General features: G+C 37.4%; 6 protein-coding genes, 1 long non-coding RNA gene and 1 pseudogene across 13 annotated transcripts; 4 read left to right on the top strand and 4 right to left on the bottom strand.

Moving 5' to 3' along the window:
* Positions 1 to 9,922: 9,922 nt before the first annotated feature.
* LOC122201178 (heat shock cognate 71 kDa protein-like) lies at positions 9,923 to 32,756 on the bottom strand. The gene is given in 3 exon segments (XM_042907118.1): positions 9,923 to 10,896; positions 32,471 to 32,553; positions 32,612 to 32,756. Coding segments are annotated over 3 exon segments (1,143 nt in total). The 3' UTR covers positions 9,923 to 9,981.
* Positions 32,757 to 42,611: 9,855 nt separating this feature from the next.
* On the bottom strand, positions 42,612 to 44,561 carry LOC122201177 (annotated as a pseudogene).
* A 4,865-nt stretch (positions 44,562 to 49,426) lies between these two features.
* On the top strand, positions 49,427 to 57,232 carry LOC122200652 (tripartite motif-containing protein 77-like). Its single transcript, XM_042906362.1, has 6 exons — positions 49,427 to 49,837; positions 50,497 to 50,592; positions 53,165 to 53,395; positions 54,087 to 54,109; positions 55,036 to 55,133; positions 56,652 to 57,232. The coding sequence occupies exons 1-6, from the start codon at positions 49,427 to 49,429 to the stop codon at positions 57,143 to 57,145; spliced, it is 1,353 nt and encodes a 450-aa protein (XP_042762296.1). The 3' UTR covers positions 57,146 to 57,232.
* A 10,983-nt stretch (positions 57,233 to 68,215) lies between these two features.
* LOC122201176 (tripartite motif-containing protein 51-like) lies at positions 68,216 to 124,915 on the bottom strand. The gene is made up of 6 exons (XM_042907117.1): positions 124,820 to 124,915; positions 97,881 to 97,935; positions 73,577 to 73,754; positions 69,652 to 69,882; positions 69,163 to 69,185; positions 68,216 to 68,285 (listed from the first exon to the last, which is right to left on the bottom strand). The coding sequence occupies exons 3-6, from the start codon at positions 73,712 to 73,714 to the stop codon at positions 68,216 to 68,218; spliced, it is 462 nt and encodes a 153-aa protein (XP_042763051.1). The 5' UTR covers positions 73,715 to 73,754; positions 97,881 to 97,935; positions 124,820 to 124,915.
* UBTFL1 (upstream binding transcription factor like 1) lies at positions 91,374 to 92,621 on the top strand. Its single transcript, XM_042904550.1, has one exon. It carries the CDS (start codon positions 91,386 to 91,388, stop codon positions 92,619 to 92,621), a length of 1,236 nt encoding a protein of 411 aa, XP_042760484.1. The 5' UTR covers positions 91,374 to 91,385.
* Positions 124,916 to 125,056: 141 nt separating the features above from the next.
* On the top strand, positions 125,057 to 198,837 carry NAALAD2 (N-acetylated alpha-linked acidic dipeptidase 2). 6 transcript variants are annotated; one of them, XM_042904546.1, is made up of 22 exons: positions 125,057 to 125,462; positions 126,787 to 126,891; positions 133,226 to 133,361; positions 137,650 to 137,780; positions 138,537 to 138,648; positions 148,393 to 148,579; positions 150,073 to 150,174; positions 152,807 to 152,932; positions 154,633 to 154,819; positions 159,770 to 159,863; positions 161,099 to 161,197; positions 165,951 to 166,036; positions 166,330 to 166,449; positions 166,555 to 166,637; positions 176,732 to 176,795; positions 177,486 to 177,553; positions 180,682 to 180,773; positions 181,993 to 182,083; positions 183,526 to 183,790; positions 186,330 to 186,411; positions 187,500 to 187,592; positions 198,608 to 198,837. In XM_042904546.1, the coding sequence occupies exons 4-22, from the start codon at positions 137,699 to 137,701 to the stop codon at positions 198,795 to 198,797; spliced, it is 2,223 nt and encodes a 740-aa protein (XP_042760480.1). In that variant the 5' UTR covers positions 125,057 to 125,462; positions 126,787 to 126,891; positions 133,226 to 133,361; positions 137,650 to 137,698; the 3' UTR covers positions 198,798 to 198,837. The 6 variants fall into 6 exon arrangements, 5 of the variants coding, with proteins under 5 accessions (XP_042760480.1, XP_042760481.1, XP_042760483.1 ...); XM_042904547.1 differs by lacking the exon at positions 126,787 to 126,891; XR_006193511.1 differs by lacking the exons at positions 125,057 to 125,462; positions 126,787 to 126,891 and adding an exon at positions 130,296 to 130,517 and having other exon boundaries at positions 187,500 to 187,727; positions 198,608 to 198,680.
* A 13,985-nt stretch (positions 198,838 to 212,822) lies between these two features.
* On the bottom strand, positions 212,823 to 233,615 carry CHORDC1 (cysteine and histidine rich domain containing 1). Its single transcript, XM_042904734.1, has 11 exons — positions 233,436 to 233,615; positions 229,768 to 229,817; positions 226,678 to 226,734; positions 224,886 to 225,043; positions 222,126 to 222,229; positions 221,412 to 221,470; positions 217,562 to 217,632; positions 216,508 to 216,613; positions 214,468 to 214,587; positions 213,736 to 213,798; positions 212,823 to 213,042 (listed from the first exon to the last, which is right to left on the bottom strand). Exons 1-11 carry the CDS (start codon positions 233,497 to 233,499, stop codon positions 212,896 to 212,898), a joined length of 999 nt encoding a protein of 332 aa, XP_042760668.1. The 5' UTR covers positions 233,500 to 233,615; the 3' UTR covers positions 212,823 to 212,895.
* Positions 233,616 to 233,637: 22 nt separating this feature from the next.
* Positions 233,638 to 287,675, top strand: LOC122199577. Of its 2 annotated transcripts, XR_006193570.1 has the most exons (5): positions 233,638 to 234,138; positions 234,747 to 234,821; positions 269,655 to 269,822; positions 286,196 to 286,270; positions 287,515 to 287,675. It is a non-coding gene; the product is annotated as an uncharacterized LOC122199577 (long non-coding RNA). The 2 variants fall into 2 exon arrangements; XR_006193569.1 differs by lacking the exon at positions 269,655 to 269,822 and having other exon boundaries at positions 233,638 to 234,821.
* Positions 287,676 to 288,358: the final 683 nt, after the last annotated feature.

The raw sequence follows: 288,358 nt of genomic DNA, 5'->3' as shown, positions 1-288,358 counted from the left end.
TCCCGTATTATAGACTATTACCTCTCTTGTGAATCCGGGCATGCAGCAGAGTAGACCATCATAGGTACTCCATGTCTAATCAAACACTCCTAAAACCCTTTTTAGCATCCACCCAAGTACAAAACTACAAGACAGGTACAGCTTGGCAACTACTTTCTTAGTCTTTCTACTATGTATAAATGACTAACGGATGCATAAAATAACAGAACTAAAACTAATCATCATACTAACTCCATATTAACACCCATAATGAGGCTAATAGAACACGGATGGCTCTAAGTAGGCAAACATCACTTCACAGATACACCTCAGGTCCCTCATAGGAAAACAGGAAATCTGATTTGTTTTCCTTTGGGAAAGTCGCTGCAACCAGCCAACCCTCTTCTGCTACCTTGTGTACTCACTTATAGAGCATGCCTCTGATCTCACAGATGCTTGCTGTAGCAGTGCTGATAGGAAGTCAGCTTGAGGACCAGGGCTTCCAGGTGAGAGCTTTCAAAGGTCTCCACAGCCAGGTGAGCTCCAAACATATTCTCCTAGTTCTGGAGGAAAATGAGTCTGGCCCCTAGAATCTCCTCATAGTGAGTCTCTGAAGACCACCAATTTCTTCCAAGTGATAGCACTTCAGAGGTCTTCAGAGGGGTGTTCCTATGGATGATGGGATTTCTTCAAACCAGAGGAAAAAATGGATTTAACATCCTGGCTAATCTCCTCCTGGCTAATCTCCATAAACCCATCTCCCCAAATGTCATCTCACCAAGGGCCACCTGATTTCACAACAAGCCAACTGGTAAATGTGGTCTTCATATCTAAATTTCTGTACACCAATGGCTTTTGTTCTCAACTTGCAAAGAGGTAGAGAGGATTAGTTTCATCAGTTAGTGATTTCATCCAATGTCTTTGAAAACTGGTTTGAAATTGGTTTCATGAGGTGTGTGCAAATATCTTCCTTTGCTCATGGAGGTAGTGCTTTGTTTCATTGATTGATTTACTGTTGTTGTTGTTTTTTAAGGTCAGACTTTCATGTAGAACATCTCTGGCCACCTCTCCAGGATGGATGTTTCTTCTGTCCCTCACACTCCAGATCAAGCCCAAGGCCTCCCAGCCGCAGCAGGACAGGAGCACTCTGTCTAGTGCTCCCCAGTCCAGTTCAAGGGAGACAGTAAAGAATGGCCCCAGATCAGACACCCCCTTAGGTCAACTTCATTCATAACTTGCATTGCAACACAACAGAAACAACAACCAGGATGGATGGGAAAAGGACAGTAAAAAGAAATTTCTTCTTTTTTTAAAATGTTTGTTTATTTTTGAGAGGGAGAGACAGAGTGTTAGCAGGGGAGGGGCAGAGAGAGAGGCACAGAATCTGAAGCAGGCTCCAGGCTCCAAGCTGTCAGCGCAGAGCATGACCCAGGGCTCGAAGTCAGGAGCCCTGAGATCATGACCTGAGCCAAAGTTGGAGGCTTAATGGACTGAGCCACCCAGGTGCTCCAAGAAGAAATTTCTTTTTAAGGAATAACTGATAGTCCCACTCTATCAGAACTGGATAATTCAATCTGAAAACCTAGCTTTCCTGATGTATTTCCCACCTAACAATCAGCCCGGCAATGCACTTCTGGAAAGAGTGGCAACTATGACCCAGTCTTCAAGTCTTACAAAGTATATGTTTATATACATGTGAAGTGGATGATGCTCCAAAGTGTTCATATGCATGGTTTTTAAAAATCATCTTGAATTCCAAAAGCACATGCACCCTCTCACTGGGGCCCACTATTGTCAAAAGCACCCCTAAGGGTTTAATTTCTCACTGCTTCCCCAAAGTGACAGCGCCCTCCAGTGCTCCCGGCAGCATCGAAACATACGTCACTTAGGGCAATAATATCTCTTTACCCCAAACGGTCATAAAGTGTTGCCAGGAATGAGGACGTTAAAGGGATTTTGTTTTATTGTGGGTTCTTGCATGCTTCCCAAGCTGGAAGTGGTGGAGACACTGGGGGCGCCCACACTGGCCCAGGCACACCCCTGCAGAAACTGGTGCTGTGCGGGGAGGCACGGGGGTGCCACCAAAATCACTTGCCCTAGCCCTGCAGGTCCATAGAGAACATTAACCCTCTGCCCCTCAGGCAGCAGCTCTGCAGATCTGCTAGTTGAAACTCAGCAGTTTAACTGCAAATCTGCAGAATCCGTCAAGGTAGCCCTTACATTAGCAGCTGGATTCAATAACCAACGGAGACTGGGTGTAGGCTAGGAAATGGCTGCCACCCTCTTTTCCCCCGGGGTAGTTTAGCCTAAGCCCCCTGGTATGTCAGAAAACCAGCATGATGTCCATGCCATTAAACCTGCAAAATATGAAAAGAGGACTCCTCCTTCTATTCCAGGTTGACCAGACAGCAGCACCTACAGGGTGAATGCCCTGGATATATATTCTCTTTAATTCAACAGATTTCCATGTCAGTCAACATTTCAGATTCTCTGGTCAGAAATGGAAACTTTGGCCTTTAAGATCACTCGCTGTGAACTTGAACTGAGGTCAGTGAATCTTTATTTTTCATGTTTTCTCAGTGGTGTGAATTGGCTTGGAGTGGTTTGGGGTTATCAGGTTTGGTTTTGGGTTTTGGGTTTTGGCTTGGAGTGTTTTTGGGTTTGTTTTTGAGTATTCATTGAATCCCTTAGCTAAGAACACACGAGATAGTGTGGGCCGAGTTTCTAATGACAGAATGTCACCACTTAACAAGTTGAACGATTTGTAGCCTATTTTATCAAATGATACCCCGAATTTCAGAACGTCTGTTTACTGTTTATTTATTTAGCCTTTGGAAATGCTCCACAGTACACCCTTGTGTGTGTATCATTGTTTGTGAGAGAGATTGCTAGACGTGATGTTGCTCGGTAAAGGACATGTGAATGCAAGATTTTGAGCGTTACCACTGCACTGTCCTCTTACGGAGTGGGATGGTCTGCCCTGGCTGGACGAATAGGGATGGGGGACGCTGAGCAGGTTTCCTAAATCACCCGCTGAATGAGAAGTGTGTTGGGATGGACACGGCTCAGACCAGGGAAGGGGTGGGGCTACAGGGCTGCTGAGGTTCTCTCACAGGGGCCCACTATTGTCCAAAGCAACCCCAAGGGCTTTTTTTTCCTCCCAATGCTTCACAATTTCCCTGTTACCTCTGAGATTTTGGCATTTCCTCATTCTGCTCCTTTCTCAAGTTTTTAAATAAGGTTCCTTTTTTTAACTATTGTCCCAGCCTTGCTCAATATGTATGTCATTCCCAATAAGGGAAGGTTTTGGAAGGTTCTGGAAGGGAGTTCTGGCTGGTGATGTTTGAGAGTCAAAGGAAGCAAATGGTTCAAACCCCTTCACACATTATCATTAACTCCTTGCATTTAAAGTGTGCAAACTACCCTTTTCCCTAGTTTCAGCAGCTTTCCTTAAATTGACTTGCCACACTTCCTAATGAATCCCTGTTGATGACTTTTGGGGTTCTCAAGTTCATTTGATAGCCTTGTTTCCCTCTTCTGTTTCCACCTACACTGAATTTGGTACCCTACAGATCATGTAGAGGTCTTGGCTTGTCTGTACCAGTTCCTTCTGGACATCACTGCTCCTTCCCCTTTTCTTATGTAACACTTATTTTTAAGACCAAACTCTAGAATAATTTCCTTCCAGTAAATTTTTTACATTTTAAATAATGTGCTTCACTTCCTATCAAGTGCTTTGCAGCCAAGGACCTGTCCTGCTGTTATTACCTACAAGAATATATTAAAACAGAGCCAATGATATTAAAAAAAATTGTTAGTGATATTTTGGGTGAAAGTTGCATCTAAATTCCAGCACGATTATAGACCTCTCTGATATATGCACTCTAATATATATATATATATATATATATATATATATATATATTTTTTTTTTTTTTTTTTTTTTTTTTTTTTTTTAGAGAGAGAGGGAAAGGGGCAGAGAGAGAGGGGGACAGAGAGAATCCCAAGCAGGCTCCATGCTGTCACTGCCAAGGGCCTCAAACTTGCAAACCTCGAAATCATGACCAGTGCCAAAATCAGGAGGCAGACGCTTAACCAACTGAGCAACCCAGGTGCCCCTGATATGTACACTCTAGAGTAATTTTATTAGTTGAACTTTTATTCATTTTAAAGTTATTAATTTTGTTATAAAAATTTCATTACATAAAGACTTTTTATTGGACTTAAAGAAAAATATAGCTGGTGGAATAAATAAAAGACAAAAATTGACCTACCATTATTCAAAAGTTCCTAGGAAGCATTTTATTTTTTTAATTTTATTATTATTTATTTTGTATACATGGTTCCATTTAATTACTTATTTATTTTTATTTATTTTCAGGAGTAGAATTTAGTGATTCATCACTTACATATAACACCCAGTGCTTATCCCAACAAGTGCCCTCCTTAATGCCTGTCACCATTTAGCCCACCCCCACCCATCTCCCCTTCCAGCAACTCTCAGTTTGTTCTCTGTATTTAAGAGTCTCTTATGGTTTATCTTCCTCTTTGTTTTTTATCTTATTTTTGCTTCCCTTTCCCATGTTCATCTGTTGTGTTTCTTAAATTCCATATATGAGTGAAATCATATGATATTTGTCTTTCTCTGACTCATTTAACTTAGCACAATACACTCTAGTTCTATCCACATTGTTGCAAATGACAAGATTTCATTATTTTTTATCACCAAGTAGTATTCCATTGTGTATGTGTTTGTGTGTGTGTGTGTGTGTGTGTGTGTGTGTGTGTGTGTATACATATACATACCACATCTTCTTTATCCATTCATCAGTTGATGGACATTTGGGCTTTTTCCATAATTTGGGCTATTATTCATTGCACTTCTATAAACATTGGGGTGTATGTGCCCCTTCAAATCAGCATTTTTGTATTCTTTGTATAAATACCTAGTAGTGCAAGTGCTGGGTCGTAGGGTAGTTCTATTTTTAATTTTTTGAGGAACCTCCATATTGTTTTCCAGAATGGCTGCACCAGTTTGCATTCCCACCAGCAGTGGAAAAAATGTTCCCTTTCCTCTGCATGCTGGCCAACATCTTTTGTTTCCTGAGTTGTTAATTTTAGCCATTCTGACAGGTATGAGGTGGTATCTCATTGTGGTTTTGGCTTGTATTTCCCTGATAATGAGTGATGTTGAGTATCTTTTCATGTGTCTATTAGCCATCTGGATGTCTTCTTTGGAAAAGTGTCTATTCATGTCTTCTGCCCATTTCTTCACTTGATTATTTGTTTATTGGGTGTTGAGTTTGATAAGTTCTTTATAAGTTTTGGATACTAGCCCTTTATCTGGTACGTCATTTGCAAATATCTTCTCCCATTTCATCAGTTGCCTTTTAGTTTTCTTGATTGTTTCCTTCACTGGGAGGCATTTTATAAGTGCTAACTGCAATATTCACTTATAAACTACATGAATGTATAAACAATGAAATGGATATACAAAGAGGTAATTGTTTTTTTGTTTTGTTTTTTGTTGTTTATTTGTTTGTTTTGAGAGAGAGATCTAATCTCTCTGGAGAATCTAGCTGGAGCAGGGGAGGAGCAGAGGGAGAAGGAGAGAATCTTAAGCAGGCTCCATGCCCGGTGCCAAGCCCTGTGTGAGGCCAATCTTACACCATGAAATCATGACCTTAGCAGTAATCAAGAGTTGGATGCCTAACTGATTGAGCCACCTTACATGCCCCAACAGGTAATTGTTTTAACTAGTGCCATCTTATTTTAGGAGAAAATTCAGAATTCCAGTCCACTTTTGTTGAAATCCAGTATTATTGCTTTTCTTGACCAAATTATGTAGCCTCTTGACATTTCCTGGTCAGTCTTTCCTGCTAGACTATGAGTGTCGTGAAGTCAAGAATTGTAATTTTCATCTGTTACCCATGTAATTAGGACAAAGGTTAGAAAAAAGTATTAATTCAATTAATGTTAATACAAACTAGATTGTTATGAACTAAATATTAATTATAATCCCCAGGACACCACCAAGGGAAATAACTCAAACATATGTAGCAAAAGAAAAAACAAGGAAATTAAAATGGTACACTAGAAAATTTTTACCATCTGAATAGATGCAGTAAAATGCATTTGACAAAATTCTGGAAACCATTAATGATAAGAACTTGTATCTGGCAAACTAGCAATAGAAAAGGAACTTCCTCAATGCAATAAAGGGAAACTTTAAAAAAACTACAGCTAACATAATAAAGATGAAATATTGAAGACTTTTCCTTGAAAAACAAGAATAAGACAAAGATGTAAGTTCTATTTTCTTTTTTTAGTTGGCTATACACCCAATGAGGGCCTAAAGTCACAACCCCTAGTTCAAGAGTCACACACTCCACCAACTGAGCCAGCCAAGCACTCCAAAGTGTAAGTTTTCACCACTTTTATTTAATAGCATACCAGATTTCCTAGACATTGAAAAAAGGAATAAAAGAAACAAAGATAGAACAAAAATAAATCATTTTAATTATAATTGGCATGATTGTATACATTGAAAATATAGAGTATTCAAAAAACTTACTAGAATTAGTGTACAGAGTCAATATATGTAAAAAAAATTTTTTTCTCCCACTCCAACACAAAAATCATTTGTGTTTCTATAGACCAGCAGGACAAATGGGGGAAAATGTAAAATTTTTAAAATAACATCAAAAAGCATGAAATACTTAGGAGTAAATGAAACAAAAGACATGTAAGCCCTCTACTTCTACACTAAAAATTATTAAACATTACTAAAAATAATCAACGAACATCTAAATTAATGGAGACACCATGTTCATGCTTTGGAATACTCAATGTTGTCATTCTCCCCCAAAATAACCTATATGAATTTAATATAAATGTAGACAAAAATCTTGAAATCTTTATTGTACACATATATGTAAAAAAAAATTGTGGGAGGGGTGCCTGGATGGCTCAGTTGGTTAAGTGTCCAACTCTTGATTTCAGCTCAGGTCATAATCTCATGATTCATGAGATTGAGCCCTGCATTAGGCTCTGTGCTGACAGTGTGGAGCCTGCTTGGGATACTCTTTCTCCCTCTCTCTCTCTGCCCCTCCACCTCCCCTGCTCACTCTCACTCTCTCAAAAATAAATACATAAACTTTTTTTAAAAATGCCTTTACTGTGCTTGAGAAGAATTGTTGTGCCCTCCATAGATGCATTCTCGAAAAATTACTTTTTTATAAAAGCTTTTAGTAGACAGAAATGAGAGATAAACATTCTTAGGGCTTTGTTGCAGTAGTAAATCAAGAAGTTGGTTTGCAAAGAGAAGAGCTTCATTATATCAATTTGGTCTTTGTATTAATATATTTTAGTGAAGTTGAATATCCATATAAATTAACTGACTGATGCTTATTACTTACCTCTGTGTAATTTTAAGCTTGATAATTATTTAAGATGAGAGTGTAGTGAACTGACATTTTCAGGAAGTTCTGTGAAAATAGGGTGCCATTCCTAATACACTCAAAATAATCACTCACTAAAATCATGTGTGATGCACTAATATGATTTGGTCTGTGATGCTATTAGGTACTTCTAGGCACAATGAAGTATGATTATCACTGAGCCAGAGCACAAGGAGGGAGAAAACAAACTACATGTGGGGATGTCTCATCATTATCCAAGCCTTCCAACTTTGAGGTGAGTAAGGGATGTGTGGAGAATTTTATAGTATTGGTTCTCAAACTTGCTCAAATGTTGGAATCATCTGAGGACTCCTGGGAATGGTAATGCCTGAGTTTCTCTCTGAGAATTTTTGGTAAATTGTTCTGGGTTATAATCTTAAATTGGGGAGTTTCAGGATCTCCCCAGATGCATCTAATTTGTAGTCAAGCTTAAGAACTACTACTCTAAACCAATACTGTTCAAACCAATACTTGACTCTACATTGAAATCACCTGAAGACCTTTAAAGAGTGCCACTATCTGAGCAGCATCCCAAAGATTTAAAATCTATCCAGGTAATTCTAATGTGTAGTTGAGTTTGACAGCCATTGCTTGAATTAAACCTAAAGTGTTCTTCTTTTCTCATATGCACAGTTCATCATTCCACACTGTTTTTAAAATTAGATTACTCAAAACTTCATATAGAAGAAAAAAGGTTACAGGTAAAAATGGAAACAGTTCCATGCTGACATATATATGACATGGGCTGCCATGATATTTTCTTTCTTTGATTAAGTGTCAAAAAATTTTTTGTAAGAATTTATTTATTTTTTAATTTACATCCAATTTAGTTAGCATATAGTGCAACAATGATTTCAGGAGTAGATTCCTTAATGCCCCTTACACATTTAGCCCATCCCCCCTCCCACATCCACTCCAGCAACCCTCTGTTTGTTCTCTGTATTTAAGAGTCTCTTATGTTTTGTCCCCCTCCCTTTTTTTATATTATTTTTGCTTCCCTTCGCTTATGTTCATCTGTTTTGTCTCTTAAAGTCCTCATATGAGTGAAGTCATATGATATTTGTCTTTTTCTGACTAATTTCACTTAGCATAACACCCTCTACTTAATTCCACATAGTTGCAAATTGCAAGATTTCATTCTTTTTTATTGCCAAGTAATACTCCATTGTATACATATACCACATCTTCTTTATCCATTATCCATTGATGGACATATGGGCTCTTTCCTTACTTTTGTTATTGTTGATAGTGCTGCTATAAACATTGGGGTGCATGTGCCCCTTTGAAACAGCACACCTGTATCCCTTGGATAAATACCTAGTAGTACAATTGCTGGGTCATAGAGTAGTTCTATTTTCAACTTTTTGAGGAACCTCCATACTGTTTTCCAGAGTGGCTGCACCAGTTTGCATTCCCACCAGCAGTGCAAAAGAGATCCTCTTTTTCTGCATCCCCACCAGCATCTGTTGTTGCCTGAGTTGTTAGTATCAGCCATTCTGACAGGTGTGAGGTGGTATCTCATTGTGGTTTCGATTTGTATTTCCCTGATGATGAGTGATGTGGAGCATTTTTTCGTGTGTCAGTTGGCCATCTGGATGTCTGCTTTGGAGAAGTGTCTATTCATGTCTTTTGCCCATTTCTTCACTGGATTATTTGTCTTTTGGGTGTTGAGTTTGGTAAGTTCTTTATAGATTTTGGATACTAACCCTTTATCTGATATGTCATTTGCAAATATCTTCTCCCATTCTGTCAGTTGCCTTTTAGTTTTGCTGATTCTTTCCTTCGCTGTGCAGAAGTTTTTATTTTGATGAGGTCCCAATAGTTCATTTTTGCTTTTGTTTCCCTGGCCTCTGGAGACATATTGAGTAAGAAGTTGCTGTGGCCAAGATCAAAGAGTTTTTTGCCTGCTTTCTCCTCTAGGATTTTGATGGCTACCTGTCTTACATTGAGGTCTTTCATCCATTTTGAGTTTATTTTTGTGTATGCAGTAAGAAAGTAGTCCAGATTGATTCTTCTGCCTGTTGCTGTCCAGTTTTCCCAGCACCACTTGTCTTTATTCTGTTGGATATTCTTCTTTTTTTCCAATTTAAAATTTTTTTTTTAACGTTTATTTATTTTTGAGACAGAGAGACACAGAGCATGAACGGGGGAGGGGCAGAGAGAGAGGGAGACACAGAATCGGAAGCAGGCTCCAGGCTCTGAGCCATCAGCCCAGAGCCCGACGCGGGGCTCGAACTCACGGACCGTGAGATCGTGACCTGAGCTGAAGTCGGACGCTTAACCGACTGAGCCACCCAGGCGCCCCCTTTTTTTCCAATTTTAAATACAGTTTTAAGACATTGCATTTTCCACTTAACAATACAGTGCTTATAAAGTGCAATGTTGCATTTCCTTTTCTTGTGCACATATTCCATATTCAAGTATCAAGAATGCCCAGTTTACTAACTATATAAGCTCAACTTCACTGCCATAGAATTTGTTACAAATTTGGGTCCTTCAAATGTTTTGTGTGGAACAATGCTAGACCTATTCTCAGGTTGGCTTAATCAACCTCTTCAATGGTGGGCCCAGAGGAGGCACCACCAGAAGGGGGAGCTCCACCACCAGGGAAACCTCCAGGCATTCCTCCAGGCATGCCTCCTGCACTCTGGTACAGCTTCATAATGATGGGATTGCAGAACTTCTCCAGCTCTTTCTGCTGATGTTCAAATTCTTTTTCTACAGTCTGGTTCTTATCCAGCCAGTTGATTATTTCATTACTCTTGTCCAGAATCTTCTGCTTGTCCTCATCATTGATTTTACCCTGAAGCTTTTCATCTTCAACAGTTGCTTTCATGTTGAATGCATAAGATTCAACTGAATTATTGGAGGACACCTTGTCTCACGGCTTCTCATCTTCAGCTTTGTACTTCTCAGCTTCCTGGACCATGCGCTCAATGTCTTCCTTGCTCAAGCGACCTTTGTCATTTGTGATGGTGATCTTGTTCTCTTTTCCTGTACTCTTATCCACAGCAGAGACATTGAGAATGCCATTAGCATCAATATCAAAGGTGACCTCAATCTGAGGAATGCCACGGGGGACAGGAGGTATGCCTGTGAGTTCAAACTTGCCAAGTAGGTTGTTACCCTTGGTCATGGCTCGCTCACCTTCATAAACCTGAATGAGCACACCAGGCTGGTTGTCAGAATAGGTAGTTAAAGTCTGGGTCTGTTTGGTAGGAATGGTAGTATTGTGCTTGATGAGAACAGTCATGACTCCACCAGCAGTTTCAATGCCAAGAGAAAGGGGAGTGACATCCAACAGCAGCAAATCTTGAACATTTTCAGATTTGTCTCCAGAAAGGATGGCTGCCTGGACAGCTGCACCATAAGTGACAGCCTCATCAGGGTTGATGCTCTTATTCAGTTCCTTCCCATAGAAAAAGTCTTGTAGAAGTATTCCGTTGGATATTCTTTTCTGCTTTGTCAAAGATTAGTTGGCCACACATTTGTGGGTCCATTTCTGGTTTCTCTATTCTGTTCCGTTGATCTGAGTGTCTGTTCTTGTGCCAGTACCATACTGTCTTGATGATTACAGCTTTGTAATACAGCTTGAAGTTTGGGATTGTGATGCCTCCTGCTTTGGTTTTCTTTTTCAAGATTGCTTTGGCTATTCGCAATCTTTTCTGGTTCCATACAAATTTTAGGATTGTTTGTTCTAGCTCTGTGAAGAATGCTTGTGTTATTTTGATAGGGATTGCATTGAATATGTAGATTCCTTTGGGTAGTACTTACATTTTAACAATATTTGTTCTTCCTATCCAGGAGCATAGAATTTTTTTTCATTTTTTGGTGTCTTCTTCAACTTCTTTCATAAGCTTTCTATAGTTTTCAGTGTATAGAATTTTCAACTCTTTGGTTAGATTTATTCCTAGGTATTTTATGGGTTTTGGTGCAATTGTAAATGGGATTGATTCCTTGATTTCTCTTTCTATTGGTTCATTATTGGTGTGCATTGATTTCTGTGCATTGATTTTATATCCTGTGACTTTGCTGAATTCATGGATGAGTTCTAGAAGTTTTTTGGTGGAATCGTTTGGGTTTTCTGTATAGAGCATCATGTCATCTGTGAAGAGTGAAAGTTTGACCTCTTCCTGACTGATTTGGATGCCTTTCATTTATTTGTGTTGTCTTATTGCTGAGTCTAAGACTTCCAATACTATGTTGAATAATAGTGGTGACAGTGGACATCCCTGTCTCATTCCAGACCTTAGGGGGAAAGCTCTCAGTTTTTCCCCATTGAGGATGATATTAGAGTTGGGTCTTTCATACATGGCTTTTATGAACTCGAGGTATGATCCTTCTATCCCTATTTTCTTGAGGGTTTTTATCAAGAAAGGATACTGTGTTTTGTCAAATGCTTTCTCTGCATCTGTTGAAAGAATCATGTGGTTCTTGTACTTTCTTTTATTGATGTACTGTATCACATTAATTGTTTTGCGGATATTGAACCCAACTCTGCATCCCAGGTATAAATCCCACTTGGTCGTGGTGAATAATTTTTTAAAATGTATTATTGAATCCGGTTGGCTAGGATCTTGTTGAGGATTTTTGCATCCATGTTCATCAGAGAAATTGGTCTATAGTTCTCCTTTTTAGTGGGATCTTTGTCTGGTTTTGGAGTCAAGGTAATGCTGGCTTCATAGAAAGAGTTTGGAAGTTTTCCTTCCATTTCTATTTTTTGGAACAGCTTCAAGAGAATAGATGTTAACTCTTCTTTAAAAGTTTGGTAGAATTCTCCTAGAAAGCCATCTGGTCCTGGACTCCTTTTTGGGGAGATTTTTGATTATTAATTCAATTTCCTTACTGGTTATGGGTCTGTTCAAATTTTCTATTTCTTCCTGTTTCATTTGTGATAGTTTATATGTTTCTAGGAATTTTTCCATTTCTTCCAGATTGCCCATTTTATTGGCATATAATTGCTCATAATATTTTCTTATTATTGTTGGTATTTCTGCTGTGTTCATTGTGATCTCTGTCCTCTCTCATTCTTGATTTTATTTTTTTGGGTCCTTTCCTTTTTATTTTTGATCAAACTGGCTAGGGGTTTATCAATTTTGTTAATTCTTTGAAAGAATCAGCTTCTGGTTTCATTGATCTGTTCTACTGTTATTTTGGTTTCGATAGCATTTATTTCTACTCTAATCTTTATTATTTCCTGTCATCTGCTGGTTTTGGGTTTTATTTGTTGTCCTTTTTCCAGCTCTTTAAAGTGTAAAGATAGGTTTTGTTTATGAGACCTTTCTTCTTTAGGAAGGCTTGGATTGCTATATACTTCCCTCTTATAACCACCTTTGTTGAGTCCCAGAGGTTTTGGGCTGTGGTGGGTGATATCATTTTCCTTGCCTTCCATGTACTTTTTAATATCCTCTTTAACTTCTTGGTTAGCCCATTCATTCTTTAGTAGGATGGTCTTTAGTCTCCAAGTATTTTTTATCTTTCCACATTTTTTCTTGTGGTTGATTTTGAGTTCTATAGCATTATGGTCTGAAAATATGCACGGTGTGATCTTGATCTTTTTTACTTGTTGAGAGCTGATTTTTGTCCCAGTCTGTGATCTATTCTGGAGAACAGTCCATGTGCACTGGAGAAGAATGTGTATTCTGCTGCTTTACGGTGAAATGTTCTGAATATATCTGTTAAGTCCGTCTGGTCCAGTGTGTCATTCAAAGCCATTGTTCCCTTGTTGATTTTCTGTTTAGATGATCTGTCCATTGTTGTAAGTGGGGTGTTGAAGTCCCCTACTATTGTGGTGTTATCATCAGTGAATTTCTTTATTTTTGTAATTAACTGATTTATATATTTGAGTGCTTTCACATTTGGATCATAAATGTTTACAATTGTTAGGTCTTCTTGGTGGATAGACACTTTAATTGTGATATAATGCCCTTCTTAATCTCTTGCTACAGTCTTTATTTTAAAGTCTAGATTGTCTAATATAAGTATGGCTACTCTGATTTCTTTTGTCGACCATTAGCATGATAGATGGGTCTCCATCCCTTAATTTCAATCTGAAGGTGTCTTTAGGTCTAAAGTGGGTGTCTTGCAAACAGCATATAGATGGATCTTGTTTTCTTATCCATTTTGTTACCCTATGTCTTTTGATTGGAGCATATAGTCCATTGATGTTTAGAGTATTGAAAGATGAATTTATTGCCTATAGAGATGAGTTTCTGGTGGTGTTCTCTGTCCTTTATAGTCTTTGTTGCTTTTGGTCTTTTTTTTTTTTTTTTCATCTTTTCTCCCCTCAAAGAGTCCCCCTTAAAATTTCTTGCAGGGCTGGTTTAGTGGTCACAAAGTCCTTTAGTTTTTTGTTTGTCTGGGAAGTTTTATCTCTCCTTCTATTTTGAATGATAGCCTTGCTGGATAAAGAATTCTTGGATGCATATTTTTCCAATATACCACAGTGAATATATCCTGCCACTCTTAGAATTCTGGCCTGCCACGTTTCTATGGATAGGTCTGCTGTAAACCTGATCTGTCTTCCCTTGTAAGTTAAGGACTTTTTTTCCCTTACTGCTTTCCTGATTCTTTCCTTGCCACAGTATTTTGTGAATTTGACTATGATATGCCTTGTTGGTGGTCGATTTTTGTTGAATCAGATGAGAGTTCTCTGTACTTCATGGATTTTGATGTCTGTCTTTCCCCAGGTTAGGAAAGTTTTCTGCTATGATTTGCTCACATAACCCTTCTGCCCCCTTTTCTCTCTCTTCTTCTTCTGGGATGTCTATGATTCTGATGTTGTTTCTTTTTAATGAGTCACTGATTTCTCCAATTCTTAAATTATGCTCTTTTGCCTTAGTCTCCCTCTTTTTTTCAGTTTCATATTTCTCCATAGGTTTGTCCTCTATATTGCTGATTCACAGTTCTGCCTCATCCATCCTTGCCACTGTGGCATCCATTTGAGATTGCAGTTCAGTTATAGCTGATATATATAGCTAATTATATATATATATATATATATATATATATATATATATATAATTATATATATAATTTATATATATATAATTTATATATGATTTATATATATAATTTATATATGATTTATATATAATTTATATATTATATATAATTTATATATATAAATAATTATAAATATATATATAATTAGCTATATATATATATATAATTATTTTTTATTTCATCCTGACTATATTTTACTTCTTTTATCTCTGCAGAAAAGGATTCTAATCTATTTTCAACCCCAACTAGTATTCTTATTATTGTGATTCTAAATTCTGGTTCAGACATCTTGCTTTAAGTCCCTGGCTGTCATTTTTTCCTGTTCTTTCTTTTGGGGTTAATTGCTTCATTTCATCATTTCCTTCATTTCATCATTTTGAAGGAAGAAAAGGAATTAATAAGGTAAAAAATTAAAATTAACAAATAAAAAACAACACACAAAAAACCAAGTAAATGATGCTAGTTCCTAGTGTGTTTTGGTCTGCTTGCTGAAAAGAGCTTGATATATTAGAGAAAAAAAGGTAAAGATAAAAAAAGAAAAAAAGAAAAAAAAAAAAAGGAAAACGTTTGAAAATTTGAAAAAATAAATACAATGAAATAGAATAAAATAAAATGATGGAAGTAAAATAGAATTTGAGAATTTTACAAAAAATATAGTAGAAAAAAATTAAAGAAACATATTTAATAAAAATGAAAAATAAAAATGAATATTTTATCTTTCTGTATTCAAGAATAAGAAAAGAAAAAGAAAAAGAAAAAAATTGAATAGATGGACCAGCAAACAGACTGAAATACGATTGAAATTATATCAGTTTCCCCTAGAAGTCAAACTATGAAGCACTTTATAGTCCATAAACTAAGCAGGCAGAGAGACTTATGGTGTTCCTGAAGAACGAGTTTGGCCCAGTTGTGTGGGACTCAGTGTAACGGCTCCATTCTCCACTAGATGGTGCTGTTAGCTTACTGGGGTGGATTGGAGTGGCACTTGTAGGTGTGTATACACATGTGCGGGGGTTGGGGGGTTGTGAAAATGGCATCACCTAGCTTACCCAGTCTCTAGTATCAGAATTCTGTTCTCCCTGACCAGTAATTGCACACCCCTCCTTTGTCTCCAGCTTCTGTTCACTCCCTGCTTTTACACTGTCCATGACCAAGCCTTCAGGTTGCAGGTGGCACCTCCCTCCTGAGTTTTATCTCAGATGGGGCTGTTTCCCAACCCCTCACTTCTGAAGGACTGTGGCTTTGACCTGTTCTGTCCCTCTGGGGGAGGGTCTCACCGAGCAATGGCCAGGTGCTGGCCGCACCCAGGAACATTCACGGGACTGTGCTGTTGCCGATGCCCAGAGACTGCAACTGGTTGCCAGCCCACCCCAGAAAATTTTCACACGATATTGCAGCAGCAGCATTTCAGGGATTATAGAAAATCACCACACACGTCTGGCACCAGGCTTCACCATAGTGAATGTGGTTATTTTCCAGGGTCCGCTGGGACCTTTGCCTGTGGGGTGGTCACACAGCCTCTACCAAATGTCCTCCCAGCAGGGGAACTGCCTCTTCCTGTGTGGCCCAAGGACCCCTTGGACCTTGCTCTCTGCTCTTGGGTATTCACCCTTTCCACCAGAGCACCACCAGGTATCTAGCTGTGGAGTTGCAGACTCTGCGCTCCCCCTGTTTATAGAGTCTTAATTGAATTTAGACCCACTCCTTTCTCCTTTTTACTTTCTCTCTTTTTTTGTTCAGTCAGTTGTGTACTTTCTCTCCAGCTGCTTCTGGGCGGGGTGGGGGATGCTTTCCCATACTCCCCCTTCCCCCCACCACTCCATCTCCATCCTCTCTCCACAAGCAAAAACAGCTCCTTGCCCTCCGTGCCTCTCTCTCCCCTAGTTCACCTCTCCACACTGCATACCTGCCAAGTTCTGTGGTTCAGGTTGTGCAGATTGTTGTGTTAATCCTCAAATCAGTTTTCTAGGTGTGCAAGATGGTTTAGTGTTGATCTGGCTGTATTTCACAGACAAGAGAAGCAAAAAAAACTTCCATGCTTTTCCACCGTGTTGGCCCCTCCAAGTACCAAAAAATTTTTAAAGTTTATTTATGTATTTTGAGAGAGAGAGAAAGATCATGCACAAGGTGGGTTGGGGAAGGGAGAGAGACAGAGAGTGAGAGAATCCCAAGCAGGCTCTGCACTGTCAGCACAGAGGCTGATGCAGGACTTGAACTCACCTGAGCTCAAATCGTATGCTTAACCAACTGAGTCATCCAGGCAGCTAATTTTATGTGTCAAATTTTATCAAGCACACCTATGTATTATTCTTTTTTGAGTTGAAGAAAATGTGACAACATCCTGCTTCTGTTTCCAAATTGGCAATGACATGGTGTGTCTGTTAAAGGACTTCAACTTTTATGCTCTGGAATCTGACTCATTAGGTTCAATAATTTTCATATCTCCCAGAGAGAGGGGTAGGTAGCATTGGTGTTTATAAGAGAAAATGGCTGCTTCTACATCAGAAAACATTTCTGCTCTCAGCTCAACTCCTGATAGAGGTGTGTTTTGGTCAAATTTCCTCATATCTCTTTGATTTTGTATTGCCCGTTTGAATAGAATTTTAAAAATATCTATGTCTTTGAGGTCTATGATTTTATAAGATTTAACTTTCAGTCACCAAATACATATTGGTCTTTGAGACTTCTAAACCTTTTGAGCTGTTAGGGGCTCTGAAACCTATGAGCAAGCTCTTTTGTTAAGGTGGGGAGGGAGCTTAAATTCAACATCTCCTTACTTGAGAAAATCTGAAAGGAAATATTAGTGAGAAACAAAATATGAGCAGAAAATCTAGGGAAATCTGGGAGGGGAGGGGCATGTACTTTGAATATGGAAAGGTAACAATGTAACAGTAACAGTACTATGATTTCCTTCAATCCAATCATATTAGAAAGAAAAAGATCACTCCTTCACTCAGCATTTATCATGGCACTTGGAACTCTGCCTTTATGAGTCTTTCCCCTGACCTAAGTCCACTGCCAAAGGCATCTGGTAATCATGCATAACACTGCATTAGTCTAATCCTATGAAAAACAAAAATCACAGTTACAGAAAGAATGCAGCCTGCAAGAATCAAAAAGAATCAAGAAAAATCGTGTGATTTTTGTAGCCTTGTGCTTGGAAGATCTGTACAGTTTTGGAGACCTAGGGTAGTCTAGGGATGCTCCTTATATGGAGGGAAGGGAACATTGCCTCATGAAGGTTCAGAGTAATCTGACACCCTTTCTCAATAAATTTGTACTAACATCATTCTTCAAATGACAGTAAGAACAAACTGTAGAGGCTATTATTTTCTCTGGCATCCTATCCTTAAATACTGATATGTAATTCTGTATGTATCAAAAAAAGTATCTTTTCCTAGAAAATGGGTACTAGACTATAGCTAATTTGTTCAAAATATTACCTATTCACTGGTATGCTTATATTTTCCAAAGCAAGTTTTCTATGGACTCTCTTTTATGTTACTCCCCCTTATATGTTCTAGATTTTAAACACCAGTTAGAATATCTAAACAATTTTAAAGATCTTATCCAATGTAATATATGTATATATATATATATATATATATATATATATATATATATATATATGATATGTATCCATATGTGTATATGTATATAGTTCCTAGTACAGTATTTCCGGGGGGGGGTAGTTTTTCTTTCAGGGTACATTTGTTGATGTCTGGAAATATTTTTGGTTGTCACAGCTGGAGGTCACTACTAACATTAGTGGGTAGAAGTGTCACAGATTCTTCAAACATCCTAAAAGACAAAGGACAGCCCCACCAGAATGAATGATCCCATTGCCAATGTTGATAGTTCTGATTTGAAAAATCCGTGGCTGGAGGATTAATAATAACACTTTTAACCATCCAGTAACTGGAGACAACAGGCAATCAGTGGAAGTCATGCATAAATGGAAAGCTAAGAATGAAAATTAAATGCCATAGGCTTAAGGTTTCTCTAGGATTCCCTGATGTTATAGATGATTAATTTCAATTCCAATCTACGAGAGGACAATATTTTGACTTGGGATTATTGTCACTATGATTTGAGATGTCTGGCCTTTCAATGTGTAAATATATTTTCAATGCTGCAAATAATACATCTGAGGGCATTCTTGGATTACTTCATTGCTTATTTCCTTATTAACAGTTTGTTCTGGGTACAGAGGGGTAGCCAGGATTGAGACAGACTTCATTCCCACCCGCTGAAGGCTATCGTCAGGGAAGGAGGCACAGAACAGATAGCTACAGGAATTGTAGTTACAATTTGGGTTATGGCTATGAAGAAGAAAACAGGGGGAAGGACTAAGGGAATGGATAATGAAGGACAATCTAAGACTAGGGTGAGGAAGTGGCCTTGGAAGGCAGACTCCAAAGGAAATTAGGGTGTAGTGGGTGGAGATGCTAAAGTGGGAAGACTAGTGATAAATTCAAGTTACTAAATCCAGTGCGAGCAAGCAATAAACGTGGAATGAGGTAAGCAAGGAGCAGAAATTGAGGTTTTTTAGGTTTCAAAAAATATTGAGTGCATTTTCCTACCCGTTTCCCATTTTTTCCATTGGTTTGTTGGTATATAGCTTGTTTTTGTTAATACAATCTTCTCCTAAAGATCTCATTGTATGAACAGTTTTATTGTCTTCCTGCCAGTCCTATACTTTTGTGTTCTTCACTCCTCCAACAAATATGTTTATAAATTGTGTGGGCTAAGACTTCCATCCAATATTGGGTGGAAGCGGTGATAGTGACTATCTTTGTCCTTTTGTCTCGTTTTAAAGAGAATGCTTCCAGGAATTCCCCCATTTACAATGGCATTGCTTATATTCATATAAAGAGTATGCTTTCTCAAATTAAATATTTCCTTTTAACCATGACTCTCTCCCTAATATTTTTATTGTGACAACACGTTGCATTATTTTTTACTTTCTTTAGGTCCTAGTGATGTGTTTTGGAGTGTTGGGGTTCAGAGCCAATGGCTAAGAAAGATTTCTTGAGACATCTTCGGTGCAAAAAGATGGTTTTATTAAAGTACGGAGATAGGACCTGTGGGCAGAAAGAGCTGTACTGAGGTTGTGACAGGTGATTGATTATACATTTTCAGGTAGGGAGGGGGTTAGGGATAGCGTAAGTCTTCAAGGTATTTTGGAAGCAAGGTTTCCATGACCTTGAGGGACTAGCTGTTAAGAAAGGTCATTTATGGGGCATTTATGGGACACCTGGATGGCTCAGTTGATGAAGCATCTGACTCTTGATTTTGGCTCATGATCTCAGTTTTCATGAGTTTGAGCCCCCCATTGGCACTTCACAGTCTCTGTACTGACAGTGTGGAGCCTGCTTGGGATTCTCTCTCTCTCCCTCTCTCTGCTTCTCCCTCGCTCTCGCTCACTTGCTCAAAATAAAGAAATAAACTTTTTTTTTTAAAGGAAGAAGTCATTTATTGCTTTTTTTTAAAATATGAAATTTATTGTCAAATTGGTTTCCATACAACACCCAGTGCTCATCCCAAAAGATGCCCTCCTCAATACCCATCACCCACCCTCCCCTCCCTCCCACCCCCCATCAACCCTCAGTTTATTTTCAGTTTTTAAGAGTCGCTTATGTTTTGGCTCTCTCCCTCTCTAACCTCTTTTTTTTTTTCCTTCCCCTCCCCCGTGGACTTCTGTTAAGTTTCTCAGGATCCACATAAGAGTGAAAACATATGGTATCTGTCTTTCTCTGTATGACTTATTTATTTCATTTAGCATAATACTCTCCAGTTCCATCCACGTTGCTACAAAAGGCCATATTTCATTTTTCTCATTGCCACGTAGTATCCCATTGTGTATATAAACCAAAATTTCTTTATCCATTCGTCAGTTGATGGACATTTAGGCTCTTTCCATAACTTGGCTATTGTTGAGAGTGCTGCTATAAACATTGGGGTACAAGTGCCCCTATGCATCAGCACTCCTGTATCCCTTGGGTAAATTCTTAGCAGTGCTATTGCTGGGTCATAGGGTAGATCTATTTTTAATTTTTTGAGGAACCTCCACACTGTTTTCCAGAGCGGCTGCACCAGTTTGCATTCCCACCAACAGTGTAAGAGGGTTCCCATTTCTCCACATCCTCTCCAGCATCTATAGTCTCCTGATGTGTTCATTTTAGCCACTCTGACTGGCATGAGGTGGTATCTGAGTGTGGTTTTGATTTGTATTTACCTGATGAGGAGCGACGCTGAGCATCTTTTCATGTGCCTGTTGGCCATCTGGATGTCTTCTTTAGAGAAGTATCTATTCATGTTTTCTGCCCATTTCTTCACTGGATTATTTGTTTTTTGGGTGTGGAGTTTGGTGAGCTCTTTATAGATTTTGGATACTAGCCTTTTGTCCTATATGTCATTTGCAAATATCTTTTCCCATTCCGTTGGTTGTCTTTTAGTTTTGTTGACTGTTTCCTTTGCTTTTTATCTTCATGAGGTCCCAATAGTTCATTTTTGCTTTTAATTCCCTTGCCCTTGGGGATGTGTCAAGTAAGAAATTTATTGCTTTTTAATAAAAACTCAGTCATGAGACCTGTGAGATGTATATCAGGGGACCATAAGCTTGGCGTATGATTGCCAACATATATCTTGGGGGGTGGGTGGTGATGGGGAGAGATAAATGAAGTTTCCAAAGGAATTTTTACATGTTAAAGTAGACTTCCAAGATTGCAGCAGTTGGGATAATGTTAAGCTAAGATTGCCTTTTGCCCTGAGCAAAGTGTCATTGTCCAGGCAGCTGAGGTCCCAAAGGAAGCTCACTCTCAAGGACTTGTCAATGAGCTGTAAGTTGTAAGGAAATTTAATTTTTCATTTGCCTTTGTTTCACACATCATTCTCCCCTGCACAATTTTGACCCTTAAATCTTCAAGGTTGCTGAGGGTGGAAGGTCTCTTTTTATGTAACTTTTTCCTGGTAATGAGAGGCATAGAGATGTCCCTAATTATGGGTCAACGTTTGTCAGTGGGGGCTTATACATGTAGGAGTTATGAAAGGCAGAAGCAGTTGAATCCCAGGGAGACTGAATGTATGGATCTTCCCGAGTAGAAAGCATTCTCTGTCAGTTTGAAGTTATGGCAGTGAAGGAGTCTCGGCACCAAGGGAGAGACATAGGAGAAAACAGCAAAACATAATTAAAATAAGAAAAAGAAAAGCCCAAATACAAGTCCTTTGATAGTTGACAAAAATCCTCTTCCAGTCCAGGAGTTTAACAAATCAATAAAGGAAAGAGAGGGGTGGTTTAGAGCTCTGATTTGAGTATTCATGTCGGATAGAAACCCAAAATTATTTCTGTGCTTGTCTGGAATGTACACACAGCATTCTGTGTTTATGAGGGCAAGTTCCACCTTATGCTGCAGCTAAAGCATCTAATGCCATTCCATTTTGTAAAACTGCTTTATGCATTTGTGTTACTTAGTGTTTATTAGGGAGATGTTATTTTGAGTGTCATCTAGGCCTTTGTGTACGAATGAAGAGCTTCCTGTGCCAAACAACATCCTCTAATCCCAAAGAGGGAACAAAGATAGATGCTAGGTGGTCATGCCAACGAAACACAGAACATGTCCATCGTTGTTTTAAGTGTGGAAGGTTGGCTGGCTGATAATGGTTTTAATAATGCGTCTGTGCATCCAGGCAAAACCCAGAGGACAGCAGCCTATCCAGCCAGGGGGAGCTATAGCCACAAGTAAGAGCTGCATAGCCATTGGATCCCCTTAGGAGCCAGTCAATCAATTCTGTGCCTCCTTCACTGCAGTCAGGAGATTGAAGGCCATTGGTTTTGGAGGGCCTCCTTTCCAGGGGATTTTGGATGCCAGGCTGAATGCAAATAGTCATTAATTTTTAAGGCCCTATCTATTTGCTGAGTTATGTTTACAATAAAAAGATGGTCCATTGTCATTCTGTAGGGACCAAGGGAGACCAAATCTAGGGACAATTTTTCTTAGCAGGTTTTTGTCACCTCAGCGGCCTTTTGGCTCAAATAAGTGAACTGGTATAAATCCTCTATTACCTTCCATTGGTTATTTTTTGGGTATAAAGATTTTCCCCTCATTATTAACAAGTCAGTCCTGTTCATTTTTTAATATCCTCATTCCTGCACTATGTGAATTTTGTGGTCTGAATAGACTGGAGTTATGGACTTTATTGGAGTTAAAACTGGTATAAGACTTAATATTTGCTATTTTGTGCTGTCTTCTGGGCTGCACAGTCTATAAAATATTGTTTCCTTCATATTCTAAGGTCATATTCTTTTGATGTCCTTTGAGGTGAATTATAGCTACCTCCTTAATTTGGTGTACAGCCACAAGAAGAGTGATAATTTTGGACCCATATTTGATTGGAGTGTTCAGGCTTGATTATAATCCCCTTTGCTTCCAAATTACCTCCTGGGCATGGAGGACTGGAAAGGCATATTTAGAGTCAGTACAGATATTAATTTTGAGGTCCTTTGCCAATTGTAAAGCACAAGTGGGTGTTATTAAGTCTGCTTTTGTGGGAGATATATTTTCTGGGAGGGCTTTGGCCTCAACTGTCTGAGTTAGACTGACTTTGGCATACCCAGAATTTCTAATCCCCTTTCGCCTAAACTACTGCCATCAGTAAACCAACTGTCATCTGCATTTTTAATAGGGGAGTCTTTTTAGTTTGATCGCCTAGAATAAACAAGATCAGTAATCTCTGAGCAGTTATGTTCTAACATGGAATAATGATGGTCAGCCCCAGGCACAAGGGTAGCTGGATTTAAAGTTTGACAGTTTAATTTTTAAATCAGGCATATATATAGGCATAGCCTGCTATTTAATAAGTTGGCCTCCTATCATCCATTGGTGGCCTTTAGTCTCTAAGACACTTTGGAACAGATGTGAACTCTTTATTGTCAGGGACTGTCCCATAGAAACTTTTGAAGCTTCTTCTACCGGGGGAGGGGACTGTTATACACTTGGCTAAGGCCTATATTTGCAATTGTACATCAATAGAGGTAGTTCGTGGGACAAATATGGCTAAGAGATAAAACCATCAAGAAGACCTCATTTTCGAGGCCTGATGCTAACAATATCCTAATTACAAGGAATCACTAGCAAATCACTTGTCTCGAGAGACAAGGGCATCCCCAAGGCATCATTCCATCCAGTTATAAGGAAAGTGGGGTCACCCATTATCTCCACAAGTCCATAGTTAACCCGGTGGAGTAGGGTATGCTCTGGCTTTTAAGGAACAAATTTATCATTCCAGCCACATAAAATTGGTCAAGGTGATAGTTGAATTATACAATTGTTGGAGAATGCATCTCATTTTCCGGCTGTTCAAATAATCATATGTCCATAGGTCCTGTTAGTATCCCCACAGAATAACAAGCATGAAGATTGTCTATATATGAGCCTTTGTAGCAATTTCTCTGAAGTTGACCTCAAGTTGTCTAGCTTAGGCAAACAAGAAACACTCAAAGATAATCAGAACTAGAATTTAACATTGGCAAAGGTGTGTTATTGAACCATAATTTTTCTCTCTATAAACACCATTATCTCCAGTGGTAGTCAAATCAAGACTAATTCGTTTGTAAAATAAGTCCAGTTTTAGCAAACTTGGCCTAATTATTTACATAAGCTCAGCAAGAACACTGATTGGCCATATAGATCTTTTAAAATTTGCTTTGCTGGAATTTTTCATAAGGAATCTAGATTTAACTTTTAGTAGCTTCTCTAGGCCAGAAACCAAGCCAAGTACTTGCCACCAGACATGTCTGCAGTACCCGTAGATTTGGGCAAATTCCTCTTCACAAGGTCCCCATGATATCCAGACCTGCCAGGAAGTGACATTCTTTACTCACTTGGCATGGCTACTGGGTAAGCAACATAACAGGCCAACAATGGGGTTTTATGGCTCCATTTCATAAAGCCAACCTCAATTCCTTAAAGCTATCTGGTCATATCTGGGTCTATGCATGTCTCTCTCAACTATGACATTACAGTCAAAGCCTTGGTAAAATAGTCCGTGTTTCCAGTGGTGTCCTGTTGCAAAGAGAACTGGTTATTATTAACTTATGCAAATAACTGTGATTGCCATGGAAGAATACTCACTGAGACTTTTTGAATTTCAGAGCATTCAGGTAGAGAGAAAAGTTAAATGCTTCAGTTTGTTCACAAATATTTTGTCACATTTTTATAAGTCTTAGATATCCTAAGAGAAATTTCCTTAATCTGGATGAACAAACATTATAGAACCAGCAATGTTTCCAACAAAAGTCACAAAACTATAATCATCTTCTGCAGTTCATTTAGTTCCATGTTACTAATTCCTGCTCAGTTTGAATGCAGCTTTTAGTTAGTTCTGGAAACTCTTACCCATTTCAGTTTTATGATCTTAAACATAAAAAAATAACTATAAATGACAAATAACTCAGAAATGGAGATAAGAGAGTTCATTATGATGCAGTTGACAAGGAAATTCAGTTATTTCTGTGACATTTAACATTTTATTTATTTAAAGTTTATTTATTTCAAGAGAGACACACTGCATGCAATGAAGGGAGGGGCAGAGACATAGGGGGACAGAGCATCCAAAACGAGCTCTGTGCTAACAGTGGAGATCCCCATGTGGTGCTTGAATTCATTAACTGTGAGATTATGACCTGAGCTGAGGTCAGACACTTAACTGACTGAGCCACTCAGGAGCCTCTGTGACATAAAACATTTTAATAATCAGAATAGAGTGATGACCTTATACAAGAACATAACATACCAAATAAACAAGCCTAATTAGTCAGAGACTTCATTTACAATTTAAATCTTGGGGAAGTTTGTTAAAACCTTGGAAAGTTTTAAAACACATGCCTAAATAGGATTACAGATCATTAAAGACCTGATAACGTCACACCATAGAAACTGGTTTTTCTGGTCAAAGAAAACACAATTTTGTTTACATTTTCTTGTCAAGAGCAGACCAATGATCCAAGAGCAGATCCAATGATCCAAAGCAGAATTTTGAGCTCTTAGAAACCTTAATCTCCAATGAAAACTAAGTAGTAACCAATTGTGAACTGTTAAACCAGAATTCCTTGGAAGGCAAATTTGTGAATCAATTAAGCACAAAGCATGTTTTCCAATAGACCCAAATATCCTTAGTTTCTTTACAATAAGTCAAAACTGCAAACCTATGTTCAGTAATCAATGCTTTAGCACTTTATCACATTTGGAAAAGACCTAGAGGTCCAACTAATTCAATCCAATTTATTATCCAAGCAAAACTTTAAAGTTTCAGGTTACCAAAGACTATCTTAACAATCACCCATGAAAAATTTGAGAGAGGCAAAATTAGCCATTATTTTAAGTCATCATTTTGCTGACAAATAGCAAAAAAGATAACATGAGCTTATTTGACCTTCAGCAAACCTTGGTAGAATAAATGTTTCATTTAGATTAAATACCAAGATAGAATTCTTGAAGACATCTTTGGTGCCAAAAGGTGGTTTTATTACGGCATGAGGATAGGACCTGTGGGTAGAAAGAGCTGCACTGGGGTTGTGCAGAGTGACTGATTATATACTGTGGAGTTGGGGGAGGTAAAGTCAAAAGGAAGTTTCTTTTTTTTTTATTTTTTTTAACGTTTATTTTTGAGACAGAGAGAGACAGAGCATGAACGGGGGTGGGGGGGCAGAGAGAGAAGGAGACATAGAATCCGAAGCAGGCTCCAGGCTCTGAGCCATCAGCCCTGAGATCGTGACCTGAGCTGAAGTCGGACGCTTAACCGACTGAGCCACCCAGGCGCCCCTAAAGGAAGTTTCTTAAAGGGATTCCCATATGCTAAAAAAGATTCACAGATTACTGGAGGCATAGCTATTGTCAGGCTAAGGTTGTTTTTCCCTCTAGCAAAGCATTATCATTAAGACAGAGAATTTCTGGAGATAAGGCTATTGATAAGATTGCCATTTTCTTGTAATATTACTAAAATATTTGTAAACTGATGGAGATTCTATCAGTTTAACCCTTTGTTTTCTGTCCTTTCTTTTTTTCTTGGGCAGCAAAGAATGCCTGAGAAATGTCACAAATATCCCACCTGGGGGAAGGGGGTTGTGCTAGCTTATGCTTGGCCCTCAGCTTGCCTTATGGTCCCTCATCAAATCTGTTCCCATGTCAGTTTTACCTGGGGCACCTGTGAAGAAATCTGAAGTGTACAGTGTAAGTCCAAGAGGGTGTTTTTTGCTCCTTGACGGCAAGGGTAGAAGGAAGAGTCAATGGCACCAGTTACCAAGGATAGTATAGTAACTGGTTATAGGCCACACCAAAGGTGGTACAGAAAGAGGAGGAAAGAGAGGGGGAGGCAAAAGAGGCGAGGTGCCTCCAGAAGGCAGAGAAAGAGGGTTCCTGGTTCTAAACCTCACTGCTTGAACAGAGGAGCAGATGCCATTTTGTTTTTTTCCACAAAATTGGAAATACGCAGTCCATGTAGAGCCAGAGAAAACAGGGAATTCCCCAAAACAAAGGGAATCTCAGCAGCTGCTTCATAATGTTGGCTAAAGTCCCTGTCCAAGGGAGACTAACCTCAGTTGGCTCCAGTTATAGCCATTCACCCAGGAAATGAATGAGGGAGAAGCCCCCACATCTATTAGAAGGAGCAACAGTGAGAGAGTCAACATCCTTTTTGCTAGGAATGGCCTGTGTTTCCTCCAGCAACCTGGCTTCTATCAGGAGGAGGCCTATTTAGATAATAATCATCCAATATATCAGGGGGGGAGTTTACTGGTATGGTTACTGACCAAATATGTTCTGCAAGAGGCCCTTAGGTCCAGGTCCTGACTTACAGGCCTGAAGGCCTGGACCTAGGGAACCACCATCCATTTGCCCTGTTCCCTACAGAAGAGATCCATTGATAGATCTTACAGAGGTCATGCAGTGTTGCAGAATATGTCTTTTTTTAAAATTTTGCAATCTGAATTGTTTCCAGCGGGTTAAAAGACATTCCAAGGATGAGTACTCGAGAAATGAAGAAGAGAAGGTCCATTACCAAAAATCCCCTCCCCCCAACTCCTGGGTGGTGTTCTGGCCTTCTGGAGGCACCTCGCCTCATGCAAGATAGGAGCAGAGGTTCTGTGTGTCAAAAATGACCAAAGGTGTCCCTTGGATGAAAATCACTATTGATCACATTCTGCCATAAAGACTCCATAGGAGGGATGCTAGAGTCCCCCCAAACTTCCCCATGGCATCCTAGGCCTGGTGGGTGCCTGGTGAATGGAGTGAAATACCATTCGGTTCGTGTCTAAGCCTTCCCATGAAAGCCTCACTATTGCCTTGCTGTGAAGGTTATGCTGGTTTTTAACACATGGAAAACACTAGAAAAGTTTTACAAGGAGAAATTACTCAATTTTGTAGGGGACATTGACAGAAAACAAGATAGAAATCCATTTTGGTCTAAGTGACATTCCAGCACATGTAGTCTTTACAGCCAACTCCTTAGGAAACATTCCCCATTTGGGTTTTAATTGAATCGGATACTGGTTTTGGCTGGCTCCCAGTGGAGGTCTCTTGGCCAGAAGTAGCTAGACCAGAGATGTGGAGGTGATCACATTAGACCAATCAGGAGGACACATCACACAGGAGTCTTAAGATTGGCAGCTATGCTGGTGACCTAGGTGGCTGTCCCATGCCCAAGACAGACAACATTGTATAAGGACAGGAATAAAGAGAGGACATCAAGTTTCTGGATAATATTACCATTATTACCATGGAACCAACTTCCAGCCAACAGGCAGCCTTTCCTTTCTGTAGAGTAGCCAGGGCTAGAGGACTGCAGCCTGAGCAATGGACATGAAAGTGTTCCAAGAAGACCATAGTCCTTGAAAAGCCCCTGAAATGAAAGTAAAGGAAGAGAAGAGAAAGCACTCACCAAGTTTGCACCAAGGCTCAGAGTCCAAATGAGAAGGCTCAACCCGACATTAGAACACCAAATGATATTGTTGGAGTGTTGGAGTTCAGGGTTGACAGCCAAAAAATAATTCTTGAGACATCTTTGGTGTGAAAAGGTAGTTTTATTAAAGCAGAGGACAGGACTCATAGGCAGAAAGAGCTGCACTGGGGTTGTGATGGGTGACTGATTATATACCTTCAGGTTTGGAGGGGAGTAGGGATAGCTTAAGTCTCTAAGGTATTTTAGAAGCAAGGTTTCCAGGATCTGGAGGGGCAAGTTGCTGTTAAGAAAGGGTCATTTATTACTGTTTAGGAAAAGCTCATTCATGAGACCCGTCAGACATATATCAGGGGGCCATAAGCTTGGAGTATGATTGCCAACATGTATCTTTGGACAGGGTGGGTAGAGATAAAAGAAGTTTCTGAAGGAATTTTTATATGTTCAAGTAGACTTACGGAATCCTGGGGTCAGGATAATGTTAAGCTAAGATTCCCTTTTGCTCTTAGCAAAGTGTCATCATTGAGGCAGCTGAGCTCCCAGGGGAAGGTTACTCTTTCTGTCCAAGGACTTGTCAATGGGCTCTAAGTTGAAAGGAAATTTAATTTCCCATTTTCCTTGTTTCCAACATCACTAGAAAATGACCAGCCTATGTTTGACAATAATGTGATTTGGTGTCTGATAATAAGCTTAATCTCATTAACTGAGTCCTTCAATTCCCTGACGTCCTTGCTGAACTTCCTGTGCACTTGACTTATCCATAGCTGAGATAAATGTTTCCTGCTTCATGTAAATGTGTATATGTCAATGATCTCCAATGTTTCTTTTAATTCTGAAGCTCCTAGTTGTCTAAATATTTAGATTTAGTACATATTATTGAACTGTGTTTTTTTTTTTCATTTTTGAGACAGACAGAGGCAGCCTGAGTGGGGGAGAGCCAGAGAGAGGGAGAGAGAGAGAGAGAGAGAGAGAGAGAGAGAGAGAGAATCCTAAGCAGGCTTCGCACTGTCAGCACAGTGCCCAACACAGGGCTTGAAATCCTGAAACCATGAGATCATGACCTGAGCCCAAACCAAGAGTTGGACTCTTAACTGACTGAGCCACCCAGGCACCCCTGAATTGGATTTTTTTTTTATTGTATATTGTCCCTCCAAACACACTGGAACTTTTCACTTAACTTTTTGTCTGAGAGCAAGCCAAGGTTTCTTTCACTGAGTGTTTTCTATTATTTCATTTTTTATTTTTTTATGATTATTTATCTTTGAGAAAGAGAGACAGAGTACAAGCAGGGGAGGAGCAGAGAGAGAGGAAGACGGAGGAAATGAAGCAGGCTTCAGGTTCTGAGCTGTCAGCACAGAGCCCAACGCAGGGCTCAAACTCACGAACCATGAGATCATGGCCTGAGCCAAAGCCAGATGTTCAACTGACTGAATCACCCAGGCACCCCTCTATTATTTCATTTTCAAACTTCTCCTGTCATTATTTACTAGTGTCTCTTCTAAATAATAGCCCCCATTTATCCTCTTTTTGTCTAAGATGAAATATGTATTTCATAACTGGTAAACTGAATCCATTGATGTTAATTCCAATTAACATAAGCCTTTTCAGATTGACTGCCCTCACTTAGTAATCTGTGTTTAAAGTCTCTGTCTACTGCCTGCTTGGCAGCACATTTCATTTACTGTTAAATAATAATGCTAATCCATTCGTGGTAGTCATTGATTTAAGGTGTGAAATCACAGGAAAGTATTTGAAGATATTTTCAGAGAACAGCTTTATTGTGTTAATCTAATCATTAGGGACAGCCTTCTCAGGACATCACAAAGAAATCCATCGTCTTAGGGCTTTCCGAAGAAATGGGTGTGGGAATTTGTATTAAAAAAAAGATTGTAATCACTAGAAAGTTTACCAAAAAGTCATTCTTAAAAGAAACATTTTTCCAATTTTAATGGCCTTTTCAGATTCTTCAGATCAGGGTACTGTGAATCACAACAGCCTGTTGTCCTTCAGGGAGGCACAGCCTAAAGTGGCAAGACATGTGATGCCAACAAGGTTATTTCATTTTTTTTTTTTACTTTACTTTATTTTATTTTATTTTGTTTTATTTTATTTTATTTTATTTTATTTTATTTATTTTTGCTTCAAATATTTATTTATTTTTGAGAGAGAAAGAGAGAGAGAGCATGAGCGGGTGGGGGAGGGGTTGGAAGAGAGGGGGGCAGATGATCCAAAGTGGGCTGCACAATGACAGCAGTGAGCCCAATGCAGGGCTCGAACTCTTCATCATGAGATCATGACCTGAGCCAAAGTCGGATGCTCAATTGACTGAGCCACCCAAGCACACCTATTTTATTTTCAAGGTTATTTATTTGTTTTGAGAGAGAGAGAGAGAGAGAGAGAGCAGGGGAGGGGCAGAGGTTGAAAGAGAGAGAGAGAGAGAGAGAGAGAGAGAGAGAGAGAGAGAGAGAGAGGATCCCAAGGAGGCTCCACACTTTCAGCACAGAGCCTGACTTGGGGCTCAATCTCACTACCTGTGAGATCATGACCTGAGCCAAAATCAAGAGTCAAATGCTTAACCAACTGAGCCACTCAGGAGCCCCAAAAGGGTCCTTTTAGAACAAAGTTTGCTGCAATAATTTTCAAAGCCCGTCTGGCAAGCACCAAAGTTAAATAAATAATAAAAATTTACTCACAACCACTTACAAATGTTCTGTCATCTAGAATCAGTGTCTGCTGCACATCTCCAGCATATTAAAAGCTTGCCTAAATGCCACTAGTTTAATTAATATTTTGAACAGAATTATTTGTGTTTTACTAATTCCAAGCACTGATTTTCATAGCATTTGCTTACTGTTTGCCATATGCTCCATTTCTTACCCTATGTTCTACTTGCATTCTAGATTGTGAGATTTGGGAAGTGGACTATCCAGGCATTTTTGGTTTGTTTGTTTGATTGATTGATTTTTTTTATATTCTCTGAAAAATACCCTTCTCTCAATCACAAAATGTCATTTATCGTGGCATGTCTTGTTCTCTCCAATTTACTGCCTACAAATGAAGTTTTAAAAGCCTTCTAAAAAAAATGCTAAGAGATCACAGTTTCTACTGAAGGCCATGCTTTGAAGGAAACACACATGAGATTTCCTGATTTATTTATTTATTTTTACTCTGGACTGTTTCATACTATTGAACTTTATCTACTTTCAAATAACTTGTTTCTTGAATCTCACTCATATGTGGAATTTAAGAAACAAGACAAACAAGCAAAGGGAGGAAAGACAAGAGACAGAGAGAGACACAAACAAGAAACAGACTCTTCAGTATAGAGAATAAACTGATGGTTACCAGAGAGGGGGTGGGTGGGGGACGGGTCAAATTGGTGAATTTCTGGTTCTCCGATAAATTTATGTTGACATTTTAAGAAATGCAGAATTTCTTTTCCAAGGGTGCTGCATAGAAGCCATCCTGCACCCCTCCTAAGGCACTGGGGCCACATAGGCAAAAGGGCCTACATTTCCCTCCTCTCTCTTCTCCCCAGCATAGACTTCAAGAAGCCACAGCAACAGATCCACAGCCTGAACTTCCATTCCTGTGCTTTCCGAGGTATACTCTAAAAGCATATTATTAATGAATATTGGCCTAAGTTAGAGGTTCTCAGACATCAATTACATTAAATCAGCACCAACACCAGCATCTTCCAACTTGTTAGACAGGCAAACTCTCCAGCCACACCCCAGACCTACTGAATCAAGAATCTCTGTGATGGAGACCCAGAAGTCTGTGTTCTAACAAGCCCTGCAGGTGATTCTGATCCACTTCCTAGGTTAAAGCAGTCTTGATGGTAATTGCCGAGAAGGGTTCTTGCTCAGAAAGGAAACAGCACAGATGAGAAGGGAAGCTTCTCTTGCCCTCTCCCACCCAAATCCTCCTCTTCCTGAACCTGGACAGTTTAGGTAGAGATACAGAACATCGGTTCTGGGTGGTGGGGGCAGACAGGAACAGGCAAGGGAGCTTCCCGGAGGAGAAGACCGACAAGAAGGTGAGAAAAGTTGAGTTGTGTAACACAAGATTACCTTGCTTCTGGTTACTATTTGCTTCTCTTTCTGTGTAGTTTTCCTGAAGCCTTTAATCAAACTTCTAGCCTCATCTCCACCCCCTGTTTGAAAAGAAATGGGACCAACTTCAATAAGCATATTAATGTGGAACACACACACCCATAGTCACCTCAGTGGTGACAGTGGTGATCCTGAACGCCTTCAAAGAATAGAACCGGAGAACCACCTTCTGCACCTGGAGACCTGCCTCCAGAACACCTTGCCAGGTTCTGAGTTTCATTTCTGCTAATGAAGGAGGCTTCATATTAGTCCCGCAAAGGTCTATGAATACTGTAGAGACAGCAGTCTACCTTCTGTCTCCTAACACAGCTGTGCACACATATTTTTGCTACTTGCAAAAAGTTCATAAAACGTGCAACAAGAGGAAATCACATTAAATCACAGTAACCTATAATACAGAAAGTTTTTAATAATTTTGTTAATATTTGGAAGTAATTTTTTAAATTTTGTGATCCATTGAGAGGAAATGTTATTAAGGAAATTAACCAAATAATTGGGATTGGTTGGTAAGGCTGTTTTTATATATATTGAGAGGGACTGAGGGGCACAGAGAGTGAGAGAATATCCCCATGCTGTGAAATCGGTTGCACTTTTTTGCTAGCCTCCTTGGGAAAATGCAGAATGACAACAATTTCTAGGGGATAAATAATGTTTTGAAATATATTTCACTATTCCCTAATCACAGCAGTGTGTATTTCCTCTTGAAAAAGTCTGAAAGTGAGTGTGTGAGTGTGCGCATGCACGTGAGAAGGAGAGAGAACAAAGGCAGATATTCCCATCCCTCCCAAAAGATTTGTAATTTTTGAGGAGTTCTTGAACCTGGGGAAAAAAAGCAAGAAAAAGGCCATGTTTTTCAAGGCTGAATGAGATCCAGGCTTCTCTCTTTCTTACCTTTCATCATTGTGAGAAGCTGATTTGAAGTAAAGGCTGGGCTGAGCAGAAGTGAATATTGAAGAAAACTGTCCCTTAGTGGCTTTAAGAGGAACAGTACAGATGGTTATTTTGACTGTTACCTTTCACAGCTTTGGTTTATATAAATCAGTTGCTATAAGGGAGGCAATTCATCCCATTTCCTTTTGTTGCCGTTCCCTCCCTGCTTTTGAGAGGCTACTACTTCTCTCTGAGGGACAGAGGAGAGAAGTTCCCTCCCTAGAACCTTTGACCCTAGGAGGTTGCTTAAATGCCTATTTTCAGGAAAACTAAGATGGAGCCTGAGGGTGTATGATTAGTACTCCACTTAGGAATATTACACTCATGCTGTGGGGGCCGCATCTCCCAGAAAACGAGGAAGGGGGGGCAGGAACCTATGAGGAGCTCTGTTCTGTATGTCAGGTGCTTGCTCTCAAAGCTGGAACAGGGACTAATCTACATCCAGACCTCCCTAATCTAGGGAGCTATATTCCAAGGCACCTGACGAGCTATGGCTTCATTAAACAATGGGAACATTGAGTCCTGGATGTGTGCTTAGCTGGGTGCTGGGTGATAAAGAGGATCCCAGGACTCATTAACTCACTTCTCCATGCTTTACGATGCCTAGAGTCCTCAGACAGCCCCATTAATTTTCCCGTCCTTCTGTGGCTCCACTATGAACCTGACAGGAGTTCCTGATCTCAACTATATCTAAAGGCAGCTGACACCCTCTGTGACTCTTTTTAAAGGAGCCACAGGAAAGCTCCAGAGCATGAGGGAGCAATTATGGATTCATTCTAGGGGTTGTGGGAGCCCAAGGTAGCATTGTGCCTCAACCCCCACATTGAGAGGTAAATGAAAGAGGTCACACTGTCTAAACCCCAGCTTTCAGACTGTGAATTTGTTAGCTGAGACCTCTGGCCATTCTCTGCTGTGATTTTTGCCAGGTTGGGGTGCTGCAGGTAGTGACACTTGAGACGTGTTACTATTGTGGGACATGACCATGGTGGGGGGGGGGGCATGTCTTGGAACCCTGAGTGTGAGAAACATATGAAATCTCCACCCTGGATTATATCCAATGTGTCTGTTTTCCAACATCAGTTTTCCCTTACCAATTTTAAAGTTAAAAAACCTTATAGGGTTTTTCCTGGCTTTTTTACCTATTACTGTCTCAAATGTGGATTTTCTCTCAATCTTATGCTAGATTTTTATTGTTCCCTACTTAAGTCTCTACTTTTCCTCTCATCCCTCTCTTTTTGCCCTTCTCTCAGATGTTCCCTCTCTCTTTTGTTGTCATCCTGTTCATGTACTTAACAACAGTGCTAGTGAACACTTGTGCAAGGCCCTGGTCCAGTTTCTCCCCCAAGACAGACCCTTTGTTTTGCAAACAAGGTAACTGAGGGGTCTCCAGGTGTCTGGGCTGGTAAGCAGTGGGTCTGGGACTCAAAATCATTAGCTGGGTCTCAGGAACTGCACTCTCCATGACAGCACTATATTACTCTCAACTGTCTTGTCCCCTTTGGGTCTTAATGAACAGCAGAAGCTTTGTGCCAATTCTATGAAGTAGAATTTTATACCACCTGAGAGTAATTTTGAAATATACATGAAATGTTGTCTGTCACCTCCTCTATCAGCATGCCATATCATCTACAACTTGGCCACTGTTCTCCAAGGATTGTCTTCCTCCTGGATTCATGTGTACGTTCAGTTAAAGTAAGGGAAGGTTACTTTGTGTAGGCGCTGTTTGAACCTCTTTTTTTCTCTCTAGCTGCCCACAGTGTCACTGGAAACCTTTTTGGCTCGAACTCCATTTCTCCTTGGCATTGCTTTCTCTAAGTTCCTTGCTAGTCCTGATGCTTCTCTTGTCCCACACTCAGTTTTATTTATTTACCTGGACATTACTTTCCTCTTCTTCTCTTCCTGTTAACACAATCCCACATACCTCCTGTCTTATTAGGCATGATCTCCTTACATGTTTGTGGGATCAATCAGAACAGAAGAAACTTCATTCTAGTTATTTGCTTTTTTTTTAAGTTTATTTTGAGAGAGAGAGAAAGAGAATGGGGTGGGGGGCAGAGGGAGGGAGAGAGAATCTCAAGCGGGTTCCATGTTGTCAGCACAGATACTGATGCAGGGCTCAATTTCAGGAACCGTGAGATCATGACCCAAGCTGAAATCAAAAGTCAGATGCTTAATACCCAGACACCCCACACTCTAGCTATTTTGAAATGAAGTCATGCCATAGGAATAGGACTGAACATTTTGAGAACCCTCACCTTTTGCCTTGTCCTCCTCCCCTTAAGATCTTACTTTTTTTTTATGTTTTTATTTATTTTTGAGTGAGAGCAAGACAAAGTGCAAGCAGGGGAGGGAGGGAGGGAGAGAGAGAGAGAGAGAGAGAGACAAAGAATCTGAAGCAGCCTCCAGGCTCCAGGCTGTCAGCACAGAGCCTGATGTGGGGCTTGAACTCATGAACCACGAGATCATGACCTGAGCCAAAGTTGGACGCTTAACCAACTGAGCCACCCAGGCACCCCAGGATCTTACATTTTTATTGCTAGGTCTCATGCAAGAACAGCAGTTCCCATTTCTTACTATGGGATATTTAGATGATCAACTCATCTCATGTCATGAATGTGAAGAGCAAGAACAGAGCCCTGGAATGTGGGTAGAGACACTCCAGACATTTACACCGGGATCTGGACTGAAGGAGAAGGACTTCAGTGTGATTCTATCAGGCATCATGGTTCAGTAGAACAAGAGGAGAGGTGAATATAGGGACACAGCCAGTGGACCGTGGCAAGGACAGGGTCTTCTCCTTTAGTACAAACTCTTAATATAGACACTAGATGTTAGTAAATAAATGACATGTCTCTGAGCTAGCATCAAAAACCTTCATGATACAGGAGAGCTGGAGGTCACAGGAACTAACCTGATTGTCCCTTCAGTGTATGGGTGGCACAGGGACCATGAGAATAGAACACCACTGTCTGAGGGTGGGGCCAAATTTCTCTCTCTTCAGTCCACACTCACTGGTAAGGTCCAGAGTCCAGTAGTGTGATTTTTCCTCCATATCCTTGGCAGTGCCTGGCATGGGTCTGTTTTGCTGTTTTGGTTTGACTTTAATGTTAGCTATTCCCCTGAGTGTGTAGTTGGATCTCATTGTGGTTTTAATTTGCATTTCCTTAATATGATGTTTAGCTAATGTAAACTAGAAGTAAATTAGATGTAAACTAATGACGTTTAGCATCCTTTGCTTATCTGCCCATTGTGTATTTTCTGGGGTGAAGTGTCTGTTGCATCTTTTGCCTACATTTTAATTGGTTTGTTGCCAGATTATTCAGGTTTGAAATTTTTTAACAGATTTTTGGACAGAAATCCTTTATCAGGTATATAATTTACAAATATTTATTTTTATGGAACATGATGTTGGTGTTGTAGCTAAGAAATCTTTGTGTAAATCAGAGTCACAAGGATTTTTAATCCACATCTTCTAAAAATGTTTAAAATAATTTTACATTTTACATCTCTGATTCATTTTGAATTAATTTTTACATAAGGGGTAAACTCAGTTGGAAGTTAAGTTTTTCTTGTATTTGCATGCTCCATTATTCGAACATCATTTGTTGCAAAAACCTATCTCCATTGAGTTGATTTTACACCCTTGTTTGAAAGTCAACCATCCATATTTGTGTGAGTCTATGGACTCCAGTTTATGGACTCTATTCTGTTCCATTGATCTATGTGTGTGTCTCTTTACCAACACTACATTGTCTTGATTTTCATAGCTTTATAGTCAGTTTTAAAATTAGAAAGTATGAAAAAAATAAAATTAGAAAGCATGGTTCTAACTTTATTTTTTTTTTCAAAAATTATTATTGCTTTTAGTTACTTTGCCTTTCCACATAAATTTTAATAGCAGCTTATCTAAACTACAAACATCCTACTGAGACTTTTGTAGGAATTGTGTCATATCTATCGATCAAATTGAAAGGAATTGACACGTTTCCTATGTTGAGTCTTCCAACTACATGCCCCACCCCCAAAAAAAAGATCTCTCTCTCCATTTATTTTGGTCTTCTTTGATTTCTTTCATTAGGACTTTATAGATTACACCATATAGATTTCGTATGTTTTGATCAATTTTCCTACATTTTTATTCTTTCTCTTTTTCTTTCTTTCTTCTCCTTTAACATAGTGCAAATGGTTACCTCTACTTTGGTTTTCAAATAATACACTGATGGCATATGGAAACGTGTTTTTGTTGTTGTTGTTGTTTGTTGTTGTTGTTATTGTTTCTTTTATATAAACTTTTTATTTTGGACTTGAAGAAAAATTACATGGATACTTCTGAGAGCTCCTGTACACCCCTGAATTTGTTTTCTAGGGCTGGCATAGCAAAATATCACAAACTGAGGGGCTTAGAGCAAGAGAATCATATCATCTTACACTTCCGGAGCAACTGAAATCAAGGTGTTCACAGGACCAAGCTACCTCTGAAACCTATAGGGAACAATTATTGGTTGCATCCTCCTACCTTCTGCTGTTGGCTGGCAATCTTTGGCATTCCTGGTGTGTAGATCCTTGCCTCAATCCTTGGTCTTCACATGGCTGACCTCCCCCTGTGCATGCTTGTCCCTGTATCACATTTTACCTTTTTGTAAGGCCAGTATAATGTGGGGTGAGGACTTACCCTAATGACCTCTCTTTAACTTGATTTTCTCTGTAGAGACCCTATTTCCAAACGATCACATTCTGAGGTACTGAGGGATGGGATTTCAACATTTCTTCTTTAGAGGAGACACTTCAACCCAGAACAACCCGGCACCCAGGTGTCCCCATTGTTAGTGTTTTACATTGGCATGGTGCACGTGTCAAAACTAAGAAAAAACTGACGCTAGTACATTACTATCAATTATACTCCAGGCTTTATTTAGCTTTCATCAATTTCTCCATTAATATGCTTTATTTATTTTAGGATCCAATCCAGAGTACCATACCAAATTGAGATGTTAGGTCTCCCTATTGTCTTCTGATCTGTGGCATTTACTCAGTTTTTCCTTGTTTTGTTTTGCTTTTAAGTTTATTTATTTATTTTGAGGGGGCAGGGAGAGAATCCCAAGCAGCCTCTGTGCCATCAAAATAGAGCCAACTCAGGGCTCGATCTCACTAACCTTGAGGTTATAAACTGAGCCAAATCAAGAGTCAGATGCTTAACCCACTGAGTCCCATCTTTCCTTGTTTTTAATGATCTTGACAATTTTGAGGTGTGATGGCCAGGTGTACTATAAGAGTGTCCTAACATTGGGGTTTGTCTGAGTTTTTATTTCATGATTAGGCTGTGGTTATGGGTTTGGGGAAAGAATACCACAGAGTTTAAGTTCCTTTTCATCTCATCATAGAATGCTCTATATGATATCAACAGGTTTTTATCATTGATGAGTTAACTTTCATCACTTGGTGAAGGTAATTTTTACTTACTGTAGAGTTAGTTTTTCTCTTCCCCTACTTTATTCTTTGTAAGTAAATCACAGAGGGGAGGAGGGGAGGGAGAACTGCCAAATTGTCTTCCAAAGTAACTGGTACTGTTCATTCTCAACAGCACTAAATGGGAGTTCCTGTCACTCTGCATTGTCACCAGCATTTGGTATTATCAGTTTTATTTTATTTTATTTTATTTTAGCCATTGTACTAAATACATAGTAATATGTAATTATGATTTTAATTCCAATGTCTCTGATTATTACTGATTCAGAATATTTACATATGCTTATGTGCCATCCAGATATCTGCTTTGGTGAAATGTTTGTATCTTTTGCCCATTTTAAAAATTGGTTTAGTTACTTTCTTATTTTTGAGCTTTAAATGTTTTTTGTGTGTATCTCCTGAATATAAATATTTTATCAGTTGTTTGCAAATATTTTCTCACAGGATGTGTCTTGGTTTATATTCTTATAATATCTTTCAGAAAGCAAAAGTTCTTATTTTGTATAAAGTCAGATTTAACAATTTCCTTTCATGAAGTGAGCTTTTGTGACTTTATTTATTTATTTATACATGTTTGTTTATTTTGAGAGAGAAAGAGCATGAGCAGGGGAAGGACAGAGGGAGACAGAGAATCTCAAAGCAGCCTCCACACTGTCAGTACAGAGTCCAATACAGGGCTCAGTCCCACAAACTGAACCCAGAGATCATGACCTGAGCCAAAATCAAGAGTCAGGCGTTTAACCGACTGAGCCACCCAGGTGCCCCAGAGCTTTCAGTGTTTTATCTAAAGTTGTTTTTTCTCCATCGAAGTGCCTTTATACTTTTGTGACAAATCAGCTGACCCTCCTGGGCAGGTCTCTGTTCCACCTTCTCTCTGGTTCTGATGATCCCTATGCCTATCTTTTTGTCAATACTACATTGTTATTGTCCTTGTCCTGACTACTGAGCAATTCTAGTGCTTCTTGAAATCTAATCATGTATTTGGATATTTTTATTTTTAAGATGGTTTCAAGCTATTCTATTGCTTTGGTGTACTATAATACACTTGATTTTTAAAAACTATTAAAATAAATTTTTCAATAATATACTTTAGAGCCAGCTTATTTATAACTACAAAAAATTTTCTAGGATTTTGTTAAAGCTTACACTGAATTTATAGATCAAATTGAGAGAATTGTCATAGCTGTATAGGTTGTCAATTCTATGAACATAGTTTATTTTTCCATTTATTTGGATCTTATTCCTTTCATCATTGCTTTATAGATTTCACTGTACTGATCTGCATATGTTTTAAGTTTATACCTAGTTAATGTATTTTCTTAAAAGTTAACAATTTTGTTTTTCTCTGACTTATTTCTCTTAGCATAATACTCTCTAGCTCCATCCATGCTGTTGCAAATGATGATTTCATTCTTTTTTAGTGCTTGAGTAATATTCCGGTGTGTGTGTGTGTGTGTGTACATATATATGTATACACACCACATTTTCTTTATCTGTTCATCAGTCAATGGACTTTTGGGCTCTTTTCAATATTTGACTATTGTTGACAATGCTGCTATAAATATCAGGGTGAATGTATCCCTTCAAATCTGTAGTTTTGTATCTTTTGAATAAATACCTAGTAGTGTAATTGCTGGATCATAAGGTAGTTCTATTTTTAACTTTTTGAGGAACCTCTATACTGTTTTCTGAAGTGGCTGCACCAGTTGGCATTCCCACCAACAGTGCAAGAGGGTTCCCCTTTCCCCACATCCTCACCAACACTTACTGTTTCTTGTGTTTTTAATTTTAGCTATTCTTGGGGCGCCTGGGTGGCTCAGTTGGTTAAGCGTCCGACTTCGGCTCAGGTCATGATCTCGCCGTTCATGAGTTCAAGCCCCGCGATGGGCTCTTTGCTGACAGCTCAGAACCTGGAGCCTGTTTCAGATTCTGTGTCTCCCTCTCTCTCTCTGACCCTCCCCTGTTCATGCTCTGTCTCTCTCTGTCTCAAAAATAAATAAACGTTTAAAAAAAAATTTAAAAAAAATCTTAGCTATTCTGACAGGTGTGAGGTGACATCTCATTGTAGTTTTGATTTGCATTTCCCTGATGATGAGTGATGTTGAGCATTTTTTCATGTGTCTGTTGGCCATCTGTATGGCTTCTTTGGGAAAATGTCTATTCATCATTCAGATGTCTTCTGCCCATTTTTTAATTCTTTGTGTTTTTGTTTTGTTTTGTTTTTTGGTTGTTGAGTTGTATAAGTTCTTTATATATTTTGGATACTAATCCTTTATCAGATATGTCATTTCCAAATATCTTGTCCCATTCCGTAGGTTGCCTTTTAGTTTTGTTGATTGTTTCCTTTGCTGTGCAGAAGTTTGTTATTTTGATGAAGTCCCAATAGTTTATTTTTTCTTTTGTTTTCCTTGCCTGAGGAGGCATATCTTGTAAGAACTTGTTGCAGCCGATGTCAAAGAGGTTACTTCCTGTGTTATCCTCTAGGATTTTAATGGTTTCATGTCTCACATTCAGGTCTTTAATTCATTTTGAATATATTTTTGTGTATGGTGTATAGCATATGATTTCACTCATATGTAGGATTTAAGAAACAAAACAAAGGAGCATGGGGGGAAAAAAAGAGAGAGACAGACAGAGAGGCAAACCAGAAAACAGACTCTTAATTATAGAGAACAAACTAATGGTTATCAGAGGGGAGGTGGTTGGGAGATACATTAAATAGGTGATGGTGATTAAGGATTGCACTTATTTCAATGACCACTGAGTATTTTATAGAAGTGTTGAATCACTAAATTGTACATCTGAAACAATACTACATTGTATGTTAACTAACTGGAAAAAACGTTAATTTTATTGGGACATATTTGACATACAATAACCTATAAATACTAAAAATGTGCAATTGGAAATTTTTCAAACAACTGATAACAACTGATATGAATTTGCAAACAACTGATAACAACTGATATGAAACCTTCACCAAAATCACGGTAATGAATCTGTCCATCCATCATCTGTGAAAGTTTCTTTTGCCCCTTGTTTTTGTTTTTGAGTTTTGACTTTGGTAACAACTCTTAACATGAGATGTACCATTTTAACACATTTTAAGTATTGGTAATGATCTCTAGAATTTATGTGTCAAGTTAATTCACTTTTTGAAGCTTTTATAAATGAGGGCTTTTAACATTTTTCAAATACAAATTTTGAAGCTATAAATGGATTGTTAAAAAAATTTTCAGATACAACTTTTTCACTGCAAATATGTAGGAATCAAGATGACTTTTATATATTGACCTTTTATCCTGCCACCTTGCCTAACTCACTTATGAGTTCCAGGATATTTTTAGTAAAGTCTTTGGGATTTCCTACACTCATAATCATGTCACCTGTGAACACATACATCTTATTTTTTCCTTCCCAATGTTTTTCTTTTTTTCCCCCTCCAACAAGATTTATTGGACATAACAAAATTCTACATACAAAGTGACCTGGACCTGCTATTTCAAAACATGGTCCTTTCTTAAATATTTTGATAAATCCATCTATTGAGTGTTTCTATTCATTTCTCTAAAATGAATAGAAAAGTACTCAATGCAGATAATATACATGACCCGCCTACTGGAACTTTAATAGTTCTACAAGATAATTAATGTAGGTAAGATGCCGTCCCTATGACAAACTGTTGGAGAACTGACAGGAGATGTTAAGAGGCCATTTCACACACTGCCACTGTGATGCTGTCATGTTTCTGAATTGTAGTGCTCCCATTATCTGATTCCAGAGACACACCACAGGAATGTGGGGTATGAGGTTACCTTGCTGATAGCTAGGCTAGAACAGATATGACTCTAGCATGTGCATCTGATAGGGTCCCACAGAAGCCCAGATTAAGTCCTTGTGAATCTGTGCTCCAGCAATGGAAGAGTTCTTCACTATGTCCTCCAAGTGCTGTGCCAAGTATGCTCCTCCATCCTGCCCACTGTCCCCTGGTCCAGGATCCCACAAGGTGTCCAATGTTTGTCATTTTGTTTTTTCTTGTTTTGCTGCACTACCTAGGACTTCCAGTATAATGTTGAATAGAAATTGTGAGAGAAGACATCTACTATCATCCTAAAATTAGAAGAGAAGAATTTGGATTCTCATTACTAAGAATGTTGTCAACTTGAGATTTTTCATAGAAACACTTCATTAAGGAAGTTCCTTTCTGTTCCTAGGTTACTGGAACTTATTATCATGAATGGATGTTGTATTTTGTTGGATGCTTTTTCTGCTTCTATTGATATGTTTTTCCTTCTTTAGCAAATTAATAAGGTAATTTACATGGATTATATTTGAAATGTTGAAGTAACCTCATGTTTTCTTGAATAAAGAAATTTCAACATGCTATATTATCTTTTTAAATATTGTTGGATTTGTTTTGAAAATGTTTTGTTGAGGATTTTTGCCTTTATGTTCAAGGGGGATATAAGAATTTAGCTTTCTTTTGTTGTAAAGTTTTTGTTTGATTTTTGGATTCAATTATTTTCTCAGTTGTCTTTCTGTTTTCAACTTCACTCCTTTCTGCTGTAATTTTATTTGTTCCTTCTTTCTGTTTACTGTATGTATAACTTTTTCTCCCTCTAGTATCTTTTTTTTAATGTTCGTTTATTTTGAGAGAGAAAAGGGGAGAGTGAATAGGGGAGGGGGGACAGAGAGAGATCCCAGTCAGGCTCCACTGCAGAGCCTGATTCAGGGCTATATCTCATGACCATGAGATCGTAACCTGAGCCAAAATCAGGAGTCAGATGTTTAAATGACTGAGCCACTCATGTACCGCTAAAGAACTTCTTTTAACATTTTTCATGAGGTGGGGTTCCTGGTCATATATCCTCTTAATTTCTTTTTATTCTTTCCATTGTATTTTAACCTGAGAAATTCTTTACTTCTCCTTTACTTTTAAAGAATCTTTCTAGGTCAGTGTTTATTTTCTCTCATGCTTTAAATATTTCATTCTACTCTTTTCTTGCCTACGTGGCTCCTGATGAAAAGTCAGATGGATTTCTTATCTTTGATTTTCTGTCAGCAAGGCATTTTTTCCTCTGACTTCCTTCAAGATTTTTTCTTTCTATTTGATTTTTTAAAGTTTAAATATTATAATTTTAGTATTTATTCCACTTGGTGTTCTCTGAGTTTCCTGATGTGTGGTTTTGTGTCTAACATTTCTTTGGGGAAATTCTCCATCAGTATTCAAATATTGTTTGTTTCTTTCTTTCTTCTTCTGGTATTCCCATTACATGTATATTATGCCTTTTGTACTTGTCCTATAGTTATTTGATATTCTAAGGGTGTTTTTTTTTTCCTTTATCTCCTTGTTTTTTAATTTTGGTATTTCTATGGAGATATCCTCAAGCTCCAATTCCTCAACCATACCTAGTTTACTACGGAGCCCATCAAAGTCATTCTTAATTTGTTACTATATTTTTTTGGCTCTAGAATTTTTAGAAATACTTAGTATTTTCATCCCCTTGCTTCATTATGTGTCTGTTCTTGTATGTTGTCTACTGTTTCCATTAAACTCTTAGCATATTAATCATAGGTTTTAGAATTTAATTTTGTAATCTGATATTTCCACCATTCTTGCCATACGGGACTCTGATTCCAATGCTTCTTCCATCTCTTCAAGCTGTTTTATGCTAGTTTGTTAGTCGTAGTTTCTTGATGAAAAGCAAACATGATACACTGGACACAAGGGATTGCAGTAAATAGGCCTTCAGTAATGTGGTAGTAAGGGGGTGGGTGAAGACGATGGATTCTGTAGTGCTATGATTAGGTCTGTCTTTTAGTGATCCTGTGTCCCTGGTCCCTGTGCCCCTGTGACCTGGAGGTCAGCAGTGCTTCTCAGTCCCCCACCTCTTGGATTTAACACAACAGTGACTAGAGGGGCTGGAGTTAGGTAGTCCCTTTCCCAGGGAAGTTGGCTCTGGTTAAATAGTTTCTCCTTTTTAAGGAGGACAATCCTTTTTAAGGACAATCCTCTTTAAGAAGAACAGAATGCTCTGACATATTTCAAAATGATTAGTTTTCCCCTCCTCCTTCCAGAGCAGCAGCGATTTTTTTTCCCCCAATATTCACTGTGAGGACCTGGTAAAGTTCCTACAGGTGAAACCCATAAAACTGTGGGTCCTTCCTATGAGTGAGTCCCCCTGGAGTTTTTAACTCTCAGACTTGTCCACACTGAGCCTCCAGCCATTCATCAACTACAGTACAGGTTTCCTACCCCAGCACCATGTCCCATGGACAATTCTGCTATGGTAAATTGAGACTCTCTGTATCTACCTATGCAACCCTCTCCAATTGGGGGAAGCAGCACTTTGCCCTCTGACCTCAGGGAAATTCTTTGATGAATTTACGAGTTGTTGATATTTCAGTTTTTCAGATTTTTATTTGTTAGGACACAGTGTGATTTCTGAGCTTCTCACATGTTGCACCAGAAACTGGAAGTCTATGCTTCTACTTTTCAAGTTTCATTTTATTTCTTCAAGTGACTCACTCATTATTTATACCTCTATTTTCATTATTTTTAGTGTCTTAGAGTTTAAAATACAGGCATACCTCATTTTGTAGCGCTACACAGATACAGAGACTCTTTACAAATTGAAGGTTTGTGGCAACACTTTGTCGAGCAAGTCTATCGGCACCATTTTTCCAGTAGCATCTTCTCCCCTCATGTCTCTGTCACATTTTAGTAATTCTCAAAATGTTTCTAATTTTCTTATTACTATTATATTTGTTATGGTGATCTGTGATCAGAGAATATGACTCGCTGCAAGGTCTGATAATGGTTAGCATTTTTCAGTAATAAAGTAGTTTTTAATTAAAGTATGTAGGTTTTGGGTGGCACCTGGGTTGCTCAGTTAGTTAAATGTCCGACTTCAGCTCAGGTCATGATCTCACATTTTGTGAGTTTGAGCCCCGTGTTGGGCTCCATGCTGACAGCTCAGAGCCTGGAGCCTACTTAGGGTTCTGTGTCTCCCTCTCTCTCTGCCCCTCCCCCTCTCGTGCTCTTTCTTTCTCAAAGATAAATAAATATTTTTAAAATATTTTAAAGAACTATGTAGGTTTTTTTTAGACACAATAGTATCACACACTTAATAGACTACAGTATAGTATAAACGTAACTTTTATATGCACTGGAGAACTAAAAAATTCATTTGACTCAACTCTATTGCAATATTTGTTTTATTGCAGTGGTTCAGATCCAAACCTGCAATATTTCCAAGGTATTCCTACAGACACCTTTAAGTGATTTTATCCCCCCTTCAGTAATACTGTACCTCTTCAGATGTGATGTCAAAAGCTTATCATTGTCCTAATTTCTCTTTCCTGTGTCTTATGTCATTGTTGTCATTTCACTTTTACATATGTCATAAACACATAGTACATTGTGGCTACTGTTTCTTTAAGCAGTTAGTTATCATTAAAGAAAATATGATAATACCTTACATTTCATCATTATTTATTGCATTTCTAGTGTCCTTCATTTCTTTGTGTAGATCCAAGTTCCCCCCCCACCCCATACACACACACACATGATCTGCTTTCCTCTGAAGAATTTTGTGTGTATTTTTTTTTGTACATTTGATCCACTGGCCCCAAGTTCTCTCTGTTTTTCTTTGTTTGGAATAGAAAATATCTTCTATTTTTGAAGGATATTTTCACTGGATATAGAATTGGGTGTTGACTCTTGTTTTCTTTCCATGCTTTAAAGATATCATTCCATTGTCTTCTTTGTTGCATAGTTTCTGGAAAACTTATTGTTATAATTCTTATTTTTTATTCCTCTGTATGTAATTTTTTCCCCTCCTAATACAGTGGTTGCCTTCAAGACTTTCTCCTTGTTATTACTTTCAATCAGTTTGAATATGACTTGCCAAGGTGTGGGGTTTTTGTGTTGGTTAGTTCAGTTTTTATTTTTTTCTGGTTGATATTTTCTGAATATCATGGATCTTTTTTTGATGACTTTAACAAATTTTGGAAATTTTTCTAAAATTATTTCTTTAAATGTTTCTTCTGCCATTTTCTTTCTTTCTTGTCTTTCTGGGAATTCAATTACACATATATTATGTCTTTTAATATTGTCATACTGCTCTTTGCTCGTTCAGTTTTTATTTTCCACTCATGGTACTTCCTCTTTGTGTTTTCCTTGTGTGTTTTGTATTCGCCTATTTTTGTGGTCACTCATACTTTCCTTGACTGTATTACATGCACTATGAGGCCTGACAATGACATTTTCTACAGATTTTGTTCCTGGCTTATCTGAGTCTGCCTTACAGTTTTTGTCTCTCCTGAAATTACCCATGATTCTTTCATGATGTCTACATATTTCATCAAAGACTTTAATATACTAATCATAGTTATTCTAAAGTCCTCATTTCATAGGTCTAACATCTGTGTTGTATCTAAGGCTGAGGAGTGCTTTGTCAGTTCAGGTGGATTTTTTTTTCCTTTTGATATGCCTCATCATTTTTTATTGAATACCTGATATATATGTAGGAGATACTGTGCTATGACAGTAGATACTGTAAGTCTTTTTCATGTTTTTTGGTGAGCACAGTTTCTTCTGCCAGGCCTTTAGTATGATGATTTGTGTTAATCTAGTCAATATTTGACATGGGTTTGAAGTTTGTTATGGCTATGGTTACCAAAGTAAGACTGTGTTAAGGCTATGGGTTCCAGAGACCTCCAGTGCCTCTAATAGAGGTTTTCTCATCTTCACACAGTTAGCAAATTGGCTAACTCTTTGCTGTAAGAGTTATCTTTCTTGTGTTGTGCATTACGGGGTATTTAAAGGGATTTGTGGCCTCTACCCATTAGATGCCAGTAATATGCCTCAAGTTGTGACAACCAAAATTGTCTCTAGATAGTGCCAAATTTCCCCAGTTGAGTCAGGGGAGCCCTCAGTTGAGGAGTACTACTTGAAAGATATTCTGTTTACTTCTTGGTTTGGCTCTAGGTCCTCTTCCCAAAGAGACCCTATGTCTTTCATCTCTCTAGCTGTATTGCTCCCTACAAATATCTGTCCATGATCTTAAGGGGCTTTGCACACTTATCCTTGCTCACATTTGGTTTTTAACAGCTAATTAAGGTACTTTATCTTCACAGAGATTTCTATGGGCTCCGGTGGAATCTGCCCCAGATAAACATGAACAGGTCCTGTTTTGCTCTTTCCTTGTGCTCTCTATGCAGAATCTATCTTTGCTGTTTGACTTGCTACCTCAATTCTCTAACAGTTTCAACACAGGTCATTGTTTCATTTGTCTAGCATTTTTCTTGTGGTAGGAGGGTGGCAACAAGCTTTCCAGCTCTCTACATTTCTAAGCTGAAATGGAAAGACCCCCTTATTTTTATCATGTCCCTGCATGTCCCAAAAATGTCCTTATTGGCTGGTAGGTTTTTTAATCTAGGAACGGGTCAAAGATGCCCCATCCTAGTTAATTTTCATAATTTAGTCACCTCCTGTATAATCATTTCGAAACATTTTCTCCTAAGAAACTAAGATTATTTGAATAATCCAGGATTGTTGTTTTGTGTAATGTCTCCTAAATGTATTTGTCTAACTTTCCCCCATGGTTACTTACAGATTAAATGTTTCTGGGAGGGATACTACAGGTGTGCCATAGTCCTTAAGTGGTCCACATCTATAAATGCATGAAATTCATGGCCATGGTTTGGTAACCTGGTTAATGTATCTGCTAAATATTTACCTTGAAAAGGTACTATTTTCTCTTTTGCATTTAGGAACTAATATTTTTAGTAGAACTTTGTTGGTATACAAATACTCTCTTCCCAAAGTCTTAGTTATTTTAGCATCTACTGATGATTCTTGCCAGATTCAATTATTGTTATGGTGTCTTTTTACTTTTTTGAGTTAATCTCTCCAGAAAAGGTAAGTGTTCAGTGCCATTCTTGCAAATCCAGAAGGTTTTTCCCATCCCCTTGTTAGGCTCAGAGTATTGGCTGTTGTACTTAAGCTAGTTCACTTTGATATCATAAAATGGGAATGCAAATGAGTACTGTATCCATATAATGTCCAGAAACAGAAAAAGCAGATTTTTCTTCCATGTTTCTTCTAGAACAAGAAAACCTCTTATAGACTCTTCTGGGAGTCTTTCTTTCTCTTATTTCATTGGCCAGAATTGGAGCACATACCTGTGCTAACCAATCAAAGAAGAGAAAATAAGGGGAAACCATGATACCTTTGGACAAGAACAATGCCCCCTACTATGACTAGGGGTGAGCCAAAACCTCTGATGTCTTTGTAAAAGAGACAACATGGCTGACAAATCCTGAATTTCTAATGGAAGCTGAAAAGCAGGGCTGGAGGCCATGGCTGGAAAACAAGGACGCAGGCTCTCAGTCTGGAAGACTCTCCTTCCGCCTCACCATCTTACTCCAAGCACCACCCATCCTGTTATCGTGCATGTGTGTATTAGTGAGCAAAAGCTTATTTATTTTATTTCCGTTTATTTCCTCAGAAACATGGATTCTACTTTTGTGCGCTGCGCCCCCAGTCTGCTTATCTGTTCCATCTGCAAGGACTATTTCACAGACCCTGTCACCATTAACTGTGGACACAGCTTCTGTACTCCGTGTCTCTGCCTCCTGTGGGAAGATGCCCAGCATCCCACCCGCTGCCCTGTATGCAGGGCAGTATCTCCACGCATGGACTTCAAAAACATTATTTCTGCTGAGGGACAAGCTCGTGCTAAAAAAGAATCAGTTGCCAAGAAGTTACCGAGGTCTGCCAGGCAGATGTGTTGGATACACCAAGCACTGAAGAATATCTTCTGTCCAACTGACAAGAGCCTGCTGTGTTTGCAGTGCTCTCATTTGCCAGGGCATACCACTCACATACACTGTCCAGTTTCACAGGTTGCTGAGCACTGCAGGGTAAGTACTGCCTCTGAATGCATGTGAAATGTGGAGGACTTGGTATCTGATAGGCAATGAGCAAAAGTGATTTTATTTTTCTTCTCTTATGCCTTAAACAAGTAGAATTTGTAAACACCATCTGCCAGGCATGGTTCTAAAACCTATGGATACAGCACCGAAGAAACTAAACAAACATCCTTGCTCCTCTGAAGTTTAAATTCTATTAGGCTGGGGGAGAGGAATGATGATGACTTGAAGAGGGTGCTGGTGTTTCAGTGTAACTGGCCAGGTGGATAATCTCTAGTGGCAGTTGACAGTCATTGGCTACTTCTGCCATGATGACAATAAGGCTCTTCAATATGTTCTAATCATGCCATAGAAAACATGATGGCTATCATTTCAAAACTAATATGAATTAAGATTCATTTCTGAAAATGTTCCATGTTACGTATAATATCAGTACTAGATTCCTCAGATAATAGATTTCATTTCCAAATTCAGGAACTCTACTTTTGGTCAGCCTCCCAGTTTTTGACTTATTTGCGATCCCAAAGAAACTCACTGACATCTCTGCTTCCTTTTTTATTTTTCTCATGTCTATCCCTTTATCACTTTTTGAGGTATCTGAAAATTACATATTTGTTTTTCTAGTGCTCAAATTTGTAGTTCTTTTACAGGAGAAACTTCTGATGCAAATGAAATCTATTTGGAAAAACAGGCAGAGAAATCAGAGAAATATAAACAAAGAGTACAACTTACTTAGAGTATGGCAGGTAAGTGGGAAGCCCTATTTCCCTTGGAACCAGCTTGGGACAGATACCATGGTAACTGACAGTGGAAGAACCTAAGTTAAGTCATAATGTTCCCTGATCAGATGATCAGAAAAAGAGCTACATATAAGAACTGTATGAAAACATGACCTTCAGTGCAGGATTTCACATTGAGTCCATTGTATAACTAAAAGCCTTTCCCTGATTTTTTCTGGATAAAGCAATATGTGCCACTAATACATTATCAGGGACAAGAAAATGCACTCTCACAAGGCAGAATGCAATGATCAGTAGGGTGGAGGTAAATACAGACTTCCGTAGGAACTTAGTAAACTTTGAATGTTAACAAAAGCTTCTCAAACCAGTAAAACATCAGTGTGATAAAATAAGTTATTAGAATTTAATTTCCTGGGTATTGATGGCAAAGAGTTCTGAGGGACAAGAAAACTAAAGATGAGACAAACCAGATAACCCATGGAATTGTTTGAGATCTCGGTGCTGGACCTACTGATTAGTAGATAGGGTATGAAGCAGAACATAGTGAGAAGTGTGGCTAGAAATGTAATCGTAGCCAGGTCAAGAATGCAAATGCCTAGTTAAGGATTTTTGATTGTGTCATTTATTGATTCACAAAGAGGAACAGAGAACCTGATCTAAAGAAGAAAATGACACCATTATTTTCAAAGAACTTGAGCAGTACTAGAGGAGACCTAGAGACCTATAAAAAGGCAATATGAGGGAATAATACTTCACTGAACAGGAATCTGTACATGGTGCTGTGAGAGTGCCAAAGGGGAATAAGAACATTAGCTTGATTGTTTAGGATGGATTTCTGATGAAACATTCATTCATATGAGGACCTATGGTATGTTGCTCACTGTTCTAGGCCAACAAAGAGATATATAACTGGACAAAAAGAGAAACAAATCACTGACCTCATTAGTTTATAATCTAATGAGAGAACTCAATCCAGAAATTTAAGAAGTAAAATTTAAGCTATATGACATTTATGAAGTCCTTGCAATAAAATGAAGGCAGAAAATGGGTATAAAGAGTGCAGGCTGGGATGTGCTGGTGTAACCATTGCCAAGGTTACATCTGGGCAGAGATCTGAGTGGTTGTTAGAAGATGGTGGGAGATGAGCACCTGAGAATGCAGCTTCCCAGAGCAGAGGAGACAGAAGAGATTAGTAAAAGAAATGAGTAGTAAACAAGATCAAATGTGGAAAGAAGGTGAAGTACTATAAGAATGAATCATATTATTTCAATTTAGTAAAAATAGGCTCTTGGTTGGAACCTATTGTTGGAATGTGTGGTTCAGGAACGGGTAGGAGACAGAAGGGAAGACTCATTGCTTGGATGAATAGTTGAAAATTGCATCCCTGGGCACAGTGAGTTTGATCACATCTGGTCACTAAGTCTGGCTTTGATGGCAATGAAAGTGTTAGCATAGAAGCTGGATAAAGTCATTATAATAACAATATTTAGTTTTGACATTTCCAAAATAATTTGATAAATGTGTATATGTTTAAAAGCTGTGTGAAAAGAAAGGGAAAGAGAGTGTGAAAAAAGTGTCTGAATGAGAGAATAAAATGGAGACAGGCCCATAGGACAAGGGAGAGAGAGACACAGAGACATGAAGGCAAGGCAAGAACTAGTTTGTGGGATAGTAATGTAGACCAGTAATATCTCTGAGAAGACAAGACAGGGGGACCAGTAAAGAGGAGGTGGGTTTAGCCCCGGTAGTAAGAGGCAGGCAGAGCCCAGCACTGGTGGAAGAGTGTGTGTAAGGAATGGAGGTAATTTAGAAAGATCAGGTGTGATGTCCTCTGTTTTCCTGAGAAAGCAAATTGTTGCTTTTTCCTGAGAGCAGATAGTCAGTTTGTAAGTACAAGCATTGAGAAGAATGGATTATGATTTTGAGATTGTTATGAATCCTGTAAAACAACAAAATTTGATCTTAAATTTCTATTTTCACATGAAAATATGGAAGTTTGAGAGTAAGTAGTTGGAAGCAGTGGTGCAGGCAAACAAATAAATGAAAAGGAAGAAAAGGAAGGAGGGAGGAAGGTAAGAAAGAAGCCAAATATGTGGTTTCTTAGAAGGAGAAAGACCTAAAAATGTATGTAGTACTTCTATGATCTGAATTGCTTCCTCCCCCAGTTTGTATGTTCAAACTCTTACCCCCAAGGTGGTGGTAATAGGAGTGGGGGCTTTGCAAGGTGATTAGGTCACGAGGCCACAGTCCTCAGTAATGAGACCAGTGCTCATCTAAAAGAGACCCTGGAAATGTCCCTTGGGCCATCTGCCATTTGAGAACACAACGAAACGATGGCTATCTAGGAAGTAGACTCTCACCAGATACCAAATCTGCCATCATCAATCGTAGACTTCCCAGCACACAGAACTGTGAGAAATAGTTTCTGTATTCATTAGGTACCCAGTCTGTGGCGTTTTTGTAAAAGCAGCACAACAGACTAAGATCAGAACATTGGGCATAGCATGCAAACTGTAGATAATGAGAGAAGAGTGAAACTGTCCAGATACATGACCTAATTAAACCAATGTCACTTCAGGGTTTTGTAAATCTAAGGATGGTGATGATCAAGGCTGAATATCCTAAGGTGTACCAATACCTCCACAAAGAAAAGCAAAAACATTTAGAGAGCCTGGCAATTGAAGGCAAGATAATTTTTCATCGACTCCGGAGAAATGTAGCTAGAATGCTTCAAATGGGGAAACTCCTGAAAAGAATCTATGAGGAGCTGAAGGAAATGTACCTCAAAGCAGATGTGCACCTGCTCCAGGTAAGGACTGAGGAAGGATGAACATGAGCCTGGCTGGAAATCATTTATATCCACTGAGATCCATATCCCTTTTGACCTCCATTATTTTTCTGGTTCCAAAGTTCAAATTCTGCCTCCTCTGTGCAATAGCAGGCTTTGCTCCTCCAGTATAACCCAGGGATCCAGGGTCACATCCACCTTATACAGGAAAAGGAAAACTATATAGAAATGTGAGGAACAGATCCAGAAAAAAATCATCTCACTTTTTCTACTAAGAGTTTCTAACCAACTGCCACAAAGCAGCTTTTAAATACATAATTCAGTTTTGTATCTGGACTTGTCAGTATGTGGGATGTATCCATTCTTTCTCTTTTGAAATCGTAGATTTAGAGCCCACACACCCTTGTAAGAACTTTGAAGAAACCCTTCGTGAACCTCACTGTATATTACAACCAAAGAGCCATTGTTTGCTCTAAGAACACCTTCTGCTTTAAATTTTATCATGATCATAATTTTATCATATAATACATAGAAGACCATATAAATAGAAGACCAAATCTTATCTTTTTAAGGATAAGGAAAAGGGCAAATGATTTTACCAAGGAAGAAAGTGGAGATAGAGAATTTTCCAGTTCAGCCTCATAGCCTCAGACTAGACTAAACAGGGGAATATCTTGTGCTCAAAGCTAAGCCTTCCTCTTTCTCTTTACAGGATTTGGGAGACATCATGAAAAGGTAAATTTGCCCCTCCATCCAAGTTATGGCATCGGTGACAGTGGTCAGGTTATTTCTGCTGAGATGGACCCACAACTTTTTATGACAAGTTTCTTTATGCCCTCATTTATTCCTTGTCTAAGACACTTCTCGGTTTTATATTGACCACTCTTAGGTAAAAGTGAGGGTTGAAGCAGGGTGTGGTTTCAGCTGCAAGGCTTAATGCAGAAGTTGCCAAATATAACTTTTTCCTGCCTCTAATTTTCAAAATCCTAATTATTTGAGGCTTATTCCACATATTCTGTAGGAAAGGCAGATAAGCTCAGAGAGGGGTGTCTGGGTGGCTCAGTCCGACTTCGGCTCAGGTCATGACCTCTCAACTTGAGGATTCAAGGGTTCGAGTTCCGCATTGTTTTCTGTGCTGACAGCTCAGAGCCTGGAGCCTGAGTCTGTCTTTCTGACCTCCCTTACTTGTAGTGTCTCTCTCTCTCTCTCTCTCTCTCTCTCTCTCTCTCAAAATAAATAAACATTAAAAAAAAAACAACAACAACAAATGAGCTCAGAGAGGCTGCAGATGGAAGGATGATGAGAAGAGAGGGGAGGGAAAAAGATGAAAACCCCTACAGAGATTAAGCTCTATATATTAGGCCCTATTAAGCTCTATTTGACACCTATTGGGTTTCAGGAACTAAATGAGAACAGCTGTGTGCCTTCCATAGGGAAGGCGAAGGGAGAAAACACATTTGTGAGTGATCTATCTTACGGAGATTGAAGTGATAAGAGCACAGTAGCTAGTTATAAAATATAAGAACAACTACAACATCCCTCAGTTTGTGGAGTTAAACTCTGACCCTTTGCACCCAATTGTGAGGATTTTGAAGGAGCATCTTCAAGGGAGGCTTATGATAGGACTAGAGGGGTCAGTAAGTGGTTCTGTTTCTTTGCAGGAGTCAGTTAGTGCAGGCGCACTTGCCCCAGCCTGTGGACCCACAGCTCAGTGAGTGGACAATCACCGGGATGTCTGAAAGGCTTAACAACTTCCGAGGTAAGAGGTGGCGCCCTGGTGAGACCCCACTATTTCCTCCATGAGGAGATACACCTGGAGGACCTCTCCTCATTGCTCTATTAGTCTTTGCAGAGAACTGGGAAGCAGATAAATATGCAAACCCTTGTAACTAACCATATTTTATTGTTAGATACCTGAAGGCAGTCAAAAACAATTAAATATAACACTTATATGACAATTTACAGTGAGTTTAAAAAAATGAAGCACTTGACATATAAATAGTTATTTGTTGGGGGACGGGGAGGCAAGCAGGAAAGGAGCAGAGAGAGGGGGAGACAGAATCCTGAGCAGGCTCCACACTGTCAGTTTGATGTCAGCGCAGAGCCCGACATGGGGCTCCATCTGATGAACTGTAGGATCATGACCTGAGCCGAAATCAAGAGTCAAATGCTTAAACAACTGAGCCACCCAGGCACCCTGAAAGCACTTGACACATAAAACTGCATATTCATTCAGTGTATTTTAACTTATAGTTGTTAATTGTAGTTATACGTAGATGTTCAGATTCCTAGAAGCACCTTAAATTGTTATTTAAATGTTTATCTAAAAATTTAAGTTAGTGAATGTATTTGAAAAATCATTAGATTTTAGATTTAGAAAGGGATAAAAATGTTTATAAAAAACAGGTATAACCAGAAAACACATGGAACACATGATTTGCTGTGTGGATTCGCTGTCCCTAAGAAAGAAGTAGACAGTGAGCCTGGCTGACAGGAGAAGCAGGCATGGGATGGTTGGATTCCCAGTCCGTGATGCCTGAGTTAGAAATTCAGAGAAAGGAACCACTTCTTTAAAAAAAAAAAAAAAAAAAAAAAAAAAAAAAAGGCAAATATGGATTTCCAGTTTCTTTTCCCTTTGCTTGTTGACATGTTACATCTTTGTGTTTGGACAAAGTTATCACTATTTAAGACTAATAAGAATAACAGTATCATATTTTTGAAATGATATATAATATTTATTACTGTTACTATATTTATTTGATTTTGTGCAAGTTGATAAATGAGAAAGCTTGAGTGAAGGGCCATCTTGGTATTTACTTGGCATCAATGAGCAGGCGCCCAAATTTTCAATGAGCTAATGAGAATAAAACCAGATCCTGCCATCCTACATCTTTAAGTATTCTCAGAATTGTTTTTCATCTAGTTGTATGAATAGAGATTTACTTGCTTAGGCAAGAAGCCCCTTCTCCCGAATGGGTCTCTGGATTGCCAATGACACACAGCCCGTATAGTCACTTGTGATAAAGGAGTGTTCTGGGGCAGTTAGTGTGGACTCTGCCATGAAAGCTGTTACATGTTCCAGAATTTTACGAGGAATTACTAAGTGGTAAGTACCTTGAAACTGGCCATGGTGGTGTGGGAGTGTTCCCAGCAAACAAACCAGTTTTGTTTGGTTTTAGAGATTTGGTTGTTCAGCATTTGCTAGAACACTATTGCACTTGTCCCACAGAAATTTTAAACTCTGTTCTTTGACTTCACTGTTTTCATTTTACTTAAGTGTATATTACATTTGATGATAAGATAAGGAATTACCGTGTGCCTCTGTTTGAAGACCTGAGACGTTTGCAGTGCTGTCCCGACCATCAAGACCTGCCCCACAGTCCAGGGAGTTCACAGTATAAGCCTTCCTGGGCAGCTCAGACCTTCACCTCTGGCAAATATTACTGGGAGGTGGATGTGGGAAACTCTCAGAATTGGATTATAGGACTTTGCAGGGAATCCTGGACAAAACGCCATGACATGCTGCTCAACTCTGAGGGTATCTTTCTACTTCTGTGTGTCAACGTGGATGACCATTGCCGTCTCTTCTCTGCTTCCCCGCCACTGCGCCACTACATTCCAAGACCCCAGGGCTTGGTAGGGGTGTTTTTAGATTATGAATTTGGTATAGTAAGCTTTGTTAATGTTGCCAAAAGTTCCCTCATTTGTAACTTCCTTTCCTGTTCCTTCTCCTTCCCTCTCAGACCTTTCATTTGCTATGGACCCAAATGATCAGGAACAGCTCACAAACCTGACCAAGGTCTTAGCAATTTTAATAGCTGGGGAGGGTTCTATCCTGGTGACTTCTTGAGTGGGGAAAATCACTGATGCTAATGGTCTTGAACTTCATTTTACCTTCAGGGGATACATTTGTTGTATTATTTTTTAAAGTGGTGACACTGTGAAGGATGTACATTTGTCTTTTCTATTTTATTGAAATAAAAGTACTCGCTTTTATTATATTGTGTGGGATATGTTCACTTTTCATTTGCTATCTGGGCTTGCTAGAGGTGAAAGAATGCATTGATGTGGAAACTAGCTAAATGGATGAACACAGAGCACAGAGGATTCTCCTTCCAGACAGTTCTTGTCAAAACTCAGTATCATGTGGAATTCTCTTCTCCCTGAATTCATCTGGCTAACTTCCCCCTCCATAAGTTCTCAGTTTACTGGACTAGTTTAGGTCACATTATAACAAAGCTCAACAACAGCTTATCCCTTCCCTTTGTAAAAGTCACAACAGAATTTTGATCTTCTTTTCTAGTTTGCAAATCACTAGAAGGGACAGCCAATGTCACTCCTCTTCATAGCACATTCCAAGAATGAAACATCAGTCTGGGGACGTGAGAGATACAACAAAATATTTGGATAAATAAAGGAATGTGTCAGGGTACCTGGATGACTCAGTCGGTTGAACGTTGGACTTTGGCTCAGGTCATGATCTCATGATTTATGAGTTCAAGCCCTACATTGAGCTGGCTGCTATCAGCACAGAGCCCGCTTCAGATCGTGTCCTTCTCTCTCTGCCCCTCCCCAACTTGTACTCCCTCAAAAATAAATAAAACATTAAAAAAGGAATGTGTCAAAATTATTGAAAGCAAAGGCTATATATATAACCAACAAAGGTTAAGATTATGTAGACACAGTAAGATAGGAAGTGCTGAGAAATATTGTTGAATAAAGAAATGAATTATGTTACTGTTCAGATTCATGGGTCAGAAATGACTTTTAACTGAAAAGATATAGATTGTATATAATTTGACTGCCTAGTGTTGCTGTAGGTCATTCTTGGTGGTGAGCACAGTATTCCAGGAATGTAGACAATTTTTACCAGAGTGATACTTATACAGACAATAAGACCCAGATGTTTGGATACTGCAGTATTTTTAAAGAAATTACATATAGTAAAAATATACATATATACATTTTGGAGGATGCATAAACCTCAATCAACCTCAGTTCTCAACCACATAAAATATCAAATGGCCAACAGTCAAATTTCACTTCAAAAAATGCTTCAGTCTTAGATCTTAGAAGTTTGCAAAATAGCCAGGCAGTAGAGTCAAACTCTCTAGGGATGTGAGGTACAAAATGATGACTATAGCTAACACTGCTGCATGGTATATGGGAAAGTAGTTAAGAGAGTAAATCCTAAGATTTCTCATCACAAGGAAAAAGGTTTTTTTTTTCTTTTGTGTAAAGAAGGAATCGATCTCTGTCTCTCCCCCTTCCTTTCTCCTTCCGTCCCTTCTTCTTCTCTCCCTACTCAAGATTCTTTTGGAAGAGAGGTAATATTCTGGCAATTAAATTCACTTCTGTGAAGATGTAGTAGTGAAGAAACTATCCTAAATTTCAAAGAATTGCCTAGGGATTATTTAAAGCAATATGATGATGCTCTCATCTCTTGGAAGTTTCCAAGAATTGCTGCATGCTTAACAGTTTGGTGTTGACCTCTGGCACTGGTCAAAATGGAATAAATCCTCCAAAGTCTCACCCAGAGATGACAAGTAGACATGCTGAGCAGAGCACCAAAAATAAAGACTTTGTATGTGAGGACTCTGAGGCATTAAGAATAGAATGTGAGGGGCGCCTGGGTGGCTCAGTCGGTTAAGCGTCCGACTTCGGCTCAGGTCACGATCTTGCAGTCTGTGAGTTCGAGCCCCGCGTCGGGCTCTGGGCTGATGGCTCAGAGCCTGGAGCCTGCTTCCGATTCTGTGTCTCCCTCTCTCTCTGCCCCTCCCCAGTTCATGCTCTGTCTCTCTCTGTCCCAAAAATAAATAAACGTTAAAAAAAAAAAAAAGAATGTGAAATGAGATGAGTTAACATTGGAATAATTAATTACCCATAATGGGGGTCAGTGTTAAGGAGTTCTTTTTCCTCTTCTCTTCCCTAGCATTGACTGGATGAAAGGAAGATCCACTTCTCTGAACTTCACAGCAGGAGCATATGGCAAAAGCCCCCAAAGAAACACCCCCTTCTAGCCAAAGGGCCAGGAAGAGAGGCCCCTCATACATCAAAGTGTGGGAAAAAAAAACCCTTTTCTTCTTCCTTTTTCTCACCCAGCCCTGACGCAAGGTCAGCCCCAGTGACAAAGCTGCAATGAGTGGCAATAGGGAAAGACCATTGCCCGAAGAGAGAGCCCTTTTTTTTTTTTCCCTCTCTGGGGAAAGGGCCTCTGTTGTCCCAGTTCAGGGATTAAATCCCCTTTATTCTCTTTTCTGTTGCTTCTTTGACTTGAGGACATGCACAGGACCTGTCTGGGTGGAAGGATTAACTCTGGGAGAGGCTCCAGCTTTGAAGACTTGCTCTTAAACTGTGTAAGAAGTAGCCAGAGACTTCTAACATGGGCTGGATGTCCCCCACCACTGGCACAGTACTCTCCTGTGTATTCCACCAGGTCTCCCCCTAGTGTGTGGCTTGTCCTTTCGGGATGGTGAGAACCATCTGTAGCCCTGACTGTGCACAGATACTTCTCCATCAGCTCTCTGGGGAGGTTCTTTCCCTGACCTGCAGTGTTGTCCTCACAAGCATTCGCTGTTCTGCACCCAGCTGTGGACTCCAACTGTGGAGTCCTCCGCGACCCTCTAGGGTGCTTCCTCTGTGCAGCTCTACCTTCCACAGTATTCAGTCCTGGGAACTCCAGCCACTTTGACATTCTTGACTTTCCAACCGTCTCCTCAGTTCAGGGCGACCCCTGGGCTGTCTGACCTCCTCCCCACTGTGCTACATCTGCAAATCTCCAGGAAGTGAAATGGGACCATCTTTGAGGTCTCCTCATTTGTTCCCTCTCTCTGTTTACTCTCCTCTGCTACTTATGAAACTTGGAAAAATGTTGTTTTATACCACATTTATGGCTTTTTCTTGTCTGGGGTAGAAGAGCAAATCCCATCCCTGCTACTCCATGTTTTCTTAAAACCCAAGTCAGAGGGGGAATTTATTAAACCACAGATTCACATTCTTTGATAGAGAACTATTAATTTTCTTTTCTTTTATTTTTAGCTTCAGTAGTGTGTATCTTTCATTGAATTTACTCATTTCCTCTTGGTTGTCAGATTTGTTAACATTGGTGTTTGCTAGATATTTGTTTTGCTGAATAATCTTTGTAAGCCAGGTTTGGATGTTGTTGGGGTGAAGAGCTTCCACCTGAGTTTCTGGAGGCAAGGCTTTCACCTTTTGTTGTACTGCAAGGAGTGGACCCCATTAACAAGTGGTATGGGATGAGTGCCCCTCCATCACATCCCCATGGCAAGAAGTACCTAGTGGAAAGAAAACCTCTTCTGATGGGTTCTAAGTACAGATCTGACTCAAAAGAGATGGGAGCCCATGAGCTTTGGGGCAAACTGCTCAGTGATGGGCCAAGAAAGAAGAGAAGGTCAGGGAATTCCAGGATCATAGTCACAGTGGTCCATCCTGGCTCTGCTTTGCCTGGTGATCTCAGGTTTAGATCTTTTCACTCTGGGGCTGAGGATCCCTGTCTTCAGTCTCCTCCCACCTACCCTTTGTGTGTCGACTGTTTTAGAAGTGGCCAACCAGGACTGCCAGGCACTAACATAAGAGCCTTCCTGATTCCTTTGAGCCCTACCCATTCCTGGTGATGCACGAATGCTGCCCTATGCATGAAGAACCTTGAATGCCTCTTCCTGATATCACTGGCTTCTCTTCACTGTACTCTAAGTACAAGAAGCCAAATGCCCCTAGGCACTGTCCCTTTAAGAACAAATACAGCAAAAGCTTTCAAAACTCTCGGTGTCAGCCACCTTACCTCTCTGCACTGTCAGACATTCCTCTCCTCACTGTGTTGGGCAGAAGAACCCATCTCCATGGCTCCAAATCCAGCACAGTGCTGGTCTACTGTGGGTGGTTAGGGCTTCAGGGACGTGCAATTCCTGGTCCCAAGGGAGTCAGGGAAAAGACACTGTCCTAACAGAAACTGAGGCTAGAACAGGAGAAAAAGTTTTTAAAAAGGTTATTGAGGGGCTTCAACTCTTGATTTTGGCTCAGGTCATGATCTTGCAGTTCCTGGGATCAAGCTCCTCATTGGGTTGTGAGCTGACAGCACAGAGCCTACTTGAGATTCTCTCTCTCCCTCTCTCTCTCTCTCTGATCCTCCCCTACCAGAGCTTTCTCTCTCTCTCTCTCTCTCTCTCTCTCTCTCAGAATAAATAAATAAACTTTAAAAAAATAAGTGATTGAAAAATTGAAGGATGGGAGCTAACTCCACCACCATCCCTGCTGTAGCTTCCTAAGTGTTTGGCAAGGGAAAGCAAAGCTGGGAAGCTCATAATCTGTATTGTACTATGTTTGACTGCAGCACCCTTGAAGGAACAAGTGGTCCTATGGCTCTGAACCAAAGTTGTGTCAGCACCAGAGGCATTTCCCTCTCCCCAGTGTGTAGTACTCCAGGAGCTGCAATGAACATGCAAGTCCAGATTATCTTTTCAAATTAATGTTTTAATTTTCTTCAAATACACAGAAGTGTAATTGCGGTGTCATGTGGTAGTTCTATTTTTAATTTTTTAAGGAACCTCCGTACTGTTTTCCACAGTGGCTGTACCACTTTAACATTCCCACTAGCAGTCTACAGAGTTTCTTTTTCTCCATATCCTCCCCATCGACATTATTAAATCTTGTCTTCTTGATGATAGCCATTCTAATATATGTGAGCTGCTATGTCATTGTGACTTTGGTTTGTATTTCCTTGATGATTAGTGATGTTGAGCATCATTTTGTATACCTGTTGGCCATGTATATGTCTTCTTTGGAAAAATGTCTATTCAGATATTTTGTCCCCTTTTTAAAAAGTTTTTTAAGTTTATTTATTTATTTTAAGAGAGAGAGGGAGGGAGGGAGAGAGCAGGGGAGGGTCAGAGAGAGAGGGAGAGAGAAAACCCAAAGCCAGCTCCTCACCATCAGCACAGAGCCCCAGGCAGGGCTTGAATTCATGGTCTGTGAGATCATGACCTGAGCTGAAACCAAGAGTCGGATGCTGAACTGACTGAGCCACCCAGGCACTCCTGCCAATTTTTAGGTCAGATTGTTTTATTTGTTTGTTTGTTTGTTTGTTTATATATTTATTTGCTATGGAGTTGCATGTGTTCTTTATACATTTTGAACATTAGCCCATTCCCAGATATATTGTTTTTAAATACTTTCTCCCATTCAGTACATTGCCTTTTCATTTTATCAATGGTTTCCTTTGCTGTGCAGAACCTTTCAATTTGACATAGTCTCATTTGTTTTCTTTTGCTTTGTTGCATTTGCTTTTGCTGTCAGATCCAAAAAATCATTTCTGAGACTGAGGTCAAGGAGCTTACTGCCTATGTTTTCTTCTAGTTTAAAATGGTTGCAGGTCTTATGTTCAAGTCCTCCATCCACTTTGAGTTTATGTTTGTGCACGATGTAAGATGGTGGTATTGTCTCATTCTTTTGTATGTGGCTGTCCCAGTTTTCTCAGCACCATTCACTGACGAAGCTGTTTTTTTCTTTATATTCTTGGCTCCTGTGTTGTAACTTAGTTGGCCACGCATGGGTGGGTTTATTTTCATGCTCTCTATTCTGTTCTGTTGATCTCTGTGTCTATTTTCAACTCCATACCATCCTGTTTTCATCACAATAGCTTTGTGACATAGTCTGAAATCAGGGAGATGGATGCCTTTAGCTTTATTCTTTATTCTCAAGATTGCTTTGGCTATCCAAGGTCTTTTGTGGTTCCACACAAATTTTATTATTTGTTCTGTTTCTGTGAAAAATGCCATTGGAATTTGTATAGGTATTGCATTGAATCAGTAGATTGCTCTATGTAGCATGGACACTTCAACAATATTCTTCCAATCTATAAGCATGGATTCTCTTTCCATTTATTTGTGTCTTCCTCAATTTCTTTCACCAATGGCTTATGGTTTTCATGTACAGATTTTTCACCTCCTGACTTAAATTTATTCCTAGGTATTTTATTCCTTTTGATGCACTGTAAATGAGATTATTTTCCTAATTTCTCTTTCTGATACTTCATTATTACTATGTAGAAAGTACAGAATTTTCTTTTAATTTTATTTATTTATTTTGAGAGACAAAGAGAGAGCACAAATGGGCGAGGGGAACAGAGAGAGGGAGAGACAGAGAGTCACAAGCAGGCTCTGCACTGTCAGCACAGAGTAGGACACGGGGCTCGAACCCACAAAACTGTGAGACCTGACCTGAGCCAAAACCAAGAGTTGGACAGTTAACCAACTGAGGCACAAAGGCGCCCCAGAAAGTTAACAGAATTTTGATACTGATTTCATATCCTGCAACTTTACTGAATTTTTTAGTTCTAACAGATTTTTAGTAAAGTCTTCAGAGTTTCCTATGTATATTATCATTTGCGAATAATGACACCTTTCCTTTTTCCTTTTTAATTTAGGTACACTTTATTTCTCTTTCTTGAATAATTGCTGTGGCTAGGACTTCCAATACTATGTTGAATGAAAGGGTGGAGAGTGGGTTTCCTTGTCTTGTTCTTGATCTTAGAGGAAAAGATTTCAGCTTTTCACCATTGAGTATGTTACCAGCTTCAGCCTTCATAGATGGCCTTTATTATGTTGAGGTACATTCCATCTATACCTGATTAGTGGTGAGTTTTTATCAAGATTGGATGTTGAATTTTATCACATGGTTTCTCTCCATCTATTGAGATGGCCATATGATTTTTATCCTTCAGTTTGTTAATGTGGTATATATAACATTGATGAATTATGGAATGTTGGACCACCCTTATATCTCTGGAATAAATACCACCTGATCATAGTGTATGGTCCTCTTAATGGATTGTTGAATTCAGTTTGCTAATATTTTGTTACAGATTTTTGCATCTGTGTTAAACACAGATATTTGCTTGTATTTTTTTTTCTTGTGGCATCTTGTCTGGTTTTGGTATCGGGGTAATATTGGCCTCCTCATAAAATAAGTTAGGGAGAAATCCCTCCTCTACAATATTTAGGGAGGTAGAGGAAGATTGTTATTAGTTTTTCTTTAAATGTTTGGTAAAAATTACCATTGAAGCCATCTATCTGGTCCTGGACTTTTATTTGTTGGGAGGTTTTTGATTATTGTTTCAATCTCTTTACTATTAATCTAGAAAGGATTAATCTAGTAATCTGGCATTCAGATTTTCTATTTTTTTATGATTCTGACTTGGTAGGTTGTATTTTTCTAAGAATTTATCTATTTCAGGGTTCCAGGTTATCATATTTGTTGGCATATAATTGTTCATATTATGATTAAACTCATTTCTTACTTCCTTTCTCATTATCCTCATCTGGAAATATAAATAGTTTCTCTTTATTCTACTTATAATTATTGTGAGGACTGACAGAGTAATTAATTTAAGCTCCTGACATTCATGGAATTAATTTAAGCTCCTGCCTACACATGGAATGCTTTCTATAAATGCTGGTTGGTTTTTTATGATGTATCCTCACCAATATTTTGGTGAATTGTTAAATATTAAGAATTAATGTCAATTCATTTTAAGACACTTTCATAAAGTAATTCATGCTCAAGAACACATTCTATGCTACTGATTTTCTGCAATATAAGGAAATGAAACACAAATTATTTACATGTCATTTCAATTTAGCTGGTTTTATTTATCTCTCTGCAATAAAAGTTTTCTACTCCTCCTTAATGTTGTATTTATCTTAATCTTTTTATGCTAATACACAATTAAACATATAAAATATAAGTGTGATTAAGTGTATGATGCTATTAAAACATATAGTACATTCATATGTATGCATATGTGTGTTCATATTGCTTCTGTCAAATGACCCATCATGCAAATCATCTGTCATTAAACTCCTGAGTGAGGTTTACCACCCATGGGTGGGCTCAGTTATTCTCAGACTACCCTAGATATCCTCTCATTAACAAACACATTGCCAAACTTTTAATCAAACCTGTAGATCTGAAATACTGATGCTATTTATTGTATCCTATAACTTCCAGTAAGTGAATTAAATATAATAATATTCAGCATTATGTATATGATTCAGGATAAAAAATATAATAAAATATGTTTATTGTTATAATAGTTGAATATACCATTTCTTTCAATCTTTTATGATTTGATTAACTTTAGAACCATTTTTAATGAAATTTGTCTCTTCATTATTATCATTAGCAAAAACTTGCATGGGTACATATAAATTTAGGCTATCCGTAACTACAGGTATTTTCATTAAAATTATTAAAATTTCTAAAATATGCAGTCTTATTATCTCTGTCAACGTTCTGTTTCAGTAAGTATCTTTGTGTCTAATTTGCTGAGCCTATCAATTTTAAAGGCAGCCTAATTCACATTTCTATTAAATAACACTCCTGAGTATTCTCATTTGATTTTGGTTACATTTAGTACGTTTTTTGACAGAGATAGAGCATATCCTTATTTGCTGCCTTGTAACATCTATGAATTTACTCATTTATTGAATGTCAATTACATGTTAAACTCAGTGCTACCTACTGAAATATATCTATACATTAGCCTGGCATATATCTTCTCATAATGGGTAAACAAGAGGAAGAGGGGCAATATTAGCTTGTGGACTTTGCAGAGAGTATAAGGTCTTCTGAGACCATACAATCAGGAGACCTCATTTAGTCCAGGAGCTTTAAAAAACCGTTCCATGAAGACATTTTAAAGCTGAGACTTGGGGCACCTGGGTGGCGCAGTCGGTTAAGCATCCGACTTCAGCCAGGTCACGATCTCGCGGTCCGTGAGTTCGAGCCCTGCGTCAGGCTCTGGGCTGATGGCTCAGAGCCTGGAGCCTGTTTCCGATTCTGTGTCTCCCTCTCTCTCTGCCCCTCCCCCGTTCATGCTCTGTCTCGCTCTGTCCCAAAAATAAATAAAAAACGTTGAAAAAAAAATAAATAAATAAAGCTGAGACTTGGTGAAGAAACACGCCTTAGCAGATGCAGAGCAAAGAGGAGAGAATTCCAGGTCTGCCAGTGAGAAGAAACCTGTGCTCTTGCTTTAGCCCATGCAGCCGAGTAAACCCACTCAGGTATTCTTCGCCTCCAGCTACCTTTGAATCAAGTGAAAGGACACGACATAGAATAAAGATAGATCAACCTCTAAGAGAGATTGTTTTTATTTAAATACAATGGAAACAAATGTATACACTTGTAATTATCAACCTTTAAAAATAGTCAATGGGTTGGATAAAGGAAGACGTTGAAGACCCTCAAGCAGGCACTTCGCTGAGCTGACGCTTGCGGTCACTTTCTGACATGTCCCTCCTCACGAGGGTGCAGAGCATAGAAAGGGTCGGAGAGGAAGACAGAAGGAACGTGAGAGGAAACTGCAAATGAGGGAGCAATTGGCCACGTTCACAAAGCTCACCACACCACACTCATAATCCAGGAACACCCCCACGTGGCCCAGAGGCCTTTCTACATATTGAGGCGACAGTGGGGAGGAGCTAAAGAGACGACACTGGTTGTCCTCTTTGATACAAAAGAGTAGAAAAATCCCCTCTGAGTCAAGCGCCATGTCATTCCTCATTGTCCAAGAATCATCGCAAAATCCAAGGGCCCAGTTCCGACAGTTCCCCACATCCACCTCCCAGTAATGCTGACCACAGGTAAATGTCTGGGCTCCCCATGCCAGAAAGTATTTTGATCTTGTTGCATTAGTGACAACGTCAGGATGATCGCGACTGAAGAGCCAACGTCTCAGATCTTCAAACAGCGGCATGTGACAGGTCGTTGTTTCATTTTCAAAAAACATGGGCACTGCAGGAGGAAGGAAACAGTCACATTAACATGGAGGGTTACCAATTCCTGATGGACGTGGGCTTTATATCGTGTCTGGGTTTCTAGCTTTCCCTGGAAACAAGGGCCAGGGCAGTGAGGAAGCTCTAGAAATCTACTGTATGCCAGGGCCTGTCTTCATAATGAGCAAATCATTAATGAGACAAAATAGAAGACATTTATGAATTTTCTTAAAATGTATAAAGAAGAGGGATATTGCTAAGCTCTGGTTTTTTTCCTCTGAAACTTTTAAAATTGGGACATCATTAGTAATTCACAGTAACAGAAAGGAGTAGCCAACTTCTCTTCTCAGAAAAGAAGAATAACTCTAAATAATAGTAATTCCTAAAGAGTGGTCACTTTGCCTCATATTTAAGTATTTTTTACCAATATATATCAAGATAAAATAACCGGAAAGAAAAATCCATGTCTTTTACAAGTAGAATGTTTGTGAGAATTTTCAGCAAATGTAATTTTTGAGAAGAAAATTATGCAATAAGTGGTTAGCTTACTTTGTGGGGTTGTGTAGAAGTATTCATTTTCTGTTCTTAACACTATTGATTTATACAAAGTATTTTTGTATTATGTGAATAAAGGATGTACCGTGTAAAGCGCCTTTATTGTGAAACATTCTAGAAAACAAAACTCTCTGCTCATCTCACAGCCAGTAATCACCACATAACCCGAAACCTGGAATATACTGAATGTTCGTGGAGATTTACATGTTTCATACAGTTAACACCAAATCTCAGCATGATGCACACATCAACTATCTTTTCCTATTGCTTACTTCCAGGTAGCTTATCATAAACTATCATACTGGGTTTTTCTCCAGATATTATTTGTTGGTCCACATATATCATTTTTCCACAAAGGCAAATTGGGTTACAAAATGCCCAGATATGAAATCATCAATTGTACAATGGAGCAACATAACCCATAGACACTAGCTGAGGAGAACGTACGGCTATCCCACCAAAGGGCAGTCTATTACCAAGAAAATGGTTGAGTCTATCAGCCCCGTGATGGGCCATGAACTGAGCCGTGGATCCACAGGTTGGGGCATGTGCAGCTGCACTCACTCCTGCAAAAAAGAACAGTCAGTTACTCTTTCTGAGTTCATTTTCATGACAATGGTGATATTTAATCTACGTCCCAGTGAAGATGCTTCATTAAAATTCTCATAGTTAGCATCGTAAATAGTTATGAATGTAACTCCACAAACTAGGAAACTTAACAAATATCCATTTATTTTATGAAGAGCAAACTAAACCCAATTCTACCTCCTAACACTTTGATCCTGGCATAATATTTCAGGATCTGGTTCTTCACAGCCAAGCAGGGGTTCTGCAAAATGGCTCGAAACTGAGGACATTACAGAAGGGCACTTTGATTTTTAATCCACACTGGTCACCACCGAGATGCTGTGTCCATATAAGCACAGCAAGGGGGTGAGGAGCTTAGCCCGGGCAGAGATTCTGCTCCCAGGTCCCAGCTTCCGTAAGTGCCACAGACAGCCTTTCCACGTGAAGCTGGAGTCAGCCACGTGCTACGTGGGAGCCCAAACCCTACATGGTCCTCCCCCCGCCCGCCCCGTGGCTTTCTCTCCCTTCTCCCACTTTATGCTTCTCGGAAACACCTATTTCTCCCACATAAGCCTGTCACAGCTTTGGGCCACATCCTCAATGTGTTCTTACGTTTCTAAGCATTAAAATCGCAAATGGCGCTTTGTCTACACGCAGCTTGTGCACAGAACTGCCAGCCGCACGGGCTTCCACAGAGCCCTGTCCAGCTCCACCTTACACAAAATGACAAACGCGTCTCTACCTTATGAGACATGGAAAAATAAATATATTATAAAATGGGTTCTATTATCATAATAAATTATGCTCCTATTTCAGCACCAATAGCCTGATTACTCTTAAACAATTCTCAAACTTTTAATATAGGCGTAAACTTACCTTTTTAAAGTGTTTTCAAAATGCTGCAAGAGAAACAGAAAAAAAAAAAAACAACTCAGTATATGCCGCAAGATTCGCAGTAGAGACCTCATTACTTATTCCCAAGAGTGGGTAAGCCCCAATTCCAGCAAATTGTATCATGTACACGGAAACAGAAAGAGAAAATGAACTGTATAGATTCTGAAATTTCTCATTTTTGCCAGGTCCACATACAAATCCAGAGTCTTCAAACAAGCTTCTCGGGGCTGTCCATCAGTAAGTGAATGTATATGACAACTTGAGAAGGAGGTATTCTCTAGGATTGTTTTTAACCTGCTTTTTCAGACTTGGGTTCTTATGTATGGCAAGAATACCCTTTGGACTTCTGCATCACCGAGACAGGTAAAACCCCTCCCACAGCATCACAAAGCATCACTGCCAACGCGTGACGGTAGACGAAGAGATTGTGGACGTTCTCCAGGCAGCCCCGTGACTCTCCTCAGTCCTTACCTGGAGCAGCTCCACGTCTGGTTCATGACACGTTTTCTTGAGGTCCTCATACATTCCTCTTGGGACTTTTCCCTTTTGGTCCATGCTGTCCTCACTTGCTCTGAGTTGTTGTAAAATCTCGTTGCTTTCTTTCTCCATTCTCTCTAAATAACGTCTCTCTTCCTCGTAAAGCAAGTGGTACACCTTCCGATATTCAGCACGGATCATCTCCCTCCGCAGAGACACATAACCCTGCGGTGAGTGGGTTGTTTAGATCACAGAGCAGGCTCTCCCTGTCTTATCATCTACTGTTTCTCCTCTGACATTTAGCAATTTGGTGCTTTCTTGAAAACAGAAATTTAGGGACATCTTTCTGCCCTCTGATCCCCTTTTCTGCTCATTTGGTTATTTTTTGGCACTAGAAGTGAAAACTTGACTCTAACTCCTTCCCCCAAATATCTATGTTTTCTTAATAATAGGTACTTGTGACTTAATAATTGTCCTGCCTAATATGCTAAGAATCCTCATTACTAAATCCATTTCATCTCTTGTATGCCCAGATATTTTAGCTACAGACTAACTCGCTTTCTGAAAATAATAGCAAACATTACTTCCTAGAATAAGATAAGACCTTTCTAAAATGTTTGCTTCCATATCCACAAACTGCAAGCAGACCAGAACCTTGTGTGTATGAGTGCAGCTTAACTCATCCTGCCCAAGGCTCTACACCCCCTTTCTTAGCTGACTTCCACATGTCCTTAGAGACATTGGTCAACAGACAACCACCTTCCAGTATTAATTCCTCTCTTCTCACTTTTTTTCACTTTATCTTTCCCTATTGTCCTCCCAACATTTAAACGTGGTTTGTTCATGCACATAGTTTTGAAATTAAAACAAACGTACTCGGTTGACCCGATGTCTTGGCTTTTGTGGTGTCATTGTTACTCCAAAAAAGCCTACTTCTTGTTCACAGGTATACATTCACTGGACTTGTTTATGGAACTCTCAATCATTCTTCCAATCAGTGAAATCTCTCTTTTATTCCTGTTTTAATGAGATTGCTCTTTATCTCCCCAGAACCTTCTTTGCTGAATCCACATGAGTTGTTACATGCATGTTACAAAGTTCTTTATATTTCATCAGTCCTTCTTGCTATAAACCCTGCATACCCTGGGCTTCAAGGAAATCCCTGTCTCCTGGTTTCTTTCTAACAATTTGCCTTCTCCAGCTACTCTTTCCCAGCTGGAGTTACTAATACAGGGATTTCCCAAGTTATCTTTCCATGTGAAAACTTTTTAATTTTCCTTCCAAAAATTCCCATGTGAAAACCCTCTGCTCCAATGCCTAAAATTTTTCAACAATTGTGAAATGCCCCTGTCCCATCCCAATCTTTCACAGACTCCAACCTTACGCATCCAACTGCCTACTGCACATTTCTTCTAGGATATCTCACAGGAACTTACAGTGGCACATTTCTCAAACTAACATTATCTTAACCCAAACCAGCCATACCTCCTCCATTTCTAACCTTGGTGATGTTCCCATTTCAAATCAAAACCTGTCTCATTTTTAAATTTTACCCATTTAACATTCCACACTCACATCACATTTTCTGGCATTTCTCTACCATAAAGGCTATCCCTTGAATCCCTCTACTTCCTGTTATCTGTGGTCAACTCATTCCTGATCTTTCCTTTCAGGATTCCTGAACAGTCTCATATTTGCTTTCTTGATGTTCATTTTGAGGTCTTCCAGTCAGTATTGTCTTCACCCTGCAATCTAAATGAGCTTTCTAGAAAAGAATTGCGATAATACCTCTTCTTTGCCTAAACCCCTTTAGAAGCTTTTAATTGTATTCAATATGCTTCAACTTCTAAACATATATTAGATGAACCTTCAACAAAATGGTACCTAATTATCTGTGCCTTTTTCTGTGTTTCACTTGTATCCTTCTCATTACACCAATCATATTGACCTTCTGTATTTTAAATGAGTTTTTATTCATTCTACATGCAGTCCATCCACTTAACATGCTTACTTCAACTATGCTTCTCATAAATAGGTCACACTTGATTTTTAGATCTGACTTCAAATATCTCTACTATCACTCACTTTCCTTGATTGTCTGCACAATGGAGAAGTACAAGCACGTGTGGGGAAAACCTAAGTTTAGTTTGAGATGTGTATAATTACCTCTTCCTAAAAGCTATTTCCCTGAATAATCATATACCTTGATTTCTGACCTCATGCAGGTGTCTGGCCAAAGTGACCTTCCACATTGTCTTTTCTGATCGTCATATTGAAAATTCAATTTTGTCAAAGCTACTTTCCTTATTTATTTTACTACTGTATTTTTCTTAAAAACACTTATCATGATGATTCATACTCTAAGTTTTCTATTTTGACTTGTTAAATACCTTTCCCAACTGCCTCATGAGCTCCTTGAGTGCAAAGAAATCTGTTGCTTTTGTCTATTTCTATATTGGCCTGGAACAGTTACTGAGATACAGTAGGCACTGAATATTTCAAAGAAAAAATATCCTTAAGGATACCTTTAAGTAATGAAGATAATTTTGTTATATCACCTTGTCATTCATACAGCTCCATTTTGATTCCTTCAAGGTTCTTTAACAGTGTTTGTTTATATTTCCATTAGGAAATCTTTACTTCCTCAGAAATATGGATAAACTTTGTTTCACGTCTCCTATTAGTAGAGTTTGATCCATATTTTTGAATCCACAAATGATAAATCTACCTTCCTCTCTCATTCATTAGGTCACATTTTGAAGTAACCAATGTTACATTTCCAGCCATCTCTCAACACTGCATCTCTTATTTGTTAACCAATATGAACTTTATAGGACCTCAACATCTTCAGGATTCTTCTAGTTCTAGGCTTCAACCTTCACATATTTATCTTCTTGATATCCTCATGAATTTACAATTTCAAATTGTCCAATCATTGGAATAATCAGATAATATCTTCTAGACAAAGATTTTTTTTTTTTTTACTTTTAAGAAACCCCATATTTATCTCATGTACCAATTACTGTCTCTCATGATGATAGTGATTTTCCTATACCTGTTGATGTGTTATGGTGTTATGCAGGAAATAAAATCTTTTAGCTGGATGTTTTGATTTTAGGAAGAAACTAACAAAATGACATACTTCCCTGTACGTGGTTAGGTGGAACTGGTTTGCTATTGATTACCCACTCATGGAAGACTATTAACATTATGATTTTAGCTCAAATTTTTATTGTATAATCACTGTGTTAAAAGCAGGTACTAAAAGGAATCCCTTACTTATGTCCCCTGTTCTGAAGTTCCTGTTTTCTTTTTTTTGATTTCTCCAATTTTCTTGTGTCTTTTCCCACACAGACCTCATTTCTTACAGGAGCTTTTGCTACAAAAGGACCATGAATGTGAGCATAAGAAAAGCTGTTATTGAAATTTTCATCTCCTAACAGATGGAGAGGGGCAGGGAATGCAAGATACATGATTACTGAGAGGGTAAAGTGCCAGTACCTTTCATTGCTAAGCCCAATGTCAAATATGGAGGACTTTTATAACCACAGAATAAAGCTACAGTTGGAAAGGGTGTCTCACCATGGAGGAAACTGGCCCTCAAACTTTATGTCATTAATACAATTTTAATTAATTGAAAACTGTCTCAGATTTTAACTATCCTGTTCCTAGTTATTATCTCCTAATATCTTATTATTTTAACGAAGAGACAGTGTTTCTAAGTCGACTCCATTAGTTGAGGCTTTGTACAATCATGGTTATCATGGACAATAATCATTCCTGAAACTAACATATTTGTCCACCTTGGTCTTACATTGAATTGTCACAGTTTCTGTTCAGTATGATGCACAAATAAAAATTATCTTTATTTCCTAGCCTCTCAAATATCAGATCCCCCAGACTCTTAGCCATTACTTACCCGGTATTCCTCAGCAGTCCAGTCAGTGCAACAATGTCTGTGGGCCTCACGTTCCTTCAACTTACAGCACAGCAAACAGAGCAAGTCCTTCATAACCTCACAGAAGAAGTTCTTTGTTTTCATGTGTATCTCACACATCTGTTTTGCAGAGCTCGGTAAATGGTAAGGTCTTGCCCATCTGACAAGGAATACATGAGTATTCAAAACAATGTTGGTTTTAGAGTTCATTTGATGGGATGTTTCCCTGAACACAGGGTAGTAAGGAGGATGATAGGCTTCCTCCTGGAAGATAGAAAGATAAGGCATACAAAAGCTGTGCCCACAGTCTATAGTGACTGGGTCTATGAAGTACTTCACACATATGGAGCAAAGTGAATTAATTCTGGAAGATGTTGGAATCCATATTTATTAAGAGAGAAAAGAAAGAGAAAATTAGTTTGTCATGGGCTTTGAAAGAAGTGCATATTCAAAACTTTTAAAAATCCCAAGAGGCATAAGAATTATTTTCTTTGTGTATGTATGAATATCCTAGTATATACAGCAGGACATGCTATGTATTACATATACCAGATGATGAGGAACAGAGTCCTCATGATGTAACTTATTGATTTGTCAAACACGGCCTTCCTACCAGAGTTTCAACTCCCTTGTACAATTTCAGTTTTGTTTATTCATGTCCTCTTTTCTAAATGGACCTGAGAATGTAGTACACATCCAATCACCAGCCACAGAGAGTGGGTCAGATTTCACCTAATGCAATCATCCTTATCCCTTTGCCAGGGATTCATTATAGGCCACTTGACTCTGTTTAGCTGATGAGATTTGAAGGAAATGCTATTAGAAGGATTTTGTAAAATGTTTATTGGCTCCTGAGAAGAAACATTAGGAAGAGTCAACTGTTTCATGTTCCTCTGGATGGTGTTTGAATGTGATGCATGAGACTGTCATTTTGTGACCACAGTGTGCACGTGCCTAGAGACCAAAGCATACACCATGAGGATGACAGAGAAATGGAAGACCTGGGTGTGTGACAGTGTCATCAGGGCATGAAAGTAAGTAACTCTAGGATCGACCATCAATGCATGTAAGAAAAATTAAGGAAATAGAAAAATAACTTTACAGTCATCATAATTAATCACCTCTTCTGGAAAGAATTATAAATGGATATGAAAACCATTGGCTAAAGCAGTACTCACCCAAAGATTGTTTGTTAATAAGTTCCTCACTTTATTACCAACTAATATATTAAATCATTTATTGAAATTTTTAAAAGTATGTAATTTTAGTTACCATAAATTGTGACTAAATATTCAATTATATGGTTGCTGTTATCTTTCCCATCTGGAAGAATTTGAATGAGAGGGGCTGTATATATGGAAGGTTGAAAGCTTATTGTGGGTCCAAAATAGACATGAGGGGAGTTATTACTTTACTGAACAGTTATAAAACAAGCTTTACAATACCTCTTTGAAAAATAGGTAGCAATGAGACAGTGATGCCTACAGATATATTTATGAATAACAGTTTGTGGGAAGGGATTTATGGCTTTCTACTTGATGAACACACAAGTTTCAGTGACATGGAACATAAAGCCTTCCCTCAAACCCCCCCATCTTGAGGAGATGGTTTGAGGGACAGGAAGAAAGTTGAAAGTTTAAATTTGCCCTGTGTAGAATGGCCTAGAAACTGGCCAAGAATCCATTCTAATATAATCATTTCTAGATGGATAACATTAATGATAATATTAAAGTGATAATAGTAGAAGCTAATACTGTTTTCTAATTCTGGACATGACTCCTCTTACCTGGATTGCCTGTTTTAGTCTTCTTAACAATAGTAACTTATTTTCTATTTTTACCAACACTTTATGAGGAAGTTGGACATAGCATGAGTAAAATAAGTTACTTGTCTAAAAGTCACACATTGAATAAATGATTGATCCCATACTCAAATATAGATCTTACTGACAGAAAATGAAAGAAAAAAAAACCCTACATTTTGGTGTCCAAGATGAACACTAAATCAAGAAACATTTACTCATCTCTGAACTGTACTGACAGTAATCTATTATAAGATATCATGATAGTGGAATTTAGGAAACAAAACAGATGAACCTATGGAAAGGGAAAACAAGAGAGAGAGTGAAACAAACCATAAGAGACAATAGAGAACAAACTGAGGGTTGATGGAGAAAGATGGTGGGGGATGGGCTAGATGGATGATGGGCATTAAGGAGGGGACTTGTGATGAGCACTGGCTGTCGTGTATAAGTGATGAATCACTGAAACCAATACTGCACTGTATGTTATCTAAATATAATTTAAATAAAATTTTAAAAAGAAAAGAAGATAAGATATCATGATAAAATACACAATATTCTGGTATTCAGTGGATCAGAGTTTAAAGGATGATATAAAACAAGTTTTTTTAAAACAGTAAATTCTTTTAATGAGAAATGTGTAATGTGCCATGGAAACAGAGAAAAGAGAACCATCTGATAGTTCACCTTTGGTGACACAACCATGCTGCACGCATTGATACTCAGTGCGCACAAAGAAATTTACTTGTCTTAATGCCTAGCATATTTAAGAACATCTCCTCACAGTCTACATTATTTTTATTTTCATTTATTTTTATTTTTATTATTATTTTTTAATGCTTAGCTATTTTTGAGAGAGACAGACAGACAGAGGATGAACAAGGAAGGGGCAGAGAGAGTAAGACACAGAATCTGAAGCAGGCTCCAGGCTCCAAGCTGACAGCCCATAGCCCAACATGGGGCTCAAACTCATAAACCGCAAGATCACGACCTGAGCTGAAGTCAGACGCTTAACAGACTGAGCCACCCAAGTGCCCCAACAGTCTACATTATTTTTAATAAAAAAAACTTGACCTACTTTATTATTTTTTAATTTATTTATTTGGGAGGGGGCAGAGAGAGAGGGAGAGAGAATCCCAAGCAGGCTCTGTGCTATCAGTGCAGAGCCTGACATGGGGCTCCATCTCACAGACTGTGAGATCATGACCTGGGCCAAAATCAAGAGCCAGACGCTTAACCAACTGAGCCACCCAAGTGCCCCAAAGTTGACCTATTTTAAAGTAAATGTTGTATAGTTTGTTTGGATCTTATCTACTACCTTCATTTTGAAAATTTCAAAGCAAGTCAATTTATCTCCTCCATCAACCCTAAAACATTCAAGACATTAATGATTTTAAAAAGAGACTAATAATGTACTCATAATTCAATTGGACTTATTATCTAGAACTCCAGTTCTCTATGAAATGATATATACCTCAAGTCAACATGATTGTCAGCAGCAAATGATGACTGTGTTTTAAGATACAGATTTTTCTTGACTTACTATGGGGTTACATCTGAATAATGCCACTGTAAATTGAAAATATCATAAATTGAAAACACATTTAATACCCCTAACCAGCTGAACATCATAGCTTAGCCTCATGTACCTATAAGTGCTCAGAGCACTTACATTTACAATTGGGCCAAATCAGCTAATACAAAAGTCCATTTTAGAATAAAGTGTTGGAGCATCTCAGTGGCTCAGTTGGTTAAGCCTCTGACTTAGGCTCAGGTCATGATCTCACAGCTCATGTGTTGAAGCCCCGCGTCAGGCTCTGTGCTGACAGCTCAGAGCCTGGAGCCTGCCTCAGATTCTGTGTCTCCCTCTTTCTCTCTCCCCCTCCCCCACTCACACTCTGTCTCTCTCTGTTTCTCAAAAATAAATAAACATTAAAAAAAAATTAGAATAGGGGCGCCTGGGTGGCTCAGTCGGTTAAGTGTCCGACTTCAAATCAGGTCACGACCTCGCGGTCCATGAGTTTGAGCCCCGCGTGGGGCTCGGGGCTGATGGCTCAGAGCTGATGGCTCAGAGCCTGGAGCTTGCTTCAGATTCTGTGTCTCCCTCTCTCTCTGCCCCTCCCTCATTCATGCTCTGTCTCTCTCTGTCTCAAAAACAAATAAACGTTAAAATTTTTTTTTAAAAAATTAGAATAAAGTGTCAAAAATCTGCTGTAATGTATTGAATACTGTACTGAAAGTGAGAAGCAGAATGGTCGTGTAGGTACAAATGATTTAAGGGCATCAGAGGTCAACCGTCACGGTCGCTGGCTGACTGGGAACTGCGGCTGCCTCTGCTGCTGCTCAACGTCACCAGAGAACCATTAGGGCTCCATTGCTGGCCCGTGAAAAGACCAAAACACAAAATTTGAGGTTCAGTTTCTACTGGATGTGCAACACTTTCTCATCACTGTGAAGTCAAAAAATCATTAAGTCCCACCATCTTAAGTTGGGGACTGTCCATAAATTGATTTGGCTGCACTCAAGAGTCCTTATTTTCATGTTCAGTGGATGCAGAGAACCTTCCTGTATCTAAACTTCCTCATAGGGAAAAGTAACAGTCTTCTCTAGGTCACTCCAGTTCCTAAACACTTGACAATCTCCCTCTGAAAACTGAAATCCAAGTCTGAAGCTGAGAACATTAAGAGACATTTCAAACACTCAACCTCACAATGAATGTTTGTGGGATAATTCAGCACATTGAATCCACCGGCATTTTAAATAGACCTGAGATACAAACATGTACTTAAATATGCACATACACAGAGCATAACATGAACAGCTTGGTGGGCATGGATAGATGACTTAGTATCTACAGAAAAATAATACAATTAGCATATATTTATTGCTTTACCTACCAAACTGCAAGCTATCTGGTGCCAAATTATTTTCTGTACCTCACGATTATATATGAATAATCAACGCACACAAAAATAACAGAGGAAAAATAATCATACTAACTCAAAAAATAAATACAAAGAGAAGAGGTTGCATCCTCATAATGGACTAAATTTAAAGTAATGAAACAATTTCTACTATTAAATTCTTTGGAAACAACCTAAACAAACAGACATGTGGATTATCGTTCCTAATTTTAAGAGAAAATAACAGAAGTTGCTTTCATGAATATGAGTACTCACCCGTGGTTACTGGTAATGGAGATTTCCATTCTTGTTCCGTACGTGATTCCAGTAAAGTCGGTTCAAGGATTAGGCACTCACCTTTCAGTAGCAGTAAATTTCTGAAGCCAACTCCAACTCCAGCCAACTCCAAACACAAAGATTCTACGAAATAATGAACTCGGCCCTTTGCCTGATGTTTTATAGTCTTTGAAGACCACGCCCATTTACCCAAAGTGCTTCAGTTATTGAATCTTGGGAAAGGTGTTGGGTTACATGATTCGATTTTTGCAGCCTGGTAAACACACCCTGAAGATTATGGCTGATAGGAAACCTTCTTAAACCAACTTATTCAAACTTCCACATTCGATCTCCAGTAAGAAGCCACACCTTGAGTTAACCTATGTGATCCATATGGGTCTGTTGTTTCTAAAATAAATGGATCCCCAAAATATATTCTTCCTATCTGCTTTTAAGAAACTATATTACAATCCTAACTGCACCAACCCATTACTACACACTGTATTTGGTTATCTGTGTGAATCTGTATGCATTCCTTTTTTTTATGTCAACAAGTAATAGTTGTTTTTTTTTCGCTACTTTCCTGATATTTTTTCAGAAAGAAACTTTATCCACATTTGGTTTATCAGTACAGTGTGATCAAGCCCCTGGCCAATAATACCACTTGCTGGTCTGGCAGAACTATCCTTCTACTGTTTTATGGATCGTGCCAACCTCCACTGAACTAAAATTCTCTGAAATTTTATATTTTTCAGTGAGTCCTCCACAAAATTCTTCCCTTTTAAAGGTTGTTTTCTTTTTGGAAACACAGTACTGTTTTTTTTTTGTTTTGGTCTAAAACTGCGCACACAATAGCTTTTGCTGGTTTTTCTTTAAGACTCTGCTTTTTTTCTTATTACCTCACATATTTTCTCGTATACTCCTTTTAATATTCAATACATATGCATAATTGAAAGATTTATGATCTTTTGTGGATTTAATGATCACACAGTTGGTGTGTACTACATGATTGACTCCTAGAAGGCATCATACACATTTTTTAAAATGTTTATTTATTTATTTTGGGGAGAGAAAGAGAGAGCACAAGCAGGTGAGGGGCAGAGAGAGAGGAGAGTGAGATATAGAATCCAAAGCAGGCTCCAGGCTCTCAGCTATCAGCACAGAGCCCAACTCGGGGCTCAAACTCACGAACTGTGAGATCATGACTGACCTGAAGTCAGAAGTTTAACCAACTTAGCCACCCCAGGCACCCTAGGCATCATAAACATTTTTGTAAAAGAAATGCTATATTTTCTGGTAATTTTAGGCAACTATCAAAGTTTTCTCCATCTTGACTAGACGTGCATCCTATTCAGTCTTTTAAAAACATTTTCATGTTTAGTCAATGATAGATTTTGGTGCTTCACCCAGGGTAGGATCTTAGAATGAAAACACTCTACTTTCACTACATCAAATGATCAGTTATCGCAAATCTGCTCTTCTAATGTAGGCCATGGCTAAAAAAGCGAATTATAGTCTTCAGATTCCAAAATGTTTTTCTTTAATATTATCTTCTCTTGGAAATTACATATCAAAAAACAAAAACACATTTACCCTTGACACCCCTTCATTCTCTTGTCTACCCCTGCACATACAGCAGTATAGTAAATGCTTTTTACTTAAATGTAAGTTTCTTGAGGAAAAGATCATGAATGATCAACTTTTGCAGTGGTATTACCCAAAATATCACCAGGTCTATAGTGGGATGTGAAACCCTTTTTGTTGCCACAGTTCTATGGCCTGGGAGTGTGGAGGGGGGTTAACTCTGGGAGAAATCCTGCTTTCAAGGCTTTATTTTAAACAGTGTAAAGTAGGACCAGAGAAAAAAATTTTAAGTTTATTTATTTATTTTGAGAGTGGGAGAGAAAGAGAAAGTGTATGCATGTGTGCGCAAGTGGGGGAGGGGCAGAGAGAGATGGGGAGAGAGAGAATCTCAAGCAGGCTCCGCACAGTCAGTACAGAGTCCCACGGATGCTGGTTTGATCTCACAACCTGTGAGATCATGACCTGAGCCAAAATCAAGATTTGGATGCTTAACCAACTGAGCCACCCAGGTGCCCCAGGACCAGAGAAGTTTTTAATCTAGGCTGAATCTACCCCCCTGCAGTGGGACAATACCCTTCTGAGTACTCTACCCTATATCCTGTGTAGTGTAAGGACTTTCTGCTGTGGGTGAGGGGAACATCAACTATTCCCAGCCCTGTGAGAGCTGCAGGTATTGTTTCATGGGTTTTGTCATCTTTTCTTGATCAACTATTTTCCTAATATGACTTAACTGATCTGCACTCAGCTATAGATTCTAGCTGTGTGCCCCTTTACAGATCTCTGTGTGTGTGTGTGTGTGTGTGTGTGTGTGTGTGTGTGCAGCTCTCTTTTCAACCAGTACTCAGTCCTGGGAACTCCAATCACCTTGAACTCCCTGAACCCACAACTCCACTCAGGATTTCCTGTCTCAACACTGAGGTCTAGAAATCGCCAGGAGGTAGGCATGGATCTACACTGGATCGCCTCATTTCTTTCTTCTCTGTGCTGCCTGTTGGCTAATGTCTGAAGGCTGTTGTTCTACAGCTTTTTGTGCTGTTAATGTTGTTATTAATTGAGATAAAATCGGAAAGAAATGTAAGTGATGAATCACTGAATTCTAATCCTGAAACCAACATTGCACTACTAAAATTTAAATATAAAAAAAGGAAAGAAAAACAAAACAAAACAAAAAACATTTTTTCAGAGAAAATAAATATAAAAATAGGAGAGGCAATAAGGTTCCCACTACTCCCTTTTGCTTAAACATAAGTCTGTGGGAAGACTTATAAACTAAAATTTCAAATTTTTTAATGGATATAGAGGGTTTATTTTTATAAAACATTTTTGAAAATGTATCAGTTTTTATCTTCAGTGAGTGTTGGTATTGTGTCTCTTTCCTTCCTTCTTTCTTTCTTTCTTTCTTTCTTTCTTTTTCTTTTTAAGTGTTTTGGTTTTTTGAGAGTGAAAGCACAAGAGGGGGAGGGGCAAAGGGAGAGAGAGAATCTTAAGCAGGCTCCACACCCTGCATGGAGCCAGAGGCAGAGCTCAATCTCACAACCGTGAGATCATGACCATGACGTCCTGACCTGAGCCAAAGTTGTGAGTCAGATCCTTACCTATCTGAGCCGCTTGACCCACGGAACCACCCAGGCACCCCAGGTATTGTGTCTCTTTCATCAATATTGCCCATTTCATCTAAGCTGTCGAGTTAGTTGGCACAAATGTGCTTCTAATATTACCTTCTTTTCATTAAGATGTCTGTTGATCTCCACCTCTTTTGATATATTTTAGTGTCTTCTCTTTCCCTCTCCCCTCCCCCCCTTCCCTCCCCACCAGGGTGTGTTTGTGTCTGTCTGTGTGCTTAGAGCTGCTAGGCTTGAGAAACAATGACTCCCTTTGATTTTTACTGTGTATTTATTCTCCTGAGTGAGTTAGGTAAGCAGGCTTTGGCAGTGGTGGAGTGGGGCTAGGGTCTTGCATAAGAGTTTCTGGAAACTAGGTTCTAGGCACTTATAGTGTTGTAAGCACTGGGCCCCACTACAAGGTGTCGGGGTATGTATGACAAGTATCTCCAATATACCCATTATTAGGAAGTACCTGATGGGAAGAGAATCCAGTATGGGTCATCACTAAATACCAGATTCTACTCAGAAGGGAAAGAAACAGGGAATGTACAGCTTTTTGAGGATAAAAGGGGCAAATGTCAGGCCTTTCAAGAAGAGGAGGCCAGGAATCTCCAAGCTCTTGGCCACACAGGTCCATCATGACCCTGTCCCCTGTCTCATCTAGTGTACCCTCAGGTGTGAGACCCTCCCATGCAGGGAATGAGTACCCCTGGCACAAAGCCAGCTCCCACCTCCCTTGTTGGGGGCATCAGGAGCTCCAAATCGGACCTGTCAAGCATGTCAAGCAGGTACTGCCCAGAGCCTTTGGTAAGAGTTCTCAGATTCCTTTGAGTGCTGCCCATTCCTAGGGATTCCTGGGCCCTGTCGGGGGGGGGGGGGGGGGGGGGGGGGGGGCTGGAAATACTCTCCCCAGATTTCACTGATCTTTCTTGGGTGTGGAACATCCCCCACTGTACCCCAAGTGCCAGGGGTCAGTTCCCCTAAGGAGAATTCATTCTGGAAATAAATGCGACCTAAGCCTTTAAAATCCTCGGGGCGCCTGGGTGGCTCAGTCGGTTAAGCGTCTGACTTCAGCCAGGTCACGATCTCGCGGTCCGTGAGTTCGAGCCCCGCGTCAGGCTCTGGGCTGATGGCTCCTGTTTCCGATTCTGTGTCTCCCTCTCTCTCTGCCCCTCCCCCGTTCTGTCTCTCTCTGTCTCAAAAATAAATAAACGTTAAAATCCTCAAAGGGCCAGCCACCTGATGTCTGCACTGTCACTACCAGACATGTGGCAAGGTAGGGACCCTGGTTTTGGCCCAAAGCCCAGCACAGCCCTTGGGTAAAGCCAGGGCCTGGGCTCCAGGAAGGTGCCATCCAGGGTCCCGCATGTGTCTAGAAGATTCAGAAGTTAGAGCCACTGAGGCCAGAACACGAGGGAAAAATCATTTTTCAAATAGGTAACAGCAGGGTGTGGCAGGAACTGCAAGCCACTTCTCCAGTCTCCCTGCGGTAGCTTCCGGAATTGTTAAGAGAGCCTCCCTGCCTGTCCTGCTCAGTGCAGCGCCCTTGATGCCCTGTGGGGGGCGCGTGGCTCTGTGACTCCAGCACAGGCATGAGAGGCAGCCCTGGTCTCCAGCTTCTGGAATAGCCACCCTCTGGCCTCCAGCTCACCCTCTGCCTCCACGCGAGGTTGGGGAAATGTTGGACCCAGAGCACCCAAACCTTGCCTAGAACCCCCCCCCACCACCATTGTAACCCCCCCAGACCGGTCCCCCCTCGTCCTGCAAATATCTCTCATCTCAGCCAGGAGAGTTGCTTCACCTCATTACCAAAACTTAATATATTAAGTTTTAAATGCTTATCTGATGGTAGTGATTGTCATTTTAATTTTATGTCTCTAACTATGAATGAGGTTGAGAAGATCTTCACGTTTATTGCTTCTCCTGTGAAGTAACAGTTTCAGATGTTTTTCCTAGGGGGAAGGCGCTGTCTCTATTTTTCTTCCAGATTGGAAGGAATCTTTACATATTTTGGATATTCATCCTTAACTAGTTTTATGTCTTACAGTATTTTTTTCTCATTTTTTTCACTTCCATTAGGGTGTCTTTTGAGAACAGATGTCCTTAAAAGTTTTGTAGTTAAATTGATCAGTAGTTACCTTGTTTAAATTGTGTTTTTTGTTTCTTCACTGGGAAATCCTTTTCTAACATAACCAAAAAGAACCAAAAAGATATTTTCCTGTATTCACATCTTTTAAAATGATGAATTTGCTTTTTCATATTGAACGTACCTGGAATTAATTTTTTGAAGTGTCACAGAATACTCACTGGGAAGTTTCTCTTTTGTAATCCATTGGCAATGCCTACCTATTCAGTCAAAAATCACATTTCCATATAACAAGTGAGTCTTAGGTTTCCTCTTTGGTTTCTGTGGGTTTCTTGTCCATCTCTGTACCAGTGTCTCACCTCTTAATTGTGTGTCGAGACCATCACATTTGTCACTGATATCTCAAAATGCCTAATGATGTTTTGACCCATAGAAGAATGCTGCTGTACTATTGCCAACATCCATATTTAGTATAAAGTGTATATGCATAAGTATCTAGTATGTATTTGCATGTAATACATTGCGATCTTCTCATCACGTATTTCCAGAATTTGAAATACACCCAAAAAACAACATACCTAAAAATCTGATTGCAGTGTCTTTTTTGAGTGATCTTCAGGAAAATAAATTAAACGCACTACTTTTTCAACTACATACATAATTTTTTCAATGCTATGTGGTATCTGAATTTTCCAAGATAAAGAAAAAAATTTTTTCCTCTATTTAAGTAGTCAAGAATCCAGAAATATGACTATCCAACTTTGTTTTTGAAGTCCTCAACATTCTCTTTAGGATCTTAATCTCCACTATTATACTTTCTTCATTAAAGAATATTTAATCAATATTACTGAATCAAAGTGTGTCTAGTGATACTCTAGCTCTCAGGTGTAAGAAATTTACTCGGGCTTTGTATCTGTAAACAGCCTCATTCAGTGTTTCCCAAAGTTTGGCATTCATCTGAATTACCTGGAATGACTGATAAACCACAGATTTCATCCCCCCTCATGTAACATTTTTGATTCTGTAGGTCTTGAGTTTGAGCTCACAACTGGTATTTGAAACAAGGCTCAGGTGATTATGATGCTGAGGGAGCCGAATAAAATTTTGAGAACCGTAGACAGTCTCTTCTTAATTCCCTATTATCCTCAACATTTCATATCCTCTATTAATCTATGTCATTTTCAATGGTTGACAGAATTCCTTCTAATGGCTATTCTCAATTATTAGTCAGAAATGTGTGGAATCATATGTATTTCAGAACTACCTTTCAGATATGGACTATGGCAAACAGAGTATATAGTATGTAAACTGTACCAATTATTGGGTAGTATAGTGTAGTCAAACCCTGCTGCCAATAAGGCAATCATGTTACTCATTTATGAATTGGCTCATTCATCAAATATCTGTTAAATGCATGTTATCTCCTAGACACTAGGTTACCTGCTGGGGTAATGAACACTTTCTATATTTCTTGCAATTTCCACTACTGGAAAAGATACAGTCAAATATATTTGGAGTTCATATAAAGAAAGGCCTATCTTGGTCCTGACGGTTAGGGGAGATTTCCCCCTAAAACAGATTTTTATTTGTCTTCTGAGGGTGAACTGAAGTGTAGGACATACTAGATTAAGAGATGGGAGAAGAAGTTTCAGAATGACATGGGCATTGTAGATAACCAAGTCTGTCTATGATGGGCAAACTCTGTGTTCCTACTTTACACCATTGAGCTGGAATCACACACTCGTGTATTTTTGTAACTCCAGCAAACTCCCAAACCAGGTGTGCAACCACAGCATGTATTCTAGATAAGTGGGCCACAGAGATGATTTTAATTTACAGAAGATGGAACAAAACAAAAGATGGAATCAAAAGTCAAGGAACACATACCAACTGGCCCAGAGATTTCTTTCCTGACTAACACTGGGAAACTGGACAGGAGACTGTAACAATTATCCTTTCACACATAAAAGAAGAAATGTATCCTCAGATTCCATCAGTGGGCCATTCTTCCTTATCCAAGAATCCTTATAGACTCCTAGAGCTTACTCCCAACAGTGGCCCACATCCAGCTCTCAATACTGTTTTCCAGAGGTGAAGTCATCATCCATAATATGTCTTGATGTTCTCCACACAGGACAATAGTTAGATCTTTCAGAATTTAAAGATGCATCTTGACAGTCATGCATACACCTCAAACTTCTCACACAACCAGTTTGATATCATGATCAGTTATTTCTTTATTGAAGGAAATCTCCACGATGGAAAGAAAAGAATATTCTAGTCAAAACCAGTTTAAAAATTCCCAGCCCATTTCTGAGTTGACTTAATATCTGAATTCATATAAACTATCTGTGATTTCAAAATTTAAAAGACAAAACATTCAAGCTTTTTGTTCTTGTGAAATATTTCTTCTCTTAGCACAAAATATTAATTTCTAAGTCATTTTGCTTCCAAGAATGCCCAGATCCAAGTGACTCCACTTTAAAACCTAAAAAGGGGCACCTGGGTAGCTCAGTCAGCTACACATCTGACCCTTGGTTTTGGCTCAGGTCATGATCTCATGGTTCATGAAATCAAGACCTGCATTAGTCTCTTTTGTGCTCACAGTGTGGAGCCTACCTGGGATTTCTTTCTCCCTCTCTCTCTCTCTGCCCCTTCCCTGTTCTCTCTTTCTGAAAATAAACATTTTTAAAAACCACCAAAAAAAAACCCAATAGATTTTTAAAAATTAAAAAAAATAATAAAACCAAAAGAAAAAAAACCAAAGAACAGTTCTTAAAGGAATCAGGAAAAATACTAAGCAATTCTTCTACATATCAACAGTATTAATATGAGTCTATTACTAAAATGCCCCCCTCAAATTTAAACAAAGATATTTTTCCCCTTGCAATTTCTCTTGCAAATAAATCTAAATGATTGAGAACAGAAAGTTGTTAGTCTTACTTGATGGTGAAGTCATAGGTTATTCTGATAGAAAAATGTACATCATGTTTTAGTAAACTGTGTTTGTTACTGTTGAGATAAGTGTCAATTTTTGGTCACCTGTAACCCTAACTTTAACACTCCCAAATTTTACTTACTATTTTAATTTTTATATTGTGAAGGTGCTAATAAGTGCATCCGCTCTAATGAAGTCAGTATCAGTTTTGTTTAAAATCAGTTGATAGTAGGGGCACCTGGGTGGCTCAGTCGGCTCAGCGTCCGACTCTTGATTTCTGCTCAGGTCATGGTCTCATGGTTCATTTTCTGGGATCAAGCCCTGTGCGCTGACAGTGCAGAGCATGCTTAGGATTCCCGCTCTGTCTCTCTCTCTCTCTGCCCCTTCCCCACTTGCACGTGCGTGCACACATTCTCTCTCCCTGTCTCTCAAAACAAATAAATAAATAAATATTTTTTAAAATAAAAAATAAAATCAGTTGATAGTAAAAACAATAAAATGGATAAAGAAGACTAAGATATAGGACAAAAAAAATAAGCTATAGTAGATGACAGGCATGAACGTATATTTGTATACACATATAAGATTTCTGTGCATGTTTTGGCCTAATATTTGTGGACTATTTATGTCACTTCATAAAGAGGGGCTCTTTGCAATAAGGCAAGAGGAACATATTCATTTCCCAAAAAAGGGGAGTGAGGGTTTGCCATTCAGTTCAGTAATTTGTTCCAAAATCCTGTTCAAGAAAGCACTCCTACTATGTGCAAACTAGCCTTATATTGATAAAAAGAGAATATCTCCTCTACTTTGATACTCTCGGGGCACCTGGGTGGCTCAGTTGGTTAAGCATCTGACTTCAACTTAGGTCATGATCTCATAGTTAATGAGTTTGAGCCCGAGTGGGGCTCTCAGCTGTCAGCACAGAGCCCACTTCAGATCCTCTATACTCTCTCCTCTCTGCCCCTCCCCCGCTCTCTGTCTCAAAAATAAACATTAAAAAAGAAAAGGAAAAGAAAGTTGTTTTAGTAACAAGATACTTTAGTCAGAAAGGCACAGATTACAAGAATTCCATGGTTTTAAGCATGTTGATAAAATTATTTGTTTTAATATTATTAAAGTTTTTGTAGATAAACAATTGAAAGCAATTACCGTAACTAAATATATACTAGGCAACTAAAACCTAACTTCTATTGCAGCTGCTTATACATTGACCCAATGGTGACCTAATTATCACATTAATTACCTTACTAGTTAAATCCATGCTTGCTAGTGATATGGGTTCCAGTTGCCAAATATATTTGTATACTTGCAATAAATGAATAAAATTCCTGTAAGAAAGCTTTGTTGCGTAACCAGCAGGCATAGGCCTTTCCAACCCTCTTCCTCCTGTATGAAAGAGTTTTGGTGAGTATTGTTTTGTTAATTTCCTCCAAAAAGCATGCACTTCAGGACTTTGATCCAATCTATAGCTGCAGGGGTGAGTCCTGATTGGTCTGAAATATCAATCAATAATGTGACTAGCCAGTGATTGGTTTAACAAGGGCAGTTCACTAAGCTCATCTACTTTCATTTAAGTGTCAAAACCATCCAATCATGATTTCTTGTCTAAAATTACACTGCTACTAAATGTTGGAGCCAGAAATCCCACCTTTGACCCAATAAAATCAGTAAGCCATTACTCTCCAAGACACTACAATAGGCAAAAGCAAGCAATCTGGGCTTTCTAAGCAACTGAATTAATTAAATCAACAAGAATTTTCTGATAAGTTTACAGTTCCAAGAACAGTCTGTCAGGTTGGGGATATAATGGTTAGTAAAATAACATCATTATAAGAGATAATAATTTTTTTTTTAATTGATGAAGAAATCTATACAACGCCACTCATCTGTATGTCTTCTGTCCCTCATCCATGATCCAGAAAAATGCCTTTATTGCAACCCATTGATTAAAATGCACAAAAATGTGCATACATAAGACAGTCATAAAACTAACATCTCCTTGATGTTTTTTATTTCAAACAGAATCTGTCACCGAAATCAATTTCTGAATATGAGTGTTAACAGGATTAATCTTTGTAAAATTGGACCAGATTTCAATTTGAATCTTCTTACATGAATATACTAAGTTTTTTAGTTTGCCTTCCTATCTTTATTACAAACACACTTGCATTGAAAACCAATTGTGAAGGAGGAGAGAATGGCAGCATATTCTAAGTCCTTAGGAATTATTACCAAGCATTCCTTGTCATGGTGAAAAGATTTAACAATCATGTAATTATAATCAGCACCATAAAACATATCATAATTTAAAATTTTTGTTTTGCAAAAACATTCATTCATTTCTGTTCCAAGTGAACACATCGTCCCTCTGATTTCTGACGTTTCTGCACAGTTACCAGTGTCACTTTAAGGCAAGCCCATTCGTTCTTGCCATCTCTAACTTTATGTCAGAAAACTGACGTTTCTGAAATCATTTGTCAACAGTCAAATACAAGTTATTTTCCAAATTATCCAATGTGTTATCTACTTGTAAATTACCAAGTATTTCCTCTAGCATACTTGCATATTGCCATTTGTAGAACAGAACGTAATATATTTATACAAAGAAAATAAGATTGTCCTAACTCATTTTTACGATCTACACAGAATAAAAAATTACAAGACTGGAAACTAATTTGTGAGTCTTTATAATCTATATAAACAGCCAAGGAATGAGTAAAACAACAGACCAAAACTTAAGCACCAAATTATTCCAGAAATATATAGCAAAATCAGATGACAAAGTAGCTTAAGTTATGAAAAAGATGAAGGAATGGAGTCATTTTTTAAATTTGAAAATGAAATGATTTCATAGAAACAAATGCACTTTGCTGGTACATTAAACTTATGATACTGTATTTGCTTTATTTTGAGAAGAGGCAGGAACTCCTCTCATGTAAACTGTGTTCACCAAGGGAATAGAGCTATTGTCTCACCAATGTTTGCTGTAGAAGTAAAACTAAGTCATTCTTGCAATCATGATCTCCTGATAGCCAATTTAACTTTGATCATATTGCTTTCACAAATCCTCTGTAGTTTTTGTTTAGAGATTACATCTCCCTAAACCCAGAATTAAGTATAACGATTCACATTTTGGTATCAAAGGTCACCTTGGCCTCAGTAGACTAAGAAGAACTTGAGCAGCACTAAAAGGATTTAGATAGCCTCCTGATGATGAGAAACTATCAGATCCTAGACCACGAGAAAACACTGAAATTAACACTGAAGAGAAGGACCTACATTCAAATACTATACTGAAAGATAGTCAGATGTGTAAGCAGGAATGGGAGAAGAATGTGGGGACCCAGAAACCCAGACAAAAATTTGCCATGTGCACATTGTTTAAAATTAATGGCAAGGATAAACCAACAACAGGAGGGTAATTTCAGTATATGGTTTCTGGAGACTGAGAATGGAATTATTCTAATCAAGGACAGAAAGGTACATCTTCCATTGGTCCTGCCTACTGCAGAAACCTAATCAGGGAAGAGCTTCAGGGATCCCAAACTAAAGGCTTTGCAAGGGCAAAGTAAGTTTGTTTTGTTTGTAAGTCTGTGAAGTTGGCTGGACTGTGGGAACTCAGAAAGTTACCCATTTTCTAGTAGAGAACCCAGAGAACACAGAACTCCTAACCCAATTGGGTGGATCTTCCTATAAGCATTGATGAGACCATTTACACAATCATTAGATGAGCACACCCTTGTTAGTAGAAGAATCAGTACTTTTTTCTTTAAAAATAAGTAATTTAACTATCAGCAGGCTTAAGACTTTTCTAAGCGGGTGTAATATGCCTAGTTAACAAAAATTATGTATGTAAGTCTTTCCAGTTTACTCCTGAGCTTTCAATTAATGTTATTGTTTTGACATTTACAAATTTATAAACTTATTTTATTTATTTTATGTTTATTGTATATATAAATGGGGATATCTAGAGGGAATGTTCTAGATTTCATGTAGTTTTATATTTGGTTTGGCCCTAAAACTTAATTGGAAAATCTTGTTGCAGTATGGTAAAAGGGACTGAGGCTTCAAGATGAGAAACACGGGGGTGCCTGGGTGGCTCAGTAGGTCAAGTGTCCAACTCCTGATTTCTGCTCAGGTCACAATCCCAGGTTTATGGTATCGTGCCCAAAGTAGGGTTCCTCGATTAGCATAGAGCCTACTTGAGTCTCTCTCTCTCTCTCTCTCTCTCTCTGCCCCTCTTTCAAGTTTCTGAGCTCTCTCTCTCTCTCTCTCTCTCTCTCAAAAACAAAGCAAAACAAAAGAAAAAATGTGAACATAAATTTCAACTCAGAAGTGGGCAATTTTCCATTTCTGGTTCCATTTACATTGTTACATTGTTTACATCGTTAAGGGTGATTAAATTATGGGGGGCGCATATCCCAAGTGGGTTGTAATTTTCTCATTCATTGCTTCTCTCTCTCCTCAGAAACATGGACCTCCCCACACTTTAGGACTTCCAGAAATAACTCACGTGCTAAGCCTTGAAAGTGAGAAGGTTTGAGCTCCTGCTGAAGTTTCTGAACTGCTAGGACCAGATAAGTGCCCCAAGAACTAGAAATGGCATTGTCTAGAGGCCGAGGTCACTGGTCCAAAGAAGACATTGTGAAGTTACTGGACCGCATGGAGACTAACCTTCCCTCCAATGACAGCCACACATTCAAAACAACCCAGTCACAGATGGACTGGGAAAAAGTAGCTTTTAAGGATTATTCTGGAGAAATGTGCAAACTCAAATGGTTGGAGGTTTCTTATCACCTGAGAAAATTTCGCACTTTGACAGAATTAGTCCTGGAAGCCAAGGAACATGTTGAAAAGCCTGACAGAAGCAAAAAATGTAAGAAACATCCGGACTTGCCCAAGAAGCCCCTGACTGCTTACCTTCGCTTCTTCATGGAGAAGCGGCCTCAGTGCTCCCAAAAATATCCCAACCTGAGCAACCAGGAGCTGACCAAGGTCCTGTCTAAGAAATACAAGGAGCTCCCAGAGAAGATAAAGCTCAAATATATTCAAGATTTTCAGAAGGAGAAACAGGAGTTTGAGGAGAAACTGGCTCAATTCAAGGATGACCACCCTGATCTATTCCAGAACCCCAACAAATCGGATGTAACCAAGAGGAGCCCAAACGGGGCCCAAAAGAAGTTTCCGAGTCACGTGCCAGAAGTGAAGTCTCCCCTAGGAAGCTGTTTTTCCAAGAGGATGATATTCCGTGGAGAGCCCCGAAAGCCCCCCATGAACGGATATGAGAAGTTCCACCGGGATTTGTGGTCAAGTAGGGAGCTGCGAGATGTGCCCCCAAGGGAGCGCAGGGTGGAGATTGGCAGGCGCTGGCAGCGAGTCCCGCAGAGCCAGAAGGACCATTATAAGCAGCAGGCTGAGGAGCTGCAGAAACAGTACAAGGTGGATCTGGATGACTGGCTCAAGACCCTGTCTCCTGAACAGTATGCTGCCTACAGAGAGGCGACCTATAGTAAGTGTAAAAACATGAGCATGAGGGGAGGCCCGGATCCCAAGGTCAGACGGACAGATCTGCAGTCGCCATCAGCAAGGAGTCTGCAAGAAGGGCTTGGACAGGAGTCAGGGCTGCAGCCTCCGGAGACAGAATCACCAGAGACCACTGGGGGCAATGCTCATGCCTCTTGGGGATCAGGAGAAGATGAGGAAGGGATGGAAGGGGAGGAAGGCAGCAGCTCCTCAGACTCCAGCAGCGGGAGTGGATGCGAAGATTGTGAGTTTGGGGACAGTGGCTCCAGCACATCTTCCTTAGGTGACTCCTCTGATGCGGACCCCAACTGAGTTTTGTTCAGCCACTAAAGGGCGGGAAACAGAACTTCCCAGCAAAAGTCCAAGGCATCTGTGTCAATTGGAAGGGCTCTTCTCTCTGTCCCTTTTCATTTCCTTCCTTTTTGCCTTTCCTCCTCAATTCAGAGGAGGACTGGTTGGAAAGAGGGGATCTGGTGCAGTATTTTCTGGCTCCCCTCTGTACCCCAGATCCACCCCCTAGAAACTCCATGCACTGAATGCTCTTGGAATAAACAATGAGATGACAGAGCTGTGAGAACACTGGATTAGACTGTTTCCTGAAGTGAGACGTTTTCCTCTCATCTGCATGCCACAGCTGGCAGAGGACGCCTAGGAGCCTGGGTGACCCTGACATTTCCTGTGGAATCGTGCCTCAGGACTCCTGCACCTCATCTGTGATGAGGAAGGAGCAGGAGGCACATATGTGTATGTATATCGAACTCCTGTATCTCCATGAGGCTTACTAATATCAAAAAATAAAAATAGGGAACTCAAGACAGAAACATTCCTTAAGATAACTGTCCTTATTAAAGGGAGCATGTCACTGGCTGTGATGGATATGGACACTGTATTTCCAGAGAATACCAAAATTCTAAAACACTTAAAATTGCCAATGCTTGCAAAATATATATTGTTTTATTTTAGCCTCAAATATAACTTCGTGATTTTGCTGCCATAATGTTGCTTTCAAATCTTAGTTGACTAAGTTTTAAAATGTATTTTCTAAAAGTAGCCATGAGTTGATCATTGTAATGGTTTCATGATCAGTTAGTTCAGTTTTCTCTTCTTTCTACTTTTGTGAATATTTAGTTTTTTTCTATGAATAAAATATTGAAAGCAGAAAAGAACAAATCTATATTTTTTTAATCTTTGAAAAACTTCATGATTTCATTTGAATGAGCGCCTCTATGGACTCAAGGAATTATGATTTGGATCACAAATCCTCTAGGTGGTTTCTGCATTCGTTCCTGGCAGAAGCCTAAACTCCTTCCTCCTGCTCCAGGCACAGGTGAGTCTCAGCTTTAACATCCAGGATAGATGGATGGATGATGGATGGATAGATAGATGAATTAGATAAATAGATAGGTAGATACATACATACATACATACATGGATAGATTATGGAGACACAGACATAGATGTATATACTCTTCTCTTCTCCTGGCCTTTCTGTGAATTCTTGTCTCAGTATTATATTGTTGTCATTATTTATCTTATGGTTATGTTTGGAAATGTATTTAAGGCTAGTGTCCTCTAATTATACTCTTTCCTCCCTGTATATTCCTGGATGTTTCCATATTGTGTTCTCATGAATATTAGTATCATAGAATTAGTCATATTGTTTTATATGAAAACCATTAAGGCTTGAGGGTTTAGGTAACCAGGTGCCTTAGTGAATTTTTGTTAAGGGATTTTCTAAGTAAATGATATTTAGAAAATAAAGGCAATAATTACAATTTTATACCTCTAATTCCTCTTTCTGAATGTGTTGGTTGGAATATCCAGAACAATGTTAAGTCAGAGAAATGTATGCCTGTCTTACTTCTGAATTTCAAGTTGATAGAACTTGCAATGACAATTATGCTGACTAATATTTATTTGAAATAACTATAATGTATTCAGAAAATGCATGTTTACTTACATTATTGTTCTTCTTAATCCATAATGTTAATCATTGTTTAAAAAATCATTTATCTCATGTATCAGTGTAATTTCTCCATGGCTATATTCATACTGGGAATTGGGTTATTGAATTAACTAATTTTTTTAACCTTTAATTTCTATTTTTGAGAGAGACGGAGAGAGAGAGAGAGTGGGGGAGGGGCAGAGAGAGAGGGAGACTGAGGATCTGAAGCAAGCTCTGTGTTGGCAGCAGAGAGCCCGATGCCAGGCTAGACTCACCAACGGCGAGATCATGAATTGAGCTGGTCAAACACTAACTGAACGAGCCACCCAGGTGCTCCAAATTAACTGATTTTAAGCCCACATCATATTGCAGACACCCACTTTTGAATACTGTGTTAAAGATGACTACAGTTTAGGCACACTTCCTTTCTTATGGATATTTACACAAGCTTCTGGGTATTTATTCACTTCACCAACGCTTTTTCATGATCTAGATTTGAATTCATTGTTTTTCCAGTTTAGTAAGATCCAAGTGGGTGTGGGAACAGGATTCATTAATTATTACATCAAAGCTGAAGGAATTCCCTAGGCTCCTCCCTAGAAAACTGAAACAAAATGTAGTTAGGGAGAAGTATCAGGGAGGAAAATCTCCTCAGAACTGTTGCAGACACATAGACTGGGCTGGATTAGCACTTAGGCTCTTTCATTTTGCATAAGTTGGACAAAAATTGAATGGGAAATATCAAGGAGTCACCTGTGTGCTGTCATGTGCCTGGAATCTGAAACACCAGAGGAAGGGCGCATATCTCCTCATATCAGTGACGCTTGGCCTGAGTCTCAAGGGAGCAAGTCAAAGCAAATCAAAGGGAGGCCAGGAGATTGTAGAATTAGTTGCTTCCTGAATTTACCACCCTTATCATTGGGCATTCCTTTCTTTCAAGTACCATAAACTCCTGGTTTCCCTTCACTGCTGTCTCTGTCTTGGAAATCTACATATTCTCATGTAGCCTATATGCCTTTCCAGCATGAACCCATCATGTCCCACGTGTCTGTTATTCTCACATTAATTAAGTCCATATATTTCTCCAAAAGTCATATCACAAAGTAATGATCTCACTGACATCTCCATTACAGTTTTCCTCTGGCACACCATTCTTCAAGTGTCAAAGACAGAATTCATCCCAAACTCAAAAACTGCTCCTCTCTTGGGATGATCCCACCCATCATCCAATTGTCCAAATTCTTCCGTTCCATATTCACCGATGATCTTCTGCCTCATCTTCACCAGCACAGAGCAGGTGACCCATCTTCTCAGCACACAATTGTAAATGGGAGCTCCAGGAGGCCTGCCGAGCTCTAATGGAATTTTCCTAAATTCTCTTGGCTGGTTCAAACTTCTTCAGGTTCTACCAGTTGTCACACAGAATGAGATATGAAAGACTCAGATATGCCGCTGGGAACCACAGGGCAGCTCCAACACCTCGTCAGTGATTTAAAGTGCAAGCTTTTGGGGGAGGTGGCTGGGTGGCTCAGCTGGTTGAGCATCTGACTCTTGATCTTGGCATAGGTCATGGTCCCAGGGTCATGGGATCCAGTCCCTGAGTAGGGCTCCATGATGAGCATGGAGCCTGCTTAAGATTCTCTCTTTCTCCCTCTAGCCTTCTCCCTGCTTGTACAAGCGTTCTCTCTCTCTCTCTCTCTCTCTCTCTCTCTCTCTCTCTCTCTCTCAAACAAACTAATTAATTAACTGAAGAGAAAGGTTTTGGACTTGGGCGGTGACTCAAGTAAGGCAGCCACTGGGAAGTGGGGAGGGAGGTAACAAAGGGCCAAATGATTTGATCTTTACTCATTACTGGTGGGAAAAAACAAACAAGAACAAAAAAAGATGGAGGCCAAGGATGTCTGGGGTGGATCTTAACCTGGGAGAGGGGACAGGATGCTGTACAGAAGGCGGACCCTCCCCTATTCCTCTAGGGCTAAATGGTAGGGAACTCTGGTCATTGGGACAGCCCCAGTGTCAGCGGAGAAATCCTGACATCAGAAGGTCCTCAGGGACAGGGTGGGGCTCAAACTTCTTCAGAGCAGAGACTTGTTTCCCTTGTTAATCCACAGCCCCAGGATCAAAGAGAATTGTACATCCTCTCTGCGCGCTCCCCTTTGTGTCTATGAAAAAGGCAGTGCGTGGGTGAAAATGTGTGATCTGAAACGGACTGCACAGTTTTCGAGAAAGTCATCTGAACCACCTACAGAGGAAGCTGGGGTTCCGCGGGGCCCACCTGTCGCCTACCCGGGAGGGAACGGGTCCCACTGTCCCCAAGGCTAAGGCTTCCCAGTTCATACTCCAGGCGCCTAGAGAGCAGTGGAGGGCACCCTGTCGCCAGGGTGAAAGAAAAGCCTAGAAGGCCAGGGTCCCTAAACCAACACTGCAATTCGCGGAGATTCAAACTGGATCTGAAATCCCCCAGGCAAAGGCTGAGCATCTCTACCCCTTTCCCGCCAGGGATGCAGGACGGCGGCGACCACACCCACCACCGCGCAGAGCCGGCCCGGAACGGTCCCGCAGCCAAGCCCCCTTTGCACGGGGACTCTGGGGTGCTCGCTAGGCCTAATGACTCGTCCCGCTGAGGCCGGGAACCTGCACCGGGAGACTAGGGGTAGTGGCGCGGTTTCCGAGGAAAATAAAATAAAAAAAAAAAAAACATAAAAGGGAAGCGGAGCCTCGGGAACAGACCCAAGGGGCGACAGGACGGGGGTGGAAATAAGGGCCCACAGGAGGGAGCCCGAGAGCGAGCGGGGCCGGAGGGACTGGAGCGAAGAGGCGTCGCCAAGCGCTTCCAGCCTCGGGGCCCCTCCGGGCTCTGCGCACCAGCCTTAGGGGGAGACGGGGTCCGCGCAGCCGGCCGCCCGGCCGGGAGCCTTTCTCTGGGTGCTGAGGTCAGGGGTGACGTAGAACAGGTGCGGGTGCGAGTGCGGGTGGTGATTGCATTCGGGTCGGAACGCGACCCCGGGACGTGGCTCAAGACCCGAACCCAAGCCGGGAGATCGCGGGAGGAATGCGGCGCGGGGCGTGGTCAAAACAAAGCGAAACCCACTGGAGTCCCTGATGCGGCTCCCCCCTCCCCATCCCCCCGTCCCCACGGAACCTCTGCTCGGGATTTCTAAGACCTCGTAGAAGGCGCGGCCCAGAAGCGCGCCAGCTCCCTCTGACCTCATCCCACCCGCGGAATTAGGACGAGCTCACTGGTCCTCACAGCTCCTCACATTTTACACGAGGAAGTGCATGGGCTTCAGAAGGATTTCTCCTCCTCCTGGGCCTTTTGGGCGCTCGATTCCAGCTACTGGGTTGAGAACACGCAGGATTCCACCTTTGAGGTCCGGCAGGGGAGAATAAAACGAAAGGATGGAAGGACAGAAGCCACAGAGGTACTGTGGCCCCGCTGGCAACGTTTTTGATGCAAATTCTCTAACAAATACAGGGGAGAGAATGACTGGTTCCTCTAAGCCATCGGGAAAATAATAAAACTGCCAAACAGGGAAAGGAAAACAGGTCTGTTCTCCAAGAGGCAGATGCAGAAGCCTGGATGGTCTCAGCTCCTGACATCACCAGGTGTTCCTGAGAGTCCATACCTGCTGGGCTGGAATTTCCATCTCCTTTAGCAAAGGGCTGAAGATCTTGCAAAGACTGGATCAGAGAGAGAAAGAAGAGACAACAAGATATTATAATACGAGAGGAGAAAAATAAAACTGAAGAGACACTACACAAAATATGCAAACCTTCCTCACAAGTCTTCGCAGACTCTCCGGCTGATGGGAGGAGGCAGGCTTTCTCCTGCACATCTGGAAAAGCTGCACAACTGCTGTTCACTTCTATGAACACGTGCCTCTACGGCCAGCATCCTTCATTTTCATATTATGTATATCTGAGCCAAGAGTCAGATTCTCAACTGACTAAGCTACTCATGCGCCCCCAGCATCCTCCTTTTTACAAAATTTATTTTACCAACTTGAAAATTGCAGAAAGTCCAGAATCTCGTAGTAGCCCTGAAACGCTAATACACTTGCTCTCTATTCTTTCCATTTTTTCTGCATCTTCATTCTTTTGTTCCCTCTGTATCTTTATTCTTATGTTCTCATACATTTTTACTGTAGACACATGCTTTTTGTTAGCTTTTTTGATGCATAATTTACATATCATTTAACCAACTTTAAGCATATACAATTTTTTTGGATTAGTTGTTTTTTTATTTTTATTTTTTTAAATATGAAATTTATTGTCAAATTGGTTCCCATACAACACCCAGTGCTCATCCCAAAAGGTGCCCTCCTCAATACCCATCACCCACCCTCCCCTCCCTCCCACCCCCCCAACAACCTCAGTTTGTTCTCAGTTTTTAAGATTCTCTTATGCTTTGGTTCTCTCTCTCTCTCTCTCTAACCTCTTTCTTTTTATTTTTTTTTCTTCCCCTCCCTCATGGACTTCTGTTAAGTTTCTCAGGATCCACATAAGAGTGAAACCATATGGTATCTGTCTTTCTCTGTGTGGCTTATTTCACTTAGCATAACACTCTCCAGTTCCATCCACGTTGCTACAAATGGCCAGATTTCATACTTTCTCATTGCCAAGTAGTATTCCATTGTATATATAAACCACAACTTCTTTATCCATTCATCAGTTGATGGACATTTAGGCTCTTTCCATACTTTGGCTATTGTTGAGAGTGCTGCTATAAACAGTGGGGTACAAGTGCTCCTATGCATCAGCACCCCTGTATCCCTTGGATAAATTCCTAGCAGTGCTATTGCTGGGTCATAGGGTAGGTCTATTTTTAATTTTCTGAGGAACCTCCACACTGCTTTCCAGAGCGGCTGCACCAATTTGCATTCCCACCAACAGTGCAAGAGGGTTCCCGTTTCTCCACATCCTCACCAGCATCTATAGTCTCCTGATTTGTTCATTTTGGCCACTCTGACTGGCGTGAGGTCGTATCTGAGTGTGGTTTTGATTTGTATTTCCCGGATGAGGAGCGACGTTGAGCATCTTTTCATGTGCCTGTTGGCCATCTGGATGTCTTCTTTAGAGAAGTGTCTATTCATGTTTTCTGCCCATTTCTCCCTGGATTATTTGTTTTTTGGGTGTGGAGTTTGGTGAGCTCTTTATAGATTTTGGATACTAGCCCTTTGTCCTATATGTCATTTGCAAATATCTTTTCCCATTCCGTTGGTTGCCTTTTAGTTTTCTTGGTTGTTTCCTTTGCTGTGCAGAAGCTTTTTATCTTCAAGAGGTCCCAATAGTTCATTTTTGCTTTTAATTCCCTTGCCTTTGGGGATGTGTCAAGTAAGAAATTGCTACGGCTGAGGTCAGAGAGGTCTTTTCCTGCTTTCTCCTCTAGGGTTTTGATGGTTTCCTGTCTCACATTCAGGTCCTTTATCCATTTTGAGTTTGTTTTTGTGAATGGTGTAAGAAAGTGGTCTGATTTCATCCTTCTGCATGTTGCTGTCCAGTTCTCCCAGCACCATTTGTTAAAGAGAGTGTCTTTTTTTCCATTGGATATTCTTTCCTGCTTTTTCAAAGATTAGTTGACCATACTTTTGTGGGTCCAATTCTGGAGTCTCTATTCTATTCCATTGGTCTATGTGTCTGTTTTTGTGCCAATACCATGATATCTTGATGATTACAGCTTTGTAGTAGAGGCTAAAGTCAAACATATATGATTTAATGTTTTGATAAATCAGTGGAGTCATGTTGAAAAGCACAGGACAAACTAGCTGATATTTAAGTAACATCTAAAGGTTATTATCACTTGAGAAGGAGCATATTTATGAAATTGGCTTGAAAACTTCATGTTTAATTAGGAAAATAAATGTGTATCACAAAGGAACAAAATAATTAGAAGAGATCTGTTGAGGTAATCATGAATCCTAGAAAATGCTGTTCACTGAATGTAATTTATGGATCATGTGGGGTTCAGAGGTCCCTGAAATCCATAAGGCAGAAAATTATATATGAAGGAATATTTGGGAACATAGTGAAAGTGCACAGTTCCACATTTCTGACTCAAGAATTTATCTTCCTGCCCAGAGGTCTGTAAACATTATGAAACATGATAAAGGCATTGTCAAAGGAAAGATGCATTTCATAACACAAAGTAAAGATACTCCCACATCTGGGTCTCAGTATTGCCTACCCTTTCCCAACTCTAACCCCTTCTCCCATAGAGGTGACCACATCCTAGTGATTAATATATCCTGACACTATCATATTTTTGAAATTTGTGTAAACTCAATCCCATAACACATGCTCTTCTGTGTGTGATTTCATTTGTTTAAAATTATGTTGGTGAGATTTATCCCCCCCACCAATGCATATAGCAATCATTTTTTTAAATTTTGTTTCATAGTATTCCATTATATGAGAATACCATCATTTACTCATTCTACTACTGATGAAAATGTTCACTTCCGTTTGGGTAAGCATAAATACCCCTGTCATGAAGAAATTGTGCATGTCAAAGATTATTTGTCTAGGACCACATAAGTTATCCAAAATATAATTGCAATATCATAGCTTCTCTAAAGTGAAAAATGTGACCATGAATATGATCATATGAAGGCAAGCCTAAGTCAGATGCTTCAGACTGTGTAGACAGCAATAGCACAGCTGATAGTAGCTGTGTGAAAAGCACACCCTTTCCTAGGATGACACATGATTTCAATAGAAGGGCACAGGCATTTTAACTGTACACAGCTGACCTTCTGGTAATGTGATTGCTACCCAGCAGTGACTCTTCTCAGCCTTCAATGTAGATGCTATTATTTTCTTCTTTAACTCACTGTTACCATTTCTACTTCTAATAATATAAAAGTGGTTTCTTTACATGTTCAAATACACTAGCCATGTAAACACCTTTCAAATAAACTCACACCAGTGCGAACGCCTCCACCTGTTAAGTGTAAAAACGTGAGCACATACATCAGGTGTTCACCTTCTGCTCTGTTAATCCATAAGGAAATCCTTTTGTCTGTTACCCTTTTATTTGTCTTCTGTCCTTTTAACCTTTCTGATATATGTCTTGCATTCAGCATGGAATTGAGTTTTGCTTTGTGATTTAATTTGGCAATACCTTCTTTTAATAAGAGTTAAACCATTTACTTTTATTGATATGAGAATTTTGTGTGGTTTTATTTTGGTTATAGCATTTTCAATAGTTGTATGCACATATCTGTCTTTCACTAACTTATTTGTATTCATTGCTTTTGTTCTGGTGTGAAGGTTGGATAGGAAGGCTGGATTTTGTTCTGATGGCTTCCTGATATAATTTGCTAAAGTAATCTTTTTCTTTAGACATTGTCTCCAAACTAAGACAACATTAGCTTGTATTCTCTTTCTTCCCCTCCCCATGCTCTCCTTCATCCTCCACTTTGATATCATAATACTAACATTAAGGCTTTTCCCTTTGCAGTAGTAAATATGCCTACAGCCTACACCCATGTCTGCACACAAAATCCTGCGACTCCCGGGCATTATAGATGAGGTGGTCCATAAGCTCGTTCTATGCAATGCCTTTCTTCCTCCCCTTCTCCCATCTTTCTTAGTCCTCTCACTTCTATATTATCAGAGCACCTACTAATTAGATTCCTTTCTGTTCATTTGTCCTGCACATGTTTTTGTCTTTGAGGCTAAATATATTCTGTGCTCACCACCACCACCACACTAAAATTAGAAGGTTTAAAAAAAGTGCTGGAGAAAGCAAACAAAAATGTGTCCTCTGGTAAAATCGAAGGCAGAGAGAGAACGAAAGAGAGGGGATGAGAATGAAAATGTTCATTCTGGGCGGGGAGGGGAGAATACACTAAGCACTGTCTCTATGATAGCAGGATTTGATGGTTGACTGGGAACAGGTGAAGTTTATAGCTTTTCGTGGGAGCAGGGAAGCCCTGCCCCTTATAAAAAGCTGAACCGACTCAAGAACCTGTGATGTTTCAGAGCAATGTTTTGACCCACAGGTAGGAGTTTGAGAACACTCTTTAGCGTTTATTTCCCAAGAAAATATTTAGATATGATTTGCTGAGCGTCTGTCTGTATTGTGATGGATTTGAGTAGAACAGATACTGACTAGATTAGTAAACAGGGCCAGAAGATTCAATCAAGTTGAACCAAGCCTTCCTATTTTACCTGCACAGCATCTGGTATTTCTGGAACTAGAAGGTAAAGAAATTATCTGTACTTGGAGTTGTTGAGACTGGCCTTCTCCTCCTATATATCTAATCTTTTTTGGACCTCAGTGTCCTTGTCCAGCTCAAATTATAATTAGCTTCCTGAATTTTCTCCCCAGGTCAGCGCTTTGTCCTGGAGGTGGTTAATTTGCTGGATTCACAGGGTACAGACCACTTCCTCCTTCAGCTCTTTCCATCCTCACTGTCCCCTACAGGTTGACAGCAGGGGGGAGTCTGCTGCTCTAGGTTATGGTTATGCTACTGAGCTCTTCGCACCAAGCAGGAATCTCCAGCTTTGGGGGTGCCCATCTGTTACCAATTGGGTTTCTAAGCTTTCCAGTACTTAGTCTCTGGAAACACTGTTGCCTTTCTTTCATGCTGTTGGAGACAATTGGTGATTTTCTCTGTATCCTGGTGGTCTTGCTCCTCTTGCTTAACCTGGGCTTCATGGGGTTACCTCCCTCATCACGTTGTTTAGTCATAGATTTTGTCTTGTTCTCCTTCTTGATCTGCTGGTTCTTGTGGTGGACTCAGGTATTGAAAGTATGCTGTTGCTACTAATATCTTGCTTATAAGTCCTACTGATTAAAATGTTTCATATGCACATGATTTAAAGCTGTTTTAATTCAAAGTTACTTGACAGAGATACAGGAGAGCCTCCTTATATTTGTATCTTTGAATAGATACAAATAGACTAGGAAAACATAAATTACCAAAAACTAAACCTACCCATCAGCCATTTACCATAAATTGAAATGCTATGCAGCTGTTACAAATGAGGGGATACAAACTTACATGGGGTAACTATATGCTAAATTTTTAAAACATAATTTACTCATGTGACTGCTTTATTAAAAAAAAATGCAACTATACGTGCACGTATCCTCAAGCAAATGGATACAGACATTAAGAAATAACTAGATTGAGTAAATAGTTCAGTAACTTGAATTTATGTAATTTTATGTTCTGTGGATATTTTGTTTGCTAGAAGCAGGCATTCCTGTTTTTATCTTATTCTAACTTTGAGATAACTTTAGATTCACATGCGGTTGTAAACTATTGATACACAGAGGTTCCTAATGGCCTTCACCCATTTTCCCCCCAGTAGTAGCATCTTGCATGACTATGGTACATTATCACAATGTGGAAATTGACCTTGATACAATTCACAGGCTTTATTCAAGTTTCACAAGCTTTTTTTTTTTTTTTTTTTTTACATTTTTTTAAAATGTTCATTTTTTTTGTGAAACTGAGAGTGTGTAACAGTGTGAGGTGGGGAAGGGGCAGAGACAGAGACAGAGGATCCCAAGAGGGCTTTGAGCTGACATCAGAGATCCCAATGAGGGGCTTGAACTCCCGAACTGTGAGATCATGACCTGAGTCAAAGTCAGATGCTTAACCGACTGAGCACCCCCCGGTACCCCCAGATTTCACAAGTTTTACAGTTACTCCTTTATGTGTTCAGTTTCTTTCATTATATGTGTATGTTCATGTAACCATCAACACAATCAAGATGCAGAACATTCTACACAAAGATCCCTTGTCCTGTCCTTTATAGCCCCCGCCAGTTCCGTCATTCTTCCTGTCTTTAACCCACACCACTGACCAATTTGTTCTCCATCTCTACAATTTTGCCATTTCAAGAACCTAATGAATGGGATCATATGTTTCAAAACCTTTTGAGATCAACTTTTAAAAGCCTCATAATTTCTTTGGGATCACTTCAGATTTTTGCAGCTATTGCTATTTTGTTTCTATAGCTGGTTTTATTGTTGAGTAGTATTTCCTGGTATGGATGTACCACAGTTTGTCAACCATTCACCCGCTGACAGATTTAGGTTGTTTTCAGTTTAGGGCCAATATAAATACAGCGTATACACATTCATGTGTATGTTTCTGTGTGAACATAAGCCCATTTCATATCTCTAGGACAAATGCCGAGAATTTGGTTGATGGCTCCCCTGGGTAGCACATAGTTTTGTGAGAACCTACTACACTCCTTTCCAGAGTTACTGTACCCTTTACATTCCTGTCAGCAATGTATGTGTGATTTTGTTCCCTTGCATTCTTGCTAGCATTGGTGTTGACACTTGATTTTAGCCATTCTGAAAGAATGGTGATTTTCATTGTGGTTTCAACGTGCACTTCTGTAATGGCTAAAAATATATGAATATGTTTTCCTTATTTACCATCTGTACATCATTTTCAGTGAAATGTCTATTTATGCCCTTTGCCTATTTTCCAACTGGAAAAGTTTCTTTAAAACTGTTTTAAGAATTCTTTATTGTGGATATAAGTCCTTTTTCAGATATGTGGTCATTTACATAAATGATTTCTTGCAATATGCAGTTTGTCTTTTCATGTACAGCTTCTTCCCCAGGGAGAAGTTCTAACTTTGATGAAATTCAGTTTTACAAATTTCCTTTTTGGGGATTGTGCTTTTGTTTGTCAGGCCTAAAAATTCTTTACTGAATGCCAAGTCTCAAGAATTTTCCTCCTGTTTCTTTCTGAAATTTTTGTAGTTTTACTTTTATGTCTGTGACGTGAGTCAATTTTTGTAGAAGGTGTGAATTTAGGTCAAAGGTCATCCAGTTGCTCTAGCGCCCTTAGTTGAAAAGGTTTTCCTTTGAACTGCTTATCCACCCTTTTAAAAAAATCATTTTCGGGGGGGAGGGGGAGCGCTGGCGGGCTGGCGGGACTGGCTCTGTCAGTTAAGCATCTGACTTTGGCTCAGGTCAGGATCTCATGATTCATGAGTTCTGTGCCGACATCTCAGAGCCTGGAGCCTGCTTCCGATTCTGTGTCTCCCTCTTTCTCTGCCCCTCCCTTGCTCATACTCTGTCTCTCTCTCTCAAAAATAAATATTAAAATTTTTTTTTAAAAATCAGTTGGGCATATTTGTTTGAATCCATTACTTTTTAACAAAATAAAAACGATATTCATCAGCTATGAAAGTTTAACTTTTTTTTTTTTTTTTTTTAGAAGACCTACTTCTGAAAATAGAATAAAACACTTCACTGGTCAAATCAGTCAATATGCATAGTACCCTTAAAAATATTAAGATGAAAATTAATCAAGCAACTGAAATGATAGCAGACTGTAAGTAATTAAGGCAATTTGAATTAATAGGTTTTTTCCATACATTCGAATGAGTTCAGAAAGGCCTGTGTTAGCCTTAAATAAGAAAAGCTTAGCTCTTGCGATTCAGAGACTGGAAATGATGTGTTACTGCCCCCTTGTGGAAGCTTTCTTCCATTAAGGCTATTCTAAAAAGGAATGAAAGTGTGTAATCCTCGCAAGAGCCATTTTCTGCTTTCCCAATTTCTCAAATATGCAACTTTAGAGAGGCCTTTTCTCCCCTCTCTTAAAAATAGTTGTAGATATTTGCCTCAAGGAACTTCGTTTGTGGTAAATCTGTTAAATGCGTGCCAGATAATCTGATTAAAATCTACACTAAAACCAAGCAGGGTGGTTTTTTTTTTTTTCTTTTTCTGTGAAAAATGAAAGTTGATTCTAAAAGTTAAAAAAAAAAATCAGGGTGTCTTGAAAAACACACTTTGAAGGACTTGTACTTGAGATCACTTACTTTAAGAATGAGTCCCACTGGAGTTTTTATGTTGGGACCAGTGCTTCTCCAAATTGAAGTACACTTAGGTCACCTGGTGTGCTCTAAAACTGCTGTCAGCTTTCTTTGACTATCTCAAGTGACCTCAAGGAGATAACAAAAACAAGAAGAACTGGAAAGCCAGTTAAGTAGAGGCATGCAGGCAGTGATTTTGAAAAATCAGGTATGATAGAAACAATGTATTAAGATGACCTAAGGGTCTTTCATGGGTCTATGGAAGTCAGTTAAACCTTAATATTGACAACCAGGCAAATTATACCTTTTGATGCACAAGTATTTGGAGAACTGCTTATAAGCCCATATATCCCTTGCCCATTTTGCATATAATCCCTTGTAAACTAACAAACTTCAGAGCAATCTGAAATACTGTCTCCCAGGCTATACTCCTCAGTAATACAACAAATAAGGCATTTACTAACCTATTTTGAGATTGGCTTTTTTTTTTTTCAGTCGACATTACCACGTCAAAATGAGTAAATTTGACAATGAGTAAATCAACAATGAATCTGAGAAGGCTCACAGGTGATACTTAGGCTGCTGATCTTAACCAAACTTCGTGTAACAGGTTATGGACTAGCAGTTTGCAGTCCTATCTGCATATTCACCTTGGGAGCTCTTAATTTTATCAGTACCCAGATCAGATCAATTAAATTACAGTCTCTGGGATTGGGATTTAATCATTAGCATGTTTAGGGACACCTGGGTGCCTCAGTGGGTTAAGTGTTTGACTTCAGCTCAGGTCATGATCTCATGATTAGTGAGTTAGAGCCCCACATCGGGCTCTGTGCTTGCTGACAGCTCAGAGCCTGGAGCCTGCTTGGATTCTATGTTTCTCTCTCTCTCTCTCTGCCCCTACCCTGCGCTCACTCTCTCTCTCTCAAAAATAAAACCTTAAATCAATCATTAACATGTTCAAAGTTCCCTGGTGATTAACAATTTCATTTAATGTTTATTTTTGAGAGCGAGAAAGACAGCACGAGTAGGGGAAGGGCAGAGGGAGGGAGACACAGAATCCAAGCAGGCTCCAGGCTCTGAGCTGTCAGCACAGAGCCCAATGTGAGGCTCAAATTCAACAAACCTTGAGATCATGACCTGACTCAACCTCGGACATTTAACTCACTGAGCCACCCAGTCTCCCCTTACTAATTTTTTTAAAGTTTACTTTTATTTGAGAGAGAGCAAGCAGGGGAGGGGCAGAGAGAGGAGACAGAATAACAAGCAGGCTTCAACTTAGAAACCATGAGACGACCTGAGCTGTGATTAAGAGTCAGACACTTAACCAACTGACCTAGTCAGGCACCCCAAACCTCCCTGGTGATTCTAATGTGAAGTCATTATGGTGCAAACCTAAGAGATCCAATATCTAGGGAGAAGCAGACCTCTGGAAATTAAAATTATAAGCAGTAGCATTGTCTTTATCTTCTGCCTGGAAATCTGAAATTAATGTCAAAGTTGAGACAGAGAGTGGGGCACCCGGGTGACTCAGTCAGTTGAGTGTCTGACTTCAGCTCGGGTCATGATCTCATGGCTGGTGAGTTCAAGCCCCGCGTTGGGCTCTGTGCTGACTGACAGCTTGGAGCCTGGAGCCTGCTTTGGATTCTGTGTCTCCCTCTCTCTCTGCCCCTAACCCACTCACATCCTGTCTCTGTCTCTCTCAAAAATAAACAAACAAAAAAAAAATTTGGAACAGAGAAACCATACAAAAGTGATCCTGAAAATACCTAACATGAAAGGTTATTGATAAACATTTATATACAACCTGATGCATATGGCATGAGGTCAGTTTCCTTAAACCATTAAGAAATGAAACAAATGAAAAGATGTTGTGTGTTCATGGTTTGGAAATATTGTTAAAATGTCAATACTACCAAAAGCCATCTATAGATTCAATGTGATCCCTATGAAGATTTCAATGGCATTTTTTTCAAAAGTAAAAAAAAAAAAAATCTAAAACTTACATGAAACCACAAAAAATCCTGAATAGCCAAAGCAATCCTGAAAAAGGACTAAACAGTAGGGATTATACTTCCTGACTTCAAGCTATATTACATAGTTACAGTCCTCAAAATAGTATATGGTACTGCCATAAAAATAGACAAATCAATGGTATAGAATTGAGAGTTTAGAAATAAACCCAAGCACAAACGGTCAGCTAATATGACAAGAGAGCCAAGAATACTCAGTGGACAAAAGAAAATCTCTTAAATGGTGCTGGGGAAATTGGATATCCAGATGTAGGAGAATGGACCCATATCTTACACTACTAAGAAAAGCTAGCTGGAAATGGATTAAAGACTCAAATATAAGACCTGAAATGATGAAATTTCTGGAGGAAAACATAGGAAAAGAGATCCTTCACCTGGATTTTGGCAATGATTTTTTGGAAAACACATAAAGCATGAATAACGACATAAAAAACACGTGGGACTACCTCAAACTGAAAAGCTTCTGCACAGCAAAACCATCAACAAAGTGAAAAGACAGCCTACAGAATGAAAAAAAATATTTGCAAACCATTTATCTGCTAAGGGGTCAATATCTAAAATATATGAAGAATTCCTACAACTAAAGAGTAAAAAAATAATCCAATTAAAAATGGGATTTTTTTATATCTGAAACCTAAATAGACATTTTTCCAAAGGTATACAAAAGGTAAACAAGTACATGAAAAGATGCTCAACATCACTAGTCATAGGGGAAATGCAAATCAAAACCACAATGAGATATTATCTCATACCTGTTAGAATAGCCATCATCAAAAAGACAAGATAACAAATGTAGAGGCACATGTAGGGGAGAAGGAACCTTTCACTGTTGATGAATTTGTAAACTGGTGCAGCCACTGTGGAAAACAAAATGGAGGATCCTCAATAATTTAAAAATAGAACTACCAAATGACCTAACAATTCCACTTTTGGGAATATATCCAAAAGAAAAACCACTCAAAAAGATATCTGCATCCCCATGTTCATAGCAGCATTATCTATAATAGCTAAGGCATGGAAACAACCTAAGTGTCCATTGACAGATGAATGGACAAAGAAGTTGTGGTATACTTAGGCAATGGAATTTTTTTTTAATGATTATTTTTGAGAGACAGAAAGAATATGAGCAGGGGAAGAGCACAGAGAGAGAGAGGGAGACACAGAATCTGAAGCAGGCTCCAGGCTCCGAGCTGTCAGCATAGAGACCAATGTGGGGCTCAGACCCACAAATGGTGAGATCGTGACCTGCGCCAAAGTTGGACACTTAACCAACTGAGCCACCCAGGCGCCCCAGGCAATGGAATGTTATTCCACCAAAGAAAATGAGGAAGTCCTGCCACTTACAACATGCGTGGACCTTGAGAATATTATGTTGAATGAAATTAATGAGAAAGGCAAATACTGTGTGATCTCATTTATAAGTGGAATCTAAAAACCCAACTCCTAGACAAAAGGATCAGATTTGTGGTTACCAGAGGCAGGGAGTGAAAGGAGGAGGGATTGAAATAAGGTGGTCAAAAGGTATAAATTTCAGTCATAAGATAAATAAGCACTTTAGGAGTGCAATGTACAACGTGATGACTATAGCCAACACTGCTGTACAATATATAAAGAAGTAAAGAGAGAGAATGAGAGTTCTCATTCCAAAGAAAAACATTTTTTTTCTTTTTTTGCTTCCCCGTTTTATTGTATCTATGTGAGATGATGGATGCTACATAAACTTAGCACTGTAATTTCATGAAACATGTTAGTCAAATCATTATGCCATCTACATTAAACTTATCATAGAGTGATATAGGTCCATTATATCTCAATAAAACTTACAATAGAGTGATCTATGTCAATTATATCTCAATAAAAGTTGTAGCAAAGGATAAAAAGTTCTATAAATCTGTTTCAATATTTTTCAAAACATTGTTTTGTGCTAACCAATTTTTTAATATTTGTTTTTTGAGAGAGAGCAAGCATGCATGAGCAAGCAGGGGAGGGGCAGAGAGAAAGGAGACACAGAATTTGAAGCAGGCTCCAGGCTGTGAGCTCTCAGCACAGAGCTGGACACAGGGCTTGAACTCACGAACTGTGAGATCATGACCTGAGCCAAAGTTGGATAATGAGCCACTCAGGCGCTCCTGTGCTAACCAATTCTCAAACACGATGTACATGATGTATTCTTCTGATTGTTAAATAAAAATGTGTTTCTGTAAAAATAAAAAGACTACCTTTTGAGTAAAGCAAGTTCTTATCCAGTCTTGCTGGGGCCCCGGTAAACCCCATGCTCAGAGACCATGTATTTGATGACATGGTTTTTGTGTATAGGACAGATAAGAATTTTCTGGATATCTTGTACCGAGTAGGAATCAAGATTTTTGAGTAGAGAAGCAGGAAAAAAAAATCACTGTTGGTCCAAGAGGAATAAAAATGTACTCTGAACTTTCTTACTTGGATTCTGTAAACTTAAGCCTGTAATTTATTGTGTCTTATGTAAATATAGTAAGTGTTAACATAGTAATTAGTCATAATATTGCCAATATATGAAAGGGAGAAAATGCTATTTTACCTGTAATACTTTTGGGGAAATAGAGACTCATGTATAAGTCTCAACTTTCAATTAATCTTTCAGGTTACTTTCAAATCCATTCCATTAAAAATATGTGTATGCTAATTGAGATATAATTTCTAATGTCTATAGAGGAAGAAAGAGGATGTTGGTTGAGTGTAGTTTCTGGTTAAGTGACTGTGTCTGAAGTTTAGGAAAACAATGACTTCTTTATCTTTTTTTAATCAAATTATTGAAATATAATCAACATATGATAAACTGTGCATCTTTAAACTGTGCAATTTGGTAAGTTCTGACCTATGTATACACGTCTAAAACTGCCACCCCGATCATGATAATGAACAACCATACCCAACAGTTTCCACCTGCCACTTTTAAATCTTCCCAACTGTCCAGATTGCTCTTTTCTAGGCAACCACTGATCTGCTTTTTGTCGCTAGAGATGAGCTTGCGTTTTCTTTCTAGAATCGTGTATGAATGCATTGCATAGTAGACATTTCTTTTTGCCTAGTTCTTTTCATTCAGCATTTATTTTGAAATTCATCTTTGTTGTTACGTGCATAATTTTTATTGCAGAATACTACTAGAGTAGATGTAACATAGTATAACCATTTATTTGTTAATGAAAATATTGTTTTCAGCTTGAATGATCTGTAAGGATAAAATGGGTGAACTTCAGGTCTCTGCTTGCTGACAGCATCCAATTAGAGCAAACCTCTTTTTCCTTAGATTCTAATTCGAATCCATTAGCCAAAGCTCAAATCCTATAACAGGTACTTTTTAATGTTCTGTTCCTGAGATTCCCTCATGGCTCCCCTTGGAATATGTTTTCCCTCATTGAAAGGAGTTATAAACGCAACTTGTTCAACTACAAGTGTGTTCCTGGTGGTCTTTGGCTAAAGTTCCTTTCTAGGGTCTTTTCTATGTCCTCTAAGTTGCCTAATTTATTGGCAGAAAGTTGTTCATATTATTTTGTTACTATTTAATATCTGTACAATCTATGCTGCTGTCACTGAGTTTACCAAATTTATTGATCTTCTCCAAGATCAATAGGTTTGTTGATTTTCTTGTTTTTCTTTTCTATATCATTGGCATCTGCTAATATTATTTCTGTGCTTCTGTTTACCTTGGGTTTAATTTTCTTTTTTTTTTTTTTTATTCTTAAATTGAAATCTGAAGTCCTGGGTTTGAGACCTTTTCTTTTTTTCTAACTGCAGAGGATTTTAGTGCTAGACATTTCTCCCTCAAGTACTGTTTTACAGGCATCCCGCAGATTTTGGTTATGTTGTGTTTTCATTTTAATTGAGCTTCAAACACTTTTCAATTTCACTTTATATTTCTTTTTTGAATTATAAGCTGTTTAGGAATGTTACTTAGTTTCCAAATAATTTGAGATTTTCCAAATCTTTGATATTTATTTCTAATTCAATTCCAGTACGCTCAGAAAATCTACTTTGTGGAGATTTTCATCATTTCAAAGTTGGTTAGATTAGTTTTATGGCCTAGAACATGAACTACCTTGTTAAAGGTACACAACTGAAAAGAATGCATAAGCTGCTGTGGTGTGTTTCCCAAATGTTAATTAGCTCAAGTTGGTTGATAGTGTTGCTTCATCTTCTATACATATATTTTTAAATATACTTAATATGAAATGGTTCTCAAACTTTAGCATGACCAGAATATACCCAGAGGATTTGTTAAACACAGATTGCTTAGTTTCTAATTCAGTAGTTCCAGGTTTGGCCTGATGATTTGCACTTCTAACAAGTTGCCAAAGTGTTAGTCTGGTGACCTCACTTTGAGAACTCTTTCTCAGTACTCTACCACATTTTCTTCTGTCTGCTTAGAGAAGGAATGAGCAGAATCTTGTTAAGTGTGAAAATTATAAAACTAACTTTCAGTTTTGTGGTTTGTTTTTTTTTTTGTGTGTGTGGGTTTATTGTTTTGGTGGGAGGAGATGTAGCTAAAGGAAGAATAACCTACATGAATGTTGGGTAGGCAAAGAATGGACCACATGATTATTTGTTGACATGTTTTTGGTTATCTAGTATTTGAAACCCTCATCTATGTTCATGGAACATTCCACTCTGATTATTCATGGTTGCAGAATTATTGTTAACTAGAGAAGCAATAAAGTCTAGATATTTATTTTCCCTGACGGTGAAAGCTAGGGCACAGACACATGATCTAAGTGTTTTCGTGGTGGTGGTAAGGATGGTCTCCTCAACAAAGTGTTACACAGCAGTAGGGTTAGTGTGATCTGATGTTCTGCTGCTACAGCCACACTATCTCTGCCTTATTGCTACTATGACATAATTTTTGCCAACACTGGATGCCTTGATTTCTGCCCACTTTATTTATTTATTTTTAATTATTTAAATTCAAGTTAGTTAGCATACAGTGTAGTATTGGTTTCAGGAGTAGAACCCAGTGAATCATCATTTACATACAACACCCAGTGCTCATCCCAGCAAGTGCCCTCCTTCATGTTCAGCACCCATTTAGGCCATCCTCCTGCCTACCTCCAGCAACCCTCGGTTTGTTCTCTGTATTTAAAAGTCTCCTTCGGTTTACTGCCCTCTCTCATTTTATCTTTTTCTTCCTTCCCTCCCCCTATGTTCATCTGTTGTTTCTTAAATTCCACATATGAGTGAAGTCATATGATATTTGTCTTTCTCTGACTTATTTTGCTTAGCATAATACACTCTAATTCCATCCACATTGTTGCAAGTGGTAAGATTTCATTCTTTTTGATTGCCGAGTAGTATTCCATTGCATCTATATACTGCATCTTCTTTGCTCATTCATCAGTAGGTGGACATTTGGGCTCTTTCCATAATTTGGTTATTGTTGATAGCACTGCTATAAACATTGTGGTATATATGCCCCTTCGAATCAGTATTTTTGTGTCCTTTGGTTAAATACCTAGTAGTGCAAGTGCTGGGTCATAGGGAAGTTCTATTTTTAATTTTTTGAGGAAACTCCATACCGTTTTCCAGAGTGGCTGCACCAGTTTGCATCCCCACCAAGAGCACAAAAGAGATCCTCTTCACATCCTCGCCAACATCTGTTGTTTCCTTAGTTGTTATTGTTAGCCATTCTGACAGGTGTGAGGTAGTATGTCATTGTGGTTTTGGTTTATATTTCCCTGATGATAAGTCATGTTGAGCATCTTTTCATGGGTCTGTTAGCCATCTGGATGTCTTCTTTGGAAAAGTGTCTATTCATGTCTTCTGCCCATTTCCTCACTGGATTATTTGTTTGGGGGAGGAGTTGAGTTTGATAAATTCTTTATAGATTTTAGATACTAACCCTTTTTTAAAGATTTTATTTATTAATTTTGAGAGAGGCTGAGGCATACATGAGAGTCAGGGAGGGCGAGAGAGAGAGGGAGGGAGAGAGAAGATCCCAAGCAGGCTCCACACTGTCAGCACAGAGCCCAATGTGGGGCATGAAATCATGACCTGAGCTGAAATCAAGAGTTGGGAAGTTAACCTCCTGAGCCACTCGGGTGGCCCTGGATACTAACCCTTTATCCAAAATGTTATTTGCAAATATCTCCTTCCATTCCATCAGTTGCCTTTTAGTTTTGTTGATTTGTTCATTTGCCACACAGAAGCTTTTTATCTTGGTGAGGTCCCAATAGTTCGTTTTTGCTTTTATTTCCCTTGCCTCCAAAGACATGTCTGGTAAGCGGTTTCTGTGACTGAGATCAAGGAGATTGCTCCCTGTTTTTTCCTGTAGGATTTTGATGGTTTCCTGTCTCACATTAAGGTCTTTGATCCATTTTGAACTTATTTTTGTGTGTGGTGTAAGAAAGTGGTCTAGTTTCATTCTTCTGCATGTCACTGTCCAGTTTTCCCAGCACCATTTGCTGAAGAGACCATTTTTTTTCCACTGGACACTCTTTCCTAATTTGTTGAAGATTAGTTGGCCATACATTTGTGGGTCTGGTCGCTTTAAATAATTTTTTATTTTCTAATATCGCCAGAGATTGTGAGCTACTATTGCTTTTCTGCTAAAGTTAGTCAGTCAGTGCATATAGCTTGCAAAACAAAACCTGATCAATACCAAAGACATGGGCTGGTAATGATGTAGGTTACAGATGATCTGGTTCAGTTTTATTGCTTGTTTTCTGATTGGTCTTTTAAGTTCCTTGTCTTGCATAACTGTTCTGGCTATGATTTCCAACTCTGTTCAATAAAAATGACAAGAGTGGGCATCCTTGTCTTATTCCTGAGCTTACAAGAAAAGTTTTCAGCTTTTCACCATTGAGTGTGATGTTGGCTGTAGGCTTGTCATATATGGCCTTTATTATGTTGACGTACATTCCCTCTACAGTTGCTTTGTTGAGAGTTTTTATCAAAAATAGAAATTGAAATTATTTTTAAGTAGGCTTCATTCCCAGTGCAGAGCACAACCCCAAGATCAAGACCTGAGCTGAGATCAAGAGTTGAACACTCACTTGACTGAGCCACCCAGGGGCCCTGTGTTTTGTCAAATGATTTTTCTGCATTTATTAAGACTGACCATATGATTTTTATCCTTCATTTAGTTAATGTGGAGTATCATCTTGACTGATTTGCAGATATTGGACCATTCTTACATCCCTGGAATATGTCCCACCGCATCATGATGAATGATCCTTTTAGTGTATTGTTGAATTTGGTTTGCTAATATTTTGTTGAGGATTCTTACATATATATTCATCAGGAATATTGGCCTGTAGTTTATCTGGGTTTTGTTTTTGTTTTGTTCTGTTTTTTTGTAGTGCCTTTGTCTGGTTTTCATATTAGGGTAATAGTGGGCTCAGAATGAATTTGAAAGTATTTCATCTCTTTTATTTTTTGAATAGAGCGGAAAGGATAGGTAGTAATTCTTTTTTAAATGTTTGGTAGAATTTACCTATGAAACCATCTGGGTCTGGGCTTTTTGTTTGTTGGTAGGTTCTTGTTTTCATTTTTTACCAATTCAGTTTTATTGGTAGTAATCAGTCTGTTCAAGTTTTCTATTCCTGATTCAGTCTTGAAAGATAGTATTTTTCTAGAAATGGATCCTTTTCTTCTAGGTTGTCCAATTTGTTGGCAAGTAATTTTTCATAGTAGTCTCCCATAATCCTTTGTATTTGTTATGTTGATTGTAACCTCTCTTTCATTTCTGATTTTCAGTCCTATTTTTCTTGATGATTCTGGCTAAAGATTTATCAATTTTGTTATCTTTACAAAGAACTAGCCCTTAGTTTCGTTGACCTTTTCTATTTTTTTGAAGTTTCTATTTCATTTATTTCTGTTCTGATACTAATAACTTCCCTCTAATGACTTTGGGCTCTGTTTGTTATCTTTCTAGTTCCTTTAAGGTGTAAGTTTAGATGGGTTTATTTGAGATTTTTGTTTCTTGAAGTAGGCCTGTATAGCTATAAAATTACTTCATAAAACTACTTTTGTTTTGTCCCAAAGATTTTATACTATAGTGTTTCCATTTTTGTCACCAGGCATTTTTTTTTTCCTCTCTTCTTTAATTTCTTCATTGACCCATTTGTTGTTTGGTAGTATGTTGTTTAGCCTTGACATGTTCATATTTCTTCCCATTCTTTTCTTGTAATTGATTTCTAGTTTCATACTATTGTGGTTGGAATAGATGATTGATAGGATTTCAGTTTTCTTAAATTTATTAATACTTGTTTTGTGCCCTAACATATGATCTATCCTAGAGAATGTTCCATGTGAACATTGAAAAGAACACTTGAAAAGATTGTATGTACTCTGCTGTTTTGGGGTGGAATGTTCTGAATATATTTGTTAAGTCTAATGTGTCATTCAAAGACATTGTTTCCTTATTTTCTGTCTGGATGATGTATCCCTATTGATGTAAGTGGGTGTTAAAGTCCCTACTATTATTATATTACTGTCAATTTTTCCCTTTATGTCTGTTAGTATTTGCTTTATAGGTTGAGTTGCTCTGATGTTCAGTGCATAGATACTTACAATTGTTATATCCTCTTGTTGGAATTATCACTTTATCATTATGTAATTCCCCTCTTTGTCTCTTGTTACAGCCTTTGTTTTTTTTTTTTTTTAATTTTTTTTTTTTTAACGTTTATTTATTTTTGGGACAGAGAGAGACAGAGCATGAATGGGGGAGAGGCAGAAAGAGAGGGAGACACAGAATCGGAAACAGGCTCCAGGCTCTGAGCCATGAGCCCAGAGCCCGACGGGGGCTCGAACTCACGGACCGCGAGATCGTGACCCGAGCTGAAGTCGGACGCTTAACCGACTGAGCCACCCAGGCGCCCCACAGCCTTTGTTTTAAAGTCTATTTTGTCTTACATAAGTATTGCTACCCTGGCATTTTTCTGCTTCCATTTGCATGAAATATCTTTTTCCATCCCTTCACTTTCAGTCTGTATATAGCTCTAGATCTGAATTGCAACTTGTAGGTAGCATATAGATAGGTTATTTTATTTTCTTTATTTAATTTTTTTAATTTTAATTTTTAAATTAAATTAAATTTTTAATTTTTATTTTATTTTATTATTTTTATGTTTATTTTTATTTTATTCCATTCAGTTACCTTATGTTTTTTTATTGGAGCACTTAGTCCATTTACATTTAAGATAATTATTGGACATTTAAAATAATTAGCTATGTACTTACTGCCATTTTGTTGTTTTCTCATTGTTTTTTTTAGTTCTTTTCTGTTCCTTTCTTCTCTTGCTCTCTTTCTCTTCTTATGCTTGCATTTTTTTCTCTTTTGTATGTGTGTTTCTGTATCTATTATAAATTTTGGGTTTGTGGTTGCCATGAGGTTCATGTATAACATCATCTGTATATAGGATCCTGTCTATATTAAGTTGATGGTCACTTAAATTTGAACACATTCTAAAAGCAGTACATTTCTACATCTCCCTCCCCTCTGCCTTTTATTTATATGATATCATATTTTACATTTTTTAATTTTGTGTATCCCTTACCTAAATTGTGTAGATAAAATTGGTAACACTACTTTTGTGTTTAAATAAACATTCATATTAGCTTTATAAGTGATTGATCTACTTCTGTGTTTGTTTCTGCTAGTGTAATATTTTTCTTTTCATAATTTTCTTCCATGTATAGACTTTTATTTTGCACTTTAACCTTTTTCTTTCTTTCTTTCTTTCTTTCTTTCTTTCTTTCTTTCTTTCTTTCTTTCTTTCTTTTACTGTTTATTTTTGAGAGAGCGTGAGAGACAGCTTGAGCAGGGGAAGAACAGAGAGAGGGAGACACAGAATCCAAAGCAAGCTCCAGGCTCTGACCTGTCAACACAGAGCCCAACATGGGATTGAACTCATGAGCCATGAGATCATGACCTGAGCTAAAGTCAGATGCTTAACCAACTGAGCCACCCAGGGTCCCCTGCACTTTAACATTTCTTGTAAGGCCCATTTAGTAGTAATGAATTTAACTTTTGTTTATCTGGAAAACTTTCTCTCTCCTTTAATGCTGAATGATAACCTCGCTGGGCAGGGTATTCTTGGCAGGTCAGAAGGGAGTAGCATAATATATTCAAAGTTTATGCTGAAATTTCAACTGATTGCTTTATGGGGTTTTCCTTGTACATCACTATTTGCTTTTCTTTTGCTGCTTTTAGGACTTTCTCTTTATTTTTAATTTTTCCATTATAATTATTATGCCTCTTGGTAGGGACCTTCTTGGGTTCATCTTATTCAGGGACTTCTCTGCTTCTTGGACTTGATTATTCCTTTCTGAGATTAGGGAAGTTTTCAGATATTTTTTTCTTATTTCTGACAATATTTTCTTTTTAGTTGAAATATTATGTTCATGTTTTAATGTAATTACTTATATATTTAGGATTAATTACCCACTATTTTCTTTATACTTATTTTAAAATTTATCATTAAATATAATTGATATACAATGTTATATTAGTTTCAGGTAGACAACATAGTGATAAGTGTAGTCCCCATCTGTTACCACACAACATTATTACAATATTATTAACTGTATTCCTTATGCTGTGCTTTTTATCCCTGTGACTTACCTATGACTGGAATTTTATACCTGTTAATCCTCTTCACCTATTTTACCCATCTCCCTCAGCCACATCCCTCTGGCAACCCCAAGTTTGTTCTCTGTATTTAAGAGTCTGTTTGGGGGTTTTTTGTCTCTCTCTTTTTTTTTTTTTTTTTTTTTAAGATTTCACATATAAGTGAAATCATATAGTATTTGTTTTTCTCTGACTTATTTTCACTTAGCATATTATCTTCTAGGTCCATTCATATAGTCATGAATGACAGGACCTCATTCATTTTATGGCTGAGTAGCATTCATTGTACATATATACCATATCTTCTTTATCCACTCATCTATCAGTGGACACATTTGTCTCCCTATCTTGGCTGTTGTAAATAATGCTGCAATAAACATAAAGATGCATATATATGTTCAAATTAGTGTTTGCACTTTTTTTTTTTTTTTTTTTTTTTTTTGACAAGTACTCAGTAGTGGAATTACTGGATTGTATGGTATTTCTGTTTTTAACTTTTTGAGGAAACTGTGATGTTTTCCATAGTAGTTACACCAATTTACATTCCCACCTACAGTACATGAGGGCTCTCTTTTCTCCACATCCTCATTAACACTTGTTATTTGTCCTCTTTTTGATACTAGGCAATACTAGGCGTTCTGTCAGTTATGAGGTGATATCTCATTGTGGATTTGATTTGCATTTCCCTGATGATTAGTGATGTAAAGCATCTTTTTATGTGTCTGCTGGCCATTTGTATATCAACTTTGGGAAAATGTCTAGTCAGGTACTCTGACCATTTTTTAATCAGATTTTTTTTTTTGGTTGAGCTCCCTAAGTTCTTTATATATTTTTTATTTTAACCCCGTGTTAAACCTATCATTTGTGAATATCTTCTCCCATTCAGTTGGTTTCCTTTTTGTTTTGTTGATGGTGGTTTCCTTTGCTGTTCAGATGGTTTCTATTTTGGTGTAGTCCCAATAGTTTATTTTTGCTTTTGTTTCCATTGCCTGAGGAAACATATCCAGAAAAATGTTGTAAGGGTGATATTCAAAACATTACTGCCTCCATTTCTTTTTAGGAGTATTATGGCTTCAGGTCTCCCTTTTAGGTCTCTGTTTTACGTTTATTTTTGTGTATGATGCAAGAAGGTGGTCTAGTTTTATTCTTTGATATGTAGCTGTCCATTTTTTCCAGCACTATTTGCTAAAAATATGGCCTTTTCCCCATTGTATATTCTTGCCTCCTTTGTGCAGGTTGACTATATAAGTGTGGAATTATTTCTGGGCTTTCTATCCTGTACCATTAATCTATGCATCTATATTTGTGCCACTACCATACTGTTTGGATTATTATAGCTTCGTAGTACAGTTGAAATTTAGGATTGTGAAACTTTCAACTTTGTTCTTTCACAAGATTGCTTTGTTATTTAGTTTTTTTGTGGTTCTATACAAATTTTAGAATTATTCTAATCTGGTAAAAATGATTTGCTATTGGTATTTTTGATAGAGATCACATTGAATCTGTAGATTGCTTTGGATAATATTGCATTTTTAACAATATTTATTCTTCCAATCCATGGTATATCTTTCTTTTGTTTGTGCTGTCTTGAATTTCTTTCATCAATACCTTACAGTTTTTAGAGGACAGGTTTTTCAGCTTCTTGGCTAAATTTATTCCTAGGTAATTTATTATCGTTGGTACAATTTTAAGTGGGATTGTTTTCTTATCTCTTTCTATTACTTTGTTATCAACCTTTAGAAACAACAGGTTTTCTGTATATTGTATCATGTAAACTTACTGAATTCATTTGTCAGTTCTAATAGGTTTTTGGTGGAACTTTAGGGTTTCCTATATAGTATGTCATCTACAAATAGTAAAATTTTACTTCTTCCTTATCCATTTGGAGCATTTTTATTTCTTTTTATTGTTTTACTGCTGTGACCAGGACTTTCAGAATTACGGTGAATGAAAGTTGTGAGAGTGGACATCCTTGTCTTATTCCTGATCTTAGAGGAAAAGTTTTTAGTTTTTCACCATTGAGTATAACATTAACTGTAGGTTTTTCATATGTGGCCTTTATCATGTTGAGGTGTGTTCCCTCTAAACCAACTTTATTGAGTGTTTTTATCATAAACGGGTGTTGTATTTTGTCCCATGCTTTTTCTGCACCTTTTGAGATGATCATGTGGGTTTTATCCTTTCTTTTGTTAATGTGATGCATCACATTTGACTGATTTGAGGATGATGAATTACCCTTGCCTCCCTGGAATAAAGCCCACTTGATCATGGTAAATGATCACTTTAATGTATTCTTGAATTCAGTTTGCTAATATTTTGTTGAGGATTTTTGCATCTGTGTTTATCAGAGATATTTGCCTGTAATTTTCTCTTGTGTAGTGCCTTTGTCCTGTTTTGGTATCAGGGTAATGCCAGCCTCATAGAATGAATAAGGAAGTTTTCCTTTTTATATTTTGTGGAATGTTTTAAGAAGAATAGGTATTAACTCTTCTTTAAATGTTTGGTAGAATTCATCTGTGCAGACATCTGGTCCTGGACTTTTGTTTGTTGGGTTTTTGGTTTGGTTTTTTGATTATTGGTTCAATTTTGCTACTAGTAACTGGTCTGTTAAAATTTTCTACTTCTTCCTGATTCATTGTTAGAAGCTAGCTATTTATCCAGCTGTTATTTCTTCATATAAGTTTTCTCCCACCTTCTCTCTCTTCTCCTTCTGGAACCCATATAATGTAAATGTTATTTACATATGTTATTATTGATTTTGCTGCAGAGGTCCTAATCCTCATTTTAAAATTCTTTTTCTTTTTTGATGTTCAGCTTAAGTGTCTTCCAGATCGCTGATCCATTCTGCATCCTTTTAATCTGCTGTTGATTTTCTCTAACATATTTTAAAATTCCAGTTATTCTTCAGCTCTGATTGGTTCTTTGTTATATTTTCCATCTCTTTGAAGTTCTCACTAGGCTCATCCACCCTTCTCTCAAGTCCAGTGAATATCTTTCAGACCATTACTTTGAGTTATTTATCAGGTAGATTGCTTATCTCCATTTTATTTCATTCTTTTTCTGTGATTTTATCTTGTTCTTTTGTTTGGAACATAGTCTCTGTTTCATTTTGTCTCTCTGTGTTTATTTCTGTTTTACATAGTTCAGCTACCTTTCCTGGTTTTGAAAGTGGTAGCCTTATGTAGAAGGCATCCTATGATGCCTTGGAACACAAAACCCCCTGGTCACCAGAACCAGGAGCTCAAACGGTGTCCCTTGTATGCTCTGTGTGTGCCCTCCTGTTGTGACTGAGCCTCAACTCTTTGGATGCACTGGTGGGCAGGTCTCTGTCCCCTGCATGGCTGGCTGAGAAGCCCTGCTGCAGCCCCAGCAGGTGTGCTGGTGGGTGGGGCCAGCCCTTATCCCAGCTGACTGCCATGATCAGCTGTATCTGCTGCTGGTGCACTGGTGGGCAGGGTCTGCTCCTGGCCCAGCTAGCTGAGAGGCCCAGCTGCAGCTACTCCAGGCACACTGGTGTGTGAGATTAGCTTTCCCATCCTTTTGATGGGACACTAGTCCCAGCGGAGGCCACCCGACCAGTGTTGTGGGGGCAGTAGTCGCTTTGGAGGGATGCCAATCGTGGTGAGGCTGCCTGCTAGGGCCTGCAGGGCCGGCGGGCCAGGGGTTGTCTGCTGAGGTAAGCAGATTGGGTGGGGCAGGTCTATGGGGGCAAGCACTGGTATCAAGGTAAATGGAGAGTGTCAAAACTGGTTCTGCAACCATTGGTGGTCTAGGCTGAAGGAGGAGAAGAAAAATGGCACCTGCCAGCACTCCTGTTTCCAGAGAAAGCTCCCACAGATCCCTGACTCTATGGCACATGTCCTAAAATTGTCCATAAATCTCCTTCATGTATAACTCAGGTGCTACTCAAACTGCTTCTGCACTGGGTCACCTGCTGAAATGCATCTGTGATAGGTGGTGACTCAGGATCATTCTACTCTGCCATCTTCCTTCTCTCACATTTTCTTCATCTATTCAACAGTGGACGTTTAGGTTGTTTCCATTTCTTGACTATTGGAAATAATGCTGCAATGAACATAGGGGTGCATAAATCTTTTTGAATTAGTGTTTTCAATTTCATCAAATACTCAAAAGTGGAATTGCTGGATTGTTTGGTAATTGTATTTTTACTTTTTGACTTGTTTTAAATATAGGTGCTTCCCGATGCCTACAGAGCAAGTATCCAAAGCAATTTTTTATTTTATTTATTTTTTTTTTTTTTTATTTTTTATTTATTTTTTTTTTTAATTTTTTTTTTTTTCAACGTTTATTTATTTTTGGGACAGAGAGAGACAGAGCATGAACGGGGGAGGGACAGAGAGAGAGGGAGACACAGAATCGGAAACAGGCTCCAGGCTCTGAGCCATCAGCCCAGAGCCTGACGCGGGGCTCGAACTCACGGACCGTGAGATCGTGACCTGGCTGAAGTCGGACGCTTAACCGACTGCGCCACCCAGGCGCCCCTATTTTATTTATTTTTAAACATTCACTTATTTAAGAGAGAAAGTGTGAGCAAGGGAAAGGGTAGAGAAAGAGGAAGAGAGAGAGAATCCCAAGCAGGCTCTGTGCTGCTAGCACAGAGCCCAATGTGGGGTTCAAACCCACAAACCATGAGATCATGACCTGAGCCAAAATCGAGTTGGACACTTAACTGACTGAGCCACCCAGGTGCCCCCAAAACAATTTTTAAAGTGTAAAGTAAATAGGAATTACCTCATTCTAAATTTTGTATTTATAGATTAGTTTTTAAATTTGGTTTCACCAAAACTAATACTATAAGAAATAGTATAAAATTCATTAAAACTGATTATCCACTAGGATAGTCTCTCTCCTTGGCTGTATTTTGCCTGGGGGCACAGAAGGGGATCATGTGTCTCTTGAGGCCAATAAATTGCAAGGTCAGTCTTCTCTAAGCAATATGCAAAACACAGTGTTTTGTTATTAAGAAGCTGGCTTTATAGTAAGCCCACTCACCACACCCCTTTCCTTCAAAAGATGGCAACAGGAATGACCAGAATGATGGAGTTGATATCTGTTAATCTTTCCAAGTTTATCGAAGTTTAGTGCTTGCTAAATCTTTTTGAAGAAAAAGTCATAAGAATGTCTTGTAATTTTTCATGCATTTTAAGTCCAGTTTTATGTGTTTAGTTCTAGGGGCCTTTTTCGTCTTCTGCAAGATGTAAGCTACATTTTGTTCCAGTGTAAAGTAACTTTTATAAAGTATTCTAATACCATTCTTATTTAGGAAAAGAGGCTTTAAGGAAAAGTAAATAGAATGTCTATATTGGTTAACAAATTTAGTGTTGTTGTGTTAGGATGACCTGTGTTTTATTATGTTTTTTAATGTTTATTTATTTTTTGAAAGAGACAGAGTGTGCGCAGGGGAAAAGGGCAGAGAAAGGAGACATAGGATCGGAAGCAGCCTCCAGGCTCTGAGCTGTCAGCACAGAGCCTAAGGTGGGGCTGGAACTCACAAACAATGTGATGATGATCTGAGCCACCCAGGTGCCCCTCCTAAATAGTTAGGATAGATAGGTTGTTAAAATTTGGGTCTTTGTGAGAGCCAGAGAGCGCTCACGGAAGCAGTTATTTCACATCCTTTTGAACCACACCATGGTTCTTTTACCCTTTGTCTCTTCTCCCCCATTTGACTTTACTTTTTCACCCTCTTTCTTATGTGTGAGCCAAAGTCTATAATAACTTCACTACTCAATTATCTGAAAACCTCTTTCACTTACTCCTGAATAGCCTTGCTTATCTGGGTCTAATAAGGCATTCTACATGAAAGCCAGTAGTAGTGAAAAGCCTGGCAAATGTCTGGATGACTTTCTCGGGTTGGTCTGAGATTTAGCAGAGATTAAGCACCGAGTCCCAAATACCAGTAATGCAGTTTAGAAACTGTAGGATTGAACTTCATTATGACTAGGGCTTGCAGAATAGTGATTATTTTGTCATTGTGATGAATCGTATTGTCCTCAGTCAGTTTGGGTGCTCAAGAAGAGTTATCACTTAATTACAATGGAATGAAAACAAAAAATGTTAGTTTTTCCAATAACTGCATCCACTTCTAAAATTGTTGAATACCCTTTTCTTGCTGTTCTACCTTGTTAGGGACCCTTTGGACGATACTGTGGAAGAAGGCCAGGAAATTTCTTGGCCATTTTCTGTTTACCAAGCCTTCTTCATTTGTAGGCATATGGACATGCTACACCATCACTAGGAGAGCCATAGTACCCCAGGCCTCCCTTTGGGATTGTCTGGTTCTTTGTGATGCTGGTGATCTCTGCTGATGCGGTGGTTTCCTGGTTTCTATGAATTTGGTTTGGATGTGTTTCCTTAGTGTTGTCTTACTTTGAAGGGAGGGGAGATTTAAAAGCTAGATCAAGTGGGTTTGGTTGCCCCTCTGAGTCTGAATTTTGTTTTTAAGTTTAATGAGAAAACTTTGAAGGATAATAACACCATCTGATTGCTAGTTTAGGAAGAAAACTCCGCTAAGTCAGAGATGGTCTAAACAGGAGTAATAGCAGAGGTGGAGACCACTTGGGGGCTGATGCAGAAGTCTGGATGAGAGATGATTGTGGCTAAGATTAGAATACTGGTGAAGCAGCTGGATTCAAGCTATATTTTAACTGCTGAGCCAGTAGAACTTACGGGTGGATTGGATACAAGTGTGAAAGAAAATAAAGCGTGAAGGCCCAGAGGTTCACCCAGAATCTACAAGGAAACCATTAAAACCACTGCCAAAGGTGAGAGAACTCATTGGTGTTCAGCTGGGGCCAAGGATGAGAATAGGAAGCAAATGATGTAATCAGAGGGTAGCAACTTCAAAAAAGCCACAGTGGAATAATGGTGCCGAACAAAGGTGCATCCTTCCTCTCTGACCCCGTGAGTCTCCATGGGACCCATTTCCACTTCCCCATGAAGTGGAAAACTATCTGGTTTGAGGAAAGTGGTATCATCCACTGAAAACAGGTGTCAGGATGCAGAATAGAAGAGAGAAAGGGCTGGAAGGAAGATCAAAAATCTAGAGAGATTTATTCATAATTAAATGATACTGAAGGCACACAAGGATAGAGGCTATAAATGAGGCTGGATGATGCAAGTGTGTTGGAAGATCTTAGCACTATTAGGTAAAAGCTGTCATGGAAAATGGGCTGAAGGCACATGTTAATGATACAGGGAAAGAAATACTGAGCGGGAAAATTTGCTTTAAAGGCCAAATGATATACTTACCATTGCCAAACCTCTGTCTGGAATGTTAGCATCATGGTTACACACATCCTGTGTTGATGAGAAGGCATGCGTAGGGGCCCTGTCTCTGTTTTACACTTTAACTTGATGGGCCATTTCTAATTTCTACATTTACTGTTGAGTAATTGTGACATCAGAAGAAAGTCATCCAATCATGGTTTTCTGCTTTTCTTTTCAAATGTCTTCCCTCTTTTATTAATCTTGTACCCTTTTCTCACTATCTGTACTACTTCTCACTTCTCACTTGCTTTATAGGTTATGGTATACTATATAATGTACTGACATTCTAACATCTTATTTTAAGTTTGAAACTGATTTTTGGTGGTTTTTCCACCAGGAGTTTGAAAATACTCAACTAGGATGTATCTCTTGTCACAAACCTCAGCCATCATGATATCAACCATTCTTTTATTTATTTATTTTTTTTGGAAAGTGAACCTTGTTGTCTGGATGACCAGACATCCTGTCACCTTGAGACATCATTAATGGCATAAAGTGCATATCTGTATAGTTAGCATCTAGGTGATCCCTCTCATATGAAACATAAGACAACATCATCATACAAAACATGAAATGCGTGACAAAGCTAAATATTGTTCCTTCTCTATCAAATTTTAATTACTGGTATGTTAATGACTCTACCTGTACCACCTTATTAGTACATATCACACTTTGTTTTCAAATCTCTCTGTGACTCGTTTGACAGGATTTGAGGTTTGAAGTTATAAGATCAGCTCTTTTAGGATGGGAGACAAGGGAGGGGAGAAAAGATTAATTAAGAGCAGCTTAACAATGAAGTTGTATTTGTATGAACAAAAGGCCAAAGACTTGCTAAATCAGCTAACCAGACTTTTATACAATGGATTGGCAAGATAAAGATGGCAGATCCCACCCACTGAGGCAGCGAAGACGTTCAGAGTTAAGGTAATACTGCTTCTTCTTAGAACTGTTCACATTTAATTACATATTCAATATTTGCCTTCTCCTTGTATCCTAGGCTTTCTAAAGGCCAGGATCATATCCTCAGTTTTTCATAATGTCTGGCATGCTATAACCTGTCAAATATTGGTTGAATAAATAATTTTAATTTGGGAAGATTAATCACATTGGGAAATTGTGCTGGTGAATACACTGATTTCTTCTATTAGTCAAACTTTAATTAGCAATAAAAGTTGAGGTCGGAGTACAAAAACAAATTTCTCAAATAAGGCCTTATAGTCATTAGTTTCTACCTTCTCTTTTGCCAACAAAGAGATGAGAATGATGTAGTCACTAGCAAATGGTACCATGGATGAGATAAATTATGTGAGTCCTTAAAAGGTATAAGCGTAGCATATATTTGTGTATACTGACGCATAAAATGTTTGATATTGTTTGGGACCTAGAGAAGACCCTTGTCACCCCACTGTTAAAACAGAGACTGGAAGGGGCGCCTGGGTGGCTCAGTCGGTTGGGTGTCCAACTTCGGCTCAGGTCATGATCTCGCACTCCGTGAGTTCGAGCCCCGCGTCGGGCTCTGTGCTGACAGCTCAGAGCCTGGAGCCTGTTTCAGATTCTGTGTCTCCCTCTCTCTCTGACCCTCCCCCATTCATGCTCTGTCTCTCTCTGTCTCAAAAATAAATAAATATTAAAAAAAGTTAAAAAAAAAAAAACAGAGGCTGGATATTTATTAAAATTCCAATACTTTTTAATGATGAAAATAATTATAGATGTTCTAGGAAAATGTTTCTTAAATTATGAGGAGTACAGCTACTTCATTGGCTCTTGCTTCTGTTTGAAGAACTTCATTCTAGTTAGCCATATACGCCGCTGCCGTGGTGGGGGAACTTGTTATGAAAATGTCTTTTTGCAGGTGTTTACCTCTAAAATAGAAAAGCTGGAGGCATCAGTTAAGGTATGTCAAATGGGTGGAAGAGCCTGGCTCTATCATGTTAGGGCTTTTTAGCAATATAGAAGTATTCTAAAAATCTTTTTTATTGAAATATAGTTGACATACAGTGTTATATTAGTTGCAGATGAACAACATCTATACTCAAAGACTCTATACAGTACTCAGTGCTCACCATGGTAAGTGCAGTCTCTGTTACCATGCAGTGTTATTAAAATATTGATCATATTCCCTGTGCTGTGCTTCTCATTTCCCTGACTTACAACTGGAAGTTTGTACCTGTTACTTTCCTTCACCTATTTTGCCCATCCACCTACCTACCTTCCCTCTGGCAACCATCAGTTGTCTGTATTTAAGAATTGTTTTTTTTTTTAGATTCCACATAGAAGTGAAATCACATGGTATTTGTCTTTCCCTGACTTATTTCACATAGCATAATACCCTCTAGATACGTCCATGTTATCACAAATGACAAATTCTTTCTTTTTAAACTTTTTTAATGCTTGTTTATTTATTTATTTATTTTTTTGAGAGAGAAACAAAGCATGAGCGGGGGAGGGGCAGAGAGAGAGGGGTGGGGGAGACACAGAATCCGAAGCAGGGTCCAGGCTCTGGGATGTCAGGACAATGCCCAATGCAGGGCTAGAATCCACAAGACGTGTGAGATTATGACCTGAGCCAAAGTCAGACATTTAACCGACTGAGCCACCCAGGTGCCCCACAAATGACAAATTCTTTTTGTGGTCGAGTAATTGGTCATGATATATTTATACCACATCTTTATCCATTCATCTATGGGTGGACACTTGGATTGCTTGCTTATCTTAGCTATTGTGAATAATGCTACAGTAAACATAGGGGTTCACATATTTTTTCAAATTAGTGTTTGAGTTTTCTTTGGACAAATACCTAGCATTGAAATTATTGGATCATATGGTATTTCTATTTTTAATTTTTTGGGAAACCTCCATACTGTTTTTCATAGTGGCTGCACCACTGTATTCCCACCAACAGTGAACAAGGGTTTCCCTTTCTCCACACCTTTGCCAACACTTGTTATGTCTTGTGTTTTTTACTTTGGCCATTCTGACAAGTGTGAGGTGATATCTCATGTGGTTGTGGTTTGCATTTCGCTGATGAAAGTGATGTTCAGCATTTTTTCACGTGTCTGTTGGCCATCTGTATGTTGGCTTTAGAAAAAATATTTATTCAGGTCCTCTGTCCATTTTTTAATCAAATCATTTGTGAGGTGTTTTTGTTGTTGTTGAGTTACAGATATTTTGAAATCAATTAGTTGACTAAAGATATTTGGTTCAAAGTTAACTCTCAGGGATTCTACGAAAGTTCCAAGGGAAAAGTCTATCCAGTATATCTATCATCAATTACAGTGCAATAAAAATGAATTTAGACTCTTTTGGCAACCTGTTAGGACCAAAGAGAGGTGTCTTAACTATGATCATCAAGGAATCAAACAGTGCAATGAAGATTGGAAGTATAACTGTAGATGTACTGTCTCCATTATTTACTCAGTAGGCATGTTTGGTTTGGCTGCAAAACTGTTTTTGGTTGGATACAAGGAATTCAGTCATGAATTGCTAAAGATTTTCCTTTAGGATGAAATGGATGGGTGCAGGAGTCCTATTTTGCAAACCTTCTAAACACTTCTAAAGAGAAATGCTGCATAACTGATATGAAGGGGAGGGCAGGGAAGATGCCATTTGTTGAGAACCTCTTGTTCATTATGGTGCAAGGCACTTACAGTGGTTAATCTTATTCATTTGAACCTACAATATTTTAATAAGGTAGGGAAAAAACCCCAGGACAGAAAAAGAAACTGAGAATTATGGAAATTTGGAGCCTTGCTTAGGTACAGAGGACAAAAGAACTCAGTCTGATTAGTTTTGATATTGATGCGTGGGTTAAGGAACTAATAGGTTACAGTGGAGCAGCCTGGATCAGAAATGTTTCCCAAGTGTATCCAGTTAGAACTTAGGACAGAATCTGGCAGCAGAATGATAAACAGGGAAGGAAGAGCAGTACTTATATGCACTTTGCTGCTGCTGAAATTCAGCAATTGAATGGAGGTGGCAAAGACACAAGAAAAAAAGTAGTGTGAAAATTAACAAAGAGAAAGCTCATGAAAATAGAGTGGGAAGAACAGAAGAGGGAGCTTTCATGCTGTACTACTCATCACCAATTGCAGGCCCTAACAGGGATAGACTTACCTTTCTAATCCTATTACTTGACCCAGCAGAAGGAAGAAAGGTCATCCCTCCCCAACAGCCCAGCCAATGAAATACTGTCACAATCCAGCCAATGAAAAGCCACTATACTTCAGACTCTCAGTTTACTCCAACAGACTGTTTGATTATAACAGCAATCATTCTCCCTCCCCCTTTGCCCGCCCCCAGAAAAGAACATTCTTCTTTGTTCTCTGGGAGCTTGCGTGTCCTGAACTGGAACTCTCTACAACTCCCGAAATAACCCATATTTGTTAGTGAAATAAGTGACAGTTTAACTTTTAAGATTAACATTCCTTGGTGAGCAGATATGGGATCTCAAGAAGACCCCCCAATAACTCCAAGGCTAGTGAGCAAACAGGTGCTAGACCCCAAAGAGCCAGTTGAGCTCACTGCTTTCTTGCCGACCCTGGAGTTTGAGGGTAAGTTTTCTCCTGGATTTGGTCTCTGCTTTCTTTGTGTTTGTAGTGATCTCTACAGGCTTCATTTGGGATCTACTTTGGTCTGGGTCTTTCTGAGAGTACTTGTTCAGCTTTTGGTATGCCTCCTCTTTGGAACCAGGCTGTGCCTTTTGGAACTCTGCTGATCTTTGGTGAGACTCCTTTTTGGAACCAGGGTGTTCCTATTGGAACTGTGCCATTTAGGAACTTTGCTTTTTGCTTTAGAGAACACTTCTAAAAAAAAAAAAAAATGGAATTCTAGTCATCAAAATGCTTTGAAGGGTCCCTTCCTTCTTGAACCCCAGATGGTTTTATGTTTAAAAACTGTGGTCCCTCCTCATGTACATGTCTAACTAAATGCACCAACTTAATCAAAAGCAATTTAGAACTTTAATGGCCATTATGGGGAACTTCTGATTTCCCCAGTTAGAAAGTCACAGCTAAAAGAAAAACAACAAAAACTGGGGTGCCTATTTCATTGATACCTTGAGGCTTCCAAATGTTTTTTGGAATTCTAATTCTGCTTCTTTGTGAAATACTATTTCTAAGTTAACTGAAACAAACAATTGAAAGGAATCAAAATGGCTTCTGAGGACTATTTTCCCCCTCCCCCTCATTTGTACCCAGACACCTGTGCACAGGGCCTTCCTCCAGTACCATTTTTCTCTATTCCTTTGTGCCAGCCTTTCCTCCTGTATATGTCCCCTCTCTCTTCTAATCCTTTTGCTTAAGTTCCTTTTTCCTTTGAATCCTTTCTTAGTTCTTCCTCTTCTGAATGTATTAAAATCAGCCCCTATAAAGTTAAGTTTTCTGAGGATCTGAATGACCCCCAAGTTTCTTATGAAGACCTGAATTTTAAGCTGTAGTTTCCTAAAGTGACTGAGGACCCCTTTAGGTTTGCTGAAGAATTTAGCATAGTTATTCAAATGTGCAACCTGGTTTCTCAGATTTATATCAGTCCACCTGCCTGTTGGTGAGGGCCAGGCCAAATAATTGGATAAAACTAACTCAATGGGGACATCTTGAAAGGGATGTAGAAAAATAAACCCCTAACTTTTGGCAAAATACTTGGAACTCTCATTGGAAATCTCCACCAAACAATTACAGTAGCTTTTCATAAACCTGTTGATGAGAACAAAATTCAGGTTTGTACACAAAAACCTGGTGAAACTGTTTATGTCTATTACAGTCCACTCCAAAATGTCTGTAAAGGAAGTTTTGGTCTTTGTTTCAATGTTGAATCCACATGGGTAGCTTTTAATTTTATTAATGCACTGAAAGGGGATCTTTCCCTTTTAGTTAAAAGAAACTTGATGGAATGGGGAACTGTGTCCACTCCAGATTTAGGCAATTTGGCAAACTAGCTTGTTCATATCCCACATAAGTCACCTAAAAGAAAGATGGCTACAGTTCCAATTTTCAGTTCTGGAAATCAAAGCCTCCTCTACAGAACCAAAACCTCCTAGTTTCTGGCAGCTTTGCAAAGGGCCAGGACATTGGACAAAAGGATTGTTACACATTTAAGCATTCCAGGTGCCATCAGCCCCCTAGCCAGTCTTTCCAATGTCTTCTTCATTCCCAGTAATGGCACACCGAGGAACTACAGGGGCTCTTCTCAGTATTCCTTCCTAATTGGCTTAGAGAAACCACTCTCCAGTTTGGGAATGACTCTCTCTTTGTCCTTATTGACACCAGAACAACACTCCCAGTGCTTACCCCCACTGCTTTAAATCAGCCCCATCTCAGAGTACGAAAACAGTTCAGATACTGGGGGTCTTTAATAAATGCCAACAGGTTCCTTTCTGTCTGTCTCTCCTTTTATCTAGGCCTTTGTGACATGCACACTCTTCTCCTTAGTTCCTCCACCACTATTCATTTATTGGACCAAGATTTCTTAGAAAATAATCATGCTGGAATTTCTTTCACCCAAAAAGAGGAAATCTAGAATTTGACAGTAGTAATCTAAATAAGCAACCAGGGAAAGTAAATGACTCTTTGATATCTTTTATTTGCTCTGTCTCTGATGTCACTATAGCTGAGTCTGGAGACCATGATCATTTATTCTTCTTGGATCAGCTACCATCCTCTTATGGGCAAAATGTCTAAATGACAATGGTGGAGTCCAGTGTACTTCCCATCAAGACTCAGGTGGATCCCTCAAAACTTCTCAGAATTAATAAAGATTTATTAATCAATTTTAATAAGTTAACCTACAAATAAAGAAGTCCTTCTAAGGCATTAGCTCCATAATATAAGATTGCAAGGCTCAGGGCCCCATTTCCCCTGCCCTAGTCCCTATTCTCTTCCCCTAGTCCCTATAATACCCCTATTTAACCTGTGAGAGAATGCAGCGGTAGAGGATGGAGATTTGTCCAGGACCTCTGAACAATAAATAACGTTGTTGTCCCTTGGCATGTTGTTATTCCTGACACACATTTCTACCGAAAGCAATTTTTTCACTATAATTGCACAGCATTTTTTCGTATTCCTGTTAATAATGATAGCCAGTATCTCTTTGCTTTCACTTGGGAAGACTGGAAATAAATCTGGACAGTAATGCCCCAGGGTGAGAGTCTTTTCTTTTCACAAACCTTAAAGGCTGATTTGGATGATGAAGTTTTCTGCAGGTTCTATTTGTTATGATACATAGGTGATTTGCTTCTCTGCTCCCCTCTCACACCTCTTCACAGGAAGACAGCATCCATCTGTTAAAACTTTTGGCCTCAAAGGGGCACAAAGTCTCCAAAGAAAAAATGCAGTTTGCTCAAACTCAGGTTCGATACTTAGGGTACCTGATCTCAGAACAAGGACTACATTTGGATCCAGGTAGGCTTCATGGCATCATGAACTTCCCAAAACCTAAAACTAAGTGCTATTTATGAAGTTTTCTTAGACTGGCTGTCTACTATTGAAATTGGATTCCAAACTTCTCTCTTGGGGCTCAACCTCCATATATTTTATTTGAAAATGACCCTATTATTTGGAAGGATCACGATGACATAGCTTTTGGGACATTAAAGAAAAGCCTAATTAAGTCCCCTGTCCTCAGACATCCTAATTATCAACTTCTTTTTTCCCTCTTCACATGTGAGGGGGAAAGCCATGCCCTTGGAATACTCACCCCAAAATACGGGGAGCACTATCAACCAATGGGGCATTACAATCAACAGTTGGACCCTGTAGCATGGGGATAACCCCCTTGCCTTAGAGTCATTCCTGCTACTGCTCTTCTGTTTTAAGGCCTTGGGAGAAATAATCACAGGATCCTCTAACCATCCTGTGTTCCATGTAGCAGAAGCTCTTCTGAATACTCATCACCCTCAACACTTCGGTTACTTCCCTTCTGGGTCATCATCCTGCTAACTGCTCCTTTATATGACCTTCTCCTACAATACCTTTAGTCCTGCTATTCTTCTCTCCATCATGGAGGAAATCCCACGTGACCGCTTAATGCTGATAGATGACCTTTTGACTCCCTGTGACAATTTATAGGAAACTCCTCTAACCCGTGCAGATTTTTCATGGATTACTAATGGTTCTTTTCCTTTTTAATTTTTTTTTTACATTTTTTATTTATTTTTGAGAGAGAGAGACAAAGCACAAGTGGGGGAGGTGCAGAGAGAGAGGGAGACACAGAATCCAAAGCAGGCTCCAGGCTCTGAGCTGTCAGCACAGAGCCTGACACGGGGCTCAAACTCACAACCTGAGAGATCATGACCTGAGCCAAAGTCAGACGCTTAACTGACTGAGCCACCCAGGCGCCCCTACTAATGGTTAAATTTAAAGGATTAAAATGATAAATATTGTGTTGGGTATGCTATTGCAACTCCTTTGGAAGTCATTGAGTCAGCTCCTTTCCCTTTGGCTATTTTGGCCTAATAGTTGGAGTTATATGCATTTACCCTTAGCCAAGGGTAAAACCACATTTATACCGAGAGTTGGTGTGCCTTTGGAGTATCTCATGACTTTGGAATGTTATGGAAACAATGAAGTTTCCTCACCAACAATGGGAATAAAATAAAAAATGGCTCCCACTTTCAAAATTTATTAGATACTATACTTTTTCAGGCAACTCTGGCTATTATTAAGCTTCCTGGGCCTTCCAGACTGGACCCCTAGAGTCCAAAGGAAACTGCCTCACTGATATTCCCACCAAAACACTGATCTCAAGGAAACCAAGACCCAAACCTCTCTCATTGTTGAAAGAGATGTTCTCTCAAATGATGATTTGGAAATACTGACAAAAGCAATCCAACAATTGGCCTCAGAGAGGGAAAAATATTAGAAATCTAATAATTGTTGGTTTAATAAACAAACAAAGATAACTCTGGTTTAGATCTAACAATCCTGCCTTGCCAGAAGTCCTAGAATTTCCACTACTTACCATTGTACATGCATTAAACGATTGGTCTACTGACAAACTAACAGTGTTTGGGAATGTTGGTGGGGAAATATTAAAAAGGCTGCAAAAAGTACCTACCTTGCTTGTCCACCTGTCCAAAGTATAATCCAAAAAAAAAAAAAAAAAAAAAAAAAAAAAACCTATTCACACAAATGGGTTTCATACAGCATCCCTGTCTCATGGATATAAATGTGTTGTAATTATGGTTTATTTTCTCATTGGACCAAAGCTTTTCCCTTGTAGATAGTCCAATGCTTATTCTGTGGCTAAAAGTCTGTTAGAAAAGATTATCCCTCCTTGGGGAACCCCTCTTAACCTTCATAGTGATTGGGGAGGTCATTTTACCAGTCAGGTGCTTCAACAAGTCTGTTGGACAGTTTTACAACTTCCATTGTGAATGCCATCTTCCGTCCTCAGGGTTAGTCAAATGCACTAACAGCACTAGTTGGCAAAATTTGTACAGACCCTCCAAATACCTCCAAAGCATTGCTGTTGATCCTCTAAATCTCAGATCCACCCCCTTTGGGACTCAGAGACCCTCATCCTTTGTTACACAGTGATGAGATGGTCACAGGGTGTCCTATGTACTTGGCCCTTGCCTCCTCTGACTCACAGTTGATAAAAGGAGATCTACTTTAATATTGTAAAGGCCTAGTTGCTTCTATTAAAAATAACCATGCTTTGGTAGAGCAATCTTTTCACCATGTACTCCTGGGAGACCTCAAATATTCTGCAACCTGGAGATTTCATCTATTGGAATAGACCCCTCCAGAAAGGCCTCACTGGAAAAGCCCTTATCAGAAACTGCTAACCAACTCTTGGGCCATTAAATTCCAGGGAATAGATTCTTGTATTCACATGACCCATGCAAAGAAAGCATCAAACCCTGACTGGAACTGCACACCAGCTGGTGGTGACATGAAAGTAAAGATTTGAATCGAAACAGACAACATCTGACGAGACAGCTTTCCCAAGATGTCCAGACCAGGCCTGTAGCCCTTTTTCTCACTGTTTGCTGCTGCTAGATCTCTTGTGGAAAGAAAATGCTCTGTCTGCATTTCCCAAATTCTTGCAAAAGGAGGAAACCTGTTCTTTTGTTTATGGCCTTTTGGAAACAATCTTATCACGATCCGTGAGCTTTCTCTGAAGGGTTAAGGTTCAGAATTCACAAAAGTCTTTTATCTTGAATTACTGACTCCTGATTCTAACTCAGATTTGTGGTTTCTGAATGTACAACTTTACATCTGTATTATCGATAACATATTTGCTTCCAAACGGTTCGTTTTAAAACATCTTTGAAGTTTTGCAACAAGTTCATCAGCTACTGCTTCATATTTACACCTGTACTGTATCTTCCAAAACGCACTCAGTTAATTCTTTCAGTGTGCTCTTGCTGTATCCACTAATCTGCTTTCATGGTTGTTTTAAGTGGGGGACTTCCAGGAAACATACATGACCTCAGTTCTGCCTTCCTAAGGCGGAACCTTGCTCCCCTAAATTGGAATAAGAGCCAATAAACCTTTTCGTTGGCTATTTTCTGACCTAGAGTCTTGGTTGAGGGCAATCCTACAGTTTGGAATTGTCACGTTACTACTTTTGCTTTGTATAGTTATTTTAAGTGTTGGGTTTTGTTCCCCGTCAAACTTTTGTATAAACAGTGTTTTGAAAAATGCGATGCTAGCTCAGTGCTTCAGAGATGATTTCCAATGCTTATGACTTTGAGAAGATATGGACTTGACTGGGGAAGTGCCTGAGAATTCTGCCTCCAAGTCCTTTCTGTTACCATGTGGTCTTTAGTGGCTTCCGACTGGTATGTTGTACTTTCCCTCGGACATTGGACATGACAACCAGGAAAAGTCCTTCCTGGACCCAAGGGACAAAACCACTAAATATGGAAAACCTGACTCTTGCTCAGTGATGCTTTTGAGGAGAGATATTGGTCAAAGAGAAGAAATGTAAAAATTAATAAAGGTAAATTTAACTAAAATGGAGTGAAGAGGCCAGAAGAGGGAAGCTCTCACACTCTGCCACTCATCACCAATTGCAGACGCAGATCAGGAGAGCCAGAAGAGATGAACCTTGCAAGCGGATATACCCCAGCACAAGGAAGGAAGGAAGGTTTTCTCCTCCCCCAGCAACCGCTCAGCCAATGAGAGACCGTCATAACTCAGCCAATGAAAAGCCAGTAAACTTTAAACTCCTGCAAAGTAAACTTTGTACTCCAATGGACTTGTTTAAAGCAGCCCTCCCAAGTGCCCCCACCCCTCCATAAAAGAGCATTAATCTCCTTGGTTCTCCTGCCTTGCCTATGGTTTTGCTGTAGCAAGGCATGTTTGGAATTGTAATTTTCTGCTATTCTTGACTCATTTTTGTTGGCAGATTAACTGTTTATTTTCAAGGTTGACAGTTGAGTTATTTAGGAAACAATTAGAGATGTTTTCCCGGCAGCCACCCCCTCCCCATCCCCCCAGAGCAGACTGTCCCGGTTTTTACAGGATCAACAGAATGGAAGTTGCCTGCCTATGGGAAGGCTCTGTCTCCTCCCCTCGCAGGAATTCCTCTTTCCCCCCGGGAAGGCCCCCTGAGGACCAGAGGGGCAACGAGTTGTTTGGGCCTGGTTGGGAGGGTGGAGTCAGTGGCCAGACTTTGCAGAAAGCCTGCGGGTGGGCGGGCTCTCACCACCTTCCCGGGGTGCTCTCTGTTGGTCTGCAGGCTAGAGGCCCGCTCTGGCCAGCCCCCCAAGCTCGGTCCTCAGGGAGGCATGGCGAAGTCCAGGGGCCGACTCTACCTTTGGATGTGCTTGGCTGCGGTGCTGGCATCTTTCCTGGCAGGATTTATGGTGGGTAAGTACGAGCCCCGTGTCCCCAGAGCCCCGTGTCCCCAGCGCGGGGCTGGCGCTTCTGGCTCTGATGCTAGGGAAGAGACACAGAAAGCCTGGAGGCCCTGGCGGGGCTCCCTGAGCTGTGGCCAGCCCCGCGGAATTCAGCCCAGCTGGAACCCCGGTAGGATGACTTTGACCTTCCTAATAAAGTGCGACTGAAATCCACATTCATTAAAGTTTACAGCGAGTTGAGGATACTGCCAGGAGCTGTTAGGAAAGCAGGTCAGAGCTGTCACTATCTACCTATCCACAGGGATGAAAAGATGGTTTCATTTACAAGCACGCTTAACAAGCCAAAACTAGCAAGGAATGTGGACAGCACTGCAAAAACTGCCCTTCCTTCCTCACTTACTAAATAGATATTCGTGGAATGTTCCTTGTGTGTCAGGCGCTGTGCTACAAACTAGACCACCCCGAGGAGAATGAGAAAGACAGGCCCCACGCCTTGATGCAGAACATGTAGAAAGAGAAGTTATCTCTCTCTCACATAAAACTAGTTTTAACCCACCCAAAATTACATTGCACAGCAGAATTTGAAGGATTTCTGAATTTAATATGAACATTTTTGTAAAGCCTGCCGTGAACTGTTTCTTATGCAAGCACTATTTTTTGGCTTCTAGTGTTTATAAAAGCTAAAAACAATTATGTCTGTATGTAACATGTATATATGTATATATTTCCACCACCCCCACCCCCCCACCTCCCCGCCCCACCCCAGGCTGGTTTATTAAGCCTTTCAAAGAAAGCACCACTTCACTGGGCTATCATCAAAGTATGCGGTGGAACCTGGTATCTGAGATGAAAGCTGAAAATATTAAATCATTTCTTCGGTAAGTTTGTCTTGATGTTTATTGCAGAGCGTTTAAAAACGTTTTTTTGCAGAGTGGGAAGTCTATTACAAGTGGTTATATTCACATAGGTAAACTTTGTGTGAAATTACGTGATATCACATTAATTTATGGTAGCTTAAAATGTCCCTTTAAACCACTCAGGGTACGATGTATTTGAATGTTGCAGGAGTGGGTTTTTCTTCCCTAACTTCATCTACAGAAAAAGTATCTGGTTGCTTTATTCTGAGATGTTTCAACTTCATGTAACTTTAGACTGCAGCTGAATGTTATTTCTTCTTCATGCTTAATAAGCAGTTTTAATGAACATCGCATTCTGTCAGGAAGACTTAGATGGTTGTAAACTCAGATTTAAAGGAGGCGAGATAAAAGTTGCAGATTCTGTCTGCCACAAATTAAACGTTTGTCCCACGTTGCAAACAGAAGTCACACGGATAGGACAAAATGAGAGCAAAGGATCAGTGCAAATCCACCAGCCTCTAAGCATGGAGAAGAGTGACATTTGGGGGAGTGGTGATGAACTCCTTGAAGGCAGTCACCATGACATTTACGTGCCATTAAACAAATAAAAACAAAACCCAGCTTTATTGAAGTATCATTTACATAAAATGAACTGCATCCTATAAAGCCTAAAATTTGAGAGTATTGACAGATGTGTAATATTCCGAACATACCACTTCTTCAATCGAGATTCAGAAATTTTTACATCATGCAATCTTCACTTTTAGCCCTAGGCAATCACGTATCTTTTTTTTTTTTTTTTTTTTTTTTTTAAGTTTATTCTGTGTGTGTGAGAGAGAGAGAGAGAGTACATGAGTGGGGAGTGGTAGAGAGAGAGAGACAACGCCAATCCTATGAGGGGCTCTAACTCACTGAACCATGAGATCATGACCTGACCTGAAATCAGGTTCAACGCTTAACCCACTGAGCTACCCAGGTGCCCCCCAGTCACTGATCAGTTTTATGTCACTATGGCTTCTTTGCATTTTCTAGAATTTTATGTAAATGGAATCATACAGTATGCGTTCTTATGTGTGTGCCTGCTTTCATTCAGCATAATAATTTTGGAACTCATCCAGGTTGTTGCATGTATCCGTTCATTGCTTTTTACTGCCGAGTAGTATTCCATTGTGTTCATATACTGTAATGTGTAGTTGTTGGACACTTGGGTTGTTTGTAGTTTTTGATTATTATGAACAAAGCTGCTGTAAACATGAGTTTACAAGTATCTGTGTGGACATACATTTTCATTTATCTTAGAATGGCTGTATTGGAGGATAAACATGTTTAACTTTTAAAGAACATGGCAAATAGATTTCAAAAATAATTGTAATGTTTTACATTCCTACCTATTATGTGTGAGTGTACCAGCTCTTCCACAACCTGGTCAGTAGTTAGGATTGTCATTTTACTTATTTAAAAAAATTTTTTTTTAATGTTTATTTATTTTTGAGAGACACAGCCTGAGTGGGGGAGGGGGAGAGAGAGAGGGAGACACAGAATTTGAAGAAGGCTCCAGGCTCTGAACTGTCAGTGTAGAGCCTGACATGGGGCTCAAACCCAGAACTGTGATGGTGATCTGAGCTGAAATCTGACACTCAACCGACTGAGTCACCCAGGCGCCCCAAATATTGTCATTTTAACTATGCTAATATATATGTAGTGGTACCTTATTATGGTTTCAGTTTGCATCTTTCTTATGACTGGTGATGTAAAGCATCATCTCCTATGCTTATTAGACATTTGCATATCTTTTATAAAGTTTCTGCTCACATATTTTCCTATTTTAAGTTGTTTTCTTATTATTGAATGGTAGGAGTTCTTTATGTATTCTGGGTACAATTCCTTTGTCAGACTTCTACTGTGAATATTTTCTTCTATTGTATGGCTGGCCTTTTTTTGTTCATGGAGGTTTTGAAGGGCAGAAAAGTTTAATATTGGTAAAGTTCAGCTGACCAATTTTTGGTTTTCTGTTTCATACTCTGTGCTCTCTAACTTTGCCTATGAGAAGTTGTGAAAATTTTCTTCTATCTTTTAGAAGTTTTATAATTTTAGCTTGTATACTTAGGTCAATGGTCTACTTCAAGTTAATTTTTGAGTATGGTATGATGTAAGGGTTGGCAATTTTTTAGATACAAATATTCAGTTATTCCTGCAACATTTGTTGAGAAAAAAACCTCTATTTCTGCCTTGAATTGCCTTGACATCTTTGTCCAAAATCGCTTGACCATATATGTGAGGCTTGGTTTTAGATTTACATTTTCTTCTATTGACCTCTATATCTCAACACTACACAGTGCTGGTTAGTGTAGCTTAATAATATGTCTGAAAATGAGGTAGAGTTAATCCTACAAATTTTTCTTTTTAAAAATTGCCTTGACTATTTTAAGCCCTTTGTATTTCCAAGTTAATTTTAGAATTAACTTCTGAATTCCTACAAAAAAAAAAAACCCTGCAGAAATTATTAAAATTGCATCAACTCAATAGATGAATTTAGAAGAGAAGCGGCATCTTTAAAATATCAAGTCTTTCAGTCTCTTTATTCATTTGTCATAGGAATGTTCTACAGTTTAACTTTTCACCCATGGAGAGATTTTTTACATTCAGTGTTTCGATATTATGATTAATGCTGCTATTAATATTTGTGTATAGGTTTTACATGATCATAGGTTTTCATTTATCTTGCATAAATCCCCTTGCTAAGTTGTAGAAGAATTTGCCTAACTGCTCTTTAGGGTGGCTGTATCATTTTATCTTTTCCACTGACATTATCATTTTTAATTTTACCCCTTCTGACAGGTATATAGTGATACCTCATTGTGATTTTAATCTGCAGTTCTCTAAGAGTTAATGGTATTGAATAACTTTTCCCATGTTTATTCATCATTTGTATACTCTCTTCAGTGAAATGTCTATTCATGTCTGAATTTTTTTCTATTAGGATAGGTTTTTTATTGTTGTTGCTGCTGTTCTTTTGTTTTTCTGCTGTTGAGCTTTGAGAATTATTTATATTAAAAAACATTTTTTTAACATTTATTTTTGAGGGAGAGCGTAAGGAGGGTAGGGGCAGAAAAAGAGGGAGACACAGAATCCGAAGCAGGCTCCAGGCTCCAAGCTGTCAGCACAGAGCCCAATGCAGGGCTCGAACCCATGAACCACGAGGCCATGACCTGAGCTGAAGTCGGAGCTTAACTGATTAAGCCACCCAGGCAACCCTAGAATTCTTTATATCTTCTAGATAAAAGTCTTTTGTTGGCTTTGTGGTATTCGGATATTCTACTCTATTATTTGTCTCTTCATGTCTTAACAGAGTCATTTGTAGATAAGAAGTTTTTAATTAATGAGGTCTAGTTTATCAGTTGTTCCTGTTATGGATGATGCATTTAGGTTCATATCTAAGAACTCTTTGACTAACTCTAGATCCCTTTTATCCTCTTTCCCCTGCCCCCAAATTTTATACTTTACATTAAATTTGTGATTCATGTAGAGTTAATTTTTACATAAGATGTAAAGTTTGGCTGAGGTGTATTCTTGTGTCTATGGATGGCCAATTGTTCTAGCACCATTTGTTTGTTGAAAGGCTATTCTTCCATTTAAATGCTTTGCACCTTTGTCAAAAATTAGTTGGACTTATTTGAGTGAGTCTATTTCTGGGTTCTCTATTCTCTATTACTCTGTATGTCTACTTTCTGCTAGTACCACATGGTCTTGATTATTGAAGCTATATAATAAGCCTCCGCAATGTGTACAATAACTCTTCCCACTTTGTTTTTCCAAACAATTGTTTGAGCTATTCTGTATCCTTTTCCCTTTTATAGAAAACATAGAATAAACATACTTCTGTCTGCAAAGGCATTGCTGGGATTTTGATTGTAATTGCACTAATCTTATAGACCAGTTTGGGGTTTTGACATTTTTCCCATGTCCAATCTTCTAATCCATAAACATAGCAAGTCTCTCCAATTATTTAGGTCTTTTTTGATTGCTTTTACCAACATTTTGTAATTTTCTGGATGCAGATCCAGATCTGTATGGTTAGATTTATATCCAAGGATTTCATTTTCTTCGGAGAAATTTTAAGTCATCTTGTGTTAAATTTCAGTCTCCACATATTTGTTGTTAATATATAGAAACACTGTTGATTTTTATGTTGGCCTTGCCTCATGTGGCCTGTGGAAACCCGTGTGTTTGGAAGTTTTTTGTAGATTCATTGGGATTTTCTATGTAGACAATTATGCCGTCTTTAAATAGGGACAATTGTATTTTTACCATTCCAAACCATACGCTTTTTACATGTGGATTTTTATTTGTTTGTTTTGTCCTTATTGTGCTGACTGGAATTCCAGTAGTATGTTGAATAAGAGTGAGAGCAAACATCTTTTTGTTTCTAGTCTTAGGGGGAAAGCATTCAGTTTCATAATGAAGTGTGACATTGTCTATAGATTTGTTGTAGATGCTCTTTATCAAGTTAAGGAAACTCCCCTCTATTCCAAGATTGCTAGGGGTTTTGTTTTGTTCTTGTTTTTGTTTTATCATGAATGGATGTTGTTACTGTCAAAAGGTTGTTTTCCTGCATCAACCTATATGATCATGATTATTTTTCTTTATCTGGGTTATTCTTTTGCTTTTTTACTGATTTTGGCAGGGTGGGGATCAAGTTATATCAAGAAGGGAGTCACAATCTCTAGGAATGTGAAAATGTATATTTTTCCCATTAATTATGTAAATTTTTGCTTTATATATTATGAATTTCATTGATTAGACATATATACCTTAAGATTGTTGTGCTCTTAAGACAGAACTACCCTTTTATCTTTATGAAATATCCTTTCTTATCTTTGGTGATCACTATTTTTAAGTCTATTTTATTTGGTATAAATATTACTCCGTCAACCTTCTTATGCTTAAATTTACATGCTTCCATCTACTTTTAATCTATCATTTTCTTTAGAATTCAAATGTACCTTCAACAGAGATCATTTAATTGCAACTTGATGTTTAATACATTTTGATAATCTTAATTAAAGTGTGTCCTCTGTAGGCAGCAGATAGTAGCAACTTGCTATTATATTCCTTCTGGTAATCTGTTGCCCTTTAATTTCAGTATTTTGTCCATTAACATATAATGTAACTATTGATATGGTTAAAACTTAGGTCTACTAATTTATTGTTTTCTGTTTGCTGTGTTTATTTTCCTTTACTTCTCATTTTCTGACCTGTTTTTGGTAGTGGGAAGAGTAGTTAAAATTTTATTTCATTTCAATTTATCTTTTGGCTATCTGTCCTTGCATTGGGTTTTTTAGTAGATGCTGTAGTGATTATATCATACATCAATAACTCTTCACTCAATTATTTAATTTTATTTTATTCTTTTATTGGAAAGAGAGAGCATGCAAGTGGATTTCATGCACATCCCAACCTGAGGCTCAATCCCACAACTCTGGGATCATGACCTGAGCCAAAATCAAGAGATGCTCAACCAAACTGAGCCACCCAAGCACCCTACTTCTCTCAATTCTTAGTTATTTTTGGTACAGCTTAACATACAATATGAAAAACTCAGATTTCTATATTTCCATTCACCATTTCCTCTATCATTCTTTATATTATAGCTGTCAAAAGTAGCATATGTACACTGCAATATTAACCTTACAAAACAATTATCAATTTTTCTTTGAACATTATATGTATTGAAATTCATTTAAGAGCTGAGGTGCCTGGGTGGCTCAGGAAGTTGATCATTGGACTCTTGATTTCATCAGGGGTCATGATCCTAGGGTCATGGGATCAAGCTCTGCCTTGGGCTCTACACTGAGATCTGAGCTTAGAGCCTACTTGAGATTCTCTCTTCCTCTTATGCTCTCTCTGTAAGATAAAAGAGTTAAAATAGTATTTTGTATTTAATTTCCAATGATCTTCATTTGTTTCTGAAAAATTTTGGTTTTGCTATGATATTTCTATGTAGTCTGTGAAATTTTCTTAAGCATTTACTGCAATATGAACTCTGGTGATAACAAATATTCTGTAATTTTTTTCTATGTATAAAATCCTTATTTGATCTTAATTCTTGAAGCATACTTTTCCTGAATATAGATTGCTAACATGACCTTATTTTCTTCCTCTTTCATAACTTTAAATGTTTTTCGTTGTCTTTTGTCTGGTATTGGCATCTGATGAGAACTTTACAGTCATTTAAATTATATAACATATGTCATTTTGTCTTTAATATTGAGCAGTTTTACCATGTGCCTAGTTTTCCTCAAATTTATTCTGTTTATGGCTGAGATTCTTGGCTTTGTTAACTTCTGTCTTTCACTAATTTAGGAAGGTTTTATTCACTGTTTCTTAAAGTTTTCTGCAGATTCTCTTTTCCCTTTCTGAGACTCCACTTAAACCCTAGAAATCAAATAAAGTGTGTGCAGTGTGGTATATTTCCTCCTTATCAATTCTGTGATTTAATGAGGTCATGAAGTTCCATCTTCATCTCTGGGTAAACTAGAGCAAGCTGTAGTAATGAGGAATGAAAACAGCTACACTGTCATCAAATTTGAGCTGATTTATGATTGAGGTGCATTAGAGATTAGGAAGCAAACTCAAAATGTCTGTTGAGGTGCTTGTTTAGAGATAAAGGAAAAGAATCAGGCAGTTAGGATGCATGTTGTTTAAAGAGAAACTCAGTCTTTATTTTTCCTGCAGTACAATATAAAGGCAAAATGTCTTATCAGTTGAGACAGAATACTTGTATTTAAATTGTGTAAGTTAAAAGATGAGATATAATGTAATACTATCGAACTCTGTCTGCAGCATATTATGAAGTTGCTGAAAAAAGTCACCTAGAAAGTTAGATCTCAGAAGCAAAACTTAGTAATATTTTTGACCATTAAAATTTGTTTATCTCTATTTTCCTTTAATGTGTAGTATAGCATAAGGTGATTAGTTATGTATAAATAGTTTATATAATTATATTTTTGGAGTTTGCTTTTCTTTCCTTTACATCCAACTGAATACAGAAGTTGCACTTGAAGAATGATGACAAGAGTAGAAATAGAGTGAAAAACACTGAATTAGGAACTTAACACTCTAATGAATGAGAAGTTTTGACAATTTTGACAAGTACCCAGAAGGTGTAGTACATGGTAACTTTTGGTATGAGCTGTAATAGTCGTGTTTTTTGTTAAGAAAAAAAAGGAAAAATATTTGTAAGAGCCAAGGGAGAGTAAAAACTAGTAGCAGATCTTCTAGCCCTGAGATATGTGGGGGCATGTGAAATAAAACAACTTGCAGGTGAGCAGGGTTCCTCTGAGGAAACCAGTTACAGCAAGGAAGTCAAGCAAACATTCAGAGAAGGGGCTGAGGATACAAAATTGTTGATCATGGATGTACAGGGTTTATGATCAGTGAAGGAGCCTAGGAGGGAAAGGTGATCAAGATTGGATTAGCAGTTATAATATAATAAGAACAGTTTGATTTCTCCCTACCCACTTTCTTGTTGACAGTGTCTGACTGATGACTGTTGAGTGTTCCTCATCCTTCATGTATTCAGTAAGGGTTACTTCCTTCCAGCTCAGGAATCTCTTGATTGGTCCATAATCCAATCATTAAAACTCTTCCCTTTGGTAGTGATTCGTTTAAGAGGTATATACCCTATTATGATGAAACGAAAAGAATGTTTAGCTGGATCTTCTACAAAAAAGTTTTCCTCTGTTAAAAGAAACACAGAAGAGGAAATAGATATTCCTGTTTGTACTTGTTTCTCCTGAGCATTACAGTGTAAATATTTTATGCCTGGAACTGTACCCATCTTGGGGACCATAAGGAGAAATTTTAAAATAAACTAAAGGATGTTACACACTGCTGCTCTTTTTGTTTTGTTTTACTTTTGCACTTCGGTATTTCATTTCAGTGAATTCTTTAAAAGATGGATAGCAGAAGTTGATGGCCAACCCTCCATCTTAATTTAAGGAAATACATTTTGTTCTTAGTTATAATGATATTATCTGCTCAATGTAGAAAATAAAACAATAATAAATTATATAAAGTAGAAATTAAATATCTTGAGCCTCACTGTTTTCATACATATAAAATAACTTCTTTCAAATAAAGAAAAAAATAAAATTGCTTCTTTCTATAAACATAATAATGCTTTTTAAAACATATTGTAAGATGTTAAATGTCTGTAACCTGTAGTTTTCATTTAATGATAAAGGGAAAGCCTCACAGGGGAGAAGATGCTGGAGGAGTCCTAATGGATGATGAGTAGTTTGCAAGTGGGAAAGGGGAATAAAAGAAGTGGTGACAGAGGGAGATTCAGGTAGATGGGACAGTATTTATGTCTGAGAGAAGATCTTGTGCAAAGGGAACAGGTGGTCACTGCAGAAGGAAAATGAGTCTACCAAATGCTGCATGGTGGAGAGGGATGGGAAATGGAAAGGAGAAGGGTGAATCAGATGAAAAAGGACCCAATACGCCATGTTTGAGTGTGATAATGGAGAGTGCAGGGAGCCATACAAGGAGTTCAAGTAGTTAAATAATATGAATGATTTCAAATTATCACTATTTCTCAAAGTCAGACAACTATGACTTTCATATTTATTTAATGTTTATTTTTTATTTTTGAGAGAGTACACGTGTTTGAGTGGGGGAGGGGCAGTGAGCAGGGAAGACCCAGAATCCAAAGCAGGCTCCAATCTATGAACTGTCACCACAGAACCTGACGCAGGGCTCGAGCCCACAAACCGTGAGATCATGAACTGAGCCAAAGTTGGACACTTAACTGACTGAGCCACCCAGGAGTCCCATGATTTTCATATTTTAGCCCCAGCATTTAATGGCTATGAAATTGTGAGCAAGTTATTTGCCCTCTCAGCTTCCTCATTTGCAAAATGAGGACAATGGAAGAAGGGTTGTGAAGATTCAATGAGGTAACTCAGGTGAAAGTACCTGGTCACATGCCTGACATATAGTAAGTTTTCTGTAAATATCAACTTTCCTTTACTGCCTATATTTTTTGTTGTTGTTTGGTTGTCATATGGTTGACTAAAAAGCCGATTTACAAAAGCATTATTATTTTACTGAAACTTTTAAAAATATGGTTTACACTCATGTAAAGTGAACCGATATAAAAACTACTTTTATGAGGCTACTTAAATGCTACAACCCATTTACCCTCAGAACCAAGAGAACATTGCCCAAATGCACTTCAACAACCTGTATTGTATTATTGCTGGATAACAGGCAGGAACTAAGCAGTAGGCAATATAAAAAAAAAAAAAAAAAATGCATGGACTTTACCTTCAATAAAATCAATAAACAACTGAATAAATATGACAAGACTCTAGTAGAAGTATATGTTAGACAGCCAAGTTGGTCTCTGGAAAATATTATGAACTCCCCTTCCCCCAAAATGTCCTCCTCTACTGATGATCAGCAAGAAGAAGCACCACTGGTATAGAGGCATGACCTTCCAAGGTGCCTTCTTATAGCTGTATACATGTATTTACCATGGAATATGTTCTTTTCTGGGGAAGTATAATGTGAAAATTATAGTGACACACAAATAGTTTTTATTGGCATACCTAGAAATTGGTATCACTACCTGTTTTTTTTTTAAATCTCTGATGTGGAAATAATTTAGTATGTAAATGATGAGTGATACCTCTAGAACAGTCCTTAGCACATTGTCTGAATATAGATTTAACACCCACTTGTATTTTATTTTCATTGTAGTTCTTTTACAAAGCTCCCTCATCTGGCAGGAACAGAACAAAATTTACTTCTTGCCAAGAAAATCCAAACCCAGTGGAAGAAATTTGGACTGGATTCAGCCGAGTTGGTTCATTATGATGTTCTCCTATCCTACCCTAATGAGACAAATGCCAACTATATATCAATCATGGATGAACATGGAATTGAGGTGATGTGGAATTGCTGGTACTTGCTGTATTTTATGACCCCACTTGTTTATGTGAATTGGGATGTAGGGTCAAGTAAAAATAGAAATTTGCTAATAGTGCAGTGGAACTCATATTTCTTAGAAAAGTTGATAGGTTACAAACTAATTATTCAGTGTCTACTGTGTGTTAGGCACAGTGCTAAGTCTTGAAGCCAGAACGAAGTCTAGGAACATGGTCTCTTTGCTTTAAGTAAGGTATGGCAGACGTTGGAACACATCATTTTAAGTTAATACGGTAAGTGTTAGGAAGAGTATGGTTTTGGTTCTTTACACAGAAAAGGTTCACTTAGCCAGACACGGACTTAGAGAAGGCTTTCTGAAAGCAGGCCTCCCTGATATGTGAGTTATGAAAGATCCGAAGGGGTTAACCACATGAAAAATCAAAGTAAAAGAATTCTAGGCAGAAGAGAAAATTAAGGCAAAGGTTTGGAGACCTATACTAGCTTAGTATTATTGAGGAACTTAAAATTTTTCTGTATTTCAAAAATGTAAAGTACGAAGTGGGCCACTGTAAGAGATAAACCAGGATAAATGTTTTGGGAACAGGTCATAAAAGGGCTTATACATTGTCGTAAGAGGCTTAGAATTCAACTTCAGTCAGTGAATACCATTTGCAAGTCCTAAGCAATGGAAGGATGTGACTAGAGAGGCATTTTTTAGATAGTTTAGGCTGTCTTCAGATTAGACCTTGACTAGGCAAGAAATTCAAATTGGAGTCTTAAGTTAATAGTTCAGGTGAAAAATGATGATTCCCTGAATCAGGATGTTAGCAGGAATGAGGAAGAGGGATGATCTAAGAAACAGTTAGAAAGCAATATTAGTAGGAATTGATTAGTGATTGACTGGAGGCAGGAGATGAAGACAGAGTTCAGGGTGACTCCTAGTGTTTGGAACGGGTTGCTGGTTACTGACGCTGCTGGTAATCACAGGGAATGCCAAACCAGAAGTCGGCCTGGGGTGAGAGATAATAAATTCAAAATTTGACATACTCAGTTTGGACATCCAATCTGAAATAACCATCTGGCCCTTAAAAATACAAGTCTGGAAATATGGGTATTATAAGTATATTGGTTAAGGTTAAAACTTTGAGAGTCAATGAAATCTTCCGGGAAGGGAGTATAAAATGAGGCAGACAATGGACTGGGGATAAAACACAGAAAATATTATTTACATGGAATTGAAAGAAAAGGAGTCACTGGAAAAGGAGGAGAACCATGGGGATGCCACCTTCAAAGCCCTGTTTTTATATGGGAATTTCTAGTCACCTGAGATGGCATTAATTTGCAGAGTTGCTACTATTTTGAAGGCGATAATAATGATAAAGCTCTTTTTCATTGTTGCCAGTAGAATTTACCTGTTTAATTATTGAATCTAGTTTCGGAATGCTTAATCTTGATAGTGGGGGAAAATCTGGAATATTTCTCTCCAACTTGATGTGTTTCGATTCTCACTAGATTTTCAATACATCATACCTTGAGCCACCACCAGATGGATATGAGAATGTTACAAACATTGTTCCACCATATAATGCTTTCTCAGCCCAAGGCATGCCAGAGGTAAAATAAGACTTTTTTTTTTTTTTTTTTTTTTTTTTTTTTTACTAAACTCTTTAAACCTCTCTTTGTTATTTAAAGCCTATGTTGAGGACTAAAACTAAGGAGAAAAGGCGAATCATACATGATCCATACTTTGAGAGTCAGTGCTATGAGCACCCTGTGTAAAAATAGTTTAAGAAAAAGAAAAAAAAAAGAGAAATACATAAAAATCAGAGCCTGATGAAGTGGATGCCACTCTGAAATGACAAGCTACTGAACATATCTTTAATTCAGTAATGTCAATAGATGTTTTTTACAAGCTTTTTTCCTTTGTTCATAGTCTTTGTCATAGATTTATAGATTACACCACAGAAGTTATTAACTTAATACTATGCTTGAAAATTAAACACGGTTGGGATTTCTTTTTTTCTTTTACAAATCTCCTTTATTTCACCCATCCCCCATCCATCTCCCCTCTGGCAACCATCGGTTTGTTGTCTGTGTGTGAGTCTGTTTGTTCATTTTTGTTTAAATTCTGCATGTAAGTGAAATCATATGGTATTTGTCTTTCTCTGACTTCTCTTAGCATAATACCCTATAGGTCTATCCATGTTATTGCAAATGACAAGATCTCATTCCTTTTTCTGGCTAAATAATGTTTCATTATATATATATATATATATATATATATATATATATATATATATACACACACACACACACACACACACACACACACACACACACACATTATTTATATATAATGTTCATCTGTCAGTGGACACTTGGGCTGCTTCCATACCGTGGCTCTTGTGAATAGTGATTCAGTAAACATAAGGGTGCATATATTTCTTTGAATTACGGGTTTTGTTTTCTTTGGGTAAATACCCAGTAGTATAATTACTGGATCATATGGTATTTCTATTTTTAATTTTTTGAGGAACTTCCATGCTATTTTCCACAGTGGTTTTACCAATTTACATTCCCACCGATGGTACCTGAGGATTTCGTTTTCCTTTTGTGAACACTTGTTATTTCTCATTTTTTTGATACTAGCCATATCCGACACATGAGGTAATATCTCATTATGGTTTTGATTTGCATTTCCCTGATGATTAGTAATGTTGAGAATGTTTTCATGAGTCTGTTGCCCATCTGTATGTGTTCTTTGGAAAATTGTCTATTCAAGTCTTTTGCCCATTTTAATCAGATGATGTATGTATGTATTTATTTTTTGGTATAGAGTTGTATAAGGTCTTTACATATTTTGGATATTAGTCCCTTACTGGATATATCACTTCTAACTATCTTCACCCTTTTTAGTTTTGTTTATGGTTTTATTGACTGTGCGAAAGCTTTTTATTTTGATGAAGTCCCAATGGTTTATTTTTGCTTTTGTTTCCCTTGCCCAAGGAGACATATCTAGAAATATATTGTTAAGGCTAATGCCAAAGAAATTACTTCCTATGCTTTCTTTTATGGGCTTTATGGTTTCAGGTCTCACATTTAGGTCTTTAATCCTTATTTAGTTTATTTTTGTGTATGGTGTAAGAAAGTATCTTGGTTTCATTCTTTTGCATATAGTTGTCCATTTTTCCTAGCACCATCTATTGAAGAGACCGTCTTTACATTTTTGCCTCCTTTGTCATAGATTAATTGACTATGTAAGTGTGGGTTTATTTCTGGCCTCTATTCTGCTCCATTGATCTGTATGTCTGTTTGCATGCCAGTACCATGCTGTCTTGGTGTAGTATATCTTGAAATTTAGGATTATGATTCCTCCAGCTTTGTTGTTCTCCTCATGCTTAGTTTGGTTATTCCAGGTCTTCTGTGGTTCCATACAAATTTTAGTATTATTTTTTGTAGTTCTGTGACAAGGCTGTTGGTATTTTGATAGAGATTGCATTGAATCTGTACATTCCTTAGGGTAGTATTTTAATATTTTTCCAGTCTATGAGCATGGAGTGTCTTCTTTCTTCTGTGTCATCTTCGGTTTCTTTTATCAGTATTTTACAGTTTTGGGCGGTAAAAGTCTTCCAACTCCTTGGTTAGATTTATTCCTAGGTATTTTATTATTTTTGGTGTAATTATAAATGGGATTGTTTAAAACATAGCTGGGATTTTTAAAATGACTTTAACTGGGGTGCCTGGGTGGCTCAGTTGGTTAAGGGTCCAACTTCAGCCTAGGTCATGATCTCGCTGTTCCTGAGTTTGAGCCCTGTGTGGGGCTCTGTGCTGACAGCTCAAAGCCCGGAGCCTGTTTCAGATTCTGTGTCTCCCTCTTGCTCTCTGCCCCTCCCCCACTGACGCTCTGTCTTTGTCTCTCTCTCTCAAAAACAAACATTAAAAAAAAATTAAAAATAACATGACATTTATTTCCTGTGGCCCAGTATATGCTGATAATCTCTTCAAAACAGAACACACTGGTTAAAGTGTTACATATTGGCTTTTTTTTTTTTTTTAACTTCTCAAAGTATTGAAATATTTTCTAAAAACTTATACAGAATTAGCATGGATCTGTTTATTAAGCCCAAGTCACGAAAGTTAACTTTTGATGATGTGGTATGGTGGAGCAAACTTATTGTTTGGTTTTCTCTTTAATTATAGCAGTATTACATATTTAATTTTTTTTTATTTTTTATTTTCCTTACAGGGAGATCTTATATATGTGAACTATGCTCGAACTGAAGATTTTTTCAAACTGGAAAGAGAGATGAACATTAATTGCAGTGGAAAGATTGTTATTGCAAGATATGGAAAAATCTTCAGAGGAAATAAAGTATTGTATCATTTGCTTTTCTAGAGGGAAGAGGATAGTATGTATCCTGTAAATGTAAATGATCAGCTTGTGTCATGTTTTCCAGAATTACCTCAATATACATATTAAAAGTTTTTTCCCCCTATTTGCCATGGTAGCATAGGAAATCCTGTTTTTTTGTTAACCTCCCATATCAAGAAAGGGAAATTACTTTTATTATAGAAACAAAATCTGCTTTTCAAAAAATTTTGAAGGAAATTTTGTATGTAAGCTGAAAAATTAAAACTTCCTTGCATTACTCAGTTTCCTTGCCCAGACATGATCAATCTTAACAGCTTTTCTTAGAATATATAAATTCTGTGAAATATGAATATAAATATCTTTTTGTATGTACTAATTTTACATATATTATACATTTTTTTATAAAGATAGGATATACAGCATATGTAGCTTTACTTTTTCACTCAGTTGTAATACAAAGGTATTCCTCTAAGCTAACGCATTGAAAGTTGTATAATGTGTGGCTAAGAGTCTAGGACTCTAGATCCATACTACATGGGGTCTAGTCTAGTCTAGGCTGTTTTCTAGATCTTTTACTGCAAGCAAGTTATTTAACCTTTCTCTGCCAATGTTTCCTCGTATATAAAGTGAAATTAGTGCTATCACTTTAGAATGCTTACTGAGATGAAATTATTTTGTTTGAAAGCACTTATGATAGTGACTGGTACTTAGCTAATTATGAATACCTGGCTTCTTATTAAGTAAATATCTCATTCTAGATAGGTGCATAATACTTTATGTAAGTATTATGCATGCATAAGACTTGATAAGCAGTTTAACCATTCCCATGTTGACAGATGCTTGGCTTGAATTTATTACTATTACAAATAATTACATTGTGAACATCTTTGTCCATAAACACTTGAACATTTATGTAAAGACTTTTGTAGTATAGATTCCTAGAAATTGAATGGCTGGATCAACATGTATGTTCTTTCAAAATTTTGAAAGCCATCATCAAAATGCCTTCAAAAAAGTTGTGACAGATTTCATTCGCATTCATATTGTAAGAATGATTTCTGAATATTGGAATGTGTTTTAGTTAATCAAGACTGATGGTTATCTATCTTTTGCTATAATACTTCTGATAGTGAAGAATTCAGAATCTTGCTTGGAAAGGTTTTCCTGTTTGTGTTCAGTTTGGATTGTTAAAAAATGTTTACAGAACACGATGGGCAATTTTTCACACACTACAACTATTTTGTATAGAACTTTAGTTTAGTTCCACAAATATTTGTATGATGTGCCAGACTTGGAGGGTGGATAGTTAAAAGTGAATTAAGACATGGTCCCTTTTCTAAAACCACCCTCAGTCTAGCAGGGGAGAAAGATATTTTAAAGGTATTTAAAATACTATGATCCATCCTATAACAGAGATGTGTACAAAATAGAAGAGGCAGAAAGAAGGGAGACATTAATTTTGTAGTTTTAGGGACAATAGGAATGTTTAAAAGAGACAGTCACTTATTTGGAGTTGTATAGAGTAAATGAGAGTTGTTTGCTCTCCCAGGGGAGAAATTGTATTCAAGACATAAAGGATTGAATGTGTAACAGCATGACAGAAAGCAGTGCCTTAAGTTTCCTTACGTTATTAAATTGATTTTTACTTAGATGAATTAATTTGCCAGTACTACTTTATGGATTGCACATTGCCCCTGCAGGTTAAAAATGCCATGTCAGCAGGAGCCATAGGCATCATCTTGTACTCCGATCCAGCTGACTACTTTGCCCCTGGGGTACAGCCATATCCTAAAGGATGGAACCTTCCTGGAACTGCAGTGCAGAGAGGGAATGTGTTAAATTTGAATGGTGCTGGTGACCCGCTCACTCCAGGCTATCCAGCTAAAGGTAATGGATGGGCCTGTCATGGTCCACCTATTTTTACAAAAATATTACTTGCCCTTTTAGAAGACATAAAAGCAAACATCTATAGGATAACCTTAAAACTGTATGTAATTGTAATGTTTTGGATTACTGTTGCTAGGAATTCAAAAACCTTTCCCTCGTATTACTTTTTTTTTTTTATTTTTTTATTTTTATTTTTTTAATGTTTGTTTATTTTTGGGAGAGCGGGGGAGGGGGGGAAGAGCAGAGAGAGAGACACAGAATCCGAAGCAGGCTCCAGGCTCTGAGCTGTCAGCACAGAGCGCGATGTGGGGCTTGAACCCATGAACCATGAGATCATGACCCAAGCCAAAGTTGGCACTCAACTGACTGAGCCACCGAGGCCCCCCTCCCTTGTGTTACTTTTGTTTCAAATTTCCATGAGGTGTGGACATGGAGAGGGAAGGGTGGTTGAATTTCTCTTTAATTTTTTTTTTTTTTTTTTTTTGGGAGAGAGATGGGGCACGAGCAGGGGAGGGGCAGAGAGAGAGAGGGAGATAGAATCTAAATCAGGCTCCAGGCTCCAAGCTGTCAGCAGAAAGCCCAATGGGGGGGCTCAAGCTCATGAAGATCATGAGCTCAGATCATGACCTGAGCCAAAGTCAGCTGCTCAACCTACTGAGCCACCCAGGCACCTCAATTTCTCTCTACTTTTTTTTTTTTTTAATTTTTTTTTAATGTTTATTTATTTTTGAGAGACACAGTGACAGAGTGAGAGCAGGGGAGGGGCAGAGAGAGACGTAGACACAGAATCCAAAGCAGGCTCCAGGTTCTGGGCTATCAGCACAGAGCCCAACGTGGGGCTTGAACCCACGAACTGTTAGATCATGACCTGAGCTGAAGCTGGATGCTTAACCGACTGAGCCACCCAGGTTCCCCTCTCTCTACTTTTAATAGAGGTCCGAAACACAGGTCCCCATACCCAAAGTAACGTTGCTTTTACCAAACTAGGACTTTGGTTTTCTGAATTGCTTACTGATTTTATCCTTCTTTAGATGATACATTTGTATTTTTTTTAAATACTAATAAGTTTTTGATGTTGTTTAATATGTAAAATGTAAAACGTTTTGACATCTGTGTAAGTACCTCCACAATTAAGATAATGAACATATCCATTATCCCAGAGTTTTCACTCATCTCTATGTAATGCTTTCCTTTCAACCCTTCCTCACCCACTCCTTGCCAATTCCTAGGCAATCACTGATCTGCTTTCTGTCGGCATAATTATTTTGAGATCCATCCACGTTTACGTCTGTGTCAATATTTCATTCTTTTTTATGCTATGTAGTATTTCACTGAATACACTATAGCTTGTTTATTCATTTATTTGTTGATGGATATTTGGATTGTTTTTAGTTTGGGGACTCCTGTATATAAAGCTACTATGAACAGTTGTATAGAAGTCTTTACATGTACATATGCTTTTAGTTCTCATGGATAAATCTATAGAAATGCAATGGCTGGATAATATGATGCATATTTAACCTTTGAAGAAATGTTCAAATTGTTTTCCAAAGTGGTTGTACCATTTTACACCTTAGCATCAGTGTGTGAGTATTCCAGTTACTGTACCCTTGCTACATTTAGTTTGGTCATTCTTTTTGATTTTACATTCTAATAGAGAATCCTCCAACTTACTTTTTTTTTTCCCCAAAGTTTTGGGGCCATTCTAGGTCCTTTCCGTGTGAATTTTAGAACAAGCTTATTTCCACTGAAAACGCTCCTGGGAATTTGAGATTGAATTAAATCTATATGTCAGTTTGGGTAGAACTGACATTTTAGAAGATACTAAATATTTTGATCTGTGCACATGACACAACTCTTCAATTACTTAGGTATTATTTAATTTATCTCAACATGTTTGTTGTTTTATTGTACAGATCCTGTCTTTCACATTTATCCATATGCATGGATAGTTTTATGCCTTTTAAAAACACATTTTAAATTTCAATGTCCATACACTTATTGCTAGTAAATAGAAATGCTTTGTATTTGTAGAAGAAATACATTGATCTTGTGTCCTGCAAACTTGTTAAACTTAGTATCTACAGAAATCTGCTAGAACTACTACCAGTCTTTACACAGATGATCATGTTTTCTGAGAATACGTTTTATTTCTTTGTTTCCAGTATGGATGCCTTTTGCTTTTTAGTATACTGGCTAGTACCTCTCCTACACTGCTGAAGAAAGTTGTTTAGAGGAGATACCTTTCCCTTTGTTCCTGCCTCAAGGAGAAAAAAAATCCAGTGTTTCCTTCTTAAGTCTGATATTGCTGTAGGTATTTTTTATAGATGTTTTTTGTCAGGTTGACAAAAGTTGTCAGGTTTGTCAGGAAGTTTACTTCTAATGTGCTAAGAGCCTTTATCTTAGCACATTTACCTAGGAATGTACAATGGATTTTGTCAAATGCTTTTACCAAGACTTGACATGATAATAAGTTCTATTAATTTTGTTAAGTTATACTCGTAAACTTTTGAATGTTAAACCAACCCTGCCATCCTGGGATAAACTCTACTTGAACACAGTGCATTATCCTTTTGTTAAGAATATCTTTCATGAGGGGTATTGGCCTATGGATTTATTTTCTTGTGTATTTCTATCTCATTTTGGTTTCAGAGTAATGTTGGCCTCATGGGATGAGTTGGGAACTATTTCATCTTTTTTTAAATAGGAGTTTATATAGAATGGGTTTGATTTTTGCCTGTAAACATTCAGTAGAATTCCCTAGCAAATATATCTGGGCCTGAAGTTTTGTTTTATAGGAATGTTTTTAACTACAAATTCAATTTTTTAAACAGATATGTGGCTAGTTAGGTTGTCCATTTATTCTTTTTTTTTTTTTTTTTTTTTTTTTACCTTAAAACAACCATTTTTATTCTGTAATGCTTTTCTACAGTCACTATCACTGTGCACGTTAAGACTTTACACACATGTCACCAAGGCCTGCAAGCTGTTTCTGGGTTCTTCATTTACCTGATACTATTTCCTCTGCACATCTCTCCACACATCCACTTAGACTTCACTATTATCCTTGTTGATGGTGAAGTAATGTCTCATTAGTTTGACAAAGCAAACTTTGCTTAACTGACCCCGTTTGGTTGGGCATGTGGGCAATTTCCAGATTTTAATCATTCTGAATCACACTGCTATAAATATCTTTATACAAATGGCTTTTTAACTTTTTTTTTTTTTTGAGGGTTTATTTTTTTTATTTATTTTTTTTTATTTTTATTTTTTTATTTTTTAATATATGAAATTTACTGTCAAATTGGTTTCCATACAACACCCAGTGCTCATCCCAAAAGGTGCCCTCCTCAATACCCATCACCCACCCTGCCCTCCCTCCCACCCCCCATCAACCCTCAGTTTGTTCTCAGTTTTTAACAGTCTCTTATGCTTTGGCTCTCTCCCACTCTAACCTCTTTTTTTTTTTTTTTCCTTCCCCTCCCCCATGGGTTTCTGTTAAGTTTCTCAGGATCCACAGAAGAGTGAAAACATATGGTATCTGTCTTTCTCTGTATGGCTTATTTCACTTAGCATCACACTCTCCAGTTCCATCCACGTTGCTACAAAAGGCCATATTTCATTGTTTCTCATTGCCACGTAGTATTCCATTGTGTATATAAACCACAATTTCTTTATCCATTCATCAGCTGATGGACATTTAGGCTCTTTCCATAATTTGGCTATTGTTGAGAGTGCTGCTATAAACAGTGGGGTACAACTGCCCCTATGCATCAGTACTCCTGTATCCCTTGGATAAATTCCTAGCAGTGCTATTGCTGGGTCATAGGGTAGGTCTATTTTTAATTTTCTGAGGAACCTCCACACTGCTTTCCAGAGCGGCTGCACCAATTTGCATTCCCACCAACAGTGCAAGAGGGTTCCTGTTTCTCCACATCCTCTCCAGCATTTATAGTCTCCTGATTTCTTCTGTCCATTTATTCTTGAGTGAGCTTTGGTAGTTTGTCTCCTAAGGATTTTGTCCATTTCATCTAAGTTGTTAAATTTAATAGAGTTGTTCATAATCTTCTCAGTCTGTGTGTGTGTGTGTGTGTGTGTGTGTGTGTGTGTGTACATACATGTACAAGTATTCTGTTCTTTATTCCTGATTGTGGCAATTTTTTTTTCTTTTTTTCCTGAACTGTCTTGCTAAAGGTTGATCAGCTTTATTGATATTCTCAAAGCACCAGCTTTGGATTTTATTAATAATTGCTACCATTTTTCTATTTCATATTTCTTACTTTTCTGCTCTGATCTTTATTATGTCCTTTCCCTGCTTATTTTTGCGTCATTTGCTCTTCTTTTCTAGTTTGTCAAGGTGGAATCTGATGTCATTTGATTGAAACCTTCCTTTGTTTCTAAGATGGGTGTTTTAGTGCTGTACAACTATTTTGGCTGAAAGCCAAAGTCCCAGTGAGGTTGTAAGTCTGACAATAGTTTTCAGTCTTCCTTTAAAGAGAATATTGTATTACTATTTGAATAGGATCTTTATTATTCCCAAGATCTCATAAGTTCCCTTTAATTTTTTTTCAGTTATATCTAGTTTCAGAATTTGGGACACATTTTCCAGGCAATTGGTTAAATGAGGCTTCTTTAAGAAGGATTCAAGATATCCTTGAAGAAATAAAATATTCTTCTAAAATTCAAGAGAAATACATGAAGTGTCAAAACAAATTTGGAAATTTTTAATCCCAATGGTTAATTTTACATTAAAATATAAATGATTTAGTTTCTTACTGTTGAATAAAATAGGCCATGTTAGGCAAAACAATCATTGGCTTGGGGGGAACTTTCAGTTTTTGATATAACTTCAAACATGTAATAGATCTGCAATAGTAATAAAAGAAATCTCTTTATACCCTTGGCTCAGATTCTTCAATTGTTTTCAATTTACCTTATTGATTTCTGCAGAGTACACTTTTAGACTTGATGTCAAAGAAGGAGTGGGAATCCCCAAGATCCCTGTACATCCTATTGGGTATAACGATGCAGAAGTATTATTACGGTATGTGTTTTTAATTGGATAGGAGATTAAGATATTTTGTACTAATATGTCCATTTTCTCATCTAAAATCAATGTAATCTAATTATGTTGAAAGTTAAGTCTGGTTGTACACCTGAAACCAATGTTATGTGTCACTTATATCTCACTAAAATTTTTTTAAGTAAAATTCAGGAAACAAAGTAGGAAAATGAGTTAAAAAAAAGAAAAGTCTTGTGTCAAGATTCTCCTGAAGTAGGAATAGCAGAGCACAGCAAGAAATGGCAAGAAACTATTAGTTTGCTACAAATGAAAGTCTCAAGAGCAAAACTGTCCAAAGATAAAAAATACTGATTGGAAATTTTTCAAGTAGTTGGATTTTCTTAGGTATTAATTTGATGTTTATACCTGACCTGTATTTTAAAAATATTATAATGTCCACTACTTATTAGATTTGTGAACTTGGACCAGCTACTTAATCTTTCTCTGATTCAGTTTCCTTGTCTGTGAAATGAGGATAGTAATTGTTTCTCCCTGATAGAGTTTTGAGGAGGAGGAGATGAGATCAAGTACATGAAGTATCTAGAATATAGTAAATATTTAATTAATGTTTGCTATTCTTGCATTCTGTTACTGATGTTCTTTTACAAACATCCAGACTTTTTTTTTTTTTAAGATGTCTATACCAATACAATTAGTGATTGCTTTATGAGTACCTACTAGATAATCAGCGCCTCTAGAAATTAATTTATTCTCCTTAACACAGTCATGAATTTCCTATTTTCAGTATTTCTTAAAAAAAACTTTAATGTTTGTTTATTTTCGAGCACAAGTGGGGGAGGGGCAGAGAAAGACACAGAATCCGAAGCAGGCTCTAGGCTCCAGGCTGTCAGCACAGAGCCTGTGGTGGGTCTCGAATTCACAAATCATGAGATCATGACCTGAGCTGAAGTCAGTATTTTCAGTATTTCTTCATCTTAAGTCTTCACTAGTCAAAAGTAAAGAGGCCGATGCTTCTCATTTCCTCTCCCTATCTTTTTCCTTAAGCTGTCTTATCACCAACATATTAAATACTTTATCTCAATTATGGCTTTCTCGGTAAAATGTCAGTTCCCCAAGGAGAGGGAACGTTAGCAGTACCTAGCTCAATAAATATTGGTTAAATGTACGATGAAATATCTCATTGTCAGACTTCATGATTTCTTCTAAGAAACTGTGACATCAGCCTTCTTTCTGTCATTTTCCTTTTCTCTCGACAGTCACATGGGAGGAACTGCTCCACCAGATGACAGCTGGAAGGGAAGTCTTAATGTGGATTACAACATTGGGCCTGGCTTTGCAGGGCATGATTCCTTCAGGTAATTTTATATTACTTTAATAGACTGGAAAAGTTTTATATGTTTAATGGAAAAATGTCAAGGTAACTGTTCTGCCAGGTAGCTTTTGCTTGTCTTTTTCTCATTTTTCATAGTGAACAATTGATACTTACAGGGGTGCTTGGGTGGCTCCAACGCTGGGTTTTGGCTCAGGTCATGATCTCACAGTTTGAGAGAATGAGCCCCGCCTTGAGCTCTGTGCTAGGTGTGGAGCCTGCTTGGGATTCTCTCTCTGCCCCTCCCCATTAGCTCATGCTGTCTCTTCCTCTCTCAAAATCAATAAATAAACATTTTTTAAAAATTGAAAAAAAGAAGTACTTACAGAGTGATGTACTGAATTATTATTCTTATAGTGGTATCAGAACATTTGTTTTATAAAGTCTTAAACATGACTAAATTTGAGTTTAGTGTTTAACATTTAACTTCCTTTTTCACCTTAAGTTTTAGAACAATGTTTCAGATAACCCAGTATTTCAAATGTATAACATTTTGAAAGTTGCCTTAAGGGAAGGAGTACAAGAGAGGAGACAAAGGAGGGTAACATATTGCTCACCTACTATGTAGGGTAAGCACATAACTATGGTAAGGCTCAATGCATTATCATTCTCACATGCACTATTGTAGAGGAGTGATCACAGAATATTTGTTCATTGAGCTTAAGTTATACAGAAAGGTTAAGTTGAACACTGGATCAAGGCAGGCAGGAAATTGCAGTTTAAAGAGATCATCTTGGGTAGAGTTGTGACACAACATGGCATGATTACAACTTGAAGTAGTTTGATTTGCCTGAAAAAGAAAGGGAGATAGAACACTGATAAATCAGAGAACATATAGCTCTTTTTAATAAAATCAGTCTTGTTTGGTAACACGTTACCATAGGGTTCTTAGTGGTTTTTAGTTTTTGTAAGAATTTTTCTCCAGAACTTTTAAGGTATTAGAAGATTAATATTTTATTTTATGGGAATTTTAGAAATACTTTATGTAAGTGCTTATTTATCTTTATAACTTAGAGCAGAGTTACTTTAATATAAGAGAGTTTATTATCTAATTTATTAATACCTTAACAGCAGCAGGAAAACCTAACACACACAATGAAAGATAAAGGCTGTTTGTTTGTTTATTGAGTGTGAGCAGGGAAGAAGGGCTGAGGGAGAGAGAGAGAATCTCAAACAGGCTCCATTCTCAGTATGGAGCCTGATGCAGGCCTTGATCCCATGACTAAGGATCAAGACCTGAGCCAAAATCAAAAGTCAGACACTCAACCAACTAAGCTATCCAGGTGCCCCAACAAAGGCCTTTCTGATTTAGAAACAGAAACATGACACAGAGAACAGAAACATGACACAGAGAACACAGAAAACCTACAGCTTCAGTTCTATAATTGTAGTTCAAGAGTAAATCAGAAGCATACAAATCCCCTTGTCTAGATATCAAAAAGCTGTTCTTCACCATGGGCACAAAATTATTAATTGATTTGAGCTCAAAATGAACAAATACACAAATAAAAATCTCTGTCATTTTTCACCCAGAAGAGTTCTTGACAATCTATTTACAGATATTCAACGTCGTTTTTCACTCAGATAAACCGTCTAGATTCTCTGTCATTTCTCACCCAGAAGAGCCCTTGACAATCTATTAATCCATTTACAGAGATTACTGAGTGACAAGACATGAAACCACATTTCTGGAGGGGAAGATGGGTGGGAGGATGGGCTAAACGGATGACGGGCATTAAGGAGGGCACTTGTTGGGATGAGCACTGGGTGTTATATGCAAGTGATGAATCAATGGGTTCTACTCCTGAAATCCTGAAACGAATACTATACAGTATATTAAGTAACTTGAATTTAAATAAATACATTTTTAAAAAACATGTACAAAAAAAACCCAAAACACGAAATCAGTAGGAAAAAGAGTATATAGTTAGAGATGCACAAAAAAGAGACAAACCAAGGAACAGACTTAACTATAGAGAACAAACTGATAGTTACCAGAGGGGAGGTAGTTTGGGGAGAATGGATGAAACAGGTGATGGGGTTAAAGACTACACTCATCATGATGAACACCAAGTAATGTACAGAATTGTTAAATCACTGTATATTGTATGCCCGAAGCAAATAGAACACCATATGTTAACTATACTGGAATTAAAAAAAAAAAAAATAAATAAAAAAAGCTAGAGGGGCACCTGGCTGGCTTAATCAGTAGAGCATGAGACTTTTGATCACGGGTCATGAGTTCAGGTCCCATGATGGGCATAGAGCTTACTTAAAAAAAGATAATTTTTTTTTTTTAATTTTTTAACGTTTATTTATTTTTGAGACAGAGAGAGACAGAGCGTGAACAGGGGAGGGGCAGAGAGAGAGGGAGACAGAGAATCCGAAACAGGCTCCAGGCTCTGAGCTGTCAGCACAAAGCCCGATGCGGGGCTCGAACTCACAGACCGCGAGATCATGACCTGAGCCGAAGTCGGACACTTAACTGACTGAGCCACCCAGGCGCCCCAAGTATAATTTTTAAAAAGTTGGAGATACAGATCATCAGCAGAGTTAAAATTCTGTCACTGCTTCTGATTTACCTCAGAGCCAAAAGAAGACATGTCTGGGTTTATGCTACCCACACCTGGTTCTGTGAGGTGAATCTATTGCACATCTCAATGGAACTTCCAAAAATGCTAAAGGATGATTTTTTTTTAAGTAAAACCATAATTCTCCTACAGATATAAAATGAACATGTGTCAAATATTTCATTTAATTCATTAATAAGGAAACCGCAAAAGAGTTTAAGATGGTTCAAAGGAAAATTCAATGATCCAAAAACAGAATGCTGAAATGAAAGTACAGTACTCAATAGCAGAAAAACTTGTTTCTTCCACTCTGAAGGAATGAACTAAATATTCACTAGACAGATTGGGTGTTTCAGTCGATATGTTGTTTCTACAAATTAACCTTATTCTCTACAGAGTTGTGAAATCTTCTAATCAAAGACAGTGATAGGCAGAGGTAACTGATGGATGAGCTAAGGCCTTTCTTGCTTTTTCCTTAAAGGAGTTTATTCATTCATTTCACAAATATTTATTGAGCATTTACTATAACCTAGGTACTATTCAGCAGTGCACAAAACAGGCAAAATTCCCTCCCATGTGGGGCTTACATTGTCGTTCATTTTTTTTTTTTTTTTTTTTTGGAACATTATGAATTTGAAGTGATAATAGGACAAATGGATATTCTTTTAGAAACTTCTGGAGTCAATGGTATTAAAACTAGGAAGACTTAAGGATTAAATATGTGGATAGTCTATTTTCAGGTTTTGATTAAAATAGATTTTTTTTTTCCGGGGTGCTTGGGTGGCTCAGTCGGTTGAGCGTCCAACTTCGGCTCAGGTCATGTTCTCACAGTTCGTGGGTTCGAGCCCCAAGTCGGGCCCTGTGTTGACAGCTCGGAGCCTGGAGCCTGCTTTGGATTCATTGTCTCCCTCCTCTCTGCCCCTAGCCCACTCGCATTCTGTCTCTGTCTCTCTCAAAAATAAATACACATTAAAAAAAATTTTTTTTTAAATAGATTTTTTTTCCTCATTCCTCATTTGTAACATTCGTATTTTCTTCATTTAATGACATAGTATCAATGGCTTGGGGTTTCTTACTAACCTTGGGCTTCTGTTTTTAGATATACATGCTAAAAGTGTTTCTGCTTTTTTGCTATTAGTTTTTATCTATTTTATATTTTAAATGAACATTTAAAAATATTTTTTTATCTGAATATGCATTCAGAAACACAATATACTTCTGGTGGGGAAAAACCAGAATCTGCAGTTAGCAATGTAAAGGTTTTGACAACCTCTTAATTCCTCCATTCATAAATAAACATAAATTAGAAACTGCTGAGATTCCTCTATCTACCCCACCCCCCATGGATAAAGATTTATTTTGTTTACTTCTGAAAAAAATGGCTCAGCATTTTCCCATATCATTTTGGGTTCATAAAATGTGAATGGCTTTTTTGTTTGTTTGTTTTTCTATTTGAGCTTGATTGAATTTTGCTTTGAATTATAATTTGGGAAGTTGTATTTCATGAACGGATATTTAAAACGCTGGCCCAAATCAGAATCAACAGTGATGGGCTAGAAAAGTTTCATCATACAGTTGTCTTATGCATTTTAGCAGGTGCTTCCCAAATTCCTATTTCCTTCCCACATTTGCCATGTTTCTTTTTGGCAGCTCTCAGCCAGCTATTTAACAATGTACTGACTGAATAACCTTGAAGAAAGGTCAATAACCTTGAAGAAAGTTACTCACCAGCAGGAATTAATGTAAATACAAAGACCTACTTAAAAGATGCTTATTTGTTCTTTAACACATAATTGGCTGTCTTATTTTTGTAATTCATACAGTATACTTACAAAGTTTAGAATGAATACCCAAGACATTTTGAATAAGTATTTTGGACTTTATTAACAATATAGCTTTGTTGGAGGAGTAATAAAAAATATTGACATTCTATTTTCAAAATCTGACTTCAAGCATGCTTAAGTACTTAGGAGTAAAATACATTAACCATTTGCAAATTGCACACATCAACAATATTAATGATTATAGAATTTAGGTTGTGGATGTATGGGAATTCATTGACTTATTAGAGTTTTCTGTAATTTTGAGATTTTTCATAATAAAACGTTGGAACAAAACTGTTAGACATAATGCTCTACGTGAAGTAATTTATTCCCTTTGTAATCCTAGGAAGGTTAGAATGCATGTTCATAACACCAATAAAATTACAAGGATTTATAATGTGATTGGAACAATCAGAGGATCTGTGGAACCTGGTGAGTATGAATTTTTTAAACACTTCATTTTCACAAAGATTAAAAGAGTAAGAGATAAAAACCTTTAGTCAATAATTCTTTATTTCCCTTGAGTGATTAGAGACAACTACATTTGAAAAAAAAAAAAATTGCACAACGCTAAAAGAAACCTGTACTTTATAAGTGTTGATTTTTTTTTTTTTTCTATAGAAGAAACACAACCAAAAGGGAGTTTAATTTAAAGACACAAGTCACAAGTATTTGTAAGGTATTCAAAATTGTAGTTCTTTTGAACACAACACATTATTTTCCAGACAGGTATGTTATTCTAGGAGGTCATCGGGACTCCTGGGTGTTTGGAGCTATTGACCCAACCAGTGGAGCTGCTGTTTTGCAAGAAATTGTCCAGAGTTTTGGAAAACTGATGGATAGAGGTAAATGATGTTTCTTTGGTAGTTGATGACAAAACATGACTCACTTAATTTTCCTTTATTTTTAGGCACATGTGCCTAATTAATGTATGTTAACAATGATTGCAGGCTGGAGACCTAGAAGAACAATCATTTTTGCCAGCTGGGATGCAGAAGAATTTGGGCTGCTGGGCTCCACAGAATGGGCTGAGGTAAATATGGCTGGAGGTTCTTGTTCTTGATCAACAGGGAAACAAATACATGTATTTCAGGGTGATCACAGATAGATTCCATTAGCTAAAAATGGTTTTAGTTTGGAGAAAGACTCAAAAATTTAAGAAATTTTTTAAATGGAATTATTTTAGTAAATTGCCTTTCTGATTTCAGATATTTATTTCTTCTTTAGGTATGATTGATTTTCATTTCACACTGGTCCCAGATGCTTTATCTTTAAGTGTCTCTCCTAGACACCCTTCTTTCATCTTCCCTTAGCCTCCACATTGAGTAAGTTCTTTAACGTACAAGGTAAGGCCACACATTTTTGTCAAGACATGAACACTGTATACTTGCTTTACCTGCACCATCTATTTATCTTTGGGTTGATATTTTATAGAATTGTTTTAAAGCATGTCATATATTTCTTGTTATTGTCTGGTTTTAAAATACTTTCCTCCTGACTACTTACCTGTTTATTTTGAAATAATGTGAGTGAAATAAACATGGGGGTGAAATCATACAGTTATTTCTCTGCTTTCTTATCCGTATATTCAATTGACATGGCAAAGTTTTGTTATCATTTTGGTAATTATCAATATGCATTTTGGAAGTAGACTGTTCATTTGGATGAATCAAATGTCCTCTACTTTAAGAAATGCAAATTCTTGTGAATGCATGTATATATAAATACGTGACTCTGTTTCTCTAATTTTACCAACTTAAAGATCAAAAAAATCTCAGATATAAAATAAAACATGTACTTCACATTAATCTAAATAAATCGGGGTTAAAAGACAATTTCAACACTGTTAATTCATGATAATATTCAGCAGCATACTTTTCTTAAAAATAGTTAAGGAATCTTTATTTCTACTCAAAATGTTATAATGGAAACTCTGACTCTATCTATAGAAGAGACAGCTACTATTTGGCCATTATGGGCAAGGGGAGAGAGGAAATAGTCCTCACTTGTGCCATAACCACTCACAGCTTTACATTTTTTATTATAATATATTCTATTTATTTAATTTAAGTTTATTTATTTTGAGAGAGAGAGAGAGAGAGCATGCATACTCAAGAGCAGGGGAAGAGTAGAGAGAGAAGGAAAGAGAGAGGGAAAAGAATGAGAACATAACCCAAACTAGGCTCTGCACTGCCAGCATGGAGACCAATGCGGGGTTTGAGCTCACGAACCGTGAGGTCATGACCTAAGGCAAAACCAAGAGTCAGATGCTCAACTGGCTGAGCCACCCAAGTGCCCCTATTCTTCTTTTAAATTTAAGTATAGTTGACATACAGTATTAGTTTCAGGCACACAAACTGTGGATTGATAATTTTATACATTATTCAGTGCTTGCCACAATAAGTGCAGTTACTACCATCTATCACCGTACAAAGTTATTATAATATTGACTATGCTGTACTTTACATTCATGACTTGTTTATTATTTATAACTGGAAGTGTGTACCTCTTAATCCCCTTCACCTATTTTTCCCATTTTCTCACTCCCCTCCCTTCTTGCAACTACTAGTTTTTTCTCTGTATTTATTAGCCTTTGTTTTTTGTTTGTTTTGTTTCTTAGATTCCACACATAAGTAAAATCATGTGGTATTTGTCTTTCTCTGACTTAATTCAGTTAGCATAATACCTCCTAGGTCCATCTATAGGTCCATCTACAATGTCACAAATGGCAAAAGTTCATTCTTTTTTATGACTGAGTAGTATTCTCGTGTGTGTGTGTGTGTAGAGAGACACATCACATCTTCTTCATTCATCCCTTGATGGACACTTAGATTGCTTCCATATCTTGGCTATTATAAGTAACGATGTAATAAATATAGGGGTGCATATATCTTTTTTAATTTGTGTTTTTATTTTCTTTGGATAAGTACCCACCAGTGGAATTTCTAGATCATATGGTAGTTCTATTTTTAGTTCTCTGAGGAACTTCCACGCTGTCCTGTAGTGACTGCTCCAATTTCTGTTCCTACCACCAGTGCACAAGGGTTCCCTTTTGTCCACGTCCTCACTGATACTTGTTATTTCTTATCTTTTTGATACTAGCTATTCTGACAGATAGGAGATGATATCTCTTGTGGGTTTCATTTGCATTTCCCTGATAAATGATGTTGAGCATATTTTCATGTGTCTGTTAGCCATCTGTATGTCATCTTTGAAAACATGTCCATTGAGGTCCTCCACCCATTTTTTATTGGCTTATTAGGTTTTTTTTGTTGTTGTTGTGTTGTATCGGTTCTTTATACGTTTTGGATATTAATCCCTTCTTAGTACATAATTTGTAAATATCTTCTCCCATTCAGTAGGTTGCCTTATTGTTTTATTGATGTTTTTATTTGTTTGTTTTTTTGTTGTTGTTTTGCTGTGCAAAAGCTTTCTATTTTGATGTAGTCTCAATTATTTGTTTTTGCCTTTGTATCTCTTGCCCAAGGAGACAGATCCAGAAAGATATTACTGAGGCTGATATCCAGGAGATTACTGCTTATGTTTTCTTTTAGGAGTGTTATAGTTTCAGGTCTTACATTTAGGTCTTTAATAAACTTTGAGTTTGTTTTTGTGTATGGTATAAGAAAATGGTCTAGTTTCATTCCTTTGCATGTAGCTACTCAGTTTCCCCAACACCATTTATTGAAGAGACTGTCTTTTCCCTATTGCATATTTTGCCTCCTTTGTCACGGAGTAATTGCCATTAAGTGGGTTTATTTTTGGCTCTGTATTCTGGTCCATTGATCTATGTGTCCTGTTTTGTTTTTGTTTTTGTTTTTTTTTTTTTTTTGTTTACTTATTTTGGGAGTTAATTTATTTTGACGGAGAGAGAGAGAATGGGAGAGAGGCAGAGAGGGACAGAGAGAGAATCCCAAGCAGGCTCTGCACTGTCAGCACAGAGCCTGAAGTGGGGCTTGAACTCACGAACCATGAGATCATGACCTGAGCTGAAATCAAGCCAAATGCTCTACCATCTGAGCCACCCAGGCACCCCAATGGGTGCTATTTTTGTGCCAGTACCATACTGTTTTGATTACTATTGCTTCTTAGTGTAGTTTGAAATGTGGGATTATGATATCTCTAGTTTTGTTCTCTTTTCTTAAGATTATCTTGTTTATCTATAGTCTGTTGTGCTTCCATACAAATATTAGGATTATTCTAGTTCTGTGAAAAATGCTAAGTTACTGGTATTTTGATAAGGATTGCATTGCATCTGTAGATTGCTTTGGGTACTATGGACACTTAAAAATATTAATTAATCCATTCCACCAGCATAGTATATCTTTCCATTTGTTTGTGTTATCTTTGGTTTCCTTCACCAATACTTTCTACTTTTTAGAGTACAGATCTTTCACCTCCTTGGATAAATTTATTCCTAGGTATTTTCTTTTTGGTGTAGTTGTAAATGGGATTGTTTCTTTAAAATCTCTTTTTGCTACTTTGTTATTGGCATATAGAAACAACAGATTTCTGTGTATTAATTTTACATCTGGCAACTTAATCATTTATTAGTTCCATTAGTTTTTTGGTGGAGTCTTTAGGGTTTTCTGTATATAGTATCGTCATCTAGAAGCAGTGACAGTTTTCCTTTTCCGTACCAATTTGGATGCCTTTTTTTTTTTTCCCCTTGTCTGACTGCTACAGCTAGGACTTCCAATATTATGTTGGAGAAACTGGCAAGAGTAAGCATCCTTGTCTTGTTCCTGATCTGTAGAGGAAAAGCTTTCAACTTTTCACCATTGAGTGTGAGGTTAGCTGTGGGTGTGTCGTTTGTGGCTTTTATTATGTTGAAGTATTTTCCTTCTAAACCCAGTTGCTGAGAATTTTTATCATGAATTTTGAATTTTGTCAAATGGTTTTTCTGCATCTATTAAGATGATGTGATTTTTTTATTCTTCATTTTGTTAATGTGTGTCACATTGATTTGCAAATATTGAACAACCCTTACATCCCTGGAATAAATCCCACTTGATCATCATAAATGATCCTTGCATTTTTGGTTTGCTAATAATTTGTTGAGAATTTCTGAATCTATGTTCATCAGGGATATTGGCCTGCAATTTTCTTTATTTCTATGTATTTATTTTTTTGTAGTGTCTTTTAGATGGTTTTGGTATCAGGGTAATGCTGGCGTCACAGAATGGGACGTTTTACTTCCTCTTCTCTTTTTTGGAATAGTTTGAGAAAGATACATATTAGCTCTTCGTAAGTGTTTGGTAAAATATATATGTGAAGCCACTGGGCTGGCCTTGTGTTTTTTGGGAGTGTTTTTGTTACAGATTTAATTTTGTTACGAGTAATTGATCTGCTCAGATTTTTGATTTCTTCTGATTCAGTTTGAGAAGATTGTATGTTTCTAGAATTTTATCTGCTTCTTCTAGCTTGTCCAGTTTTTGGATATTTAATTTTTATAGTCTTTTATAATATTTTGTATTTCCATGGTGTTAGCTTTAACTTCTGTTTTGTTCATGATTTTGAGTCCTCTTTTTCTTCATGGGTCTGGCTAATGGTCAATCAATTTGGTTTATATTTTCAAAGAACCAGCTCTTAGTTTCACTGATACTTTCTCTCTTTTAAGTTTTTATTTCCTTTATTTCTGCTCTGATCTTTATTACTTCTTTTTTTCTACTAATTTTGGGTTTTGTTTATTCTTTTTGGGTTTTGTTTGTTCTTTTTCTTTCTTTAAAATAAATTTTTTTTAACGTTAATTTATTTTTGAGAGAAAGAGTGTTGTGAGCTGGGGAGGGACAGAGAGGAGACACAGAATCTGAAGCAGGCTCCAGGCTCTCAGCTGTCAGCACAGAGCCTGACCCGGGGCTCAAACTTACAAGCCATGAGACCATGAAGCCTGAGCTGAAGTTGGCTCCTTAACCAACTGAGCCACCCAGGCATCCCTGTTCTTTTTCTAGTAAGGTTAGATTGAGATTTTTCTTGTTTCTTGAGGTAGGCCATAATGTATTGCTATAAAACCTTCTTCTTAGAACTGCTTTTGCTGTGTGCTGAAAAATTGAATCATTGTTTCCATTTCCATTTGTCTCCAGGTATTTTTTTATTTCCTCTTTGATTCATTCATTGATTTATTCGTTGTTGATAGCATATTGTTTTAACCTCAACATATTTGTGTTTTTACCAGTTCCCTTCTTGTTATTGATTTCTAATTTTTACTGTTGTCATTGGAAAAGATGCTTAATAGGATTTTAATCTTAAATTTATTGAGATTTGTTTTGTGATATAGCATATGATCTGGAAAATGTTGCATGTGCCGTTGTAAAGAAAGGTGCATTCTTCTATTTTTGGGTGGAATGTTCTGTATTTATCTGTTAAATCCATCTAGTCTAATGATTCATTTGAAACCACTGTTTCATAATAGATTTTCTGTCTGGATAATATATCTATTGATGTAAGTGGGGTGTTAAAATCCCCAACTATTATACTATTACTATGGATTTCTACCTTCTTATGTCTGTTAACATTTGCTTTATATATTGCTTTATATGTTAGGTGCATAGATATTTACCATTGTTATATCTTCTTGTTGGATTGATCTCATTATGTGATGCCTTGTCTCTTATTATAGTCTTTGTTTTAAAGTCTATTTTGTTTGATAAAAGTATTACTACTCCAACTTTTTTTTTTTTTTTTTTTTTTTTTTTTTTTGCTTCCTCTTGCATGGATATCTTTTTCTATCCTTTCACTCTTTGTCTCTGTGTGTCTTTTGATCTGAGGTGAGTCTCTTTTAGACAGCATATAGATGGGTTTTGCTTATTAATCTATTCCGTCATTCTCTCTTGATTGGAGCATTTAGTCCATTTACATTAAGGCACTAATTAATAGATATATACTCATTGCCATTTTGTTAATTGTTTTCTGTTCAGTTTTTTTCTGTTCCTTTGTTCTTCTCTTGCTCTCTTTCTTTGTGATTTGATGGTGTTCCTTTAGTATTATGCTTGGGTTCCTTTTTATTTTTGTGTATTCTAGGTTTGAGTTTGTGGTTATGGTAAAGTTGATATATAACCTCTTATGTATTAGTACTCTATAAGTTGATGGCTGCTTGGGTATGAATACATTCAAAAACACTAATTTTTGACCCCTCCCCCCCATTTTATTTATATGATGTCATATTTTACATATTTTTCATACTGCCTACCTAATATTCTAAATATAGTTGACTTTATTATTATTGTCTTTTCAACCTTCATACTAGCTTTATAAGTGACTCATTTACTACCTTTACTATATGTTTGCTTTTACCAGTAGAAATTTTTCCTTTCATAAATTTTTTTCTAGTATGACATTTTCTTTTCTAAAGAAGTCTCTTTAATGTTTATTGGAAGGCAGGTTTAGTGATGATGAATTCCATTAGCTGTTGTTCATCTGGGAAACTCTTTATCTCTTCATCAATTCTGAATGGTAAACTTGGTGGATGGAGTATTCTTGGTTATGTTTTTTTCTACCACTTTTAGCACTTTGAATGTATCATGCCCCTCACATCTGGCCTGCAAAGTCTCCGATAAATCAGCTCATAGCCTTACTGAGTTTCCTTTGTATGTAAGTATTTGCTTTCCCCTTGGTGCTTTTAAGATTCTCTCTTTATGTTTTGACATCTTAATTATTATGTTTCTTGGTGTGGACTTCCTTGGGTTTATTTTATTTGGGGATCCCTGGTATTCCTGGATGTCTCTTTCATTCCCCCAGTTAGGGAAGTTTTCAGCTGTTATTTCTTCAAATAAGTTTTCTTCTTCCTTCTCTCTTTGTTCTCCTTCTGGGAACCCTGTAATGCTGAAGTTGTTATGCTTAATGCAGTGATACCTTAACCTGTCCTAATTAAAAAATTTTTTTTTTCTTTTTGCTATTCAGTTTGGTTGCTTTCCACAATCCTATTTTCCAGCTCACTGATCTGTTCTGCTGCCTCTATTCTGCTGTCATTTTAGTTATTGTATTTTTCAGTTCTGATGGTTCTTTTTTATATTTTCTGTCTCATTGAAGTTCTCACTGAACTCACCTATCCTTCTTTCAAGTCTGTTGAGCATCTTTATGACCATTACTTTGAACTCTTTCTCAGGTAGATGGCTTATTTTTGTTTCAGTTTGCTGAGGTCCAGCCTTAGCAGGTCCAGGGGTGAAAGGATGAATGCTGTCGGCAAAAATAACAAATGGACACAGACAATAGCAGTGTGTTAGACTGGTCGCTTTATTGTGGCAAACGTGGCATTTTATGTGTTAGCAATTTCTTTGTAGAGTGCATCATCTATGTTTTTCAGCATTACCTAATTCTAAATATGTTTCTTTGTGTAATCACCCAGTAAGGAACAACATAGTTATTTTCTTGTAACATTCCCTCCTGCCCTTTTGCTTATTAATTTCTTCATACTATTTTCATTATGAATCTACATTTGTCTATAAAGCATTTGCTTTGCTATTTTCATGAAAGGTCATCTATCCCTCAACACCTCAAGTGGAACGTTTACAGGGATATGACTTCTTAATTGTTCCTTTGAACCATTTGCAATACAAGGAACAAAAGTATTCTCTTTGGTCTTGGGTGCCGGGAGGGAGCCAAGAGGGCCCTGGGAACCCACGCCTTATGTGTTCCCAGAGAGACAATGTATACCTAGGAGCTAATGAACCATTCTGTACCTTAACCCACCAGGTCGAGTTATCATCTGGAATGCCTCCTGGGGGCCAAGTGGGTCTAGGGTTTGGAGTAACTTGTATCCATGGATACATTCCTTTGTTGGCCGGGTGGGGATTTCAAACCCATTTGTCCCCCTCCTTGGCTGGGAAATATATGGGGCTATCCTTCCTTTAGGTGGGGGACAGGCAGGCAGGGGTGGCACCGGCTGGGTATAAGGTTTCATTATCCATCTTCGGATTCTCATGGTTTTTCCCAGAGGGAGTTTATATATCCCAGAGTTTGCCCCCATGGGTTTATTTTGATTCATCAATGCTAATTAGACTATGGGGATGGCCATGATGAATAACAGGAGGGATACTGGTAGCTTCCCATTCGAAGGGTCGCTGTGCATTGCCCTCTGCCAACCACCCACGCTGTGCCATCAGGAAGGCTGGATGGATCGGCTCCCGGCATCATTTAGTTCTTTTTTTGAGGTCTTGTTCTTTTGTTTAGAACATCTTCCTCTGTCTCCTTTGTCTGACTTTGTTTGTTTCTATGAATTATGTGGAATGGGTACCTCTTCCAGTCTTGAAGGAGGAGCCTTATAGAAGAATGTCTCCTGTGTAGACTGTGTACTTGGTGGCTTTGGCTGGCTGGTTGGTGCTGGATGGGCATTGGCTGGGGCCCTCTACACAGAGGCACCCTGTCAGGTCAGCTGGAGCAAGTGTAACCCATGGTTCCTGGAGTGCTTTGCACTATGGTCACCTTGGAGGGTCAGCTGACATGAAGCAGACTCAGGCCAAGGGTTTTTGGGGTGCTCTACATTGGGGCTGCCTTGGTGGGATGGCTGGAGATGGCATGGGAGCAGGCCAGATATGACATGGTGCTTTGTGCCTGGGTCACCTTGATGGGACAGCTGAAGCTGGTGTGGGTTAGAGGACTGAGTAATCTGACCTTGGAGAGAGTTCTAGCAGTTACACCCATTTGGCAGACATTCTATGGTTGGTAAATGGATTTCCTTCACTTAATAATCTAGTTTCCCTTTATTTTATTTTATTAAAAAAATTTTTTTTAAACATTCACTTATTATTGAGAGACAGAGAGACACAGAGGGTGAGCAGGGGAGGGGTAGAGAGAGGGGGAGACACAGAATCCGAAGTAGGCTCCAGGCTCTGAGCTGTCAGCACAGAGCCCGACGTGGGGCTCGAACTCACGATCTGTGAGATCATGACCTGAGCTGAAGTCAGTTGCTCAACCAACTGAGCCACCCAGGTGCTCTCTAGTTTCCCTTTAAATTACTGTTTGTTTTGTTTTTCTGTGTCCCAGGGTAGGTGACTCTGTCCATCGGCCCCTCAGTGATATCCCTCTCTACTCTAGGTTGCCACATCGGGTGGTTGTTCTCAATGTTACTGTGTGTCTGTCTTTCCTACCCTTCTTTATGTGGTCCCTCTATTCTTTGTCATGCAGAAGTTGTTCAGTCAGCCCTCAGTTCTTCTTTAGGAAGAGTTGCTCTGTTTGTAGGTGTGGATTTGGTGTGTCTGGGAACTGAGTTCAAGGTATTTATATGCGTCTATCTTGGACTGTGTCCTATTATACTGTGTTCTTATGAGGTAGCAAGCTAGAGAGAAGTAAAAGGCTCTCTCAGCATATCCCATCTGTGTGATAGTAGTGTGTGTGTGTGTGTTACAGTGAGAGGAAGAGACTATCCTAATGGCTTTCCTTCTCTCCATCTATTTTTTTTTCTATCCTCCTTTTGAAAATTATTTTTCTTTGCATCTCCTCTTTTAAAAATAGATAAATGGAGGGGCACCTGGGTGGCTCAGTTGGTTGCATGCAACTCTTGATTTTTGGCTCAGGTCATGATCCCAGAGTCACGGGATCAAGGCCTGTGTCAGGCTGTGTGCTGATAGTGCTGAGCCTGCTTGGGATTCTCTTTCCCTGTCTCTGTGCCTCCCCTGCTTGTGTGCCTGTGCACTCTAAAATAAAATACTTTAAAAAAATAGATAAATTGACTCTATTTCTGACTTTTAAAATTATACTTGGGTTTCCAGTCTCAGTAGCTCTCTCAAACTTCAGTGTATGTAAGGATTTCCAGGGATACCTTTTAGAAAATACAGATTTCCAGGCCCTTCAGAAATTTTTAATCAGTACATCTGCTGTGGGGCCCAAAATCTGGGAGCCTCACCCCTTCATATTCTAATGCAAGGAGTCAGGGAACCACACTGTGAAAATACTTTTTTTCTGAGAATCCTTGCTATTGCTATAAATAGTAGCTACACATATTTTTCTTTTTACTTGTGTTAATGTTGTCAACCAACCAGTTATCTGCATTTTCTCATAAATTATGGCAAAGGCATAGATACTGGATTCATAAAGGTATCTGTAGGCCACCTTTATACTAAATTGATTTGCTTATTTATTTCCACAATTGTAAATATTGTGAATTAAATAACAACTTTGCTTCAACTGTAGGAGAATGCAAAAACACTCCAGGAGAGAAGCATTGCTTATATCAATTCTGATTCATCTATAGAAGGTAAATCTTACTTCAGATTATTAAACAATGCATCATCTTTTCAGTCTGCAAATTGTAACTAACTTGTAAACTAAGATTATTCTCGTCCTATGAAATTCCTCAATAGTACCTCCATTTTCCACTTTACCACAGAGAAAATGATTATGATTCAAATGAATCAGTATGAGTCATAACTGAGCTACTGATTGTAATTTCTTTAGTATGTTTGCCATTTGCCTATCTTGAATTACTACTTAAAACTCTAGTATTAACCATATTCTTCCTGTGGAGATATTAAAAGAATTTGGCTACAATATTTCAGAAGAATGTTTTACGGAATATTCCACATAGAAATACTTTATGGTTTGAAGTGAGTACATACTACAGACTTTGCTTGGAAGCTGACATACGACACTTGTGTCTCTAGGCTTTCTTTGTATTACTTCTAGATGAATGTCAGAGCATACTTCCGAGGTACTGAAATGCTCTGGTCTAATGTCTTGATACACACTGTCGATTTGATGGAGTAAATATGAATGGCATAGCCTTATCACTTCCTTTGCCAAAGCCCCCCTCGAAAGATACCACCTTAAGAATGATGCTATTTGATTTCAAGACTATACATTGTTTATAATTAGAAATAGTTAGAATTAGACTTCTCTTGGAATTTCACCTGGAAGTATTAAAATACATTGTATTTTATTTTTTCAGGCAATTATACTCTGAGAGTTGACTGTACACCCCTTCTTTACCAATTGGTGTATAAACTGACAAAAGAGGTATATAAATAGATGTCTTAATGTTTTCTGATGAATAGAAAATAAGTGGATAACACTTGTTTTCTTAATTAGTGGTACTGATTTTTAAACTGGTAACTGATTTGTATAAGTAAGAAGTCAGAAAAAAATCTTTAATACACTATTTATATGACCTATGTATAAAAATAGCATTGCTAATCTTTCTAATAGTAGTTATTATTGTATACACTGTTGCCATGTAGAGGGTATACAGTTTCATTTGGCAGAGGAATTTCGATACAACAGAATGAGCTGGAATGGAGAAAGCCTTGGGTTCAAACCCTATAAAATGAATTCCAGCAGCATCAATGATAAAAGGACATGGTCACTGTATCCAAATACTTCGCAATCTAGAGAGGATACACACTTGTAAGTGAGGAATTACACGTCAGTAGAATATTGGATACTACAAACAATGGAGAAGAATTATGGAATAGAGAAGCTGAAATTCTGGGGTGGTTGGGGAAGCATCAGAAGATGTTTACAGAATAATTAGTTCTTGGGTTGTAAAATGGAAGGGTGTGAAAGTAAGAGAGAAGGCATTCTCAGCAGAGAACACCATAACCTAAAAAAGATGTGGAGACATGAAAGAAAATATTTCCTGAACCGTAGGTGGTTCAGGGTGACATAAGTATAAGGTTTTGGTGGATAAATGGTAAGCAATGGAGCAGGACAAATAGGCCAAGGTCAGAAATATGGTGATGGGAAAATTAGAGAATCTTTTTTTTTTTTTTTTTTTTTTTTTAAGAGACCTGGAAGATCATTTCTTCCTTTTATTTGTTTTATCTTATTTATTTTTAAATGTTTATTTTTGAGAGAGCAAGTGAGAGAGCACATGTGCATGCACGTGGGGCAGAGAGAGGGAGACACAGAATCCAAAGCAGGCTCCAGGCTCTAAGCTGTCAGCACCTATCTGATGTGGGGCTCGAATTCAAGAACTGTGAGGTCATGACCTGAGCCAAAGTCAGATGCTTAACCGGCTGGGCTGAGCAACCCAGGGGCCACAGAGAATCTTTAACAAGGTTATACATTATCATATTTGTTCATTAGAAAGACCACTCAGTATCAGTGTAGTGAATAGATTAAGCTGTAGCAAGTCTAATAGCAAAATGGAAATAATTCTTACAGGAATTTTGTGAATATTATTGATAAAAAGTACTTTGCACTCAACTCTAAAAATGACATATATCTTTAATTTTTGTGTACTTCATTTAAATGGTTCATTATAGAATTTAGTTACCAAATACAAATCTTTAAAGTATGTTATCACTTAGATTACAATGTGAAGTAGGTGTCACTTCTCTGTAGGTACTATTTTCCACTCTCCCTTAATATTACCCTTTCCTTTTTCCCATTAAATGCCTTTAAAAACCAGTTTTCCCAAATGGGAGTGCTCTCATCATTCCCATCCCAACTCTCAACATATTGGGTAGCTTATGTTCTTGATACTTTTATTCGAATGTCCCATTAAAACATCTAAAGCAAGCTGTAAGGAAAATTCTGAGAGAATCCTGCTCAGGACATGCATTTATGCTTTGTGCTGTCCTCCAGAGATGGCTCCTGCCTTTGATATCAAGGATAGTTAATAATTTCAGGGCCAATAGGGAGAAGTTGAGGTCTATGCCCCTTTGTACACAGGCAGATGCTTCTCCACGGCCATACCAAAACCTGGTAGAAAAAGACTTCTGTGAACGGACTATTACCATTTAAGCAACCTCTAGAATGTGTTGGCAGAGGCAAACCATGCTGGTGGCAGGAGTGCAGGATGGGAGTGGTAGAGAGGGCAGAGCTTAGAGACTGGGCAGCTGCCCAATTTAAGAACTGGGACAAGGTGTTGAAAATACCCAAGGGTCAGCATTTGTGACAAGACAGCAGAGACAGAAAGTATGCTCTAGGGGGTACAGGCTAGAAGGACTCAGTTCGGGGTAGTGCTAGACTGAAATTGTGATTCCAGAAAAGGAGAGGGTTTTTCAGGGAATTCGGTCTAAGCAGGATGTAGGAATTGGAGCAGGTTCTCAGCCATTGCAAGTTGGCGGGAGCAGAGTCGAGTAGAACCCAGTCAGTTGGCGGGAAAGGAGTAGAACGTCCCTGCTGCTGCAACATGCTGGTGGGCAAAGGAAGGACGTGGAGAGCCAGGACTGCCTTTAAGCTGCGGGCTCATGTGCAATGATGAGGCAACAACCCACTCTGTATAAAGGCCACAGAAAATATCAGAGGAATTGATGTTTATGTTAAGATGGGGACCATTATCCCCATTTCCACAGCTGACAAAACTAGCGTTTGAAGAGGGGAAGCAACGCACCAAAGGTTATGATGCTTTCAGAGCTGCGTGAGGAGGGTATGCCTTTTTCTGAACAAAGCAGAGCTACAAACACAAAATTCAGGCAATACGTGTGTTCATGAGGATCTAAAACAGGCACCTCAGCCTTCACAGTCCACACTCTACCTTGTGGCCCTGCCGAAGATTGGAGAGAGCAGAGTGTAAGTTAATGGCCGTACCTTTAATGGGGGCAGTAAAAAAGGTTCTTGTATTCATAGAAGCTCTTAAAATCCCCAAAGAGAAATGTGAGGTTATGCAGAGCTTTTAAAACCCATCAGATTCCAACTTGGTTTGAATACAATTGGACTTTCCAACAGCAGTTCCTCCTTTCCCCTCGGGCTCTGCAAAACCAGGATTTACATTGCCCTTGTCAGGCTTAGATGCTTCAGCCACGTCTGCCACCCTGAGGCCTCTCTTTAAAGGTCTTTTAGGACAGAAGCAACTTACTTACGTAAATCTTGTATCCAAGTTTTCCCCCAGTGACTTACTCAAGGACATCTAAACTGCTAAAAATTAAAGTGATAACATTTGTTATAAATCTGCAACTCTATTAAAAAAGTTTACCAAAATAAGCCAGAGATTTTTATCTCACGTACATGGCAAAATTATCAATAGGCAGGCAACAAAAATGAACATGAGTTTGGTTGTATTCTTTTGTCATTTGCTTGTTTTTCTATAAAGAACATGATATATGTCCATATAGTTAGAAGTTGATAACCTATGGTTTTATTATCGACATAAATTTAGTTGCTTCTGCCTCTAATTCCCAATATTTGATGTTTCTTTCCAGATATCCAGCCCAGATGATGGTTTTGAGAGTAAGTCTCTTTATGAAAGCTGGTTGGAAAAGGACCCTTCATCTGAAAATAAAGATTTTCCTAGGTGAATTACTTGTATATTTTCTACCGTTAGGATCAATTGTGAATTCCCCTTTGCCCGTTGTTTCTCCAGAAATGTAATTCTCAGCTATGTCAACAATGTGAGTAGAAGAAAGATAATCCCAAAGAATCCCTGTGTAGCCTTCAATTTGCTAATGGTACAGAATAGCCAAGTCTTTGAATCTATAATAAATTCTACTTTTGCAAATGTTTAGCCAAAATTATTTTGCCACATTATCAGGTATTATTTTGCATTTTTGTATTAAATTTTAGATATGTATTCAATGCATTAATGTGACACCAAATGATAATGATGAAATATGGATTATTTGCTTCTAAGTTTAAGGGGCATTATAAGTCACTACCAAGTTGTGTCTTTACCTGTAATGAATATAGAATGTATTAATTTTTTACTTCTCATTCACAAAACAGTTTTCTTCAATTTTTTTTCTCCTGCAATACTATTTCTATAAACCAGCCGATGATGGTAACAGTTAATAGCTCCATTACATACTCCAAATAAGTCTTGTGAAAGTTTGTTTCCATTGTAAAAGTTTTACATGATTTAAAAAAAAAAAAAAAAAAAAAAACAAAAACAAAAAAAACTAGAGTCAAAAAAAAGGTTTTTAAAATACCTACATCTCAAAAACACATTGGAAGTATGTATTTTCTAATACACCTATAATTTTCTTCTTTGCTTACCATTTTATCATAAATTTTCCCATGTTATTGCATATATATCACGTATGTATGTATGTAGTGGTTTCTTAACTACATGCAAAAAAATATATTGTAATTTCATTTTCTAAATAAGGCATAGATTCTTCGTGATCCTAAATATACTTTATCATGGCAGTTTTCTTACTACAGTTCTCTGAGGGTAGTGACCAAATTTTATTTTTCTCTTTTTCCTCTCTATATAAATATTCTAAAAGACTGACGATGTGAAAGAGACCACAGTCACTAGGCTGCTGTCTTCGGTGGCACTGTTCAACTGTGACTGTAGTCAGTGCAGATTTACAGGTTTAATGCAGCAATTTCCGGCATGTGACAGGAAAGTAGCTTGGGGTGGTGTACCTTCTAATTTTTGTAAATGTGCTGTGCAATTCCTTGCTATTCCTGGGACAGGATTCATTTTTCTATTTCTTTAACTTCATATTTTTTAACTTATGCATTTATAATATCCTTGTGTGTGTGTATACACATTTATATCCTACATCTAGAATCAACAAGCTGGGATCTGGAAGTGATTTTGAAGCTTACTTTCAGAGACTTGGGATTGCTTCAGGCAGAGCCCGTTACACTAAGAACAGGGTAAGCCATTTCATTATTTTGGATACATAGCATTTTATCCAACTTCTTGTTAGGAATTTTAAACTGTTTAGTTGTTTGGTACCAGGGCACCAGGTCATGTGGCCTGGGAAGAATTCCAGGGCTGGAGGCTGACTTCATGTCTCTTTGTAGATGGACTAGGAATTAATTTGGGTTATTCAGTGAATTTTCCTTGCAGGATTATTCAATGAAATGGTAGCTGGGAGATTACTGCCAAGTGCTTAGCTGGTTAGCAGAACCAAGTAGTGCACATCCCTGTTCTCATTCAGGCTTTATTGGAAAATCCCATTCTCCTCCACTTTTCCTGAGGAAAATGTGCATGTGAAGAACCTGTTTTGGTCACAGGGAATGCTAGGCCACGAGTCTTTACTGTTAGTAGCCCCTCTTCACATCCTCACTCCTGCCTGTCATCTGAGTCCAGGGCTCCTGAGTAGGGAATAAAACAAGTTCCTCCTGATTTTTAAGTCGATTAACTTTTCTGATCAGTTTGCACCATTGCCATTCAAACACACTGATGATATGTATTTGAATATGCCAACATGTGCCATGTTTGCTTGTCTAGGTTATAAATTATGTGATAAACCAAACTGAAGATTACATCAGCAAACCCAGATTTGTCACAGATTTTAATAATTTTCAAATCATAATTGCAATACACAGTCTTGCTTGCCTAGAATACATACCTTTTGTAAATCTGATTCTCCAGAATCAGAGAACAGAGATGAAAGCAAAATAAATCTGTATCCTGATACTCATTAAACTCTTTCAAGGCCTGTTCACTTTTATATTCTGTCATCAATCTGAACACAGTTGTCTAGTTTCTAAGAAATTGCAGATTAAAAGCAGGACATTAGGAGAGAGACTGACACAAGGATTCGCAGTAAAAATGTTCACCTTATAGCAAAGTAGCATATAGGTAAAACTAAACTTAGGAAAGGCAGACCTAAGGAGTAAAACAAATATTTCTATAAAATACATCTATGTAATAGTTTACAGTGGTAGCCCTTAACTGCATAATAAAGGTTAGATGGCATTTGGTTATACAGTTTGGGAAGGCAGAGAAGGTGCTTAAATGTAGATTCTATACAGATCTTAGCTGCCCAGAACCTTTCATTTCCAATCAATTGATAATTGTAAACTGTGTTAATATGCAATTTGAGTATGTATGCCTTAATTTCAGTTATCAGAAATACAATAACAATTTTGAAGTATTTTGAATGAAGATTATGTGAATGATAAATAACAGTAAAATTTTAAATGGGTGAATAGTTGGTGAAAGTGTTAGATTTTAACTTTTTGCTTCATGATAAAACTCAGAGTTCCACATGGTTGTATTTTTTTCCTGCATTTTTAAGATTACATAAATAATTGGAGTATTTAATGTTTGTCTATATTCAGTACCTACCCATATTTTGTTTCCCCAGAAAACAGATAAGTACAGCAGCTACCCGGTATACCATACAATTTATGAGACGTTTGAATTAGTAGAGAATTTTTATGACCCTACTTTTAAAAAACAGCTTTCAGTGGCTCAGTTACGAGGGGCACTGGTTTATGAGCTTGCAGACTCTAAAATCATTCCTTTCAATATTGAAGACTATGCAAAAGCTTTGAAAAACTATGCAACAAGCATCTACAATTTATCTAAGAAACATGACCAACGATTGAGAGACCATGGAGTATCATTTGGTAAGAATGGCTGGGTATATTTTATAATCTGAGTTAGAGCTTTCAGATATCGTCTCCGACTGTCATCACTGCACACTCTTTCATCCTAGAATACATCCTTGCGTTACTTAAGTTTGATTTCTAGGAAAAAACTTGAAACACCTTTAAAGAATGTCATTTAACCTGGTATTTGTAGGATGAATTTGTTTTGCTAAGTTAGTGCTATGAACATTGGGTTGGTTAATATTTTCCCTATATTGCTGCCTTTAGAAATATTTTTGCTGTTAAAAGAACAATACTATAAAAATACAATACTGCACAAAGATGGGAAAATAGAGAAAACCAATTCCACTACATATATAATTATTGTATATTTTTGTTTACATGGAGATTTTTTTTTACCTGGTTTAAGCATTGTTTCACTTTGTGTATTTTATATTCATTTTATATTCACATTGCCATTTTGTGGTTATTGTTATGTACTATGCTATCTCCAACAAAGCAGGGATGAAATATAGTATGGTACAAAGGACTGAGCATTGGGTCTAGAAGCAGTTACCTGGTTCAAATCCTGATTCTAATATTTAGTCATTGTGTGATGTTGGAAAAGTTACATGACCTTTGTCAGTTTTCCTCTGAGTGAAATGGTAAAGAATATAACGTTTCCAAGACTGCTGTGGGACATTCAGTTGGTTGGATATATAGACACAGTGGTGAGTCTCATAAACGTTACCTACTAGTACTGTTTTACTATAACCATTTTCTTTTAATCTGGGAGTAGATATTCTTAGTACATACCAAAATTATCAAGTATGTACTCAGTGTCTACTGTCTACTGTGTTATTTCCTGGGAGATACAAGAATGTTTAAAAAATAATCATTGTCCTCAAAGAGCACAGGCTCTCACGTGAGGGCAAAGACAAAAGTGCCAGGGACAAGCTGTTATAGGACGCTACAGAGAGTACTGTAGGGACACAGAGTAAGTAGAGAGAAGTCAGCAATGGCTTTGGAATATTGCATACGAATTAGTAATCTTCAAAGTCATGAGCAGCAGGTACTATGATCTAGATAAAGTGATACAAAGAAAATCTAGGAAACTATTTACATCAGTGATTGGAGAGTCTCTTTAACGAGGCAAATGAAATCGGAATAAGCAGAGCCGACAGCGAGATAGACATTCACAGTTCTGTGGCTCTCCAGCATCCTCTTCTTTTCCTAGATGCCCCGATTTTCTTTTGGTGAATTACCTTTTATCACTTTAAGTCAGGATCCAACCGAGAGAGAAAGCACACAGTTACAGGTGAAGGCCACTCTTCACACAAAGTGACTTAACCTACTCTATTAATGCCCCTTTCCCCCCATATTTTCACCCTCTCCACCTCAGTGGCAATATTCCATCCACGTTAAACCATCTTGTAACTTTCTTATAAACATTTCTTCTACCTAATGTACCCTACTCCCTTCCCAATCAAAATTCTTCATTTAGTGCCAGGCAAAAAGCAGTCCCTAACATGTTTTAATGAATGAATGATGGATAGGATGGATATGTAATTTACATGGTCTGCAGTTCTCTACTTCCTTCTACCAATCTAGTACTGTCCTATCTTCCTAACACTCTACTGAAATTGCTTTTGCCAAAGTTATTCACCTGTTACTAAATACCAGGCACACGTTTTATTTCTTATCCAATTTGACTATTGTGGTTCACTGGAAATTTAAAATTCTTTCCTCAACACTCTTTGGCTTCAAAAATATCTATTATTAGATTATTTTGTACTTGGCTTTAAGAATAGCAACAGTAATTAGAGCTTAAAGGATATCTAGGACTAAAAAAGACCTTGTCTTTTATATTGAAAGTAACTATTTACTAGCTGTGTGACCTAACAGAAATCCTGTGGAGCAGTAAGTGCTTTCTCTGCCAAATGAATATTGTATTCCCTGTATCACAGGATTAATGAAGGAAATCAATGATTTATGCTAATGTTCAGTTTAGAAAAGATGGAAAATGATATAGGTTGTTGTAATAAAAAAATATGTTGAGAATCTTCTCACTTCTTAGAATCTATGTTAACTAAAGAAAAGCTTGACTAGACCAGACCTGATCCTGTTTGAGTCCACATACACCAGCTTGTCACAGGTTGCATTTAAACAAGATCTTAAATGCACTGCTTAAAAAGAGGGGTTGGTTCACATTGATTTATTCTCTAATTATTGCAGGAACACAGCTCAATTTATAGCTGTATCCAGTATCTAGCATATAGAAGTTGTATTAATATACATTGAATGAGTATCTACATGAATGGTAAATTAGGAGTTAAAATAATTATGTCCTAGACTCTTGAAAGTTCCTTCATGAAGAACCAATTTAGAAATTTTGTTTTATCCATTGTCTCTTTGTTACAATATTTTCTGATCTTCATGGATCTACAAAAAGGCTCAGTAGAAAAACTGTTTTAATATCTATTCAGTCCTGTCAGCCTGGAATGTGGAGGGCAGGGAAGTAAACATCTGAAATAAGAAGCATTTACTAATATACCTTCCACTTTTCTATTTTTAAAAGATTCTTTATTTTCTGCTGTGAAAAACTTCTCAGATGCTGCTTCAGATTTTCATAGAAGACTCACAGAAGTTGATCTTAACAAGTAAGTTTCAAATGTAAAGTTTCCTATTTTGAAAAGTAATCTAGTTACTAGAGTGAATCGTGTACACTTACCTAGGCAGGCAGCTCTAAGTCACTGCTACCCAAATTAAGGTCTGTAACTACAGCATCAGCATCACTTAGGAGCTTGTCATCACACGTAGAATTCTGCACTTTAACAAACTCCCAGGATGGTCAGTATTCACATTGAAGTTTGAGAAGCAGTGTTCTATCTGGTAGACTAAAAACCCCTCCCAAGACAAGGGCCAGCCTCATGCCTTTAGGAGTCTGCATAAGAATTTTGAGTGTAAGTCATCATTCCGTGGGTAAATGCACTTGTAGTATATTTTACTAATGTCCCAATACTTCTATGACCAGTGTAGGAATTCTTTTACTGATAGAATTTTTGCCACTTTTAGATTGAAATGTAATTTGAAAAGTTCTATTCAAAGCATTATTTAACAAGCATAAACTGTCCTGTCACATTTACTTTTTCAGATCCAATTAGAGTAAGCTCTCCCACTACCCATATTGGCAGAAAGATTATCCTTCATTCTGAGGGGCTTCTCTCTCCTTTGGATTGTAGGAAAGCCCAGAGAATTTGTGTAGCACCCCAGGAAGAGTTGGCAGATGCCAAGTGTGAAAGGGGATTCCCAGCCCATGATGGGCAACTTCCTGCAGACTGGCACTCTTCCTGCAGACTGCTGCGACCTTCCTTCATTTGTTGTTGTTCAGCCTTTATTCTGCAACTTTCTTCCACAGTGGAACTGAATGGCTTATCAACAACTGATAGTACACCCAGTCGGCCTTTGCAGGAGGCCTGGCTGTCCTCCTAGAGAGAATTAAAACTTTTAGTTCTTTCTGTGGTCTTGAAAAACAAAAGAAGCCATCTCCAGTAGGTCTCTCTTACTCTGAATATTAGGAAGATGACCCTCTTGTTATATGTAGCTTACATATAAAGCATTACTGTTAATATGTATTTTCTTAAAAACCTATGTATTTTAGAAGTTTATTTTTCCATGCCTTATGCTATATTATTTTAAACTATAGTTCCATGAAAGAGTTACAGTTACCTATTTCTTATTTTCAAAGTCCTATTGCAGTGAGAATCATGAATGACCAATTGATGCTCCTGGAGAGAGCATTCATCGATCCTCTTGGTTTACCAGGGAGGCGGTTCTATAGGTAAGGAAGCAACATGTGTTCCACTAAAGGATATTAAATACTCCAGTGTGACCAAAACCAGCATATCCAAAGTCTGCTTTAAACTGTTGCCATCAGATGAACGGAAGGTGAATATGTATGCTGAGAAGAATATGGGTAAGATTATGCATTAGAACAGTGTAACTTGTAGTATCAGAAAAATTAATTTCATGTTGTTTACTGCTTTGCTACAGATGTAAATGATAGTTGAAAAATAACCTGTAAATATAAAGGCTATTAGTATCTTAGAGCTTGTGTAGTTCAAATTTCTACATTAATTTTTTCTATAGGATCTGAGGTAAGTAGCTTGTCTAGCCTCTGAATCTTCCAATTGTAGGAAGCTTACCACCTCATGAGGAAGTCCATCCCATTTTAAGAGAGGTCTACTTTAATAGAATTTTTTCTTCATAAGGTCTTTTCCCCTGTAATTTTCTCCTTCTAATCCTATCTACTCTCCAAAATCAAATAGAATAAATCTAGATCTATTTCCATTTAACATTTTAGGTTTTTAAAGATGGCTGCCATGTTCTGAAGAAATATCTTTTTTGCCTCTGTATTTCTATGTCAAGTTTTCTTTGAGTATCTTGGCTGTGTGCTTGGGCAGACTCCAGTTTCTTAAGATACCTCTTAAACTGTGGTTCCTTGGTGAAAATTTACGAGGCTGTTATCAGATAACCTATGCCACAGATAGTTCTATATGTTAGCTTTCTTATAAATATATTAGTGACTAGTATTAATATTTAATTAGAAGCACAGGCTTTTTTAGAGCCCTGCTCTGGCTCGTACTAAGTAACCTGGGCAAAATACTTCTCTAAAGCTCATTTTCCTTAGCTGTTAAAGGAGATAACTGCTTTCACCCCATAGGTTTATATATTTCAGGCATGTGGAAGATTGAGCTCAGAGAGGGATACATTCAGTAAGTGGCTATTTTCAGAAAATGATAATTCATATAAATAATAGCAGCCATCAGTTAAGTATTTACATGTCGAATTAAAAGCAAAAAGCAAAGCTACATGTTAATCCTCTCCTGCCTGTATTTGTATTTTATAAGCAAAATGTCTCTATTTTGTCAAAATGAAGCAGCCTTGTAGAATAAAAAGGGACAGTGATCCTTCAGCATTCCCTTCTATAACCCATACCCAGCCATTTGCTAGTCTCTAAAGAAAATGTTTTATATACACATGTGTGCAATGTATGTGTGTGTATACGTATATATATTCATCCAACTGTATTTATATAAATGGGCCTACACATTATTTTTCAGCTTGTTCTTTCTTCATAACAATTTATCTGCAAGATCCTCCCATGTCGGTATATATCCGGCGTGTAGTGTTCCACTGTATGGCTTATATGTGTAATTTTTAAAGTCCTTGTTGAGTTTTTATTTACTATTGGGATAAATACTGTAGGATGCCCCCCGTGTCCTATTTGAACATGTCCTAATATCTAATGAGTATGTGGATTTAACACATTTTAAATTTAACTGCCACACTGTCTTCTAAAAAGACTGCACTGTATTTTGAAAATATGTCTAGAACTATTACCTGAATATTAAGACTATATTCTAAAGCCCAGGCAGTACAAGAGCAATGCAGGAAGACCCTGAACTCTCTCCCTCCCATGGACACCCTTAAGCTACAACTATGTGTGAACCACATTTCCTCCAACGGAGACCTGAAGACTAGCTGAGCAACCCCTTCATTATCAAACAAGAAAAAGGCCTGACTGAAGATGGTAGGAGAGTCTGAGAACTAATTCTGCCATAAACCTGGCCCAAGGCACACAACCCACAATTGGGAGGGAATTTATAAACCCAGAACCTCTCCTTGGGGAATGAAGGGCTCATACTTCAAATAGGACTCACCAGCTTTTCAGACGTATGCCTGAGATGAGCCTCCAAAACATCTGGCTATGGAAACTAATGGTGTGCTCACATTCAAGAGACCCAAAGGGCCGTGGAGAACTGAGGCACGGCTCTTGAAGGGCTTAAATGGACTCACTTGCCACAGGATCCAGTGCACAAGCAGCACTTTGAAAAGCAGACTTAACGTGAAACATTCACTTGCTAGCTTTAATGCATCATGTGGAGGCACATGCTGGACTGTTCTCTGGGATGGAGGCTGGTCGGTGCCATCTTCGCATTCCTCCTCTGCTGAGCTCCAAAGTGCCAGTATCTCCTGGAAGGGAGCCTTTACACTTAACATTTTAAAGTTGCTGCCCAGGGATGCCCTTTGACTGGCTCTGGAGCCAGAGGGTCTTATATTTCTAGGTCCCATGGGACTGGGACAACTGGGAGATGGTTCTTGGCTAACTACCACCTACAGTGTACCGCACAGATAGTGGACTGAAACAGGACTTTTTGTCCAGGAGCTCTGGCCTCAGGAGAAAGCTTCTGGTCTGGCATGTATCTAGGAGTCTGTGGCTGAGAAGCCTCTTTGCACTCTCCCCCTGCTTTCCCCAGCTTGATGGCATATCCCCAAATGGAGTTTGTACCTTTGTCCAGCACCCCAGTTTTTGCAGCTGCTGCAGGGGACACCTGTACATTGTATGGCTCTGGTGGCCAACAGGGCAAGGCTGATGGGTCCCACAGGACAGTAATCAATGGAGAAGCAGCTACCTCCAGGGCACAGCAAGAGACAGCAGATCCAAGAGCTTATTCTTCCAGTGAAAGAGGTCTTAGTTTATCATCATGGCTACAGCCGGAGGGGCAGGCTTCTAATTAAAACACACATCTAAGGATTAGTTATCAGAGGCCTCAGAAGGCAGGTGCTCTGTGCTCTCACTCTGCCTGTTCCAGAGCACCAACATCTCTAGGAGGGGAGTTCTCACACCCTGGTGTTTGTGGCTTGCTCGGTGGGGGTGGGGAGCCTCCTGAAACAGATGCAACTGCACAGACAGTGGACTGAAACTCACATCCTCTTTTTGTAGAAGAAGCATATTTATCCTGAAGCTTCAGCCTAAGAGCAGGCTTCAGATTTGGCACTCATCTAGAGGCCTATGGAGATACTCTCAGGCAATGTGGATGAGGGCAGTGCCATCTTTGTGCTCGTAATTACAGCTTGCTGGTATATTCCAGAAAACAGCTTATGTTTGCAGTCTCACAGAAAGTTTGGAAACCAGACCCTCAGGCAGCAGCTTTCAATCATCCTGAATTTAGGTGGCGAGAGATTCCCCTTTGGTACACTGACAGGTCTTGGCACACCCTCAGCTACCAGGAGCTCTTAAAAATAGTCTGCTTGGACAACCACAAGTTTGAGAAACAAATGATAGGGCAAGGTTGAATGAAAAGGTTTATCTTCAACATTGGGAGAGGTGGCTGTTTCATCTAAAGCACAGAAACCAACAAAGAGGAAAAAAAAAAAAGAAACAGGAATATGTTCCAAATGAAAGAATTAAGATAAAACCTTGGAAAAATACCTCAGTGAAATGGAGATAAATAATCTACTTGATAAAGAGCTCAAACTATGGCCATGAAGATGCTCACCAAAATTGGAAGAATGGATGAACACAGAAGTTGGAAAAAAAAAAAAAAAAGTACCAAATAGAAATCACAAAGCTAAAGGATACAATAACAGAACTGAAAAATTAGAGGGGTTTTCCAGCAGACAAGATGAAGCAGAAGAAAGGATCACTGATCTTAAAGACAGGGTATTAGAATTCACCCACAGCGCAGGGGCGGGGGAGGGGGGAGAGGAGGGGGAAGCTTAAGAGACTTAGAGGAAAACATCAACTAACATTCACATGACAGGGATCCCAGAAGAGACAGAAAGGGGCTGAAAACCTAGAAGAGGAACCCAACATCCAGAAGCAGGAAGCCCAGAGAGAATTCCAAATAAAATGAACCAAAAGAGACCCACACCAAAACACTAATTGTCAAAAGTTAAAGACCAGGATAAAAGCAGCCAAGAGAGGAACTTCTTATATACAAAAGAACCCCCATACAATAATTAGCAGATTTTACAGCAGGACTTTGCAGGCCAGAAAGGAGTGGCATGAGAAAGACTTCCAATCAAGAAAGAATATACACTCTTGCAAAGTTATCTTTCAGAACTAAAGGAGAATGAGTATTCCAGAACAACAAAAGCTAAAGGAATCTGTCACCATTAACTGGCCTCCTAAGAAATGCTAAAGGGAGCTCTTTAAGTTGGAAAGGTGTGGATTAGTAACAAGAAAACAGGGAGAGTGAACATTTTACTGGTAAAGATAAACATTAGAATAAAAGTAATGGTATGAAGGTTAAGACAAAACTAGTAAAAATAACTATAATAATTAAGGGATACACAAAAGTAAGAGGAAGTAAAACCTAAACCATGGTGGTAGGATGGGTAAGAGTAAAAAGGCAGAGCTTTAGAATGCCTTCAAAGTAAAACTGTCCTATTCATGAAAGTCTACTTTAAATTGGTAGTTTGTTCTATGTAAGGCTCATAGTAACCACAAACCAAACAGCTACATAGGCATACCTCTGATCTACTGCAGGTTAGGTTACAGAGATCTGCAATAAAGCAACTTAAATGAAGTTTCGGGTTTCCTAGTACATACAAAAGTTATGTTTATACTGTATTATAGTCTATTAGGTGTGTGAAGCACTTCTAAAAACAAAGTACATACCTTAATTTAAAAATACTATATTTCTAAAAATGCTAGCCATCATCTCAGCTTTCAGTTAGTTGTAATCTTTTCCGCTGGTGGAAGGTCTTGCCTCCAAGTTGATGGCAGCTGGCTGATCAGGGTGGTGGCTGCTGAAGTTTGGACTGGTTGTGGCTAAGTCTTCCATTCAGGTTTCTCTGTTGTGATGCTGTTCGAGAGTTCTATTTCAATAGTCAATTCTCTCAAAGCCTGCTGCTGCTTTTTAACTAAGTTTATGTAATATTCTAAACCCTTTGTTGCCACTGCTGAATCTTCACAGCATCTTTACCAAGAGAAGATTCCATCTAAAATTAACGACTTTCTTTGCTCATCCATAAGCAGCAACTCTTCACCGATTAAAGTTTTACTGTAAGATTGCAGCAGTTAAAATATAATGATTATGAAAATTAAGGCCAGTATCTGATGAGCAGAGAAGCAAAAATCTTCCATAAAACAGTAAATGGAATTCAACAATATACTAAAAGGATCATTCACCATGATCAAGTCAGATTTTAGAGATACAAGTGTGGTTCAGTATCCACAAATCAATCAATATGATACACCACCATTAACAAAATAAATGATAAAAATCACACAGAAAAACATTCGACCAAATACATCTGTTCATGATAAAAATTACCAGTGAAGTGGGTTTAGAGGGAACATGCTTCAATGTAATCAAGGCCATTTCAGATATACCCACACCTACCCTATTACTCCATGGGGAAAAGTTGAAAGCTTTTCTTCTGAGATTAGGAATAAGACAAGGATGCCCACTCATGCTATTTTTATTCACCATATATTGGTAGTCCTAGCTGCAGCAGTCAGTCAGACAGGAAAAAGAAATCAAAGGCATCCAAACTGATAAGGAAGAAGTAAAACTGTCACTATTGCAGATGACATGACACTACATACAGAAAACCTAAAAACACCAAAAAATTAGAACTAATGAATTCAGTAAAGTTGCAGGGTACCAAACAAATGCCCAGAAATCTATTCTGTTTTTATATACTACTAAACAAAGCAGAAAGAGAAATTAAGAAAACTCATTTACAATTGCATCAAAAAGAATAAAATATCTATGAAGAAATTTAACCAAGGAGGTGAAAGACCTGTACTCTGAAGAGTACAAGGGAGCACAAAACAAGCAAACACAATCCGTATCAAAATATCAATAGCATTTTTCACAAAATTAAATTATCCTAAAATTTGCATTGAAACCAAATGCACCCTAAATAACCAAAGCAACCTTGTGAAACAAGAACAGACAGAGCTGGAGGTATCACAATCCCAGATTTTAATATATACTACAAAGCTATAGTGATGATACAGGAAGAAACATGGACATATAAATCAACAGAAGAGAGAGCCCCATGCTTATGTGATTAATAATGTACAAAAAAGGAGGCAAGACTGTGCAATAAAGAAGGTCTCTTCAATAAATGGTGCTGGGAAAAATGGACAGCTACATACAAATGAAATGGAACTACTTTCTTATCACAAAAATAAACTCAAAATGGGTTAAATACCTAAGTAAATGTGAGAGCTAAAACCATTAGACTCAAAAAACAAAACCCCAAGAACAATAAACTGGGAGAATAGCACACTAAAAAGCTTTTGCACAGCAGAGGAAACCATCAATAAAACAACAAGGAAATCTAAAATGGGAAGGGATATCTAAAATAAAGAACTGCTATCACTCAACAACAAAAAAATTGATTAAAAAAGGGCAGAGAACCTGAATATGTATTTTTCCAAAGAGAAAAAGACATGAAAAACATGGTCCCCACCACTAATCATTAGGGAAATGCAAATCAAAATTAAAATGAGGTTTTCACCTCACAATGTCAGAATGCCCAGTATCAAAAAGACAAGTGTTGGCAAGGATGTGGAGAAAAGGGAACTCTCATGCATTATTAGTGGGGATGTAAACTGGTGCATCCACTACAGAAAACAGTATGAACATTCCTTAAAAAACTTAAGATAGAAATACTACATGACCCAGTAATTCTATTACCGGGTATTTACCCCCCAAAAAACAAAAATGCAAATTCAACTAAATATATGCATTGTTATTTAATACAGTGTTATTTACAATAGCCAATACAGGGATGCAACCTAAGTGTCCACTAACAGATGAAGAGAGAAAGATGTATACACACACACACACACACAACGCAACAGTAACCATAAAAAAGAATGAAATCTTGCCATTTGCAACATGGATATACCTAGAGAGTATTAAGCTAAGTGAAGTAAGTCCGAGAAAAACAAATCCCATATGATTTCACTTCAAAACAAATGAACCAAGAAAAAAATTGGTGGTTGCTAGAAAGGACAGTGGGGGTGGGGCGGGGGGGGGGGGGGGGGGAGTATGGACAAAATAGGGGATTAAGTGGTACAGACTTGAAGTTATAAATAAGCCATGAAGACAAAAAGTCCACCACAGGGAAACAGTCAATTATATTGTAGTAACTTTGGTGGCAGATGGTACCTACACTTATTGCAGTGAGCATTCCTAATGTATGTAACTGTCAAATTACTATTATACACCCCAAATAACACTGTGTTCCAATAAAGAATAAAGTCTGAAATATTATAAAAATAACCAAATTGTGACAGAGACAAAAGTGAAAAAATATAGTTGGAAAAATGGTGCCAAAAGACTTGCTTGATGGAAGGTTGCCACAAACATTCAATTAAAAAAAAAAAAAAAACAACGAAAAACGTACTGTCAGGCACAATAAAATAAGGTAAGCCTGTAGTAGATACAAGAAAGATAAAAGAAAATCTAAGCATACCTACCATCAAATCACAAAGGGTGAGAGCAAGATAAGCAACAAGCAAGAACTACAAACAGCAAGAAAACAATTAACAAAACAGCAATATGTACATACCTATTATTTTTAACGTAAATGGAATAAATGTGCAATGGAGAGACAGGGTAGTTGAATGAATAAAAAAACAAGACCTATATGATGTCTAGAAGAGACTCACTTCATTTTTTTTTTTTTTTTCCTGAGCGAGAGTGAGCGCAAGCGGGGGGAAGGGCAGAGAGAAGGGGAAACAATCCCAAGGAGGCTCTGCACCACCAGCTCAGAGCCCAATGTGGGGCTTGAACTCATGAACTGTGAGATCATGCCTGAGCCAAAGTCAAGAGCTGGATGCTTGACCAAACAAGCCACCTAGGCACCCAGAAGAGACTCACTTCAGATGTAAAGACCCACACGGAAGAAAACTGAAGGCATGGAGAAAGACATCTAATGCATAATGGAAACCAAAAGAAAGGAGGAATACCTATCCTAGTATCAGACAAAATACTTTAAAAAGAAGACTGTAATAAGAGACAAAGAAGGAAATTACATAGTAATAAAAGGGTCAAACAAGAGGATATAACATTTGTAAATATATCTGCACCCAACCATATAAATTAGGTATTAACACACATCAAAAGAGACAGGAATACAAGAGGAGGAGACTTTAATGCCATACATCAATGGCTAGCTTCTAGACAAAAAAAATCACTAAGGAAACGTTACCCTTAAACGTAACATTAGACCATATGAAATTAAAAGATATATACAGAATGTTCCATCCAAAAGCAAACCACACATTCTTGCAAGAGCATGTGCAATGTTTTCCAGGATTGGTCATATGTCAAAAAATAAGTCTTGACAGACTCAGGAACTATTAAGCATCTGTTTTGACCACAGTGATATGAAACTAGTAATCAACTACAAGAAAAGTGGAATATTCCCAAAAAGTGGAAATTAAACAATGTTCTACCAACTATAGGGCAGGTCATGAAATCAAAAGATAAGAAAATACCTTGGGAAAAATCAAGAGGGAAATACAGATGGCAAAATTTATGGGATATAGCAAATGCAGTTCTAAGATTGAAGTTCACCAGCAATAAACACCTACCCCAAGAAAAAAGTAAAATTCTCAAGCAACCTAACATCCCACCTCAGTGAAGAAGAATGATAAATGAAGCCAAAAGTTAGTAGAAGGAAGGAAATAAAGAGGAAATCAAGGAAATAGAAATTAAAAGGTCAAAAGAAAAGTTCAATGAAATGAAGAGCTGATTCTTTGGAAGAAAATTTATAAACCATTCACTGGATTCACCAAGAAGAGAAAGGGTTCGGATACATAAGAGATGTTACAACTAATACCACAGAAATACAAACATACAAGACTATCAACACTATTATGCCAACAAACTGAATCGCCTGGAACATATGGACAAACTCCTAGAAACATACAGCCTTTCAGAACTGAAGCATGAAGAAATGTATATGTAAAAAGAAAGGGAGGATACTGAATCAGCAATCCTCAATCTCGCAACAAACCAAAGTCCAGGACCAAACGGCTTCACTGGTAACTTCTCCAAACCTTGAAAGAAGAATTAGTACCACTGGTTTTCAAATTCTTTCAAAAAACTGAAGAGGGAACACTTCCAAACTCCTTTTAAAAGGCAAGCATTACCCTGATATGAAAATCAAACAAGAATGCCACAAGAAAATTACCAGCCAATATGATGAGCAGAGAAGCAAAAATCCTTCACAAAATATTAGCAAACCAAATTCAACAATATATTAAAACAAGATCACGTACCACAATCAAATGGGATTTATCCGAGGGATATAAAGATGGGTTCAATATCCACAGATCAATGTCATGCCATATTAACAAAATGAAGGATAAAGTCTTACATAGAGGCAGAGAAAGCACTTGACAAAAATTCAACATGCATTTTTATTAAAACTCTGAATCAAAGTCATGTAAAAAAATGTAACTTAACATAATAAAGGCCACATATGACAAACCTCCAGCTAATATCATACTTAAGGGTGAAAAGCTGAAAGCTTTTCCTCAAAGATCAGGAACAATATAAGAATGCTTACCTAGTCTTGCCACTTTTTTCCAACATAGTATTGGCAGTCCTACTGAGAGCAATTAGGCAAGAAAAAGGCATCCATACTGGAAAGAAATAAAACCATTACTTATTTGTAGATGACATTATATATAGATAAACCTAAGGAATCCACTAAAAAACTGTTAGAATGAATAAATTCATCATATGGTGAAGACACAAAATATACAGAAATCTATTATATTTCTATACACTAATAATGGCCTATCTGAAAGAGAGATTAAGCAAACAATCCCAATTCCAACTGCATCAAAAAGAATAGAATACCTAACAATTTAGCCAAGGTGAAAGGCCACAGGGGTATTAGATGTCAGGTCAATGATTCGAACCAGGTTTATACAATTCTTAGTATGTATGTATGTATGTATGTATCTATCTATCTATCTATCTGTATTTTACTATACTCTGCTTTTACAGTTTTCCAATAGAGGGCAAGTATACTTATGAATAGCTACAAACTTCATGTAGAATATCTCAAGTCATATATAGGTCAGAATATCAATGTTTATAAGCAGTTCAGTATGTAACATTGGCTCTAAGAAAGATCTATTTGAGGCCATGTTAAGATTTAAAAGCCAAGAGAAATAAATCCTGATGTAGTTTGGATAATCTAAATGATTTACATTATAAATTTCTATTTGATCGTTAATATTAACTTACATAGAGTTTCATATTGTCTCAGACAGTAGATTTACATCTTAAAGAAGCTGTAGGATTTTGACCTAATTCCTTATCATGGTATTCAATAAAATATGTCCTTTTCTGGAAAGCAGCATTCCAGAGGAAGAGAAGTAGCTTGATCTCTTCAGGTATTTATAAGACAAAATAAAAAATCAAATGCAAAACTTTCCTTCTAGATTACAAATTAAATGTGTCTGTAGGCAATTCACATGGACTTCATTCATCATCCTTACATTTATGATATATTGGCAATACACGCTTATTGAATTATTGATTTTTAATGTCTAAAGAGTAGCGGAACAAGTGTCATTCTTGTTGAATCTCTGAAAAAGGCAATGCACAGATAAATTATTTTTTCAACCTCTTCTCACTCTTAGTAAATATATCCATAAAGCATACTTGTTTTCACTGTCCGGGTGTCTTGACAGTCAGACAACTGATGTACACAACTTACGAGAACGAACCCATTTTCTTCCAATTGGTATGGGTAGCAACATGATTTATGAGAGTAATCTTAGTGAATGCATATGGTCAACTTTCTTTATTTAAAACTATACGGTTACATAACTATCTTAAATTAAATATAGGTCTTCATTATGGAGTAAAAAAGTGAATGCCAGGAGGAGACACAGTATTCTTAAGATGTCATCTAAGGAAAGGGAATGAAGACAGAAGTGTGTAAAATGTAACGTATGTACATATACTCTTTAGCTCAACCTGCCCTATGTTGTTGTTTTGGTTTTTTTTTTTCTATTAGGCACATCATCTTTGCTCCAAGTAGCCACAACAAATACGCTGGAGAATCATTTCCTGGGATCTACGATGCTATGTTTGATATTGAAAATAAAGAAGACCCTCAATCAGCCTGGACAGAAGTAAAGAAACACATTTCTATTGCAGCCTTTACAATTCAAGCAGCAGCAGGAACCCTGAAAGAAGTGTTATAGGAAGGTCTCAGCCAAATGGCCATTAAAAGTGTTACTGAAAGTCTCAGGATAAAATCCTTCCTTGTTTTTTGATAACTTATGAAGCCAGAGTATTCAATAATCTTGCTTTTCATGTCCTATTTTGATTTAGGCTTCCATTCTGTTCATCTGTAAAGAGTTTTCTGGCTTTTTAAAAATTCAAAACTTCATCACCAAATCGTTAATCTAATAAAACAAAAGAACTCCAGTCTTGGGGCAGAAAGACATAAAGTAACTGAAAATTCCCACAAATAAAATATGACAAGGAACTTGGAGCTCTCAGACGTTGCTAGTAGAAATGTAAAATGGTACAACCATTTTGGAAAAGTTTGTTAGCTTCTTACCAAGTTAAAAAATACAGTTAACCCTTGAACATGGGTCTGAACTGCACAAGTCCAAGAATACATATTTTTTTTCTAATACAGCATTTTCTTTATGATTTTAACATTTTTCTTCTAGTTTTACTGTAAGAATACAGCATATAATACATATATATAAAATATGGGTTAATCAACTGTTTATATTATTGGTAAGGCTTCTGCTCAACAGTAGGCTATCAGCTGTTAAATTTTTAGGGAGTAGAGTTATATGCAGATTTTTGCACAAAATCTGTTATATGCACAAAACAAAAAAAGTTATATGCACAAAACAAATCTGCCTGGTAGATTCGCACCCGTAACCCTCACACTGTTCAAGGGTCAACTGTAGTAACCCTTGCCAAGTTATTGTTTCATAAGTTATGTTGTTTTTATCATCTTTAATCAACAGCTGATAATTAGAACAAGTGATTATGTGCCAAAGCCATGTAATTAAGCAAGGATGTTACATATATAATGAGCTATTTTTTTTAATGTTGATTTTTGAGGCATAGAGAGTGTGCGAGTGAGCGCATGAGCAGGGGAGGGGCAGAAAGGGGGAGACACAGAATCTGAAGCAGTCTCATGGCTCTGAGCTGTAAGCAAGAGCCGAACGTGGGGCTTGAACCCACGAGCCGTGAGATCATGACCTGAGCCGAAGTTGGACGCTCAACAGACTGAGCTATTTAACGTTTTCCCTTACGAGTACTTTACCTATAAGATGTTTTATGTATGCCACTTACTAATGACAAAACAAAAATCTAGTGATGAAACAAAAAAAGGGGAGACTGAGGAAATCACCGTGGAAATCCACTGTACAAAGGTAGAAACAGAGGGAAAAAGAAACACAGGAGATAAAAAAAATAACCAGAAGGCAAAAAAGAAGACAGCAGTAGTTAAATAATCATAAATGGATTGAATTCACCAAAGGGCACAAAGTGGCTGGATGCAAAAAACACCTAACTATATACGCTGTCTAAAGGAAACTCATTTTAGTTCTAAAAACACAGACTCAAGGTGTAGGGACAGAGGAGGATATTCCATGCATGTAGATACCAAAAAAAAGTAGGCATCACCATATTTATGCCAGAAAAAATACACTTCAAGCCCAAAACAGTAAGAGACAAAGAAGTCACTAATGATAAATACATCAAGAAGATAAAACAATTATCCATCCAACATCAGAACATCACAATTAAATGGATTCAACAGTCATATACAGAACATTCCAACCAACAGCATAATCCACGTTTTTCTCAAGTGCATATGGACATTTGCCAAGGCAGATCACATGATAGGACACAAAACAAATCTCAGCAAATTTAAGATTGAAATAATACCAACTATCTTTTCTGACCACAATAGTATAAAATAGAAATCAGCAAGAGAAAGCTAGAAAAATCTACGAATATGTGGAAACTAAACATATTTCTAAATAATCCAGGAGTCAAAGAAAAAAATGGAAATATGACACATCAAATCTTATGGGGTGCAGCAAAAGCAGTTGAGAGGAAAGTTTACAGTATAAATGCATATATTAAGAAATTACAAAGATCTCAAACAGCCAGTTATGAAAGTTACTCTAGGAAATGTAAAAAAAACAAATTAAGTCTAGACATAGCAGAAGGAAATAAAAGCAGAAATAAAATCTCTTTCAGAAAAAAGCATCAGTAAAACCTAAAAGCTGGTTCATCAAAAAGATAAAACTGACAAAACTTTAGCCAGACTTAGAAATGAAACCAATCTTGGGGTGCCTGGGGGACTCAGTCATTAAGCATCTGGCTTCGGCTCAGGTCATGATCTCTTGGTGTGTGAGTTTGAGATGCCCACGTTGGGCTCTGTGCTGACAGCTCAGAGCCTGGAGCCTGCTTCAGACTCTGTGTGTCTTTCTCTGCCCCTCCCCCATTCACACTTTGTCTCTCTCAAAAATAAACATTAAAAAAATTTTTTTAAAAAAGATCTTACAACTGATACTACAAAAATACACAGGATTGCAGGAGACCATTATCAACTATATGCCCCAAAACAGGTAAAAAGGATACATTTCTAGAAACAACCTATCAAGACAATGAAAAAGAAACATAAAACATGAATAGACCAATAAGGAACAAGAGACTGAATAATTTAAAACATCATAGTACAAAAAATAACCCAGGACCAGATGGCTCCATTGGCAAATTCTAATAAACACTCCGAGAATTAACACCATCTTTCTCAAACTTCCAAAAACTTTAGGTATACGGAATATTTTCAAACTCACTTAAAAGGCCAGCATTATTCTGGTGCTAAAGCCAGAAAAAACAAAAAGTAGAGACCAATATTGCTGATGAACACAACTCTCAACCAAATATGAGCAAACCTAATTGAGGAACACAAAAAGCTTATACATCTTGACTAAATGGGATTTATCCCTGGGATGCAAAAATGGTTCAATACGTGTAAAACAATAAATGTCATACATCACATTAATAAAATGAAAGACAAAAATCACGATCATCTATGCATTTAAAATGCAACATCCTTTCATGATAAAAACTTCAGGCACATTGGGTATAGAATGAACATACCTCAACATAAAGGCCATGTATGACCAACCCACAGCTAACATGATACTCAGCTGAGAAAAACTGAAAGCTCTTGCTCATATCCAAATCAGGAAGGAAGAAGTGAAACTGTCCCATTTGTAGTTAATATGATTTTGTATATGCAACATCCTAAGACTCAAAAAAAAAAAACCACCAAAAACGAATCAGGGATTTCAGTAAAGTTGCAGGACACAAAATGTACAGAAATAAGTTACATTCCTATACACTAAGGATGAAACATCTGAAAAAATTATCCCATTTACTGCATCAAAAATAATCTTTAGAAACAAATGTAATCAACGAAGTGAAAGAGTACAATGAAAACTGTAAGACTGCTCAAAGAAATTAAAGACAAATGGAAAGACATCCTGTGTTCATAAATCAAAAGAGTATTAAAATGTCCATACTGCGCAAGGCCATCTGCAAATTCAATGCAATCCCTATCAAAATACCAATGGCATTATTCACACAAATAGAGAAAACAATCCTAAAGTTTGTATGGAACTGCAAAAGACCCCAGACAGCCAAAGCAATCTTGAGGAAAAAGAACTAAGCTGGAGGTATCTCCTGACTTCAAACTATACTACAAAGCTACACTAATAAAAACAGCATGGTACTGACACAAAAACTGACAGAGACCAACAGAACAGTGAGCCCAGAATCAAACCCCTGCTTTAACAATCAATATTTGACAGGGAGCAAAGAGCATCCAATGGGGAAAGGACAGTCTCTTCAACAGATGGCTGTTGGAAAAACTGAATAAACACTGAGCAATGAAATTAGGCTCCTATCTTATACTCCTCTCGGAAAATAACTGGGAATGGATCAAAGACTTCAACATAAGACTTGATACTATAAACCTAGAAAAAAAAATGGGGGACGAAGCTCTTTAACACTGGTCTTCATAATGTTTAGGATATGACCCCAAAAGCACAAACAAAAGGAAAACTCAACAAATGGGACTACACCAAAGTTAAGTTTACACATAGGAAAAAAAAGAAAAAAAAGAAAAATCAAGTTACAGAATGGGAGAAAATTTTTGCTAATCATCTAGCTCATGGAGTTAATATCCAAAAAATATAAAGAACTCCCTACAACTTGGAAACAAAAAACCCAAATCCAAAAAATGGCAGAACTAAACAGACATTTACTAGATATCTACGTAGCCAAAGACACATAAAAAGATGCTCAACTTCACTAATCATCAGGAAAATACAAAATAAAACCAACATGAGAGATCTCATACCTATTCAAATGGCTACCATCAAAAAGATAAAAGTGTAGCAAGGATGTGGAAAAGAGGGAACCCTTGTGCACTATTGTTAGGAATATAAACTGGTACAGCCTCTATGGATAATAGTGTGGAGTCTCCTTAAAATTTTTAAAAAAAGAACTATCATAGGACCTAGTAATTCTCCTTCTGGGTATTTATCCAAAGAAAATGAAAACACTAACTCAAAATGATATATGCACCCCTACATTCACTGCAGCATTATTTGTAATAGCCAAGATATGGAAAGAACCTGTGTCCATCAACAGATGAATGGATAAAATGTGGTGTGTATATACACACTGGAGTAATAATTCACCCATGACAAAGACATCCTGCCATTTGTGACAACATGGATGGAGTTTGAGCACGTTATGCTAAGTGACAGAAGTGAGAGAAAGATAAATGCTGTATGATATCACTTGTATGTGGAATTTAAAAAGGCCAAAGTTGTAGAAACACAATAAAATGGTGGTTACCAAGGGATGAAAGTTGTGGGGTCAAGAACAGATGTTAAGGGTACAAATTTACAAGGAGCAGTTACTTTAAGCCAAGGAGTAGTTAAGCCTTAGAGATATAATGTATAGTACAATAAAAACAATAAATTGTATTATAACCAAACTTAATAAGAGACTAGACCTTAATTATTTCAACTACCGAAATAATTATAATTATGTAATATGCAATGTGATAGAGGTGCTAATTATTGCTACAGGCGCAAAATCATATTACAACATATACATTGTATACCTTAAATTTACACATTATATGTTAAATATATTTTTTTAAAAAGTCATCCTAGCAGAGGGATGGTGTTAAGAGTCCTTAGCACCTAGCATGGCACCTCCTTAAGCACTTAAAGAGTTTCAAATATACTGGTGCCTGGGTGGCTCAGTTGGATAAGCATCCAACTCCTGACTTTGGCTCAGGTCATGATCTCATGGTTCAAGAGTTTCAGCCCTGTGTTGGGCTCTGCGCTGACAGTGTAGAGCCTGCTTGGGATTCTGTCTCTTGCCTTCTTTCTGCCCCTTCCCTGCTTATGCACACATATGCGTGCACACTCTCTCTCTCAAAATGTTTTTTAAAAATGTGGTATTCCATATAATGGAATATTAGTCTTGAAGGAAATCCTGACATTTGCAACCACACGAATGAACCAGATACTCTGATAGTCTAATATTCTGAACCTGATGTTAGGATATTATGCTAAATGAAATAAGGTGGTCACATAAACACATATATTGTATCACTTGCATGAGGAATCTGAAGTAGTCACACTCAGGGTAGCTCAGTTGGTTAAGCATCTGACTCTTCTTGATTTCAGCTCAGATCATGATCTCACGGTTAATGACATCAAGCCCCAAGTTGGGCTCTGCTCTGACCGTGCAGAGCCTGCTTGGGATTTTCTCTCTCTCTGTCCCTACCTCACTTGTGCACTCTCTCTCAAAATAAATAAACCTTTATTTTTTTTTTAAGTCTTTAAAATAAATGTCCTCTTGTAATTTGATGGGACATCTTCCCTGACTTTTCACAAATGAGAACCTATCCAGTTTCACATAACTGAAAGAATGAATTCATTTGCCTAACACACTAATAATCTTAATGCATTGCTTCTTTCACTCCATTACAATGATGTGTTTTGCCTAAGTACATGGCCTTTCAATCATACCTACATTTAAGTATACAGAGATGCAGAAAATTGTCCCAAAGTCCAGATGACAATAAGGCCAAGTTTACTTACATGCACAAGCCTTTACAAGACAAATTCATTGCCATGAGCCTATTACTTTCATTCAGTCCTGCAGACTCCATCCCTAATTCTTGTCAATTACCCATTGGCCCTTTAGAGGTCCTTCTCAGATAAGTCAATGGCTCCACCGATTACTGTGAAAAGTGAAAGCTCATTATCTTTTTATGATACTTTGGTCGTTTGATATTAAACAAGAAAAGACTAATAAATGGTGTTCTAAATTTAGGTTTTGCACGGTGACTTAGAGTTTAAGGACTTAGGAGTCAAAGTCCCTGATTTTAAAATCTAATTTCACCATTTGCTACTTATGTGACCTGAGGCAAAGTATGCAGTTTTCCTTTGCCTCCGTTTCTCCATTAGTAAAATAGGGATAATAGTATATATATTCATATGAAGGTGTTCTAACTTTAAGTGAAAAGCTACTAAAAACACTTAGCAAAGTGCTTGGCACACTAGCTGCCAAGCTATTGAACAAAAACTCCGCTATTGTTAGGTCTACAGGCTAAATTCCTAAGCTTCAATCACAAAATTTGTGGTCTTCTAATCAATTGAATGATAAAGTCCTGTTATTAGACACTTACTTTTCCTGATGGCTTGAAATTACCTGCCTGAAAAACTGATCTAGAATTCCACCTGAATACATTCCAATTCTAATTTTCATTATCCTGTTATTAGCTTTCTGCTCCCTTAAATTTTTCTGGGATCAGTCTGTTACTAGAATCCAGCTTCCATTAAAATTGTAAGAAACCCATTAATTCTAATAAGCCCAATGTGTCAAACATTTAAAACTTGTGGATTTTATTTATTGACACACACAATCTTCACATTTTCTTCCACCTTAAGAATATATCATGCCTGATTAAGTTGTTTAAAGAAAGAGTCTGTAGTTAACTTATGTGGTTTCTGTCAACCCAGCCTTCCTTCCCTGTTCTTCTGGCAAAACACTTTTTCATACACAAGACGCATCACAAGTAACTTAGGTGGCATACACTGCATACTCAGGGTGTAAGAGTGAGTGATTCTTTACCGGACTTCATTATCTCAGTACCTGTGTACTCCTACTTCATCATACTCACGGGCAGGGTCGGTCACTGCTTTTTGAATGAAAAGTAAGGTACCCTAACAAAAGTTCAAAATGCTATCCATTTTGCATCCTCAAAGTTAGCCAAATGGAATATTCACGTTACTATTTACTTACGACTTTCAAATCCTAAGAGCCAGACAAGACCTCACCAACCTTAAGCTTCAGAACTTACCAACAGCCTGGACTGTTTTACCGGGATGTCATCAACATTCCTTGGACTCAGCAGTCTTCTGTGAAAATCACAACCTTTTTCTATATTCCCTGTCTTGTTCACAGTTAGGAATTATGCAGAAGTTTCACTCTCTAGTCCCTAATAAATTTCAGTTCAAGATCCTAAGTCCCTTAACTTACCCCTCCTTTCCTGCTGCTTTTGTTCCATATTTCATGCCTTTATCCTATCTGGTCTTTCCCTTCAACCATTTCCAATTACACCTTCTTACCAAACTGATATTTCTAAGTAAAATCCAAGCCTTATTACTAAATACATGGAACAACTTAAGTGAAGGCAAAAGGCAATCAACTAATTCTGAGTCTGTACAAGAAGACTAAAGGAAAAACAAAACCAAACAAACATAAGCACCATGCTCTAGCTGATGACTTTGTTCTCCATGTGAAACTAGGTTAATAATTCTGAAACTGCTATACATGCGTACCTGAATTGAACAATTAGAGTAAATGGATAGCAGATGGTTGAAGTTGTCAGAGCAAGTTACAAATAAGCAAGAGGAGGAAGCTAAAATAATTATGTAGTAATGGATTAGTGCTGGAGATAGGAGTATGAACTCACATTTAGGTTAATATAGATACAAATGGTTACTTGTAGAAATATTTATAGATATGTGTATAGACACAGGTTGGCATACACACCTACGTTTCCTTGCTATCAGCTGAGTGTGCCTAGAAGCAAAGACAGCTTAGTGGCAATGAGTGGACACCTAATACCATTCTTCAATAAACCAGGGATCCTTGGAGAAATGGCTGACTGGAGCATTCTGAAGTGCCTGAAGGTAAGAAAGTGCAAAACAAAACAAAACAATAGAAAACCCCACAATGGAAGGACAGTAATAGGATAAACAACAACAACAACAAAAAAACCCCAAAAACCCACAGGAGCCAAGTAAAAGGTCATGATAAGCAAAACTGGAACAATCTGAGAAACAAAACAATGTGATACTAGATTATAACTTAAAATATGAAACAGAGTCCATAATGCAATAAATAAAAGATGAAATAAATTAGGAAGAGACAAATTTCCTATGCACAAAAATTCTAAATAATTTATATAGACACTCCACCCTCAAAAGGTGGAATATAACCCCCCACTCTTCTTTAAGTGTGGACTGGATGTGGTAACATCCTTCTGAAGGACAGAAAGGAATTAATAGTAATTTTACAGTTAAAAAACCACAAAACCTTAGCCAGATAAACAAAATGTTAAGACATGTTGACAGTATGTACCCTTGATATCACCAATGAGAATGACACTTTACGTCTGTGGTTTCCCTTCTCAGTACACATTCAGTTCCCTAAGAAAATCACCAGACAGATCCCAAGTGAGGGCTATTCTACAAAATACATGACCACTAGGTTCTCCTCAAAACTGTCAGGGTTTTGAAGGAAGACTGAGAAACTGTCAAAACCAAGAGAAGCCCAAGAAGACATGACGACTAAATGTAATGTGGTATCCTAGATGGGATCCTGGAACAGAGAAAGACATTAGGTAAAAATTAAGGAAATCTGAATAAAGTATGGACTTTAGTTAATAAGAACGTATCAATATGGGTTCTTAATTCTAACCAATATTATCATACTAATGTAAGATGTTAATTATAGGGAAAACTGGGTGTGGAATACATAGGAACTCTCTGTACTAGTTTCACAATTTTTCTCTAAATCCAAAACTATTCTAAAACAAAAAATAATTTTAAAAAATTGTAAGTTGGTAAGAGGGAAAAAAGGCAAGCCTGATCACACTTCCACGCTACTAGTACAAACTTTATGGTTTGTACTAGTTTCTGGAACTAGTTTCGCATTTAGTAGGTTTCTGATTTTGTAGGTCTGAGGGTGAGGACCAAGAATTTGGATTTCTAACAGATTCCGAGATACAGTGATCCTCTGGGTCTAGAAATGATACTTTGATAGCCACTGGCCTAGCCTAGAAGATGAAAGTCAAAATTTCAAATGATCCCTTGCTATCTGTCCTATCTTTACAATCTTATCTGTCTGTCCTATACAGGTATCTTATGTCACAGACACTTTAAATTATAGAATTGCTTTAAGCAAGTCTCATACTAATGGGGAAACAAAAGACAAATTTGATGCTGTTTCATTACACATTTTATCTAACACGCAGATATGCATTCCTATCTATAAGCTCCATACAAGATACATATCATTTTCAAAATAACAATGGAAACTTGTTTTGAAACAGGATTATGAAAATTCTTTGGAGGCTGCTGAGAGAAACTAGAGACCTAACAGTGGTCAAATCACAAATGAGAAGTTTTTAATCCAGCTATTATTAAAACTAAAACCACTCAGACATAAGGACTACATGTTTTATTTCATAAACTTATCTTCTAACACAACATACGTAGCTAAACATCTGTTTCTGGTGACCAAACACAGTGTTACCAATTTTCCATGCTATGTGCCAATGTTTCATGGAAACTATTAATACAACTGACACACATAAGCCCCACAGAATAGTTAAAAGACAAGCACAGAACACAAAGCCAGGCTGCTTGAGCTTGAAATCTCTACTCTCCCTAACTCACTAGTTTTGACTTAGGGCAAGTTATTTCACCTCTGCAATAAATCACTTTCCTCCTCTGCAATATAATAACAGAACCTACCTCACAGAGTTATCATTAGGATTAAGTGACTGGCCCATAACAAATGCTGCATTGCTTCTTGATACTTACAAAAGCCAATCAATATGCCAAGCACTGTACTAGAAAATGGAATGGAGACATAATGGTTGGTCAAAACATACTCAAGGTTATATTCAGTCTATAAGAGGCTACAGATATTAACAAATTAATCACACAAAATATGAATAAATATGGACTGCAAACTGATGGAAAGGATCACAGTGTTTTAAAAACATTAATACTACTACACTCATCTAGTCTCATTTTTGGGGGACGACAGGAAAGTACTACAGGTTCAGGGATGTTCCCGTCTTCCAGGCTTCATAGTCATCTTACTTCAATTAAGAAAGTCTTAAAGATAATTTAACAATTCAATCATTTGGACAGTATATCTGTTTTGTCAAGAAGAAGTGGAAATCAAATTATTTTGACACAATTTCTAATTAACAAACATGTTTAAGGGTGGAAGTTTTATTTCACTTTAATGGACATTAAAAGTGGTCTACTAAATTGAAAAACTAAGAAAAGTCATTAATTAGCATTTAATTAAAATATGCTCTTTAGAGAAACTGTTCTTGAAAGAATTCTTCACAACTGAGAACTACGTAAAAACTTAAAAACCAAAAATAACAAGGCAACTGGGTGGCTCAGTCGGTTAAGCGTCTGACTTTGGCTCAGGACATGATCTCAGGGTTCCTGAGTTGGAGCCCCTCGTCGGGCTCTGTGCTGTCAACTCGGAGCCTGGAGCCTGCTTCGGATTCTGTGTCTCCCTCTCTCTCTCTACCCCTCCCCCACTCGCACTCTGTATCTCTTTCAAAAATAAACATTAAAAAAAAATTAAAGAAAAATAACTATGCAGAAGAAAAACACAGCAAGCTCAGTACTTTAGAGATAATACCACCTACATAGAGCCCCAGGCATCTATACCTACATTAAAAAAGGCAAATCATGCAACAACTCCGTAAGTTGTAAAATACTTAAGCAGTAAGGAAACAGGTTAAAAAAAAAAAAAAATTCAACTTCCTATCTACCCAACAATGAAAATAAATGGAGGGAAACCCTATTAACAAAACCTAGAAACAGACTAGACTTAGCTTGCATTTCAGAACTGACGCCATAGAACTATGATAAAGGCAAAGAATAAAAATACCAAATATAAATGCCAGATCAAAATAACTTGCTATGAAATGAACCAAACTCTGTTTATGTAGACAACTTAAAAATACATGGCCGTTAAAAAGAAAGTTAGAGTACATACCCAAATGCCCTAAACGGATACCAGCACTCCTTAATGAGCTTTTAAAAATTTACTGTGGGTGTATGCATGTATGCCTTTTTGGGTTGTGGAATGGCTGACTTCTTTTTTAAAAAGCAATGGGTGAGAGCAATAACCCAAAGTCATCTTAAAATATTTGAAAGAACTCTTTAAGATTCTCTTCACCCTTAGATGGTTAAAGAATTGTCTAAAAAACCAAGTTATATAAGAATTAAAATCTCCAGGAAAAAAAAACAAAAAACTCTAGGATAAAATTATAATAAAACTGATCATTAGTCTTTGCCAGTATACGGGTACAACAAGAAATTACATAGCTGACCTATATAAACATTTCTCTATGGTAAGAGGATTTCAACTTATATTTACAATGGTTTATAAATTACTGGCTAAAATGATCACAAAACAAACTAGGATAGGTTTTAAGAAGTACCCTTTCAAGTGTTCCACTAAATAAAAGACGGTCAAAATTAATGTTCTACTTTAAGTAATAGCATTGTACCAAGGCTAATTCTTAGTTTTGTACAAGTTCTATGGTCACGTAAGATTTTAATATAAGGGGAAGCTTAATATAGGGTATAAAAACTTATATAAATACTTTTTTTGCAATTCTTCTATAAATCTAAAATTATTTTCAAGAAGTTAAAAAAAATAAAAGCTCAACTCTTAGTAACTTACTATCTCTATACTAGCAAATGTGCTAAGTAAGAAAAATAGTACTATCTCCCATGTTGAGTTTAACTGTTAGTTACCAAGTGCATAATAGTTTTGACTGCTTTGCTACAGTAATTTTTTGAATGCTGCGAAAGACAAAGTGTATTTCCAGAGAAACAAATAAACTCAATAAAATTTTTTGACAGATAAAGTAAAACATATTCTACTTAATTATAACTGTGTTCCTTTATGTATGAGTCTAAGATAAAAATATCATTTAGATTTTTATTTGGGTAACAAATCAGATGTTCATACGAATAAGAAAGGAAATAGAATGGTCACTAATGTAACCAGACTATATAAGCTACCCCTCCCTATCTCTCTCTCTCTCTCTCTCTCTTTCTCTCTCTCACACACACACACACGCACACGCACACACGCACACAGTGTCAGTACTCTGTAACTAACTCTTGGGTGACTAATCCACTTGCTTTGAATAATAGCTCAATTGCATGTAACATATTAAGATATCGTTTAGGGAAAAATAGCCTCAAGAAGAAAACATTAACAAAGGTATATTAATCATTATCTCAAGTCAAATCAAGTATCAACCTTTCCCTTTAATAATTAAGATTTCATGTCTTCAAATAAACCCAAGTTCCTAAATTATGAAAGATAATTTGAAAAAATTTAAATACAACCCCAAGTTGTATATGCTCTATTTTTGTCTCAACTGTACTGTCAAAAATTTCTGGCCATGGTATTTCATTAATACCATGTGTCATGAAAGCCTGGTTGCCAGATTTTTCGTCTTTATTTGTAACAGTGCTAAATCATTCAGTAATTACATAACCACCTTCAGCAGTTATTTGCTAAGGGTAGTGGAGTAAGATATCCTAACCCTCTATTAACCTATACTTCAAAAACGGTACTTTTGTAAATTTTTCTTTGTAAGAACAAAAGAAAAACACTCAAGGGGATTGGGAAATAATCTTTTTAATCTACATAAGCATAATTCACACCCAAAATGCTTAAACTGTGCCAAAGTTCTGGCCTTCATAACATTTCTTAATTTTAGTTTTCTTGGTGAACTCTGCACTGCCTCAAAAAGTAAATTATCCTTTAATGGGTTCAATTGGCATAAACAATCTAAGTCTGTGATACCTGTATCTAATGAAGTATAATATATAATCAACATCGTATCACCTAGAATTGTCAAGCTGTTTATGAAAGCCTAAAAAAACTCCAAAAGAATTAAGCTACTTTACTTAACATGTAATAGGTATTTCTCATAAAGCAAAGCTTAAATATTTAGTTTTTTGGTACTCTAATGTATTTCCATAAGCCTTTAAGTCTACAGTTTTATAGATACAGTTTTCCATCAGAGGTGGAAAATTATAGATATATTTCTCTTTACATGTAACTAATTAAAGATTTTAAGAGGGTGTAGGCTACAAATCAAGTACAATTTAGTCATAACACCATACGAAGACCTTATAAAAAAAAATCAGAGAAGAGATGGTTAACATTATTGCTTGGTCTTAACAGCAAATTTTAACCAAACTGATACCTCTCTACTCTTATTTATAATGTTTCTGATACATTTATATCATAGCACTTGGCAAGTAATAAAGGTACTGATATGATGTTTTAATTAGTTACAAACAAATTCCAATTTGTTAATCAATGTATATATGCCCTCTTTAACTAGTAAAACTACACTACCTCAGAATTAATCCTTCTAAAACAAGTAACCTTCCCGAGAAGGCAATGCAGAGCTTCATGTCTTCCTTAAAGATTTTCAAGTATTATAGGAACACAAACTCATGGAAAAAACTAATTAAAAATCGGATATTCCATCTTGGCTTTACTAATTATGGGATAATAGGAACAGATGTGAACCAAACAAATGTTCCGTTACACTTGTCTGCTAAACATAATATCATACCAAGAAATACTGAAACTGTGCTGTTTTCTAGCTTTTCAAGTACAGGACACAACTACAGTTCTATCAAGTGAGGAGAAACGAATAATCAACCTTAGGTAACTCAAAAAGATGGGAGGCACAAAATGATAACCTGACTTTGGCTTTTAAGAACCTACCGTTGACCCTGAAATGCCAGACTCAACAACAATGACGACAACGACAGCAACAACAAAGATTACAGCAGCAAGCCAACATTTTACCACATACTAAGAATTCTGAAATAGGCAATCATTTTTTCCCCCGTCAACTCATTCTGTTGAATCTTCTTTTTGTTCTTCCTGCTTTTTGGTTGCAGGCAGTTCAAGGCTTGCCCACTGCATAGGCTCAGCTTTTCTCATGGTGATCTCAATCTTTGTTGCAGTCATAGTTACATAACTTCGTGTTACATCAATCACCTGAGACAGAGCAGAGATAGCTGTGGTAAGCCTGGATGTTTTGTTTTTTTAATTTATTTTTTTAAATTTACATCCAAGTTAGTTAGCATATAGTGCAACAATGATTTCAGGAGTAGATTCCTTAGTGCCCCTTACCCATTTAGCCCATCCCTCGCCCCCACCCCCCCCGCAACCCCTCCAATAACTCTGTTTGTTCTCCCGTATTTAAGAGTCTCTTATGTTTTGTCCCCTTCCTTGTTTTTATATTATTTTTGCTTCCCTTCCCTTATGTTCATCTGTTTTGTATCTTAAAGTCCTCATATGAGTGAAGTCATATGATATTTGTCTTTCTCTGACTAATTTCACTTAGCATAATACCTTCTAGTTCCATACACGTAGCTGCAAATGGCAAGATTTCATTCCTTTTGATTGCCCAGTAATACTCCATGGTATATATATGTATATATACCATATCTTCTTTACTGGATGTGTTCTTTTTAAGTCTTAGAGGAAAGCAGTGGTCCTGTCTATGTTAACAATCAAAACTCCAAGCTTCTAAGGGCATTTATATACTTAGATTCAAACTTTTTAGTAAGAATGAATGGTAAGTTATACACCTACTTTACACCAACGATTTCCAAAGTACTGCCTTTTTACTGCACCAATGGGTATTTTAAAGTATTAAAAAAAAAATCTGGATTCCTTAATACTTACACCCCATAATTTCACATTTTGATGAAATTCTTTCTCTCCTTCAAATACAATATGCACATTTAACTGAAAAATAATAAAGTTAAATAACTGATCAAATCCAAGTTGAAGGAATAGGATTTAAAGCAATGATTATAAAAGTAACATACTGATATAAATCACTTTAAAAAAATTTTTTTAATGTTTATTTATTATTGAAGATAGAGACAGAGCATGAACATGGAAGGGGCAGAGAGAGGGGGGAGACACAGAATCTGAAGCAGGTTCCAGGCTCTGAGCTGTTAGCATGGAGCCTGACATGGGGATCAAACTCACAAACCGCAAGATCATGACCTGAGCCGAAGTCGGATGCTTAACCGACTGAGCCACCCAGGTGCCCCTTGATATAAATCAGTTAAGGTATTTAAGAAACTGCCAATATTGTTATTTTTTTCTTTAATTTGAGGAAACCATTCACAGAAAAGAAAAATTAACTTAAAGTTTCATATTGAAAACTAGGTACTATATGATAAATCTTGAAGTACTACAGTACTTTCAGAATGTTTCAGAACTAATTCTTTTACGCAGAAATTTTCATTTAAAATAGTTTCTGACAGTAATTTCAAACTATTTTTTCAAATGGAAAAGATTTAAAAAGTTTTAAAATCAACAATATATATAATGGATTTTATAATACATGAAAATAAAGAGTAATATATGAGACAATTTTTACTCAAAATTATTTCATATACTTACCAATGTACTATTTGCTACTACTTGGCTAAGTTCTGGAAGTGAATTTTTAGCATATACTGAAATGGTGACTTCACCTCCAGTCTGATGCCAGTCATGTCTACATGGAACGACTTTTTTCCCCTGTAATATAAGAAAAACCTTATGAATTTATTATGTGTCATACGACCTCTAAAAATGAGGAATCTGACCAAACAACTGAGAAAAAATAACTATGTGCAACTGAGCCCTTAGTGTTTTTAAGGGCAAGCAACTTCTAAAGTTCTCACCCAAAAGCTTAAACAATAAAATCTATCACAATACAAAGAATCTTTACAGTTTTACAGCTGGAGAACATGCTTATTCTTCCTTTTTTTTTTTTTTTTCTTTTGGAACCATAGCATTAACATACATTGAAAAAGACAACTTAAGAATTCCTACTAAACTTTATCCAAGTTTAACATTTCTGAAATCCACTAAGCAGTCATAAAAACGTTCTCCAAAGACTAAAATAAACCATTTGCTTAATGAAATAATCCAGACATCTTAACCTCATGCATAAAAGCCTTCCATTTATTTTCTATAAATTGGAATCTGACTACAAATTAGAATTTCCAATTTCTACAAGTGGAACTAATTGACTACTTACAACTATCCGCTACTTGTTTCAAATAATTATTTTCCTCCCATAATAACATGCAGAAAAAAGTGGGGATTTGTGAAAGTAATGTTTTGGTTATTATTATGGAAGTAACTATTACCTACCAGTAGAACACTGTGCTTTATCAATGACTATTTTAAAAAGAGACAAATTGTAATTTGTTTTATAAATGAGAGCAACATAGCCACATAATGCAGGAAACCGTGAGACACTACTGTCGAAAAAGTAGTATTTACGTTTTGGTACAATTATGCTAACTGAATTTAAAGTACTTATAGCACTTACATTTTGTGCCCTAAGCTAGAGCTTATACCAACTTAATACTTGATAACTGTATGCATGAAAAAATAACAAAAACATTATTTCATCAAGGGTTATATTATGAAAACTTCTACGTATAACAGAAAACATTTTATGTTTTCAAGCTAAAACTTTTAAAATTTAGGTCCTTGGGGAAAGTACAGAGAGACTTTACTAAGTCTTTCTGCTAATAAAATATCCCTGGAAGTTTTGTGGCAGACGAATCATTATAACCTGAAGGATATATTTACACTTCCAAAGCATATGTTATTAAAAATCAGAAACTACCAAAAAAAAAAAAAAAATCAGAAACTACAGAATATTCAAATGGAGAATGAATAAATCCCTAAAACAATGTGAAAATTTACAATTTTTTTGTAAGTTAAAGGACACATATAATGAAAAGGCTGATTGTGTTAGTGGGGTTGTTAGTGCCAATACAACATATAAAACTAATTTAATACATTATAAAATACATTACAGCAGCCAACACATACTTACTGAGCAATAAATTGTTTGCTTGCTTATAATTTAATGGGATTTAGACACTTAATTTGCACAACCTAAATCTTTTAATAAAGCTATCTAGGGAAGTAGGAACTAATGCTTTTTTTGTTGTTGTGATAAATTACCTTGTAGCAAGCAGAGGCATTCAAGACAATTCCAACAAGTTTGCCATCCTCCTCTTTGGCCACTAGATGGAGTGTTTTTGCATTGTAAATAGCTGAATGAAGTTTTAAGTGGCCAAAAGGGAATCAGAAGTCTAAGTGATCAGTAACTCAAATGAACTCAAAAGTGATTTTTGAAAAGCAAAAAGTGGGAGCAGGCTATGGAATTACAGAAACACATTCTTCAATTTTGGCAGGCTTTAAAATTTCACAAAAACTGGCACGCTTGTGTCATTGTACATAATGGCTACTTTGATCAAAGGGCGGTGCTCTGGGCGCTTGACTCAGATTAACTTTAATTTTCAGGAATATGAAATCTTTACTGTATGAGACAGAAAAACTTTCTTTTACATCTGAAGACAGAGTAATTTTTAATCTTTTTAAAATGACTCAGATGAATACACCCCAATGTGTTATTTTGAAAAGGCTACTTACAGCATCCTTCTTAGTCCACACGTGTTTCCCTGTTGTACAGCCCTCCTGGGCTAAGAATGTATTGAAATCTGAAGTTTTTCTTCTACAACAGCTCCAGTATTTCATCCTTTAAATTATCATAGAAAAACTTCAGAAATAAAATCTTACAGCTACTTAAGTCTAGAAGTAGTACAGCGACAGTGTGAATTTAAAAGATAAGTAAATGTGCAAGTTTAGTATTCTAACAAAGTGTTTAAGGTACTAAACAGTTAAAACTATCAGAAGAAAATCATTTTAAAACCAGAATGCCATTTATTGTAGCAATTTTGGAGGTCCTGACTAAAGATGCTTAAAACCACCAGAAAATTCCAAACCTGCTTTTCACTAATTGTTCACATTCCAGTTTCCTCATGGAGCTACCAAAAAGTGGTATAACCAAAGATTTTAAATCCCATTTTAATAAACCAGGAAAGTGAAAATATGCAAACAAACTAAAAACTAACATTTACACAACCTGTGATGGTCAGTCCTAAAGTAGGTGATACCCACTATTATTTACTTGAGACTAGAAAGATAAAAATTACAGTAAAGCTTTGGGTTTGAGTCTTGCAGAATATGGAAAAAGAGTGGAAGACTTTAACACAGTACTGCATGTCTATAAACTTCAGCATAATACAGAAGGGGAGCTAGCTCTCAATTGAGGACTATGGAAAGTGTGAGGTTTCTTGGATGCCACAATGCCGGTGTCTTTGTGGCACACAGCCAAAATTCTCAGAGTCCTGTAGTGCACAGAACAGTTCTTCAAACTAAACACTATTCAGCCCAAATAGAGTATCCCACTGAAAAGTAAGGAAATAAGGAAAAACATGAGGTTTGGATCACAATGGCCACTTACTGTAATATTGTTTCAGTTTTTTTATGTGTAAAAAGACAAAATCCACATTCTAGGTGACTCTAAAGATGTTGACAATGTAAATAAAAAACCTGATAATGCTGCACGGCAAATAATGCTTACAGGCATATTAACTTTTCTAACCTCTACCATAAAGTTTTAATTAGTCATGTATTAAGTTACCCTTCATGAAAAATAGGTACTCCAGAATGATATACACAGACTTCATCTAGACTCTGCAGACCTTGATATGTCTAAAAGAGAAAAAAGAAGAAGAAATTAGCTTCGTATCTCAACGTTATGTTTCATAAACATTTGTAGTATTGGTGACCTCTAAGGACTATGAAAATGCTCAAGAAATAACAATTACCTAGAACATTCATAAATTCACCCCAGGCCATTCCAATAAGGAATGGAAAATAATTCCTTTTTGGCTATAGTTAAGTTTTAGTTCCCTGTGAAAAAGGCAAATAAAAAGTAGGCAATGGGATACATTAAGATGCTCTCAGACTTTCAGGTATGAGGTCACATTCAAGCATATTCAGGTATTTAAGTTTATAGAACAATACTGAAACCAAGGAATTAGTATTCCCAACAGAAATATAGTTAAGGCATGATTTATGTGTATAGGAAACTCTGTGTGGACATTACGACTTAATAAGCAATTCTGGAAGGTCTAGGAGTTTTGCTGATTTCTTATCCCTAGGAAGGGTAAAATGAGCTGCAGACCTATAAATATATCCAGGGTTTGTCTGGAAGATCCGGGCCCCACTGCTGCTGTAGGTGAAGGCCCTACAGATGAATTCACAAAAAGTTATGTTAATAAAACACAGATGCAGCCAGTAGTATATTTTCTACGTTGGTATTTATAGCAACTACCTACAAGTACAGAAAATAAAATTCTGTATATTTACTTTTTGTAAATCCAAAGTACTGGGTTGACAAAATGCACATCTCCTAAAGATATTCCATAAGCACATAAAACAGTATGTTAGATTCTGAACTTACCACTATTGCCCCTTCTTTTCCTCCCCGCTACTCCCAACTCCTACTCTTCTTCCCACCTTATTTCATGGCACCATATCCAGTCTCCCAAAGCAGCAAAAAAAAAAAAACCCAAAAAACAAAAAACAAAAAAACCAAAAACCTCTCCTTCCATCCATGTTTTCTATCACAAAATCCTATCAATTTAGCTTGAAAATACCTATCAGTTTAATTTGCTAACCTTCCTCATGATCACCAGCAGATCTTAGACAATGAGACTACACTAACAGGTTCTAATTCATTTACTATCTAATTAAAACATGAATCACTCTCTTATCTACAGTCATCTACCTTATACCTTGCACAGTTATCAGTTCCAAGTGGTTTGTACATTTAAATGCGCCTCTACATATGAGGAAATATTCACGGCTTTAAAGTAAGTAGATTTCTTAAAAACAACGCAAAAAGTGCTAGTCAAAAATAATGGACAAATTGGATTTCATTAAAATTAAAAAGATTTTTTATCAAAAGCCATTATTAAGATCATGAAAATGTATAGTGTCCCTCTTCAACAAAGTACTTCTGAATGAAAAATAAAAAAGAATTCCTAACATCAGTAAGATGAAGCCAACTAACAGAAAGAAAAATAGGTATAAGATTTCAGACATTTCACAAAAGAGGATATCCAAGTGACCAATTAACAAACAAAAAGGAACTCAACATCATTATCGGGAAAGTGCAAATTAAAATCACAATGGGAACACTACACACTAACCAGAATAGCTAAAATACAAGACTGATATTAAAAAGCGTTCCTAAGATGTAGAACAAATGCAATCAGCTTCATATACTGCGGCAGGTATGGAAATACAACTATCTTGGAAAACTATGAGGAAATATCTGTCAAAACTGAACATATGCATACCCTATGATCAGGGAATTCCTTTTCTAGTCATATACCTAATAGAAATGTACACACATGTTCCAAAGTCAGGCACAAAAATGTTCATAGCAACATTAGTCAAAAAATGTAAAGGACAAAAGAAAGGGTAAGCTGAACGGCACATTCACACGACAGCGTATTTTAAAACAATGAAAATGAACAAACCACAGCTATATGCCAACAAAGAGAAGTCTAACATACATTTCATGAAGCAAAGGAAGACAGGCACAAGAGCACCTCGTCTGTAATTCTATTCACATTAGGCTCAAAAATAGGCAAAACTATACTGATAGAAAGATGTGGTTACTTTTGGGAGAAAATAATAGCTGGGAAAAGATATACTGAGGGGCTCGCTTTTGTGAAAATCCCTCAAGCTATAAACTTACTTACTTTTTAATGTTATTTTTTCAGTGAAAAAGATCGAAAGTTTCTTTAATGGCCTCTGTAACCTACAGTAAGATCTCACTTGTGGGCATGGTAAAACTGTAAATGCCCTTAAAGTTCTGGCCTCTCTGTCTCTCTTTTAACCTCAACACACCAACAAATTTTGTACCATGATTATTAACTGTTTATTGTTTCCTGAAACTGCCATCACCTCTGCTTGAGACACACTTTCCCTTTTGTCCATTTACAGGACTGGCACTCATTCTTCAAAATTCAACTGAGATGTTTCTCTCTCATCTTACTGCAGTACCCTACCACTTCCACTGTCTCTCCCCCACCCCAGTACTCACTCTTTTTTATCTACTACTTCTACCCTACATATATGTCAATACATTTCCATTTCCATCCCTAAATAAGCAAGGTGATCTCCAACTTAACATGAGGGAAAATTACAAACCTGCTCCCCTAATCATGTTTTCTCCTTCTTGGTTAATGGTGTCACCAGTCACCTAGCTGCTGGAGCTCGAGGTCCCCCTCACTTAAAGCTCATTAGCAATTCCTGCTAATACTTTGAAATAGTATTCATTCTGCGTGATTTGTCATGAGCCAGGCAGGCACTGTTCTAAGCATTCAAGATACAGCAAAGAACAACAACAAAATTCTTTTCTCATAAACCTTACATGAGAGGAGAAGGGAAGGGAAGGGAAAGTCAGCTGGGATAGATCAGAAGTAAAAGACATATGCAAAAAAAGTAGCATGTTATAAGGTCATTAGTGCCCTGGAGACAAAAGGGCAGTGAGAGTGGAGATGTTGGAGGGCACATAATTTTACATAGAGGGGTGGGGAAAATTCTCACTGGGATGTTTGAGTACATCCCATATTTAACTACTTCTGAAAAATACTCTCCACTCCCACTGCCTGGTCTTCTATAAATGCATCCTAGCTGGTTTTCCTTCTGCCAATTCCCCTATTACGCCAATATATTTGCCACGTATCAGCCAAAGAGATCTTTTTAAAATTCCTCCTTAAAATAGACAATGGCTTCCCATTATGCTTAAAAAGAAAAGAAGAAAAAAGCCCAAACCCATCATTATGCCCTAAAATAACTGCCATAATCTTGCCTACCTCGCTTACTCCTACCTTTCACACCACTAAGTCCCACTGACCTTTCTCATAATTCCTTGAACAGCCAAGCTTTAAAAGCTCTACATATACTGCTCCCATATCAATTTCAAGGTTTATATAACTCACCTGCTACATTATTTAGATTTCTGAGTTAGTGTCACTTCCAAAAGGATTTTCCTAATAGCCTTATTTAATACCTTTACTTGCCTTGTCCACTGTATTTTCTTCATATCTACCTAAATTCATATTTAATTACCTACATGTTACCCTTCTCCCTAAATTACAGTATAACCTCCACAACAGGAGAAATTTTTGCTTCACTTAATACTGTATTTCTAGCCCCTAAAACAATGTCTGGCACACATTTACTGTGCTCAGTAAATGCTGACTGCATCAGAATGACTTATTCCCATGAGTCTATCAGATATGGTGTTTGTCAGAGACAGAGTCTCTTATTCGTGTTCACAGCCCTAGCCCAAGCACACTGACCAACACATAACAGGCACCCGAAAGTTTGTTCAATCAGTAAACTGCACTCTCTTCTTTGAAAATTAAAATTTTTCTTTCACGACCCAACACAAATTTTACAATATATACCTTTGAACACCCTCCATTTTTACATGAGGTCCCAATCTTAATTTCATCACTGTCCTCTTCTAAAACAAAGAAAAGAAAATCAAATTAGAAACATTAAGATAGATACTTTGGCGTTATTCTTAAGTAACCTCTTTCATAAAATAAGTATTTGAAAAAATAATCTAAATTTAAAAAACACTTATTTTAAGACAATTTTAAGTTATTTTCTAGGTGACCTTTCAGGTAATTATATTTAAAAAACTAAGAAGAAATCAACTATTGTGATTACGCTTTGCCTATGTCCCCAAATAATACATGACACGCTTCTATCCTATACTGCAATACAACATCCAACATCTTGACCTCGTGAAAGGGAAATCATGAAAAAGGTACTACTTTCCCCCGTGGTATGGAGTGTAGGTCAGAAAAAATTGAATATACTTTATATCATGCCCAATGAAACATGTACAATTATAAAATAAATTTAACTGTTAAAAAAGTGATGAATCATGGAAGAAACAAATTTTTAATTAAATTTTTCATTTTAATACAGACATTATGGAATAAACCAATTCATTCTGAGGTATTACTGGTATTTAGAAAGCAAAATAAATTCTTTACTACAATATGTTACCTTTTCTTTCATATTTATACTCAGTGAACTACACTGTCTCTTTTATCTTTTAGATAACTGGTTAATTGTACAGAAAAAAAAATTATAAAATAAAATCTTACCTTTTTTATTTTCTTCATTCCCTGATGACAGTTTAAGTTTATCAAGTGCTTGTTTTAGGGAGGCAGATATTTTTAATTCCAAGTTTGTCATTGGTTCATCTGGGCTGGAGAATTTTTAAACTTTATTACCATTAGTGATGTACCAAAACATTTTTTTTTTGTTTTTTTTTACTAAAAATAAATACACTAAGAGCCTATTTATAAAAAGAAGCCAAATGCCTCATGAATCAGGGTTTTCACATTAAATACTATTTTACAAATAACTGCCATAGTGTACCTACACTTCTAAATTTTAACAGGAAAGTTGATATTAAAATATTAAGTCTCAAATAATCATGCTATTGCCAACACAGTAAATTATTAATCAGTATCCCTAATGGGAAGGAAATAAAGACTAGGATTCCAAGTTTGCCAAGAAGGGATCATGAAGTACTTTTACATGCCACACCTAAGCAAAATGTTGGGCATAAGCCTAACAGGCAATAAATATGTACTAAGTGAATCCATATTCCTACCAGTGGAGATAATTCACTTAGTGTGGACACTGGTATATACATCTATATGTTCATATACAATTCTAGTAGGATTAAAAATCAATACAGTGCCCCTTCATAACGATTAAGTGTTGTATGTACAATTTAAGGCCATTCAATAAGTATTAAGAATATTTACAAAAACAACAAAAATAGAAATGCTAGGTTATGCATTCCACATCCTTATTGAAAACAACTATTATAAGTAAGATGTAGAAGTATTACCAAAGTATGTAAAATCCTGTATTCTCATAATTTCTACAATATCACCAAATGAATTTAGGACAAAATACTTAATTTCTCTTACTTAAGTAAATTAGTAGTCCATTATTTAAAGAAAATATTAACTCATACTGTCAATTACAGTAGACACTACTGTGATACTTAAGAATGAGTCATGCCAAAATTGTCTTTTTCTCATAATTTTTTTCAACTGGCAAATCAGTCAGCCAGGCATTTGATAAACTCTCTCATGATTATGAATAAGGTGAAGATGGAATAATAATAATTCTAAGTAGTTTGGTTAAATGAATAATTGTCACAAAGTCTCTCAGTCTTATCTTGGTCCAGTATTATTCAATATGCTATAAATTTCTACATAAATTTACCTAAATTAAATGTAAGATCAGGAAAAAAAAAATATGAAAAACATTAAATCCATGGTGTGAATAAAAATATCAACTGGAGGGGCGCCTGGGTGGCTCAGTCGGTTGAGCGTCTGACTTCAGCCCGGGTCACGATCTCGCGGTCCGTGAGTTCGAGCCCCGCGTCGGGCTCTGGGCTGATGGCTCAGAGCCTGGAGCCTGCTTCCGATTCTGTGTCTCCCTCTCTCTCTGCCCCTCCCCCATTCATGCTCTCTCTGTCTCAAAAATAAATAAACGTTAAAAAAAAAAAAAAAAAAAAAAAAAAAAAAAAAAATTAAAAAATATCAACTGGAGCCATATTTGAGGCCACAGAATCATGTTTTTTGAGTCTCATATTTTGGTTCTAAAACAACACTCAAGTGCAACATTAAGAAGGCCTGCTGTAACAGCACTAGCCAACACACGTGTGTGAGCGTGTACAACTGAGTTTAGCTGACGAGGTGACTACGAAGGACTTGTGTAATCTGCAAAACGAGCAAGAGGTATTTTAAAAGTACTTTAACAGATCTGCATCTAAATCAAATAAATAAAAAGTTTGTAAGTAATAATATTATCAGTTTTCAGGCATCTGAAAATAGGAGTGACTAGGCTTGCTCTAAGCAACAAAGCATGGACAAATTAAAGAGACAGGATTTGGCTCAATATTAAGAAAGAATACACAATAACAAAATGGAATGCTTTACAATAATAAAAGTAAATTCCTCTTTCTAGAATTATTTGAAAGGAAACTAAATATCCTTCTGTCAAGAATGTCCTAGATGCTCTTCAAGAAAACAGCACAAGAATGGATAGGAAGGCCTCTAGGTTCTTTTTCAACCCAAAGTGATTCCCAGACAACAATTTCTTTATAGAATTTCTCCATACTACAGTGAAAAGGCCATGTTAAGTCACAAGAAAGATGTGTGGCTCTTCTGCTCTGGACAAAATTATGACGACACAGTGAACACATATGCGATGGAAATTTACTGTGTACATGTCCTCAAGGTAAAGGGGAATAAAAATGAAAAGTATACTTAAGGGAGCATCAAACAGATCTACACAAGAGCTATAAATGATATTATATAAAATCATAAAATACCAGGATCAAATGCTATTATTATTATTATTATTTTTTTAATATATGAAATTTACTGTCAAATTGGTTTCCGTACAACACCCAGTGCTCATCCCAAAAGGTGTCCTCCTCAATACCCATCACCCACCCTGCCCTCCCTCCCACTCCCCATCAACCCTCAGTTTGTTCTCAGTTTTTAACAGTCTCTTATGCTTTGGCTCTCTCCCACTCTAACCTCCCCCCCCCCCCCCCCCCCCCCCCCCGCCATGGGTTTCTGTTACGTTTCTCAGGATCCACATAAGAGTGAAACCATATGGTATCTGTCTTTCTCTGTATGGCTTACTTCACTTAGCATCACACTCTCCAGTTCCATCCACGTTGCTACAAAAGGCCGTATTTCATTTTTTCTCATTGCCACGTAGTATTCCATTGTGTATATAAACCACAATTTCTTTATCCATTCATCAGTTGATGGACATCAAACGCTATTATTTAATTGTGACAAAAATTACAACTGTATAAAGTTTACCTTGGCCTTTTTATTGCTTCTACTGGTTTAGGGGCTTGAATGATGTGCTCCTGAAACTTAGGCTTCAATTCAGAAAGTTCTTTCTTCTCAGTAGTCTTGACTTCAGGTTTGACTGGCTCAGGTGGTTTCTCACTATTATGCCTACCTTTCGTACAGCCCTGTTAGTGACAGATGAGAGTTAGCTTATCATGGGTTTCATATGCCCTGACAAATTAGTTTTCAATTCTTTATTAATAAAATCTCTTGTATGCTTTCTCCACTTTCATTACACAGACTTATTTTAAGAAACTAAAACTAGAACTCCAAATTTGCAATTATTACATCTGAATGCATTTTTTATTAACTTGTTTTTTTATTTTATTTTTTAATTGCTTTATTTATTTTTTTTTAATTTACATCCAAATAAGTTAGCATAAAGTGCAACAATGATTTCAGAAGTAGATTCCTTAGTGCCCCTTATCCATTTAGCCCATCCCCCCTCTCACTACCCCTCCCGTAACCCTCAGTTTGTTCTCCATATTTAGGACTCTCTTCTCTTTTGTCCCCCTCCCTGTTTTTATATTATTTTTGTTTCCCTTCCCGTATGTTCATCTGTTTCATCTCTTAAAGTCCTCATATGAGTGAAGTCATATGATTTTTGTCTTTCTCTAATTTCACTTAGCATCATACCCTCCAGTTCCATCCATGTAGTTGCAAATGGCAAGATTTCATTCTTTTTGATTGCTGAGTAATACTCCATTGTATATATATACCACATCATCTTTATCCATTCATCCGTCGATGGACATTTGGGCTCTTTCCATACTTTGGCCATTGATGATAGTGCTGCTATAAACATGGGGGTGCATGTGTCCCTTTGAAACAGCACACCTGTATCCCTTGGATAAATGCCTAGTAGTGCAATTGCTGGGTCGTAGGGTAGCTCTATTTTTAATTTTTTGAGGAACCTCCATACTGTTTTCCAGAGTGGCTGCACCAGCTTGCATTCCCACCAACAATGCGAAAGCAATCCTCTTTCTCCACATCCTCACCAACGTCTATTGTTGCCTGAGTTGTTAATGTACATCTGAATGCATTTTAAAAGAAGCCTTTGAATTATGCTTCATGATTATCTATTTATAGTATATACATAGCATAAACTTGTTTTTCTACTTACTACCCATGCAACCTTGAGCAAGTTAATCTTTTTAAACCTCAGTTTCCTCACTAGTAAAATGGAGATTATGCCACTTAAGATATTTTTTGAGAGGATTAAGTAAAACAATAGAGTATTTGTCAAGTCTGGCATGTGGTAAATTGTCAACAAATGCTAGTGACCTTTTTGACATTCCATGGAGTCATACATGCATTGTAACATCCTTAAAAATCATACAGAACTTCAATGGCATGTCATTTCATTAACAGCTTTTGTTTTCTTTCTTAAGGGCATACAAAATAAATGGCACATCTTGGTGCATGTTAGATTTGATAATAATATATTGTTCCTCACTAAAAATGCCTTAAATTGTTACCTACCACTTCTATATTAAGGTACTTTAAAGACCACTAACACCAAGGACAAACCTAAATTGACATGTGGGTAATTAGTATCTTGAAACTTTTATTTCTGAAACAGACGAATTCCTTATTTTAAAGGCTATCAAGGGAGGTGAGTTCCACTTTAAAAGAAAGATTTTATCTGCAAGTTAACAGACTACTCAATAGGTGTCCAAAAATCAGACTCTTCAAATGTGGAGCTTCACATTGTATGTACGTTCTCAGGAGATAATCTAGGAAAAAAATGAATACTTACTGCAATGCTTAAAAAATCAGAAAAATCAGTTGTTCTTCTCTTACAGCAAGACCAACCCTATGAAACATGAGAAAAAAAACTTAAAATTGAATTTGCACAGAACCACAACCCACTAAAAGGGTCTACTTGTACTTATCTCCTTGAATCTCACAGTGACTGGCACATAGATAGATTTCACAGTTGTAAAGTGTTATACATGATTTATCTAATCAAGTGAAACGATTTTTAGTCTTTGATTTAAAAAAAACCCTAATTAACCAATGTTAGAGGTGATTTGTGTTTTGAATGATCACAAAAGGAAACACCTTAAAATAGGGAAACAAAAACTGCTTCTGGTTTCAAGACTAGTAACTGAATTTTAGAACAGAAACACTTTATAATTTCTAAAAACATCATATATTTTAAAGGATCTGGAGAGTAAGTGAGGTGCTTTACTTTAAAAATCTGGTAAGTTAGAGATGATTATCACAATTCAGCTTCTAAAGAACTCACTAGCTGTTTCCCAACAATAAGCAGTCTATTTTCAGAACACCACAGATTGATTAGCATAGCAGCCTAAGAATTGTTAGGTCTTTGAAGGTTAAATGATCTTTTCAGTGACAAGCATAAATACACAGAAATTCTAATGCCGTGTGTGATTTCTAAACAAAATACTAAGTGGCTTACCAAAAAATGGCTTTAAGCTGTCATCCGTAATTCCAAAGTAGTACAGAGAATAAGAAAATAAAAATGCAGCAGTTTCAAAACGTGGGATGTTTCAAATTATACTAAGGGCTAGGATTTGCACATACCCATTTGGGCCTCACTGCTTTTCTCAAGATAATGTATGAAGAATTTGGTAGTGATTTTTTCCACACTATGCACTTACAAGATTTTTTTTTTTTAAAGTTTATTTATTTGAGAGAAAGAGAGTGAGCACACATGTGCGAGCAGAGGAGGGGCAGAGGAGGAGACAGACAGACACAGAATATCCCAAGTAGCTTCTGTGCTGCAGGCTGCACGCATGGGCCTCGATCCCACAAACAGATCTTGACCAGAGCCAAAATCAAGGGATGGATGCTTAACTGACTGAGCCACCCAGGCACCCCCAAAATTATTTTAAAGAAAATGTTAAATATGCTATAATTCAAATTTTCCTTTATTTTGAAATTATCTTTTACTCTGAATTGAAATATAGATGAAAACCTACTATAATGCTGAAATATAGAATTTAATTACTATTGATAATATAGTCTTCAGAAAAGTCATTCTACACGACAAAAAGCTTTATTGTCTTGCACAAAGACTTACAGCAGATATTCTGGGGAGACCAGGATACATACATGAAATAGACAAGCTGTTCCCAAATATCAATCTGGGATCTATCACAGTCCCCAGTAAAAAAAAAATGAAGGGTAAATTTAAGTATGTAAGTATAAGGTTGTTTCTTAAGACAAATTGTCTCTTTTCTTTGTCTATGCCACTTCTAATTTGAATATTAAAATGTTCTTTCTAACTTCTTATTTGCCAATAAACCGGCAACAGTAGACATTACACTGGTTTATGTATTTGTGCTGTGAAATCCAATAGTCTTTGGATTTCAGGTCTTCAAGAAATGTTTATAGAGCTCTTATGAACAGTAGGATTGAGAAGGAGAGAAACAAAATTACTTCAAAGTGAGATCATTAAGATTAATTCAACAGGGAGATTAACAGCTGGGTAGTAAAAAAAAGAACAGCAAAGTTGAGAGGCTATTTCTGGAATAAGAGTTCACTTTAAAAACTGGTTTGCAGGAGCAAATGACACACATAAATGGAAATATTTTGTAGAAGCCATTGGCACAAAGATGACATTTAAGGACACAAACGAATGAACTAAATGAGAGAAAATAGGAAGCCCAAAACAGAAGTGAAGTAGGTCTATAGTTAGGAAATAGAAAAATATAGCAGAAGAAAGAGAAAAACATACAGTAAGAAAAAGTAACACAGAATAAACGGCAGTCCAGTAAACATATAAAATACCCCCACTCCTCTGCAAAAGTATTTCCACAGAAGCACAGTTTCCATCCCCAAAGAGTTTCAAAGAGGCCAAAAAGACGTAAGAAGGAAGACTCAGGTCTCAACTTGCCCTATTCTGTTTTCCTCTCTTAGAACTAACCAGAGTGACATAAACTTGCTACATATTTATTTACACTCGGCTATCTAACAGTTAAATACCAAAAGTGTCCACCTACTCCCTGGAAGGTATAATTAGAAATTCAGGCGCGTGGGTGGCTCAGTCAGTCAAGCGTGGGAGTCTTGACTTAGGCTCAGGTCATGATCTCACAGTTCCTGGGCTGGAGCCACGTCCGGCTCTGCACTGGGAGTGCGGAGCCTGCTTGGGATGCTCTGCCTGCCCCTCCCCCACTTGTGTTCTCGCTCTACTCGCTCTCTCTACCCTCCAAATAAATAAGCTTCAAAAAATTCAAAAGGCATCAACAATATTTAAACACGTAAGACTGTTTATGTTCCTAAAAACAAAAGTACACCAACACCTAAAACCACGGCAGCCACACTGCAACATTTTCTTTTGAGATACACGTTATCTATGGAGATAAATGTACCATGTTAACATAAATTTTAAAAAATCAATAAACCCACCAAGAAAAACCTGATCAAACAACATCCTATTATCTAATTCTCCAGAACATCAAGAAAGTACAGGTGGAAAACAGTTGATAGCTGTCTGTCTTGCAACTGGCACCCTTTACTGCTAAGAATCTTCCCTCAAATTCAGAGCTGCTCTTTATTAGACAGCAGCTGCCCAACAGACTGAGAAACTAAGATTCAGTACAACTGCTTTCACTTCCCCTCAAAATTGAAAAGTGAAGAAATGAAGGGTATAGAAAATGAGAGCTGGGATGAAAAGAACCTAATTTTATACTTGGGAAAGACTTTAAGACCACCACCTACTGTCTCTGCCTTTAGACTTGCTTAAAGCACCCCAAAATGGTCATTAAGAAAGCAAAAAGTCACAAGCTGAGCTGAGGAAAAAAGATGAGAAAATAGTTAGTATTACACCTCAAAATTTAATATACAAATATGAAGACACTGAAATATACCAAGTTCTTACCTTTAAGGCATCATGGAAGACTGGAACACCTGGGTGGTATGTGCAAGCATCTGGTCAAAAACAAAGAAAGAAAGGAAAAAAAATAACTTTATAATGAAGAAGAATCATTATTTTCTTCAGGTGTTAACATTTTAATCATTTTTCCAAATGCAGGTAATACATTACTTTTCCTTAAAAATTCACAAAATGCTCAAGTTAGATGCATGGCACACAGTGCTTACTATAATATTGTATTAAAACAGTAACAGTTCAGGGCGCCTGGGTGGTGGCTCAGTCGGTTAAGCATCAAACTTCAGCTCAGGTCACACACACAGTTCCTGGGTTTGAGATCCACCAGGCTCTGTGCTGACAGGTGGGAGCCCGGAGCTTGCTTCAGATTCTGTGTGTGAGTGTCTCTCTTTCTGTCCCTCTCTGGCTCATGCTCGGTCTCCCTCAGTTTCTCAAAAATAAATAAACGTTAAACAATTTTTTTTTAAACAGTAATAGTTAAAATTCTATTTCAAGAGTATGATAGTTATAGATAAAAAGTTGCACTACAGACTAGTGCAACTATAACAAACTGTATTCTATTCCTTTAATCTTTGTAGTTAAATTTGTTTAATACCAAAACTTCAAGCTCCAAGATTTTGACAGTCCTCTTCCAATTCTATTTACAAAAACACTATCAAACTTAAGTGTGCTTATGTGCACTGATCCATAAAGACTGAAGAGATTCTCTAAAAAGATATTTTGGAAGGACAAGTTCAAAATTTTAAAAACTGAAGCAATATCTGATTGCTAATTTAACTTTCCTAGACAGGTGTCAATATCTAGATACAAACTTCATTTAAAAAAGTTTTAAGTTCTACAGTCTATTTTCAGGGTTGTCACTGACTGTTATTCTGTATTTCCCTCCCCTCCCCATTACACCATCAATTTCTACTAACTCTTTCATGAAAATGGGCTTACTATATATGGCAATATACTGTATTACATTAAAAAGTCAGATAATAATAATAAACAATTATTTCCTGACTAGACACAACCATGAGTTTAGAAAAAAACAGGTCAGCTCCACACCTGTGCAATTTTCTTATAAGGCTACTTTGCCCCCACCTTTCCTTGTCTGCTTAGCTTTCAATTGCCCACAGCCTCTGATTCCTGGTGTTGCCTTAAAGTGATTAATTCCTGGTACTTACAGAAATCCTCCTACCCCCTACAGTAATAGCCAATATAGTTTATTAATTACGGGTAGTAGTGGAATTAAGGGCTGAAAAAGGAGATTCAAAGTAGAAATGAATAAGCAGAGGGATATGAAGTTACGAACAGAAGCAAAGAGAGAACAGAGTATTTTCAAATACCAAACATATAGATGGAGGCATAAAATGCATACCGTATAACACATTAAGAGGCATTAATCATAATAATGGTCAGTTTGGGCAGAATGGTAGCAGGTGTGAGTCAGGTCTTAACCATACACCTAGTAGGAACACAATTTGAAAATCACTGCTTTCAAATGTAAATTAACAAGCAGATGGTCATTGGCCTCTCTAGCCTTTATCAGGTTTACCAGTTTTGCTCAAAGTTAAATTTCATGGGTAAAAAACAACATAGTAGCAGTTCAGAGTTAAGGAAATGAAAGTATTGGGTCTTGGGTCTGACCAATGCTCAAATTCTGGTTCTGCCCTTTAGCAGCCAGTTCAGTTTACATACATGGCTTAAGTAAAAAAACTGTGAAGTGGTGCTTTGTACAGAGTAAGTGTTTAATATGTGAAAGACACTGTGCCTCCTTTAAACATTAAGTTAGCTTGTGTTTCAAACTAAAGCCTTGTACCAGCTTAGAAGGCTTTTTATTTTTGTCAGTACAAAGGTCAAACCTCTCCCATTCTATAAAACTTTCTCCTAATCAACTCCACAGTTTGCTATTTATTAGCTCTTATCTTCTACTTCCTATCTCCATTTTCTTAACTTTCCACTCAAATCAAGCAACTTACTTGGTCTCTAAGCCCCATTTTGCTAAAGCAGCTAAATTTTCAGCAACCTTATTGGCGCTTCCTGATGAATTTAGTACTGGTGACCACACAATGCTTGAGTGTCTACTCTGATTTTCCCACTCCCCTCCACTCCCATCTCCTTTTTAGGCATTATACCATTACACACACACACACACACACACACACACACACACACAAAATGTGACTTCCAAAAAATGGCTTTATCTCCCCCTTAATTTCAGGCTCGTATATAACATTCTATAAATATATATACTTATTTGGGAACATTATAGTCGCACTCAACAAAGTATCAGTCTTTCCTCTTCATTTAATATTAAAGTAGAATGTGTAGATACTAAGATAATTTACTTTTTATGCATGCTGCCAACAGCAACTGATTTTAAAACCTCTTTTTCCTCGATTTTGTCATCCACTGAAATCTCACAATTTTCTCTTTGAGTAACATATTAATATCATAAAAACGCTGGGGCTCCTGGGTGGCTCAGTCGGTTGAGCATCCAACTTAGGTTCAAGTCATGATCGTTCATTCGTGGCTTCGAGCCCCGCGTAGAGCTCTATGCTGACAGCTCAGAGCCTAGAGCCTGGAGCCTGCTTTGGATTCTTGTCTGCCTGTCTGCACCTTGTCCGCTCACGTGCTCTCAAAAAATCAAACGTTACACATTTTTTTAAAAAAATCATGAAATTGTCATGACAGTAACATGAGTATTACACCAAGACTGAAAGACTAGATTCTAACTTCATCCATAGAATCCTGCCAAGAGTTTTATTTTAAAATATGTCACCAATTCACGTGTGCACCAAGTAAGTGCTTCAGACATCTCAGAGGTGGAAAAGAGTGTCAAAGGCCTCGATTTTAATTCCCTTCATAATGCAGGAACCATGCTGCTACCATGTTGAACCCGGTTTCTCTATTAAATAGGTCTAATAATACATACTTCACAGGGGTGTCCTGAAGATTAAATGAGATGATGATATAAATGACAGACCAACATCTGGGGTACAGAAAGCATGCAATTACCGCTAGTTCAATTTGACAAAGTGGTGTCACTTCCCACAATAGTCAAGAAACCAACTCACTTTATCCCAATCGCCACTCAAAATTCAAATTCATGGGCTGTTCACCTAGTCCAGCCACTAACTTTCACTTTACATCCTTAACTGTACACCTAGGAACAACCACTTTATGCCAACACTTGGCAGAAATAAACTCCGGAAAAATATACTAATACGGTGAGCTGAACTAAATAAAATAACTCGCCCACAACCCAACCCTCCCACCCATCTCTGGCACGCACACACACACGCCAACCGCTAAGCGAGCTCTGTAGCACCGGGTTAACTTTGGCTTCCCCAAAGACACGGGTGGGGGTGGGGGCGGGGGGATAAAGATGTTCCAAACTGCACGCGAATCCGCGAGCGAGCGGACCACCGGGAGACACGTGGGTGCCGGGAACGTGGGTCCGTGGGTCCGCGTGGCTGCAGGGAGAGGGTCGGATGCCGTCGCCGAGCGGCCCCGCGCACAGGCAGTAGGGCTAAGAGGGCGGCCCGAAGGGACCCGGACGGGGGCAGCGCGGCAACGGCTCGCGGGCGGACCCCGGGGTCGCCCTTGGGCCAAGGGCGTCCCCCCGGGTGAGGTGGACACGGGAGGGAAGGCCGGCGGCGCGTTCCTCTTACCGTCGGAGTTGGTCTCGGGGTCGAAGCGCTGACCGCAGCCCCGGTTGTAGCACAGCAGGGCCATTTTCTTTCCCCACCGTTACGGGTCGGATTCAAACACAGACACGAGCAAGAGGATGCGCTTACAACCCCACTGGCGCAACGACCGGTCTGACGGCTGGGGCGGCTGCCGGCTTCCGGAAACGGCCGGTTCCGCTTCAGGAACCTTCGCGAATTTTCCGGTCGCGCAGGCGCGCAGAGAAGATGGAGGCGGAGGGAGCGGCGGGAGGCCGGGCAACAGCCCGGACGCCGTGGGTCGGACTCCGCAGGGTGGCGGCGGGGCGGGGAGCTGGCGTCCGGATGTTTGAGGAGGAGAGACCCTAAAGGCAGAAAGCGATGCCATCCGAGGGGCTGACGTGCTCGCCCCAGATTTCGTCTCTGGCTGCGGCTTTGTCGTGCAGCCAAGCCGCCGCCCAGCGGGTTTGCCCCAGCACCGCAGGCTCCTTGCTTTTGGGATTGATACAATCACGGCATTGTTAACGTTCGCCCCCTATCTGCTGCAGAGTAGGGGCAGAACCCTGCAGTATTTCCGAGTCCTCTGCCTAGAACGTGGACGCTTGGCAAACGACGAGAGGACTGGTGGACCATTCTCCCTGGGTGATTGTGTGTCCGTTGTCCCGGTCTCTGGAGCACTGGAGAAGCGCAGGCATCGGGAGCAATTGTGGTAACTGAGGTCAAATCACTTTGAAAATACAAAGCGTCTAAAATCAGAATACCGAAAGTACTGATCCGATACAGTGCTAGAAGTGGTCACTATTGCTCTAAGACCCAGGGGATAAAATCGTTGCTATTTCATGTGAGCCTCCATTTGATCAGTGTGCCCGTACTTAATTCTTCTATCCCGAAGCTGATTTCATCGAGTGCATTATAAAAAAAAAAAAAAAAAAAAAAAAAAAAAAAAAAAAAGCGTGATACTAACAGGCACAAGCTAAAGATACTAGTTACAACTTGTATATTTCCCAAACTTGGGGTATAGAAATAAAAGCAAACACTTGATAGCAGGTATACTGACAGTCTTAGAATAGTAATATCAGTGTTAAGTAGAAGTAAAAGCTATGCAATGTTTCTAGTGATCCCAAAACTTTGGGCTCAAAATTTTCTCACCCTCGTAAAAAAAAAAAAAAGTTTGTTACCTTCGCATGATCCCTTCCTCTTTTTATATCTAGAAGTGTTAAATTTTTGCAGTAATCTCAACATAGAGATATACAATGTATTATTCTTCGTTTAACCTAACCTGAGTATTTTTCTGTTTCATAATCATCATAAATGGAGTTGAATAAATCGGCACTATGACCAGATCTCCCTCCAGGATAAGTTTTGGGACGTGGCAGTACAGGGGTAAAGGGCGTCCACTTCTGGCTCTGCCCCAGCCTGTGTAGCTGTTCCTGCATGTGGATGCTGCATGTCTGGTCTGGGGCTTGGATGCTGCACTGCCCCATTGCCTGTCCCTTCTGGTAAAATAAAGATCTGTTATGCCTATAAGTCTTTTAAAATAAACTTAAGATTTTAAAGATAAGTATAGCCAATTGTTTCCAGTAGGTGGCACCAACTTTCAATTTCACCAGCCGTGGATTGGAGGAACAGACCATAGGAATTAATCTTACACAATTAGAGAGAGGGAGACGTTTACAAAGTTTTAGTTGTGGTTAAATTCGTGGTCTGAGTGTCCTACTACCAGTGCAACATTATCAGGATTATTATTAAGTTCTTTCAAATACTTTTAATGTTTACTCTCACTTTTTTCAGCTACAACATTTTATAAACAGAAAATAATAAATACAGTAGGTAATTCAAAAATGCAGAAATCTATCAGGAACAAAACCAATAATTCCATCACCCAGCAATAAGTACTGTATCACTAAAATAACTCATTGATAAATTTATTTCCAGTCCCTTCCCTGCCAGGCATCATACCAATAAATTATTGGTATGAATGTTAAACAAATTAAAAAGACAGCAACAAAAAAAGCCCAAAGAATTGGAGTCATAATATACATGAAAGTTTATGTTCCTCTTTTGGCTACAAAATTAAATCATTCTTATTAAGAGAACAGAGACAGGACATTCCACTCCATTCCCACACTCCAGTGCTGACTACCACAAATTGTTGGAGAAATTTTGTGGTGGTAACACTGCAGAATTTATATAGCTTTAAATCCAGGTCCCATTTCCTCCCCCAACAGAAACATACTGTTGCACAGAATCTTGCGATTTTTCCTGTGTTATGAAAGCAATGCTATATATAGGATTGTTAAGAGTAGACCTGGGTAGCACAGTTCGTTGAGCATCTGACTCTTGATTTCAGCTCAGGTCATGTGGTCTCTCTCTCTCTCGCTCTCTCAAATAAACAAAATAAAAAATCTTCTTAGAAAAAACAGAAAGCTTTGGATTCAGACAAGCATTCAGATCCTAGCTCCACAATGTACTAGCCAGTAATCTTTTCAGGAAATCTCTTTGGGCTTCCATTGTAGACTTGACCCAGCTATCTATCTACAGCAGGAAGTCCAATCTCAGGGCTTGAAAAGTGATTTTGAACTTACTTTGATTAGTCATGTAATATTGAACATGTATATTTATCTCCATTTTCTCCTCAGATCCCACTAAAACTGTGGTAAAGGAATAAATATATTAATAAATGAAAGTAAGAATTAAAAAATATATAAACCCACAAGGACAAGTTTGAATAGGGTATTGCAACAAATGGTATCAACAAATTTTTTTTTTAATTTTGTCTTTACTTTGGCATTTAGGAACATTTGTGTATTTCTTCAAATTGTTCCCTGTATACTAGTACTTAATTATCTCTTACTTTTTTCTTAGGCATTCCTGCTCACTTTGCCAGATTGGACTGATTTTGACTTTTAGTTGCTTCCTATAGGGCAGTCAATGAGATTACTACTCTTCTTTCTTCCTTCCTTCTCCTCCCATTTTAGTTGTTAGTTTTTTCTACTTTGTTGGAAAATGCAGCGTTTGCATATGAGGCTTCCATCCAGATACCTAGCTGTATTATTTATTATTTAAATATATTTATTATTAATATATTTGTGTGAATATATAAATATATTTATCAAATCTATGTAAATGTATTTATTTATAACAAATATATTAAAAATATTTTCACTGGTCACTACTAGTCTCTCAGCTGAGGTTTCCTGGCATTCTTGTCAGATGAAGCTTATTTTCTAGTAGAGCTGGGCAGGAAACATTTCGATCTCTTACATGTTTCAAATAGCTTCTTCTATAGACTTGAAACTTGAAGGAGTGCTTGAGTGGAAATAAAATCCTTAGTTCATACTAAGAGTTCAGAATTACTTAGTTCATACTAAGTTCAGAATTTACCCAGAAATACTGAACTAAATTTGTGTGTGTGTGTGTGTGTGTGTGTGTGTGTGTGTGTGTGTGTGTGACGAAACCTATGTGGAATCAAATGTAAAACAAAATGAAAGAGAAAAACCTCACTGTGGCAGTACATGTTTTTCTTTTTCCTTCTCTGCATCAATCAAACTTTTAGAAATGTCCTGAACTTATTTCACTGCCCCATAAATCAATATAAATGTCCTACAACAGTATTGCACATTTTGTAAATGATTCTTCCAAAGTTTGGTTACTTTTTTTTCGAAATAAATGGAATATCTTTATCTGAATAGTTAATAAAATTTGGGTTGCCAAAAACCCTTCACCTTTTGAAGTCCTTAGACAATTGCAATTAAAAAAAGAAAACAAAGATTACAAGTAAGAATTACATTGAAGTTTATCCCTACTACAAAGCAAAGGAGGAAATATAAATAAATAACAAGAGAGACTAGAGATGATTATCTTGTATATTAAAAATCATACATGTGGCACCTGGGTGATTGGTGCACCTGGGTGACCTGAGGGTCCAACTCTTGATTTCGACTCAGGTCATAGTCCCAGGGTCATGGGATACACACCCCCGCATCGGGATCTGCGCTGAGTGTGGAGCTTACTTAATTAAGATTCCCTCTCCCTCTGCTCTACTCCCCCGCCTAGCGCTCCTGCTCTCTCTCTCTCTAAAAATAAAAACAAGCAAACAAACATACAGTGATGTTTATACTCTAGAGTGCATGCACACAGTTATTTGAAGAATACAACTTTTCTAATGTTACCCCATATTTGAATTTCACTATAGGCAGCAATCCCAACAGAAGTAATTGTGAAGTATATTTTCTTATAAGTCCTCATTTACTTATATTTTTACTTTTTAATTTACATCTAAGATCATGTCCTTATTAGTTTTAATAACCTAACAAAACGGGAGGTGAGATTCATACATATTTTGTGCTCCACCTCACATTCTTGTGGCCCACCAGTTTCCTCCAGTCATTGTGATGTAACCTGACATCTCATTCATCTGTATCACATACCTTTCTTTGGTCCCATGCTTCTCTGGCGCCAATATTTGAGATGCCTGTTAGCCATTCTGATGCATACCAGACTTGGAAGTGGGAGGAATGAACATGCAGTGGTGCAGTCCTTGACCAGTTCTTAGATGGGGACTAGTGGATAAATGTTCCTGATTCTGTGTCTCAGGTAGACAGTTCTGAAGTGTATTCTATAAGGCTTCTTAGAGGAATTGACCCCCAGCTACTCACTGCAGTAGTAAAACTCCTCAATAATTTACCTTAGGTATTAAATTTATTCTTTCCCTTGTTTTCCCAGTTTCCCACTCCTCTTCTTTGGAATAATTTCTTAAAATAAACTATCTGTTTACAAGCTTTTGTCTCCAGCTCTGTTTGTGGAAAGGACCTAGGCTGAAAGAAATGAAAAGATATGCATTTTTACTGAATATATTTTTAAAAATTAAATCCTCAAAAAAATGAAATTTATCATATCTCAGAAATTTATAGAGTGACTGCTTTCTATTACTAGGGAAAGAAGAGACAACTTTATAGATCGAAAGTTTGAAGCTATTGTCGATTAAGAATTGATTTCCTTGTACAATAATTGCTGGCATTTCCGTAAGGTTACATTTCCTACATTTCCATTACATTTCTATAATGCTGGCTTTTCCAAACAATTTCAATTTTCATTAAACTTTGGCTCTTTAGATGGTGCCTATGAGTGCTAAATAACTTGTTCAGATTTGAATAACTAAAATATAAAAAATTTGTTGCTGACTCATTTATTTGTTGCTCACTTTTCTATAATCTTATAAGTACAGAAATAATTACTAAGACTTCCAGTTCTACAAAATTTTATATGCATGGTCCTGATTTTGGAGTATTATACATTTTTTTTTCCTAAAGAGCCTATTTTTGTGACAAAATCTTGTATATCTTCTTTCCTTCCAAACTATGAGCTTATGCAGTTTATCAAAGTGGATAACAAAGATTGTTTTTAAAGAACATTAAGACCTATAAATTCACTTTATTTTTTTTTTAATTTTTTTTTAACATTTATTTATTTTTGAGACAGAGAGAGAGCATGAACAGGTCAGAGAGAGAGGGAGACACAGAATCTGAAACAGGCTCCAGGCTCTGAGCTGTCAGCACAGAGCCCGACACGGGGCTCGAACCTACGGACCGTGAGATAATGACCTGAGCCGAAGTCAGACGCTCAACCGACTGAGCCACCCAGGTGCCCTTATAAATTCACTTTAGATTCCAGCTAAAATGTAAGATCCTTAAAAGCAGGGATTTTTGTGTCTTTATGCATTCTTATATCCTGAACGCTTAGAAAATGACTGACATAAGATAGACATTTAATAAATATTTGTTGAATAAATTGAATAAATGAATTTATATGTGCTCAATAGGAAAAAAACCTAAAAGACAATAAATTCAAAATTAAAATATGGTCAATTACAACTTAATTTTTTCTTTAGCCTGTAGAATTTGGAGCAAAATTGAACAAAAATTTAAATACAGAAATTCATTGAAAGAGATTTATATTACAATTAACAAAGCAATATTAGACTCCAAAAAGATACAAAGTCCATGTAGATTGAAAAGTAAGTTTGCATGAAAGCAGCAGAAGGAATACTTTTAGGGTGATATCTCTTTCTAAAAAACAACTATGGATAATTCTGGACTAAGTCTTGCAAAACTTAAGCATTATTATAAATATTTTTCCACAAGATGGCAGCAAAGATTTATTTTAGAATCACTGGACACAGTAGTCATCCCAAATGATGTATGTCTTTAAAAGCTACAATGTGTAAGGGAAGTGGGGGATTCTTTTTCGTTATTCCTTGGAGGTACCACTGCATTAGAAAGGTTTTATCATTGGTACCTAGAGTTTCTGTGACTCTTTACACATGCCCCTCTCTGTCATACTCTCCACTGCCATTTTTTTTACATCCAGATTAATTTTAAATTACAAATCTGAACATGTCATTTCTTAACTAAAAAAAAAAAAAAAAAAGACTAATAATTTCCTAAGCCATATGAAATAAAGAATAGTATTTTCTAGTTAATTCACTCAACCTATTCAGTAACTGTATTCTATGTGCAAGTTGCTATGATAGGTACTAGGAATAGAAACATGAATAATGCTTGGGGCTTTTCATTTTATGAATTACAAACATGTAAAGATAGAGCTGCAACAAAGCACTTACCTGGAGAAAACTCTGATTTGGGGACTGGTGAGGCTCAAAAAGGAGATGAAGGTGAGAGATGTGTTTGTACATGGGGCATTGAGGACTGGAACTCAGGGAAAAAATCTGGGTTTAAGAGAGCAGTTTGAGAATCAACATGCAAGTATAATTGAAGGCATATAAATATAACTGGTGAATTTTTTATTGACTCCCCAATTTAAAAATTCATTCATGATAATTGCAAAACAAACATATTTAAAAACTATAGAAATGATTAATGTTAAATTCACTAGAATATATATATATTATATAATTTATATATATACAAATTATTTATATTATATATATGTGTGCATATATATATATATATATATATATATATATATTCGGATTTACATATAAACACAACTTACGGGGTGCCTGGGTGAATTAGTCAGTTAAGCTTCCGATTCTTGATTTTGGCTCAGGTCATGGTCTCATCGTTTCATGAGTTCAAGCCCCACGTGAGGCTCTTTGCTGACAGTGTGGAGCTTGCTTAGGATTCTCTCTCTTTCCCTCTCTCTCTGCCCCTTCCCTGCTTGTGTACTCTGTCTCTCTCAAAAATAATTTAAAAAACTTAAAAAAATGTAAACACAACTTACACGCACATACCCTGAATATTTGTCTATGTATATATAACAGATTACATTAAGGCCATCATACACAACCTGTTCTTGTAACTGCAATTCACTGAATAAGCTGAGTTGGGGAAGCTGGAGGATGGGCAGATGAGACTGAAAAAGACTGGCTGTATGAAAGGAAAGGAAGCTGTCTAAGAACCCAGAGAATAGGGCCATGTATGACAAGGACTGAACGACTTCTAGGAATGGAATAATTTAGTGTCAAGTTCTACAGAAATGATTAACTGAGAAGAGAACTAAGAACAATCGATTGGATTTGGCAATTAGTATCCTGGATGTGACCTCTGCCAGAACAGCTTTTGCTTGACTGCTATGTGACAATGAGGGATGAGAAGCAAGGCAGGGGTGGCAGTTGTGAACTTTTCCTGTGAGAAGATTCACTTGCAATGCAAGAGAGTAAAGCATGAATATAATTTGTGAAGAAATAACCTGGTGGACAAAGAGAGGTCTAAAATATAAGAAAAATAGGGAATAACCCATAAAACAAGATTCTGGAAGTGGTCAGATGTAATAATAATAATTAAAAAAAAGCCTAGGTGAAGTATTTATACACAAAAAGAATTTTGTTTTGTTTGTTTTTCCCTTTTGAGTATAGTTAAGTTTTTAGGTGTAGGAGTGAGAGTTCAATTCAAGGATCTTAACACTATGGTCTCAATCCTTTACTGAGACCACACTTCATGTGGCTTATACATGAACCAAACTGAATTATTTCCTCTGGCTGGCCCTGGTGTATCTATCCAACGATTTACTTATTGCTTTGTTTACTTCATTCTCTCTTCAACCTCTTCTTGTTGAAAGTTTCCACATTCTTTTATTTTTTTTTTTTTTAAGGTCCATAACAAATTACACTTCCTACTGGAGCTATCTTCACCACATGATCTAATTCAAGTGTGACTTTTCACTATCTGGAACTTACAAGTTAGTCAATGTTATCTCCAAAAACACCACCAGTACAGACAGAATACTGGAGGAAAGCAAGGCAAATATAATTGGGGGTGGTAGTTCAAGAAGAACCTTCTGGGTACATAATCTTTCCCGATCTGACAACATAAGAGAATCTTACAGGTAGTGAAAGGGGTTCTTTCCTTTTTTTTTTTAATTTTTTTTTTTAACGTTTATTTGTTTTTGAGAGACAGAGAGCACAAGTGGGGAAGGGGCAGAGAGAGAGGGAGACACAGGATCTGAAGCGGGCTCCAGGCTCTGAGCTGTCAGCACAGAGCCCGACGCAGGGCTTGAACCCACAAACTACGAGATCATGACCTGAGCCGAGGCCAGACACCCAACTGACCAAGCACCCAGGTGCCCCAAGGGGTTCTTTGCTTTTTAATCTGGTTCAGTAGTTTCAGAAATTATATATAGTTCTCTTAAAGTTTAATTCAATCCACTGCTTTTTAAAGCACAAACTTCACTTTTATTATTAAACATAAAATGTAAATTAAATTTGTCAATGAGGAAATGTTTATTTAATTTTTGCTTTGTTTCTGATTAAGTTTCCAAAAGGTGGTTTGAAAATTTTATTAAACTGTTTTCATGTGAGTTTTTATCAATATATAAGAATAAAATTAAGAAGTATAATAAAAAGCACTGACTATCAATATAATAGTCAAAGACAAATAATGAGAAGAGCCAGGATTTGGAGTAAGAAGGCCTGGCAGTGCAAATGTATAGTGTTGTGTATGTCACCTCTCAGGTCCACATGCTTCCTAACCTAAAAATAGGGTATTAAAAAGTATCAGTTGAAAATACTTTTGTAAACATGTGTTGTGAACCACAAAGTCTTGTGAAACTATTAGCAAACTTTTTTAGAAGCATTCACATAAAAGGATATTGTTTTTAAGAAGATTTATTATAATTACAGTAGACAATTATCTGTAAGTTTCACAAATTTTGATGTCCACATTGACACCTTTGCTTCTTAACACTAAGCACAAGTTGACAAATGTTCCTCAGCAAATGACTTTGTTAAGTGAAGTAATAGTGAATAATTGGCTCTATCTTGAGACCAATTAAAATAATTTCATTTTTGGGACGCCTGGGTGGCTCAGTCGGTTAAGCATCTGACTTCAGCTCAGGTCATGATCTCACAGTCCGTGAGTTGGAGCCCCACATGGGCTCTGTGCTGACAGCTCAGAGCCTGGAGCTGGCTTTGGATTCTGTGTGTCCCTCTCTCTCTCTGCCCACCCCCACCCCCTCACTCATGCTCTGTCCCTCTCTGTTTCTCAAAAACGAATAAATGTTAAAAAAAAATTTAAAAATAAAATAATTTCATTTGAGTCTTAAAAATCAGAAAGACTTAATTACATGTCTTAAATATAGATATAAAATATTTTGATCTGTTTTTAGCTAATGAGTATTTAACTTTAGATTTTGATCCTAAAATCATTTTTCCGTTTGTTTATGTCTATAAAATATTTTAATCAGAATTATTACACAATTGATTATTTTTCTGTGTGAAAATATTTGGGGGAAAACAAAAATGTATTTGGGGACTAGATGCCATTATGTCAATTTAATCTGTTAATTTTTTCTCCACAGAAAACTGTTCACAATTTTGCCATTTTCATTTTAAATTTACTGACATTATTTTTGCTAATATTTTTTTTCTTATTATGTTCTTAACATTTGATCCATTGATTGTTTTTTGCCTATATAAAATATTATCATTTGTAACGTATGCTACTAGAATTTTCTTTGGTGGCCATTATTTCTACCAAATCCAATGTATTTGCATCAAATTGAATATATCCCAATGTTACACCTACGGTTTTATCTATTTAAAAATGTATTTGTCTTGCTTATTTGTACCAGTCATATTCATCAAAATCTTAAATACTGAAAGTTTATGTTTGTTTGTTGGCTAATCTTAGGGAAAAAATATATGGCTTTCAGATAGTTTAAGATTGAGCTAATGTCAAAGGCTGATTTGTTGTATGGATAAGCCAATTCTTTCTTATTTTTGAAATCATTTTGTGTCTTATCAATGTTTCTATTTGATTTTGAAACTATATAGTGTGCTTTTTCTTTTCTTAGAGTCTGCAAAATAAGTCAGCTTAAGAGATATCATTTAAGTTGATACTTAGAAGTCATATATTTGGTCAATTATCTGTGGTCCTGAATAATATATTCTAAGGCTTTTTCCATTTCCTAGAATAACTAAGGCAATACAAATTATTTTGTGCGAAATATTAGTGATAAAATACTCATGAGTTGGTCATGAGATATTTCAATGAGGAATTCATAAAAATCAAAGCAGAATATGTTTGAGAACTGAAGAGAAAAATATTGTAATACAAGAACAGAAATTTTAAATAAATATAGTTTCAGGAAAAATGTTCTAATACTAAAATCATGCTATGAAATATCCTCCCATGGGAAGTGTGAACACTTCAGTTATTCAAAACCAGCCTGGAAACAGCATTAAAAAATGTACCCTTGGGAGTAATTTTATACAGTGGTTGAGTTGACTCGGATCCTAATAGGCCTTTACCATATCTGCTTGGTATGACTTAAATAAAACAGCAACTTTTACAGTATTTGCCATTGGAAAGTAGAAATTTAAAAATAATGTGACCAGTGCAGGTAACATGATTCTTTTAATAAAATGCAGTCACATTTTACTAACCCATCAAATATTAGGAATAATGATGATTTTCAAAGAATTTTGGAAATAAAAAATGTTATGAAGTGTTGTCAGTCTCTATTACACATTTTTATTCATACATATTACTTCTCTGGAAAAATAATTCTATAAGCTGAAAAGTGGAAAAGCAAGGGGGATAATATAAGAAGAAGAAAAAGTAAATAACAGGAAAAGCAGAAAACATCTGCTAAGAACTCTGAAGGACATCAGACTTTAATGGGACCAGTTCCAGCATATGTAAGAATGTGTTTTTATTCATTGGTAGCATGTCTTTTTTAAGGTCTAATATAAAGAATACTTCATTGGTTAAACTTTTGAGTATATGATCCATAACATTTCAGTTCATTTTTGTCTTTGGAAATATGTAAATATGTCTGAAAATAACTATGTAAACTACAAGTCCAGAAGTTAAGAGTAGTTCGATCAACATATATTTCCATAATAGAGTATTCCCTATTTATTAAAAACTGTCAGTCTGATGCTCTTTAAAAATAGCAAAAGTCAACAAAATAATGTCTAAATATATGCATGTTTAAACTTAAGTTGAGCTATCTAAATATTATATCATAATTTTTAAGAACAGCTGGAACACAGGATCATTCTGTTCTTTTATAGTCATTACTAAATATGACAAGAACACTTCAGGGCTTATCCTGGTTTAGGCTCATTCCATTAAATAATCCCCACAAAAACTGAGATGGGTATTTTATTATTCCAAGTTTTCAGATTATGCAAATGAGGCATAAAGGAGTTAATTAACTCACCTAAGTTATCACAGCTGGCAGGTTGCAAAGATTTAATTCAAACCCAATCATTCTAAATCCAGAGCTCATGTTCTGGGGCTTTGTATAAAGCATTTAAAATAAGTGTACTTAATAGTATTTGGGCATTATAGAATTAGCATAACAGAGTACTGATATATTTTGTAGTAGCTGTGTAACTAATTGCTATTTCTTCTTAGTAAGTGTTCTTTTGTAGCTGTAGTTAAGTCTTACTTTCACTCCTAGGTGCCTAATACAATGTCATTACATAATTCTGTGGATACCTGATGCATATTTGTTTAATAAATTATGTCTTACAATTTCACTGAGGAAGTTGCGCAGACAAAAGGAGAGAGAGCAATATTTGAAAGCTACTTTTATTTTATGGAGTAATTTTTTTTTAATTTTTAATTAAATTCTGGGGCACCTCGGTGCCTCAGTCAGTTAAGCATCCGATTCTTGATTTTGGCTCAGGTCATGATTTCTTGATTCCTGGGTTCAAGTCCTGCATCGGGTTCTGTGCTGACAGCATAGAGCCTGCTTGGAATTCTCTCTCTCTCTCTTTCTCTCTGCATGCCACCCGCTCCCACCGCTCAAGTTCTGTCTCTTAATGTCTCTCAAAAATAAACATTTAAAAAAAATAATTTCTAATTTTGTGATGATTGAAGATTCACTGCAGCCTTAAAAATATAATATTGAGGGTTCCCATGTACCCTTTACCTGGTTTATGTTCACATGACAATATTTTGTAAAACTATATAATATAGATATGATGCTGAGGAAATTGAGAAACAACCAATTCATCTTCTTCAATTTCCCCAGGTTTACATGTATTCATTGCATGTGTGCATATTGTGCATATGTGTTTGTATGTGTGTGTGTGTGTTTAGTAGTATGCAATTTTGTCACATGTATCAGTTCAGGTGACTATCATCCCAATCAAGATACAAAACAGTTACATCACTACCAGAGTACCTGTTATAACTTTTTAAATGCTCTCCAGCTCCTCTGCCTTCCCTAGTCCTTAACAACCACTAATTTGGTCTCTATCTTTATACTTTTGCCATTTCTAGAATGTTATGCGTGGAAATTTAAAGTATGAAATCTTTTAGGATTTTTTTTTTTTCCCACTCAGCATAATTTCCTGGAGACTTATCCAAGTTGTTGTATGTATCAATACTCATTGCTTTTTATTGCTCAGTAGTATTCCACGGTATGTATGTGCCACAATTTGTTTAATCTTTCATCCGTGGAAGTACATCTGAGTTGTTTTCAGTGTTTAGTTATTACAGGTAAAGCTTCTATGAACATCTGTCTATAGGTTTTTGCATGAACATAAGTGCTCATTTCTCTGGGATAAATGTCCATGAGTGCAACTGCTGGGTCATATAGTAGGTGTGTGTTTACCTTTATAAGAAAACTGCCAAATGTTCCCAGTGGCTGTGCTATTTCACATTGTCACTGGCGATGTATGAGTGATCCAGTGTCTCTGTATGCTTGCCAGCACTTGGTATTGTCACTATTTTTAATTTTAGCCATCTGATAGGTGTGTAATAAGATCTCATTGTACTTTTAATTTTCACTATCCTGATGGCAAATCATGTTGAACATTTTTTTACATGCCATCAGTTTGTCCTCTTTGGTTGTATATAGATGGCCAATTTTATTTTATCCTTTGGTGACATGTCCATTAGTAGTTGTCTATTTTCTCGTTGGATATTCTTTACAGTTGAGTTTTGCGAGTCCTTTAATAATCCAGATACTTATGCTTTGTCATTTTTATATTCTAGATACTAGTCCTATGTGTAGTTTGCAAATATTTTCTCCCAGACTGTAGTTCATCTTAAAAATCTCTTAATGGAGTCTTCTGTAGAACAAAAGTTTTTAATTTTGATGAGGTCCAATTTATCCATTTTTATTTTATGGATTGTCTTTTGTTTCTATTTAAGTTTCTCAAAGTTAATCCTAAAATTTTATTAAATTGCTTACATAGTATGTGAGTTTTTATCAATATAAAAGAAGAATAAAATTAAGAAGTATAATAAAAAGCAGTTGAACATTAATAGTCATATATAAACTGGGTATTGAATTTATAAAGCAGTTATTAGGTTTAAGATGGTCTTCAAATGATCTAGAATATACTTTATTAAATATATTAACATACAAATTAGATCATAATGTTAAAAAAGTCTTATAGACAATAACCCGATAAATATGTGCACAAAACATTCATTTAGGAAACTCTGATCTTAGATGTTTCTATTTAAAAGCTGGCAGCATAATCTTTTGAAAATAACATCTGCCTAAACATATCTGTAGACTTTTGAAAAAATGGGTGTATATAATTTATCTACAGTATTGCTTTAGTATAATTATTTTATTTTGAATGATTCACATAGAATCCTTGTGATCTAGAATCTGAATTCTCATTAGTACTATAATGTCCTTCTAAGATACAATGCACTTTCCATTATTTTTTCAACAGGTATTCACTGAATACCTACTGCATGCTAGTATTGGAAATGAAAATAAAATCAATGGTTGGTCCTTGCCCTAGAGCAATTTATTAACCAACTTAGAAAACAAACACTCACATTAAATTTATAATATCAGTAGCTAGCATTTATCAAAAGCTTAGTATTTTCCAGTTCTATTCCAGGTTCTTTACTTGTATTCCATCATTTGCTCATACAAATAACCTTATAAGGTAGGTACTATTATTTTCCCTCTTTTACAGAAGTAACTAAAGGACAGTTTGAATAACCTGCCCAAGATCCCACAGCTAATAAAGGCAAAGTTACCATTGAAGCTAGGCAATCTGACTCACAGTCTGTGCCTTTATCTTTCCTCAGTATTGTTTCCTAAGAAGGGAAATAATATCATGAGGCTGACTGACCAGGGCCAACCCTTGTGTCAACTGATTCTACAGTTTACATTTTACCATCTATACCCCTTTGCCAAAGCAATCAGTATATTGCCACAACCATTTTTGGAAATTATATATTTGGGGAAATTATTTGGTCATTATAATGGCCATGTTTGATTACATATTCGGGAAAACTCCTACTACGGAAACATCTTCACCTTATTTTGGGAGTCTCTTTCAGAACCATTGTCCCTTCTTTTGAACTGCTGTTGGTTGGACTGGTAAAAGCATTGCATTTAATGTGGAGGTTTTATTTCCTGACTGGCCATGTTGACACATACAAGGAATCAGGACAACAATGTAGTAGGTGATCAAATAAGCCTACTAGAGTTGAAAGTTATTTGGTTTATACTAATATATTTTAAAGGGTATTTCTGTACTCAAGTCAAATTTTGATTGTTGACACTTTTTTATTTAAAAAAATTTTTTAAGGTTTATTCATTTCTCAGAGACAGAGCATGAGCAGGGGAGGGGCAGAGAGAGAGAGGGAGACACAGAATCTGAAACAGGCTCCACGCTCTGAGCTGTCAGCACACAGCCCGATGTGGGGCTTGAACTCATGGACCGTGAGATCATGACCTGAGCCAAAGTCGGATGCTTAACCGACTGAGCCACCCAGGCACCCTGATTGTTGATATTTTTAACATTCATGAATTTAGGAGTAAAAGTAGTTTTTTGTTAGTAACTTCAGCAAATTATTAACAGGAATGATGAATTATTTTTCAATAGGTGTACTTTTACTTTTGAGTAAAACATTCCAAATATGAAATTTAGTCAACCCTTTTTCAGAGATGACTCAGTAATTTGGGCTTTTTCTTCCTGTAAGTCACTTAATTTACAGCATATCACTATAAATTTATAATTGCCTGTCCCCATAACAACTAAACCACGAAAACCAAAGTGCATACTAATTCTTTTCTATTTCATTAATTAATCTAATCAGAAAATTTTAGTGAAGGCTGTTTTTATTTTATTCAGGGATGCATTCTCTCCACATCTTAACATTTTGAAATTGAGGTACATTGTATAATACATGTTGAAAAAATTTTAAGGTAACATCACTTATTATTGGTTTGTGATGTTGCCATTTTCATTACACTATTGGGTTTTTTTGTTTGTTTGTTTTTTAGTGTAAGTGATGTACAATTTACATTAGTCCAGGTGCACAACTTAGTGATTTGACAAGTTTATATATTGTGCTATGATCACTACAAGTATTGCTACCATCTGTCCCATTACATCGCTATTACAATATCATTGACTGTCCTCTGTATCCTCTACTGTTTATTCCCATGATGTACTCTTTTCATAACTGGAGGCCTCTCCCCTTCACTCATTTTGCCCAACCCCCACTCCTCTCAACCATCAGTTTTTCTCTGTATTTATCATTCTGATTCTGCTTTTTGTTTATTATTTTTTTAAGATTCCATTTATGGCCAGAATCATGTGGTATTTGTCTTTCTCAGTCTGACTTATTATACCTAGCATAATACCCTCTAGTTCCATCCATGCTGTCTCAAATGGTACAATCTTATCCTTTCTTATAGTGGGGTAATATTCCATTATGTATATATATGACATTTCTTTATCTATTCATCTTTTGATGCACACTTAGGTTGCTTCCATGTTTGGCTACTGCAAATAATGCTGCAATAAATATAGTGGTGCATATATCTTCTCAAGTTAGTGTTTTTTAAATTTTCTCTGGGTAAATACCCATTAGTGAAATTATTGGAACCTATGGTATTTCTATTTTAAAAAATAAAATAGAACTTGTGGAACTCCCATACTGTTTTCCACAGTGTCTGTACCAATTTACATTCCCACCAACAGTGCACAAGGGTTTCTTTTTCTCCACATCCTTGCCAATGCTTGTTTCTTGTCTTTTGATTTTAGCCATGATAACAGGTGTGAGGTGGTATCTCCTGGTTTTGGTTTGCATTTCCATGATGACAAGTGATGTTGAGCATCTTTCAGGAGTCTCTTGGCCATCTGTATGTCTTCTTTGGAAAGATGTTTACTTGGGTCCTCTGCCCAGTTTTTCATCATAATCCATATTGAATCCCCAAACATTGGTAAAGCAGTAATTTGCCACATGGTCCTCCCTGCCTGTGAACTTAACTATGTGTAGGTGAATGTTTAATTATCGATTCAGCTAGGTTACTTGCAAATTGATAACCAAACAGAAGATTGAATTTTAATTTAATTTGGAACCATAATTGCAGCCCAAAATTCAGAAAAAATTATTACATTGGATGCAACACTGAAGTGAAAAGCATTAGGTTCAGAAGAGCATAACATAGATCTGCAAGATGAGAATTTATAAACTGAGCAAATATTTGTTGCTGGAGCATTATCCTCATATTTTTAAAGCATCAACCAAGTGACTTATAGTACCTAATTAGAGAAAAATACACACGAATACAAAGATGAGTTTCGTTTTCTCATCGAGACATCTGGAAAAGGATTGCTGGTCATACTCCAGACAATGCAATTAAGGATGGGAGAAATGGCCAAATCCCTTGGAACAGATCGCACAATTTTCAAAGCTAGGAAAGTTTGCCGTGATGATTCATACATCATGAATATCTATGTCTCAGATACTGAGCATGTAACTTTCAAAGGCTTCCAGCTGACTTCCAAGAGAAGCTGTTAACTTCCAGAGATACATAAGTCTTTTAGGGAGAAAAGGAAACCTTCAATTTAACTAAATAGGAAATGTAGATGAAATCTTGATATTCTTTGATACGCCAAAAATTATAAAGTCAATCCTAAATGTGCTAAAGCAGTCAGGATCATGAGCATAGAATATAAAAAGCAGTATTTTTCTGTTATGTAACTGCATATGCCTGGAAGCGATTCAGGAGAAGATTTGGATCCTGAATTATTAAGAACATTTGTATATTCTCCAGGGGCAGGAAGTCTTATTACATAGCTGATGTCCAGAGTCCTCTAGCCTATAAATAGGGTGTCTCACTTGTCTCCTAAATTCTAACAATGAGCTAAAGGAGGAGAGCAAGAGCTAAAGGAGGAGTAAGAAGGAGATGCTAAGAGGAGAGAAATGAATAAATGGCCTCTAATATTTGAGAGTCTGCCAGAAGAGACAGCAAAAAGACATTGAAATAAGGTAAGCAGAGAGAAGGGGATGGGGGAGCCAATGGAATGTGCTATCAAGGAGGCCAGGGAAAATTTATGTTTCTAGAAGGAGGGAGTGACCAACCATTAAATGCTGCTGAGATATCGAGTAGGGTGAAAGCTGAACCATGTCCACTGAATTTAGTTACAGGCAGCTAATGCAGACTGAAGGAAAGTGGTTCTCATGGAATAGTGGATCAGAATACAGGTTAGATTGGTCTGAGAAGTTAATGGACAAATAGTGGAGACTAAAATTAAATAGCTCTTCGTGTAAGTCTAAGTGTGTAGAAGACATGAGCTGAAGGAGCCCTTAGGGTGAAACCTTTTTAAAAATTTTTAGATGGAAGAATTTAAATGTAAAGTTATCAGGAACAGAATAATTCACTGTGGTTCAAACTGCAAGTTATGACTCATTAGTGTGTTGTGACAGTAATTTAGTGAGTGGGGACCAGCATTAAAGAAAAAAAAAAAAGAAAAGAAAAGAAGACAGAATATCAGCATATCATGCATAACAAAATAATCTTATCTTAAGAAATTTTGTTTAGGGGGCGCCTGGGTCGCTCAGTCGGTTAAGCATCCGACCGGCTCAGGTCACGATCTCACAGCTTGTGGGTTCCAGTGGTCAGCTCAGAGCCTGGAGCCTGCTTCGGATTTTGTATCTCCCTCACTCTGCCTCTCCCCCACTCATGCTCTGTCTCTGTCTCTCTCTCAAAAATAAATAAACATTTTAAAAAAAAAGAAATTTATTTGTATAAATTGTCTACTGCAATCCACAGTAAGAAATATTTTGTATATTTATACATGATACATCTTATATATATTGTAAATATATTGTATATATTATATATGACACTTATAGTATACATGTATAATATGTATATATTGGGCTGCAATGTAATATATATTTCTTATTGTGGGCCACAACAAAACTTGTTGTGGGTTGCAGACACTCTGAAAGCTAAAGTATTAAATGTTGGCACACATTCTGGAGAGGGAGGGGACACAGATTACATGTAGAGGATCTGGCCTTCAAGAAGAGGAGAAACATGTACTTTTTTTTGTATTAGGAAAGCAGGAGGAGATGATTGGTATAAATGCAGGTTAGTGATATACTTGGCAGCAGAATGTTGGAAGGAAATACTTTTTGATGCCTCCGATCATTGTAGTTTAATACAATGGAATTATCTGCTGAGAGTAACGAGTAGAGAAAAAGTATCATGGTTTATAAATAATGGATGAAATATGAAATATTTGTTATAGAAAGTAGATCAAGATGATTAGAGAATGATACTAAGATTGTGTATTTGGGGGGTTGGAGGGAGGGGAGGGTGGATGATGGGTATTGAGGAGGGCACCTGTTGGGATGAGCACTGGGTGTTGTATGGAAACCAATTTGACAATAAATTTCATATTAAAAAAAATAAGATTGTGTATTTTTTGAATTCATAGGCGTGTCAATCCATTTAGGAGTGTTCAGGTATCTGAATGTAGATACAGACACAGGGAATAAAGATTGTTGGGTTCAGGGTTGGGGTTTTTCCCATCGGGGGCTTTGAGAGAATGAATGGACAAGGGAGGTTAGTGTATTGGTACCAAAATAACTGAAATTAAAGATTGTAGATCAATCAAAAATATAAGGAGTTTGATATTTTGGAATAAAAGTAAAGAGGTCAGTGGAGCTGGAGGCTCAAAGACACTGAAGAATAGCGAGAGTTGAGGCTCCTGAGCAGGCATGTGGAATTTTCACCAGAGAGTGAAATGTTTGTGATTTTGGAAGTGGAAATTATTTCAGTGATAATTTGTCAGTGGAGACAGTATGAAATGTACCATTAATGATAAGGAAGTCATGGAACCTTTAAAATAAGATGTTGGGTAGATTGTCCACATGGACATTGAATTTTCTGAGATGATGGCAGAAATCAAGGAGAAAAGGGATACTCTGAGCTAGGTACCAAAATCTTGAGTGAATGAGATGAATTGGCCAAGAGGTTGGTAGATGAAAACAATGAGGAACGGGAGTTTTTAAAAGTGTATGGAAGAGCTTTTGTGAAGCAAGGCAACAATGAGAACTCAAGCTCCACTTGTAACCCATAAACTATCAAAGAAGATAATATTGCCCAAGAACATCAGCTCTGGATTCAGACTGCATGGACTCCCTTGATGTTTTTGTCTCTCTATATAGTTCTGTGACATTGAGAAAGTTGTTTAATCTCTCTCTCTGCCTCAGTATCATACCTCTAAAACATGAATAAAATTACCTACCTTGTAGGACTGCTGTAATAATTAAGTGAAATACATTTATGAAATTTATATATGAAATAAATTCATGTATAGTATAGGTTAGTGCTTGTACACAGGAAATACACAATAAATACACCAATAAATACACTTTACTGTTATTATTGGCTATTATTTTCTAGAATGTTTGAACAACCTCTGTTTGGGAGAGCTATAAAAGGTTTCTCAATAGTCACCTAATTTTTAAAAAAATTTTCAATGTTTATTTTTTTGAGAGATAGAGAGAACACAAGCCAGGGAAGGGCAGAGAGAGAGGGAGACACAGAATCTGAAGCAGGCTCCAGGCTCTAAGCTGTCAGCACAGAGCCCGACGCGGGGCTCGAACCAACGAACCGTGAGATCATGACCTGAGCCAAAGTCGGACACCCAACTGACTGAGCCACCCAGGCCCCCTCACCTAATTTTTTAGTTAAAGTAATGTTTGAGGAAGCTGGTAGTGTTGTAAGGATTTACTGGTTTTATAGAAAGAGTTCCAGAAAGCCTAGTGAAATTATTTTGGAGGCAAAGAAAGTATGAGTGGGATGCTAGATGAGGGGACAGACATACTAAGAATCACAGACATGAGAATAGAGCTAGGGACAGCTTAGAGAACTTGTGTTCACAGTGACACTGCCACAATGACATACAGTTCACACTGAATTCTCACAGAGGCTGGGATAGAAGGCATGTATATGAGGCAAAAATGCATTTAGTACCGAGAGTTTTTGGATAAAAGAAGGATATTTTGGCCTTACAGATTTCATGCATATGTGATCTGGAAGAAAGATCTTATAGGTGTGGAAAAGGTGCAATATTTCCTTTCCTTCTAGTGCCATCAGCTACAATGAGAGCAACTGTTCGTAGCAACAATGGGTAAATGAGCACAAGCCACATGGTCTCTCATGGAAGTAATAGAAGATGCACATTGGCCATAATTCCCAAACTTATCCAACTGGTATAATTCCCCCTCACCCCAATCACCATTGTTTCTCTATTTTCACAAAAGTCATTATCATAATCTTAAACTAGTACATTCTTCTGTACTTATTTGTTTTGTTTACTTGAATTTGAAGACCATGAGAGCAGTAATTCTATCTCTCTTATTTAGTATGGCATCTACAATGCCCAGATAGTCACCATGTTGTCAAATGGAGACTACGCCTTCTTTCAGTTCAGGAGACTTATATACACTAATACATGGAGTTACTTTGCCTTATAAAAGTATCATATTGCTGTGCAGTGCCTACTACTTGATGTAATTTGCCATTTGGAATTTCTCTTTCTTATGATCCAAAAAAATGGAATCATGATGAGTCACTAAGCACTAACTAATGGTTTTGTTGTATAATAGTGTAAATAATTGTATTCTGTCTAAATTTAGAATTATTTCTGTGAAACTTCACACATTTTTTCTTTCCCTTAAGTCCTCAGCAAGATAGAACATTTGGTTCATCCAAAGTGCTGTGCTTGAAAAGATGCAGAGGAAGTTTGACAACTTACCAATGCATTCCTCACTACACTGGCCTCTGCACTCCTCTCTGACTTTCTTTCACAGCCCTCAAGATGAAGTGAAATTTGTTGCAGGATTATAAAGATCCAGTAGCTTCACGAAGAATTCAGAATCTTTGGCATTTTTTTTTGCTGGGAACAAATGGTCAATTGGAAAACTATCCTCAGCAGAAATGAATAGACATTATGGAAAGCACAATTTTCTAAATAGCAATAAGGTGGTAACTTCATATAGATGTTTGCTTTAATAGTCCTAAGGGATGACAGGTGTTTTTTGACAGCAGAGGCCAGATTCAACATTTTTTAAATTAAGCATCTACTAAGATTCTTCATCATGATTCATAGTTTGTAAAAGGATTATAATAAATGTTGACATTTCTATCTTTTGTTTTATTCTCTGCTCCTTTTCAGCTTGCTTTGTTGAAATTTCTTAAGGCTTAACCTGGGCTCTGCTAAATTATCTTTATTCACTCTTTACCTGTTCCAATTTCAACCTGTATATACAGTTCATGTACTCTCCTAAGATCCAGATTCATATATCCAATTGTCTTCCTGACATAGCCACTCAAAAGGGCTGACGTTCTCTCAAATTAAACAAGTGCAAGAAGAGATTTATTGTTCCTTATTCACCAAACCGAGTTTCTTTGTCTTTTCCTCACTCTATTTGGCCCCACCATCCACTTACCCTGTCTCATAAAGCAAAAATGTTACTATTTTTCTTCATTATTTCTATTTCATTAGGAAGGCCAGTCAAATCTACTTCAAAGATATGTTTGCCATGTGCCCACTCCTTCCACCCATCTACATCAAGTCACCCATTAACCCTTTCTGCATTACTTCAAGTGTCTCCTGACTGTATTGACTTCAGTTTCAGAAAAGCTTTCCTTCCCAGAGAAAGATCACGTCTCTTTTCCAATTTTTTGCTCTCATAAAGTGTAAGGTAGGGCTCTCATGAGCCTGGCCTGGGTCCTACGGGCATCCCAGAACCAGGTACTAGACCAGGTGGAAAAACACTGCTCTAATTTGTCAAGAGCAGCTATGTGGAATTCTGGTTCAAGTGGGGTCAGCCCTACTCAATCCACAGGGACAGAGAGATGGGAAAGATAATTCCCTAAAGGAACATCAAGGCACTATTTCCAACAAAAGAGGAAATAGATGTTGGGAAGGCAAAAACAATGTAGGTGTACCACTTTCACTGTTGCCTTCCTGCAACACATTCTCCGTGTATCAGATCAAATGCTTATTTTTAAAACTCAGGTTCTATCATTTCACTACCTTTTAAAACTCTGTTCATGGTTATTCTTGCATTTAAAACACATTTCTAACCCCTTGTAATGGCTGCCAAGTCCAGGCAGTATCTGGAACCGGCCCACTGTTCAGTCTTATCTCATGCTACTTTCTCCTTCACCCACCACACTCTTCCATGAAAGTTATTTTTATAGCAAAATTATTTTCCCACATCAGGGCATTTGCACTTGCTGTACCTCTACTTGAAAGTATCTTTTGCCCATTCTTGCTATCCTGTTCTTCTTATCCTTCATGTCTCCGCTCAAATGTCACTTACCCAGAGAGGCTTTCTCTGCCTACACACCCCTACACTCTTAGTTTTCTACTGTGGAGGCTATCTCTTTCTTGCATATGCTTCTCACAAGGTCTAAACATTAGTGGCTTTTGTCTATCTTCCCAAATGGCATAAAAGCTCCAGAGGAGAAGAGCTATGTTACCTTTTTTCATCACAAACTCAAAACTTCCCACAATCTCTCTGGGTCAATATAGTCTGAATCACTGAATCCTTAGGGCTATTTCTGCCATTGTTCATTTTGTATATTTACTTACACGTCCCTGCATACCTGCAGTGCTGCATCAGCTGCTGTAATATCTAATTGTTTTTGCCACTAATCCTCTGTAATGCTTATTCTATAGCAGCATTAACAAAGTTCTTTAGTCAATTACTTAAATATTTTCCTATCTTTAAAAAATACCTTTATTTATAAATATATATTAGTCTTATCTGTCTTCCTGTAACATTACATTACATTCCTTCCCCGCAAAGGAACAGATCTAATTTTATCCATTTTTAAATCAATATATCCTCCAGTTACTGTGTCACGTAAGCTTTATTTTTCTGGTTTCTTTACATTTTCAATACCTTGTAAGGTCTGAATAGGATATATTTACAGTCTAGACCATGGCTCATGAAAATGTAAGATAAAGTGATAGCATAGGTTTTAAAATACCAAATGTAGAAGGAACAGAATACAAATGTTTCCGTTTATACCTTGGAATAAAGTCAACTAAGAAGCACATCAACTAGCAGTATTAAATGTATGGACAATATTTATCTACAAATATGTCAGAAAGAAGAGGCTAGTGATATTTTTTACTGGACTAAACAGTATAATTACAAGATTATAATCATATAAGGCTGTGCCCATTCCCTTTTTTCAGGCATAAGACTTTATCACATACTTTTGGCATATAGAGTGTATAATTTTTATTATGTGGTGAAACAATTATAGTAAAGATTGACTAATCAAATGTTTTTAAATGAGGATTAAATAAATTGCCTGGCATTAAAAATGTTTAATGATAAATCAGAGTATAAATTACTTTTTAGAAGTGGATTATGGATTAATTTATAGTTTTTTTGACTTAAAATTTAATGTAAAAGCTATTACTATAGTGTAAAATTTAACATTATCATTAACATTTGTATGATGTACATTCTTCAGGTAGAAATCAAATTGTTGTCAGGGGCTTGGCAACAGACATGTTGAATCAAGTCCAGCGTGCCATGGTTCTGTGGAAGGATCAATAACGAGTATTCTCAACAACGTACCAAGAATTGTTACAGGCATGGAGTTAGGTACAGAAATCAAGGGGACAGACAGGTATTGCAGAGAAAAAAAAAAAGGTGTTCAGCTTCACTGATATTGAAAATATTTTTTATATGGTAGATTTTGCCAGGCATTTTGTGTTTTAAGCACCTTTCCACTCCTTTCAAAAATAGTCATAAAATTATTAGGAGGCAAATCACCTGTTTGCAATCATTACACCTAAATTCTTACATGGATCCTTACTTCCTTTCATACAATTGTGCCTAGGATTTTTCACATCTTGTCAATGACAGTACTACAGGGCTATCAATTGGTGCTTTTAAGAGATCTTCAAGAGAAAGTAAAAAAAATTAAACAGACTAATTTTTAGAGCAGTTTTAGGACTACAGAAAAACTGAGCGGTACGTTTAGAGACCTCTCATAGATCTCCTCTCCCCTGCAGAACTTCTATTATTTTTCATTATTTTTAATGTTTTTTTAATTGTTATACTAGAGAACTGGCAGAATTCAAATATGACCTCCATAAATAAAATTTACTCTAAGCATCTATAGAGCTACAAACTTTAGAGTCATGATTGAAAGTATGGTCTTCAGTATCAAATAGTGGCATTTGTGGTCAAATCCTGTTTCTGTTGCTAGTTAGCTATGGAAACTTGAGCAAGTTTGTTAACTCTTTTGAGCCTTAATTCTATTGTCTGTAATGTAGGAATAATAATAACCACCTCATGAGGTTGATGTGGGGATTAAATTAGATTATGCAAATATAGCATTGATACAATATCTATCATAGTAAAGAGTGGGTGCTATTATTTTTATTACAAATGAACAAATGTCATTTTTTATAGCATGTTATGGAATTTGAGAAATATTTAAGGAAAAGTTTAAGGATACTTAATTTATGGCGGAAAAGTAAAGTAAAAGGTAAAGGAGAACTCTGGGCTTTGGAGTGAAATTGTTCAAATCTCAGTATCACTACTGAAAACTGGGTGACTCTGAACAAGTAGTTCAAATTACCTGATCCTCTATTTCTTAAACTTGAAAATGGAAATATTGTTACTTATATTTAGTCTTGAGAATTAAATGAGATAATATATCTCCCAAAGTGTGTTTAACATCATTGGCCAAAGCATCTGATTATACTTCCATAAGAAACATGCATATACATAGTAACCTTTTCTGATTGTGTGTGGTGATAAAATAGAACTATGAAAAGTGTGAGCTATTTGATATAATTCATTTGGGTGCTCAACAAAGCTTTTTATTTTTTTTTAAATTTTTTTAATTTAATTTTTTAATTTTTTTAAAATTTACATCCAAATTAGCATTTAGTGCAACAATGATTTCAGGAGTAGATCCCTTAGTGCCCTTTACCCATTTAGCCCATCCCCCTTCCCACAACCCCTCCAGTAACCCTCAGTTTGTTCTCCATATTTATGAGTCTCTTCTGTTTTGTCCCCCTCCCTGTTTTCATATTATTTTTGTTTCCCTTATGTTTATCTGTTTTGTCTCTTAAAGTCCTCATATGAGTGAAGTCATATGATTTTTGTCTTTCTCTGACTAATTTCACTTAGCATAATACCCTCCAGTTCCATCCACGTCATTGCAAATGGCAAGATTTCATTCTTTTTCATTGCTGAGTAATACTCCACTGTGTGTGTGTGTGTGTGTGTGTGTGTGTGTGTGTGTGTATACACACATACCATATCTTCTTTATCCATTCATCCATAAGTGGACATTTGGGCTCTTTCCATACTTTGGCTACTGTTGATAGTGCTGCTATAAACATGGGGGTACATGTGTCCCTTCGAAACAGCACACCTGTATCCCATGGATAAGTGCCTAGTAGTGCAATTGCTGGGTCATAGGGTAGTTCTATTTTTAACTTTTTGAGGAACCTCCAAACTGTTTCCCAGAGTGGCTGCACCAGCTTGCATTCCCACCAACAATGCAAAAGAGATCCTCTTTCTCCACATCCTCGCCAACATCTGTTGTTGCCTGAGTTGTTAACGTGAGCCATTCTGACAGGTGTAAGGTGGTATCTCATGGTGGTTTTGATTTATATTTCCCTGATGATGAGTGATGTTGAGCATTTTTTCATGTGTCAGTTGCCATCTGGATGTCTTCTTTGGAGAAGTGTCTATTCATGTCTTTTGCCCATTTCTTCACCAGGTTATTTGTGTTTTGGGTGTTGAGTTTGATAAGTTCTTTATAGATTTTGGATACTAACCCTTTATCTGATATGTCATGTACAAATATCTTCTACCATTGTGTTGGTTGCCTTTTAGTTTTGCTGATTGTTTCCTTTGCTGTGCAGAAGCTTTTTATTTTGATGAGGTCCTAGTAGTTCATTTTTGCTTTTGTTTCCCTTGCCTCCAGAGATGTGTTGAGTAAGAAGTTGTTGTGGCCAAGATGAAAGAGGTTTTGCCTGCTTTCTCCTCGAGGATTTTGATGGCTTCCTCTATTTTGAGTTTATTTTTGTGTGTGGTATAAGAAAGTGGTCCAAGTTCATTTTCCTGCATGTCGCTGTCCAGTTTTCCCAGCACCATTTGCTGAAGAGACTGTCTTTATTCCATTGGATATTCTTTCCTGCTCTGTCAAAGATTAGCTGGCCATACGTTTGTGGGTCCATTTCTGGGTTCTCTATTCTGTTCCATTGATCTGAGTGTCTGTTCTTGTGCCAGTACCATACTGTCTGGATGGTTACAGCTTTGTAGTATAGCTTGAAGTCTGGGATTGTGATGCCTGTCAAGAAAGCTTTTGACAAATTTCTATACCAAAATTTACCTACATATAAAACTCCTAACAGATTTCTAACTGTGATTTTATCATAATTGACTTTACTAAGGTATTGTAGGTAAACAGAAATAGCCACATCTCTGTGGAGACAGTCGTCGTGCCATACACCCTTACCCTTTCCCTCTATCTATATTCAAAGGGCTCCATAGTTCTCAGCTGTACGATCTTGGGTTAGTTACCTATCTTTGTATGTTTTCACAATTCAGCTATAAAATATTTATTATGGCAGCACACTTAATAATGCAATTACATATAAAAGATGTGTGTGTGTGTGTGTGTGTGTGTGTGTGTGTACATACACACAAAGCTCTTGCATGGCCCCTGAAGGTGAACAAGTTAACAACCAAAGTATAGAATTTAGTAGGGAGTCAAGAGAGAAGGGTTCTCTTCTCCCTGAGAGTGGAAGGTTTTTCTTCTAGCTTTTGTGCTGGAGTGTTAAAGACAAGTGCGTGCTCTGCTTGGGAAGCTCTCTGTTTAGAAAGGTCAAACAGATCTATGGCAGGGCCAAGAGTAAAGGAGATATGGAATAAATTTGTAGAGTTGATCCTGTCAGGATTTAAGAATGAGAGTTGAAAAGTTTATTGCTTTGCAGAAGAGAGTAAACAGAGCTTGTAGAAGGCTTAGCTAAGAATTAAGAATGTGCATACAGGTGGCATATTTGACATCATATTTCTTGTCTTGAGAGAATAGGAGAAATATTCGAGGGAGTCAAATTTCTGGCTAATGATTACCAAAGCGGTTGTAGGTTTTGTCCCCCATGGGATCCAAACTAATTTAACACTTTTAATGACAATACTTGATAACATACGTTGGTTTTTGCTCTGTTTGCTTTGTTTTGTTTTACAAACAGCACTAAGTTATGAAGCAGTGTAAAATCAAAGTTCCGAGAGACTTAGAGGCAGATGAAGAGACTGACTTTTAGGTAGGTTAGCATCATTTTAGGCAGAATAGCATCCCCAATTCTTACCACGCCTCATGACAGAGCTTGGGTGAGTCCATGGTTTTCCCTGCTGACTGGTCTTCTCAGTACACCATGATGAAAAGCAGTAGATGGAGTTCTATGCTGTCAAGTGCAGAAATACATCCAAATAATAGTTACATAACAGTAAACAGTAAGATTTAAGTAAGCATTACATTTTCAAAAAATGTTTTACAAGTGCTGGTGACATTTGAAGAGTGGCCAGCCACAGGTGCTTTCTGATGGATCTTTTTTTGTAGGACGTGGAAGCAGGTGATGGGGAGACTTCTACAGGAATGGGGTTCGTGAGAAGACTAGGTCCTCTCCCTGTCTTTTGAGCATGCTAAAAGTTTCTATCCTTTTCTGTCTGGAAGGTATACATTAAAAGATACGGTTCTGAGTCATTCTAATAAGATAATCTTTGTATTTTCCAATCAGTTCAACTGTTTGATAGTATTGTAAAAATACAGCCATTTAGTGAGCCATGCAGTTTCTTCAATGCTGAACATTTTTGGTACTATCTGACAAAAATATTAAATGAAAGGCATTTATATATTTAAAATATATCTAACATGTATTTACAAAAATCTAATACTTGTTTAGGTATGCAGAAATAAATACATGAGGAAAGGAAGTGAACCATAAACTCATTGACAAATCATGAAAAATGACTGCTTCACATCAGTGCATATTGCCCAGAATATGATTTTTTATTTCTTACAGCACAGTGATACATAAATATAAAGAGGAACAGTAAAAGAAAAAGCAAAGTATTGAATGCTCTGTAACTGCGAGTTTCATAATCTACAATGACAAATACTAGAATAGTTGCTGAGGGTAGATCATTGGCATTTCTTTAAGTGCCTAAAGGGCATCTTTTACTGGGAAGTAAGTGCTTCCAGTATGTCATTGGATTTATGATTATACTGGCTTATTTCCACCTAGTATGTTTACATGGCGCTTGAATTTCAGTTTACATTTAGTAATGTGTTTAAAACATTTTCATTTATTATCAGTCTGATTTTTCTGGGCCTAGCATTTGTTGATAAATGCAGGGGAAATTGCATATCAACAACCTGCAACTTTGTCAGGGTCAGACAAAATCAGTCCTCAAATGTTCCTGCTCACGCTGAACAAAGCTGCATTTTTGGTGACGCGGGTGATTGATGTCTCTAGTCACCTGACAGCATATTTTATTTAGAAAAGATTATGTCCTCCCTCCCCAGTCTTGACCACATGGTCAATTTTTAACTAGGCTCTTTTGAGAATCCTTAATTTCCTGATTTTTTTTCTTCACATCTTATCTACCAATGTCCAACCTAAGGTAGATCATAAAAGTGTATATTTTTAATTTCTATTCCCAATCTTACAAGCATTTACAGATATGGCCATTAAATTGGCCTGATTAACACTGGGTCTAGTTTTATCTCCCTTGCTAAGAATGGTCAGTTCTAAAGAAATCAAAAGGAAACTAAAATGTATTGACTGGCATTGAGTTGATATTTAATATATCTTTTTAACCAATTCTACCTGCATGATACCTATGAAATTCACATCCTTCTATTTTTTCCACTGCTTTTACTCAAATTGAATATTCCAAGTATTTTTGGATGACTGGCTTACTGGAAGAAAAAAAACCTTAACAAATTGTCTTATGTCCAGTGTAGGTACATGAATTCATTTTAGATGTTGCTCTCATATGGATATTTCTAAGCTATAGTTCTTATCATATTATGCTTTTATTCAAAAATTTGGAGTGGCTTGTCATTGTCCCATGGTAGATTGCAAAGAGGAGTGAGCATATTTAAGTGAAAACACAAGATGATGCATTATGATATGGGAGGAACAATATTAAAACTTTACTTGTATTATTATAGTAATAAAGAATATATACTTTATAAATGAGTAAATACATTTAAAAGTGTGGGGTGAGATACTTTCTAATAAAAGTACATTGTTATTAATATTGGAAACCACTAGTGTTTAGAATGATATCCAGGTTACTTAGCAGGCATTCATTTTCTCTAGAACCTTTACCTTAAATATCTCTTTGCACTGTATTATCATTCAGTCTTTATGATAGTAAAACTGAGATGATTTTACCGCAGAAAATCCCTACTTTCCTTCTGCCTAGAATGTGTCCTTTCATCTGTAGGCTCTAATCTTAACCATTTTTCAAATTCCAGCTCAGAGGCTAATTCCTTTGTAAATATTTTAGTAGTTAGAACAGCTTGATTATAAATAACAGAGAACCACTCAAATTGGTATGATTAATAAAGGAAATAAAGGCTCGTGCCACTGAAAAATTAAGATAAAGGGAAGGCTTCAAGTGCATTCATCAGGCCCCAAAGTCATTTATCCGTGATGCCCTTGACTCTTCATTCACGTGATTGTTCTCCTCAGGATGGTTTCCTTAATGGTTACACAATGTTGCAAGGATTCTAAACCTTACATTTGCATTCCACATCATGTAGAGCAAGAAAGAGAGAACTGCCTCCCTCCCCCCCCCCCCCCAATTCAATAAAAGTCCTTGGCTTTACACTGAATTAACTTAGGTCATCTGCTCACTCATGTGGCCAGAGAAATGATGATTAGTTTAGGTCAGCCAGGGCCTACTTTTAAGTTAAGCTAGTCAAGGTCTACCCCTGGAACTGGCAGGTCATTAATTTCATGGCTGCTTCATAATGGAGATAAAAACAATATATTCTGAGTAGGTAGACAACAATGTCCACCATAAGCCTTAAGTCATTTACCAGCTAAAAGTAGACTCTTCATCTCCTGAATTACGATGACACTTTGTTTATGTATTGTCTTTTACTCTTATTTTTCCCTTGTGTTATTGCAACTTTCTTTCATATTTACCAGGCTTTAAGCTGCTTAAGGGGAAAGTGCCTATATCTGATTCATCTTTTTATCCAACTTCCTCCTGTCTAGCATCTGGCATAGTGCTTTGTTAACTTATTATTATCTAGAACAAACGAATACATAAATGAAAAATAAGCACATGATTGAATGATTGTGTAAAATCGTTACCTTGAAATATGTTTCCTTTCATTAGAAGATTTCCAAGCAGGTGTGCCTGGGTGGCTCAGTCACTTAAGTGTCTGACTTCAGCTCAGGTCATGATCTCATGGTTTGTGGGTTTGAGCCCCATGTCAGGCTCTGTGCTGACAGTTTGGAGCTTGGAACACGGAGCTTGCATCAGATTCCTTCTCTCTCTGCCCATCCTCCACTCGTGCTCTGTGTCTCCTCTGTTCCTCAAAAATGAATAAATGTTAAAAAACTTTTAGAAGGTTTCCAAGCAAAGTGTGGTTCAACATATTCAGATATGGAAAGGACTTATTCATTAGAGAAAAGCTGGATATAATTATTACTAAGAAAACTTCCATTTCAACAGCTTATATATTTAAGATTTGATCTTCTGAGAGAAGGAGTATCTTTTAAATGTCTTCTTCTCAACTACATATGTTTTGTAATCCACAGATAGTCCATGAAAAAATGCTACTTGTGCAGAATAAAACAAAGGAAAGTACAAAGTGATTGGGAAGGATGGCATGTTAGCCTGCCAAATATTATGCTTCTCTGAACAGGAAGAAACTTGACCTTGGACATTTCTTGCTTGCATTTAAATGAATAATAATCACTTAACACTATTACTAGACAAATTAGTTGGCCTTCTTTTGAAAAGATAATTTCTTCTCATCAGAATTTTAATTAAATGAATAAAGTGTTTTTAAGGTTTTTAGTTTTTGAGCTTCCAGATTCATGTTGGATGAAGATTTTGTTTCATTTAATATAGAAGCTATAGTTAATGAAAATTATTTTTATATAACTTTACTTATCAGAAATCTCCCCCATCCCAATGCTTCATTCAAACACTGAATATTAAATCCAAATTGATCTCAAGACCCACAGACACCATGGCCTACCTGAATGAGTACTCCATGTTGGTGGCTTACCATCAAAAACTGAACCCATGATCTGCCCCCATCAAAACAGCTTCTCTTCTGTTAGGTGTCTTGGTAAGTGACTTTTTCATCCATAGAGTTGTTCTTTTCAGAAACCAGGGAGTCTTCTTTGACACTCCCTCTACCTCATTCACTCATATCCAATTCATTATCAAATCTTGTCAATCCTGGGGCAGCTGGGTGGTTCAGTAGGTTAGGTGTCCAGCTCTTGATTTTGGCTCAGGTCACGATCTCACAGTTCATGAGATTTAGCCCTGCATCGTTGGGCCCTGTGTCACTGCTGGAGCCGGGCCAGCTTGGAATTCTCTCTCTCCCTCTCTCTCTCTCTCTCTGCCCCTCCCCCATGTGCTCTTTTTCTCTGTCTCTCAAAATAAACAAACTTAAAGAAAATCTTGTCAGTTTTACTTCCCATATTTACAAAATGTGTGTCTTGAATGCATTCACTTCTCTCAACCTCTATTGCTACTACTCCAGGCCGCCATTATCAATTGCCTGAACTTTGAAAAATAGCCTCCTAATTCGTTTTCCTGTTTCTAATCTTGTCATTCTTCATTCTAGTACCCATACTTTCACCAGAGTGTTAAAAAAAAACCCACTAAAAGCATTTAATAGCTTTCCATTGCTCTATAAACATAAATTCTGTAAAATTTAGGCAATATAGCTCCCGCCTGTTGATCAATCCTTATCTTTGACTAATCCCTCTCTCTTACTTTGCTCCATCCACACTGACTACTTGGTTCTTGAAATACACAAAATTCTTTTGACTCCATGGCCATTGTACATCCTGTTTCCTATACGTGAGACATTCCCTTTGCCTCCCCCATCTCCCCCTCTCTCTCCTTCCCTCTTTCCCTCTCTCTCTGTCTCTCTCTCTCTCTCTCACACACACACACACACACACACACACATAATTTCTTCCTAGCCTAGCTAACTCCTACTCATCTTTCAAGTCTCAGATTAAATGGTATTTTTTATTTGTTACAGAATCTTTCTCAGAACCTTTTATCAGATTAGGCTAACTCCTCCTGTTATAAACTCTAATAGCTTTCTGTACTTTTATGTAATTGCATGTATAACAATCACATTAAATAATATTGTGCAATTATTTGTTAAATATATGTTTTCTCCTTTATATTATAACTACTCTGATGGCAGGCACTGTGTCTTTTCTGTTCATCATTGTATCCCTACTACCTAATATAGTCCCTAACCTTTAGTATGAATTCAATAAATATATATTTAATGAATGCATAATAAAAGCATGCATAACAGAAGAAAAAGATTTGTTGAATGATTCTATTTGTCAAAGCATAGCTCAAAACAAAGAAAGATAAGATGTGGCCACCGAGGAAGGGAAAATGTGAGGCAATAAGTCACAGTAAAAGTGTTGTCCACTTGAGTTTTTAAAAATGAGGTCTATAACATCGCTATTTTTCTCTGCCTTTTACCTTCCAGGCACTGATCTTAACTTTGCTTTGTTTGTTCATAAACCAGCATTTTTTTCTAGCCTTATCCTCTCTCCAAATTAATCTCTATGTCACTCACAAATTTCTATTGATTTTTTCTTTGTAATATCACTACACTTGAAAAAATCCCATTGGCACTACCATATTGCAGAGCACAATTATCTTATCCTTCGTCCTCTACAAAAATCTCCTAAAATATCTTCCTACCCTCAATCCACATAGCACTGTGATGCCAGATTAATCTTTGCAAAACAATTCTCTGTTCATGTTACCCACAGGTCAGAAGTCTCTATTTGCTCTGTCATTCTATAAAATAAATAGAGGCACTACTTTGGCATTCTTCACCTTAATCCCAAATTTTCTGTCTCTTAATATGAACACTCCATATATTCTGCATATAGTCTTGCCTCCACAATTTTGTTCATTCCTTTCTTTCATACTTTACTTGCTTTGTACTCCAAAATATTTCCTGACTACTCCTGTTGACAACAATCTCTCCTTTCCCTGAAGTTTGTTCTCATCTACATTCTGGGATAATCACGTAATACCATATCATAGTTTATATCAGTTATTTTTATTTTAACATAACCTCAACTAAACTGTTAATCATTGAGAACTTTACTATAGCCTCATCATCCTGGATAGTACCTGGTAATGTAATTGCAGTCTCTTGTAACTCACTGTAGTGCTAACATTTAGAACAGAATTTAGTACATAATACAGCTTAATGAATATTTATTGCTGCTGCTGCTGATGCATATTACTTAAAGAAGGAGAGGTGGGCAGGATGAACAGAATGTCTTGTGAAATGCCAAACATGCAGAGTATTGCTAGTAGAGAAGCTAATTGAATTCACCAGCCTTGAGATTCCTAACAGTTTGTTGGTATCAGCATTAGTTGAATCATTCCCTGATGCAAGAGAGTCTGAGGCAAGAGCATTTCAGTAAAAAGAATGGCATGACCAAAGGTTCCAGGGAGGGGGAGGGGTGGAAATATGTATGAAAGATGGACTCATTTGATAAGAAGAAGCGATTGCTCACTCCTTGGAGACCATTATCTTGTAGGGAAAAAAATGAAGCTGTGTTTATGTGACAAAAATATCTTGAAAATCTGAATAAAAAGAGTTTTTCTTCTTATACCAAACTGTCTTTTTTAATTTTTTAAATATTTATTTACTTTAGAGAGAGAGACAGAGGCATAGAGAGAGAGAGAGAGAGAAGGAGAACACAAGTGGGGGAGGAGCAAAGAGAGAAATGGAGACAGAATCTGGAGCTGGCTCCAATCTTTTTGAGAAACCGAGAAAATTTTGGTCAAGAGAATAATAGAATTGTAGTATTTGTAGATATTTAGCAAACTAGGTAAGAAAAACTATACAAACTGAAAACCTGAGCCCAATCTCCTATTTTTCCATCCATATGTCAAATAGTGGGGTCATTTGCTGATAGATAAGTGAACTAATTTTTGATATTGCTGTACTATAAATACTGTTGTTTTATAAATCCAAGCTGTTGCTTGTATAATTTGGGTATTTTTTTTTCTTTTTAGGTGAGATGTTGGTATTGATCAATAATAAACTAGAAAGGAGTAAAAAAGTTAAAATCCATGGTATTCAATATTTACTATAAAAATATCTTTTATATTCTTAACTTTGGGGATGAAGGGAGTGTCTATAAATACAATAATTATGAAAGACTATTTTCTGGTTAATCGATGTTTAGCACATCTAACTAATATAAATTGGCTTCTTAATGATAAGCCAATATCTTGTTCTGATATTCAGAGGAACATTTGAAAATTTGATATACTCTGTTCTTTCGTCCTTAATATAATTTTATTTACATATTTATGTACCTTTTAGATGTTACCAGGTTAATCTGAGTTAATCTTGAATATTAAACTTTGCACTCTGTAAATAACATGGTTATGTTTTAAGATTGTTTTGATTCCTTTTGGTTTTTATTGGTTCTAGGCCTTTGCTGCAGGATGTACTAAGTAATGAAAAAACCGGTTATGGAAAGTATGTAAACAGGTTGTTTTCATTTTGTTTTGGTTTTGCTTAAAGTGTGAGCTTGGGGTGTTCCAAGGCATTCAAGTTACCATGCTGGTTGCTTTTCCATAGATGTAAAGTATCTAAGATAGTTACCCACAGAAGTGTTCACATCATCTTAATATGTCCCCATCTTCCCCTGTAGTGACCAATGTTACCTGTGATGACAAACTTATATTTGGTACCCATAGCTTAATTATTCATGCCCTCGTCATATTCAAGAATATAACCAAGTAGGGCAAAGCAAGGGAGTAAGGTACATGGGCCCATAATAGTCCCTTCCCCAAATTCAGCATTTTTCTTTGTGATCTGGTGACTTCTTAATCACTTTTCTTATTTTCTTTTTATCTATCTATCGATTGAGAGAAAGAAAGCATGCACAGGGGAGGGAGGGAGGGAGGGGGGAGAGAGAGAGACAGAGAGAGAGAGAGAGAGAGAGAGAGAGAGAATACCAAGCAGCCTCCATACTGTGGAGCCCGGTGTGGTGCTCAAATTTATGAGCCCTAAGATCATGACCTGAGTCAAAATCAAGAGTCAGACACTTAACTGATTGAGCCACCCAGGTGCCTTCACTTTTCATTTTGGATCAGGAAATGGTGACATTATAACATCATTTGTGTTTAGGTGGTAATAACTATGTATCTGAACTGTGGTCATATGAAGTTGACAAGTCCCTTCCTAAAAGATGGGATGGTGACAAAGCGAAGCAACCTTGGGAAAATCAGAGACTTCCCTGACAGACGAATGAAGTCTTCCATGGCCTCCTGCTTCCAAGTATAAGAGTACTGGAAGGTAGAAAAAGTGTATGATTTCACTTTTTGTCACAAACACTCATTGCTAGTTGAGTAAAAACATTTATATTTATTTATTTATTTATTTATTTATTTATTTATTTAATTTGGATTGATTTTAACAACTTGGGAAAGCACTGGAAATATACATTGCATTTCTAGTGGTCTAGCTGGTATTGCTCTAGTCTGGAAGGTTGAATGCATCGAATGCTCATTTAAAAGGACCTAATGGTCCTAGAAAGATGGATCCCTGTTTCTGGTTGAAATTACATTTTAATAGAATTCTGACAAAACAATATGCATTTTAATAAGTTTTGTGAAATGGCAACATTGTCAACATACAAAATAAATAGCAAGAGTGATAGTAGTTTTTGAATCAGCAAATGTAACTGGAAAGTTCTGGAATATTGTGAGGAGCTATAGAATGTTTAAGTCAGGTCCTGGCTTTATGTTTACAGTAGTAAAGGAGGTTTTGAGATTTATAGTCAAGATCTCAGAAGCATGAGATACATGCTATTAAAAATAGTTATCTGAACTGTGGGGTTAGGTGATGTAGGGAAGAATGCAGTGAACAGACCACAAAGTGGGAGATGAATTGCATGTAGATTATCATGACACACAGAGTTGTGGTCTGAGAGTAATGCTTTAGATTTTCTACTTTTCCTGCTGTATCTCCAATATTTCTACGTATGTCTAGATCAGGAGTTGGCAAACATTTTCTATAAAGGGACAGATGGTAAATATTCTAGGCTTCCTAGGGTATATGGTCTCTGTTGCAAATACTGACACTATGGCCACAGACTATGCATGATAAAATGGGAGTGGTTGTGTTTCCACATGACTTTATTTACAAAAATAGGAGACAAGCACAGTAACTATTGTTTGCTGACACTTTGTCTAGATTCTTACTTACCAAGTCAGATCTTGCCTGGATCATCACATTAGCCTCCTTCTTATCTCTGAAAAAAGTATTTATATCTTTATTCATTTGTTCAAGAAATTCTATAGAACAGGTAATACATATGAGACACTGTATCATACAACACAGATACAGTTGTGAAAAAGATAGATGACTTTCTTTTCTCTAGGAATCTAAGAAACATTGATAAATAAACAAAGAATCAAGTAAAAAAGCTAATGAAAACTTATTTTAAGAATTATAAAGGAACTAAATACCATGATATGAAAGAAATTAATTGGAGGTAGGAGATCAACTTTAAATAGTGGCCAAGGAACGCTTTCTGAAGAAGGTGACTTTAAAGCTGAAACCTGAATGACAGGGAGAAACAAAACAAAACAAAACAACAACAACAACAAAACCCCAGCCATATCACAAGGGTGGGGAAAGGGCATTCCAGGAAAGAGAAATAAAAAGTATAAGAACTCTGAGGTGGGAAGATGCTTGATATGTTCTGAGAATAGAAAGGAAGCCTATGTGCCTAGAATGGAGGAAAATAGAGGTATCAAATGAGGTTGGAGATGGAGACAGTATCCAGAACAAGAAGGCCCTTGAAGGTCATGGTCATGTGTGTGGAATGTTTTCTAATTGCAATGGGAAACTGCTGAAAATTCATTATCAGTGAGGTAACATGATCTTATGTATGTTTTACAAGAATATTCTGGCTGCTGGATAATCAATGAAAGGGGAGGTATCTGCAATGGCTCAGATGAGTGATTCTGAGAGTGGTTGTAGTGTAGAGAGTGACAAGAGGCTGGATTGGATATGCATTTAAAATAGAAAAATAGGAATTGCTAATATATTGGATACGGAAGTTAGGGGAAGAGAGGAGTCAAGGATAACTCCTGATGTTTGAATTGAACATCTAGGGGGCTGGTGGTGATATGTACTGAGATTGGGAAGAGGGGAGAGAAATGGATGGGAGGGCAGTGAATCACGAGTTCTGCCTTGGCTAAGTTGGGTTTGGAATGTCAATGAGCATTTAAGGAAAAATATAAAATAGGATATAGGATATGTTTGCACTTCAAGGGAGAGTTCTGGACTAAAATTTTAATTTTGGTGGCAGTAGCATATAGATGGTATTTAAAACTTTGGACCAGGCATCTGCTTCTGGCCACATGGAATAAAGACCTGGATATACCTGTACACCTTAAACAAACAAACAAAAAGAAAAAAATGTTCAAAAAAGTAGTTTTCAGACATTGAACAACCAGCATCTGAGAGAAGGAAAAAAGATGAGTCAATCCTACTATTGATCTAACTTATTGCCTTAAGAGCATTTCTAGGACTCAGTACAAGGAGAGGGAACCCAAACAGAGCCTCACAGTTTTCCTGAGTTGAGAAAACAGAGTTGAGAATGCAGAAAGAAATTTATAGTGCAACACGCTGGGCAAGAGAGCAGTGGATAGTAGGACAAAGCTCTAGAAACTTAAAAGGATTCCCCTCATTTTCAGCTGATTACTGAGTTCTGATCAGCACTTGAAGTGAGCAAACGCCCCAAGCCTGGAGAAAGAGTAACAGTCTTTGATACTTCCTCCTCCTTCCAGCAGGTAGGACTTAGAGGGGAGAAACTGGCAGATACTTCATCACGTGATTAAAGTCAACATTGTCATAATAAGACACAGTGATATCATGGATCCACTGATCTAATGTGATGAAAATCACACCTCTCCTTTGTGGTATTACTTCCAAAAGTCTACAATGCCAGTGTAATTATGAGAAAACATCAGACAAACACAAAGTGAGGGGCATTCTACAAAGCTTATGACCAGTGTTCTTCCCAAGTGTCAAGGTCATGAAAAATAAGGAAAAACAAGGAACTGTCACGGACTGGAGGGGTCTAAAGATGTAACAACTAAGTCCATTTTGGTACCTTGGAACAACAAAAAAAGTGGACAATCATGGAAAAGCTGGGGAAATCCAAAGTACATTTGCAGTTAATAGTACTGTAGTGATGTCAAATTCTCACTTTTAATAATTACACCTTGGTTCTATGCGATAGTAACATTAAGGAGAAGCTGAATGAAGGGTATGAGATTACCCTCTCTACCATCTTTGCAACTCTTCTGTAAGTCAAGAATTATTTCACTGTAATTTTTATAAAAGAGCAAAATTAAGTAAGACTCTGGAAACAATAGAGCAGAGCACTGACACATCACTGGTTGCAGCCTCTCTGATTATCCACACACAAGAAAACCTCAATGATATTCATCCAGTCCTTTGATATAAGTGTATTGGGGTAATACAACAGGCCAAGCACTATGCTATGATTGGTTTATAGAAGCAGATGAAAGATATGTGTTATTTTAGTTGCCAAAGAGAATTATGAGTGTTATAATAATGGGTATTGTGGGTACAGGGATATTGAAAAAGTTTGAATTTGCAATGATGATGAAACTGACTTGGGGCTCATCCATAAGTGTCATTGAATCATCTTCAAAATCTGATTGTCTTCAAAGTTGATGTGTAATGGGAAAACCAAGGTTTCATAGAAAAATAGCAAAATTACAACTGAATAGTTATAATCTTGTATACAACTAAAATGCTTCTAATTTCTAATGTTTGTTCAATGATCTTTTTTTTTCCCACTGGTGTTTTATGATCATATGCATTGTAGGCTTTTTCATTGCCTGAGTGAGTTTTGGTTTGATCGGAGTCAGGAGCATAGAGAAAGCTTGCCAAAGCTTCCCAGGTATAGGCTGAATGTTCTTGATGTATTGATCAGTATTCATGTTGTGAAATCAATATCTGTGGGGTTTTTTTCTGTAACACTTCCAATATTCCTATTCTGTGCCTCCTATTAAGGAACATACGCAACAGAACTACATTTCTACCTTTTCTTCATTCCTTTGTGGAAGGTAATATTTAAAAAGATTATTAAATATATTAAAATAAGTACCCTGAATTTTGAAAGAGTGAAGAAAAGGTATTTATAAGATTTGTATGCCTCTGGAGTCCTCCTGGGATTTTTTGCTGGCAGCATAGCCTGTAAATATTTAATATTTTCCAGAAATTATCCTCAGAGGCTCAATCCATTAACTCAAGTGCATGCTACAAAAACAGATTTGTATACTATCGACAGCACACGAACAGAGGAGGGAAAGAAAATGAAATGGTTTTTCTATCAAGTACCATGATTTAGAAATCTCTGTTCTATGGATTCAGCTCAGTGCTTAGCAATACTGCAAGTTCTAAATTTAATTTGTTGAAATTAGTGAATGAACGAATAAATGAATATATCAACCAGGGTTTCATTTAAAGAGCTTAAAGCATCGCAACCTTTTCTTTGTCTCTGGCAATGTCCTTGGTAAAACTATTACAATACCTGGTGCTGTTCAACTATTTCAGAAATGTTTCATATATACCAGTAGATGGCAGTCCCTCTTTATTTCTCATTTCTTTATTGAGAAAAAAAAAGGAAGCAAGGGACTGCAAAAGAAAGGGATGGAAATAGAAGCAGATAAAGATAGATATTTAAATGCAGCACATTGTGTTTAATTTTTATGAATGGATTTTTAAAAGTGAATTGTTAGGAAGTAGGGAAAATTTAAAAAATGTTCTAAGTTAATTGGAAACAAGACATCAAACACAGTTGACTTTATGCTAGCTCATCAAATTTCATACCAATGTGTTACATTTTGATTAAATGACAACTGTATTTCTTTCTGAAAATAAGCTCATCAATAGCCACGTGGAATATGTGGTTTTCCATGTAAATGTCAGCCAGTTTCTTGTCATGCTGAGTACTCAGGTGAGGCAGGCTTCAATTATTAAGGTTTTTGGGCTGCACCTTTGCTATCAGCTTGCTGCTTTGGGGAGTGCTTAGGGAAAGCCTCAAACTATTTTTATCTCCAAAATGTTTAAAATTTGTTGAGCAGCTCAGGATGCTACAGACATCCGGACAAATGCATGCCCTAGCACTGAAACATAATATGGAAAACTGCCCCAACAGGAGCTCATTAGACATTTCCACAGAGATTACCAATATGTGAAACACATTGATGCATTCAAATTGAATTTCTGCTACAGTAGTTGCCAGGGAGCAAACCGAGATCACCAATTTCATTTCCTTTAGAAAGTATCTTTATTTGAAACCTAAATCATGGGTTCTAGAATAATTTCCTCAACCTCTTCCCCTCATTACATTCATCATTTCTCCATCTACTCCAGACCTCTCACCCTGACCTTCTTCCAATGGGAAAAAAATGACTAACTCCTGGAGAACAATTCAGAATTTCAACTACTGGGTCCAGTTTCTATTTTTTTTTTTTTTTGTATCTTCCTATTTTGTCCATTCTACAATTTGTCAACAGGTAAAACCACCACAACCTTAAATGAGTTCTAATTCATATAACCTTTGTTAACCAGAGAATACAAGTCTTGGTAAAAATGCATTTGTCTTGAAAAGGTGTATCGTCTCATATATTTCTCATAAAATTCATTCTTCTCAAAATGTAAACTGCTATGTGGATAGTTTGACAAATTTTATATTGCAAAATTGTGCTCAGATCTATGACTGTATTTAGCTGCTATATTTAGGAGATATATAAAACCAACTACATAGCTATAGTAGAACTAGGAAATGACAGGAATGATATAAACAAATTGCAAAAGACACAGAAAAACACTTCCTGTTCACAATGAATGTATGTGTTTTCCCTTGACCTGTCTGGAGATAATAGTCAGAAGGCAAACAAGTCAACCACTACAGATGCAACTCTTATAGTTTTTGATGTTTGAGTATGTTTCCCCATTAGACTTTGAAATGGTTGAGGGCAAGAAACATTTGCATTAATTTATTCATGTAATCATGCTTTTGTCAATCACTTATTGCATACTTAATATGTGACAAGTTGGGGATAAAAATGACAAAAATGCTGCAAGTGCTGCCTTTAAGAAGCTTACAGTAAAAAAAAAAAAGCTTACAATATGTAAAGGTAAAAGAAACACATAAAAAATAGGGTTAATAGTCATAGGTTCCATGATAAGAGCATGTATTGACTACAGTGGAATCACAAAAGATAGTGCTTTTCTGTTTGCTTGGATGTAACGTCGAGTGATGGAAAATTCCATTTGAGAGGAACTCCTGAGCTATTTGGAAAAATGTATAGTTCATCAGATTGACAGACTGCTATGTAAAATATTCTATACAGTTGGACCAGTGTGGAAACAGGTACAGGGTTGTTGATTTGCAAATTGGAAATTTGTGTGGGGCAGTACAAAAGATAAAGCTGTAATTATAGGTAAGGATATGGTCAGGAAAGCTTTTAATGTCATGTGATGGAATTTGGACTTTATAATGTGGGTAAATGGAGTCAGGAATGAATTTTATGCATGGAAGTGACAAAACCTATATATGTGTGTGTGTGTGTGTGTATATATATATATATATATATATATATAATTTGGTGGTGAAGCAAGAAAGGAATTCATTTCAGGGAGCCTAACACCAAGAAAATAGCAGGCTAGTGCCTCAAGACTGTTTCCCAAATGGCAAAACTACTTCTAGGTTTGTATAAGGAAAACGTGAGACAAAGGTCAGTGGGTATGTTCAAGTAGGCAAGCTTAGTGGACAGACTCAGGGATGGGAATTTGGCAACAGGGAGATCTATTGGAAGACTTTGCAATAGTTTAGGCAAGAAGTGGAGGATGAAATAACCCCAGGAAGATAGGTAACAAGGTCAGTTTTAGCTACATTTAGATTGGGGTGCATGTTGGGTTTCCAAGGAGAGACAAATGGCCACACATGGAATCGAGGGAAATCTAATCTCTAGATTAGAACTGTGGATTTGGGATCTACCCATGGGTCTATCCATGTAACTGATAGCCATGTATATGGAGTTACTGAAGCTATATATATGGATGAATCATCTAGAGAGAGAAAAGAAGGGAAGAAAGGATACAACATTGGGAAATGTAACATTTGAAGTGTAAATAGACAAAAAGGAACTCTAAGATGAAAAATATAAAAAGTTAGGAACGGCAGATAGAATGGATTTAAGGAAGTGAAGGTAGAAACAAGCAGGCAACATGACAAATGCATCAGAGGTAAAATAGGGTAAAAATTGACAGAAGTCTATTGAATTTGGCAATTAGAAAGTAATGAGAGTCTTTTACATGGTGGTTTATATGGAGTAGCAGAGTATAAGCCTGATGGTTGAAGGTTGAAGAAGGAATGGAAGGTAAGGAGAAGGAGATAAATATGTAGCTTTTCCTTTTAAAGAACTCTATAAAGAGAAGAAAGAGATACACCCAGAATCTTTCATAGGACCTGGTAGTGAGTGGGTGTTAATGTGTGTCTTTGGAAATGAACTTACCAAGTATACTTTGTCAACACTACAATCTTATTTGCAGACATAGTGAGCCATGTGATATCCATAAACATTCATGTTCAATAATTGGAGGTCATTCTTTTAAGACACAGGTGGAACAGCCTGTGTGTAGTTTGGTCAAAGATTAAAGCTCATGTCCTTTATGGGGACACAGAGTGGAATTTTTAATTCTACCTTGAAGAATGCTCTGATTTCACCACAAGGATGGGGTTTTTCCTTGCCTAGTATAGTTTGGTGCTGCAGCTTGGGAACAGGTTTCCATGGACTATCTAAATAAAACATGAATGAGAGTGTAAAGACTGGATGGAAGTGAGGAGGGCTATTAACTCATAAACTGTGAGAGCTGGAAGAATCCTCAGAGATCATCCGATCACAAGTTTTTCAAAACTTTTTGTTTTATTAACAGAATCTCATTTGACCAAATAAGTTCACATGTGTAATTCTAACGTACAACACTGATAAACTTGGAATTTAATTAGTATAAATTTATCTTATAAATTTAGATTTAAAATAGTCTGTTTTGATGAACACAAATGTCTAAAAATCTGAACATGGAAGTTGTAATTATATTAGTTACAATATCCAATTTTATTTCTATATTTTGCTTTGATTGTACTGTTCAGAGAAAATCCTGGATCACACAGTAAGTTGTTATGAATGGTAACTATTTTTTAAAACAGATCATTTGGAACCTTAGGACACTCATCAAATAGTCTATCTAGAAGGGCAGGGAACCTTAACATTTGTCTATTCATGCATGGATTGTAATTAAGACTATTATGAAGCACCTTCTCAGTGTATTACAATGTATGAAGTCCTTTGAGGCTTAAATTTAACTTCATAAAGGCTGACTCTCTCATAAATCTTTTACTGAATGATTATTGTACAATGAGCTACAGACATGGAGATGAATAAAGACACAGCCTTTGCCCTTAAGAAATTTACAGTGAAGAGGGAAAATTAGATTCATTAAAATAAAAGCATCAAAACATCAAAGGTGGACTAAAAGAAGCATGCAGCAATGTATAGACCACAGTGTAGAAACAAAAGAATGACAGAGTAGCTCTGTGAGGTTATGAAAATGAGTTCTATGAAGCTTCCTGGAGGAGGTGACACTTTTACTGTTGTGATGGGGTAGGATTTCACCAGGTTTGCAAAGGTAGGGAGAAAACTAGTAGCTGATAAAGGATATTTTGCCTACATGATTGCAAAGATCTCCCACCATTTTGTAACAATTGCTGGGAGAGTAAAACCTTGGTTTGTGAGCATAATTCATTCCAGAAACATCCTTGTAATCCAAAGTACTGAATATCAAAGGGAATTTCCCCATATGAAATAACAGAAACTCAGATGATTCATTCTACAACCCAAAAATGTTCATATAAAAATTATTACAATACTGTAATGTAATACAAAATAAAGAAAATATAAAGAAAAATAAACAAATTAATCTGCACTTACCTTTGAAAACCTTCATGACTGGTATGAGGGAGACAAGAGAGAGGAGGGTTATTGTGTAGGACAACTTTCACTATCACTAATGGAATCACTGCAATCTATTGGCTCAATGGAATCTATTTCTGCATGGGGGCCATTGTACATTCTCGCATGGATGTTGACTACAGCACAGTATTAATAAACTCTTGTCATATACTATATTTAATGAAATTGGCAATAAGGCAGCAGAGGAGAGGGTATATATCTGCAGGCAGCCTGACTTCGAATAAAGCAAAGCATTCCTAAGCTTACTCTTGTACAAAAAAGCAAAGGACTGTCCATAGGTGCTTTGAAGTGACCAAAAATACACTAGTTCCAGTTGTGGGCACCTTCCAATGTTCTGAAAAATCACTGATTTCTGCCAAACACTGTAGCCTGGGACCAAGCATTCAAGCATGGGATGATCATCCACAATCCCACAGCGAATGAGCGAGAGAGAGAGAACCGTGGGCTCAGTTGTGATCATTTGACATTGGCCTCACATTCTACTTGTATTGCAAAACACCACTTGTTTATCAGGTTAAAATTTATTAAAAATGTTTGCTCATCTTGAGAAACACTCACAGAACAAGCTACTCGCAATCCAAGGTTTTACTGTATTTTGTCAGAGATACAAAAGTGAGTTAACAAATAATTCTTTTACACTAACAATAAAGTCAGAGCCTGATATTATTATGACATGATATATAGTGTGCATTTACTGTACATGTTACTCTACCATGAAGAAAATATGGACCAAACAAATGCCCAAACATTGAGTGATGTTTAATTGTGTATGTTGTCTGAGTGCTTTAGCATGGACTCTGTATGTAAGCAGACATGTACAGGCTGGGATTGAAATAAAAGGTCAATATTATAGCCTAAGCTTTATAGCTAATGACCTACATATAAAAATTCGTATGTAAGTAAACAGAGAAGCAAACTAAACATCATTTTCCAAGTTTATACAAAGATACATTAATATACTGGAGATCAGAAATAGGTAAAACTTTGGCTTATAGTTCATTTTAATGTTCACGTACTCATTTCTAGTTTAAGTATTTAAAAAATTGAAATATTTGAATATTTAAATATTTAAAGAGATATTTGTACACTCATGTCTATAACAGTGTTGTTATTCATGATAGTCAAAGGGTGGAATCAACCCAAACGTCCATCAACAGATGAGTGGATAAATAAAATGTAGTATATACATACAATGGAATGTTATTCACCCTGAAAAGGAAGGAAATTCTGACACATGCCACAACATGGTTTATGAGCCTTGAGGTCATTATTCTAAGTGAAATAAGCCAGTCACAAAGGACAAATACTATATAGTTCCATTTATCTGAGGTAGCTAGAGTAGTGATACTCATAGAAACAGAAAGCAGATTGGTGGTTACCAGGGACTGGGGGAGGGGGAATATGGGGAGTTAGTTTAATGGATATAGAATTCGGACATTGCAAGATGAAATGTTCTGGAGATTGATTACACAACAACGTGCATGTACTTAATACTACTGCATCGTGCACTTAAAATAGCTAAGATGGTAAACTTTTTAAAAATGTTTATTTATTTTTGAGAGAGAGAAAGAGAGAGAATCAGAGCATGAGTGGGGGAAGGACAGAAAGAGAGAGAGGGAGATGCAGAATCCCCAGCAGGCTCCAGGCTCTGAGCTGTCAACACAGAGCCTGATGTGGGGCTTGAACTCATGAATCATGAGATCATGACCTGAGTTGAAGTAGATGCTTAACCGACTGAGCCACCCAGGCGCCCCAAAGATGGTAAATTTTATGTTATGTGTATTTTACCACAATTGTATACACACATAACTAGAATAAAATACTTATGGAATCCCTGCAGCCCCTCTGGAACACAATGTAAAAGTCATGGATTTATTGGCTTTGAGGTGGAGCCTTAATTCAGAGCACCTGACCACTTTGCCCACGTGTGCCTAGTGTTGGGGGTGGAGCAGGTCTAGGGCTTTTTCCACCTGACTCTAAGTTCAGCGTTCTTTCCACAATAAAATACTTTGTTTTTATCCTATTTCTATAGGATGAAATAGAAAGCCTATTTCTATTAGTGGCACGCATACAAATAAAGGAGATTAGTACCTATTATGTCTGTGTTGATCTTTGCTTTGTTCTAGCAGATAGAAAAAATACCATGTTTGAGTATGCATTTTGAAAAGAAAGCTAGAAAGATACAGATCTAAAAGAGATATTTACACTTAAAACGTGCATTAATTTATTCCCATACAAATAATTTAAACAAATAGGAGTTTCTTTTAAACTTGGATGTCTTAAATACCATATGATTTCACTCATATGTGAAATTTAAGAAACAAAACAGAAGAACATAGGGGAAGGACAAGGAAAATAAGATAAAAACAGGGAGACAAATCATAGGAGACTCTGAAATACAGAGAACAAACTGAGGGTTGCTGGAGGGGTGTTGGGTGGGGGGATGGGCTAGATGGGTGATGGGCATTAAGGAGGGCACTTGTTGGGATGAGCACTAGGTGTTGTATGTAAGGGATGAATCACTAACTTCTACTCCTGAAACCATTACTACACTGTGTGTTAACTGACTTGGATTTAAATTAACAAAAAAACCACTTGGATGCCTTGATTTTTTTGTCTTATTATGGGTAGGGCACAAATATATTTGTTTGGTTTATCTTAGGTTAAACTGTGGACATAAACTTCTATTACAAAAGGAACGAACAAAAAAAATGAATTTTATATGAGGCCTGACTTAATTATTGTACAAGAGGTTTTATGGCATTTTAGAAATGAGTGGCACCACTTTCTACAATACTGCATCTTGTAAAACTAAATGGCAGAAAATTAAAAACAGATTGAGAACATGTTTAAACTTAAAAAAAAAAAAGCTCTTATACTCCAACACATTTAACCAAATATAGATTAACTCTGGGAAAACCTATAACCACTGCAATTTGCTTAAGTTGTGTTCACATGCCATCACATAACCAGAACAAAGCCTGTGATTATGCAAGTAGTAAATGTAACAGCATTCCTTAAAGATCAATTGTACATGTCACGGTATAATAGTATGTACTTAATTCATTTCATAGTTATATCCACAATCACATTTGGATTTGGAAAGAAATGCAAGGTTTTTTTTATAGTAATTAAGTACCTGTTAAACGTATTAGAATGCATGAAGTGCTTTGAGGCTTAAAGCTAACCTAATAAAGGCTCCTCCTCAAATGGTTAATGGAAAGACTAGATATCATTAGCATATATTCTGTGGTAGCTTGGTGAACAACTCCCTCAGTGCCTCTCCCTCCCTCATTTTATCTCTGCATTTTTTTGTTTGTTTTTTCTTCTCCTATCCTCCTGCTTACCATGTTTTACCCACCTATCCTTTCATTTGTTACTCATGTACTAACTGTATAGTTGGTTTACAAATGTTCTCTTTGTTCTCAGTGAATGAGTGTGTGAGACAATGAAGTGTGTGGAGAAGCTAAGGGCAGGAAGAGTGACAAATGGTAGATTAATTCTGCAACATGGCTGAGAAGACTGAGGCTTTTGATTTCAGCTGTGGTTTAAATATTGGGAATTGAACAGAACACTGGGAATAGATGTTCACAAAATGAATTTGAAAAGAGGCATTAAAAAACAGATATTTATTTTAGCCTGGAAAATGTAATGAAGAAATAAGAAAGCAATACTTTACCAAATGAAAAGAGAAAGACTCAATCCCTGGTTTTTCTAGAAAAATTAATCTCAGCAAGGAACAGATTTGAGAAATATATATATTAATACATCCGATTCTAAGATTATTGTATATAGCCCATGCTTCCTCAAAATCAAACATCTATTTTTAGAATGTAAGTTTCCTGACAGTATGATAAATCTCCAGTTCCCCTGGGGTGGTTTAGGCTAAGGTATTTTGGTTAATGGAAAGTTTGTGTTGACTGAGGCTTGCCAAATAGCTCATATTTTTCACTGGATCCTAATGTTTTGAAACTCATAACAAATAATTAACATTTATTAAGTGCCTCCAATAATTACTGATCCCTTAGCAGGCCTTCAAAATTGAAAATACAGTATCAGGATTCTTCAGGCCTCTGTTTGGTATTCCATCATTTTTTAAAAGCATCCCAAATTTAATTAAAGAATCATTAATATATTCTTAAAGAGGCCTGCTTTACTGGTACTTGCACAGTGGCTTTGTAACACACTCCTTATTTTAATGATGCAGTACATTTGTAAAACACCTTGTACGTACAGCTCGGAACATCTTGAACGCAGGCTCTTAGCTTGTTCCCTTTTGAATCCTCAGAATGCTTCTCTGCATATAGTAAACTATTTTCAATAACACTGAATTTGTGACTTTAGTCTTTTCTTTGCAACAGAGGAAAGAGTCTACATTCCTAAAAGGCTACCGGCTAATGATATTTTCTCAATATGATCTGTGTCCAAACAGGATCAAGAAATATTTGGTCTCAGGTCTTTGGTCTTGGTGGCTCCCAAGTTAAGCATCCCACCCTTTGATTTTGGCTCAGGTCATGATGTTGCAATGTTGAAATGGAGTCCTTCATCAGGCTCCATGTGTGGAGCCTGCTTAAGATGATCTCTCTTTCTCTCTTTCCCCATCTTCCCCTTTCCCTGACTTGCTCTCTCTTTATCTCAAAAAAAGAAAAGGAAGGAAGGAAGAAAGAAAGGAAGAAAAAAGGAAAGAAAGAAAGAAATATTTGCTCTCACTAAGAAAGATATTGAAAATGAAACAAAAAAACCCTTATCCTACATTGCTCTAAGCTGCTGGAATTGCTACATTTGAAGTTTCTGGTTCTCAGCCTCAGAAATACTATAACATGGCTGAGGACAATTTAGATAAAGCACAGGCAACTTTTATTAGTAGAGATCAGAAATTATAAGCTTTAATTTGATGGACCTTAGTTATAAAAGAAATCTTATATTTGAATTGGATAGCAGACCTAGTGAAGAAAATAATTTTGACTTATTTTCTTCTCATAGGTACTTAAGTGACATGTGAAACTGCCCTTCTAAGCAACATAAAGACAGCAAGAAAATATTTACTTTCCTTGATTATATTAGTTCTACAATTAAGAGTTGTGTTGGAATATAGCCAAGTAGGAATCAGTTACTTAAGTAAAAATCTATACATACTCCATTTCTTATCATGATTACATGAGCTTCTCTCTTTTGTTTTTTGAGGAGAGAACAGCCCAAGATATTCAACTATTTATGAACTTTTTGGTCAATCACCCAGAAACATAATATTTATATATGAAGTTTGTGATAATCAGTAACCTCATAAAATATGTTTGGTATAGGTTATTGTATTTGCTTACTTAGTCAATATTTCTTTTTATAGAAAATTGAATTTAGTTACTTATGCAGTAAATGAATTTATTAGCCTTAGGAAAATTAACTTACTGCTCTATAAATGAACTCCACCATCCTGTAATTAATTCAACACGATGTGTGGGTTCTCTGGTTTAAAAGAACATTTTGAATAGCTCTCCTCTGTAGCTGCCAAAAATTAGTGTTGGCTTTGACAGATTTAATTCAAATACAATCGTAAAGCCTGGAGCCTTGTGTGACAATAGCTTAAAATATAAGACTTTGAGTTAGAGAAGATAAAATCTTGGAGTAGTAATCACCTAAGAGTAAAAACAAAAAAAAAAATCATGAAGACAATGGATAATGTTAAAACTGACTTATTTACTTGAATAACTCAAACTTGAAAGAATAAACTCAAGACAAATGAGAGTACATAACTAAATTCTAAGAGATGTTAAAGGCTTAACCACGAATTAGGTTGAAAAGATTTTAGTTAAATCAATGAAGGATGAAGTCAAGATCAAGGTAGGGAAATAACACTTAAACTTCTGAGTTTGCATTAAGGGAAATTACTCTGCTTCTTGACCAAAACATCTTTAGATGCTACCATCAGAGAAGCATTATTGGACTAGATAAAATGAATTATTCTGGCTAGTATAAGAAATCTGCACATGTAAGTAATTTGCTAAATATTTGCAATTAGATGATGACATTTACAACATTTAAAAAAAATTCTAACTTCTACCATCAAACACGCTGTTACAGAATTTCCCTTTCTTGTTTTGGGCAATCCCATAACTTTCTGGTCACTTTTGGGTAAAAAAAAAAAAAAAAAAAAAGAAAATCCAGTCCAGTCCAGCACAGTTTAAATCATGTGAACATTTTAAGCACCTATTCTTCCCTTTGCAAAATAATGGCTAACCCTCAGTCTGAGGGTCTCCATGTGAAGAAGGACATAATCAACTTTTCATTTGTCTCTTGCCTTTTTCTAGGATCAGGGGTGGGGAAATGGGCAGAAGTCATTTTACTTAATTAGTGGTCTTGTAATCCTCTTGGCTTTCAACGAGACGGGTAATGGCCGGCATCTAAATGGTGACTTCTTCATGTAGAACATGTAGAAGATCACTGGGAATTTTGGAGAAGGTTTTCCCGCTGAAGAGTTTCATAATGAGGAACCTGATCTTTTCAGATCTTCCTCAGAGACTTATGATTATACTATGATAAAAAAAAGAATACATCCTGTTTGTGTGAATATCATTATAACTAGTATTTATTTAATGGTTGACAGAATTACAGTTCCTCTCTTTTTCTCATAGATATATAAGGGCCAATAGAGTGTATGGACATATGCGGCAAAAAGAAATGAAATTCATACATAGTTCACACCTAAGACAATTTTTGTTACTATGTATTTTGAAGTGCTCAGCACGAAAATAACTTTTCCCTCCCCTCAAAAAGAGCCTACTTCTCAGGAGACTGAGAACACTTCTTCCATTTAAAGACAAATCCTTTACTTTGAAAAATAAAATAGGATAGCTTATTAAAAATTCAGTTTGCTACATCTGATTGAAGATTCAGTCCAAAGCCAGTTTGAAAGACTCGCATTTTAATTTTCATGTCGTAGTTTTTAATTATGTATTTATTTTATGCAGCTTTTAGTGTTCTGACATAGTTAAGCAATTGTTGATAGGTGTGTTGAATTTACTAAGACTTCCTTCCTTACTGAAATGATCTATTTCTGTTGAGCTGCCAGTTAAAGATGATCTCACACTTGCTGACACATTATTAGTGATGGGTTGTTAAAGGAATGTTGATATTTCTTTATACTGTTTATTTTGCTTCTTCATATATCATCCTGACCTTATTTACTTTGCCCTTTGCACACCTTTTGTTTTCTTTGAGACGGACATAGAATAAGTGTTCATAAAATCAGTTATGAATTATGGGGGAAAATCCAAATACGAGTTAGCTGTTTTACAACTAACAGACCTCCTCTTCTAAAAATATAAAAATTAAAATTAGAAAGCCCCCTTTTTAGGTCAAAATTTTCTCTTATTCATGGCGACTATTTTGTGTTTGAGCTACTATATACTTACAAAATGCTCTGTTAAAATTTTTCTAATACTTTATTGTTATAACAATGATTACAATATATCATCTAACTGAAATTATTTTTCAAGTTTTTAATCTACTTAGTGACATCTTGAAATCATTTCATTCATTTATTCATCCTTCTACATTTTTTCCTAAACACATGTCATATGCAAGCATTGAGCTAGATCCCGGAAGATGTGCTGGCAGCTTCGAGTCTGAGTGTGGAGGTAGAAAAGGGAAAAAAGAAATGTAAGTATAAACCAGAAAATTAGACATTGTGATGAGTGTCTGAAGAAAATAAGCACAAGGCTCTTAACAGCACTTAGTACATTGTAAGTTTGTATGACGAACTCACCAATCATTTGATGTCAAGTATACGATACACACATACATTCTCACCCCCTTAATAAATCACTATAGTTTACTTAAACTTTTAAAAACTGGGGCGCCTGAGTGGCTCAGTTGGTTAAGCGTCCGACTTCGGCTCAGGTCATGATCTCACGGTTTGTGAGTTCGAGCCCCATGTTGGCCTCCGTGTTCACAGCTCAGAGCCTGAGCCTGTTTCAGATTCTGTGTCTCCCTCTCTCTGACTCTCCCCCATTCATGCTCTCTCTCTGCCTCAAAAATAAATAAACGTTAAAAAAAATTCAAAAAAAACTTTTAAAAACATTCAGTCAAATATAGCCTTTCAATTTTGACATCTGTATTGTTTAAAAATTATCCCAGAAGCATCAGTATCACCTGGGTCTTATTAGAAATACACATTTTCAGGTCCCACCCCAAACCTATGGACTCAGACACTCTGGGGTGCTACTCAGAAGTATTTTAACAAGTCCTCCAGCTGACTCTGATGAGCATACTCATGCTAACATTTTGAGAACTACTGATTTAAACTTTTTCTGGAAAGCCTCCCTAAACCCTCCACAGTTGAGTCTAAGTATATAGGCTTCCCATGTGTATTTCCAACACACGGTCAGCAAGCTACAGCCCTCGGACCAAAACCAGCCTCCAGTTTGTTTTCTCTAATAAAAGTTATTGGGGGGGTGCCTGGGTGGCTTTGTCAGTTCAGCATCCGATTTTGGCCTAGATCATGACCTTGTGGTTTGCGGGTTCGAGCCCCGCATAGGGCTCTGCACTGATGGCCTGAGCTTGCTTTGGATTCTCTGTGCCCGCCCCCTCTCTCTTCTCCTCCCCCTACTTCTTCTGTCTCTACCTCTCTCTCTCTCTCTCAAAAATAAACTAACAAAAAGTTATTGAGGAGGGCACTTGTTGGGATGAGCACTGGGTGTTGTATGTAAGCGATGAATCACAGGAATCTACCCCCAAAACCAAGAGTACACTGTATACACTGTATGTTAGTCAACTTGACAATAAATTATATTAAAGAAAGTTATTGGAATACAATCACATCCATTTATTTATATACTGTCTATGGTTCTTTTAAGCTGCTGGGTGAATGCTGATGAGCCTATTTCCTATCTGCTTCTTTTCAGGAAAGAAAAGAAAAAAAAAGCTGCTTCCTGCTCCAGTACTATAGCATAACACTTGTCACACTAAATGACCATTAGCTGTTTACTTACTGTTTTTTTTTTTATTGCCAGCACTTTCCTGGATTCTAGGCTGCTTTCGCAATAAAACAAAATTTCTGTCCTCACAGAGTTTACATTCTGGGGTGGATGGGATAGACTGAACAAATAAATGTAATTTCCTTTAATCAACAACAGGCTTGGAATTGTGGATTGTTCACTACGGTGCCTACGCCAGTGTCCGGTCCACATTGGACATTCAATAACTGTTAAATAAATGAATTACCAACGAATAAGTGAATGTGTGCCACAAAGTGACAGGAAAGGCAGTTCTGCTTGCACATGACAGTCAAGAATGTAGCTGAGCTGTCTTGGAATTATTTCACTCTTCCTTACTCATAACTGATATCCTGAGATTCTGCATTTAGTGAGCCTCAAACCTCATTTGGTGTTTTGGATTGCACAAAAATTGTTACAGAATTTAGAAAATATTTTTTAAAAAGTAACTCAACTCTAAAATTTAAAGGAATACATCCTTTTAGGAGAGCAAGCAGGGGTTCACAAATGTGACAAGTACAATGAGTCATGACCATTTCTGCAACTCCAAGAGTTGGGAATCATCACATTCTACCTTGCAATGGTTTTGTAAGATATAAGCTATAGATATGATATGAAAGGATACTCTGGGTCTCGGTTGAGTAGTTCATTATACAAAGCACTATGATAGCATATGTGAAAAATGTTTGTACTGGGTGTGTAGCGATTTTACTTTATGTTGTTTATATCAAGAAGAAATTAGTCTCACATCACT

The sequence above is a fragment of the Panthera leo genome, chromosome D1 (genome assembly GCF_018350215.1).
Source record: "Panthera leo isolate Ple1 chromosome D1, P.leo_Ple1_pat1.1, whole genome shotgun sequence".
In the NCBI taxonomy this organism is placed as follows: domain Eukaryota; kingdom Metazoa; phylum Chordata; class Mammalia; order Carnivora; family Felidae; genus Panthera; species Panthera leo.
Note: the sequence above shows the minus strand (reverse complement) of the source record. Positions and strands in the feature narration are given on the sequence as shown.

What these genes read in the sequence shown, in the direction of transcription:
- LOC122200652 (XM_042906362.1), top strand. Translation starts at nt 49,427, where the DNA reads ATGGATTCTACTTTTGTGCGCTGCGCCCCCAGTCTGCTTATCTGTTCC. An exon ending in ACTTACTTAGAGTATGGCAG is followed by an intron (nt 50,593 to 53,164) that starts GTAAGTGGGAAG and finishes ATGTCACTTCAG; the next exon opens with GGTTTTGTAAATCTAAGGAT. An exon ending in AAGGCTTAACAACTTCCGAG is followed by an intron (nt 55,134 to 56,651) that starts GTAAGAGGTGGC and finishes ATTTTACTTAAG; the next exon opens with TGTATATTACATTTGATGAT.
- LOC122201176 (XM_042907117.1), bottom strand. Translation starts at nt 73,714, where the DNA reads ATGTGTGAGATACACATGAAAACAAAGAACTTCTTCTGTGAGGTTATG. An exon ending in CAGACGTGGAGCTGCTCCAG is followed by an intron (nt 69,186 to 69,651) that starts GTAAGGACTGAG and finishes TTTCTCTTGCAG; the next exon opens with CATTTTGAAAACACTTTAAA. An exon ending in TTTGAAAACACTTTAAAAAG is followed by an intron (nt 68,286 to 69,162) that starts GTAAGTTTACGC and finishes TCTTTTTTGCAG; the next exon opens with GAGTGAGTGCAGCTGCACAT.
- NAALAD2 (XM_042904545.1), top strand. Translation starts at nt 130,406, where the DNA reads ATGGGATCTCAAGAAGACCCCCCAATAACTCCAAGGCTAGTGAGCAAA. An exon ending in TCCAGGCTATCCAGCTAAAG is followed by an intron (nt 154,820 to 159,769) that starts GTAATGGATGGG and finishes TGATTTCTGCAG; the next exon opens with AGTACACTTTTAGACTTGAT. An exon ending in GCTCCACAGAATGGGCTGAG is followed by an intron (nt 166,638 to 176,731) that starts GTAAATATGGCT and finishes CTTCAACTGTAG; the next exon opens with GAGAATGCAAAAACACTCCA.
- UBTFL1 (XM_042904550.1), top strand. Translation starts at nt 91,386, where the DNA reads ATGGCATTGTCTAGAGGCCGAGGTCACTGGTCCAAAGAAGACATTGTG.
- CHORDC1 (XM_042904734.1), bottom strand. Translation starts at nt 233,499, where the DNA reads ATGGCCCTGCTGTGCTACAACCGGGGCTGCGGTCAGCGCTTCGACCCC. An exon ending in GAATGAAGAAAATAAAAAAG is followed by an intron (nt 221,471 to 222,125) that starts GTAAGATTTTAT and finishes TCTTTGTTTTAG; the next exon opens with AAGAGGACAGTGATGAAATT. An exon ending in TGTGGACTAAGAAGGATGCT is followed by an intron (nt 214,588 to 216,507) that starts GTAAGTAGCCTT and finishes CTTATATTACAG; the next exon opens with GGGAAAAAAGTCGTTCCATG.